We start from the raw sequence: 211,985 nt of genomic DNA, 5'->3' as shown, positions 1-211,985 counted from the left end.
GTCAAAATGCCCGGGCTGATTTTTTGTCCCACTCCAGCCCTGGTTGGTAGTTATATACAGTCTGTATAAGTGTGGTTAATATAATATAATAAACATTTGTAAGGAGATGACAGTTACTGTGAATTTACAGCAGTCACACAGTGATTAGTAATAAACAGAGCCAGTGAGAGTGAGTGCATTTAAGAAAGTGAGTGATTCAGGTGTGTCAGTTGGTTTGTCATCTGTTTTTGAGTGTGGGGGAGAGTTAGAATTTCTTGGTTTTAAAGCTAAGTTAGAAATATTTATAATGTAATTTCCAAAACTTGCATATGATCTGTAATTTGTTGCAGATCTACTGACTGTCACGTAGCATCTGGAGCAGTCTCAAATGGAGGTCAGTCCACTACTGCCACCTGTGGCCAAGTGCCATAGCCTACTACTAGATTAACTCTTGACACATCTGCAGTAGAGGCTGAGTGGCTGCACTTACATCTGGATCATTCAAATCGACCCACAAACATGTTGAAAGATACGATGCCAGCAATGTGGATTGTCAGGACTAAAACCAGTCATTAAGCAAAGACAACAGGGATCATTTGTTTCTGTTTATTTAGCATGCACAACATTTGTAGTCGCCTTCCGTACAGGGGATGTCCACGCACAGTGTGTGGTACCACCTTCCGCAGAAGGTGCATTCAATCTGTAAGAAAAATTAGATTGTCACAGTCATGCATCTAAAGTCAGGCTGTTGAGTGAAGCAACTAAACATGTTTAAATGTGCAGATACTGCAGATTTCTGTCCAAAAGTCTATGGATCACTCAATGTTTCCATGCATCCCTTAGTTGCTTCAGTGTCTTTAAAGTGCAGAGGCACACAGGTTACCTCAACTATAATTTTTCTGTTGGTGCATCAAACTGACATGTCACCCAGCAATATTGAAGTAACCCATTCAGAGTGCTTCAGGCTCTGGTATTGATTTGGTTATTTTACACACTCATCGGTTTCTGCACCTGAACTTCTCTCACCACAGGCATGGCATAGCTGGGAAAGGTCTTTGGAAACATATGCCAGAATGAGGATATACATATAAATGCTGACTATACTGACAGAATGTGTTGTGAGAACACTGATCAAATATTAATGTATCATATATTTGTGAAATAGGTATTTATTTTGTTTTTGCTGTGAAATGATATACACAAAAGGAGTGGGGATTTGTAAAACTTCAAGTTTTAAGGTGAAAATACACAATTGCATGTCATGTAGTTGAAGGTTTTTTTTTTTTTTTGAAAGAACGGAAAACACTTAAAGTTCCAGATGTATTGTGCATGAAATGAATTCAAACGTGGCAATAGAGCCAGGTGCAGATGTGTGTCAAAAGTTAATCTGGCTGTAGGCTAGGCTATTTGCTGTTTTGTCGGTAGCGGCTCCTGAAAAGCAAGTCTACCACACATCTGTTTGACCAACGCCAGTTGATCTGCAACGCCAGTTAATCTGGAACACCGTTATCGTCACTCCCAAAACTCCGAACTTTCAACACGGGCTGAAAGACTCAGCGTGGCTGCAGCTTGTTGTTATGTCAGCTTAAATCAGTCATGTGATTTGGAGGTGCAGCGTGTCCGTGGACCCCAGAGGGTTAGTAACATATTAATTAACATATTAATTGCTTGGAAAATAAACTCATCCTGAAGATCAAGAATTCCCATCATGGAGAAGAAGAAAGCTGGATGCCAGAATCGCGGGTGCCTTGAAGGATGTTAGTCGTCTAACAGCGGCACAGAAGGGCATCATGAGATACGGGTCCTGGATGATGTAACAAAACAAAAACAAAAAAAGTCAACAGCAGAGGTTGAACGATTTAATGATTTAATTGATTGATTGATTGATTGATTGATTGATTGATTGATTGATTGATTGATTGATTGATAATACTTTATTCATCCCGAGGGAAATTGGGTTAAGGCTGCCAGCCGTGCCAGCGCCATCTTACCCTCCGACCCGTGTTGTCCGACCATACATACATTACACAAAACATCACATGGGGAAGACAGGTCAGAGAGGTATAACAATGGAAAATGCACCACATGAGGAAAGATAAGGAGAAAAAAATAACTCCCCCCAGACTGAGCTCCAACAGGGAGATCAGTTTGAGAACAGAAAAAAAAACACCTCCATTTGGTCTCCAAAGTCCCATTCAGGGTTTATTCTTAGCTGCATGCAAGAGTGGAAGAACAAATTTTTCCCCCAGTGGCCCTAATCCTCTTCCATAGGACCGCCCTTCTTCATTCCACCAACCTTATTTAAACCCAGCAAAAACTGCAGTTAGACTCATATCTCCACGTAGTCCTTTGCTCCGTGTAAATCAGGTAGTCCTCTGGATTTGTCCTCGGTTTTGTGTGTGTATAGTTTTACTTTCCTTTGTCTTTGCGTCTTGCTTTGACTTTCTCGCACACAGCAAGTAAAGCGTTTTATGTGTGTATCACTTTTGAATAATGTGTTCTTGTGAATAAAGTAGGTTGTACTCTCATATAAGCGAGCAGAGAGTCGCTGTTGACAAGTTTCTGAAACGGGCTGCACCGTGTCCAGTGTCTTAGCTTCAGTGGGTGGGGCAGCTCCGGCTGTTGTTTCTGTATGTATGCACTCTCCTAAAAAAGTCACTTTTTCTTGATGCTTTAATCTAAAGTCTTTTGTTGTGTTTCCTGTATGTAACGCTGTAGCAGTTTAACGGTTGTTTGCATGTTACAGGAAAACACGATCAGCTATGTCCGCCGTCAGCAGCTCAAACACAGCCTTTGCCTTGGAGCGGTTCCACACTCTGAGCCAGACAAACCCTGCTGGGAACGTCTTGGTCTCTCCTCTGAGCATCAGCTCAACCCTGGCCATGGTCTACCTGGGAGCTAAAGGAGACACTGCAGCTCAGATGGCTCAGGTCAGCTCACTGTTACTTGTTACCTGCACCACCATCAGTTGATCAGCCAGCATGATCCCTGTGCAACTTCAAGCCCTCGTTGCGTTTTAAAAGCAGTTATGGAAGCGTTGAGCTGCCACCCAGGCAAAAGAAAAATCGAGCCATATCACATTATAATGTCAAAACTTCATTGTTCTAACAATATACCGTCATGTAAGTACAATATACTTATTCTGAAGAATATGTGAGATTTGTTGGAGTTAATGCTACTCCAAAAGCACTCACAACAAGAGAGGTTGAAGAAGCCTCTGCTACAGACTCAGAATTAACAGAAGTGCGAAGAGCTATTGAAAACGGACACTTTGAAAAATGCAAAACATGTGCACCCATTGCAAATGAACTGTGTGTCGTCGGCTACATAGTTTTGCGGGGAACTCGCATTGTATTGCCAGAAAACCTCAGAGCTCAAGCACTTTCACTAGCTCATGAAGGACATTTAGGAATTGTTGGAACCAAACAGCATCTCAGAACAAAAGTTTGGTGGCCAGGGATGGACAAAGCTGCAGAAAAATTTTGTAAAGCTTGTCACGGGTGTCAAATAGTAGCCAGACCAGATCCACCTGAACCACTGAGAAACACACTTTTACCGGATGGACCATGGCGAGATGTGGCGGTAGACTTACTGGGACCGCTACCTTCAAACCACTCAATACTTGTACTGATAGATTACTACAGTCGGTACTATGAGTATGATGTAATGTCATCTACAACTGCTGAAAAAGTCATTGACTCCGTGTCTGCTAGTATTTAGCAGACACGGGCTACCAGTTACCATCAAATCTGATAACGGCCCACAGTTCAAATCTGAGCTGTTCAGAGAATATTGTGAAACTAATGGAATCAAACATATAAGAACTACACCAAAATGGGCTCAAGCAAATGGAGAAGTGGAACGTCAAAATGCATCATTGATGAAAAGAATCAGGATTGCACCAGCCGAAGGACTTGTAACAGTGTATCGCAGCATTGAACATCCAACCACAGGCAAAAGTCCAGCAGAACTCCTGTTCAACTGCAAAATGAGAGGAAAGTTACAGAACATCAGTGAGGCAAAAACAACGGAATTGGACGTGCGTGACAGAGACGCTGAACAGAAAGGAAAATCTTTCTGCTGATGAACGAAGGGGAGCTGAGTATTCAAAGGTTGACACGAGAGACACAGTGCTGGTTCAACAAAACAAAGTGGACAAGTTTCCAACACCATTCAATGCAACACCACACAAAGTTGTAAGCAGAACTGGAAACCAAGTCATTATTGAATCACCAACAGGAGCTCGCTATCACTGGAATACGACATATGTGAAGAAATACGAGACAAATGAGACCAGAGAAAGACACTACGAACAAAACACAATACCTGAAAGGGAGGAAGATGAAACACCCACAAAGACTGACACCTTCACTCCAACACCACAAGAGGGCTCCCAGGGGCCAGAGAGACCAAGTAAATCACAGAGGGCTAAAAAGATGCCTGAGAGGTTTTGTGATTTTGTGGTGAAATGAACTATAATATGTTAAGGTGAAGAGGCAACTTAAAATTGGCAAGTTCCAAGTTCATATGTGTATGTCGACATGTATATATTGGGAAAAAAAAAAGGTACATGTGTGGTGAGACAGTTAGAAAATATAACTGTTAGAAAGTAAGACAAGAAAGAATGTTCAATGTTGGAAAAAAAAAGACATCAAAGTTATTACGACTAAAGTTTGAGTCTAAGGAAAAGGGGGATGTCGTGTATTGATATATGGCTGTCTTATTGTGGTGACTTTTGAACCGGATGTTGTTGTCAGAAGGAGGCCTCGTTAAGTGGCTAGTTGTCAGATCGACAGTATTCAATAAAGCAAGATAAAGACTGATAGGTTTGTAGCTTGAACCTATTCGCTGGAACGTTGAGGACAATATAATTACACAGCAAGCAAGACCCGAAGTAGGCAAAGTTCTTCATGTTACTCATGCATGAGGGAGACCTGCCTGGAGCCAAGTGTCGTTCCACCACTTGACCTCCATCAGACTCTCAGCCAGGTTCCCCATAGTACTCCTTTTATTGTGGTTACATGAATATGCATAGGGTCATTAACATAGAGCATCTTACATAGGTATACATGTGAACAAAGAATACTGTGTGTGTGTGTGTGTGTGTGTGTGTGTGTGTGTGTGTGTGTGTGTGTGTGTGTGTGTGTGTGTGTGTGGTCAGGAAGAGGGTAGTCTCCCCCTCACCCTAGATGGTTCACCCTAGATAACATGGTGAGGAAGTCCAGCAGTTAAAGCACTTAGACTAAAACAGACGTAGCTACGTTAATCCTACCATAAAACAATAAGACAAGGTACGACCTCTCTCGTGCTCCCAAAGTGCTCTCTAATGCACACAAAGTTTCCAGACTATCACTACACAATTGATTATACACCTCTAAGCATATATGGTTAAATATCTCTAAGCATAAATGACAATCAACAATACAAAACCTAACAAAGACCGTGCTTTATGTCCTGATTTAATTCAGAGTGCTCTGCCTAATTCAGTAATAAGGTGGGCACACAACAAGTAGGAATCAAGCTCTTAGAATTTTGCGAGGCGTCTGACGACAAGGGGTGTTCGCATGAAAATGATAACAGCAGGTATTGGTGAAGGGGGACTTTTAGGGGCGTGAAAGAGGAGTGGTCCCGCTCCTGAAATTCAATACACTTATTTAGATTATTGCAATGATGTTGTGTGTATTGTGTTGCTCTCTTTTTGCTAGTTTTCTCTCTTTTTTTCTCGAAACAGGTGATTGTGGTGATTGTTTTCTTTTTTTAAGTCCCTTCTCTCACTGTCACTCTTCACCTCAAATAGACCAATACGGCTGTGATGATCCACTTGGTAAAGTAAATCCATTGGTCATCGTTCTTGGCCCTCAGACAACAATTCTGATGGCTAAAGAACCAAACAGGACCGGCAAAAAAAGAAAAGAAAAAAAGAATTGGGTATTGATATGGTTACATCCTGGAATTAATACTATATGTTATGTTAATTCTGACATAAATGAAATCCAATTAGAAACTTCTGAAATGCTGCATTTTCAAATTGTGAGCTAAGTAAAGGATGGCTACAACAGAAGATGAACAGTGAATGAGGCCTATAAGAAGGCGTAGAGTAGCTGAGACAGACGGTTAGACCAGCAGGTGTTTTGGAAAGCAGTGGCCATTCATATTTCACAGTTCATACACTCCAGTCCAGCATAACAGCTTGGGTGATGGGTAATGCAGTAGAGGGCTTAAAGCTATAGTTTTATTACTTGCTGTTTCAAAAGTGTGTTATAAGACCTCAAATACAGTTCTTATTGGTCTCACACTTTGTGTAAAATCTGCAGTAATGTTCTCGTCTCTGTCTGGGCAGGAGTCAGCCAAATCATGACATCATGGTCTGCCACTGTCCATCATGTCTGTTTGTTTGTTTTCCCCTCCACTGTAGCGCATTCTGTTAAATGCAATCTGATCTTGTAAGCTGGAAACCGGTGCTGATGTCATATGTATTTGAACAAATGCAATTTGGTGTCAAATTGTGCAAATGTGCCTGAAAACTAGAATCCATAGTGGAATGATAAAACAAATTACAGGACTGATAAAATGAGAAGCCTTTGTTATGCTAAGAAATTATGCCAAGGTAGTATTGGAGGTATAGGTTTCCTAGTCTCCTTATTATTTTATAAATAAACATGTTACTTCCTTAAGAGCATTTTAGGAAATGGATATTTGGAAAGTTAAATATTATAAAACAAGAATTGGAAATTATTTTGAAAAGTGACATTAAACAGTGTCTCTCCTGTTTTTTCCAAAGCAGATATTGGCAGTAGGGAATGTTCATGGGAAGAGTCTTCTATTGAGATCTTTAACCTTTTTTGTTTCCCATTGCAGTGAAAGAGTCATGATATTATGGTTTCATCCAACACATCAATTCTGAGGATCCAAAGCAACACCAAGGGTGGGAACCTACATGGTTGCTGTGCTCTAAAGAGGGCCTACACGAGTAATATTTACAGGAACATGTAGAAAGTTGCTGCATAAGGAGGTTTGATACTCTCATGCTGAAGAGACACTACAGCCTCTGCTCACAGTGATGTACGATGTGATCCCTGCACAGCTCATATGCTGAACAAAAAACTGCTAGGACAGGTAATCAGTCCCCTGCTGGGGCAGATTGGGGAGTAAGCAGTTCATTCAGCTTCTTAAAATAAGGACGTCATGTTCTCTTCAATGATTTTGTGTGTTTCTCCGTTAGTACACAATTGGTCCAGTACAGATTCCAATTGTTCAGGCATTGTTCCTGGGTCTGAAATGCACTGAGATGTCGAGCTTGGAAAAAACTCTCCTGAGTTTCTCTGATACACCGGCTACATAGGGGACGATGTTCCCTCTAAGCTGCACGTGTGCACAATTGTGCACTGCTGGCACAGTCTCTACGCACAGAAAATCTGCGTTGCGTACAAAAAAAAAATCGAACTTGATTTGAAATTAAAACTAATACTTTAACATTTCTGTTTTGCAGTGTTAGTCAGTAAGTGACTGGCTGCTCCCGTATGGGATTACAACGATGCCACTTTATCCCATAGTCCAGCCAATGATGCGATTCGCATTCGTATATACGCAGCTAATCAACATCGTTGACAGGATATGACAGCATCCTTATGTACCGACACTGATGTTTTAGCTAGCAAAGTGGCATGGCTGATGTGGAGTGAAGCCACGTTAATGACAACGTGTACAACCATTGGAGATGTGAGCAGGACAGACGGAACAACTGACGGAAAAAGTGTGGACTTGATAGGCCACGTAAAACCAGAGCTATGATAAAAATATCTGCAATGTTTGGTTTTCTTCCTGAATACTGTTGTTGTTTATATTTACTGCAGGAAGAAACAGTAAAACCGGCGTTTTATAAGGAAAACGCTTCAAAGCTCCGCCTGTGAGCAAAAACAAAACCAAATATACCCCCACCCTTTCCTATTGGTCGAAAAATGTATCATGTCGACCAATCAAAAAATGATATGGCAACATGGCATTTAGTTGTTTAGGAAGGGGGAAGGTTTAGGTGACGGCGGTGTTTTGAGATTTGAGAGATTTTCAACATTTAGTGCAAATCTTGTGTAGTTAGTGTGTAGTTAGTGTGTAGTTAGTGTGTAATGTAGTCAATAGTTTTGTTGTGTGTGTCAGAACAATGAGGCGACTGCTGAATGGTACAGGTGTTACAGCAGTGATACATCTCCTGTTGTCAGGCCTGCAGGTATCAGGCTGTTGTTCTCCTTTATCTCATAGTGGACAGAAATAATTTTTTGGAGTTGCACAAATAATTTGTGTGGCATCAGATTTGATGCAGAACAGCTGATTGTTCTGTAAATAGTTTGAAATGTTTATTTAAAAAAACGCCTTGGCTGCATTTTTAGGTAAACAGCTGCAAAAAACTTTGTTGTTTGCATAACTCAGTTACTTTTTTGAAGAAGTAACTATATAATTAATTGCCCAACATTGGTCATTATATCCTGTATTTTGCAGACAGAGTTACAGGACTCTCTCCCAGACCACAGACTCAGACTCATAATGCAAGTCAGAGCTTTATAAAAAAAAGAAAAAGAAAAAGAAATTCTTGTTTTCAAAATTGGAGTTCAAGTTATTTTTTACTTCCAATAGTGTTAACATACTACACAGGTCAGGAACAAGATTTTTTTTAAATTTTCATTGTAAGTGGGCTAAAGCAGTTAATTAAAAGTAGTCTAACATAAATGTAAATGCTGTAATTTGATTATTTTAATAAACCATGTAACTTGGATGGATTCAATGCTGACGTGACCACAGTGCACACGTCTGCTGTTGCTCACAGTGGTAGTGATCATAAATTCGATTCTTTTTACTGAATCGGGTTTTAATGAGTCACTCACCAAAGTGAATCGCGTTTCTTGAGTCATTTGAGTCACTGAGTCAGTTGACCAGAGAGTGCAAAAATGTATATTTTTGCACTCTCTGGTCAACATTGATAGGGGACGACAATGTTGTTGCGTCTGTCTTTCTTATCCTCCCTAGCTGCTGTCTGATTGTCACCATTTGACCTTAGAACTGAAGAAGCTTCTCGGATGAGAGGTGAAATGTCTTCAAGCAACTTAAAGAAGTCCAGACGCTTTTCTTTCCAAGCTCCTTAAACTACAATGACCTGGATGACTGAGAACCTTCACAGACATACGAGATAAGGTAAACCAAAATGTGAATCAAAATGGCAGGAGACACTTTATTTTATCATTAAAATATAGGTATACAGGTCATTTCTTCACACAGAAGGAACTAGATTCCTGATTAAGGTTTTAAGGATAATTTATATCTTTTGATATTTATTTTGTGGGTTTTTGTGGATTTGTTGAATGAAAAAGAGATCTGTACCCACTTCTCAGACTTGTGATAATTATTAGCACTCTCCACTGGCACATCCTGTAGTGATCTTGGCAGCCTGTTGAGCCAATTGTGTAACCCTACAGTGATGCACACACTTATGTAGCCAAATGTGTTGCATTTTGTGACCTTGCACCATGTGCAGCCAATCACAGATGCCTGAATAATTGTCTGAGACTTTGCAGCCTGTGGTGAAATCCAGCCTGCTGAGATACCCACAGTTCCATTCAGAAGCAGAATCCTACTAGAAAGGAGGTCTCAAGACCAGATTTGGCCATTTCTGTCCTCATATGATGCACATGGTGTAAAATGTTGATGAGGCTTGCTGCATATGTTTGGCTTCGAATGGAAACATGCGCATGTCATGGTCCCTGTGTCTACCCAGCCTGCCCCGCAAGGCTACTTGTGTTTTGTGTTCTCTCTCTCTCTCGCTCTCTCTCCTTCACTGCTCTGCCTGGGCGGAGCTCACTGCGGGCTCCCGCCCTTGGCCCACACACCTGTTCGCGATTAGTTGTCCTGTTGTTGTTGTCCAGTTGTCCTGACCTGTCCACTACTTAAGGCCAGGGGTCCGTTCTTCGTACCTCGCTAAGTAAGTTAGCTGGATTTGATTGTTGACGACTTCGCGTGATCTTGGATCGTTCGGTTCCCCGAAGCTCATCCGGGACTTGCTGTCATAGCAACAGAGCCGTAAGCGTAAACCTGCTCGGGAGCAGGTTTACTTTATGTAAACAGGATTAGATCGCGGCCACGCAGGTATGTCCACGTCATTTATACGAAAGCAACAGCGATATTCCACCACTGTTTCACCATAAATAAATAACTAAAGATAATGCAGCACTTGATCCTTTTATTGATTTCACACAGATACATACAGGTCATTTCCTAAAAAAGGGAAATGTACTATTAACATTCTATTACATGTATGTGATTATTACAGATGTAATTCATATTTCACAGTAGTAATTGCAAATTACTTCGTGTAATCAAGATGAGAGACCACTGCTATAAAAGCGAAGGTGGATTTGGGAAGTCTGTCGCAGCCATGTCCTGTCCGTTTACGCGAGCAGCCCATTGCGGAAGGTGCAAGATTGATAAGGAGAGTCCTCAGAATTCAGCGTATATTGCGGGACAGACAGGATCCTTTAGCTCAGCGCGACAGTGTGCTCATTGAGAGATATCGATTTTCCCGTGAGGGTATTATTCACTTAACCAACTTGTTGACGAGGGGGTGCAGGACCACCACCTGTCTTTTTTTGCTCTGCCCTTTTCTTGGTTGCTGTTATGAACAAACAAACAGATTGTTTCAGGGTCTCTTTCCAAGAGACGAAAAGCAATATAAGTGATAAATATTACCATTCTGTAGAATATTCTTATATTTCACTTTTACTTGTTCCCATGTTCTAGTGGGTCCTGTTGTGGCTCTAATGTGAAAGGGGATATAATATAACATAATATAATATAATGTAATATAATATTTGATAATATAGTGTGATATGAAATTACTTACGAGTTTAATTTGTCAGTAACTTTCTGCCAGCCCTCGCTCCTTGCTTTTGCAGCCTTTGCAATGTTCCCTTGCGTTCTGATTAAACTCTGAAACTCCTGAAATCCCTCACTCAGGAGTTCTTGCTCTGCTGCCGAAAATTACCGAACGCGCTCCTTCGACATTTTCGCCGACCAATCAAAGGGTTGCCGATCAATGTTTCTACTATCGATGCGTAGCCCCTTTTACGACACCCAGTGATCTCACATTACTTCATCCAGCTGTACTAATCGTCAACAGCAGGTGTGTTCGGAGAACCGGATTAGCGAGCTCACGGTTAGCGCGATGATTCGGTCTTGGATGTGTCATTTGATCTTGGATGTAGTAAGCGACGTACGAAGAACGGGCCCCAGGACGCAGACCTTCTCATCTCTGGATGATTGTGCTAGACACGTTAGTGATCCTCTCAGCTCCCGTGAATCTATGCTTGTGTATTTTGTGACTTTGAGTAATTCCCTTCTCCTATGTGATAGTTTTCCTCCCCGGACCTGTGACCCTCCTGCTGCGTGGACATGTGTGTTTGGATGTGGAGACGGGAACGAGTGCGAGAGAGTTTTCCCTATGACCTTTGGAACCCCGGATTTTCCCCCTCAGTGTATATATTCTGCACTGGTGTTGTAAATAACTGTTTGGAAACGTCAACCAGGGGTCCGTTCTTCGTACCTCGCTAAGTAAGTTAGCTGGATTTGATTGTTGACGATTTCGCGTGATCCTGGATCAGTCGGTTCCCCGAAGCTCATCCGGGACTTGCTGTCATAGCAACAGAGCCGTAAGCGTAAACCTGCTCGGGAGCAGGCTTACTTTATGTAAACAGGATTAGATCGCGGCCACTCAGGTATGTCCGCTTCATGTATACGAAAGCAACAGCGATATTTTACCACTGTTTTACCATAAATAAATATTATCAATGTATCCATCCATCTTCATCCGCTTTGTCCGGGGCCAGGTCGCGGGGGCAGCAGCCTAAGCAAAGAGGCCCAGACCTCCCTCTCCCCAGCCACCTCCTCCAGCTTATCCGGGGGAATACCAAGGCGTTCCCAGGCCAGCCGAGAGATATAATCTCTCCAGCGTGTCCTGGGTCTGCCCCGGGGCCTCCTCCCGGTGGGACATGCCTGGAACACCTCACCCAGGAGGCGCCCAGGGGGCATCCTTGTCAGATGCCCGAACCACCTCAGCTGGCTCCTTTCGATGTGGAGCAGCAGCTGCTCTACTCTGAGCCCCTCCCGGATGGCCGAACTTCTCACCCTATCTCTAAGGGAGAGGCCAGCCACCCTTCGGAGGAAGCTCATTTCTGCCGCTTGTATCCGCGATCTCGTTCTTTCGGTCACTACCCACAGCTCGTGGCCATAGGTGAGGGTAGGGACGTAGATCGACCGGTAAATTGAGAGCTTCGCTTTTACACTCAGCTCCCTCTTCACCACGACGGACCGGTGCAGCGTCCGCATTACTGCAGCTGCAGCCCCAATCCGTCTGTCGATCTCCGGCTCCCTTCTCTATTATCAATGTAACTAAAGATAATGCAGCACTTGATCCTTTTATTGATTTCATACAGATACATACAGGTCATTTCCTAAAAAAAGGGAAATGTACTATTAACATTCTATTTCATGTATGTGATTATTTCAGATGTAATTCATATTTCACAGTAGTAATAGTAAATTACTTCATGTATTCAAGATGAGAGACCACGGCTATAAAAGCGAAGGGGGATTTGGGAAGTCTGTCGCAGCCATGTCCTCTCCGTTTGTACGCGAGCCACCCATTGCAGAAGGTGCAAGATTGATAAGGAGAGTCCTCAGAATTCAGCGTATATTGCGGGATAGACAGGATCCTTTAGCTCAGCGCGACAGTGTGCTCATAGAGAGATATCGATTTTCCCGTGAGGGTATTATTCACTTAACCAACTTGTTGACGAGGGGGTGCAGGACCACCACCTGTCTTTTTTTGCTCTGCCCTTTTCTTGGTTGCTGTTATGAACAAACAAACAGATTATTTCAGGGTCTCTTTCCAAGAGACGAAAAGCAATATAAGTGATAAATATTACCATTCTGTAGAATATTCTTATATTTCACTTTTACTTGTTCCCATGTTCTAGTGGGTCCTGTTGTGGCTCTAATGTGAAAGAGGATATAATGTAATATAATATAATATATAATGTAATATAATATAATAAATGTACCCTACCGCCTACTGGTGTTGGCCAGAGTGGCCGATGGCGCGATATGGCAGCCTCGCTTCTGTCAGTCTGCCCCAGGGCAGCTGTGGCTACAACCGTAGCTGCTTCCACCAGTGTGTGTGAATGTGAGAGTGAATGAATAGTGGTATTGTAAAGCGCTTTGGGTGCCTTGAAAAGCGCTATATAAATCCAATCTATTATTATTATTATTATTATTATTATTATTATTATTATTATTATTATTATTATTATTATTATTATTATTAGCGCGATGATTTGATCTTGGATGTGTCCTTTGATCTTGGATGTAGTAAGCGAAGTACGAAGAACGGACCCCTGGTCTGCACTTGAGACCCTGCTATCGACCGTGACAGCGCAGGCTTCAAAATAAGACGCAACCATTTACTTCTGAGATATGGCCTTCTTTTTGGTTTAATTGTTTTGTGTGGATTGGCATTTAATTGCTGGTTTTGTTTTTGGGTTTAGTTGTTGTTGTTGTTATTATAGGAGCATTAATGTGTAAGCAGAGCAGGTGGGCTTCAGAACAACCCTCAAGGCTCATTCCTGAGCCAGAGACAGAAAGATTATCAGATGCTGCCTGCAGCTCCTTATGTCCTGTCAAAACCATCAAATATTAAAACACTTTTAGGTCTTTTCTCTTTCATAAATCCACAGCACTGTAACCTTTTCTCCTGAAAAGCCTCATGTAGCAGGTTTGACATGATAGCTATTAACAACCATAGCTGGCATATATGAGAGGGTCTGCCAGGAGGGGGGTAAAAGCACTTCCTGTTTTCTAGAGGTTGTGTGTAAAACCAATTCAATTTCACTTTGATTCCCCTCCTCTACTGACAAGTTATCATTTTTTTTAGTTTATGGTTTTCACACACAGTCCAAATAATCAAAACACACCTAGATGAAATCAAACCTAATCAGTTGTGTCACGGACACGGTTCCGGGGACTCGGGGTCTTTGAACAGTGTGGACCATTGTTATTGTTATTATTGTATTGGATGTATGTTTGCTGCACTGTGCTCTTGTGTTCCATGCTGGTGTGTGTGTGTGTGTGGGTGTCTGCAGGTGTGGCTGAAGGATGAAGGACAACCACCTGCAGGCCTGATGGGCGTGGCCCTGCCGGCTGCCGGTCACGCCTAGCTTCTCACACACCTGCTTCTGATCAGGCTCGTCGGGGGAGCTACTTAACAGTGCGATGGAGCTTCCTCCGGTGCAGAATCGTTGAGTTAGGCTCCATGTCAGTGTTTAAAGTGCTGTTCAGTGTATGCCTGCTGGAGTTGGTGCCATAACGGCTGTCTGTTGTTTTTCCTCAGGAGGACAGCGGAACACAGGACTGCAAGACACACGGGGTGTGCGAAGGCACAGGGGCCGAGAGCACGAAATACCAGCACTTAGGAGAAGACACGTCACGGGAGTCGAGGGAGCATTTTTGGAGATTTAATGTGTGGTGTACATTTACCTCACTGTAAATAAACCCACTGCTCATTCCACTAAGTCCAGCGTTTGGGTCCTTTCTCCAACATCCCCCACGGTCTGCCAGCCAGACCGTGACAAGTTGTGACATATTCCAATTCATATTGTCAATTCTTTTAGGAACAGATGCCTTTGATGACTGACTTATTCAGCAGTGAAATAGTAAACATAATAGAAGAATACTTAACATTCTAGACCGATCTTGGCATGCTTTGCTTTGCTGCTGATGGTGGACAGACTTTTACAAATGTTGGCCAGGGTGGCCAGAGGAAGATGTGAAACCAAACTGGAACGCGGGGAAGAGAGGAAACCTCAGGTGGCCTCAGTGTCCGAAGCCTCCAAGACATGAGGCTTGGCTGGTGGCCAGCGACGACAAAGAAATATGGAACCCAGAGATGACAAAGCAGGGCAGGTCAAGCACTTTAGTCACACCCGCCTGTTGTTATAGATGTTATAGAGCTCACACCAGTGCCAGCATTTTTTCATTGACAGAATAATTTCTTTAAAAAGAAGCTTACTGTACAATCTATCTATACAATCTATTTCCTCTTCGTTCTCCTGTAAGAGGACAAAGCCCTCCACATAGCTGGCATCTACTTGAAGTTTGAAAGGCAGGCCGACATGTTGGGCCAACAATACTGGTGCTGTACAGAGCAACATTTTCACTTCTCTAAATACTCAAAAATTTGTTTCTCATCAGCTATTTATTTTGCAAAGAAAAATGATATAAGACAATGACTGATTTCAGTTTATGAAATGAATCAAAATAAAATAAACTGCTGTAACAGTTACTGCATGTCAATATTAATCAATATGTTATATTTTATTTCAAAATAAAACGCCAGGTTTCTGAAGTTCCATTGTTGCTTTCATTTGGGTAGTTACTGTTCTTACTGTCTTGGAGCAACTGTGACCACATCATTTCCTCAGGGATTAATAAAGTATTCTGATTTTTATCTAAAACTACACCTGCCACCACAACTTGTTATTGTTGTTGATCTGGGGATATTAGGGGATAACAGTTCATCTTGCCTCAAGGGCCCCTCTTTTAGCTTAATGCAGTCATTCTGCTCTGGAGTTAGATCTGTTTTCTAATTTAACTATTAGTATTCTTTGTTTCATGACTTAGCTGACCCTTTCCTGATCCAGTGAATGATTCTAGGTCCTGGTGTTCAAATATGTCCCAGTCTGTCTGTGTGAAGTAGTTGTGCAGTTTGGAGAGTGCATTTTCAGGCCAGGTTCTAACAGTCTTTGTGGTGGACCTTGCACTGCGTCTGAGGGGGGTATAGGCTGGGGAGAGCAGGAAGGAGAGGTGGTTGGACTGGCCGAGGTGGGGAAAGGGTATGGCTCAATATGCATGCTTAATGTTGTAGTAAACATGATCTGGAGTGTTCTCTCCCCTGGTCAAGGTCCAATTTATTTATATAGCACATTTCCAGACAGACGATGCTGCATAAAGTACTTAACATTATAAAAATGCCATTAAAAAGAAACAATGTAAAACAATAATAACAATATAATACGATGATAGGACAATAAAATAATTAAAACAATAACTAAGACTATTAAATAAGACCAAAATGCTTGGCTCATAGTGTGATAAAAGCCAGGGCATAAAAATGTGTTTTTAGTAGTGATTTGAATTGATCGAGTGTTTGTGCAGATCTAATATTTAGGGGAAGACTATTCCAAGGTCTGGGACCTGCCACAGAGAAGGCTCTTTCACCACAAAATTTGAGATTAGTCCATGTGAATAGCATTAATTTTGAGCTAGACCTCATGGTTTTTCCTGGAGCATAAACTGAAAGGAGCCCAGACAGGTAAGAAGGGGCGTTAAGTGACTTAAAAACAAAAAGTAAAAGTTTAAATTGGATCCTGTAGGAGACAGTGTAGAGAAGATAAAACTGGGGTTACATGCTGTCTCCGCTTGGTACCAGTTAGCAGGCGAGCAGCTGCATTTTGGACCATCTGAAGACGATGAATGGAGGCCTGGTCGAGACCAAAATACAATGAATTGCAGTAGTCCAGTCTGCAAGTAAGGAAAAGGTGAATGACGTGTTCGAAGTTTTCTGTCTTCATTTATGCTGGAAGTGATAACAGAGCTGTACGTTTTAATTTGTTTCCAAAACCCCGCAGTCAGGACATGCTATATTGTATTTAGATAGAAGCTAGCGAGCTAACTCCCTGCTAACTTCTAACTCCATTAAATGTCATAAATTCCGTTTTCATGGATGCCTGGATGTTAAACTCAATTGTTACACCTGGTAGAGCAGAACGCTGATCATTTTATTAAAGATGAAAGACTTTAGACAGTTTTTCAACTCTCAATAATGCCATCGTGATCGTTTGATATATGGACCTGCAGCGGAGTTTAGGCCCAGACACGGCTAGTGACGTCAGACTGAACAACTGGATTGGGAGCCATGGGTTTTTTTTCTTTCTCTCACCCTCTCTCTCACACTTTTTTCCCGCTTCACTCCGCACGCGAGCCTTGTGCTATGCGCTGAGCAGAGGGGGGAGGGGCGGTAGTTAGATGCAGTACAGGAACAGAGTGGGAGGGAGAGAGAGCGAGCCAGGGACAACAACGTCACATTAGAAAGGTATAGTAATCATCCACAACTATTTTCAGTTGCGGATGATAAAGGATTCAGAAAGTTTATTCATGCAGGCCCATATGACAGAGAAGGTGCATCTGCTTTTTGTTTTCATATTTTAATTTATATTTAATTGTGTTGTGGTTTGCAGTGTTTTGTGTTGTTTCACTTTAAATGTGTTTCAAAGGAAAAAGCTGAAAATTTAAATAGTTAAAAGTTGAAATGTAAATAGTTGGTTTTTGTATTATATGATTTATTTATTACATTTTATGTGGAGTGAATAAATAAAAGTATATTTATGGTGGCCCCTAGAGACAAAGCACATACTAACTCCAAAACACGTACAAAACACAACAGAAGTGCTCCAGGATGCTGGGCGCAGTGTTGAGCTTTTGTTACCTAGTGGCTACACAAGCCAGGAAGTACCAACGACCGGATTTGGTGTGTGGTAGTAACAGGTAAATGAACTTTTTTTTAAAAATTTGAATTATTATGAGTGCTTGTGTATAAACACACAAACAATACACACATGCTTTCAATTGTGTAATTTAAGTGATCTAGGTAGCTCTGTTTTGGAAGTTCAGTTCATGCTAGAAATGTGTTTTGGAGTTTGTATGTGCTTTGTTTCTAGGGGCCACCGTATATATTTATATATAAACATATATAAATAAAACCACATTTAAAAAAAAAAAAATAGTAATTCCTTTTGTGCATAATTTTATATTGTTGTTAATAACAAATTAATTAAAGCAAGAAAACAACCTGAAGAGCCGGTTGGGAGCCGAAAGAGTCTGTTCTTTTTAGGAGCCGAGCCGAAAGAGCCGGTTCTCTAAAAAGAGCTGGAAATCCCATCACTAATCACCTCAAGGTGCTTTACATTGTAAAGAGCCAACAATAAGAGAGAGAGAGAAAACCCCATCAGATGACAGTGGGGAAAAAAAAATTCCCTTTAACAGGAAGCATTATCTAGCAGAGCCATCCTCAGGGACCGGCGGCTATCTGCCACGACCAGTTGGGGGTAAGAGGAAAAAGACAGGACAAGGACACACAAGTTCATCTTAGTTTCTTTCCAAAATGTTGTTTTCCAAAATCGTGCAGGCTTTTTTTTTGGGTAAAATCTAGGCAAAGTGTAAAAAACCAAATATAAACTGTGTTGTTGTCCAAATACTTAGATACCAAATTGTATATTTAAAGAACCTACATTCAAAAGACATGCTGTGGAAGAGAGCCAGAGATGAATAATCATCAGAGATGATGATGATTAAATACAGAGTGGTGTATAAACACAGTGAGAAAAAGCTGAGTGAAGTAGAACTCACGTGTGTTTACTATGTGCATTGAAGGACATATGCTGGTCAAAAATGACCACGGTGTTATTGGAGGCAATGCTATCCAGAGTTGTCTCGTTAGATGCCATCTGGTCATGTTTCTGAGAGGAAACACTCAATGTTTTTGCAGGAAATAAAGCTTGAAATTATGAGAAAACCAGAATAAAGAAATCTGGAACCCACAGAAATAAAAACATCAAACATTGGAATAACAATAAAACCACAAACCCAAAATCACATTCACAAAGAATTCACGAACCCAAGACAACAAAAACCCTGTGGGTGCAGGACATACTGGGTCAAATCAAGTATCATCACAGTTGATGCTAAAGTATGTTTCAAAGCTACTTTGGGCTACTAACTTATTCAGATATGGTTGTCAACACCGATAGTTATACATGTTTGGTTTTTTTGTTTTGTTTTGTTTACACTGGATGCCCTAAATGATGTAACCCCAAAGGGATTTGTAGAATGAAACCGGGTTTGCTTTTCATGAAAATGTGTAAAACACTTCACTAAGGAACCACTATACTACAGTATGTATAAATATTGTATCTTCCTCAGTCAAACTGGTCACATTTTATGGAGAAAAATGGAATAACACTCATGTATGTACGTGCATGGTACCTGAGATCAAGGTTATGTATTTGTTACCTCTTGCCATATTTAGCTTAAATACGAGAGAGTCATAAGACCAGTAGGGTCGGAGGTTTCCCTCAGCAGGGTGGGGGGCTAAAATGTACATGTACTGTGTAAATCCGGTCCTGCCCTTTTCATGACTGAACTGACATGACTGAATGAATTTCAGAGGACAGTTTTAGCCATTATAATCTTAATGATGTTTTTCCATGTTGGCGAGAATACAGTTGGTATTGTAATTGTGATCGGCAAACGCACGAGAGAGTAATAAGAGATTCTTTCGGGAAGGTGGAGTGTCGCTAAAAACCTACGGTCCACGCGGTGGCGTTCCTGTGACGGGTAATTAACGTTTATTCAGCAAGTCTGAGGTGTGGCAGGGAGTGTAAAGACTGGGGGGAGAGGTTCTTATCGGAGGAAAGATAAATGCTCGGGGCTGTGTAAAGGGATTGTAAAGTGGTTTGTGAAACGGAGGGACGAAGCATCCTCCTCCTCTCTCTCTCCGCTCTCGCACGCTGCTGCAGTCAGCCACAGCGGGCTCAGCAGCTCCCGTCATTTTTCTCGGCTCTCTCCCGAGCGGCCGACTGCATTCCAGCAACACCGAGGCCACTTTTTCATCTGAAGATCGACCTTGCTGTCTAGTCGACCGTTCTCCTATTGGATTACTGAAAGCCAGGCTTTTTCATTTGTATGGTGTGGTCTGTGTACAACATGTTTAAAACGTTCTAATAAGGCTTTGGACTGGAGATCCGTGAGTAGGCTATGGATGTAGGCGGATAAGATGGAGAAGGGCAGATAAATGACGGAGAGGACAAATTAAATCTCCGCGTGTCTTCGTGGGCTCGGTGTGGATGGTTCTCAATTTTTCATAAGCAGAAAAAGGAAAGCATCGTTACAGCAATCGGTTATCTCCTGGAAACAGAGAGAAGCTGAAATCCAGGCAGCCTCCGACACTTTCGGTACCTTAGACGGTGGAAAGAGCCTGAAGCCTGATTCAGTCACCAATCTCAACCTTCTATTCAACTCCAGCAACTTTAAAGCTGCTTTCTGCCAATGAATTGTCCCCCCGGTTTACCAGCTGCATTTAATAAGTTTGATGGAGATCGTTGTACCTGTGGACAGAGTACTTTATAAAAGCGTTGAAGCTGCGTGTTTACAAGTTCTGTTCCAAACACAAGCGATGATAGGTTTCCTAGTTTTAATGTAACGGGAGAAGAGCTTGATGACAGTCATCTGCGTTGATTTGAATTGTTTGTCGGTTGCAAAAAGCTTACGATCACATTAAAATTATGTAAATAACACAGAATTGCAAATGGGCTCTCTTCTCTCAGGAACACCAGCGTGTGCTCATTCATAGAATTTCATTCTTCACGAGCCACACGCAATACCACCTTGCTCCCTCCAAGCCGAAAAGTGTATAGAAGGAATACACTGACTCCAAGCTTCGCTCAACCTTCAGCATCCCCCAGCTATGAAAAGGCTTTGCCAAAACCTCCCCCGTAGGCCGGTCTCCCGCTACTCTCTGACCTTTATCCTTACTGTTCTATCCTGCTCCTGCCCGGCTCTAGGCAAGAAGAAGCTCTACATTGGAGCCCTGTTTCCCATGAGTGGAGGCTGGCCTGGTGGACAAGCCTGCCTCCCCGCTGCTCAGATGGCCCTGGACTTGGTGAATAATAGGACAGACATCCTGCCTGACTATGAGCTGGAGCTGATACATTATGACAGTATGGTAAGTACAGACGAAGGCTTACCCTAATTTCTTTCCAGCTTTAACTGCATGTGTGCAAATGTTGATCAGATCTAGTAGGACTTCTCATATAAGTCAGCACCTGCTGCAACACAACAAAGGCTACAAGGGCACAACACAAAAAAACGAAACAAAAAACTAACACTAGAATTTCTGTTTCTTTTGAATGGTGTTAAGGAGCGTAGCCTGATATGGCTATATTAATATTTTTAAGGCAACTTTAATGAGACGTGTAGGTGTAAACTAATAGCTTTACTAAACATTGCTGAATTTGCATTCAATAATGTTTTACAAAGCAGTTATTAAAAATAATATTTGACTTTCTAGGTTAAAATACTCCCTTCACTGGTAAAAATGGCTGAACACATCTGGACAAAAATTAATTAATTGACACAGACCCGCAGAGCTGATGATTAAAATTCTTTAACAATGAGCCACAATCATTTATAACTAGAGGTGGAAGGCTAATCATATAGCATGGGACCCAAATTATTTATTATTGGCGAACCAACATTTCTAACGGCACTCTTTTTTCAACAACAAAAGTTTGTGTCAAAAGTTTTTACTTTTATCACTCTATTACTGTCTCTGTCGATCCAGAAAGAATAAATAATAAATCTATTAATCGACATTTAACAGTGGCAGTAGTCATGGGATGAAAGTGTGCAGAAAATGCTAAACTTATGACTTTTGTGGAAGGACCATTAATCACCAAATTAAAGGCATAGATTGTCTCCCCTCCACATATCAGATATCTCTGCACCCCTCAGACACATTTCCAGGATCATGTTATGCCATCAGAAGAATAAGTGGCAGTCTTTTCTGTATGTTTTTAAAATGCAGCATTCAGGCCATAAAATGGGTCGCAGCCCAAGAGATATGCTCTACCTACTGTATAGTGATGTGAAAACTGCATCTGTGTTTGTTTGCAAAAGAACAGCAGCTATACAGCCTGCACATGTTCAAACAGCACCACACTCTGTGCTAATGGCTCTGTGTGTGCTCACTGTGGAAACTCATCTATTTCTGTCTGCATTCAATCTGCAACTTGAATGTTACAAAAGCAACATGGTATCATGAATTCAAATGTTTTCCATGCAGTAAAATAGCAATAACATTTTTATACAAATTGGAGATGGTTCTGGAGATGGCTGACTTGAGACTGAACCCATATATATGGTCACATTTTTCATCAAAGTGAACAACAATATGAAAACATCTCAGGAGGCTCATAATCTAGAATTTTGTACTTGAATAAACCTGGAAAAGGTTACAGAGTCTCAGATTAGATGGTGACAGTCACATTTTCCACAACTGACAATACAAGTTTCTGTTCGCCATAGATGTGGCCGACAGCTAAGAGGATTCCAAAACCACAACACCGAATGCTCAGTGAGGCATAAGACAAGCCTAGAATAACTTCTAAGGGCTTAAAGAAATCACTGTCAGTGAAAGCTTGTGTTTGCCCTTGATCTTTTTAGGTGTTTGATTTCTTTTTATAGACAAATGGATAATAACAGCTTTGTGTTTCAGTTAAAGATTTGGTATACAGGCATTGACTCTAGCAATTTTTTTGTCAGCACCAGCTAAAACAGGCTGAAGTCTATGAGAACTGCTCTATGGATGATGACTTCCTTATATTACATGAATGGAATAACTGAAGACACAAGATCACCCATTAAAATAAAAGTTCATCTTGTTTTGGCAGTTGTCCTGCACAATGTGCTGCAGGCAAAACCAATAAGAAGCATTCATTTTGCGTCAAATGCACTGCATGAACAGTCTGCATACACCATGTGTTCAGTGCAGCTGGACTTTAGAGTTAGCGAAAGTGACTGTCACAAGAATATAAACATGGTTAACTGCAGACGGGCAGCTTTTTCCGACAGGAAAACAGGCAGTGCGTCTGCTTCTTCCGGCACATTTTTTCTGGCACAACTGATCGAGACTTGCAATTTAGCGTTATTATAATTTTGTATTTTATAGTTAATTTATATTTTAATTTTATTTGTTAGTTTCAGTTAGTTTCCAGAATGTAAACACACACACACACACACACACACACACACACACACACACACACACACACACACACACACACATATAAACAGTTAAATTTAATGTGACAAGTGTATTCTTTTTTCCCCAAGAAGCATCACTGTGATTGGTTCAAGCTGCTCTGCATTGGATCTCTACTTCAAAATCCAGGAGTGGTGGTAGTGGGGGTGTAGGTTGGCGTGACAACAGTAACCACGACAACTGCAGTTCAAACAAACACAGATTTGGCTACAAGAATAAGGCAAGATCATGCACCTTGTATGATGACACAACAGGAGCAGATGGACGGATGCATGATGTAAACCTGTTGTGGTGAGAAAACCATATTTAGCACACTTAGCCAAATGTAACAAGCACTAGCTTGGTCACTCATCAATCACAGATGACTAAACCTATTCCACTGCTGTGCCAGGCCAACTGCACATTACACTAAGCATGCTCTGATGGATCTCCCACAGATCATAGTCCGGAACCACACAAAGAGATCTCTGAGAGATCAGAAAAAATGGCTGAATCATCTGTTGCAGTGGGTCTCTCATTTTACTGACCTCTTAAAGCACTTTGAAGCCACATTTAACCATCCATTCTATAAAATTAGGTCCATGAGAGAGAGGGATGGGGGCTGTTTCCAATTTTGCCTCTGTTTACCTGCACAGTGAATTTAATCTCAAATGAAAAGATGCAAATGAAGGGTAGATTTTGAGTTTCAACTGAACATTTGGCTGAATCTGAGCAGAAAGTATAGCTTTGTATAGTTTACAATTCATTCTACTGCTTTTATCAGCAATCACATCATCGATAAACACTACTGACCTTGTTCCAGTGGCTGCCACACACATACGATAACACTATGTTTCACAGATGATGCAGTATCCTTTGAGTCATGAACTATTCATTTCCTTTTCAATACTTTTGTTCCCTCATAATTCTTCTACAAGTTCATCTTAGTTTCTTTCCAAAATGTTGTTTTCCAAAATCGTGCAGGCTTTTTTTTGGGTAAAATCTAGGCAAAGTGTAAAAAACCAAATATAAACTGTGTTGTTGTCCAAATACTTAGATACCAAATTGTATATTTAAATACGAGAGAGTAATAAGAGATTCTTTTGGGAAGGTGAAGTGTCGCTAAAAACCTACGGTCCACGCGGTGGCGTTCTTGTGACGGGTAATTAACGTTTATTCAGCAAGTCTGAGGTGTGGCAGGGAGTGTAAAGACTGGGGGGAGAGGTTCTTATCGGAGGAAAGACAAATGCTCGGGGCTGTGTAAAGGGATCATTAGTTAGTAATAACTAATGATTAAATGCAGAGAAGTATATAGACGCATAGTGAGGGGAAAAGGTGAGTGAAGAAGAAATACTCAGCAGCCTACATCTACTGCAGCTTACATAAGGGAGGATTCAGGGTCACCTGGTCCAGCCCTAACTATATGCTTTAGCAAAAAGGAAAGTTTTAAGCCTAATCTTAAAAGTAGAGATAGTGTCTGTCTCCTGAATCCAAACTGGAAGCTGGTTCCACAGAAGAGGGGCCTGAAAACTGAAGGCTCTGCCCTCCATTCTACCTTTAAATACTCTAAGAAACCACAAGTAAGCCTGCAGTGTGAGAGCGAAGTGCTCTAATGGGGTGATATGAGACTGATTATTCAAGACCTTGTACGTGAGGAACAGGATTTTAAATTCAATTCTAGATTTAACAGGAAGCCAGTGAGCAGAAGCCAGTATAGGAGAACTCTGCTCTACAAATGTAGTGTGTTCGTGGACTTCTAAAAAATGCATTTAATGTCTTTTTCTTTTCCTTGACGTTCTCTGTCTTCCTGACTTTCAGATTTTACAAATTAAGCCCTGCTTTCAACAATACAACAAAACACACACTTTACTAGTGTGGACAAGCACTGTTCTTCCTCCGTGTAGGAGTAGAACTTGCAGTTTCCCAGGGAGATGGGAACAGGTTGTGGAAACAGTGGAGGGGTGAGATGGGGACTAATTAGTGTATTAATAGTTGTATATAATTTTTTCCCCATAAGTGACACTCAGTCTATGCTACTGAATACAAAGTAATTCTATAGTGAAACCTCAAAGGCCTTAGTTTAACTGACTTAACTTCTTTGAATAATAATGTCTTAAAGCATGCTCAATTGTCCAAGTAAGGAAATCCAAAAAAGTTGATTATGGTCATCGTAAACCCTACATCTGTGTGTAGGGTTTACGATGACTTCTTCACTCAGCTGACTGCAAGTTTTTCCAACCTTATAATCAGAACATTGCATAATGAATGAAACTAGAACCACTGATGAACAATCGACTGTGAAGTCAGTTCATTGATCATTAATATGCAAATTGTCATGACAATCCATGGTCATGTTCGTGAGTTGTGCTAGTGTCAGTCATTATGCAAATGTACTGTTTATGTGGTTGGTGAAACGTGCATTCAGCTGAGACTGAAGAAGTAATGAATGAGTAATGAATTGTTTCTCACACTGAAAATGTTACTTCCAGATGAACAGAATCAACTTTTGGGGATTTTGAATTGAAGTTTTTTCCTCCTAAACTCATTTACTTACCCAAAGGAGTGATGAACTCATGCCATGGTGACTCCTCTTAGAATATTAGACTGAATTTAATCAAAATTACACACACTGATCACCTAATGGATTTTTCGCCAAATTTTCCTCAAGGTCAAGGTCATATTTTTTGTTATTAGATTCTCATTAGTTTGTGCAATACAACCACATCACTTTCTTCACTACATGACACATTACAATAAACTGTGAATAATGATGGATTGTGAACTGGATGAGCTACTGATTAAGCTTAGTTCAAGGCTGTTAACTAACTATTTTTTTTGTGAGATTATATTTTCCCTTTGCTGTTTCTGAAATTATGACTGAAACTCTGCTTTCATTTTGCAGTTTAAGAAGCCTACCTAACTCGGTCTTAGGTAGTAACTCGTATAACTCGTTTGTCTTCATTATTTAAGACATTTAAACAAATTTCAAAAAATGGAAAAAAAATTTGAGGTAAGCAATCAAGTGGTTACAATGGGATCAGCAGCAAACCATCAGTCCTGTCTAACCGAAAATAATAGAATGTCTATTTATGTCTTTTCAGTAAATAGACTTCATTGATGAAAACAAGAGTTTCACACTAACATGGATTAGTGTGCTACTTTAACTTTGGTGTTTTAACAAGTCTGGTTTAGTCTACTTCTAAACCAGTGAGCTAAAATCAGTCTTATTAAATTTGATAATTACCACACTGTGATACTACAACCCTTAGACAGCAATAGATTACATGTATGAATACCCCCTTTTTAAAACATCAAGATTAGGTTGACCCAAACAGTTAGTCAGGTCAAACAGTTTCAGTTACATACACATTAACTAATGATGGGTGATAACAAATCTGGTAATTATTATTAAATTTGATGAAAGCTTTTTATAACAGATACATTTAAATGTGGACCAATATGAAATACTGTAAATCTCCTCACAAGTTTTGCTAGCTTCCCTTGTCAGTGCCCTGCTTCAAACACAGCTCTCTGTTCATAAAGTGAGGAAATAATGTTTTTGATCCCTGATGAATCTGCGTGGAACTACTGTGGAGGTAAGCATGGACGACACAGAGCTCTCAGTTCTCACTCCTTCTTTATTCCTCTCCAACATCAACTGAACACATCGTGCCACAAAACACAGCAGCACACTTCCTCAACACTGGGTGTGAGTGGAGCCCTCTAGTGGTCCACCACACAAGGCCCCCCCCCCCCCCAAACACCCAGCAGAACTAGTCCAGGACCCGGGGTTTTAAGCAAATGGCCGGAACGGCTGAACGGTGACAAAGGGAAACCCAGCCCGGGAGCGAAGCTGGCACTGGCAGTCAGAAAAAGCTGCAGACAGCTCAGGCTCCGTTGGTTGTGGGGCGCTCCTGGGGGAAAAAAACAGAATCCATCAGCCCGGTGGCAGGTAGGCGGCCACGGCGAGGGGCCGGGACCACCTGATCATCTTGCAGAACATGTGCAGGCTTAAGTCTGTCAACAGAGACAACCTCCTGCCGAAAGTCCAAAATGAAATGTTTTTTTAAGAACCCTGTATGGCCCGTCATATGGTGGACGCAGCGGAGTCCTATGGGCATCATGCCTGACGAAAATGAAACGAGCAGAGTCCAATGACCTCGGAACAAAAGTGTCAGGCAGGCAGTGGTGCACAGGGCCAAGAACAGGAAATGAGTCCCTTGGGGGGCGAAAAGGCAGCACAGAGGTATCGAAACACGGGGGGCTCTCGGGTAAGAATTCCCCGGGACCCGGAGAAGCTGGCTGAGGACCAGTTCAGCCGGGGAAACCCCGAGGTCTTCTTTAACCGCGCTACGCAATCCCTTTTTTTTTTTTTTTTTTTGCCTGTCCCGTTTGGCTCTTTTGCCATCAGAATTGTTGTCTAAAGGCAAAGAAAGATGCCCAACGGATATACTTTACCAAATTGACCATCCCAGCCTTGCCGTAATGGTCCATTTGATTCACCTTTTATTGTTTATTTTATTTTCACTTACTGAATACAGGACAGACTTGACTGGAGGAAAGAAGGGGAGAAAGAAAGAGGGAAAGAGAAACAGCTGAGAAGAGGGACGGGGGAGAAGGGCAAAAAACAAAAACCAACAGAACGGGCAGCAAAAAAAAAGAAAGAAAGAAAAGAAAATGCATCTATCGATCACCTGGATCACCTGCTGAGAAAGAAAAAAGAAAACAAGCAGAAGAGAACAAGAGTAATAGAATAAACAACATCACAATGATATATGGGAATATGACAGTAAATACTAAATATTAAACATTATTGTGCAGCACATAAGATCAACAGAACACAGTGTGCTTTGAGGTAGAAGCCAAAAAGGGTGTAGTTTGTGGGTGTGATCACCCGTGTGTACACCTGTGAGCATGGACGCGCTTGTTTTTTTGAAAGGTTCCTTCATGTAATGATCTGCTAGAGGGTGTGGGGGGGCCACAGCCCCGTCCTCCAGGGCATGAAGCAGGTATGGAGGAGATCAAAACTCCAGATATCCAGAGGCCCCCAGAACACAAGAGACCAAGGAAGACCAACAGAGGGGCAGCCGCGCCACTGTCCCAGAAAGAGCTGAGGAGAGTCCCAGATGAGGGCTCACTTAGCAGCCGCGGAGCAGAAGCCAGGGGGAATTGCAGTGACGCACCCGTGAGCTCCGCCGGCAGCCAGCCGTGCCTGAGTGACCGAGCCCCAGGCCGAGAGGCCGGGGGCACCCCACCTCCGAAGTGGACCGAGCGAGCCCCAGGCTCCAGGCCCCGATGAGCGGCCGCCAAGGAGTGAGCCGGTGTGTACCTGGACGCCCATCCCCGGACACAAAGAACCACCAACGCACCGATGTCTGAGGGAGTCCGCCACTGGCAGGGGAAGTGGTGGTAGGGGGAGATAGGCCTCCAAACCTTGGAGGGCCTGAGATGTCCCCAGAGAGGTGGCGCCTGACACCCAACCTGACATATAGACACAGACATACAGGCACACACATATACAAACATCCATTCCCACCCTCATGCTCTCATATGCACTTACTCCACACTTAACCAACGTGGAGACAGACATAAAGAGACGCTGTACACACGATCACACTCCCCAAGCGTACTCTACAAACCGGGTCTAGGTACCCTTGCCCCTGGAGGGGGAACTGCACCCAGACCCAGGTGGTGTTACCCTTTTCCCTGCGGTGGGGGGAGGCAGCAGCAGCAGGGAGGCCCCACACTCCAGACCGCAGTCGGACGGCCAACTCCTCCTCCAGAGAACGGGGGTGAGAGAAGACTCCAAACCTCCCTCCACCCGCTCATTGTAGTGTTGATGCATGTGTGTTCTAAGGTGCATTTAAAACCCAGGAGGGCATGGAGCTACCTGCCAGAGAGCAGCAGGTAAGCGCATGGTCCCTCCTGCTAGCCCTCAATGTCTACGTGTATTTAACCTTGAGAGGTGGGCAACGACGCCAGGGGTGGGGTGTACACCCTGATGGTACTTTGGATTCCGTGTATCGTGCCCACCCCCAAGATCCTATATGTATGTGTAATGAGAGTGTGAGTAATGTGAATGTCTAAGTTGTGGGATAAAATTGAGGCAGAGGCAGCCAGAAGGGGACGGGGGGGGGGGGGGGGGGGGGGTCTCCTCTGCACCCTGGTGACATACCCCTACTCCAAGGTCCTGCATGTGTGGGTGGTTGTGGTGGAGCGGGAAGAGGGAGGCAGCTGGAGATGGGGAGGGAAGGAAGGGAGGGGCAGGTGACCCCTCCCTGGGGCCAGCTCCCCCGCTGACCCCAGTAGGCACCCCCATACTCCGCGACCCGCCAGGGAAAGGGGGCCCAGGCCCATCCAGACCGGGGCCCAGTGCAGCAGCGCCGCCCGGCCCCACAGAGCCCGGGACAGTCCACCCAACCCCACCACAGAGAAAACTGCACCCACCCCACCATCCACTCATCTTCCAGACTACATAAGACAATAAACACCCAGGCTGAGATCTTCCTCCACCTCTCCTGTATCTCCCCCTCCTGCAAAGAAGTCCCGAGGAGAGGAAAGCTCCTGCAAGATGTGACAATCTCCCCCACCAGTTGAAGAGCCCCCCAGGTGGCTCGATGCACCGGTGGCACCCTGCTCCAGGGGTGGGCCCCCATGCACCCACCCGCCCACAACCCCGGCAACACACCAACCAGGACCCAAGCCCCCGAGGCCCGGCCCGGGCCCCAGCCCAGAGACGGAGCGCCCCCAGAACCTCACGCCTATCCCGGACCCACCCAGGGGCAGCCAGGCTACCAGGTCAGTAACCCACGTCCGTCAGCACAGACCCTCCCCTAGCCCCGCTGCACGCAGCCGCGAGGAAACAGTCACCTGAGAGCCAACAGAGCCCCTAACCGGACATGACCGCTACCCCGGGTTGAGCCCCCCAAGGAAGATGCCTCCGGGAAACCCCCCGACGCCCTAAGCCTGTCCCTACCCCCACACCAATCACAACAGTGAAGGTGGGACCAAACTATGACCCCCCACCCCCACTAGGTGATGGAGCTGATCAAAGGAGCCCAGAGCAATTGATCTGATGTGGTGGCAGAGGCTGTATCAAGACTAATGTAATCTAATAGATAATTTCTATATTGGTTAGAATTAAGATTATTTTTATTTTTCCAGTTCATGAGGACTGTTTTCTTGGCTATGCATAGGGCAGTGAAAACCATATGGGCTATATTCTTTTCTGAAGTGACATTATCTAAGCTGCCCAACAAACACACTAAGGGGGAAGTTGGAATGTTACATTTCAGACACTTTGATAAGTCTTCACATATCTCGCGCCAAAACTTCTGAACTGGTGGACAGAACCAAAGAGCGTGGATATAATTGTCCGGTGAATTGGTTTGGCAGTGTGAGCAGTTGTTGGTAGACGTAAAGCCCATCTTGAACATCCGATGACCTGTATAGTGCACTCTATGTAATATTTTGTATTGAATTAATTGAAGACTGGGATTTCTAATTAGATGAAAGGTTTTTAAGCAAATCTGAGACCAGAAGTTTAGGTCTAAGTTAACTGATAAATCCGCTTCCCATTTTGCAATAGGAAGTGATATTGATTCATCTGTTTTAGAAAGCATTCTGTATATTTTGGATAGTAATTCGGGGGTTTTAAGAGTAAGAAATTGAACCACACTTGGTGGTGTTTGTAGTTCAACTTGACCCGGTTTAAATTTCTTTTTTACTATGGATTTAATTTGTTGATATTCTAAAAATATTTTCTTGTTGATTCCATATTGTGTAACTAGTCCATCAAATGAGATAAATTCTGTTCCTTCTAGTATATGTTCTAAATATTTGATTCCTTTACCACTCCAATCTGAAAAGTTTATCATATTATTGTTTTGTAATATGTCAGGGTTGTTCCAGATAGGTGTACGTTTGCATGGGATTAATGAAGACGCCGTCAATTTTAGAAACTCCCACCATGCTGTCAGAGAAGAGCTGATGTTGATGCTTTTAAAGCATTCATGTCGTTGGATGTTTGAGCTGATAAATGGTAGGTCTGAGATCTCTAGATTATTGCAAAGTGCTTGTTCTACATCTAGCCAAGGTTCATCTAAGAGGGTATGTTTTAGCCATCCTGAGATAAACTGAAGCCTGTTGGCTAAGAAGTAGTGCTGAAAGTTAGGCAGTTCTAGTCCTCCTTTATCCTTGGTCTTTTGTAGTGTTTTTAAGCTTATACGTGGGGGTTTATTTTTCCAAAGGAATTTGGACATACATGAATCTAGAGATCTGAACCAATCTTGTGGCGGTTTAGTTGGGATCATTGAGAATAAATAATTTATTTTTGGTAAGACCATCATTTTTATAGCGGCAACCCTTCCCATGAGTGATATGGGTAGACATTTCCATCTAGCCAGATCATCTTCTACCTTCTTTAAAAGTGGGATATGGTTTAATTTAGTTAGATCTGCAAGCTTGGGAGAAACATTAATACCTAAATATTTTATATTTCCCGATTGCAGTGGTGTAGAAGAGGAATTATGGAGGGAGCAATTAATCGGTAGAACTGTAGATTTTGACCAGTTAATTGAGTAATCTGATATTCTTGCAAAAGAGTTTATCAATTCAATCACCCCAGAGATATTGGTTTGCGAATTTTGGAGAAAGAGTAACACATCATCCGCATAAAGGCTGATTTTATGTTCCACATTCTTGCATTTTATGCCCTTAATTACTGAATTCCGTCTAATTGCTGCTGCTAGTGGTTCAATAAAAATTGCAAACAGTGAAGGGGAGAGTGGGCATCCCTGCCTGGTGCCCCTCAAGAGACAGAAGCTGGAGGATGTCTGGTCATTTGTTCTAACACAAGCTGTTGGGGAATTATATAATATTTTTAACCAGTTTATGAAAGAGGATCCAAAACCAAATTTGTGTAAAGTTGCAAATAGAAATTTCCAGTTAACTCTGTCAAATGCTTTTTCTGCATCTAAAGAGAATATTGTAGTTTCTAGGTTTTTACTGTATGAGTAGTCTATCAAATTAAGTAGTCTACGTGTATTTGTTGATGAGTGCCTACCTTTTATGAAACCAGTTTGGTCAGGATGAATTAAGAGGGGGGTTATTTTCTCCAGTCTCTTTGAGAGAGCTTTGCAGATTATTTTAAGGTCTACATTTATAAGGGATATTGGACGATAGCTTGAGGGATATACAGGGTCTTTGCCTGGTTTTAGCAGGAGATTAATGTTTGCAGAATTCATATTTGATGGAAGTCTGCCCTTTTCTTTAATTTCCAACAATGTTCTGTAGAAAACTGGTGCTAGAATCGACCAGAATTCTTTGTAGAATTCTGCAGGAAAGCCGTCTGGACCTGGAGCCTTATTATTGGGCATACTTATCAGGGCTTCCTGGAGTTCACCTGGTGTCAGTGGTGAATCCAGTGCCATTGCTTGAGTGTCCAATAATTTTGGAAGAGTTATGTTGTCCAAAAACTGATCAATTTCTTTTTTAGATGGGTTTATTTGTGGTGAATACAACGTTTTATAGAAATCCCTGAAAATGTTTTTTATTTGTTTCGGGTCATATACCGAGATGGATCTTGAACAGCACATATAGTTGTTTTTTCTTTATTTATTTTTAGCTGGTTTGCTAGAAATTGACCGGATTTATTACCATGTTCATAATTTTGTAGGCGTAGTCTTTGTACTAAGAATTTTGTTTTTTTTTTATCAATTATCTCATTTAATTCTAGTTTTGTTTTGCGTATTTTGTTCAATGTTTCCTGATCTTGGTGGGACGCGTAGGCTTCTTCTAGTGATTTGATGTTTTTTCTAATTCCTGAATATTTTTGTTTTCTTTTTTCTTTTTATGTGATGAGAAAGAAATTATTTTACCTCTCATCACAGCTTTCCCTGCTTCCCATAGAACAGAAGCTGATGTTTCGGGAGTGTCATTATAGTCCAAATATGAAGTCCACTCTTTTTTAAAATATTTAATAAAGTCTTCATCTTTAAGTAGTGATATATTAAATCTCCAGTTTTTACTTGGCGTAGTATTATTCTTGTGCATTAGTGTTAAAGATACAGGACCATGATCGCTGAAAGCTAGAGGGTGAATCTCAGTGTCTGAAATGTCGTTCAGCAGTGAGCTGCTGACCAAAAAATAATCCAGACGAGAGTAGGAGTGATGGACATGTGAGAAAAAAGTATATTCCTTACTGGTGGGGCTACGCAATCCCAGCAAAACCCACGGAAGACGGTCGACCCAGTCGCCACCAGTTAAGGAAGCCCGGAGCGTGGCCTTGAGTGACCGGTGAAACCGCTTGCACATCCCGTTAGCTTGTGGGTGGCATGCTGTGCTGCGGTGGACCTTGACCCCCAGGCCATCAGCCATGGCAGACCAAAGCTCAGAAACAAACTGGGGGCCCCTGTCCGAGGTAATGTCAGCAGGGGGACCGAAACACAAAACCCACGTTGACAAAAATGCTCTGGCCACCGTCATCGCTGTCGTGGACGCAAGGGGTACCGCCTTGAAACCCGCTGTTCCAACACGGCACCCACCGCCACGTCGGACGCGTCAGTGGTCAACGCGATCTCCGCCGACGGAAACGGGTGGGCCAGCAGGGCCGACGCGGGAAAACCGAAACGGCCTGGACTCTGTCGGGCAACGGAACCACACCTTCAGCAGAAATGCGGTGCCCGAGGAAATCCAGAACAGGCAACCCGAACTGGCACTTGGAAGGGTTGATGATCAGGCTGTGAGCTGCCAAACGCTGGTCATCAACCCATCAACGCGGCGAGATTGGCAGAAAAATCCTGATTGTGGGGGATGGAGTAACGGTCATTCTCTGTGGCAATTTAAACGGCGGAAATCTCCGCATGGCCACCACCGATTTGGGCACCATGTGAAGCGGAGAAGCCCATGCGCTGTTCGAGCGCTGTACAATGCCAAGGCGCTCCATCCATCCATCCATCCATCCTCATCCGCTTTGTCCGGGGCCGGGTCGCGGGGGCAGCAGCCTAAGCAAAGAGGCCCAGACCTCCCTCTCCCCAGCCACCTCCTCCAGCTTATCCGGGGGAATACCAAGGCGTTCCCAGGCCAGCCGAGAGATATAATCACTCCAGCGTGTCCTGGGTCTGCCCCGGGGCCTCCTCCCGGTGGGACATGCCTGGAACACCTCACCCAGGAGGCGCCCAGGGGGCATCCTTGTCAGATGCCCGAACCACCTCAGCTGGCTCCTTTCGATGTGGAGCAGCAGCTGCTCTACTCTGAGCCCCTCCCGGATGGCCGAACTTCTCACCCTATCTCTAAGGGAGAGGCCAGCCACCCTTCGGAGGAAGCTCATTTCTGCCGCTTGTATCCGCGATCTCGTTCTTTCGGTCACTACCCACAGCTCGTGACCATAGGTGAGGGTAGGGACGTAGACCGACCGGTAAATTGAGAGCTTCGCTTTTACACTCAGCTCCCTCTTCACCACGACGGACCGGTGCAGCGTCCGCATTACTGCAGCTGCAGCCCCAATCCGTCTGTCGATCTCCGGCTCCCTTCTCCCATCACTCGCGAACAAGACCCCGAGATACTTGAACTCCTCCACTTGGGGCAGGAACTCATCCCCGACCCGGAGTGGGCACTCCACCCTTTTCCGGCTGAGAACCATGGCCTCAGATTTGGAGGTGCTGATCCTCATTCCCGCTGCTTCACACTCGGCTGCGAACCGTTCCAGTGCGAGCTGGAGGCCCTCACCCGATGAAGCCAACAGAACCACATCATCTGCAAAAATCAGAGATGAGATTCTGAGGCCACCAAAGCGAAAGCCCTCCGCCACTTGGCTGCGCCTAGAAAGCCTGTCCATAAAAATTATGAACAGAACCGGTGACAAAGGGCAGCCCTGGCGGAGCCCATCACCCACCGGGAACGAGTCCGACTTATTGCCGGCAATGCGAACCAAGCTCTTGAAACGGTTGTATAGGGATCGAATGGCCCGTAGCAATGGGCCAGACACCCCATATTCCCGCAACACCTCCCACAGGACACCCCGAGGGACACGGTCGAATGCCTTCTCCAAGTCCACAAAACACATGTAGACTGGTTGGGCAAACTCCCATGCACCCTCAAGTATCCTGGAGAGGATAAAGAGCTGGTCCAGTGTTCCGCGACCAGGACGGAAACCGCATTGTTCCTCCTGTATCCGAGGTTCGACTAGCGGACGAACTCTCCTTTCCAGCACCCTGGCATAGACTTTCCCAGGGAGGCTGAGGAGTGTGATCCCCCTGTAGTTGGAACACACCCTCCGGTCCCCTTTCTTAAAGATGGGGACCACCACCCCGGTCTGCCAGTCCACGGGTACTGCCCCTGATCTCCACGCAACATTGCAGAGGCGTGTCAACCAGGACAGCCCTACAACGTCCAGAGCCTTCAGGAACTCGGGGCGGACCTCATCAACACCAGGGGCTCTGCCACCAAGGAGTTGTTTAACTGCCTCAGTGACCTCGCCCCCGGAAATTGGCGGGTCATTCCCCTCGTCCCCAGACTCTGCTTCCTCCTCGGAAGACGTGTCAGTGGGATTAAGGAGGTCCTCGAAGTATTCCTTCCACCGCCTGACAATTTTCTCAGTCGACGTCAGCAGCGCTCCGCCAGCACTATACACAGTGCAGGTAGAGCACCGCTTTCCCCTCCTGAGACGTCTGACGGTTTGCCAGAATCTCTTCGAGGCAGTCCGAAAGTCTTTTTCCATGGCCTCTCCGAACTCCTCCCACACCCGAGTTTTTGCTTCAGCCACTGCCCGAGCCGCATTCCGCTTGGCCTGTCGATACCTGTCGGCTGCCTCCGGAGTCCCACAGGCTAACCAAGCCCGATAGGACTCCTTCTTCAGCCTAGTGGCTCCCTTCACCTCTGGTGTCCACCATTTGGTTCGGGGATTACCACCACGGCAGGCACCAACCACCTTGTGGCTGCAGCTCAATGCAGCAGCTTCGGCAATGGAGACGCTGAACATGGTCCATTCGGACTCAATGTCCCCAGTCTCCCTCGGAATGCTGTTGAAGCTCTGCCGGAGGTGTGCGTTGAAGATCTCGCGGACTGGGGCCTCTGCTAGACGTTCCCAGCACACCCTCACTACGCGTTTAGGTGCACCAGGTCTGTCCAGCGTCTTCCCCCGCCACCTGATCCAACTCACCACCAGGTGGTGATCAGTTGACAGCTCAGCCCCTCTCTTTACCCGAGTGTCCAGAACATATGGTCGCAGGTCTGCTGATACGATTACAAAATCAATCATCGACCTACGGCCTAGAGCGTCCTGGTGCCACGTGCACTTATGGACACTCTTATGTTCAAACAGGGTGTTCGTTATGGCCAAACTGTGATTAGCACAGAAGTCCAATAACAGAGCACCGCTCGGGTTCAGATCAGGGAGGCCGTTCCTCCCAATCACGCCCCTCCAGGTCTCGCTGTCGTTACCCACGTGAGCATTGAAGTCTCCCAGCAGGACAACAGAGTCTCCAGGTGGAGCACCCTCCAGCAGCACCCCCCCCCCCCAGGGACTCTAAGAAGGCTGGGTACTCTGAACTGCCACTCGGCGCATAAGCGCAGATGACAGTCAGGACCCGTTCCCCGACCCTAAGGCGCAGGGAACAAACCCTCTCGTCCACCGGGAAAAACCCCAACGTACCGGCAGCAAGCCGAAGGGATATTAGGATACCCACCCCAGCCCGCCGCCTCTCACCAAGGGCAACTCCAGACTGAGACAGAGTCCAGCCCCTCTCCAGGAGACTGGTTCCAGAGCCCAAGCCATGTGTAGAGGTGAGCCCGACTATATCTAGCCGGTACCTCTCAACCTCACGCACTAACTCAGGCTCCTTCCCCACCAGAGAGGTGACATTCCATGTCCCTATTGCCAGTCTTGGCAGCCGGGGGTCAGTCCGCCAGGGCCTCCGCTCCTGGCCGCCACCCGGCACACAATGCACCCGACCCCTATGGCGCCTCCTGCGGGTGGTGGGCCTGCGGGAGGATGGGCCCATGTCTCCTCTTCGGGCTGTCCAGACGCTCGCCCTCGGGCACCCTCCCCGGGCCTGGCTCCAGGGCGAGGCCCCGGTAACCCTATCCCGGGCAGGGTAAACTGTTCCCTCGGTGTCCTTTTCATAAGGGTCTTATGAATCGCTCTTTGTCTGGTCCCTCACCCAGGGCCAACATAGCCCCTGGGATCCCTGTGACACACAAACCCCTCCACCACGATAAGGTAGCGATTCAAGGAGGAGGCGCCAAGGCGCTCCATGACTGCAAACTGTCCATCGCTCGGGTCTTCCCGAGCAACGGACAGTTTCGCGGAGTCGAGGCGGCATGCGCGAACACCGGGGGCCCGACCATGGGAATATAATGCTCAACCCCGTGTTTCGTTACCGTGCTAGAGAAATTAGGGACAGACAGCGAAGGAAATTATAAAAGCAAACGCTGAAAAGCATCCCCGGAGATCACTACATTAGCCCGAATCAGGGGCTCGGCATCCCGAGTAAAACAGGGTAGCGAAGAAAACGAGAGAGCATCTATTAAACGTCTGTTGCAACATCGACAAGCAGTCCATGGGCACACAGAAAATCAGCACCTAAAATAGGTACAGAGCTAGCGGCAACAACAAAGTTCCACTGGAAATCCCGGCCATGAAAACAGTCACCAACCTTTCCCCAAACGTTGTGATGGGAGAGCCATTAGCTGCAATGAGCTGCGGCCCGCAATTCGCTGCTAGTCTGTCGGCAGCGGTCGGGGGAAGGAGGCTCTTCTGGGAGCCGGAGTCCACGACAAAACGTCTCCTGGAGCACGAGTCCTCTACAGGGAGTGCAGAATTATTAGGCAAATGAGTATTTTGTCCACATCATCCTCTTCATGCATGTTGTCTTGCTCCAAGCTGTATAGGCTCAAAAGCCTACTACCAATTAAGCATATTAGGTGATGTGCATCTCTGTAATGAGAAGGGGTGTGGTCTAATGACATCAACACCCTATATCAGGTGTGCATAATTATTAGGCAACTTCCTTTCCTTTGGCAAAATGGGGCAAAAGAAGGGCTTGACAGGCTCAGAAAAGTCAAAAATAGTGAGATATCTTGCAGAGGGATGCAGCAGTCTCAAAATTGCTAAGCTTCTGAAGCGTGATCATCGAACAATCAAGCGGTTCATTCAAAATAGTCAACAGGGTCGCAAGAAGCGTGTGGAAAAACCAAGGCGCAAAATAACTGCCCATGAACTGAGAAAAGTCAAGCGTGCAGCTGCCAAGATGCCACTTGCCACCAGTTTGGCCATATTTCAGAGCTGCAACATCACTGGAGTGCCCAAAAGCACAAGGTGTGCAATACTCAGAGACATGGCCAAGGTAAGAAAGGCTGAAAGACGACCACCACTGAACAAGACACACAAGCTGAAACGTCAAGACTGGGCCAAGAAATATCTCAAGACTGATTTTTCTAAGGTTTTATGGACTGATGAAATGAGAGTGAGTCTTGATGGGCCAGATGGATGGGCCCGTGGCTGGATTGGTAAAGGGCAGAGAGCTCCAGTCCGACTCAGACGCCAGCAAGGTGGAGGTGGAGTACTGGTTTGGGCTGGTATCATCAAAGATGAGCTTGTGGGGCCTTTTCGGGTTGAGGATGGAGTCAAGCTCAACTCCCAGTCCTACTGCCAGTTTCTGGAAGACACCTTCTTCAAGCAGTGGTACAGGAAGAAGTCTGCATCCTTCAAGAAAAACATGATTTTCATGCAGGACAATGCTCCATCACACGCGTCCAAGTACTCCACAGCGTGGCTGGCAAGAAAGGGTATAAAAGAAGAAAAACTAATGACATGGCCACCTTGTTCACCTGATCTGAACCCCATTGAGAACCTGTGGTCCATCATCAAATGTGAGATTTACAAGGAGGGAAAACAGTACACCTCTCTGAACAGTGTCTGGGAGGCTGTGGTTGCTGCTGCACGCAATGTTGATGGTGAACAGATCAAAACACTGACAGAATCCATGGATGGCAGGCTTTTGAGTGTCCTTGCAAAGAAAGGTGGCTATATTGGTCGCTGATTTGTTTTTGTTTTGTTTTTGAATGTCAGAAATGTATATTTGTGAATGTGGAGATGTTATATTGGTGTCACTGGTAAAAATAAATAATTGAAATGGGTATATATTTGTTTTTTGTTAAGTTGCCTAATAATTATGCACAGTAATAGTCACCTGCACACACAGATATCCCCCTAAAATAGCTAAAACTAAAAACAAACTAAAAACTACTTCCAAAAACATTCAGCTTTGATATTAATGAGTTTTTTGGGTTCATTGAGAACATGGTTGTTGTTCAATAATAAAATTATTCCTCAAAAATACAACTTGCCTAATAATTCTGCACTCCCTGTATGAAGAGCAGCCTTTCTGTATTGCCAGCGGTCATGGCTGCTACAGCTCGCTGGCGGGTCCGTTTCCCTGGGCCGTAAAAGCGCAAGGCGGCAGGCAGCGACGCACTCTGGCGCCAAAACGCTGATGGTAGAAACTCTTTCTTCCATCCTTCTTTATTCCTCTCCAACATCAACTGAACACATCGCGCCAGCGTTGCCAAATCCTCAGTAAGGAAAATCGCTAGAAGTCGCTAAATGACGTCATCGTCTAATTTGCATACTTGGTCATGCTAATGTAATTGTAACCTGCGTTGTTGGAGAGAGAAATAACATCGTGGAAGAGACATACAGTGAGTAAAAAATGTCTTAAATGCATTTAGAATTTATTTAGAACTACAAATTAAATTTCTTTAAGCAATCATTATTTTTTTAATGTCACAATTCCAACCTTTGATATACAGTTCATGTTTAAGCTGGTATTGGTACATCACTTATGGTTATATCAGTATGCTCTCTTTTAAAAGATATGTCACTGAATCAACCTAAAAGTTTTGGGCACCAGGTCTTATTGATCAGTGTGTAAGAAAATGTCAGTTAGGCATGGCTATGCAAACCCCTTTTTATGGCTCAAACCTGTGTGATGATACACAGATTTGTATAAACATTAATTTCATTGTTTGTGAACTCTCTGTTAAATGTTTAATGATTACCACACTCATCATTATCATATAAATGGTTTATTGATTTCATTGACTATAGGCTATAAAGAGAAAGTCAGGCATCATTTGTAATATGACAGTCAAGATGATGGGATCTGACTGGTGGGTATATGCATTCTCCAGAAACACATGGGTAGATGCTCTGTCTGCTTCACCAGATGAGCCCGCCATGGCTCTGGTTGAGGTGACCTTGGAACGTGCCTCACATCGCCCCTTTGCAACCCTTTTTTTATTGGCTCTCTGTACATATACAGAAGAAAACACATTTTAAATTGGTTAATATATTTTAGTTCTACATTCAGCAAACCGTGTATCATATTTTTGATATATCCTATGCTTAGTGTCCTTCCACATTAATTTGTTCTGAGTTTTTTTCTGTTTTTTTTTTTGTTTTGTTTTGTTTTGTTTTTTGTTTAGTGCTTGACTGCAATTATCCACCATCCTCCAACAACCCAGAAAGACAAAAAAGTTAACCTTACTTTTAAGCTGGGTGGATTAAAAATTTCTTTATGTCACTATCCCTCCGTGTTATGGTACAGGCATGTATGTCTGCTATTGGAACTGGGTCGCTTGTGTTTACTGATGATGTGACTGCTGAAAGAAGTAGTGGGGATGAATTCTGAAGGCTATGCTACGATTCAGCCAAATGTTTTAAAGTAATCAGACAGCATCTCTCTCAGTGCAATTGAATAATGACCCAAAACAGTGAAAAGCAATTCAAGGGAAAAAAAAAGAGAGAGATTTTTGAGCGGACAAGACAATCATCTAATGTCTACCCCCTGCAGGCTTTTCAGTTACAGAAAACATAACTGAAGGCACAGAAACCCACAAACAAGCAGGAGTGTAAGACAGCTGCGGTAAAGACCTGCTAGAACATCTTAAGGGGGACGTACAGCATTTGGTGATATCCATGAGTTCTAGACGTGGTCAAAAATTTTTTCATCCTGTTAGGGTACCTGGGTTGTTGACCCAGTGTTTTGAGTTTTGCATTATTATTGCACTTTGATTTTGTCATTATTTAAAATTTCTAGTCTTTTGGTTTCTATGTTAGAGTTCTTAGTCTCCTGGTTTCTGTCTCTGTTTCATGGTTGCCCTGTCTCTCCTGTCAGCTGTGTCCCCTTCTCGTGTCTCTGTGTTATATTTCCTGTTTTACTTTGAAGGGCTTTGTCTCATGTCAGTGTTTCTAGTTTTGTTTTCCTTGTGTTGTTAGGTCTGATTTGTCCTACCTGTGTCCCCCTCTTGTCTCCCATTACCTGATGGCTCCCTGTATTTAAGCCGTGTGTTTTCCTTGGTCTGTGTAATGATCTTTATCATCTTGTACTATGTGTTCCGTCTGTCAGCCTGCCTACCTAGTTTATTTGTATTTTCAGTTTAGTTATTTTTTTTGGCATTCAGCAATAAAGCTGCATTGAGTTCACCTTTTTGCCTCTGTGAGTCTGCACTTTGGGTCCACCATTCTTGCCTGCCACGCGCAGTCATGACGCATCCAGATTTAATTCCTTACATTTAAAATTCTGTTTTTTTATGCCATTATTTTTTAGCCTTATTTTAATTCCCGAATAGTTACCTAAATACTTTTGTTAAACCCTTAACTAAAAAAATGTAAGTGCATCTTGATGTTTGATTTAAAGTTCAGTGGTGGTGAACAGAGGCAACATCACAAAAAATTTTCTTTGACCAAATACTTATGGACTTAATTGTACCTATGAACAGTTATTTATTTAGTGTTATCATATGTAAAGTTGTTTGGAACAATGTATGCTGACAAACATGTCTTGTGTGTTTGTGTCCCTATAGTGTGATCCTGGTGAGGCCACCAAGCTGCTGTATGACCTTCTGTACACAGAGCCTATCAAAATCGTGTTGATGCCAGGCTGCAGCTCTGTGTCCACACTGGTGGCCGAAGCTGCTCGCATGTGGAACCTCATAGTGGTAAAAGCCTTTACATTTTTAGAGCTTCAATATACAACTTCTAAACAGTAATTCAGTGATGTAATTACATTGTTTTAAGAAAAAAAAACAATGGCAGTAGTATTACTGAATAGTGCAAGTCACAATGAAACTGGAAAGAAGAACTGTGCATACAAAAATACTGATGCAAAAGAAAAGGAAACACAAAGGCTGCCCACAGCGTTTAGGTGATAAGTAATCTCTGGGTGCTGTTGTGTGAAAATACCACCAAGAACACTTAGCACTATAGGTGACAACAAAACACAAAAATATCACAGGAAGCAACTCTTTACACCAAGAATACAGAGCCAAAATATATACTTGAAGACAGTGAGCTAAAGAGATGTCACAGTGAGACAGTCAGATTAGGGCGTCAGCTGCAGAATACTCGGTTAAGGTTGTGATACGGATTCATCCAACCATTTATCTTTTCATGCGTAAAGATAAATAAAAATACTTAAGAAAAAATCCTGATTGAAGTTAAAGTAATTTATGCATCAAAGGGTGAAACAAATGATAAATAGTAAATGGACTTATAGGGCAATTTTCTGCTCTACCTGAGAACTGAAAGCACTTTATACAACATGCCACATTCATACCCATTCATACAAGCTCCTTTTTCTATGCTTTTTCTACATGAATGCTTTCTACCTAACATCCACACACATTCACGCATCGGAGAGCAAGTTGGAGGATATTTGCATGAAGACTGGAGCAGCCAGGGATCAAACAACGAAGCTACTCATTAGTAGATGACCTGTTGATGTTTTTGCATAGTTTTTTCATTTTTCTTTTGTTCTGTTCTTTGACTGTCCTGTCCAACACTATAGAAACAGGAATTATTGTCTGAAGGCCAAGAAAAACGTAAAACAGGTGGATAGTTATTCAGTCAACTATCAAGTGGATATCTCTCTCTCTATATATATATATATTATATATATACATGGCCAAGTTTGAAACCTGGATCCCCCGCAGCCGGTTACCGAGATTACGTGAAGTACCCTCAGAAGGTCTGCTAGATGATGTTAATGCAGCACTACGGACAATACCTACAACCACGATTACCGACACTAACAAGCTGATCTACAATACGGCAGCAGTGATCAGTGAGATGCTTGGGTACAAGTTGAACAGCCACAAGGGGCAGTACCCTCCATGGAGAAGGAGGCTAGAGGGCAAGATCAAAGTAACACGGAGGGAGGTTAGCCAACTAACGGAGTTGCAGAAAGGTGCGACAAAGAAGGTGCATAAGAAATACAACAAGCTGTCCATACCTGAGGCCTTGGAAACTGCCAAGCAAAGACTCACAGCCTTGGCCAGCCGCTTGAGGAGGTACACCAGAGAGATAGAAGGCAGGAGAATAAACCAGCTGTTCTCCACAGAACCAGCAAAGGTGTACTCTCAGTGGCAAGGGAACAATAAGAGAACAGCACCACCAAGGCTGGAGACCGAGCAATACTGGAAGAGCATATGGGAGAAGGACGCAACCCATAACGGCAATACTCAGTGGCTAGTGGATCTGAGGGCAGACCACAGCGACCTCCCTGAACAGGGTCCAGTAACCATCACAGTGGCAGATATCCAAGAAAGGGTCTCCAGTATGAAGAGTTGGACAGCACCAGGGCCCGACATGGTTCACGCCTACTGGCTAAAGAAGCTGACTGCACTCCACGAGCGTCTGGCAGCACAAATGAACCAGCTGCTAGTTAACGAGAGACACCCGGAATGGCTAACCGAAGGTCGGACGGTCCTGATCCCCAAGGACCCCAAGAAGGGACCGGTCCCCTCCAACTACCGACCAATAACCTGCCTCAGTACTACATGGAAGCTCCTGCCAGGCATCATATCGGCTAAGATGAACAGGCACATGGGTCAATACATGAGCGGGACACAGAAAGGAATTGGCAAGAATACCAGAGGCGCAAAACACCAGCTACTGGTAGACAGAACAGTCAGCCGAGACTGCAAGACCAGACTGACCAACCTGTGCACTGCCTGGATTGATTACAAGAAGGCCTATGACTCAATGCCCCACAGCTGGATACTGGAATGCCTAGAATTGTACAAGATCAATGGGACCCTAAGAGCCTTCATCAGGAACTCAATGGGGATGTGGCGCACAACAGAGGCCAACTCCAAGCCCATAGCACAAGTCACCATCAAGTGCGGGATCTACCAAGGAGATGCTCTGTCCCCACTGCTGTTCTGCATAGGCCTGAACCCCCTCAGTGAGAGCATTAACAAGACTGCTACGGATACCGACTACGGAACAGAGCAGTTGTCAGCCACCTCCTGTACATGGATGACATCAAGCTGTATGCCAAGAGTGAACGAGACATCGATTCACTGATCCACACTACCAGGCTATACAGCAATGACATTGGAATGTCGTTCGGACTGGAGAGGTGTAGTCGGATGGTAACAAAGAGAGGGAAGGTAGTCAGAACTGAGGGGATTAAACTACCAGAAGGCAACATTGCAGGCATAGAGGACAGTTACAAGTACCTGGGGATCCCGCAGGCGAATGGGAACCATGAAGAGGTCGCTAGAAAAGCTGCAACCACCAAGTACCTGCAGAGGGTCAGGCAAGTCCTGAGGAGTCAGCAGAATGGTAAGAACAAGATCCGGGCCATACACACGTACGCCCTGCCCATGATCAGGTACCCTGCTGGTAAGAACAAGATCCGGGCCATCAACACGTACGCCCTGCCCATGATCAGGTACCCTGCTGGGGTAATAGGCTGGCCAAATGAGGAGATAGAAGCCACTGATATAAAGACAAGAAAGCTCCTTACCATGCATGGAGGGTTTCACCCCAAATCCAGCACCCTGAGGCTGTACGCTAAGCGGAAGGAAGGGGGCCGGGGACTGGTGAGTGTCAGCACCACAGTCCAGGATGAGACAACGAACATCCAAGAATACATTGGGAAGATGGCCCCAACTGACCGAGTGCTCAGTGAATACCTCAGGCAGCAGAAACCCAAGAAAGAGGAGGGAGACGAGGAACCATCATGGAAGGACAGGCCCCTGCACGGTATGTACCACCGGCAGATAGAGGAGGTGGCTGATATCCAGAAATCCTACCAGTGGCTGGACAAAGCTGGACTGAAAGACAGCACAGAGGCACTAATCATGGCAGCACAAGAACAAGCTCTGAGCACAAGATCCATAGAGGCTGGGGTCTATCACACCAGGCAAGACCCCAGGTGCAGGCTGTGTAAAGATGCCCCAGAGACAATCCAGCACATAACAGCAGGGTGCAAGATGCTAGCAGGCAAGGCATACATGGAACACCATAACCAAGTGGCCGGCATAGTGTACAGGAACATCTGTGCCGAGTATAACCTGGAAGTCCCGAGGTCAAAATGGGAGATGCCCCCAAGGGTGGTGGAGAATGACCGAGCTAAGATCCTGTGGGACTTCCAGATACAGACGGACAAAATGGTCGTGGCTAACCAACCGGACATAGTAGTGGTAGACAAACAGAAGAAGATGGCCGTAGTGATCGATGTAGCGGTTCCGAATGACAGCAATATCAGGAAGAAGGAACACGAGAAGCTGGAGAAATACCAAGGGCTCAGAGAAGAGCTCGAGAGGATGTGGAGGGTGAAGGTAACGGTGGTCCCCGTGGTAATCGGAGCACTAGGTGCGGTGACTCCCAAGCTAGGCGAGTGGCTCCAGCAGATCCCAGGAACAACATCGGAGATCTCTGTCCAGAAGAGCGCAGTCCTGGGAACAGCTAAGATACTGCGCAGGACCCTCAAGCTCCCAGGCCTCTGGTAGAGGACCCGAGCTTGAAGGATAAACCGCCCGCAGGGGCGTGCTGGGTGTTTTTTTTTTTTTTATATATATATAGATAGATAGATAGATAGATAGATAGATAGATAGATATTGAGTAGTGGCTAGTTATTCAGTCAACTATCTATCGATCGATCGATATACCGACACGACCAGGGAACGGGAAAGTGTAATCGAAGATGTCACTTTAAGAGAGACGGACTTGACCTCCTGACTATGAATGATGAAGATGATAAGGTGCTGACACTATGAATCCACAATTTCAGCAGGGTTGTCTGATAAGAACAGATGGCTTATCCACAAATCCACTTCCACTCGGGTATCTGTCGTTCACTCATTTATTGAACAAGAATCCAAGTTACACATCCATAATGTCAGTGAGGGGATTTAACGTGCCGTAGAATTCTATATGCCCTGTGTTGAAGTAATGGTGTGGTTTCTGTTGGAAGAGAACATAAAAGTCTTATATAATTATGTGAACAGAGTAAATTAAATGTGTAATACAACAATACAAACAATACTGGGTAGTACAACATTCAACCAAAATAAGGGAATATCAACAAGTGCTAATTTTACTATTTACATAAGTCCCAACTAGACACTTTACACAAGATCCAACATGAGCAATTACACTCATTGGCTAATCGTCATCTGTATGCTTATACAGGGAGTGCAGAATTATTAGGCAAATGAGTATTTTGTCCACATCATCCTCTTCATGCATGTTGTCTTACTCCAAGCTGTATAGGCTCGAAAGCCTACTACCAATTAAGCATATTAGGTGATGTGCATCTCTGTAATAAGAAGGGGTGTGGTCTAATGACATCAACACCCTATATCAGGTGTGCATAATTATTAGGCAACTTCCTTTCCTTTGGCAAAATGGGTCAAAAGAAGGACTTGACAGGCTCAGAAAAGTCAAAAATAGTGAGATATCTTGCAGAGGGATGCAGCAGTCTCAAAATTGCAAAGCTTCTGAAGCGTGATCATCGAACAATCAAGCGTTTCATTCAAAATAGTCAACAGGGTCGCAAGAAGCGTGTGGAAAAACCAAGGCGCAAAATAACTGCCCATGAACTGAGAAAAGTCAAGCGTGCAGCTGCCAAGATGCCACTTGCCACCAGTTTGGCCATATTTCAGAGCTGCAACATCACTGGAGTGCCCAAAAGCACAAGGTGTGCAATACTCAGAGACATGGCCAAGGTAAGAAAGGCTGAAAGACGACCACCACTGAACAAGACACACAAGCTGAAACGTCAAGACTTGGCCAAGAAATATCTCAAGACTGATTTTTCTAAGGTTTTATGGACTGATGAAATGAGAGTGAGTCTTGATGGGCCAGATGGATGGGCCCGTGGCTGGATTGGTAAAGGGCAGAGAGCTCCAGTCCGACTCAGACGCCAGCAAGGTGGAGGTGGAGTACTGGTTTGGGCTGGTATCATCAATAGGGATGGGTATTGATAAGATTTTAACGATTCCGATTCCATTTTCGATTCTGTTTAACGATTCGATTCCTTATCGATTCTCTTATCGATTCTTTTTAAAAAAGGAGAACACTAAAGTCGATTAGCTTAGAACTGTGTTTTATATCTTCTCTTTGAACAAGATAGAAATTTAGGAGTAACATGGCCTTACAAACCCAACAGTGAGATCTTAAGAGATCCAGCCTACGGCTCTTCAATGGGGTGTCACAGGGTCCCCAGGAAAAAAATGTATATGTAAAATAATAAAATAAATATTCTCCTGTAGCAATAACAAAGTTTAACATAAATTATTCTGTAGCAATTACACAAGAATATCCAGTAATGTCCCTGCCTACAATTAAACACATTCACTTACCAAAGTGAAATCGGGGGCATCTGCTGTGGCAAATGGGTGCAAGCCTTTGACCACAAACTTAGACACTGCTGGGTGACATTCGTCTATCCTGGCCTGAAAGGAGACGCTACCGGTAGACTGCAGCGAGAACTGCCAGCATCTGAGCCAGCCAGACTCTGTCTCTCTCATCATGGTTATCTAAATGCAACGCACAGTAATAGCAGGTTTTGTAATAAGGTAAATCGCGCTAACATAATATGCAATGCTAATTGATTAGTTACCTGCAGTATTAACGGGAGAGGACGTGGAAACGCTACCGCTGCTGCTGGGTTGAGCTTCGCTATTCCGGAGCGGATCAAAAACACGACATTCGTTGAAAGCAATCGCGTGTTTTTTGAGCAAATGCTTTTGCATATTCGTAGTGTTTCCTCCCTTTGATGAAATCTCTACTTTGCAAGTATTGCACGTTGCCCTGTTGTCATCCTTTCTCATAAAGTGTAACCAAACTTTTGAGCGTTTGTGCCGCTCAGGCGCCGTGTTTCCTACTGGGTAAAAGACGCTACTCAACGTGATGACGTCATTCGGGGCGACTGGAATCGATAAGGGAATCGTTTTTAAAAGTGGCAAACGATTCCAAGGAATTGAAACAGTGGGAACCAGTTCTCAACAAGAACCGGTTTTCGATACCCATCCCTAATCATCAAAGATGAGCTTGTGGGGCCTTTTCGGGTTGAGGATGGAGTCAAGCTCAACTCCCAGTCCTACTGCCAGTTTCTGGAAGACACCTTCAAGCAGTGGTACAGGAAGAAGTCTGCATCCTTCAAGAAAAACATGATTTTCTTTTTATTTTCTTTTTTTTTTGTTTATTTTATTTTCACTTACTGAATACGGGACAGACTTGACTGGGGGAAAGAAGGGGAGAAAGAAAGAGGGAAAGAGAAACAGCTGAGAAGAGGGACGAGGGAGAAGGGCAAAAGACAAAAACCAACAGAATGAGCAGAAAAAAAAGAAAAAAAAAAGCATATATCAATCACCTGGATCACCTGCTGAGAAAGAAAAAAGAAAACAAGCAGAAGAGAACAAGAGTAACAGAATAAACAACATCATTATGATATATGGAAATATGACAGTAAATACTAAATATTAAACATTATTGTGCAGCACATAAGATCAACAGAACACAGTCTGCTTTGAGGTAGGAGCCAAAAAGGGTGTAGTTTGTGGGTGTGATCACCCGTGTGTACACCTGTGAGCATGGACGCGCTTGTTTTTTGTTTTTTTTTAAAAGGTTCCTTCATGTAATAATCTGCTAGAGGGTGTGGGGGGGCCACAGCCCCGTCCTCCAGGGCATGAAGCAGGTATGGAGGAGATCAAAACTCCAGACATCTAGTCTAGTGGTGGTAGGGGGAGATAGGCCTCCAAACCTTGGAGGGCCTAAGATGTCCCCAGAGAGGTGGTGCCTGACACCCAACCTGACATATAGACACAGAAATACAGGCACACACATATACAAACATCCATTCCCACCCTCATGCTCTCATATGCACTTACTCCACACTCAACCAACGTGGAGACAGACATAAAGAGACGCTGTACACACGATCACACTCCCCAAGCGTACTCTACAAACCGGGTCTAGGTACCCTTGCCCCTGGAGGAGGGAACTGCACCCAGACCCAGGTGGTGTTACCCTTTTCCCTGCGGTGGGGGGAGGCAGACCGCCCCGACTCCGCAGCAGCAGGGAGGCCCCACACTCCAGACCGCAATCGGACGGCCAACTCCTCCTCCTAGCCAGGGAAAGGGGGCCCAGAGACGGAGTGCCCCCAGAACCTCACGCCCATCCCGGACCCACCCAGGGGCAGCCAGGCTACCAGGTCAGTAACCCACGTCCGTCAGCACAGACCCTCCCCTAGCCCCGCTGCACGCAGCCGCGAGGAAACAGTCACCCGAGAGCCAACAGAGCCCCTAACCGGACATGACCGCTACCCCGGGTTGAGCCCCCCAAGGAAGATGCCTCCGGGGAACCCCCCGACGCCCTAAGCCTGTCCCTACCCCCACACCAATCACAACAGTGAAGGCGGGACCAAACTATGACCCCCCACCCCCACTAGGTGATGGAGCTGATCAAAGGAGCCCAGAGCAATTGATCTGATGTGGTGGCAGAGGCTGTATCAAGACTAATGTAATCTAATAGATAATTTCTATATTGGTTAGAATTAAGATTATTTTTATTTTTCCAGTTCATGAGGACTGTTTTCTTGGCTATGCATAGGGCAGTGAAAACCATATGGGCGATATTCTTTTCTGAAGTGACATTATCTAAGCTGCCCAACAAACACACTAAGGGGGAAGTTGGAATGTTACATTTCAGACACTTCGATAAGTCTTCACATATCTCGCGCCAAAACTTCTGAACTGGTGGACAGAACCAAAGAGCGTGGATATAATTGTCCGGTGAATTGGTTTGGCAGTGTGAGCAGTTGTTGGTAGACGTAAAGCCCATCTTGAACATCCGATGACCTGTATAGTGCACTCTATGTAATATTTTGTATTGAATTAATTGAAGACTGGGATTTCTAATTAGATGAAAGGTTTTTAAGCAAATCTGAGACCAGAAGTTTAGGTCTAAGTTAACTGATAAATCCGCTTCCCATTTTGCAATAGGAAGTGATATTGATTCATCTGTTTTAGAAAGCATTCTGTATATTTTGGATAGTAATTTGGGGGTTTTAAGAGTAAGAAATTGAACCACACTTGGTGGTGTTTGTAGTTCAACTTGACCCGGTTTAAATTTCTTTTTTACTATGGATTTAATTTGTTGATATTCTAAAAATCTTTTCTTGTTGATCCCATATTGTGTAACTAGTCCGTCAAATGAAATAAATTCTGTTCCTTCTAGTATATGTTCTAAATATTTGATTCCTTTACCACTCCAATCTGAAAAGTTTATCATATTATTGTTTTGTAATATGTCAGGGTTGTTCCAGATAGGTGTACGTTTGCATGGGATTAATGAAGACGCCGTCAATTTTAGAAACTCCCACCATGCTGTCAGAGAAGAGCTGATGTTGACGCTTTTAAAGCATTCATGTCGTTGGATGTTTGAGCTGATAAATGGTAGGTCTCAGATCTCTAGATTATTGCAGAGTGCTTGTTCTACATCTAGCCAAGGTTCATCTAAGAGGGTGTGTTTTAGCCATCCTGAGATAAACTGAAGCCTGTTGGCTAAGAAGTAGTGCTGAAAGTTAGGCAGTTCTAGTCCTCCTTTATCCTTGGTCTTTTGTAGTGTTTTTAAGCTTATACGTGGGGGTTTATTTTTCCAAAGGAATTTGGACATACATGAATCTAGAGATCTGAACCAATCTTGTGGCGGTTTAGTTGGGATCATTGAGAATAAATAATTTATTTTTGGTAAGACCATCATTTTTATAGCGGCAACCCTTCCCATGAGTGATATGGGTAGACATTTCCATCTAGCCAGATCATCTTCTACCTTCTTTAAAAGTGGGATATGGTTTAATTTAGTTAGATCTGCAAGCTTGGGAGAAACATTAATACCTAAATATTTTATATTTCCTGATTGCAGTGGTGTAGAAGAGGAATTATGGAGGGAGCAATTAATCGGTAGAACTGTAGATTTTGACCAGTTAATTGAGTAATCTGATATTCTTGCAAAAGAGTTTATCAATTCAATCACCCCAGAGATATTGGTTTGTGAATTTTGGAGAAAGAGTAACACATCATCCGCATAAAGGCTGATTTTATGTTCCACGTTCTTGCATTTTATGCCCTTAATTACTGAATTCTGTCTAATTGCTGCTGCTAGTGGTTCGATAAAAATTGCAAACAGTGAAGGGGAGAGTGGGCATCCCTGCCTGGTGCCCCTCAGCAGACAGAAGGTGGAGGATGTTTGGTCATTTGTTTTGACACAAGCTGTTGGGGAATTATATAATATTTTTAACCAGTTTATGAAAGAGGATCCAAAACCAAATTTGTGTAAAGTTGCAAATAGAAATTTCCAGTTAACTCTGTCAAATGCTTTTTCTGCATCTAAAGAGAATATTGTAGTTTCTAGGTTTTTACTGTATGAGTAGTCTATCAAATTAAGTAGTCTACGTGTATTTGTTGATGAGTGCCTACCTTTTATGAAACCAGTTTGGTCAGGATGAATTAAGAGGGGGGTTATTTTCTCCAGTCTCTTTGAGAGAGCTTTGCAGATTATTTTAAGGTCTACATTTATAAGGGATATTGGACGATAGCTTGAGGGATATACAGGGTCTTTGCCTGGTTTTAGCAGGAGATTAATGTTTGCAGAATTCATATTTGATGGAAGTCTGCTCTTTTCTTTAATTTCCAACAACGTTCTGTAGAAAACTGGTGCTAGAATCGACCAGAATTCTTTGTAGAATTCTGCAGGAAAGCCGTCTGGACCTGGAGCCTTATTATTGGGCATACTTATCAGGGCTTCCTGGAGTTCACCTGGTGTCAGTGGTGAATCCAGTGCCATTGCTTGAGTGTCCAATAATTTTGGAAGAGTTATGTTGTCCAAAAACTGATCAATTTCTTTTTTAGATGGGTTTATTTGTGGTGAATACAACGTTTTATAGAAATCCCTGAAAATGTTGTTTATTTGTATCGGATCATATATTGTGTTCCCAGATGAATCTTGAACAGCACCTGTAGTTGTTTTTTCTTTATTTATTTTTAGCTGGTTTGCTAGAAATTGACCGGATTTATTACCATGTTCATAATTTTGTAGGCGTAGTCTTTGTACTAAGAATTTTGTTTTCTTATCAATTATCTCATTTAATTCTAGTTTTGTTTTGCGTATTTTGTTCAATGTTTCCTGATCTTGGTGGGACGCGTAGGCTTCTTCTAGTGATTTGATGTTTTTTTCTAATTCCTGAATATTTTTGTTTTCTTTTTTCTTTTTATGTGATGAGAAAGAAATTATTTTACCTCTCATCACAGCTTTCCCTGCTTCCCATAGAACAGAAGCTGATGTTTCGGGAGTGTCATTATAGTCCAAATATGATGTCCACTCTTTTTTAAAATATTTAATAAAGTCTTCATCTTTAAGTAGTGATATATTAAATCTCCAGTTTTTTCTTGGCGTAGTATTATTCTTGTGCATTAGTGTTAAAGATACAGGACCATGATCGCTGACAGCTATAGGGTGAATCTCAGTGTCTGAAATGTCGTTCAGCAGTGAGCTGCTGACCAAAAAATAATCCAGACGAGAGTAGGAGTGATGGACATGTGAGAAAAAAGTATATTCCTTACTGGTGGGGTGAAGGGAGCGCCATGCATCGCAAAGACCAAAGTCGCTCATATACTGTTTGATTATATTTGTGGACTGCCAATTACGCTGAGTTCCCGCTGTATTGAGCCTATCCATGTCTTCATTTAGTCCAAGGTTGAGGTCGCCTCCAAGAACAAGTGTGCCATCTAAGTGTTCAGAGAGTGCACTGAAAAAACCGTGAAAGAATGAGGGATCATCAACATTTGGACCATATACACTTGCAATACATAGCTTTTTATCAAGTATAGATAGTTTAATGATTAAGAATCTGCCCTCTGGATCTATAACTGTATCGAGTACTGTGAAATTAATATTTTTATGTATTAAAATTGCTACTCCCCTTTGTCTAGAATTATAACAAGCTGAGAACACATTAGGAAACTCAGGTGTTTTAAGTTCATTCGAACCTCTAAGAGGTCTGTGGGTCTCTTGTAATAGGACAACATCTGCCTGTAGTTTTTTGAGTTGGTTAAATATTTTTAACCTCTTTACTCTGGAGCCAGCTCCATTTATATTCCATGTAATGAACCTCACGTGTACCCATGGATGTTTGTGTATAACTAGGGATGTATGCTGTGTGCGTCGCTTAGACAGGTGGAGAGAATACAATTCAATTCAATTCAATTCAATTTTATTTATATAGCGCCAAATCACAACAAAAGTCGCCTCAAGGCGCTTCATATACGTCACTTGTTCATAAATAAAGAGAAGGAGAGAGAGAAAAAATGTGTGGCGAGATGCTCCCTGAGTCTGACTTTGTGTATGCATAGTTACTAATATGAGTAGGCTTGGCTTAAGTGTGTGTATCCTAAACGACTGTGTGCGCTGTCGGACTGAAGTAAATGTGCTGCCGTTGAGCGCATGGTGCGAATGTGTCGAAATAAAGGATGTTTGCGGATGAGTGTCGAAGCAGGTGATCGAGGCAGTGAAAGGAATAAAGAAAGAAACCAAGGACAGGGGTGAGCAGCATAAATCCAAGAGGGGGAAAAGAGAGGAGGAAAAAAAAAAAAAACGAGAAGAAAAAAACAAAAAACAAACAAAACGTAAACATTCCAATTAAATCACTGACGGAGAGTGACGGTGTTAATTCTGCTATGAAATCACACTTTAAGATGCGATTTGATACTGGTAAGTTAAACAGATGTTAATGCAAGTTAGTGTGTGTGGATAGGGAAAGGGTGTAGCTGATTCTTATCTGGTGTGAGGTTAATACAGCCACGGAGTGATGTTGGGGTCGCGGTGGAGCTGTCCGTCCACGTACAGCCGGTCCACAGCGATGACAGCGCGGGAGCCCTTCTGGATAAAGCCGCGTCGGATTGGGAAGAGGACCCTGCGTCGTTCCAAGATCTCTTTGGGGAACTGGTCGTTCACGCTGAAGTCCGTTCCTTTTAATTCCCTGCCGCGGCTTTTCACATGTTGCTTTTGTTTGAAGTGGCCGAATTTGGCCACGATAGGACGTGGTCTCCCGGCCGTAGCCCGAATGGGGCCGAGGCGATGTACCCAATCGAAGACGATGTTCTTCACAGTGTCCTCCGGCAGCTTCAGGTGGGTTTTGATGAAGCTTTTTACCGTGGTCTCCGCGTCCTCTCCAGCGGCTTCTGGAATACCAGAAAATACCAGATTATCACGCATGCTACGAGCTTGTAGATCGATAACTGTTTCTTTTATTTTTTTATTTTCTCTATTGAGCTGGGTAACATTATCTGTGAGACATTTCACCGACTCCCTTAGCGTGGCATTTTCAGCAGCAAGCGTTTCCACCTGCTGCTGGCTCCAGGGATTCTCGCAAGCATTTAAATTCTCGGTGAAGAATCTCCACCAAGGACAGCCTTGCGTCGAAACTGGACAATCGCTTGTCGATTGACTCCAGTATGTCAGCAATATCTTTGCCGGCTGGCGATGTTGAGCCGGGGGAATCTGCCGGGCGTTGTCTTTTCGACGACGGCGTCTCAGGTTTGGCCGGGGAAGATGCACACTGGGTCTTCTTCATCACGAGATCCTGAAAGCACTGATCAATATAATCTTGGAGAGTCTCTAAACTCTCCTCGTTGTTCTCCAGGGTGTTGGAGATTATTTAGACAAATAGTGTTAGTTATAAGACAATTGATAAGTGTATTTGGTAATACCGAAGCTTAAATGAATTTGTTCAAATCTAAACTACCATTTGCTTTAATTTTCCGCCAAAATCTCCGGCGTCTGACGTCAGTTACAACATGAGTCGCTTACCTTGTCCGTCACTTCCGAGAGATACATGATTTTCATGCAGGACAATGCTCCATCACACGCGTCCAAGTACTCCACAGCGTGGCTGGCAAGAAAGGGTATAAAAGAAGAAAAACTAATGACATGGCCACCTTGTTCACCTGATCTGAACCCCATTGAGAACCTGTGGACCATCATCAAATGTGAGATTTACAAGGAGGGAAAACAGTACACCTCTGTGAACAGTGTCTGGGAGGCTGTGGTTGCTGCTGCACGCAATGTTGAAGGTGAACAGATCAAAACACTGACAGAATCCATGGATGGCAGGCTTTTGAGTGTCCTTGCAAAGAAAGGTGGCTATATTGGTCGCTGATTTGTTTTTGTTTTGTTTTTGAATGTCAGAAATATATATTTGTGAATGTGGAGATGTTATATTGGTGTCACTGGTAAAAATAAATAATTGAAATGGGTATATATTTGTTTTTTGTTAAGTTGCCTAATAATTATGCACAGTAATAGTCACCTGCGCACACTGATATCCCCCTAAAATAGCTAAAACTAAAAACAAACTAAAAACTACTTCCAAAAACATTCAGCTTTGATATTAATGAGTTTTTTGGGTTCATTGAGAACATGGTTGTTGTTCAATAATAAAATTATTCCTCAAAAATACAACTTGCCTAATAATTCTGCACTCCCTGTATATTTACTCAGCAGAGTGGCTCTGTTTGTCAGCACAGCTGACTGACTGGCCTTTTGTACAGCCGCCCCCAACTTTGCGGAGCAAAGGTGCACTTCACTTAGGAAGGTCAGCCAGTAGACTCTGGTGGAAGAGCTGGAAGTCTGATGAGTTGAGCCACTGATCGTATATATGCCTTGTTTCCCACCTGTATCTGAGCAGTCCAAACCCTGCCATCTGCTCCAGGGATGACTTGGATGACCTTCCCAACGAGCCACAGGGCACGAGGGAGCTGCTGGTCCACAATGAGAACGATAGTGCCAACAGTCAACTGATCTCTTTCGTGTTGCCAGTTGTGCCACGTCTGGAGTGAAGGTAGATAATTCCAAATGTAGTGGATCCAGAATTGATCTGCCAAGGCTTGGCACTGCCTCCACCTACGACGGCTCAAGATTTCTGTTTCTGGGTAGACAACCTGTGGCATGGAGATATGAAGGGTGAGTTCCCTCTTGAGAACAGCAGCAAGCTGGGCTCCCACATGAGCAGCACAGAGCTCCAACCTAGGAATGGACTGTTGACGGACGGGAGCAACTCGATATCGGACGGCTAGGAAGGCTACCTGGATTCCCCCTATTTGATCTTCTGTCTGAGGGGATACCACAGCTCCATATGCCTTCTCAGATGCATCGGAAAAGATGTGGATGCTTTGCTTGCAAAGGGATAGGTCTGTCTCCGGCTGCACGTGACAATGTGACAGGGAGACATCAGGGAGCTGAATCAATTCACTTTCCCATGCATGCCACAGCTGCAACAGGTCAACTGGCAGATTCGGATCATCCCAGTCTCTCCTTTTTCTCCAGAGGTGCTGGACCGGGATTTTGGCCCGAGTGGTGTAAGGAATGAGGAGGCCAAGCGGATCATACTGCTTGGCCAGAACCCAATAGATGATTGTGGGCTCCACCAACTGCTCGGTGTGCCGTATCTGATATCTTAGCTTGTCAGACTGGCAATGCCATTTCAGGCCCAGAGTCTGCTCTGGTACATCAGTTCCATTGGGGGAAAACCACAGTTCACTGTTTTCCGAGACTGATCCAGGTGGCATATGACTGATGAGTTCTGGGTAGTTGGAAGCCCACTGTCGTAATTCAAAGCCACCAGTGAGTAGCAACTGCTGGATTTTGTTGACCAGTTGCTGGGCTTCGGGAAATGATGCAAAGCTCTGGAGAAGATTGTCAGAGCTAGTGGATCGCGATGCATTAACCTCATGGGTCTGGCACCCTTCCCACGATCCACACGTGGCTCTCAAGGTTGCTGAGGATGATGGAAATACACATCATGATCTTGAATGATTGTGTGGCAGTTTGGACAGCAGTCTGGTGACGTGTGACCCACATTTCAGTTCTGCTCTCCCCTCTTTCCCAAGATTTCCAACATTCCCACGAGAGCCCTTACTTTCAGGGCAAAAAGACGGAGTGCTCGGCTGTCACCACTCCGTACAGGAGACTCAGACAACACGTCAGTGATCTGCTGCAGGGCAAGTTTGAGGTTGACCATACAGCTCTATCAGAGACGACATGGTCTGTCTGTATGTGTAGCAGCTATTGCTGTAGGAATCTGCAATCAGGAGGACGTCTTCCAACTTGAGGTGATCGACTAGGATCTGGTACTTGAAACGTTCAGTCGCATCATGACGCAGGATATAGTCAAGGGCCATTCGCAAACAAGCGAACTGGCTGGGGTCATCAGACGTGAAGTATGAAATGTGTGGTGTTGATCCCCGGAACACAGTCTCTGTACTCAGTAGAGGTTCGTGCTGACCATATTTCCTCCAGTCTTTGGAATCAATTGGCGGCCAATGAGGTGGGTCCCCAGTCATCTCCTGGAAGCTTTCTGGTTGTTGGCGCTGAAAGGTGTATGGCTCTGCATATTCAGGGGTGACCTGTCTCTTCAAGCATGCTCCAGGGCCATACTCGTCCTTCACGTTAATTTTCCTGACCTGTTCAGTCACAGGAAGTTGGCTGTACTGATAAGGTGACGTACATCTGAAAGGAACTGAGGCTGCTGCACTAGCAGGAATCTCTGACATGGAGGTGGTAGGAGGGGGAATGGCTCATCACTCTGAGGATCAAGTGGAAGTGGTGCCTCTGGCCAAGGTAAATTCTGTATGTCATCCTCTGGTATGTGAAAGGAACGTACAGTGTGTAGGTAGGGCCTGGAGGCATGGTCAGGATGAGGAGACTGGTCCTGGGTACTTGAGCCTAGTGCTGAAGGTTGGGGAGCTGAAGACGACTGAGTGGCTGAGGACTGGAGAGAGAGAGATCACCAAGCAAAGTCTGAACCTCTCGTCTGAGCTGATTATTATCTTCCTGCTGATAATACCACATCTGAGGTGGGCCTTCTGATACTGCCCTTGTGTGGGCGTGGTGTTTTTCTCCGCTTCCTCCTCTCTTGCTCCACCCCTCTGTCTCTCTCTTGCTCTTCTCTCTCCCCAGGACACAGTACCTGCTCATTGGCCTCATTTACAACCTGGGCCCAGTCAGCAATCACCTCTCTGAGGTTATATAAGCTGGGGATGGGCTGGATGTGGGAGGGTGGTTTTCTCTGGTGTCTCCGCTTTGAGTGCTAGGTGTGAGTTCTGGTGGTTTTCCTCTGTGCTGGTCAGTGTGTGATACTGGTCTAGGTGTGGAAAAGGCCTGCTGTGTGTGACCAGCCCCACTGTGCATGGCTCTTTGTGAGTAGCTCTTAACTGAGCAGTGGTTTTCCTTAAGTGACGGCGGCCTCCATTATTTGGTTTGGCCTGCCTGGTTACTTCTAGTAGCAGCGTTGCTGTCTTTTTCTGTTGAAGCCTTATAGTTGTTTTCTTTCTTGAAGTGGTCACCATCTCTTTGGGTTGACCTTGCTGTCTCTTTCTGTTGTTACTGTCTATATGATTATTGGGTTAATTATAATAAAGATTTATTTTGTGTTAAACACCTCTGCCTAGCGTCCTTTTCATTTCAACCTGGATCCAACTGTTACTGTCCCCCACCCTCTTCACCTAGCTTTCATGTGGGGACGTAACAAAGTGGGGGCTCGTCCGGGATAGGAATGAAAGGAATTGAGTTGAGTACGAGTTTGAACAGGTGTTTGTGTGTTGTGTGAGTGTCATTTGACTAGCTGCTGCTCTCCACGGCTAGCACAGGGGAGTGTCTAGCTGAGCGTTTGCTCTTCCTTCGGACACTCGTTTTTTGTTTTGCCTTTGTTATTTTCGGAGCAAACCCGGGTGGGGATTAATTCTCTGTTGGGGTAGGCTTTTCGGTGCATTTGGCACTTGATGATTTGCCTTTAAAGTGGACTTGAGCCTGGCACACTCCAGAAGCTAGGTCAGGCTAAATTCTGAGTAGGTAGGACTGGGGGGAGTGTGGGTAGAATTTTAGTTAATGGTTAACTTGACACAACACATTTTATTTCATCTGTTTTTGGTTGTGTAGTGAAGGTGTTGTGTGGCCCTTTAGTGGTTCGTCTGTGTTTTGCGTTTCATGGACACGTTTGATATTGCTGGGTTTAAGGCAAAGCCGTCGCTTGCCCTGCTGGATGTTTGTAGGAAGAGAGATCTGCATGAGGTGGCAACATGTTACGGGATCAGTGTCTCCGCTGGTCTACGCAAAGCGAAGCTGAAGGCCGCTCTGGTGTCTGGGTTGTTGGAGAAGAGGGTGGTTGTAATGCAAGAACCCCCGAGCACACCCGGTCCGACTGGACCAAGTGCAGCACCTCATGTTCCAAGCCAGGTCGTAGAACCGTCAGTGTCTACACCTGTGGGCCAGGGGCTACCCGAGGGCGGGCCAATGACGCTGCCCCGTTTTGAGCCGCTCTCCACCCAGTCAACAGAGGGTTCTAAGCAGGATGCTAGGCTCAAAGTCTGTCTGGCTCGTCTCCAGCTGGAAAAGGAGGAGCGTGAGAGAGAGTTCCAGCTGAAAAGGGAGTTAGAGCTTAGGCGTTTGGACACGGAACTGGCTAGGGCTAGGGAGGTTGAGCTGAAGAAGGTGGAGGTGGAAACTAAGGTCAAGCTGCGACAGCTGGAACTCCAGCAGGCCTCCTCCCCTCCTGTGGCGGCTTTGCTGTCACAGACAGAGGTACAGTTTGATGTGGGAAGGAATAGTCGTCTGGTCCCTGTATTTTGTGACACTGAGGTGGAGACTTCTTTTGAATCATTTGAGCGGATAGCGACAGCCTTGCGTTGGCCGCGGGATGCATGGGCCATCCTGCTGCAGTGCAAGTTGGTGGGCAAGGCACAGGAAGTTTGTTCCTCGTTGTCCGCTGAGTGCAGTTTGGATTACGACAAACTGAAAAGTGCTATCCTGTTAGCCTACGAACTAGTCCCTGAGGCTTATAGGCAGCGATTTTGGGGGTTGAAAAGGGTGCAGGGTCAATCCTTCCTGGATTTTGCAAGGGAAAAGAGTGTCCTCTTTGACCGGTGGTGTGTGTCCAGCAAAGCTACTGACCTGGCGTCGATGCGTGAATTAATGCTGGTGGAGGAATTTAAGAACTGCATCTCCGAGAGGATTGCAGTATACCTCAGTGAACAGAAGGTTTCCTCATTACAGCAGGCTGTAACACTGGCTGATGAGTTTGCCCTCATCCATAAAACCAGTGTCATTAAGCATGGCAGACGCGACGCCTCAGTGAAGGTTAGTGATATGCCAGCTGCACAATACCCAAAGAGTGAGGTACTTGTGTCCCATCCCAAGGCAAAACGAAAGTGTTTTTTCTGTTTCAAGTCTAGCCATTTAGTAGTAAATTGTAAGACCTACAAACAGAAACAGTCAGTCTTGAGGGCTAGGAGTGTGCCGCTAACAATGCTAATGCAGGCATGGTTTCAAGATCCAGAATAAAGCTCTGTTTCTTTTGCCACAAACCTGGCCACCTGATTGCTCACTGTTCAAAAGCCAACTCAAAGCAAAATCGATCTGCTTTCAAAAGAGTGAACTGTGGTTCACAAACGGACAAAGTTGCCAATCCTAGGCGACAACTGGAGCATAATTGCTTGGTGGTGTCATTTGGTCACTGTCAGAGATCGACTAATTGTAATCCGCCACCTGTTGACCGTCTTTCGGGTCCAGATGACCTACAGTGTGACACATTGTGTACGACACAAACATTCAAACCTGCACCTCTGGCTAACCAGCATACCTGTCACCATGACCTAGCGAAGAAGCGTCTGAAAAGTGTTTCAGAAAGGCCTTCTAGCTATTCGCTGGGTTCTCCATATGTGATGGCTCAAAAAACACCTGGCTGTCACTTTGGACACTATTTTGAGGGACTTGAGCCAACCCCATTCAGTGTTTTCGACCCATCAAAAAGGTCTTGGCAGTTTTGGCAGGCTATGCCTAACCAACTAGGCCCAGTCAGCAATCGCCTCTCTGAGGTTATATAAGCTGAGGATGGGCTGGATGTGGGAGGGTGGCTTTCTCTGATGTCTCCGCTTTGAGTGCTAGGTGTGTGATTGTCCTGCCTACGGTGTGGAGTGGTAGGAGCAGTGGGAGAGGCTTCTGGTGGTTTTCCTCTGTGCTGGTCAGTGTGTGATACTGGTCTAGGTGTGGAAAAGGCCTGCTGTGTGTGACCAGCCCCACTGTGCATGGCTCTTTGTGAGTAGCTCTTAACTGAGCAGTGGTTTTCCTTAAGTGACGGCGGCCTCCATTATTTGGTTTGGCCTGCCTGGTTACTTCTAGTAGCAGCGTTGCTGTCTTTTTCTGTTGAACCTTATAGTTGTTTTCTTTCTTGAAGTGGTCACCATCTCTTTGGCTGATTTATCATTAAAGCAGTGTTGCTGTCTCTTTCTGTTGTTATTGTTTATATGATTATTGGGTTAATTGATTATAATAAAGATTTATTTTGTGTTAAACACCTCTGCCTAGCGTCCTTTTCATTTCAACCCGGATCAAACTGTTACTGTCCCCCACCCTCTTCACCTAGCTTTCATGTGGGGACGTAACAGTCATCCTCTGGTATGTGAAAGGAACGTACAGTGTGTAGGTAGGGCCTGGAGGCATGGTCAGGATGAGGAGACTGGTCCTGGGTACTTGAGCCTAGTGCTGAAGGTTGGGGAGCTGAAGACGACTGAGGGGCTGAGGACTGGAGAGAGAGAGAGATCACCAAGCAAAGTCTGAACCTCTCGTCTGAGCTGATTATTATCTTCCTGCTGATAATACCACGTGCCATGCTGGGGAGTCTGGTCAGCTGGAGGGGCTGAGGTGTCAGGATGTGCCCATGGTCAACTGGGGAATAGTTGTGCGACACATGTGTCTGTGGTAGTGATCTCCTCGGCAACTGCACCAAGAAGTCATGAGGCTGCTCTGGAGCAGTAAGTTACCATACTGATATTCCTCAGTAAAAAGTGACCCACCTTCATAGTAGCAAGTCATTTTAATTCTTAAGTTACCGGGATAAGATTAAATTCTTCTTCTAAGTACAAGCCCCAGAAAGGGTAACAAGAGACAATTGAACCAAATCTAGACAAGTTATGGGGCCCAGAAGTAAAATTACTGGACAATATAGGTAATTGTCCACCAAAATAAAATACAACTAAAACTGAACTTGACAGAGGGGACTGGCACTTAAGGATGAGATAAAGGGAAACATTGTGGGGACTAAGTGAATGTCATAAACACAGACTAGAACTAAACTACAACAGGAACTAAAGACTCAAAATGTGAAGGACTGAATGATCAAAACCTAACAAAACTGAGGGCAAATAAACCATTAAGCAAATAAACAATAACACTAAACTCCAAAGTACAAGAAAAACACAAAAAATAAAAACTCCATAACATCTAAACTAGGAAATACTCATGGAAACTAACAGGAATCAAAATGTAGCCTAACAACAACAGAGAGATAAATTGGAATTCTAACCCTAAACTGAATACATTTTTTTAAATGTAATTTAATTTAATTTAATTATGAAATCCAAACAAAACCTGCAGGCCATAACACAAGGTGTGAATTATGGTGTCAAGTATGGCAGGTGGTGACTAAACACACTGGCACACACAGACTCAGGGTTTTTCAGTGAAGCCTTAAGACATTAAAGTAGGATTCCATGTGTGTACACTTATGTAGGTCTGCAAGTTTTTAGACATTTTTTTTACTTTGCCTCTCTTAGCTTTGATTCTAGAAGTTTAACATTAAGTATTCATGTAACAGGTTAGAAATGACAGACATAGTCCCCCATTTTCAGAGATTCAAAGGTAACTGCAAAAACTAGCATGATTCTAAGTATAAGGACTTTTGTTTTTATAAATAGAAGAGCATTTTATTTGAGTCATTGCCAATGTGAAGTCCAGAACACAGGGATATCACCCTATGCTGGCTCTGCCAGGCCTTTACAGCACCAGCATTCAGTCGCTGTCTTCAGTTTTTTTGGAGTTGCAGAAAAACATGTCCTCTTAGGTTGAGAGACAGTCACTAACAGTCATAACCATTTATGAAAACAAAGAGGCAACTATTTCTTTAATAGTTGTGGTCAGAGGGCCCGGTGGCGCCAGTGTCCGGCAGCCTCGCCTCTGTCAGTGCGCCCCAGGGTGGCTGTGGCTACAATGTAGCTTGCCATCACCAGTGTGTGAATGTGTGTGTGAATGGGTGGATGACTGGATATGTAAAGCGCTTTGGGGTCCTTAGGGACTAGTAAAGCGCTATATAAATACAGGCCATTTACCATTTACCATTTAATAGAACATTAGCAAGAATGTTACTTTTCAAAGTAAATCTAATTAAATTCAACAAATGATTTCAACACTCAAAGCCAAAATGCTTGTTTAAAGTTTGTAATTTTAGATGTGTTATACTAAAAATGCCAGGAAACAATCTAATATAGAAATGGTCAACATTTCCACTGCAAGGAAAAGTCATGTACAATAACCATTCCCCAAACTAAACAAAAACAACCTCAATCAGTCCAAAAGTTCAACCAGTCCGTAGGCCCAATTGCAATCCCTGCGATGGCCACATAACAGCCAACCACAGTCCAGGCGGTGGCGACAAAGCTATTCTGGTGACCGAACCGATGGACGGCAACAGTGGCAGAACAGTTCAGGCAGCCAACCACGGGCCTGGTGGAGGCAACATGGCAGCTCTGGTGGGCGGCCAGGGGTCTGATGACAGCCTCGAAGTAGCTCTGATGGCTGACCACGGATCCAGTGGCATCGAAACTGTTCAGGTAGGCAGCCGTGGACCTGGCGGAGGTGACGTTGCAATTCCGGCGGCCGACCACATAACAGCTCCAATGAGCAATGCCAAAGCACAGTAGGTGGTTTATGGCGTGCAAGCTGTGCTGGACGTGGACGTGCAGGCCGTGCTGGACGTGCAGGCCAGTCAGGGCGCTGACCTCCAACTCCGATTGAGCGGGTCCCTCCGGCGCGCTGACCTCCTGCTCGGGCAGAGCGGGTCCCTCCAGCAGCGCCGCAGCTACAGATGGTCGAGCCGATGGTGATGATGTTGATACGGCAGCTGCAGGCAGTGGAGATGATGTTAGTGTAGCAGCCACTGGTGGTAGATTGGGCGGTGATACAGCAGCAATAGGCAGGTGAAGTGATGGTGGTGTGGTTACTGCAAACTGCTTAGCTACAGGCCGGGCGGCTGACTGAGCTACAGTAGGCTGTGCTAACAGCTGAACTGATGACGGAACAGAAGACTGCACTAGAGACTGAGCTCGTGGCAACACAGGAAACTGAGGTTCTGACTGTAGTGACATTTGTGGGTGAAGTTGAGCAGGTGGTTGAGTGGCTGACTGAGCTACGGGCCGGGCGGCTGACTAAGCTGCGGGCCGGGCGGCTGACTGAGCTAATTGCTGAGTTTCATGCTGAGCTGGCGGCTCTGAGTGTTCTGGCCACAACTCAGAGTTCCCTAAATAAGAGTGTGATATTCTGGATTAGGCTCTTAAAAGGATCAGGACAGAAGGACGTGGATAGGTGCCTTTATTGAACAGCAGGACATCACACACTAACTTGTTGTTTCTTAGCGGTGCAGAAAACTACCCTTTTTTGTTGTTATATATTGGTCAACCAAGAACTAGCCCTGTAACAGGCACTTCTGTATTTTACCACTGGGGGGCAACAATTCACTCTATTACATTCCTCCCCTTTTAGATTTGTAATTGAAGTAAGCAACCCTTTAAAGAATGTATTTCACTGCCCCCACCAAAAAGAAATATTCTGTGGCCCTTACGAACAATGAACAAATGTAGCCATTACTTCCATTATTAACTCTTCACTTCTAAAATAACTGGCAGTAAATAACTAAAACATAACTCTACATTTTCAAAGATTCAGTCTCTTTGGGGGAACTCTGCGTCTCTCTGGGTATCTGCGTTCCACAGATGGGCTTTGGGTGGTTTCTGGGTTGGATACTGGTGGTTCATCGGTTGTCTGTTTAGGTGGTTCAGGAGGTAAGGAGTGTGATGTTAAAATCCCAGGTGGACTTGGTGGTATCTCTGGAACAACACTGTCCATAATCACTTCTGGCCGTCCCTCTGAAACCGGTGAAAATATAACTGGGGGTTTCTCCACAGTCTGTCTCCATGGTAACAGGTGATCCACATGTATTGTGCGTGTTCTCTGTCCCTCTTGTATCAGGTAAGTAACACTTCCCATTTTCTTCAGAACTGTTCCCTGAGTCCATTTTGTTTCCCCCCCCCTGAAGTTTCGGATACGCACAGCGTCTCCCTCCGAAAAAACACGAACAGGTTGGGTTTTGTAATCATGGTGTCGCTTCTGCTCAGACTGTTTCTGTTCAATGTGTCTGCTTAGTTCAGGTTTCAGCAGGCTGAAGCGAGTCCGGATCTGACGTTTCAGGAACAACTCTGCTGGTGTACGACCCGTTACAGTGTGCGGTGTACTGCGATACATGATAAGGAAGTTTGCCAAACGATGACTGAGTGGCAATGTGGGCTTACCATCTGCTTCCAGCACATTTTTCATCAGGGATCGTTTCAGGATTTGTACTGACCTCTCTGCTGCCCCGTTTGATGCAGGATGATAGGCAGGAACAGCTGTGTGTCTGATCCCATTTAACTCCAGAAACTGATTGAATTCCTTTGACACAAGTTGAGGTCCATTGTCTGAAACAAGCTCTTCTGGAAGTCCATATGAAGCAAATAACCCTCTCAAAACCTCAATGGTGTTGTGTGAGGTAATGGATGGCATAGGGAACACTTCCAACCATTTTGAATGACTGTCAATGACAACTAAAAAGTACTGCTTGCCTTTTTCAGCGAAATCAATGTGAATCCGTTGCCAAACTCTCTCAGGCCACTTCCACGGATGGAGTGGTGCAACGGGTGGTGACTTCTGTACAGCCTGACAGACTGAGCAGCTTTGAACCAGTTCTTGTATATCACCATCACAGCCTGGCCACCACAGGTAACTGCGAGCGAGTGCTTTCATACGACAGATACCTGGATGTTCATGATGCAGGTCTTCCAGCACTTTCTGTTGGTAAACCGGTGGAATGATGACCCGTTGTCCCCAAAGAACACATCCTTGTTCTGCTGACAGCTCGTGTCTGCGTGTAAAGTAAGGCTTAAGTGATTCGTCTTGCATATAACTTGGCCACCCATTCATGGTGTAGCTCCAGACCTTGCTGAGGATTGGATCCTTCATGGTTGCTCTCTCAATGTCTTTAGCTACTATTGGTAGCTCTTCCACATGTGAGAAATAGAAGATACTTCCCTCAGCGGCAATGTTGTCTGGCGTATTCCGAGGTAGACGTGACAATGCATCTGCATTAGCATGTTCAGCTGATCTTCTATATTCAATGTCATAATTGTATGCCATTAGAATAAGAGCCCAGCGTTGCATTCTTAGTGCAGCGAGTGTTGGGACAGCTGACTTTGGCCCTAGTATAGCCAGCAGTGGCTTATGATCTGTTATGAGGGTGAATTTCCTTCCATACAGATATTTATGGAATTTCTTTACTCCAAAAATTATGGCAAGGGCCTCTTTTTCTATCTGGGCATACTTTCGCTCAGCTTCAGTTAATGTTCTTGATGCGAAAGCCACAGGCCTTTCCTCTCCATTTTCCATGACATGAGAGATGACTGCGCCCAATCCATAAGGTGATGCATCGCAGGCTAACTTCAATGGCAGATTTGTGCTGTAGTGCACCAACACTTTGTTCTGCAGCAGTAGACTTTTTGCATCCCTGAATGCTTTTGCACATTCCATGGTCCAAATCCATTTAGCATCTTTTCTCAACAGGTTATGCAAAGGCTGAAGAATGGTGGATGGATTTTCCAAAAATCGACTGTAGTAATTTAGAAGACCAAGAAAGGACTTCAGTTCAGTGACGTTTGTTGGTTCTGGTGCATTTGCTATGGCTGCTACCTTTTCCTCTAAAGGATGCAGACCATCCCTGTCAATACGATGTCCCAGGTACTCCACACTGCTCTGAAGAAAGTGGCACTTGGAAAGCTTCACTCTGACACCATGCTTCTCCAGACGTGTGAGTACTTCCTCCAACCTCTTCAAATGATCCCTTTCAGATGAAGCAGTGATGAGGATGTCATCCAAAAAGCAGGTGACATGCTCCATCCCCTGAAGGATTTGATCCATCACAGACTGGAAAAGAGCCGGAGCACTGGAAACACCATAGCTGAGGCGATTGTACTTATAGAGACCTTTGTGTGTGTTGATGACCAGATACTTCTCTGATTCTTCATCTAACTGTAGCTGCTGATAGGCATGAGAAAGGTCAAGTTTACTGAAGGATGTTCCTCCAGCTAAAGTAGCAAACAAATCTTCAGTATTTGGAAGTGGATATCTTTCCTCTTCAACACACTGGTTGACACTGACTTTGTAGTCACCACATATCCTAATTGTTTTGTCTGCCTTTGGCACAGTAACAATAGGGGATGCCCACTCACTTTTCTCAACCTTTGAAATAACCTTCACCTTTTCCAATCTGTCCAGCTCCTTTTCCACAGCTTCTTTTAGTGCATAAGGAACTGGGCGAGCTTTACAGAAAATTGGTGTGGTGTTTGGTTTAGTGTGGATTCTAGCTTTAAATCCCTTTATGCAGCCTTGGTCATCCGAAAACACTGCCTGATGGCGCTGAATCACTTCTAGTACTCCTGGCTTTGCTTCTTTCTGCACCAGTACCTTGTGTACTGTGAAAATCTGTTTCCAGTTCAGCTGTAGTTTCTTTAACCAGTTTCGTCCAATCAGAGCTGGTCTGTCTCCCTGAACAACGATCAGTGGTAGGGTGATGTTTTGAGTCCCATACTGTACTGGTAACATAATATATCCACGCACAGCAATGTGTTGGCCTGAGTAGGACTTGAGCTTTAGCCCACTGGCTGGTTTTATAGGGAAATGAGTGAGATGCATCTGATAATACTTGTCTGATACTACCGACACTGCTGATCCTGTATCCAGCAGCATGGTGGTGTTCTTGCTCCCAAGCGCAACATCCACTGTGTATCCCTTCTCACTGGAGGTGATGGAGTACGTTGAATAAACTCCAAAAAGTTCAGCTTCATCATTCCTACTTGAGCATTCATCCTCAGTTTCCAAATACTGAGTTTGCTGACTGAATTTTTTATTCCTGCAAGCACGTGCAATGTGTCCTATTTTTGCACAAACATGACACTTTTCGCTCCTAAATTTGCACTCACGTGCTGAATGCTTTCCACCACAACGATAACATGGTTGCTTCATTCCTGTGTCTTTTTTAGGTCCCTTCCAGTTCTTTGGCTTGTTATTGCCCTCTTGCCTGTTCTGTCCTTTCCATCCTTTGTTGAAAAAATTTGGAGCATTTGTCAAGGCATTTACATGGTGAGGGTCCTGGCGTCCTGAGAACTCCATCGTATTTTTCGAAGCGAGTTCCATGGATACGGCAATCTCACATGCACGTGGAAATGTAAGATCCTTTTCCGATAGTAGCTTGCGCTGCACAGCATCAGAACGCAGCCCACTAACAAAACGATCCCTCAGGGCCTCATCCAAATATTGTCCAAAATCACATGTGGCTGACAACTGCCTCAGGGCGACAACATAGTCAGAAACTGCCTCCCCTTCTTTCTGGTTACGTTTCTGAAAACGAAAACGCTCAGCTATCACCACTGGAGTCGGCTTATAATGCGCACTTAACGCCCCAGTCAGCGCTGCATATCCCATGGTACTCGGTACCCTCGGAGACACAAGATTCTTTAGCAGCCTGTATGTATCTGCTCCGATCACAGAGAGAAACGTGCACACTTTCTTCTCATCGGAAACATCATTTGCCAACATCCATTGCTCCAACCGCTCCAAATATGACTCAAAATCTTCCTTCGATTCATTATACTCTTCAACACGACCCACATGCATCGCCATGTTAGCTCACCAAAAGCTGTTCCGCTGCAGCCGTGAAGAAAACGTCTTGATTTGTCTTTTTCTTTACATGTGAACACAACCCTCCTACAGCCTCTGTCACGCTGTGGAAATCTTTAGAATCCTCGTCGCCAGTTGTGATATTCTGGATTAGGCTCTTAAAAGGATCAGGACAGAAGGACGTGGATAGGTGCCTTTATTGAACAGCAGGACATCACACACTAACTTGTTGTTCTTAGCGGTGCAGAAAACTACCCTTTTTTGTTGTTATATATTGGTCAACCAAGAACTAGCCCTGTAACAGGCACTTCTGTATTTTACCACTGGGGGGCAACAATTCACTCTATTACAGAGTGCCCTAATTCAGCATGTGCAATTTCAAAGTCCACTAAAAAAGCTACACTGTCCACAGTCCGCTGAATCAGCTTACTTGATCTCCCTGCCAAGGACGAAGGTGGAAGTGTGGGAAGTTCTGGTTGCAAACTCTCCAGAGGTCCAGGGGCAGTTCCAGAACCATGTTCAGCCTCAGAATCAACCCCGGCTGAGTTACTAACTTTAAAGCAGTCTGGTTAACAGCCACACAAACAGTCTGAAAATCCACAGCATTGTTATTAATGGGCTCTAGTTTAAACACTCCAGGCTCAGAATGAGCACAAGAAAAATAGTTTCCACCACTCCCTGAACAACACTCCTCCCCAGAATGAATAGTCACTGTTTCAACAGGTAATGACAAAATGTCTCGGTTACTCACAACAGCTTCACAATTAGTAACTACAGGGCCAATTCGTTTGGCTCTCGGCGAAGGCAGTCGCACTTTTCTCCTCTCCTCCTCCTCCTTCCCCTTATCGTCCCTGCTTAGCCTCTTGTGTCCTTGTCTTGTCTCGTGTGTATTACTTTTCCCTGGAAAACTCTCTCACAGTCTGTTCTCTAAACCTAAAAGAATTATGGATTTGATCAACTGGTCTCTGAATGCTATTGACACCCTTTTCTCAACGAGAAGTCTGGGCTCGGGAGAGCTCGAGTGCCCTGGAGGGACTTTCCCTGACAGATACACGATGGATGGGTGGCATAAATGGAGGATCGTGTGCCTGGCGGGACTGTCCATCAAGGACGCTGAAGATATCTACCTATTCAGAAGCATGATAACAGGGTTCTTGCTGATCAGAGCTGGCTTGGCCCTGGTTTATCGGAGAATTAAGAAAGCGGAACCGGCTGTTCAAACCCCCCCAAGGCTGTCCGCTGGGATTGAAACGATGGGACGAGGCGCGACTTCTAAGAACGGGCTCATTGAAAGCAGCATAGTTAAGACCTTGGAGACGCTTACAACTGCCGTGAAGACTCAGAATAACACCTCCAAGCGTATACTGGGTTACATCAAGGAGAGGCCTGCTCAAAATGACACCTTTGAGCGAAAGTTGGATTACATCGCAGAACAGCTCACTGCAGTTGTGAGTTCTCAGAATCGGCTATCTGAGCAAAAGAATGACAACACCACGGAACGGAAGTTTGATACCATCATGGGGAAGCTCGCAGTTCTCCAACGGGAGTTTGAGAGACCAGTGTCGGAGTGTTAAAGAACAGCTTTGAAATTCTCCTGAGCTGCTCGCATAAAAGAAAAATCAACAACATCAACATCATAATGCGGATACTTCCTCGGCGCCAGCTGTGGGCTGAAGGCTGGAGCCGAACAAAAACTCCCTGATAACGACTGTGTGTTGACTGTTCTTCCCACTCTGTGCAAGGCCACCTGGGTTGGCTGGTAGACTGTTTACTTAACCTGATAGAGCGAAGGACACTGTCTCAGCTGAACTATGGACACGCACATACATACACTTACACTGATAAGCACTCACACATCCCCCCTCCCCTTCCAATGCCTTCGATGCTTGTTACCTCCTGGAAACCGTCTGGGCCCGCGCTGGAGAGTCGGCGCAGTGGAAGGATGGCTGCTGTGTTGCCTGGGATTACTCCTCACCCCCTACCAAACCCTGTTGCTGGTCACGTGCTCTATAATGTTGTACTGTGGACATTTATGTGCTTTCTGTGCAGAGGAGTTTTTTTGTTTTTTGTTCTCATGCTGTCCTCCTATAGCCCAGCATGAGTAGAGATCTCTTTTTTTCCTCTTGTACTTTCCCATTGTAGTGTACATTTTAGTGTTTTTTTCTGTAATGCAACCGTTCTCTGACTTGTATCCCCATGTGATGTCTGTGTAGTGTGTGTAAGGTCGGGGGCGGGTTCATTCCACTGCAGGGCAACCTGCCACTGCATGTGGCGAATAAAATTTGAACTTGAAATTGAACTGACAGTGAGCTGACAGTCACTGAACTAATAGTCTCCAGGCCCACTGACCCAGAGAAACCCATGATGGACAGGTTAGCCAAAATCTCTCTCTCACCACTTTGAGCAGGCTTAGCATTGCTAGTGAGCGGGGAAGAAACATCCTTCATTTTCTTGTTCATAGCAAATGGAGTTACAACTATGGTGGAGTCTGAGTTACTCACTGCGGCGCCTTGCACTGCTGGTCCAGAATCAGCTGATTCTTCTGAAGCCACAGGAGTGAGGTGAGATTTGGTTTGATGATGGCATGGGCACCGTCTCCTCCGAGAAGGTGGGGCCGCGTGTATGGAAACTGTCCCCTCCTGATTATCTGTATTTTTATCCTCTGTGACAGAGTCCAGTCTACTCACTGTGGTGACTAGCACTGCCGGTCATTTGTTTGCTGACTCAACAAACGTTCAAGGAGGGAGAGGAGATGGGGTAGGTTGGCAATGGCAAGGGAGCCTTCTTCCCTTCAGTGGAGGGTCCAACAAGTGAGCAGCAAGCAATGGTAGGGAAACTGTCCGCCTATGAAGAAAAAAAACAGGCAGCAAGGGCTCCCAGGGAGGCAGCTGCATCCTCCTTGCCCGTACTGCCCAAACCAAACAGCTCAAAGCTGGAGCTTGCCCTCAGCATGGTTACAATTTGAATTAGTTTTTTAATGTCCAAAAAGCTCACAGAAAAGGTAGTGGATGACAGAAAAGTATCAAAAAAACACTACCAGTATGTGACTCTGATGCTGATTTGCAGCCTGGGTTACGCTCTAGCAGTAACTCCAGAGCTGGGCGAGCAACTTCTCCTCTGAGGCGACATTTGAGTCCGCTGGGCCCATTATAGCGGAATTATTATGTCATGGTCAGCGATGGCAGACCGTGGAGTTGAGGAAAGTTGGACCCAAACGCTCTTATAGTGAAGGACAGTGGATTTATTTATAGTGAGTGGAAAAAACAACTATGTACAAATACAGCACTGTGGCTCCCGTGGCGATTCCTCTGTGAATCCTACACAGTGCACGTGTCCATAAACAGTGAGAATGTGACAACTCCAAAACCCGATTCCGCTCCGTGATTTCCCCTCATGACGACGCTTCTTGCTCCCGACTCCTGGTGACACAAAACACATACAGCTTAGCAGGAAACCCACAGTAGCGATGTCGTTCACATAAAAACTCATCAACTGAGGTACTTTACAGGTTTGCCATAGTATAATTCCACACTGACTGGAGCTCTGCCACCTTCTGAAATAGGACTCTCTTGATGAGGCCATCAGCTGCAGCTGGTGAAGGCTAACAAGCGGCAGGTGTGGCAGCCTCCAGTGTGAGAACACTTCTGGGTTGCAGTCCTCTCAGCGACCCAAAATATCCCGGAGCTCGTATGACCACACACAGGAAGAAAGAGGAAAAAAGCAGCGAAAACCACCAAAAACACAACATACGGAAAAATAAACATATACAAAAGATACATGAGCCCTGGGTCCTTAGACCCAGGCCATGACAGGTTTATTATTTTTATTGTTTTTGGAAAATGATGATTGTTATTATGACAGTGAGTCATCTTACACTTGTCTTACGCCATCCAATAGACAAATCACCTACACAGCTATGTGGCTGTCTGAGCTGAGAGCAAAGCACATGCTTTTGGAGATTTGGTTGTAAAGTGTACTGATTAAAAAAAAACATCTTTAAAAATTCCAGACGGTTTCCTTAATTTTTTATACACGTTGCTATTTTCATCTCGAGAGCTTTTGCTCCACTTCCTACACCAAAACTGGAAGAAGTGTTCACTTTGTGATATACTGCCTGAAAATATGTGTATTCAAAGGAAAATCTTAGATATCACATTTTGTGAACTAGAGGTTCATAAATTCTTTAGCTTATCTCTGCAGCAGAGGCGGAGGCAGACATTTGATACACCCAGGGCTTAGCCCTAAAGGGTAGTATGCATGTGGGATGGGGGCGGGGGGTTATAGGCTCTGTTTTGAGTTTTGTTCAAAAAAGCAGGACTTCATATAGGTTTTAAATTAAGCAGCAAGAACAAAGTCGGGGCTAAACCCCAATTCAACCAGACCCAGAACTGATTCGGAATTAAAACAGGACTACAACAGTTCAAAATCAGGACTACTTAGGACTTAACCAAGACAGAACCAGAATCAGAACTAGATGATAGTAGCACTAAAACCTGCACTACACTTATTTTTTAATTCTACCGAAGTCCACTATTTAGATTCAGAAAGGTTCATATAATTATTTAGCCTTGCTGTGAAAACAAGCCTGCATAACTTAATAAATGTAGAATTTGAAAAATAACAAACCTAAAAAGAAACATTAGGTACGAAATACATGAGTACCTATGATACGGTGATACTTTTGGTAAACAACCATTTGACTAACATGTGTGTCTCACCTGCTCTTGTTCATCTCTGTTCTGTCCTCATTCTCCTCTCTCTCTCTCTGCTCCTCTCTCTCCCTCTTTGTGCTGACAATCAAGCCAAACACCAACATCATCAAATATACAGTTGAAACCAGATATTTACAGACTCTTCAGATAAAAACACTTTTTTAATTGTAACATCAAATCAGACTAAATGTTTATTTTTTTAGATTGATAAATATAAAAACATATTTGTTAACTTTAAGAGTAAAGAGAGAAACTGTCTGTATTTCTTAATTGCAAATGGCACCAAATTGTATTCAAACTGAGCCACACTTATGGAGCTCCACAGTTCTTTTCCTGGTGTTTTGGTTGATATCTCTGGATTTTCCCATGTCAAAGAAACAGGCTCTGTGTTTTGCCTTATATGCATCCACAGCTGTGCCACCAATTTACTCACATGGACTCTACTAACCTATCAGAAGCTTCTTCAGCTCAGAATGGAATCGTCTGGAGTTTTCTTATTAATTAACAATAAACTTAGTGTATATGTACTCCTAAATTTGATGAAAGAGATAAAAAATAGAAAGCTCTGTCTCTCTTTATTCTGACATTTAACTAATTCAAAAGATATTTCAATATTTATTTATCCAAAACAAAACAAGTTTACTCTAAACTGATGTTGTGCAGTAAAAAAATGTTGTGTTTTCCATAAAGTGTATGTAAATATCTGGTTTCAACTGTCAATATACTGCTGTGTGTTGAAATTTTTGTTTTGCATAGGAATATACTGAACAACATACAAAGTACAATATATAAAATAACATCTACCTGAGTTTTTTCTTTGAAAGAAGCTCCTTATGTCCATTCTTGTATATCAGTGCATTACTGAAACCGATTTATTTAGCCGTGGAGGGTAACAACTGAAAATATGAAATAAACACACATGTAAGCTAAGACTCTCTAAAAAAACAGCAGTGTTGTTGTTCGGCTTTTCATGTTGCCATTTGTTGATTCACTTGAAGAGCAAGTAACTTAATATGGGTCAAATGATCAGTTTGATATCAATCTTTTGTGATACACCGTCATATTTACATTATTGGTACAGTACGAATGATTTGCTTTGGTACCTGCTCAAACTTCAGCTCTCCTCTGTCTGCCTGGCTGCGCTTCTCCAACAGCGCACGCGCAGGCAGCAGCTGCCCCGCCCCCTCGCTCAGTCGCTTAGTGTCTGAGCTCGGATCATACCAATATTAGGGGGGATTTACGCACAGTCGTAAATTCCCACAGTGTGCACTATGTGCTTCGAATATTGTGTGTAGTTTTTGTTTTATACAGTTGTCAGCCAGGCATCTAACTATGAAAAAATTACACTCCAAAAGACCCCGGGCTTCTGAAAAAACAACCCGGGCTTAAGCCCAGTAAGCCACCCCCCCGCTCCGCCACTGCTCTGCAGCCTCTCTTTGCTCTTTATTTTCTAGGATGTCAGTAGGCTCACAGTCCTAAATGCACTCATTTAAATTCTTGTCTCCAACATGATTTAAATAGAAATGGTGAACTGACTTTAAACCCCCCTTTAGAAATGCACTCCTTTCTTTTATTGCGATGACTTCTGACCATGTTCATGTCTTTACTGTGAAAACTATGACAGCAGCACGTAGTAATGTATCTCTTTTCAAGCTTAATTCGGATTGTATATGGTGACATTTCTGTCATCATTATGATAAGTGAGTTCACTAAAAGACACAATTGTTTTGAAAAATTAACTGCCATGTTTCAAGCATTTGACACATCTACATTCATTGTTATGCTGTCATGTATCCAAATTAATCTCACAAAGAGTAATCAGGAGGCCTAAAAGTGGTTCCTTTATTACAAAGAAGGTATACAGTAGGGGAAATAATTCCCCTGGTGAATTTGTAATTTTGCCCAATTGAAAAGAAATTAATAGTCTCTAGTTTTTACAGTAGTTTCCTTTTAATATATAGAGAGAACATTAAAAAAAATTATATAAGCGTCATAAACTGATCTTTGGGGGTTTCATAATCAAACTAAATGCATTTCTTTGTGTCTTTACATCTCTTAGCTGTCATATGGCTCCAGCTCTCCTGCTCTGTCCAACCGACAGCGCTTCCCCACTTTCTTCCGTACTCATCCATCTGCTACACTGCACAACCCCACTCGGGTACAGCTCTTCCAGAAGTGGAAATGGACCAAGATTGCCACTATCCAGCAAACAACAGAAGTATTTACCTCAGTGAGTCATATATTACAATAATTCTGTGAACTCATGTACAATGAGGGGTGTGGTGAAGACACTACACTGGCCCCACCTTTAAATAGGAGCTCGCTAGTCAAAGTTTAGCTAAATGTATATTTAAGGATTTTGTTAGCACACAAGCAAAATTGTGAACTAGATGCATAGTCTTATAATATGCTCCACTCAAACTGTGTACTAACACATCCAATTACTGCAAGGGCAGAAAACTTAACATGAAAAGCTTTCTCTCATTTTATAAAATAAATTACTCTGAATTCACTGAAGGATAAGACTATAATAATGTGAAATATTTTGCCATTTAAAACAAGAATAATGATCTTAAGCTTTTATTTTACTTTAAAAATACAACATGTTTTTTTGCGACAGCTCACTTTGACACTAAAATATTTCACTCGAAACTAAATTTTATGGTTGCACCATGTATTTTTCAATACTGTCCTGTGAAGTGGAAAGGACTTGTCCCCCAGGCTGCTTTCTAACATGTGTGTCACGGTACTGGGTCCGTGACCCAGTGTTTTATGTTTATTGATTAATCTGTATTTTTGGATTTAGTGTTATTCATGTTTTTGGTTCTCCTTATTGTTCTCCATGTGTGTATCCTTAAATTCTAGTCTTTAGGTTTCTGCTACTATGTGTTACACGTTTCATGTCTAGTCACACCTGTCTCTATGTTTGTGCATCTCCCAGTCAGTCATGTCTCCATGTCTCATGTGTCTCATTCCCTCATTTCCTGTCTCACGCCACACATCTGCCAGCGAAGACGTGACAATGTGATTGTGAAAGAGTTCTTTTTAACTCAAACCATGATCTGATCTACACAAGTAGTTTTGGGCCACAACATTTAGCAAATTGTGAGTGAAAACAAAGTACAGAGACCTTCCATGGTGTTTATTAAAACCTGAGGAAAATTCTGCTGCTCATGTCATCACCCTGCTGGCTAATGATGACTTTGTGGTTTTTATAAGCACTACAGTTTATGGCTATTTATGCTCATAAAAACAAATTTAAAATAAAAATCAATAGATAAAATGTTATTTGAGACAAGACAAATATGGACAAGAGAAGATGAGTGTACTTGTTGATTTCTCCAACATTATATGTATCACTTCGTGATATGTATAAGATTTTGTTCTCATTTCCATCACCATTTGCCATCTTTTATCCTCAACATATGGTTTTATGTCTCTCCTGATTCATTTTTCTCCAGGCTTCTATCTGTGCTGTTTTATCTGATTGTTAGTAACATCACCTCCACCACTCACCATCATTTTTCAGAATGACCAGTTCATCTTCCCCCTCTACTTTGCACTTATTTCAGTTGCTGTTAACTGTTCTTTGCATTTCTTCCTGCTGCCTACTATTCCATTATCGTTCTCTTTCCTTTTTTAGTTGCTGTTTCTGTTGCTCAGTCCTCTTCTGTGTGCTTATTATTGTGCTTGTCTCTTTTTGTGTGTCACAGACTCTGGATGATCTGGAGGAGAGGGTGAAGGAGGCAGGGATTGAAATCAGTGTTCGTCAGAGCTTCCTAACCGACCCAGCTGTGGCTGTCAAAAACCTCAAGGTGCGAGTTCCCCAATCATTCTTACACATACCAGCCAGCTGGACACTGATCAGTCAGGCCTTGTCTGGCCAGTTAACTGCCAGAGTGTTTGGATACTTGGCAAAAATAGGACAGAAATTTCAGAGGTAGCCTGCTGCTCAGAATGTCGAGTTAGTAACAGATGGAAGTTCTTCCCAATGGACGAAACTCTGGTGTAAAAAGTGTGATCATAATTGTATTGTAGTGTCCTTGGGATGTTTTCACACCTATTGTTTGTTTTTTCTGGTTGAAATCACTGGATGAGTTTGTAAGTGTGTAGATTTGGCCTGTACATAATGAGTAGATACAGTAAGAAGGTGCTATGTTCTGGACTACAGGAGAAGCCAAAGAATTTACATTTATTTCATGGTAAATGGACTGATTCTTATATAGCACTTTTCTACCTCTCCCGGAGGACTCAGAGAGCAACTTTGGGTTAGTATCTTGCCCAAGGATATTTGGCATGCAGATTGGGGGAAGCCAGGGATCGAACCTTCCAATCAGCAGATGACCTGCTCTACCTCCTGAGCTACAGCCACCCATTGGGGTGGCCTGTACAAACCTTTGCACGTCTATAGTATGTTCCTACATTGACGATACAGAGCACACGTGGCTACGGGACATTTTTTAGCCCAAACTTGTAACATACACATGGTTCAGATCAGGGTCAGATCTCATTCACACCATAAATAAAGTGCCCTGGAGTTTGTTTGGAACTCTACTGAGACCACCTCCTCCAAAGGGTCTCAATACGGTTGTTTTGATCCACACACCAATGAACTTCACTGAGGGAGCCTGACCAGAGTTTGATTTAACACAGCATTTGTGAAAATACCCTTACGATGCAATTAATGATGGTCAAAATTTGTCCAGCTCCTTGGAAAGCAATACAGTGACAATGTTTCAGTGTTGACAATGTTGATGAGTAACTGCAAATTTTGTAGTCAAAAACTCAAAATACTACTGTAACAAATGGCACATGGCATTGCAAGGTAAGTGAATGTTTATTTGCATTGATTTAGTTTGTGCAGCTTTCCAGCTGCCTTCTTCGGCTTAACACAGCACACAGCTCTGCCGTCATCTGTTCATGACCTCAAGCTGAAGCGCACTTGGGTCCTGCAGCAGGATAATGATCCAAAAAACATCAGCAAGTCTACCTCTGAATGGCTTAAGAAAAAACAAAGTAATGACTTTGTAGTGGCCTACCCAATGTCCTGACCACTGTCCGACCGAGATGCTGTGGCATGACCTTAAAAAGGCAGTGCATGCTTGAAAAACCCTCCAATGTGGCCGAATTACAACAATTCTGCAAAATGAATCGGCCAAAATTCCTCCATAGCGCTATAAAAGATTGCCAGTTACTGCAAATTTTCACACCATTGTGTTCTCGCATCCAAATGACTTCAGTAAGATAATGCTAACCTGCATACTACAGCTATTAAAACAGCACAGCTTCATAGTAGAAGAATCGTAGTTCTGAACTTACCTACCTACAGTTCAGGCTCCAAAACATTTGGAGCATAATATAACGATAGAACAAAGAAGCAGAGCAGTTAGAATGCTCTATCACAAGAATGGCATAACGTTCTCTGTCAAAAGTTCAGCAGTTGCTCTGTTCAGCTCCCACACACATATGGACTGTTATCAAAAGATGAAGGGTTACTACAAAGTTTTATTTATGACCGTGTACCATAAAAAGGTACATTTTTGTCACTATGAATATTTGATATGTTTAGTTTTATATTGTGAATTGTGTATTTACATTTTACCCCAGAATTGGGTTTGTACAACTACAGTCAAACCAGACCTTTGGTGCACTGTATTAAGTGGTGATTGTCTGGTGACCACTGGAAATAATGTTTATTCAGATAATTTTTTAAAATTACTGCCAAATGAAGTGACCAGGGTTGTTTCAAGATGGATGCCAAGTGTTAAGCCTCATTTCTAGGAGGAAATGAAGCTCGTGTGAAACATAAAAAATGTCGAATTCTCTTCTTTTTTTAAAAATAAAATCCTGTTCTTTGATAGTTGACCGAGCTGTTTAGAATGTCAGAAGAAAATCTACAGTGATAAACATAAACACTCTCTTTTTGGACATTTCTTACTCGGAGCAACAGAGCTGAGGAATTACTCTCTCTGAGCAGCAGATTCTATGTCTTATCTGGTTAAGTTATCAGATATGTATTGTCAGACCAAAGATGGTCATTTTTGTCTCTGCACAGTCATCAGGATCCCAGACCTGGAGAGCTTTGCTGGCGACAAAGCTTGAGAAAGCTGCAAAAAAAAAAAAAAGTTCTGACATGTGTTGGCTGACTTGCTTTCTTCCTGCCACACACATACCTTACAATGACCCAGCCCAGCATGCCACCCTAGTTGTAGTAACACAAACATGGTAACGGGATAAATGTCTTGCAGTGGAGAGAACGTCTATTATTGTCTGATGCAGGATGAGGGTTGGCTTCTTTGTACCCAGCCCGGCATGGCTTTTAAAGTGTGTGTTCTGTCTCTTCTCTCTGTGACTGTGCTGTCTTCATTTTATTTTCACTTTCAAGCGTCAAGATGCCAGAATTATTGTCGGCCTGTTCTATGAGACAGAGGCAAGGAAGGTCTTCTGTGAGGTAATGTTCTAACCAGATTCATGTGTATACTTTAAAATATTACATAACAGAAACATTTTAGGGAGGACTTTTTGGCCCAGCTTAAAATAATATGATAATAGTGGGATAATAAGGTGGAAATAAGCTGGTAATGTTATAGAGATAGCAAGTTATCACTTGTCAGTGATCAGCCAAATGATATTCAAGTAATTATCTTGGATCAAATTTCTGTAACTGGGTAATAATAAACTAACACTTGATGTGGGAACAAACATGCATTTCAGACAAAACCAATTAGTATTAGTATAACCTGGTAATATAGGTGCTGGACTCTGTCTCAGTCTGGAGTTGCCCCTGGTGAGAGGCGGCGGGCTGGGGGTGGGTATTGTAATATCCCCTCGGCTTGCTGCCGGTACGTTGGGGTTTTTCCCAGTGGACGAGAGAGTTTGTTCCTTGCGCCTTACGGTCGGGGAACGGGCCCTGACTGTCATCTGCGCTTATACGCCGAGTGGCAGTTCGGAGTACACAGCCCTCTTACAGTCCATGGGGGTGCTGGAAGGTGCTCCACCTGGAGACTCTGTTGTCCTGCTGGGAGACTTCAATGCTCACGTGGGTAACGACAGCGAGACCTGGAGGGGTGTGATTGGGAGGATCGGCCTCCCTGATCTGAACTCGAGCGGTGCTTTGTTATTGGACTTCTGTGCAAATCACAGTTTGGCCATAACGAACACCTTGTTCGAACATAAGAGTGTCCATAAGTGCACGTGGCACCAGGACGCTCTAGGCCGTAGGTCGATGATCGATTTTTTAATCGTATCAGACCTGATACGATTGCAGACCTGCGATCATATGTTCTGGACACTCGGGTAAAGAGAGGGGCTGAGCTGTCAACTGATCACCACCTAGTGGTGAGTTGGATCAGGTGGCGGGGGAGGACGCTGGACAGACCTGGTGCACCTAAACGCATAGTGAGGGTGTGCTGGGAACATCTAGCAAAGGCCCCAGTCCGCGAGATCTTAAACAGCATTCCGAGGGAGACTGGGGACATTGAGTCCGAATGGACCATGTTCAGCATCTCCATTGCCGAAGCTGCTGCATTGAGCTGCAGCCACAAGGTGGTTGGTGCCTGCCGTGGTGGTAATCCCCGAACCAAATGGTGGACACCAGAGGTGAAGGGAGCCACCAGGCTGAAGAAGGAGTCCTATCGGGCTTGGTTAGCCTGTGGGACTCCGGAGCCAGCCGACAGGTATCGACAGGCCAAGCGGAATGCGGCTCGGGCAGTGGCTGAAGCAAAAACTCGGGTGTGGGAGGAGTTCGGAGAGGCCATGGAAAAAGACTTTCGGACTGCCTCGAAGAGATTCTGGCAAACCGTCAGGCGTCTCAGGAGGGGAAAGCGGTGCTCTACCTGCACTGTGTATAGTGCTGGTGGAGCGCTGCTGACGTCGACTGAGAAAATTGTCAGGCGGTGGAAGGAATACTTCGAGGACCTCTTTAATCCCACTGACACGTCTTCCGAGGAGGAAGCAGAGTCTGGGGATGAGGGGAATGAGCCGCCAATTTCCGGGGGCGAGGTCACTGAGGCAGTTAAACAACTCCTTGGTGGCAGAGCCTCTGATGTTGATGAGGTCCACCCCGAGTTCCTGAAGGCTCTGGATGATGTAGGGCTGTCCTGGTTGACACGCCTCTGCAATGTTGCGTGGAGATCAGGGGCAGTACCCGTGGACTGGCAGACCGGGGTGGTGGTCCCCATCTTTAAGAAGGGGGACCCGGAGGGTGTGTTCCAACTACAGATCAAACTCCTCAGCCTCCCTGGGAAAGTCTATGCCAGGGTGCTGGAAAGGAGAGTTCGTCCGCTAGTCGAACCTCGGATACAGGAGGAACAATGCGGTTTTCGTCCTGGTCTCGGAACACTGGACCAGCTCTTTATCCTCTCGAGGATACTTGAGGGTGCATGGGAGTTTGCCCAACCAGTCTACATGTGTTTTGTGGACTTGGAGAAGGCATTCGACCGTGTCCCTCGGGGTGTCCTGTGGGAGGCGTTGCGGGAGTATGGGGTGTCTGGCCCATTGCTACGGGCCATTCGATCCCTATACAACCGTTGCAAGAGCTTGGTTCGCATTTCCGGCAATAAGTCGAACTCGTTCCCAGTGGGTGATGCCAGCTGAGGTGGTTTGGGCATCTGACAAGGATGCCCCCTGGGCGCCTCTTGGGTGAGGTGTTCCAGGCATGTCCCACCGGGAGGAGGCCCAGGGGCAGACCCAGGACACGCTGGAGAGATTATATCTCTCGGCTGGCCTGGGACTCTTTGCTTAGGCTGTTGCCCCCGTGACCCGGCCTCGGATAAAGCGGATGAAGATGGATGGATGGATGGTAATATAGTATTTTTGAAATAATGTATGTAATGTAAGTAATGTATTGGTAATATGTTTGCATTGAAAATTTTAACATAATGACTTGATAGTAACCTCATAATAATATTTAATAAAAATTGAAATTTTACCATCTTATAATGCTGGAATGAATCCTACCTATTCCTACCTACATTAATCCTTCTGTGTAATAACATTGAAGGCTGTAAAATGCAAAAAAAAAAACAACCCAATTTTTAACAGGCCTCGGAAGATATTGCAATAAGTTCTGTATATAAAGAGGCCTGAGAGAAAAAAAAAGTAGACTTCATACTACTTAGAGCTTCTTTGTTTATATTCACAAGAACAATTTAATATTTTTGAACACTACAAGGCCACTTAAATGTCAGTTTACGTTAATGTCTCAAACCTAACCAGTGTCAGACAGAGCCTTCACAGGCTGTAACAGCAACACACTTTATGTCTCAAATGTACTGTTTCACAAGACTTGATGGGTATAAAATGTTTTGTTTTTTTAATATATTGAATATCACTATTGTTGTTGATCTTAAACCCTCAAAAGTAACACTCACAGGTGAAAAGTTATAGTACAGGGTGGGCCATTTATATGGATACACCGTAATAACATGGGAATGGTTGGTGATATTAAAGTCCTGTTTGTGGCACATTAGTATATGTGAGGGGGCAAACTCCTGAAGACGGGTGGTGACCATGGTGGCCATTTAGAAGTCGGCCATCTTGGATACAACTTTTGTTTTTTCAATAGGAAGAGGGTCATGTGACACACCAAACCTATTGGTAATGTCACAAGAAAAACAATGGTGTGCTTGATTTCAACGTAACTTTATTCTTTCATGAGTTATTTACAAGTTTCTCTTTGTTCACAGCCATTGACATGTCGAAGAGGTTAACACGTGAGGAGCAGATCGAAATTGCATTGATATCTGGTGAACGCAGTAACCGGGTCATTGCAGAAGATTTCAATGCAAGACACCCTACGAGACCACCCATCTCCCATGCTACAGTTAGCAAACTGCTTGCTAAGTTTCGTGAAACTGGTTCATTGTTGGATTTGCCACAATGTGGGTGCAAGAAAACTGTCACTAATAAAGAAACATCAGTGGCTGTCCTAGCTTCATTCAGCAAGAGCCCACAGCGTAGCACTCGGAGCTGGCATGTTCCCTGAGTTTTTCCAGCAAGATGGTGCACCACCACATTATGGGTGCCAGGTCCGAGCATTCCTAGATGAACAGTTTCCTGGAAAATGGATTGGTCGTCGTGGGCCAGTTGAATGGCCCCCAAGGTCTCCCGATCTGTCCCCCTTACACTTTTATCTTTGGGGTCATCTGAAGGCAATTGTCTATGGTGTGAAGATACGAGATGTGCAGCACCTGAAACTACGGATACTGGATGCCTGTGCTGGCATTTCTCCTGCGGTGTTGCTATCAGTGTGTGAAGAGTGGGAGAAGAGGGTTGCATTGACAATCCAACACAATGGGGAGCACATTAAACACATTTTATAAGTGTTCAGAAACTTGTAAATAACTCATGAAAGAGTTACGTTGAAACCAAGCACACCATTGTTTTTCTTGTGACATTACCAATAGGTTTGATGTGTCACATGACCCTCTTCCTATTGAAAAAACAAAAGTTGTATCCAAGATGGCCGACTTCTAAATGGCCACCATGGTCACCACCCATCTTGAGGAGTTTGCCCCCTCACATATACTAATGTGCCACAAACAGGACTTTAATATCACCAACCATTCCCATGTTATTACGGTGTATCCATATAAATGGCCCACCCTAGATCAAGACAATTTTTTTATGCCACAGATCCACACCCAAGGAGCAGATCATTGTTGATGTATTATTTATATGGTTGTATTAGGTTCAGAAGAAGAATGCCATAATGTTGAATGTGTAACAAGGGAACATAAACTGTAGGATGCTAAAGTTAAGCAGGTTGGGTCAGGAGCTCTGCAAGATCCTTCTCACTTCTCTTTTCCTTAAATAAAATTGGTGTTGAATTGAATTTCAACTTCACACATTCTTCCATCATCTTTTTGCAGGTTTACAAGGAGAAGTTATATGGGAAAAAGTATGTTTGGTTCCTCATTGGCTGGTATGCAGACAACTGGTTTAAGATCAAAGACCCATCCATCAACTGTACTGTGGAGCAGATGACAGAGGCTGTGGAGGGTCATGTAACTACTGAAATTGTCATGCTTAACCCAGAAACAGTACGAGGAGCTTCTAACCTGGTAAGACATGCATTATCTTATGACACAACTTTATCAGTGATGCTCAAAAAAATTGTTGCAAAAAAAATCGAACCTTTTAAAAAGCTAAAAAGAAAACCCTAAATGAAAGTATTTCAAAGCACACCCCACTTTTCAGTTATTTGTTTGTAAAAAATGTTTAGAATCATGTATGATTTTCGTTCCACTTCTCACGTGTATACCACTTTGTGTTGGTCTTTCACGTGGAATTCCAATAAAATTGATTCATGTTTGTGGCTGTAATGTGACAAAATGTGGGAAAGTTCAAGGGGGCCGAATACTTTTGCAAGCCACTGTAAAAATGATAAACATCAAATAAACTTTGAAAATCAATATAGCAAAAGCCGTAATGGTTCACTTGGGAAAATAAGTCTTTTCTGCAGTTTTTCTTGGCCTTCACTGCAAGACAAGACAGGTAAAAAAAGAAAAAAGAAAGCATGCAGTAAAGCAAAGGCAAGGCAGAAGGATGTTAGATGCATAAAAGTGTAGAGGATGGACGTTTCGCAATCCGGTCAGTCATTTGTGTGATCCCTGAATCCATGGCTATATCATCACAAGCAATAATGACAAGAAGACTGAAATAATTTCAACAGTTAGTGTTTGTTGAATTCCCTGAGCACTTTAAAACACATAAGTAGGCCACACCTTGTGACTACTTAGAAATAATGTCACTTATGGAAAACAGACATTTTTCTATGCCTAAACTTGTTTTTGTATTAAACTTTAAGTGATTAAACAGTCACAGATTATTCTGAATCTTTTTACATGTACCATTAAAACTGTAAAGTAGACACTAACTGTCACTGTGGGTTCCCTGTTGTAAAGTCAGAGTGTTGTTTGAAACAAAAATTGTACAGCATCAAACGATTGTCTGCCAAGCCTTTTTCAAGCAGATTTAATGAAGACTCGTGGAGGTTCACTACTGAAATGACAATAACTTACAGTGTGAACAACTTTTGTTACATATCAGTGGAAGAGCAGAACTGCAATTTTAGTACATATGCTCAGTGAAAACGTCTGAGCATGTGACCATATTGTTAAGTATTTTATACTCCCTTTCTGTTACAAGAAACATAACATTGTTTTGTTGGAATTTAACCCTATAATCCCCAATACCTTCACACAGTGCACATATTTTTAGAAACGTCATTAATTAATTAATAAGTTATTATTACTGATTATTGTTAACAAATTATTAATTATTTTTTGCCTAATAACTAAAATTCTTATAACTTAACATAGTTAAAGCTTTCATCATATACGGTGTAGCAATGATTTTTAAAATCTACAGGAAGAGGGTTTTTTTAGCCATTTTGCGTAGCCCTAGTTACTTGCAATTAGGGCTAGGCAGACATGGAAAAAAAGACAAACAGAATTAAGGTGAGGTTTGTGCACATCATGAACAATGAGCATTGTACACAAAGGAAAATGTTTTCTGTGGTATATCTGGATATAAGAATCTAACAACTTAAAATATGCCTCAAGTAAAATGCTTCAAGGTCACAATATGCTTTCTCTCTCACTGACACACACACACAAACACACATGCACACAAAAGACCATGCAAAGCAAGTGAAATGATGTAGTCACTGGGCTTCTCTTTCATATTTGTTGGGGTTTTACCTTATGATCAGTGTGTCCTGTGTCTAACTATTGCTCTGTCATGGTCTCCCGTATCCAGACCTCTCAAGAGTTTCTTGCTCAGCTCATGTCCAAACTTGGGGGTAAAAATCCAGAAGAAACAGGTGGTTTCCAAGAGGCTCCGCTGGCGTATGACGCTGTGTGGGCTCTAGCGCTGGCCCTCAACAAAACCGTTGGGCCCCTTAGGGCCAAGGGTCATCGTCTTGAAGATTTCAACTATAACAACCGAGATATCACTGCTGAGATCTACCGAGCAATGAACACCAGCTCTTTTGAAGGAGTGTCTGTAAGTGCAACACTTACTGGTGCTGGAGTGAGAGAAAAAAAGTTGCAAAGAGAAAGACACATGGGTACTGTGTGAAGGGTGTGTGTAGATATAGCATCATCAACATTTTTATGCTTCTTTCAGGGTCATGTTGTATTTGATGCTCAAGGATCTCGAATGGCCTGGACTTTAATTGAACAGCTTCAAGGTATGCTACAGCAAACATGTCTACTTTCAAATAGAACTGATTGTTTGGTCTGTCCATGTCCCAATTGCCAGTCTTGGTAGCCAGGGATTGGTCCACCAGGACCTCCACATTGTACCCGACCCCTACGGTGCCTCCTGCAGGTGGTGGGCCTGCAGGAAGATGGGTCCATGTCCCTTTTTCAGGCTGTGACCAGCCGGGCCCCATGGACTAAGGCCCGGCCACCAGACGCTCGCCCTCGGGCACCCTCCCTGGGCCTGGCTCCAGGGCAGGGATCCAGTAACCCTATCCCAGGCAGGGTGAACTGTTCCCTCGATGGTCTTGTCGTAGGGGTCTATTTCATCTAATTCAAAAAAAGACATCAGTGTCACATCTTTGTATTAAGTACACAGTGGCATTCAGGATGTGGATAATATAGTCTGACACCATCTATACCAACAGATTGAAGCAGATTTATTTAAACGAACACAAAATGTCCCCATGAAGCTTGTAACTTATTTGCTTACCTAGATTTTCAGTAGCTCATAGAGTCTTCTTGTCACAGTCAAAATGCTAGATTTGATGCCATGTAGAAAATTGTGATTTTATTTCCAAAAAGCAGACTTGATTTAACAAAGGTGAGCCTGTTTATTCAGGCTGCTGACAAATTCAATCAAACAAAAAGTCCAAAAAGCAAGGCAAACCTAAATCCACAGGAACATACTGGGACAGATCACAGACATTGTCCCACCAACTTCTTACCATTCAGCTGACTCCTCAGGATTTGCCTGACTCTCTGCAGGTGCTTACTGGTTGCAGCTCTCCTAGTGGCCTCTTCATGGTTCAAATTTGTCTGTGGGATTCTTGTAGCTGTCCTCTAAGTCTGCAATGTTGCCTTCTGGTAGTGTGATCCCCTCGGTTGTAACTACCTATATTCATATATATAAACACCCTGAGGACCAGTCAGTGAAATACATCACAGTGGGGGGAAAGAAGGTACAGGTAAATACATTATGAGATAGTCAAGTGACTGAAAATGAAACCTGACTAGAGAACCAAACACAGACACTGAGAGAAACAAAAACGAAACTTTAATACAAACTGGAATTAAGAACTTAAGACTGGAAAGTCTGAAATGCATAAGGCTGGAAATGTAAATAAACAGCAAACAGAAAAACAAACAGAAGATATTTAATAATAAGCAGTACCTGAAAGTCCAAAAGCATGACAAATTGGGTCAACAACACTGGACCATCCTCTTTTCAGGATCCAGCACTGTGAAGTTCCCAATTAAACCAGAAGGTCCACTTAAAGTCACGAGATGCAATGTTTCTCCTGTTGTATGTTAAGCTGCCTACATCCTTCAAAAGGAAAGTGAGGCAGCCCACTTCACAAAATGCCAAGCATTTAATTTGAGTTCAGTTCTGGTATAATTTTGCTGTTGTACTGAAATATTTAGAGGACAAATGTCCCTATACATATTTGGCTTGTTAGTAAGGTTGAAGACACTTCTGGATCTTCATTAATTATGTTAAGAGGCATTAGAGTGTGAGCCTCCATTCTCATTCTCTCTCTTTGTCTGTATTTCACAGGAGGAAGCTATAAAAAGATCGGATACTACGACAGCACTAAAGGCAATCTGTCCTGGTATGGGAATGACAAGTGGATAGGTGAGGAACATTCATCTTCCTATGCCCCTTTGTTTCTCTGTCTTGTACTCCACCCTGCACCCTTGTTCCCCCAAATTCCTTTTTCCTCCCTCTGTTGTTACCCTCTCCTCTTTACCATCTCACTCTCTGTGGTCAAAGATTGGTGGTCAATTTGCATACATTTTTTTAGGTTTTGTTTAGCATAGAATAGAATAGCCTTTATTGTCATTGTACAGAGTACAACGAAATTGGAGTGCCACTCCCTTGGTGCAAGATAAATAATAAATATAAATGTAAAATATAAAAAGTACAATAAAATAATCGCAAGTACTCAAACAATAGTAAGTACGATATATACAAGCATGTGGGAACAGCAACAATTTGCTAAATTTTAAAAGCTCACCAGATATCCAGTTAAGTCACACCTAGATAACAACAGTTAAGCAATGTGCCACTGCACAGCACTGCTGTGCAGTGGCAGTTAGATTCTATTTATTAATTAAGCATGAAAACAAGTTTAATGCCATGACAGCGATACATTAAACAGAAGGTGGCTGCTAGAAGTCAAGTAATCTGGGTGGATCTGTGTTCTCTAATAAGCACACGGAAGATCTGAGACTGCATCCATTTCCGTTCTGCCTGCACGAACAACAAAACGCAGATCTCACAGTGGTTAATGCACTGAAAAACTGTGGAGAATGTTGCATATATATATATATATATATATATATATATATATATATATATATATATATATATAATTCTTATATATACAAAATAAATAATAAATGAATAGAGTTAACCTCCTAGGACCCTGCATCCACATATGTGGACATCACATTTTGGGTTATTTAGACCAAAATATTGACTTTTGCTCTGTAATTATTGGGGATTTTAACATTCATGTGGACAACCCTCAGGACAAAGGGACTAAAGACCTGAGTAACACTCTGGGCAACTTTGGGCTGACTCAGCATGTAACAGAGGCCACACATAATAGAGGACACACTCTTGACCTACTGATCTCCAAGAGCCTGAGCATTTCAAAGGTTACTGTGTCTGATGTGGGCTTATCTGATCATTACTGTGTTTTCTTTGAAAGTAAAATCTCAGCCCACATAAATATATCAACAGCAGTGATCACAAAACGGTGTATAACTGAAGACAGTAGTGCAATTTTTAACCAGGTCTTCCCATTAACACCTGACCTGTCCAAAGGTTCAGTCAATGAGCTCGTCAATAGCTTTAATGCAAAAAATGTTAAATGTAATGGACACTATTGCTCCCATTAAGGTGAAGGTTATCTCTGGAAGGAAAAAGTCTCCATGGAGAAACTCCACACTAGTGAAAAACGAAAAAAGAGAGTGTAGGAAAGCTGAGCGCAGATGGAGAAAAACAAACCTCCAGGTTCATTATGACATCTATAAAGAGAAACTTCACAATTATAATTTACAACTGAGGAGTGCAAGGAGGTCCTACTTCTCTGACATCATCACTAAAAACAGCCATAATGCTCGGGTCTTATTTTCTATAGTTGACAGGCTAACAAACCCTCCTGTGCCAGTGGCAGCTGAACTTCATTCAACCATGGCCTGCAATGACTTTGCCAAATTCTTCACAGACAAAATCCAAAAGATTAGACAAGCAGTTGGTACATCAACAGCAGATCCAGGATATGTACTGTGTCCACCGAAAAACTGTTTAAACACCATGAAACAGTTTCAACCTATTAACAGCAAAGACCTGGAGGACATCTTAGGTCAACTGAACTCCTCCTCCTGCTGTTTAGATGTCCTGCCAACAAGTTTTTTTCAAAAAGGTCTCAAAGACTTTAGAGTCAGACCTGTTACAGATCGTCAACTTTTCTTTATTATCAGGTGTGTTTCCAGAACCACTAAAAACTGCTGTAATCAAACCTATACTGAAAAAGGACAATCTTGACAAGACACAAATGAAAAACTACAGGCCGATCTCAAATCTCCCAGTTTTAAGTAAGATCATTGAAAAAGCAGTTTCTCAACAGCTCAATTACTTCTTAAAACAGAATAACTGCTATGATGCCTTCCAGTCAGGTTTTAGACAGAACCACAGCACTGAAACCGCTCTGACCAAAGTGTTTAATGACATATGTCTGAATACAGACAGTGGAAAAATGTCAGTCTTAGTTTTACTGGATCTCAGTGCAGCATTTGATACAGTTGACCACAACATATTACTCAAACGACTGGAGAACTGGACAGGTCTTTCAGGAACTGTACTAAACTGGTTCAAAACATACGTAGAAAACAGGAAATACTTTGTATCAATAGGTAACTTCACATCCGAGCAGACAAGTATCACATGTGGAGTTCCCCAAGGTTCCATCTTGGGACCCCCTCTGTTTAACATTTACATGCTCCCACTGGCACAGATTATAAAGAACAACAAAATAAACTACCACAGCTATGCAGATGACACACAAATATATATCACAATGTCACCAGGAGACCGAGGCCCTGTACAGGCTCTTGGTAAATGCATTGAGGAAATTAATGACTGGTTGTGCCACAATTTTCTCCAACTAAACAAAAACAAAACTGAGGTAATAGTCTTTGGCGCCAAAGAAAAACGATTACAGGTCACTAGAGAACTTCAATCCATACATCTAAAAACCACAAACCAGGCGAGAAATTTGGGTGTAGTGATGGATGCAGACCTAAACTTAGAAAAACACATTAAGACAATAACAAAATCAGCTTACTATCACCTCAAGAATATTTCAAGGATAAAAGATCTGATGTCTCAACTAGAGATGGCACGATACCACTTTTTTATGTCCGATACCGATACCGATATCATAAATTTGGATATCTGCCGATACCGATATGAATCCGATATAGTGTTTTTTAATCAACAAAACTGTTTTTTAAATATCTTGCTGCATTTTGTATAAGTTCATACTCAAGTTTAAAACAACAACTACACTAAAGCTATTCTGTTATACCTGTATCCAAAAAAAATATTTCATAGTTCAGCAATACTGATCAATCTAATAAACTTAAACCTACACCATCCTCCCTATTCTGGTATTTTAAAGAGTACTTAGCATATATATTAAGCAACCTAACTAATAGGGTTCCAACTCCCAGCAACAACAAAAATAAATAAATAAAAAATAGGGAACCACCCCTCACGCGCCACCTCATGATGCTTAATCGACGTAATCAACCTTAATTTGATGCAGTGTGGGAAAAAAAATGCACAGAAATCAATTATTTTTCAAGAAATATTAAATAGATTCAACATCTTTCTTCAACAAAATTGCAGACTGCACAGATGGTACCTTCACAAAGGAAAAAGTACTATAGCTTACTAGGGTATATATATATATATATATATATATTAGACTTAATAGTTACTATATACAGTAATGGACTTCTATTCATTTTGCATCAAATTAAAACTTTGGGTGTCAGATAATTATTTATTTAAAGCTAGACATTTTAAATGAGAATAAGAAAGAAAAGTATGTCTTTGTGCCCCCTTTTCCCTGTTAATGCCCTATCGGCCCCCCTGGCTAAACTTTGCTAGATCCGCCCCTGCACAGTTACCAGCCGTCAGCTACGTAGAAAAAGATCCTCGAGTAGAAAGTAATATTAAATAAATTCTAACAATAGCTGATCAAGCTTAAACGTGCTGCTGTTGTTCAGCCGCTGGTTTCCTCTTTCTGGTGCAAAGTGGGCCAAAAGCAAACAAGAGAGACGTACTGCCCGACAGAAAAGCCGATCAGCTGATCGTTAAGCAGTTTCATGATTGAAGTAGCAGCAAGAAGAGGCAGTCGTTTGTTAAGCTTAACGCAGGAATGCTTTACAAACATTCAGAGATGGACTTACACACTTGCTGTACTTCTCTCGGGGATAACTTTATCGGAGATGAAATGCCGGGTTGCTAGCGAAGCTCCAAATGCTATCCAGACCACCGACAGGTCCCGCATGCCACAGCCGCTCTATCACGTGATGCATACTGCTCCAACGTGCTAACGTTCTGAGGTGAGTTACGGCGTGTTGCAAGTTTTGTGAGGTGCTTTCGTGATATTTAATGGATCGGATTACATTTTTTATTTTTCTCCGATATCCGATCCAGTAATTTAGGTCAGTATCGGACCGATACCGATACGTAATATCGGATCGGTCCATCTCTAGTCTCAACAGGACCTGGAAAAACTAGTCCATGCATTCATTTTTAGTAGGCTTGATTACTGTAACAGCATCTTTACAGGTCTACCTAAAAAATCAGTCAGACAACTACAGCTCATTCAGAACTCTGCTGCTCGAGTCCTCACTAAGACCAAAAAAGTGGACCACATCAGTCCAGCTCTGAGGTCTTTACACTGGCTGCCTGTCCGTCAGAGGATAGACTTTAAAGTTCTGATGCTGGTCTATAAAGCTCTGAATGGTTTAGGACCAAAATACATCAGTGACCTCCTGACGCAGTATGAACCTTCCAGATCCCTCAGGTCATCTGGATCCGGTCTTTTATCAGTTCCCGGAGTCAGAACCAGACACGGAGAAGCTGCATTCAGCTTTTATGCTCCTTATATCTGGAACAAACTCCCAGAAAGCCTCAGATCAGCTGAAACACTCAGTTTATTTAAATCCAGGTTGAAGACTCACCTATTCTCAGCTGCATTTGAATAAAGCACCAAATCCACACTTTTAAGCTTAAATTTCAAAACTTACACTAACTACTGATCTTATCTATTTCTGATTTTATCTGTTTTGATTTTATATACTGTTTTGTTTGTTTGTTTGTTTGTTAAGTGGGATTAGAGCTCTGGGTAGCTCCCCAGCTGGGTCTAGACTGGGTCTAGAGAGTATTTTAAATTCAGGGAATTTAAAATAGAAAGTAACTCGTCCACAGAAGGACTGGTAGCTCCCCTTACGATAAGGGTTCAGATCGCGCGAACAGGTGTGAAATGTGTGTGTTTAGTTAGTTTGTTTGTTTGCTTGTTTTAATCAATTTTAAATCATACTTTTTATTTGTTTTTGTTTCTAATGTCTCTGTAAAGCACTTTGAATCACCTTGTTGTTGAATTGTGCTATACAAATAAATTTGCCTTGCCTTGCCTTGCCTTGCCTACAAGGGCCTGATATCCACTTATGAGGATGTTATACTGCCACTGTTCTATCAAAATTCTAACAAATATCCTCATTTGTGGCTCTCATTTTTCTTAGAAACAAAAATCAGGTAAAAAAAAAAAAACATTTGATAATTCTTTGTTTTTACATTCATCGGGCCCCAATATGCCCAAATATTAAATATTAAATTAATATTAAATTAAAAATGCATGCTCTGGAAGAGTTCAGGTGTTAGGAGGTTAAACATTATTTAAAAATTGAGGTTTATGTATCATATTTACTATATTTACCACCCTAATTCCCCACAATGCTTGCTTTTGGTGCAGTGCCACCAGAGGTCCTGATGATAATGAGCCTCCAATACTGATTTTCAGCCTTGTCCCTTTCACAAAGAGGATTCTCCAGATTGGTGAATTTTAATATTATTTACTGTGGATGATGACATATTGATAGTCTTTAGAGTATTACATTGTGGAGCATTATTCTGAAACTGTTCCACAATTTGTAGACACGTTTTTTGCAGTCTAGCTAACCTTTGTTTCTTCTGAAACACTGCCTTTGTAAGATGCTCTTTTATTACCCAATCATCTTACTGACCTGAACCCAATTAACCAAATTAGCTGCAGAATGTGCCTGATACTAAATTTATTTAGTAACACATAAAACCAAACATTTATCTGGAACTTGTTACAGTTTTGTTTTTATAAGTGGTGAATATCTTTTCATATTGGAAAATAACAATAACAACAAAAAAGATTACCTACAGCACTGCGTACCACTAAAACTGACAGCTGAAATGGAGGTGACAGCACATGCCCAGTTATGTGCACTAACACCAAAGGGGGATGCAGTTTGCTATTGCCATACAAAATGGAAGAGCATGCACATTGCATTCATGAGGGAGATGGAAGTTACACCTCTAATGTTGTTTTGAACACAGATATGTTTCACCTACCTACTTTCTTTGTCATCTCTTGAGATCGTTTTCTTCCAAACAAGGTGAATTATAATGGGGGCTAATTTGCTATCAGTCATGAATAGGGATGGGTACCGGTATCCGGTGCCATTATGGGACCGGTTCTGACATAAACGGTAGTAACCAGACCGAAAAGCAGAGCACATTTCGGTGCTTTATTTCGGTGCTTTTTTTCCTGAGAGTCATACACTTTGGATTCTAGCCAATCATTTTACCTTTCTGAGGATAGTAGGCGGGCCCAGGTACATACGTTCTTTTAGAGCAGAGCTACAGATTAAAAAGTCTGGCTGTACTTCACAGCAAAAGATGCAAACTCAGCAGCCTGCAACAAGTGCTTTAAGGTGATGCTGTGCAAAGGAGGTAACACCTCGAATCTGATTAAACACCTGGTGACGCATAGCGTTTTTTTAAAAGCCGAGAAATGCACAGTATTCCATAGCTTGCTGCGAGACCTCACAACGTGCACATCTACTGCGGGTGTGTTGCCTGTTATCGGACCCGGAGTTAGCAACATCCCCCAAGAACCTGAAGAGTAGAGTCCTGGCCCCTAGCCCTGCCAGTGTAGCAGAAATGATGAGGATGATGATGGCAGCAGCAGCCGTTTTTCTCTGCGTGAGTAGCTTAATGTTGTTCGTGTGTAATTTACGTTGAGTAGGCTAACCACGTTATTACATTAATGCACGTAAGGTGAACTAGCAAACACCATCGTAGTTACATGCGGCTGTCTTCTTGTTTGATGGCAGATACTTCCTTCACCCTGGCCAAAAAGGCTAAAATGACCAAAGAAAAAGTGGAAAACAGCTAAACATGAGAGGTTTTTAGACAAAATTGGTGTTTTTTCCATTGATTAAGCACTGCTTCCAGCCAAGAGTGATACCATATATGTTCTATAGCTGCAGAAAAGGCAAACATTGTTATCTTTTTACAAAAAAACAGCTAAACATGAGAGGTTTTTGGACAAAGTGTGTGTTCTCCATTCTTTAAGCACCGGTTCGAGCACCGGTTCGAGCACCGTTTAAGCACCGGCACCGTTTCAAAAGTACCGGTTTGGTACTGGTATCGGATAAAACCTAAATGATACCCATCCCTAGTCATGAATAATAAATGTGCTCAGTGTCATTCGTAGCTCCTTAGGGTGTAAAGTGTAACTTTTAGACAACAAGGTCATCCAAGTGGCCTCTCTCTGGTATGACAAACCTTCAAGGGAGGGCTTGTTGTATATGTTGTATTTTTGCAGTCATGCATATTCAAGTGAGGGACATCTGTAAGTTGCCAGATGCTTTCAGCAAGTGGACTTGTTACGTAATGCAGTCATGATGGGCAGTCACCCTAAGGGACATGTCTAGTTGCTCTCCTTCCCTTGCTGTCCGTCCTGTCCTTATAATTGGTTGGTGCCAAAGGTAGCTGTGGTGGTGACATGACAGAATTAGGCCTCCTTACTGTGAGTTTGTTGTAGATTGGTTCTTACGTGTCTTTGTGTTCCAGCAATGGGTATTGTACGAGACATACAGGTTTTCCCCTTGTTCCTCATGTTTGTCTCTTTCTTCTGCAAATTCTTTCTTCATAATCCATCCTGATTCATTAGTTTCTTATCTATATAAATCTGTCTAACCTGTCATTTTTCTCTCTTCTCTCTCTCACTTTTATTTTCAAGTGTTTGTTCATCTCCATACTTCCTCTTCATTCTTTCAGTCTCTTTGACAATCACTGGCTTTCTCACATAATGTAATTGTAACCGTTATGGAGCCAATTGTCATGGTAACATACTATCCTGATTCTACCATCAAGGGGCAGGGAGAGGTCTTAATGTAGGAGAACACATTTCCCAAAGGACACACACACACACACACACACACACACACACACACACACACACACACACACAGGTAGATTATCTCCCTTCAGCAAACACACCCACTCACTTGCACAGTGCATAGTCTTTATGAGTTATGATCCTGGCTCCCTACAGTTTAGTCTTTTTACTGCAGAATGTGTATTTACAAGGCATTGCACAGAGGGTGAAAAATGCTTCCTAAAACTTTAACACGAAAACAGAGCTAAAATGAAGCAGTGCTTACAATGTAAAATGCTAATGTGGCAGACAGTTTCTTAAAGTGTATATACACACACACACACACACACACAAACACAGTAGCTATATTTGAATACAGTGTCAGCGAGCGACATCTCTGTTTTGACTAATTGCATTTTACTTATGTGACAAGAGATCGCCCCATGCAAATATCACCAAAGGTGGAAGAGAAAAGATATTATAGGCGCTGATGTGAAATGTCTGTTTTAACCAAAAAAATATGAAAACAAAAAACGCAAAGGAAAGACACAACACCAGCAGCACCTTAATAAAATGTCATCCTCATCCTCCTCACCGCAAGCCTCATCTCGTGAACTCAAGTCAAAACTCGAACACACAGAAACACATAAACATACCTATTTATTCCTGATGATGTTGCAATTATTTATTGTCACCAGAATAGACATGCTATGAGAGCTAGCATTACACCAGCTAATGTTAGGATTTTGTGTCCTAAAAATCACACTTTGTTAACAGTTTGATTGCATTCTTACATCATATCAGGGTGTAGTCACTAAGTCTTAAGAAGCAAGTAAGTTATTACCACTCAATTACCAAAGTAAAAACCCCTTAATATGCAAGTAATATCATGGTAGCAACAGTGGTTACAGTTGAATAATATTACACTTTTTCACACATTTGTTTATTGCCCAGCTTGAAGGCATGTGGAAAGACTTGTGGAAGACTTCCAGCTTGTGGAAAGACCAGACCCCACACACACAGTGTGCACGGAATGTCTCTTTATTCCTTTTTGCCACACAGCAGTGTATTTCCACAGGTTTGACAAACATGCATGTCCCACTACTGCTCCTCCCCAGCACACGTCTGAAGCCTCCTTCCTCTCCACTCCAGCGTCACTAAAACAGTAGAGAGCTTGTCAGCGCATCACCACAACCTGTCCACTCACCTGCCTGGCACCGCCTCTTGAGCTCACTCTTCCACCTCTCCCCTGCAGCTGAACCAGGGACCACATCCTGGCCACAGTCCATAGTTCATATTCCTTGTCTGTACTGGCAGAGAAGAACTAGCCAACTTAGGGACAGAAAAAATGGTTCTTTAGTTAACCAGCTCAGAAACAAAGCTGACGCAGGCTCAGGCAGAAAAACTGTCTCTTGCTGAGGAAAGGATTGCTGACAATGAGAACCCCGTTTCCACCTCGAAGAAGGAACATCTTTGGAGCCGGTGCAGCAGGTGCTTCCAATGAGCAGTGTGGAATCAGGGACACAAAACGAGCATGAGGGACACAAGGAGAGAGAACGGGACAGACACAGAAACACAGACACACGGACACAGAAAGAGAGTGGGACAAACAGAACATGAAACGGAACAAAACTCAAAGAACTAAGAACTAGCACCAGGGCTCTCAAAACTGAACATAATAATCCCCTAATTCCCTAAAACATGAACAAGACCAAACAATGCAAAACACGTAATACAAAATGCCCAAACAAACTCAAAACAATAGGTCAAAACTCAGGACTGTGACAATAACTACAATTAAAAATGTATATTTATATGTATCTCTGGAGGTCTCCACCGGGTTGGTTAACTTTTCAGTTGCTGATAAGTCTACCTACGTCTGACAATTTCAATAAATCTGTTTCCAGTAGCGATTCCCTGGCTGCAGCTGATAGCAGGGGTACTCTGAACCTTTGAAAGTCCTGAAAGCCAAAAAAACCCCTTCATGCTAAATATTAGGTCCGAGTCAAACAAAACTTTCCAACAATGCTTTATCATTGCCAGTTGTCATTTAAAACCAGCCTATTCTTGTGACTTGTAGCCATAAGGTGCAAACAGTCCTTATTTGCTGTTGTTATATTTTTCTAATAACATTCTACTATACTAACTAGTAACATGTGAAAAAACTATTCTGTTTTCGAGGGGTTGTCTTGTTATTACCTTTCCAGTGCATCTTTTGTTACTGTGATTTGGACCAAATCAGGTGAATTGGATTCATAATGTTACTTTGCAAATCTGGGAAAGGACTCATGAACAACGTGGAAATCAGTTAATAAAAAAATAATCCAGACATTTAGTCCAGAGCTGCATTTCTGTACCTATTAGTGCTGGTTGCAATGTGAATGGTAAATTAACCTTGCCAATGGGGCCACATATTATGTGGCTGTGTGTGACTCACTACTAACATTAATGGCTCTTGGAGGATGGGCTTTGCTAGACACTAAACTGACAGGAGACCAAACACTGGCATGCATTTAGCATTTCTGCTCTGCTAATTAGTTTCCCCTTGATCCCACTTGCTCATGTCCTTTGTTGCCTAAAGTGTTCTTAACCTTCATGTTTTGTGTGTCTGTTAGGCTCTGGACCTCCTGCAGACCAGACAGTGGTCATTGAAGAGTTTCGCTACCTGTCTCAGAAGCTCTTTGTGTCTGTGTCTGTCTTTGCTGGGTTGGGAATCCTTCTGGGAATTGTCTGCCTCACTTTCAATATTTACAACAGCAACGTCAGGTACAAAAACTCAACTCTACTTTCACTTTGTACTAATTATATAAACAATAGAGCAAATACATTTTTTGTTATGCAAGAGGCGAGATACTACCCACGCAAGAGCTATGCAGAAATGGTGATGCTGAGGAAGAACCAAAACATTTAGAAAGCTTTTTGAGTCATTTGAAACAAGTAAACAAGGACTGACTGAGAGTTACTTTGTTTTGAGCTGCAGTAAAAATAAATCAGCTAAATCTTTTGTTAATATTCTATGATATGACACAAATTAAATGTCATATCATAGAATATTCTATAAGTACTCTACAAGTAGTCATAGAAAGGGTAACATCATTGGAGACAGTGTGCATTGTGTTGCAAAGAATCATTTTCGCTGTCTGTGTCAGCATTTAGTTCAAACCTTTATGAGGTTTCGTTACTGCTCAAAGCACCAGAGGGTTCACTTTTTATTGACTATGAGTATTCTAGTGGAATACATCACAAATTCCACTGAAGGCCATGCATTCTTTGGTTTGTGGTGAAATGCATTTTAAAAGTAATCATCCCAATACATACACTATGTTTCTACTTGCTTCTTTAAAATAACTGTTGGTGCTGTTGCTCCAGGTACATTCAGAACTCTCAGCCCTACCTTAACAACATGACAGCAGTAGGCTGCATGATGTCTCTGGCTGCTGTCTTTCCTCTGGGTATTGATGGCCTTCATGTCCACAGGAAGCAGTTTCCTATCATCTGCCAGGTACACTTTTAAAGTTGCATCTAACACAATGATTTAGCTAAAGACTTTTAACACTGATGATTAATTTCCTAGTGCTAATTAGAATTATCGTTCTTTACTGAACGGCAACTACAAAATTCAGAAAATGAGTGGCAGGTGGATAACACAGGACAGCAGGAGTGGAGCAGAGCAGGTTAGCATGGTAAGGCATAGGCTGACAATCAGAAGTAGGGCTGGGCGATATGGCCTAAAATCCATATCACGGGATAATTTGAAGCATGTGCGGTAACGATATATATCGCGATATATTATTTTCTTCTGTATAACGTATTTTCCACACTTAAAATCCTTTAATTTTCTCAAAAATCGAGAGTGTGCCTTATGTATGAATTTTGGTTGTGCTTACTGACCTCGAACCAATCTGTTAAAATCTGTTAAAAAATGTTCTAATACAACTTTGGTAAGCCGCACTGCTTGATGGATTGTCAGAGCATTACGGCTGCCGTAGTGAGGAGCTTCGCGGAGTAATCTGGGTCCAAAACTCCTTCCGCTTCAAGTCCCAAAGTCAAACGAACACTGAGACTTAAAAATGGAGTTAGAAGTTAACAGGAAGTTAGCTCGCTAGTTTCCACCGAAACATGACATACCATGTTCTGACTGAGAGATTTCTGAAACTAATTAAAACGTACAGCTCTGCTACCACTTCCAATATAAATGAAGACAGAAAACTAAACAGCAGTGGCGTTTGCAGGGTTACTGAAGTTCGACTACCTGGTATATAATGTTGTGCTACGTGATTGCTAGCGACACAGCTATGTTAGCATAACATTAGCACAGTGAAGCTGGAGGATGAACGCCAATTTTTTTTCCACTCGATAAAAGTTAACGTGAGGGATTCTGGTGGTCAGGGACAAATGCAATCGCATAGCAGGATGCTATACACGGGCCAAACGTCAGTCAGGAGAACAACTGAGATTATTCATCCACAATACAAGGTTAGTTATTAATATACTGCAACAACATGGGAATAGAGCAGCTGCAAGAGAATTCAACATTAATGAATCAATGTTACGGAAGTGGAGGAAGCGCAGTTTTTGGCTTTCCCATATTTCTAAAGTGCTTCATCTCTTTGCTATGACTGTCGACTGGCATAATTTGCAGATGATAATGGTTGTAACCGCTGCGATGCTTTCGACCAAACAGGCGCAGCTTGATGACATCATCAACATGCGCTATCGCGATGGAGCGATATAGTCAAAATCTCTATCGTTGGCCAAATTTATATCGTTTCTATCGTATATCGTTTATATCGCCCACCCCTAATCAGAAGGCAGACAGAGTAACAGTAAGTTTGTCAATGGGAAACTGAAGCAGAAGTAGCTAGGAGAGACACAACTATGACGGCTAAGACAATATGGTGGTGCCCTCCTGTACCATCCAGGGCTTGATGAGGTTATTCAGAGCAGGTGGGAGGACAACTCAAGCAGAAGGATTCGGCCAATAGGTTGACCCTAGGAACCCAGAACTCCACCTAAAAAGTGAAAGATTCTCATAAGAAGTGAGAGAGGAACAGAAAAAAAATAGCATACCCAGATCATGACACCAGTTAGACTTGGAAGTAGAGCAGGGCGATATGACCAAAAATATTTATCACGATATACATTTGAAAATTTGCGATAATGATATAACTGACGATATAATTGGCACTAGAAAAATTACTTTACAACTCCACAACTTTATTAGTGCAAAAAAACCCATCAATGTATTTTCACTTAAACAAGCAGCTGTTTTTTATGTGCATTAAAGTTATATAAAATGTAACAGTGCAAATGCAAATTCCTTGCTGACAGTTTAACCAAAAGGCATTTCCAGTGGAAACTGGCCGACACATCCTCAGCATAACCATGTAAAATATCCACAAAACTTAAAAAGAGGTTATACACACACAATACGGTAACATTATGTTGAAGCACAGTACGTATCACTCCGCGAGGCTCCGCCTACGATAGCCGTGATGCTCCGACAATCCATCAAGCGGTGCGGCTTCGTAGCTCAGCAAAGTCGTACTAAAACATTTGACAGATTTTCAAGCGCCGTGTACATAAAATAGTTTCCAGGTCAGTAAACACAACCAGAATTCATACATAAGGCACATGGGATTATAAGGGGCACTGTCGATTTTCAGAAAAATCAAAGGATCGATTTTAAGTATGCCGTATTTTCCAAACAACACAGTAATAACGACGGCCCGCTAGCATGCTCTACCAAAAATAGTGCTTTGTTGTGTATCTGACGGACAAAGGCTAAACCAGTTCCACACCACTGAAGTTGCAGCATTTTTACAAACCAGTTCTGCTTCATCCGTTTCATTTAACGATCCACTTTCGCTCTCCTGATTCTGCGTCGCCGCCATGTGCGTATGTAAACAAAGGCACTGCTCTTGTGTGTTTTACCCATATTCTATCGCGATATTTCATTTTCCTATCGTTGCCCAAAATTACACCGGTATTACCATGAACGGTATGATATAGCCCAGCCCTACTTGGCTGGTTGTTGTATAAATGAATTGGCCTTGACAAATTCTGTATCAACGGGACAAAAAGATAAAGCAACTAATTGTTCTGTATTTTGAAGTCTTCAAACTATTTCAGATTTCTTTAAGTGGAATGAAAAACAGATATTATCCTATAGTAAAACATTGTTACTCCTTCCTCCCTGATGAGACTTTGACTTAAACTTTTACTCTTCCTTGTGATGTCAGTTGTCTGACTTATTCTGCCCATAGCAGGCAGGTCACCACTGCTCTATCACAGAGGGTTGTGTACAGGATTGACAGCCTCACAGAGGGTTTTTGTCATTTCAAACTCAAACAGGGCTTAATGATGAAGAATGACTGAAGAGCTTATTTGATTCATCTACTTGATATATTAATCAATGTAATCTTAAAACCTTTCATGTCTCTTCTTCTCCACTAGTTTCGCCTGTGGCTGCTTGGCCTGGGTTTCAGTCTTGCATATGGCAGCATGTTCACCAAGATCTGGTGGGTTCACACTGTCTTCACAAAGAAGGATGAAAAGAAGGATAAGAAGAAGGTAAATGAGACAGGGAGTTGAAACTTTACATTTGACAGCTCTTTGAATTTGAATTATGGGACTTTATGCAGTTTGTTGAAAAACTAAATACACTTGTACAATACTAAGAGCATTCCAGTGTTCTACTGTAAAGTCAAATGGGAAGCTGCCTGTTGACCACAAATCTTGGCTGTAACCGCACAATTTGCACAAGATTTACTCATTTGCGCATGGAAACATTCAGGGTAAAACTGTCAGACTCATAACACCACCTAAATTTGTTCTTAACCACCATATGTCTTTTTAGTTAATCAGATTCATTGCAAGTCCACAAGCACATGTTCCCTTCCTGCAATCGTTATATTGTCTGCATACCGTCACACCACTTCTCTAAATCTCTATATCTCTGGAAACATATTTGTCTCCAGTTTAAGCTGAGAAAGTGGAAAAGTCTGCATTGCCAAGGCAAAGAAAGCAAAGCGATTCTGACTGCAGGAATTGAAATAATAGTGTGGAAGAAGTAAGCTAGCAATGTTTCCATGGGACTAATTACCATTAACATTACCATTACCCCCCCCCCCCCCCCCCCCCCAAATAAAGGCTGAAATAACAAGTGTGTTTAATATTATATTGCTGCTCAGTTATTAAAGAGAAAATATTGTGTGTTATTTAAAAGTGTGACTTTTAAATAACACACATACTGTGACTATAGTAGAAACAGAGATTAGGGAAAGGATTCTGGGCTTGTTTTTTTTCCCATTAATAGTGTACAGACCCCTGAAATCCCAGTATGGATGTAGTTGCAGACAAAGTAAAGTTTAACTAGTTAATCTTAGAAATAGGAAGAAGAAACCCTAAACATAACTTACACATAGTAGACATAAAGAACAAGATTTATTCTTCAGTTAATTTAAAATATATATATTAATACCATCCTTTTCTTGACCTTTTCATAAAATGAAACTTTATTTTCTAATGAAAATGTCACAATGGACCGAACAGACTCAGGCGCAGACACAGCTCTGAAAACAAGAGTTCACGAGTTTATTTACAATTTTCACCAAGGTTCAGAATATATACAAGGTGTGGGATGGGATGGAGGGTCCAAGGCTCCGAGGGATGAGGGAAAGGGAATCCACACATCTCCTTCAGCAATCTCATGTCCACACTTCCTCCGCTCACACACACTCCTCTTCTGCCACTCACACTTTCGCCTCTTACGCTCCAGCTCACACTGCCGCACTCAGGGATCTAGGAACAAGGTTCACAAACTGGTCCTGGTCCGTTTTCTATATACAGAAACGAGTATTAATACAAGCCACAAATACACAGCGACCAAAAATTAGATTAAGATGGGGCTGCACAAACTCAGGTTGTTCAACAGCTCTGCTATGAGACGCTCACGGCCTCAAATAGTGGCCAAGGAGACAGGACTAATAAGCAGCAGGAAGTGGCAATCAGAGCAGGTGTGTGGGCCAAAGGCGGGAGCCCAATAATGAGCTCCGCCCAGGCAGGCAGGAGACAGCGAGGAGAAGAGAAACCAATAAGCATGACCTGCCAAATGCATCCATGATTCTGTTTGTTTGTTTTTGTTTTGTTTTTTGTTGTTTTTAAAATGGTCTGTCTCATAGCATCACATTTATATGAGAGAAAATCGCATCCAAGACTAAGGTTAGGTTGAGCAATCTTGGTTTATTCAAAAAACAGTTAATTTGGTTATAGGACACGAATTCTGGGACAGACACTTACTACCACAATCCGTTTCCATTGAACGGATTTAGGGATGGTTTAATGGAGTGGTGCATTCAATTTCCTGGAGAGTTAATCTGAGAAGTTAGCTGCACTATGCTCTACACTGGAAGGCCACTGGCAATTGCCGTCTAATAAACAAACATGCTTGTATTAGATTCTGTAGAAATACATGGAAATGTGAGAGTCTATTTTAAGTTAATAGAAAGTGTAAATAATATTTCAAGTAGTGGCAGCTCAACAGCTCTAAATGTAAAACAAAGAAAAAGAGTATCATCAGTATGGTCCCTTTGTCTCTTCCCCTGCCATGACTAAGTGCTTAGAGGGTAGATTGAATTGGCCTCAGTTAATGATGGATTATTGTTTTCACATCCAGTTTGGTCTAGTCTACTTATGGCTTCATAAATCCCTCTCTCACAAAATCAAAAAGAGAGGATTTATGTGTTTTTCTGATCCCTCATCATCCTGCTTTAGTGATCACCACTACTCTCTTTCCCAGCAGCACCTGGAACCATGGAAACTCTATGCGACTGTTGGCGTTCTGCTTGGCATCGACATCCTGTCCCTCATGATCTGGCAGATTGTTGATCCTTTGCACATCACAGTGGAGGTATGAGCATTTTCATTTTTGGTTTAGTTGTAACAGTTTTTTGTGAGTACCCATGTAGATAACTTTGCTTTAGTTGTAAACATTTGTTTTCTTTGTTTTCATAAGACTCGTACGTCTTTTCTTTCCTTGCAAATTTGTTTTATACAACATAGTGCTACCTTGATTGAGACCAATGGTAATGTTTCAAATTGTCATGCACTAAAAAGGGAGCACTTTAATGAGTAAATCTTCATGAGCCATGTAAATCTTGCGAGACAAACATTCATTAACTAAAACAAACATTCATTTCCAGTCAAACATTTAGGCTTTTAGAACATTACACAATCCTAGGGTGTTGAATTTGTAGCTGGTGAGGTTCTTGACCTGTGTGTTTATTGTGTTTACCTGTTTTTCTTTTTCTTGTGTTTTTATTGGAGCAGAAATTTACCAGAGAAGCTCCCAAGGGGGATCTTGATGTTTTGATCCAGCCCTTACTGGAGCACTGCAACTCAGAAAAGATGAACACCTGGCTTGGTGAGCAGAACACTAGCTCAACGTGCCTTCACTATTTCTCTCAAATTTTCTTTTTATCAAAATTGTTGCTTGCACTTGCAGTGCATTTCAACCAAGTTAAAAGACAGTCAGAACTGCAGTCCTTATAGTAAAACTGACCCATATACTGGATCTGTTTCATATATTACCTATTCCAAAACAGCAAATACAAGCTGAATTGCTCCTCACTGCTATTATCGAATTAATCTGCAGGTGTGGTATATGGTTATAAAGGCTTACTACTGCTGCTTGGCATCTTCCTCGCCTATGAGACCAAGTCCATCTCTACAGAGAAAATCAATGATCATCGTGCTGTGGGCATGGCCATCTATAATGTTGCCGTAAGTTTAAAGTGGTGTGTGTGTGTGTGTGTGTGTGTGTGTGTGTGTGTGTGTGTGTGTGTGTGTGTGTGTGTGTGTGTGTGTGTGTGTGTGTGTGGCAACTCCCTGGAGGTGGTTTTTGCTGGCAATATCTTTTCAGAGGGCAAAAATAGTTACTACACAGCACTTAGCTACACTAACTGCTTGCTAGCATTCAAAACCCCTCACGGTGTGGTTTATTTTTTATTTTTACAGGCCCCATGTCCTATGGCTCATTAATCTGATTAGTTGAAGTTAGCCTACAATCAAAGACAGATGTTTAAGCAATCACCTGCAAGCACAAAATAAAACTAATCTTCCCAAAGTCCCACGCAGCTTAGCTAAAGTTGGCCTTTAGTGAAGAAAGGCCAAAGTAAGAGCTATCTAAAGAAATATGAGGAAGACAACCTGATAAAAGGAAAAGGTCAAAATATAGCAAGTTACCTCCCTATCAATCTTCTCTTGTAGTCATATTGTTTTGTCACTACGACTTAATTGACAATACAAATCACTAATTTCTGGAGCCATCTTTAGAACTTCATATAGACTGAAAAATAGGGATGGGTATTGAAAGACCCTTATGAAAAGAACATCGAGGGAACAGTTTACCCTGCCCGGGATAGGGTTACCGGGGCCCCGCCCTGGAGCCAGGCCCGGGGAGGGTGCTCGAGGGCGAGCGTCTGGTGGCCGGGCCTTAGTCCATGGGGCCCGGCCGGGAACAGCCCGAAGAGGAGACATGGGCCCATCCTCCCGCAGGCCCACCACCCGCAGGAGGCGCCATAGGGGTTGGGTGCATTGCGTGCCAGGTGGCGGCCAGGAGCGGAGGCCCTGGCGGACGACCCCCAGCTGCCAAGACTGGCAATAGGGACATGGAATGTCACCTCTCTGGTGGGGAAGGAGCCTGAGTTAGTGCGTGAGGTTGAGAGGTACCGGCTAGATATAGCCGGGCTCACCTCTACGCATGGCTTGGGCTCTGGAATCAGTCTCCTGGAGAGGGGCTGGACTCTGTCTCAGTCTGGAGTTGCCCCTGGTGAGAGGCGGCGGGCTGGGGTGGGTATTCTAATATCTCCTCGGCTTGCTACCGGTACGTTGGGGTTTTTCCCGGTGGACGAGAGGGTTTGTTCCCTGCGCCTTAGGGTCGGGGAACGGGTCCTGACTGTCATCTGCGCTTATGCGCCAAGTGGCAGTTCGGAGTACCCAGCCTTCTTAGAGTCCCTGGGGGGGGGTGCTGGAAGGTGCCCCACCTGGAGACTCTGTTGTCCTGCTGGGAGACTTCAATGGTCACGTGGGTAACAACCGCGAGACCTGGAGGGGCGTGATTGGGAGGAACGGCCTCCCTGATCTGAACTCGAGCGGTGCTTTGTTATTGGACTTCTGTGCTAATCACAGTTTGGCCATAACGAACACCTTGTTCAAACATAAGAGTGTCCATAAGTGCACGTGGCACCAGGACGCTCTAGGCCGTAGGTCGATGATCGATTTTTTAATCGTATCAGACCTGATACGATTGCAGACCTGCGATCATATGTTCTGGACACTCGGGTAAAGAGAGGGGCTGAGCTGTCAACTGATCACCACCTGGTGGTGAGTTGGATCAGGTGGCGGGGGAGGACGCTGGACAGACCTGGTGCACCTAAACGCGTAGTGAGGGTGTGCTGGGAACGTCTAGCAGAGGCCCCAGTCCGCGAGATCTTCAACGCATACCTCCGGCAGAGCTTCAGCAGCATTCCGAGGGAGACTGGGGACATTGAGTCTGAATGGACCATGTTCAGCGTCTCCATTGCCGAAGCTGCTGCATTGAGCTGCGGCCGCAAGGTGGTTGGTGCCTGCCGTGGTGGTAATCCCCGAACCAAATGGTGGACACCAGAGGTGAAGGGAGCCACCAGGCTGAAGAAGGAGTCCTATCGGGCTTGGTTAGCCTGTGGGACTCCGGAGCCAGCCGACAGGTATCGACAGGCCAAGCGGAATGCAGCTCGGGCAGTGGCTGAAGCAAAAACTCGGGTGTGGGAGGAGTTCGGAGAGGCCATGGAAAAAGACTTTCGCACTGCCTCGAAGAGATTCTGGCAAACCGTCAGGCGTCTCAGGGAGGGGAAAGCGGTGCTCTACCTGCACTGTGTATAGTGCTGGCGGAGCGCTGCTGACGTCGACTGAGAAAATTGTCAGGCAGTGGAAGGAATACTTCGAGGACCTCCTTAATCCCACTGACACGTCTTCCGAGGAGGAAGCAGAGTCTGGGGATGAGGGGAATGACCCGCCAATTTCTGGGGGCGAGGTCACTGAGGCAGTTAAACAACTCCTTGGTGGCAGAGCCCCTGGTGTTGATGAGGTCCGCCCCGAGTTCCTGAAGGCTCTGGACGTTGTAGGGCTGTCCTGGTTGACACGCCTCTGCAATGTTGCGTGGAGATCAGGGGCAGTACCTGTGGACTGGCAGACCGGGGTGGTGGTCCCCATCTTTAAGAAGGGGGACCGGAGGGTGTGTTCCAACTACAGGGGGATCACACTCCTCAGCCTCCCTGGGAAAGTCTATGCCAGGGTGCTGGAAAGGAGAGTTCGTCTGCTAGTCGAACCTCGGATACAGGAGGAACAATGCGGTTTTCGTCCTGGTCGCGGAACACTGGACCAGCTCTTTATCCTCTCCAGGATACTTGAGGGTGCATGGGAGTTTGCCCAACCAGTCTACATGTGTTTTGTGGACTTGGAGACGGCATTCGACCGTGTCCCTCGGGGTGTCCTGTGGGAGGTGTTGCGGGAGTATGGGGTGTCTGGCCCATTGCTACGGGCCATTCGATCCCTATACAACCGTTTCAAGAGCTTGGTTCGCATTGCCGGCAATAAGTCGGACTCGTTCCCGGTGGGTGATGGGCTCCGCCAGGGCTGCCCTTTGTCATTGATTCTGTTCATAATTTTTATGGACAGGATTTCTAGGTGCAGCCAAGTGGTGGAGGGCTTTCGCTTTGGTGGCCTCAGAATCTCATCTCTGATTTTTGCGGATGATGTGGTTCTGTTGGCTTCATCGGGTGAGGGCCTCCAGCTCACACTGGAACGGTTCGCAGCCGAGTGTGAAGCAGCGGGAATGAGGATCAGCACCTCCAAATCTGAGGCCATGGTTCTCAGCCGGAAAAGGGTGCAGTGCCCACTCCGGGTCGGGGATGAGTTCCTGCCCCAAGTGGAGGGGTTCAAGTATCTCGGGGTCTTGTTCGCGAGTGATGGGAGAAGGGAGCCGGAGATCGACAGACGGATTAGGGCTGCAGATGCAGTAATGGAGACGCTGCACCGGTCCGTCGTGGTGAAGAGGGAGCTGAGTGTAAAAGCGAAGCTCTCAATTTACCGGTCGATCTACGTCCCTACCCTCACCTATGGCCACGAGCTGTGGGTAGTGACCGAAAGAACGAGATCGCGGATACAAGCAGCAGAAATGAGCTTCCTCCGAAGGGTGGCTGGCCTCTCCCTTAGAGATAGGGTGAGAAGTTCGGCCATCCGGGAGGGGCTCAGAGTAGAGCAGCTGCTGCTCCACATCGAAAGGAGCCAGCTGAGGTGGTTCGGGCATCTGACAAGGATGCCCCCTGGGCGCCTCCTGGGTGAGGTGTTCCAGGTATGTCCCACCGGGAGGAGGCCCCGGGGCAGACCCAGGACACGCTGGAGAGATTATATCTCTCGGCTGGCCTGGGAACGCCTTGGTGTTCCCCCGGATAAGCTGGAGGAGGTGGCTGGGGAGAGGGAGGTCTGGGCCTCTTTGCTTAGGCTGCTGCCCCCGCGACCCGGCCTCGGATAAAGCGGATGAAGATGGATGGATGGATGGATGGGTATCGAAAACCAGTTCTTGTTGAAAACCGGTTCCCACTGTTTCAATTCCTTGGAATTGTTTGCCATTTTTGCAAACGCTTCCCTTATCGATTCCAGTCGCCCCGAATGACGTCACCACGTTGCGGAGCGTCATTTACCTGGCAGGAAACACGGCGGCTCAAACGCTCAAAAGTTTGATTATACTTTACGAGAACGGATGACAACGGGGAAACTTGCAATACTTGCAAAGTAGATATTTCATTTAAGGGAGGAAACACTACGAATATGCAAAAGCATTTGGTCACAAAACACGCGATAACCTCAAATGAATGTTGTGTTTTTAATTCCGCTCCGGACTCGTGGATCTCAACCCAGCAGCAGCGGTAACGTTTGCACGTCCTCTCCCGTTAATGCAGCAGGTAAATAATCAACTAACAGTGCATATTATGTTAGCGTGATCTGCCTTATTACAAACCTGCCATTACTGTGCGTTTAGGCGACCATGATGAGAGAGACAGAGTCTGGCTCAGATGCTGGCAGTTCTCGCTGCAGTCTACCGGTAGCGTCTCCTTTCAGGCCAGGATAGACGAATGTCACCAAGCAGTGACTAAGTTTGTGGTAAAAGGCTTGAACCCATTTGCCACAGCAGATGCCCCTGAGTTTAGATAAGTGAATGTGTTTAATTGTAGGCAGGGACATTACTGGATATTCTTGTGTAATTGCTACTGAATAATTTATGTTATACTGTGTTGTTGCTACAGAAGAATATTTATTTTATTATTTTACATCTACAATTTTTTTTCCTGGGGACCCTCATTGAAGAGCCATAGGCTGGATCTCACTGTTAGGTTTGTAAGGCCATGTTACTCTTAAATTTCTATCTTGTTCAAAGAGAAGATATAAAACAAAGTTCTAAGCTAATCGACCTTAGTGATCTCCTTTTTTAAAAAGAATCGATAAAGAATCGAATTGTTAAACAGAATAGAAAATGGAATCGGAAACGTGAAAATCTTATCAATACCCATCCCTACTGAAAAAGGCTGCTGATCCTTAATTATGTCAATAATCTGAACATTTATGAACCAAAAAAAAAGAAAAGTTTCACATTTATTTGTATTTTCTGCTCTTGGCAGTAGAATCGCAGATCCTGTGTACTTTGTACTTTGTATGCTGAATCAGCATTCCAGCTCACATATGCTGTACAATATTCATTCATTACTACTGAGTCATTTTTTTAATTTTAATGTTACAGCTGGAAGTATTTTTAATGAGTTTATATATACACTACTGAGTTAATCAATAACATTGTAGCATAACTTTGCATATCTACTGTTAATTGAAATCCTCAAAGACCGCTAAGGCTGGAAGTGCGAGGCTTGTGAAATGGGACGGTCTAGCCTCCGTCGCGTTGCCCAGGTTGCCTAGCAACCATGACACCAACCGCTGGAAATGTTTCATACAGCATTGTTTGACAGAAATGAAAGAGAAAATCTTTTGTTTGTTTTCACATGAGCTTTGTGTGATTTGATAAGTATCGGAGGCTGAGACCACGGGACTGTAAAACATGATTGTTGGGCTTCATTTCCTTACTGAACAGTCATTTTAAGATTAGTTAGTAAATAAAAATTAGCTAATGTTGTTCATGACACGTCGTGGTGAAGAGGGAGCTGAGTGTAAAAGCGAAGCTCTCAATTTACCGGTCGATCTACGTCCCTACCCTCACCTATGGCCACGAGCTGTGGGTAGTGACCGAAAGAACGAGATCGGGGATACAAGCGGCAGAAATGAGCTTCCTCCGAAGGGTGGCTGGCCTCTCCCTTAGAGATAGGGTGAGAAGTTCGGCCATCCGGGAGGGGCTCAGAGTAGAGCAGCTGCTGCTCCACATCGAAAGGAGCCAGCTGAGGTGGTTCGGGCATCTGACAAGGATGCCCCCTGGGCGCCTCCTGGGTGAGGTGTTCCAGGCATGTCCCACCGGGAGGAGGCCCCGGGGCAGACCCAGGACACGCTGGAGAGATTATATCTCTCGGCTGGCCTGGGAACGCCTTGGTATTCCCCCGGATAAGCTGGAGGAGGTGGCTGGGGAGAGGGAGGTCTGGGCCTCTTTGCTTAGGCTGCTGCCCCCGCGACCCGGCCCCGGACAAAGCGGATGAAGATGGATGGATGGATGGATGGATGGATGTTCATGACACTAAAGTCATGGTAAAAGGCCTGTATTTGTTTGGAGCTTTACTTAGTCCCTAAGGACCCTAATGTGCTTTACACTACATTCAGTCATCCACCCATTCACACACACATTCACACACTGGTGATGGCAAGCTACATTGTAATGTAAATGTAAATATAAAATGGCCAATATTAAAGTTAGTATCATATTAATCATGGTCAGTTATTACAGCAGTGAACTTGAACTCTGTGTCAAATACTGAGCTTCAGTAAACATTCAAGTTGCAGTTATTTATATTTCCTATCACTTTATATCTTCACTCAAAGACAAGTATCTTTGACAGTGTACAAATAGATATATTATATATAAGAGACAAATATTGTTAATTTATTATGTTGGCATTACTAAATTTTGCTCAGTGCTTTTGTAAAAAGGAAATGTACGAGCTGTGATAACACTGAGTACACTGATATATTAAATATTCTTTTATTGGGTGAGAAAATCAGACCATGTCATAACTGCTTTAAGTCATACAGAATAGATATCAGAGCCTTAAACAGGCTGACTTCTGCTAAACAGTGTTGGTCAAGTTACTTGAAAAAAGTAATCAGTAACTAATTACTGATTACTTCCCCAAAAGAGTAATCCCGTTACTTTACTGATTACTTATTTTCAAAAGTAATTAATTACTTAGTTACTTAGTTACTTTTTAAAAACACGATTTAAAACCCGAATAGGTGATAAAGCGATAGATCTGTCAGCCCAATTCTACTTTTTCTGCATAATCCATCATACAAAATGTAATCAAATGGAAAAGTCTCTTTTTAAAACTTGTTTTATACTTTTAATATTTTCACTTTATGCATCAAGCAAAAATTAAATTATATGCAACATTCTCTGACTGGAAGAAATTTGTTTAAACCTATTTTCTGCACATTCCAGCACATAAAATAAAATATTTTTTTTTTGTGTTTATACTCACTCTTTCAAATAGATGCAAGTAAAACACAGCAGAAAATAAATAAAATCAAACACTAGCGGTCCTTTTGCTCTATTTTCACCTGTAAAGCAGGAGTTGGGTAGGCGGAGGTTTACCATGGTACAGGTGTGCCGCAGCGGTCAGTTGAAGAATCCACGAGTTTCTCTGTGAGTTTCCCATTACGTCGTAGCGCACTCGGTGTTTGCTTGGAAGTTTAGGGTTTTTTTCGCTGTAAAAAGAAGTTTTCTTCCCACGAACAGCGGACGCTAATGTTTTTGTCACTTTTTATGGAATCAAACTTAAATTAAGGTCAGTGCTTCCACGCTTTAAACGCTGCATGCTCATACTCTCTCACGCACTCGATATATGATCCATTGTTGATCTGCACACAGCTGTTGTCACGAACATCGCACTTGCTTACGTCACTGTCATGAGACACTCTCGCAAAAAAATCACGGTTTTAGTAACGCAGTAACGCAGCGTTCCTATGGGAAAGTAACGGTAATCTAATTACCATTTTTGCAATAGTGATCCCTTACTTTACTCGTTACTTGAAAAAAGTAATCGGATTACAGTAACACGTTACTGCCCATCTCTGCTGCTAAATGGGTCAAACTGGGCAGAAAGTATACAAACACATAACATCCTTATAGAACATGATGTAACACTATAGATGAACTTACCTCAGAATATATAAAGCAAATAAACAATTACAGCAATATGTTGCAACAAACACAGCAGTACTACTAATCCAAAATACTCAAAGCTTCATAGAACTGAAACAAACATTTATTTTTAGGTCCATTCTGCTGCTGATACATACTTTAGGTTTCTGAATATTAAACTTGTTTCTGCCTTTCATAGTGTGTAACTTGAAGGCCCTGAGTACTTTCTTCCACACTGAAAACACTGGAATGATAAAATTATTTGAACATTGCCTAATAAGACTGATTCAGCACAGACAATTAGTTATTTTAAACTTTTCTAGCAGTCCTTCACAAACAGGGAACAGTCTGTCTATTCTCTCCATCTTTCCAGCTGCTGCTGGCTCTTCCTCCTCCTCTGCCTCACACACTGCTGAGTTTGTCCTGGTGGATCATCAGGGGTGCAAAGCCTCACAGATGATGTGCAGCAGTGGGTCCCTCATTCTGTCCTCACTCTGGACACTTGCAGTTGTCACACATGGAAATCAAATGTGTGATAAGCTGCAGGATTCAAACACAAGTGTAACTTATAAATACATGTTCATACTTTTATTACACAATCAGAGAGAAAGAAAAAGAGAGAGAGTGAAGGACAGACAGACAGGTGACAGTCTCAGGTGTATACACTGCTACAAAATAGCACAAGAGAAGGCATTTGAGGGCTGCATTTCGGCAGCCTTTGAATTGGGACAGCCTTCGTCGCATCGCTGTGACGTAATCGGCCTTAAAAGGCAGCCTTTAAGGCTGCAGACCCTGAATTGGGATACAGCCATTATCTCTCCAGCGTGTCCTGGGTCTGCCCCGGGGCCTCCTCCCGGTGGGACATGCCCGGAAAACCTCACCCAGGAGGCATCCTTGTCAGATGCCCGAACCACCTCAGCTGGCTCCTTTCGATGTGGAGGAGCAGCGGTTCTACTCTGAGCCCCTCCCGGATGGCTGAACTTCTCACCCTATCTCTAAGGAAGAGGCCAGCCACCCTTCGGAGGAAGCTCATTTCCACCACCGTGATCTCGTTCTTTCGGTCACTACCCACAGCTCGTGGCCATAGGTGAGGGTAGGGACGTAGATCGACCGGTAAATTGAGAGCTTCGCTTTTACGCACAGCTCTCTCTTGACCACGACGGACCGGTGCAGCATCCACATCACCGCAGCCGCAGCACCAATCCATCTGTCGATCTCTGGCTCCCTTCTCCCATCACTCGCAAACAAGAACCTGAGATGCTTGAACTCCTCCACTTAGGGCAGGAACTCATCCCCGACCCGGAGTGGGCACTCCACCCTTTTCCGGCTGAGAACCATGGCCTCAGATTTGGAGGTGCTGATTCCCGCTGCTTCACACTCGGCTGCGAACCTTTCCAGTGCGAGCTGGAGGCCATCACCCAATGAAGCCAACAGAACAACATAATCTGCGAAAAGCAGAGATGAAATTCTGAGGCAACCTAAGTGAAAGCCCTCCACCACTTGGCTGCACCTAGAAATATTGTCCATAAAAATTATGAACAGAATCAATGACAAAGGGCAGCCCTGGCGGAGCCCATCACCCACTGGGAACGAGTTCGACTTATTGCCGGCAATGCGAACCAAGCTCTTGAAACGGTTGTATAGGGATCGAATGGCCCACAGCAATGGGCCAGACACCCCATTCTCCCGTAGCACCTCCCACAGGACACCCCGAGGGACACGGTCGAATGCCTTCTCCAAGTCCACAAAACACATGTAGACTGGTTGGGCAAACTCCCATGCACCCTCAAGTATCCTCGAGAGGATAAAGAGCTGGTCCAGTGTTCCGCGACCAGGACGAAAACCGCATTGTTCCTCCTGTATCTGAGGTTCGACTAGCGGACAAACTCTCCTTTCCAGCACCCTGGCATAGACTTTCCGAGGGAGGCTGAGGAGTGTGATCCCCCTGTAGTTGGAACACACCCTCCGGTCCCCCTTCTTAAAGATGGGGACCACCACCCCGGTCTGCCATTCCAGGGTTACTGCCCCTGATCTCCACGCAACATTGTAGAGGCGTGTCAGCCAGGACAGCCCTACAACGTCCAGAGCCTTCAGGAACTCGGGGCGGACCTCATCCACACCAGGGGCTCTGCCACCAAGGAGTTGTTTAACTGCCTCAGTGACTTCGCTCCTGGAAATTGGCGGGTCATTCCCCTCATCCCCAGACTCTGCTTCCTCCTCGGAAGACGTGTCAGTGGGATTAAGGAGGTCCTCGAAGTATTCCTTCCACCGCCTGACAATTTTCTCAGTTGAAGTCAGCAGCGCTCCACCAGCACTATACACAGTGCAGCAGAATACCGCTTTTCCCTCCTGCGACGCCTGACGGTTTGCCAGAATCTCTTCGAGGCAGTCCGAAAGTCTTTTTCCATGGCCTCTCCGAACTCCCCCCACACCCGAGTTTTTGCTTCAGCCACTGCCTGAAGGTGCACCAGGTCTGTCCAGCGTCCTCCCCCGCCACCTGATCCAACTCACCACCAGGTGGTGATCAGTTGACAGCTCATCCCCTCTCTTTACCCGAGTGTCCAGAACATATGGTCGCAGGTCTGGTGATACGATTACAAAATCGATCATCAAAGTGTGGCCTAGAGCATCCTCGTGCCACGTGCACTTATGGACACTCTTATGTTCGAACAAGGTGTTTGTTATGGCCAAACTGTGATTTGCACAGAAGTCCAATAACAAAACACTGCTCGGGTTTCAGATCAGGGAGTCCGTTCCTCCCAATCACGCCCCTCCAGGTCTCGCAGTGTAGTTTTTCACTGTCGTCAATCGTCGTTTGCAATATAGTTTTTTCTCTTTTGTGTTCTGACTTTGCTTCTGCTGCTTCAATTTATGATCGGGTTACACTGTTAAACATCAAAGATTCAATGGAGAGCTACTGTGGCAGCTGGAAGAGCTACAGGAAAACTTTTTTCTCCTCCTTTGGTGTGTTCCCCACCTGAGTGCATGCTACTCTCCGTTTTGCTCATGACAGAGTCGCAACCCTGCCCAGAAGGTCCACAGGTGTGCACAGGTGTTTAATTCAAGTGCCGCTGCATTCAGCTGTTGATTTCGCAGATAAACCATCATCTGTTCGGTTCGCCCTGCTTAATGTTCGCTCCACAATGAACAAAATATTTATTCTAAATGATCTCTTTATTAAATTTTATTAGATTTTATGTGTCTGAGTGAGATGTGGCAGAACCGTAAGGATTATGTTTACTTGAATGAAATCTGCCCGGCTGGCTGCTCTGTCATTGGAACTCCGCGTCTTTTGGGACATGGTGGAGGACTTGCTGCTGTTTACCAGGACAGACTCACATACAGACTGATGACCTCGGACTCTTTTTCTTCATTTGAATCACAGATGATGAAGGTCGGTTCTCTGAAAACCTTTCATTGTATTCTAATCTATCAACCTCCTGGACCTGCCAGGGTCTTTCTAACTGAATTTAACGACCTTCCATCATTAAATTGGAGAAAGTTATAATACTGGGAGATTTAAACTTTCATATTGATGATGCATCCTGTAACACTGCTGCAGAGCTCATCGCTATCACTGAGTCTTTTAACTTTAAGCAGCAGTGTGAGTGTTTCTGCCCCCACTCAAACAAAGGGCCACAGAGTGGATCTTGTTTTCTCCCTGGGTTTAACTATACATGACGTATGTGTGGAGGATGTTCATGTGAGTGACCATAGCTGCATATTTTTTTAATTTGTCATTTTACTTTGATCCTTAACCTCCTAAGATGATGATCCAAAGGCAGATTATAAACCAGGATGCTGCTAGGTTCTCTGTCATGTTTGACCCTCGCATGGCTCATAATGATGTTGATTCACTTATTTTCTCATTTGTTAAAAGAGAAAACAAAGTATTGTCCATTCTTCAAATTTCTGTCCCTGGATAAATGAAAATATTCACAATTTTAGAAAATATTGTCGCAAATTAGAATGTTTATAGAAGGCTCGAGGTTCTTAGGGTACATCTCAAAGAATCAATTTTCTCACTTAAAGAAATGATAAAAATGCCAGAACTGAATATTTTGCTAATCTAATAGCTTCAAAAAAGAAAAATCCCAAAGTGTTGTTTAATACTAGGGATGGGTACCGGTATCCGGTGCGGTTCTGACATAAACGGTAGTAAGCAGACCGAAAAGCAGCGCACATTTCGGTGCTTTATTTCGGTGCTTTTTTTTCTTGAGATGTCATACACTTTGGATTCTAGCCAATCATTTTACCTTTCCAAGGAGAGTAGGCAGGCCCAGGTACGTACGTTCTTTTAGAGCAGAGCTACAGATTAAAAACGCCCAAGGCGAAGTGGTCAAAAGTCTGGCTGTACTTCACAGCAAAAGATGCAAACTCAGCAGCCTGCAACAAGTGTTTTAAGGTGATACTGTGCAAAGGAGGTAACACCTCGAATCTGATGAAACACCTGGCGACGCATAGCGTTTTTTTAAAAGCCGAGAAATGCACCGTATTTGATAGCTTGCTGCAAGACCTCACACCGAGCGCATCTACTGCGGGTGGGTTGCCTGTTATCGGAACCGGAGTTAGCAACATCCCACCAAGAACCTGAAGAGGAGAGTCCTGGCCCCTAGCCCTGCCAGTGTAGCAGAAATGGTGATGGATGATGATGCAGCAGCAGCCGTTCTTCTCTGCGTGAGCAGCTTAATGTTGTTCGTGTGTAATTTACGTTGAGTAGGCTAACCACGTTATTACATTAATGCATGTAAGGTGAACTAGCAAACATCATCATAGCTACATGCGGCTGTCTTCTTGTTTGATGGCAGATACTCCCTTCACCCTGGCCAAAAAGGCTAAAATGACCAAAGAAAAAAGAGGGAAACAGCTAAACATGAGGTTTTTGGATAAAGTTTGTTTTTTCCATTGTTTAAGCACTGCTTCCAGCCAAGAGTGATACCATATATGCCCCATAGCTGCAGAAAAGGCTAACATTGTTATCTTTTTACAAAAAAAACAGCTGAACATGAGAGGTTTTTGGACCAATTTTGTGTTCTCCATTCTTTAAGCACCGGTTCGAGCACCGGCACCGTTTCAAAAGTACCGATTTGGCACCGGTATCGGATAAAACCTAAACAATACCCATCCCTACTAACCACGTTATTACATTAATGCATGTAAGGTGAACTTGCAAACACCGTCGTAGTTACATGCAGGTGTCTTCTTGCTTGATAGACTGATACCTTATATGCCCTATAGCTGCAGAAAAGGCTAACATTGTTATCTTTTTACAAAAAAAAACAGCTAAATATAAGAGGTTTTTGGATAAAGTTTGTGTTCTCCATTCTTTAAGCACCAGTTTGAGCACTGTTTAAGGACCGGCACCATTTCAAAAGTACCGGTTTGATAAAACCAGATAAAACCTAAACGATACCCATCCCTATTTAATACAATTAACCACTTAAGCCCCAACGCACCCTGATACGGGGGCAAAAGGCAGGAGATCAGTTAGGGTCTGAGGTTAAGAATATGGTCTCTCCTGAAATTCCTCCTGTACCAATCTATAATAAATCTGATTGTAATGAATTTTTCGAACTATTTGTTAATAAGGTCGCTGCCATCAGGTCTAATATTTCTCCATCATCCTCTCAGCATCACACTGACACTTTGCTTGCTTCTGATACCTGCTCCTCTTTTACTCCTGTTACCTTACAGGACATCAGTGCTCTGCTTGGTTATATGAAACTGACTTCAAGTCACCTTGATGTACTTCCTCCATCCTTTTTCATTAGTGTGTTTGACTCTATTGGCCCCTGTATTCTGGAAATAATTAATACTACTCTTTATACTTGCTCAGTTCCAAGCTATTGTTGAACCTATATTAAAGAAACCTAATTTGGACCATCTCTTCCAAGCAGTTACAGGCCAATATCAAAATTACCATTGGTGTCAAAGATCTTGGAAAAAACGGTCGCAGAGCAGCTTAACAATTTTTTGGAGAAAAACAATGTTCTGGACATTTTCCAGTCTGTTTTCCGCAAATTGCACTCCACTGAAACCGCATCATTTAAAGTGTCTAGTGACATTCTGATGGCAGCAGACTCTGGAGAGTACACCGTTCTGGTTATATTGGATCTCACCTCTGCTTTTGATTAGAGATGGACCGATCCGATATTACGTATCGGTATCGGTCCGATACTGACCTAAATTACTGGATCGGATATCGGAGAAAAATAAAAAATGTAATCCGATCCATTAAATATCACGAAAGCACCTCACAAAACTTGCAACACGCCGTAACTCACCTCAGAACATTAGCACGTCGGAGCAGTATGCATCACGTGATAGAGCGGCTGTGGCATGCGGGACCTGTCGGTGGTCTGGATAGCATGTGGAGCTTCGCTTAGCAACCCCGCATTTCATCTCCGACAAAGTTATCCCCGAGAGAAGTAAAGCAAGTGTGTAAGTCCATCTCTGAATGTTTGTAAAGCATTCCTGCGTTAAGCTTAACGAGCGACTGCCTCTCGCTCTCCGGCTGCTACTTCAATCATGAAACTGCTTAATGATCAGCTGATCGGCTTTTCTGTCGCGAGTCCGTGTCTCTTGTTTGCTTTTGGCCCACTTTGCACCAGACAGAGGAAACCAGCGGCTGAACAACAGCAGCACGTTTAAGCTTGATAAGCTGTTGTTAGAATTTATTTAATATTACTTTCTACTCGAGGATCTTTTTCTACGTAGCTGACGCTGGTAACTGTGCAGGGGCGGATCTAGCAAAGTTTAGCCAGGGGGGCCGATAGGGCATGAACAGGGAAAGGGGGCACAAAGACATACTTTTCTTTCTTATTCTCATTTAAAATGTCTAGCTTTTAATTATTTAATATTTATCTGAATCTTACACCCAAAGTTTTAATCTGATGTAAAATGTATAGAAGTCCATTATTGTATATAGTAACTGTTAAGTCTAATATACCCTAGTAAGCTATAGTACTTTTTCCTTTGGGAAGGTACCATCTGTGCAGTCTGCAATTTTGTTGAAGAAAGATGTTGAATCTATTTAATATTTCTTGAAAAAGAATTGATTTCTGTGTATTTTTTTTCACACTGCATCAAATTAAGGTTGATTACGTCGATTAAGCATCATGAGGTGGAGCGTGAGGGGTGGTTCCCTATTTTTTATTTATTTATTTTTGTTGTTGCTGGGAGTTGGAACCCTATTAGTTAGGTTGCTTAATATTTATGCTAAGTACTCTTTAAAATACCAGAATAGGGAGGATGGTGTAGGTTTAAGTTTATTAGATTGATCAGTATTGCTGAACTATGAAATATTTTTTTTTGCATACAGGTATAACAGAATAGCTTTAGTGTAGTTGTTGTTTTAAACTTGAGTATGAACTTATACAAAATGCAGCACGATATTTAAAAAACAGTTTTGTTGATTAAAAAACACTATATCGGATTCATATCGGTATCGGCAGATATCCAAATTTATGATATCGGTATCGGACATAAAAAAGTGGTATCGTGCCATCTCTACTTTTGATACTGTTAATCACAGCATCATGATAAGTAGGCTGAAGGACTTGTTCAGGATTACTGGTGTTGTTTTAAAATGGTTCATGCCGTATCTATCTAGGAGAGATCTTTTACTGTCTGTATGAATCAAGTGTTTTCTGAAACATCAGTTCTCCACTGACTCCTTTAAAAAGCAGCTGAAGACATTTTTATACAAACAAGCTTTTAATTAGGCTACGTCCACACGTACACGGGTATTTTTGAAAACGCAGATTTTTCTATGCGTTTGCACCTTTCGTCCACACGTAAACGGCGTTTTTGGTCACTGAAAACAGAGATTTTTAAAAACTCCGGCCAGGGTGGATATTTTTGAAAACTCAGTTTTTGCCCATATGGAAAAGAAATAGTAAAAACTTATATGTGATTACTCATGAAAGTGGCCACTTTCATGAGTAAATCATATAAGGATTACATGATTTACTCATGAAAGTGGCCACTTTCTCATTACTTTCATATATTGTTTTAGTAAGTATCCAAAACATACAAGTTTCATTATATAATTTTTCAAGGGATCTTATCTGTTTTCACTCTTATATGCTTTTCATACAAGTTTCACACAAGACAGATACAAACTTTATAAGATTTATATATCTTTTCCATATGGGTGCATTTACGTGTGGATGAGAAAAACGGCAAAAACGCAGAAAACACAGCGTCAAAGGTGTGCACATTTTTTGACGTCACACTGTGCGCCACGTTATTGTTTCGGTGAAATGAATTTCTACAATACTGTTAATTCTACTCTCTGCAGTGTTTAAATGCTTACATATACACACAGTTACTGTCCGTTCACACATACAACTCGGTTCTGCTTCTATGCCCCAGCTTTTACTTTTTCCCACCGAGGCTTCTAGACTTCTGATTGGCCAACATTTCTGCACGGTTAGGAATATATATCGCCACCTGTTGCTTTGGCATGTTCATAGCAGCGTTTTCCTTCATTTCTGCCTTTATGTGTGGACGGGATTATTTTTTTAAACGAAAACGGAAAATCTCAGTTTTCAAAAATACCCGTGTACGTGTGGACGTAGCCTTAATCTTTCACTGTTTTATATTATTTTATTTATATTTCTGGTTTTATCGTAAAGCACTTCGTGATTTTTATGTGTGAAATGTGCTATATAAATAAATGTTACTTACTTACTATGTATAGCACACAGTAAAAATTGCCAAATTTTACCTGACAGATTATGAAGTATTCCTCTCTGCATAAAAGTTTAAAAGACAAGTAAGGTTTCCGCTTTTGGTTTGAAACTACTCATGCACCTATGCGGGTGGGGCGATGGGGGATTCTCCGGCTGGCTGAAGCGGCATCTAATAACCAACTCGCAAAATAAAACAAAATAAAAACAAACCAACAAACATGAAAACACCAGACATTATGATACAGACTTATAATTTGCACCGATGTTTTTCGAAATTCTATACGCGAAAAGTGAGCGCAAGAGCCCTCGGTGCACCCGCTTGCTGCTGTGCTGAAGTCAAAGTAAACTTTATTGTCATCTCCACTATTTACAGTACAGTACTCAAAATAAATATGTTGCCCTATCTTACCGTAATCATCTTAACTAAACTAAAGTATTTTAGGCTTTAGTTTACTTCAGCCATATTCCATAGATATAAGGTATCATACAAAAGTAAAAATAGCTTCAAATACAGTCATGTCAATAAAAGAACATGACTTTAAGGACTTAACAACATTAGTTCAGTTATAGTACACCAACATCTCTTATACATTAGCACTAAGGCAACACTGAATGGTTTTTGTCCATAAAACTACTCATCTAAGATTACCACAAAGTAAAAGATCTCTCAGTAAAATTATGCAACATTTTAGGCACTATTGCCCCGATCAGATCAGTGAGCTGAGATTTTCTATTCTAAACATGAACTACTGTTACAGCAACAGATATGGACTACTGGTGCCCCACACAACAACTCAGTGTCCACTATGTGAAGGAGCCAAACACATGCCTGCTCCTCTCGTTAATCTAGAGCACCAAAACATCAGTCAGTCACCTGTGACCTCGCCGCTTCACCTCTGTCTGAGCTACAACACGGCAGAGCTGCCTCTGTCACCTGATAAATAACAGTGAGACATTCCACATACATGCAGTCACACATGCTTCAAATACAGTCATGAACCAACAAGTCATCATCCAATTCCACCTGTGATCTTGTATCACCATTACTCTCTGAGCTTTGTGTTGGTTCTTCTGTCACCTGACAAATAGGACATACATGACAATAAGAATAAAATGTGTAGCTGCTTCAGTGTTTCTGTCAATTTGTGCAGATCTTGACTCATCAGTAATGTTTGTAGGGTGAGTGCATTTTTAAAACAATTTGTGCAAACTGCACTACAAGGTGGAATATTTGCAAAATCATGACTACCTCATGATATTTTGTCTCAAAAATTAACCCTATGAATATGTCAGTGCCATTAGGATGAGATTATTGTGTCACCAACATTATAATGTTAGTCATATAATTTTAACAGCCTCTGTAAACTAATATCCTGGAGAGGCTGCCGTTTTCTCTGACAGTTTCAATCAAAATTAGAAATGCTGCTCTGAGACTGAGATAACTAATAGTGCTGCCTGTTGTGCAGTTAGTTTCCAAAACACGTTATTCATTTCATCGGGTTTGTTTTTCATTACTCGAAGAGATCAAATTATTGGTGGGGACCTTCCGTCCATGCCAAATCTACGCCCTTGGCTCCACCCCCACAACATTACTGGCCTTGTGGATCAGTTTATTTAGTCTGTTGGCATCTGTGGCCCTCAATCTGCTGCCCCAGCATGCAACAGCATACAGGATAGCACTGACCACAACAGAGATACTACAAGAAAACATTAATTAGTAGGGATAGTGTAAACGTCTGTTTACGTTTGTTAGCCACTTGGCTATGATAGTAAACAGTAGACACTGATGTAGCTGACTGAATCTTTTGGACTGTGTTCAGCACAAAATTAATTAGTCAATGTCTATTGTTGATTTGTCCTATTCTCATTGTATGACAAATTATGATGTCTGTTTGTTAGCCGTTTGCATACTATGCATACTAGAGAGTGATATTATACCCCTTTCGTCAAACGCAGTGATTTATGACCCCCTTAATTGATTTATGACCCCTAATTAAATTATCCCCTAATTAAATTATTCATGAGCTCCGGAAGTCCGGAAGTAGGAAGTAATTAAATAATAAAAATATGATATTCATAAAAATATGATATTCATAAAAATATGATATTCATAAAAATATAATTGATTATTTAGAAAGTTTCTTATATATCAAATTAGCATTCTTTTATTTCTTTAAGCAATTAAAAAATTTATTTATTTTTTTATGCTCAAAAAACGCCATCTGGTGGCGGGTCAGTGTGTGTGTGTGTGCGCGCGCCCGAGGCTGTGTGTCTGGGCGCGCACACCTGATAAAGTTCACTTTATCAGCTGAAAATATTAAAGCCAGAACTTACAAGATCAAAAACCTTTTACTTCATGTACAGGGTTTCCAAAAAAGTTTTATTTCAGGTATATAAACCATTACATTTGATTCAAGTAAAACAAATAATTACATTGATTCTTGTAAAGAGTTTCCAAAAAGGTTTTGACTGGCAACAACGCTCACCTGCTAAATCCAACAGAAGACCACTGGGACATTATGTTTCACTCCATCTGACTGTGCAGGAGCTCAGTGTTGGGTATGGTAAATGGTCTGTTTCATATTTAGTGCTTTTAGACTCTTCCTGGTTGTTGATGTTTGTTTCTAAAGATGTTGTTGATGAGACTTTGCAGAAAGCAGCTTCACCTCTGATCACACACACACACACACACACACACACACACACACACACACACACACTCAACTCCACTCACTCACCTGGAGGATCAACACTCAGGCTAATGATGCTGATGGGGTTATTGCTCTGGGGATTTAGCAGGTGAGCTAAATCATGTGTAACATGTGAATTTCCTGAGTGTGGCATTAATAAAGTCTGTGTCTATGTCAAAGCTGACGTTTAAATTCCTTTTTAAATTTACCAACATTTCTGATTTGCGGTTAAGACTGTGACATCCAGAAGAGTGATCACTCTTGAAGCCTGGTTGCTGCAGAATACTAGGACTACTAGTACTAGTTCTAGTACTACTGCTACTGCACAAAGCACATTGTTCAGGAATTTCACAAATTTGCTTACGTCTAATGTGTTGGCTTACAGGTAAACTTGTTTTGCAGATGGATAGGATGAAAACTTCCAGCATCACATAATGTTTTCTGATCAGTAGGTTTGGAGTAAAAAAGAACTGGACATATGTTTGTCTTCTTTGGGCTACTTTTATGTCAAGAAAGTTAACTTATTTAGAACTGTGATCAAGGATAACACATAAACCCTTGCAAATGTGATGGTAAAAGAGTCTAACATCTAGGTGTTACATGGTGTTGCAGGTGATAAAGATCCATAAACTACTTCCATTTGTTTAGAGGTGATTGCCAGTTTTGTTGGGATTTTTAGAGATACAGAGATCCTGTTCTGCTTTACTTTAAAAAAAAGGATTTTCAGAGCTGTTGATATATTAATCAGTGTTCATAGAAACATGGATCAACCATGTTTTGACAGTGAGAGTGTTACATTGTGACAGTTTCCATAAAAGTCTGCAAATTCTCTGAACAGGTAGCCATGAAGCAGCCATTTTTTTTTTAAGATTAATTAAACTTAATATTATTTGTATGGCCATATCACAACAACAGCATAGCCTTAAACCAGGTTTGGAGTAAAGAGAACTGGACATATAGTTTCTTTTTTGGGTTACTTTGAAGTGAAGAAAGTTAACTTGTTTAGAACTGTGATCAAGGATAACACGTAAAACGTTGAACGTTTCAATATAAAAAGTGTACAAACTCCAGAAAAGTGGCAACGGAGGTGGCAAAATTGCAGGCAATTTTTACTTAAGTAGAAGTACAGCTGCTAGTGTCAAAAACACTCGAGTAAAAGCTTGATAAAGTATCGGGTCAGAAATGTGCTCAAATTGAGGAAGTCAAAGTAGTAACCTAACTGAACCTTGTGCTATAATAAAAAAAATAAAATAATATTAGTAGATAGGACTACAAACTTAGTCTGGTGGTAAAAAGCACAAAGGACTCAGGGGGACATTTGGCAGCCAGGGTTAGAGCTCAGACACCTGGAGCCTGGGGGTTGGGGCTAACAACACTGACTGGTAAAAGAATCTAACATCCAAGTGTTACATGGTGTTGCAGGTGACAAAAAGCCATAAACCACTGTTTAGAGGTTGTTGTGGAAGTTTTCCGTTTAATAAAGCCTGCAGACAAGCGATGAGCGGTAGCTAACATTCTTTAATCAAGACAAAGAACAGAAATCGAGCTTGGTGAGGGACTGCCATCGCTGGGGCAGAGGGTGAGCAGAGTCTCTCACTGAGCCTAGCATGGCTCTCAGTTTTGTCTTTCCCGCAAAGAAAGTTTCACACTGCCTTGCTATCTTTTACAGTGGAGAAAAGACAAAAAGACTCTTCCTGTGGAGTTGTCTGCTTCCCCCCAACTTCCTTACCAGACCCCACTATCTGTTAAACTGTTTAAATGGAGTGTGAGGCAGACATGCTAAAACAGTGACCTAAAAGCATTACCAATAAACAATGTGAAAGAAATGCAGCTGATAAAAAAGCCATAAACTACTTTCATTTGTTTAGTGGTGATTGCCAGTTTAGTTGGGTTTTTTTGAGACACAGAGAGTGAGAGATCCTGTCCTACATTACTTTAAAAAAGAAGATATTTTCAGAGCTGTTGATATATGAAGCTCTGAGCATTGAGTGTTGCATTGTGAGAGTTTCAGTAAAAAGCCTGCAAATTATTGCATTTATACTGGAGAGCAAAGAAAAATTAAATTCTACTTGTACTATGGAAAATCAGTTTCATAAAAGCTACATAAACAGAGCTGAAGAAGACTGCGTTTGTAAAACTAGCGGTAACGTGTGAGAATTATAAGTTATAAGACTGTTTCTGCTATCGATACAATTTGTGTTGTTAATCCTAAATGATTCACGGTGACAACATCATAAGAACAAGGTCATTTTACTCCACACACACACACATTTGGAAAATCACATAGTTTGACCCTAAAAATTCCCAGAATAATTAGTATTTGAGATTGCTGAAGCAACATCACTAAAGAAAAATATCCTTGCATGTCACTTTCGTTTAAAAATATAAAAAATGTGAAGTTTTTTTTTTGTAAAACATAAAAACAACAAAACTTAAGACCTTAAGAATCTCCTTATGAATTTTGTGAATATCTAGATCATTGGTGTTTGGATTTGAGGGTGAACAGGGCGAACACTGAGGCTGGGTATTAGAAATACAACATGGCAACATGAGACATGTTAACTCTGAGAACACTAACATCTAGATTAACGCGTGAGAGGTAAATGCATAACAGAAGCTAAAAAGGAGTTGCTTGTCTCTAGATTAGTTAAAATAAATTGAAAATAAACTGATTTGAACACGTTTGATGCATTATACAAAAAAAGGTTCATGATATAGTTCACATGATCTAAGCAAGAGTGACTCGGAATCTCAAATGTTAAAGTACACTTACTGATTGTACTTTTACTACATGAGCTAATGTAGATGCTCTAAAAGCACGCTGGCTGAAAAAGAACCACACGTTTGGAGAAACTGTGCTGTAACTTCTCATACTGTGAAGTTTTCTGACAAAAGTGAATTGAAAACTTATGCTGTACAGTTTACTAAGGGGTCCTTTGCTGGGCCATGTGCAATTACACAAAAGAACAAGTTAAATTTCACCATAACACTGACTGGAGAAAAGCCAAATTGGGATTCTAATTGAGATTACAACTGAAATCAGTGCTGTGATAGTTAGTTTAAGATCACAACCTGATTTAAAACACAGTCTAACATCAACATTCTTGCCCCTGAAAATAGGTCAGGATGGCCGAAAAATGTACTTTAAAAATGAGATTTTCTTTTTGTTTCATTGGAACAGTAAAGTACCATTACAAAGAAATGAGTACACCTTTGTAGATATCACTGATATGGAGTTTTTCATGTTTTACATACAGACTTTCTCATTTAAACCATGGTGACTTAAAAGTTTAGCAGCAAGACACTTGTTTCCTTTGTTCCATCAAACATTTCTTTCAGCCATCTGTGTTTATCAGAGCGATATGTGACTAATTTTTTATTGAATCACCAGAAAGTACACAAATACAAGATTAAATATTTTATTTATTTATCAAAGATACATAATTACACATTGATACAATGAATAAGGTGTCTATAAAAATGGTGTAAGAAAAACATTATAACATACAAATAAGTGTTTTAAGATAATCTGACATACTTTAAAAGCATAAGAATAAAAGTTTTTAAAAAAAAAAAATCATGTTCTTTGATGATCACATTACATGTATCACATTTTTTAAAGCATAATGTAGGGTGTTCACAAAAACAGTTTTATGATTACTTTTTCCACAGTGCTTGTATGCCTCTTGCAAAACTATGTACTTATCACCATATGACATAATAACTCACGATTATGCAAGACCAGCCATGAAATGTCCGTCGCTTCATTACAATCATTTGTCCCTGCTGCTGCCCTCAGACCCAGTCTGTGGGGTAAAATTGCTTTTTTGGTGGTTCATAAAAAATATCTCAAAAAGCGATGTTAGTGAGGGGACCAGAAACACTGGGTTGCAGAGCAGTTGGTAAGGACTTGTATATTTCTGGAGAGTCTGCAAAAGCTGTCTTGCTCGTGCTCCTGATTGGATATGTGGAGCCCGGCTCTGATATCTCACTGGTGGCAGCTAAAGGTAGGCATGCCTTGGAGGCGGAGTTGGTCTCGGGCGCAATCTTTCAAACGAGCCTCACGGCATTTCAGGCAACCTCAGGCCGGAAACAACATCCGGTCACTCGCGGTCAAAATCCACGCAGAGCTGGTGTTTCGCAGGGATCAGGTTAACACATCTGGGTCTAAAAATATAAAGAAAAACAAAAAGAGTTTTAAAACACGCAAACTAGCAAAATATCAAAGGAGCATAACATAACAATAACAAGATGATATGAGATACCCGATGAGGCCATGATAGGTGATGTAGACATGTAATGTATAAACTTTTACGGGAGTTAAAAGTGGAGCTTATATATATTTTAAAGTGTATTGTACGTGGGATAGGCTCCAGCGCACAGCGCGAGCCTGAGAAAAGGATAAGTGGAGGCGAATGGATGGATGGATGGTGTATTGTACCTGTTACAAACCATTGTGATATTTATTTATTTTTTTAAATGAAAGGATTGACAGAATGGTAAAAAGGAAAATGCAAAAATGTAGTTAGAGAGGAAGATTAACACTTACCGAATGATATGCGGATAAGGAAAGAGACGCAAGTTGCTGTTGAAATCGGCCGCTCCATATGCGAACTCGCAAGCAGTCTGAGCGGCGCTAGTTGTTGATACGTCTGAAGTCAGATGTGTTCTGGGGGTTCGAAGATAGTCTTAACCTCAGCGGGAGATCGTAAAATCAGACCTGGAGCGGATTGGCTAACCGGGGTGCGAAGGGAGCGGTGCAAGGGTTATGTGATTGGCAGCGGGGCGCAGTGAGGCGGAGTTGGTCTAAGGGGGGAATTTTCAAACGAGGTAAGCAGCGCATTCGGGACCAGAGCGGGGAGCGAACAAGCAGGAAAAAATTGTGCTCTGGAAGCTGTTGCGGGTCGGTGCGATTAAGAGCGAGGTAGAACTTAGACTCTGCGTAGAATTTTAGAGGTAGCTAGCAAGAGGCAAGTTTTTGAAGAAAAAAGAGTAAGGAGCTTTCCCAATGTTTTTGGATTATAGCGCTTTTTTTTGGGGAATAGAGGGGGTACCCTAACAAGTTATTCTAGGGGTTTTGGAGAAATCGCGGAGAAATTTTTAAAAGGAGTTTTGGCTTTGTTTGGCTGAGCATGAAGGGAGCCGCGGGGCGCTGAATTTGAGAAAAAAGACTAAGGATTTTTTCAGGATTTTCCCTGTTATCGAATATAAGGTTTTGGGAATAGAGGGGGTACCCTAACAAGTTATTGTAGGGTTTTGGAGAAATAGCGGAGGGTTTTTTAAGGAGTTTTCCCTGCTTATGTATCTAAGGAGGGTTAGGGGATCGCGAGTTTTTTCTGAGTATGAGTTTTATTCTAAATCTACAAATGCATATAAATCTAAATAAAGTTTTCCCCCAAGGCATGCAGCATGTGTTTGTGGCCATACTGAACGTTACAAAAGCACAAGTTTAACTAAACAATTTTAATATGGTTTAATACATTTTTAAACACATGAGCACGGAGCCCGAGAGAGCACGGTCCGGAGACACGGGCGCGCCCCCGCGCGCCCAGACACACAGCCTCGGGCGCGCGCGGGCGCGCGCACACACACACACTGACCCGCCACCAGATGGCGTTTTTTGAGCATAAAAAAATAAATACATTTTTTAATTGCTTAAAGAAATAAAAGAATGCTAATTTGATATATAAGAAACTTTCTAAATAATCAATTATATTTTTATGAATATCATATTTTTATGAATATCATATTTTTATGAATATCATATTTTTATTATTTAATTACTTCCTACTTCCGGACTTCCGGAGCTCATGAATAATTTAATTAGGGGATAATTTAATTAGGGGTTATAAATCAATTAAGGGGGTCATAAATCACTGCGTTTGACGAAAGGGGTATAATATCACTCTCTCATACTCTCTCTCTCTTCATATATGTGTGTGTGTGTTTAACCATGCTTTAACCTTCTCTGGTTCACTGGTTAAATTCAGTATGGTTCTGACAACAGTTTTTACTATAAAATATGTTAATGTACAATCCTTAATATGTTTAATGTGTGGGTGGGGGCGCCAAACAGGCTAGGTCCACCACTGTTCAGCATCATGGATTCTTTAAATTTTACCCAATATGTGTCTAAAGTGTACCAAAAGACGTACACTTCAGGGGTTTTTTGTACTGTGGGTTTAAATATTAAGCGTATTTGTTCTGTGGACATCTGATCATGATGATGCACAGATGAAAGAAGTGCGCTCTTGAACACCCACAGTACGATTTCACTACATATCGTACTGTGTATGACTGTGTACGTGACAAATAAAAATTTGAATTTGAAAACGAGTAGCTATGGAAGGACCAAACTTTTTACCGAAAGGTATTGCAATACTAGGACCACAAATTTAGAGAGTAAAAGTGTCATAAAAGTTATAGTTTATGGTCAGAAAAGAAATTCTACAATGTCAACATGTTAGATATTAAATTGACAAAAGAAGAAAATATGACAAAAAGAAGATCAAGAGTATTCACATGGTCATCAGTTGAATACATGTCGAATAAAATCAAAAGATTCCCACAGCTGTTTTTTTCAGTGCCCATGAATATTAAAATCCCACAATATGCAGTCATGCATTACTGTTACTGAGGACAAAAGATCTGAATTCTACAATAGAGCTTTTATTTTTGGTGGACTGTAGATGAGAATGAAAAGCAGCGGGGTCATTAATTCAGTACTAAAAATAAGTGATTCAAACCTTATGGAGTTCAGAAGCAACAGATGAGCAGATGCTTTGAACTTGGCCGCCCACCTCAGAATAAAATGCCCTAGGTTTAAATTCTGTCTAACAGGGCTGTCAGGACAGAATGTAAAAGAGCCGAGCACAGATGAGGTGCCATTAGAGTTTTTAAAATCTCGCCAGATTAGATTCTAGTACTAAGACAGCTGAAAAAGTGGAAATGGATGGATGGATGGATGGATGCCTGATTTGATTTCAAGAGGGGGCTGGATCTGCAAAGGCAACATATTTTCACTTCTATCTTTGTTTATTAAGGAAACTTTTTATATAATGGGTGATTAAGTTCTCAGAATTGTAAATGTGAGCCTAGCTGCTGGTATAGCAAGATACTAACCCCATGTTTGCCTACTGGTGATGGTCAGAGGGCCCGGTGGCGCCAGTGTCCGGCAGCCTCGCCTCTGTCAGTGTGTCCCAGGGCAGCTGTGGCTACAATGTAGCTGCCATCACCAATGTGTGAGTGTGTGTGTGCATAGCTGGACTGGCCATCGGGCATACCGGGCATTTGCTCGGTGGGTCGATGGTGATTTTTCGTTTTTATGGGCCGGTGATTTTTTTTAATTTATTTATTTTTATAACAGTATAAACAATGAAAGGTGGTGGATTGGCCAGATGCTGGCAGATGTGTAAAAATAACTCAGTTGTTTGGTGGTGGCTATGGCGGAGCTGCCACAAGAGGCCAGGTGGATGAGGGAAAGGTGAGGCAGGAGGAGGAGAGACCCGAGGCAGCCGCCGGGCCGAGTGTCAGGTGAACTGAACTTCAGGTAAGAAGTTATAACCTTCAGTCTGTCTGGGTCAGAAATAAACCAAGTTTAGGTGGAGTTTATTTTCGTTGTGCTGACTTTTTACCGTCAGTTACAATAACTTGTACTGCGTACTAGCTAGCTGGGTGGGTGCTATGTTACTGATAGTGAACTTTATTTTATTCATAAGGTTAGTTAGTAGAGTTTCCAACGGTGCCCTAAAAAACGGAATTGTCCCGCATTCAGAGAAAATATTACGCGTTTCGTATTGAGGTGAAAAGGAACACAGTTTGTCCCGTACTTCAGCCAGGATGGAAAAAGACACAAAGCTGGAGTTTTTCTCTGTCTTTACGCTGTCAGCTGTCTCTTCTTGTAATCGGAAGGTTGCCGGTTTGAGCCCCGGCTCCGACAGTCTCGGTCGTTGTGTCCTTGGGCAAGACACTTCACCCGTTGCCTACTGGTGGCGGTCAGAGGGCCCGGTGGCGCCAGTGTCCGGCAGCCTCGCCTCGGTCAGTGCGCCCCAGGGCGGCTGTGGCTACATTGTAGCTTGCTATCACCAGTGTGTGAATGTGTGCGTGAATGGGTGGATGATTGTGTATAGTGTAAAGCGCTTTGGGGTCCTTAGGACCAAGTAAAGCGCTATATAAATACAGACCATTTACCATTCTTCTCTCATTCAATCATGAAACTGATCAATGATCAGCTGATCGTCTCTCTTGTTTGTTTATCGCCCACTTTGCGCCAGAAAGAGGAAACCAGCGGATGTCGCGCTAAACAACAGCAGCACGTTTAAGCTTGGTCAGCTGTTGTTAGAATTTATTTAATATTACTTTCTAGTATCAGCTGATGTTTGCTGGAGCCACAGCTGTAAAAGCTGCTGGTCATGATGTTGGTTTGGTTATCTGGTGAGAGGGAAACATGAAGATGAAACCAGGAGATGTCCTTACTGAATCATCAGAGCTGAACAGGTGATGGAGAAACAGGTTTACCTTTTAGGTGACATGAATGAGTTGAAGGGAAGTTATGAACTGTTTCTGAGAGACAAATAACACCAGGAGCCTTTTCTAAGTAGCTGACAGCTGGTAACTGTGCAGGGGCAGGTCTAGCAAAGTTTTGCCTGGGGGGCAGGTAGGGCATTAACAGGGAGGGGGGGGGCACAAAGAAATACTTCCTTATTCTCATTTAAAATATCTCGCTTTCATTAAATAATTCTCTGAATCTTACAACCAAAGTTTTTATCTGATGTAAAATGTATAGAAATCATACATATACCAACAAGACTGTACATCACTGTCACAACAGCGTTTGTCTTCATTCAAAGGCTTTATGGCTTTAATACCTGGGGGGCCGGTCTCTAGTCAAAATGCCCGGGCCGATTTTTTGTCCCAGTCCAGCCCTGTGTGTGTGAATGGGTGAATGACTGAATGTAGTGTAAAGCGCTTTGGGGTCCTTAGGGACTAAGTAAAGCACTAAACAAATACAGGTGTGACATGCTATATCACACAGGAGCTACGGTAAATGGTAACATTTACCGTAGCTCCTGTGTGATATAGCATGCAGTAGTTGACCCATTCTTTAAAACCCCAAATTTCAAGTGCATGTTCTGATTATTTAGATTAGATTAGATTAGATTAGATAGAACTTTATTAATCCCTCGGGTGGGTTCCTCTGGGAAATTCGATTTCCAAAAAGCACAGCACCGACAGAAGTTCCAGAGTTACAGAATATTATATATATATATATATATATATATACACACACACACACACACACACACACACACACACATATATAAACACAGAGACAATATAAATAAAATATACGAAGGGGATAAATAGAATAAATAGGAATAAAAAATAAAAATACAAGTGAATGAATTGCACATTTCGAGTATTGAGGTCAGAGGTGGGACCAAGTCATTGTTTTGCAAGTCTCAAGTAAGTCTCAAGTCTTTATCCTCAAGTCTCAAGTCAAGTCTCAAGTAATGTCAGGCAAGTCAGAGTCGAGTCTCAAGTCACTGGTGTAAAAGTCCGAGTCAAGTCACAAGTCTGAAACTTTGAATTTCAAGTCCTTTCGAGTCTTTAAAAAAAAAAAAAGAAAAAATAATGTTGCAGTTATGCTAAATGTAAATATTAGACCATGTAATTTTTAAATCTGTGTTTTTCTCAACACATGACAAAATAGTGAACTTAGAAAATATACACAAATTGTGAAATTGCACCTCTTTAAAATGCAGCTCAATTAAACCTAGCTCCAAGAATAATTTTCACCGACAGTTCTGAGATAAGCTGCATGTTATTCTTGGATGCGGTTGTAGGACCAGCTTTAAAATCGCATGACAAAAATATCATACATATTAAAAAAAACTGTATCACCAACGTAGCCTGGACAACATTTGCTAGTTAGATGAAGTCAGCTATCTCATTGTAGCATATTTATATGCATATTTATAATTATACGCTTCTTGGAGTGAGTGCACACACTCATGAAGTTTAGTAACTTCCGGTCACTGCAACAAGCCCAGGTACAGTTTACCGCCGGATGGGTACAGGACCTTGAAATGCACCGTGTAGAACGAAAGACCATCGTACGTATCATAAGTTTACCAGTCTCACAAATTGTCGTCATAAATACACATTCCTTAACCGTTTATTAATAGGACCTTTGAGCTCAACGGTAATTAATTAGTAGTGGAAATAATTTCTGGTACCCATCACAGAAATGTAGCAGTGACAATAATACTGTATGCTGTAATCGTACTGGGCAATTAGTGATACAAAAAACCTGTTTTATCCTGTGAATAAAAGTATATGTTTTTGTCAATGTACCATAATAACAGAAGCGAAACGCAATATTGTGTCAGGACAATTCACTATTTATGCACAATAAATAAAGGAGCATAGCGCGACAATTTCTGTTCTTGCTTGTAACCTATATCACCAATTATGTTATGAAAATGACGTATTAACTACTAAAAAACACTGACCTTCGTGTAAATGCTTGGAGCAGACTAACCTGTGAGCTGGAGTGTTCTGGGACGTTATATTTGATCTTTGAATGGCTGCAATCCAGGCCACCCGTCGCGTCTTTGTTACTTCGGAAACATGAACAATTTCTCTTCAACGACGTAATCCGATAACAACCGATCTCTTTACCCGTCGGCTTCCCGTGGCTGTCATGCGACCGGCTATTGCAGTTAATGATACAACAGCTTCTTGACATTTTTGTGTTTCTTTTTATCGCTGTATAACTGATTTTAATTGAAAGCCTGCGTGCGCTAGTACCGCTTGCCACGAGTTCCCAGAATCCTTTGCGGTTCTACCCGTGAATGACGTCACATTTTCAATCTCTATATAATATGCATGTTAAATTTTATATTTGGGGTAAAATATCAAGTCTTTTCAAGTAAACCGGTTCAAGTCCCAAGTCATTGGTGTAAAAGTCCAAGTCAAGTCACAAGTCTTAGAACATTTTTTCAAGTCAAGTCTAAAGTCATAAAATTAATGACTCGAGTCTGACTCGAGTCCAAGTCATGTGACTCGAGTCCACACCTCTGATTGAGGTCTATTGCACTGTTGACTATTTACAAAGAGTATTGCACAAGGTATTGTACAGTGAGGTGAAGAGGCACTACAGCTTAGTTGTTCCCCCCTCCTTTGTCCCCCTGTTTCCCCTCCCTCTCCCCTCCAGGGAGGAGTTAAACAGTTTGATGGCGTGTGGGACAAAGGAGTTTTTAAGTCTGTTAGTTCTTGTCTTGGGGAGAAGCAACCTGTCACTGAACAGACTCTTCTGGCTGTTAATGGCCGTGTGCAGAGGATGCCCAGCATTGTTCATAATGTCCATCAGTTTCTTTAGTGTCCTTTTCTCTGCCACTGTCACCAGAGTGTCCAGCTTCATGCCGACCACAGAGCTAGCCTTCCTGATCAGTTTCTCCAGCCTGGATGAGTCCTTCTTTGCTGTGCTGCTCCCCCAGCACACCACAGCATAGAAAAGTACTCCAGCAACCACTGACTGGTAAAACATCCTCAGGAGCTTCCTGCAGATGTTAAAAGACCTCAGCCTCCTGAGGAAGTACAGTCGGCTTTGGGCTTTTTTATACAGGTGCTCTGTGTTGCATGACCAGTCCAGTTTGTTGTCCACCCACAGCCCGAGGTACTTGTACTTGTTGACCACCTCCACCTCCTCCCCCTCTATCTGAACCGGCAGTGGACCTGCTCTAGACCTCCCGAAGTCCACAACCAGTTCCTTAGTCTTTGAGGTGTTGAGTTGCAGGTGGTTTGTGTGACTCCATGCGACAAAGTTCCTCACCAGACTTCTGTACTCCTCTTCCTGATCATCCCAGATACACCCCATGATGGCTGTGTCGTCTGCATTTGTCAGCCTATATCAAAACTGACATTTTTTTAGGGTCTTTCAGAGTACAGAGTCTGTACTTTTAAAAGTAACAAACAATATTCTACTTGATGCTGATTCTAGTGGCTGTTCTGTCTTAGCTCTTAGCTGTCTAGGATTTGTGTGCTGTCTGACACTGTCAGCCATGACTTACTCATTGGGTGCTTGGAACACTGTGCAGGAGTCAAGGGTATGGTTCCTAACTGGTTTCAATCTTATATTAAACAATGGGCTTTCTCATTGGAAAATACTCTTCCACATCAGCTGTTGAGACATCAGGAATTTCACTGGGGTCTGTCTTGGATCCTGTTCTTTTCTTTTTTTTTTATTTGTACATGATATTATATGCCAACATAACATCCCTTTTACTATTACCATGCCATGTGTGGGATGTGTTGTTACAAATGATAAACAAAAGTGGTGTGTAATGTGTAAAAAATGCTGAAACACAAGCAAATGTTGTGCTCTGGAAATATAAAGATAAATGCTTAATATATGCTTTCATTGGGAAAATGTCCTTTCTAATTGCTTTATTAATTATTACTGATGAGTCAATGTGGTTTCAGGCTTGGCTTGTACTCCTGTATCTGCTTGAGGCAGAATTAATATGTACTATTTTAAATACTTTTAGCAAAGTGATACATAATAAGTGATATTTTAACAATTAATCATATCATTTATCTGCAACATGTTCATATATAAAAAGAATCCTAAAGTTGCTCAAACTGCAGAACTGATCTTTTTTTTTTTTTTTGTCAGATCTGTTTAGCTCATGCTTGTAACATTTTTGTGACCATTTTCTGACACTTGATTAGTTCATTTCTCCATTCAGCTGTGGGAGAATTGCTCCTGGGCCATTTCAATCACTTGACTTAATTCTGTTTCATTTGGCAGCAAATCACAATATAAAAATCTCTGCACACTTTTCATAGTAACATTCCAACGTCATAGACAGAAATCCAGTGCTTGAATTTAAGCAAGTTCTGGGCAACAATTGAGATTAAGGCACCTGAAACAAGGCTAGAAATGCAGTTATACAGTAATAAAGCACACTTTAAAATTTTAAAAGTGCCTCTGTAAAGATGGAAGGCCACTGGAAACAGTCTGTCTCCAGATGGGATTAGCTCTTCCCAATTCCCAGTGCGCAGAAATGCTATTTCTTCCACTAAGATCGATGCATTAATGAATTAATAAATAATTATTAATAATAATTTAAGGGCTGGATTGTGTTTGTTCGAGGCTGCATGTAAGTACTGACATAGTAGAGAAAACATGGCTGCTAGCTTGCTGCTTGCATTTGTCAATTTGGAAGAAAATTTTTAGCCTTTGCCCAAAATGACTGACTACTGATTAATATCGATTGATTTACCTCCAATTTCTCCTGCTTTATTTGATACTATGCACTCTTTTCTTCACTGTCACATTTTTAGACACCGCCAAATTCATCTGCCCTCCGTTTGTTAGCATGATAAAAATGAAAGAATACTGCTGGCAAGTTATTAAGAAATGCTCATCAATCACAATGGAAAACCATGTAAAGACTGGCAAAGATCATAGGAAAAAACAATAAAAAGTGTGTGAGGTAAGCTTCACTTATCTTTAGTGGAGGATTCTGCTAGAGAGATAAGCACCAAATTTGATTCCTCCAAAAATAATTTCTTCATTTGTGGGTTTGATGATGGTGGTGGTGGGTGCGTTGTCCTACTCATTTAGCCTACTTCTCTTCTGACAAAGTGAAGTAGGCTAAATGATCTCAGAAAGCATCACATCATGTTGTGATCTAAAGAAACTCCAGAACAATTGAGAAACAATGTAATTGATATCTATCAATCTTTAAAGGGTTACAGAGCCATTTCTAAGGCTTTTAGACTCCAGTGAACCACAATGAGAGCCATTATCCACAAATGGAGAAAACTTGGAACAGTGCCAAAAGTACTTGAGAGAAACCATCGATGACTCATCCACGAGATCACAAAAGGAGTGTTTATGATTCAACAATAAGAAAATGATTTGTGCCCCTGCATCAGTTTGTGCCCTTAATCTCAAACAAAACAAAACTACATCAGCACGTAAACCAAAACTCTGAATGGCTCAGAAAACAAAATGAAGGTTTTGGGGTGGTCTACATGAACTCTCAGTTTAAATCCACGACCTTAAACAGGCCATTCACACTTGAAAATCCTCCAATGCATTAAAGCATTAAAACAATCCTCCAACGAAGAATGTGCCAAAATTCCACTGTGATGTGAAAGACTCATTTCCAGTTACCGCAGATGCGTGATTGCAGTTCTTGCTCCAAGGCAGGGCACAACCTTAATTAGGTTCAGGGGGCAATTGCTTTTCACACAAGGCCATGTACTATAGACATGGAGAGCTTTTTTCAGTTAATAAATGCATCATTATTTAAAAACTGCATTTTGTATTTAATCAGGTTATCTTTGTCTAATGGTAAAATTCTTTTTATCTGACCATAGCTTGTAACAACCCTTTTGGGTTATAGCACCACTAGGGGGGTTGCCCTACTATTGTAATAGCTGTGAGAGTCTCCTAGTGGGTGTGTATTGTTCGTGGCAGCCATTCCATGCTGCTCGTGTTCCATTCTAAAAGAAACACCGTACTGTTGTAACAAGCTGGCACCGGCGATACCAATCTCAGCGCATGTATGACGGGCGAGTACAGCCGTGGAGACCTGGCTCATAATGTAATGTTGCTGACAGCGAATAAAGGTCTGTTATTGGATTTAACCGACTGGCTTCGGGTTATTTGGCTAACCACCACACGTGCGCTGGTCCTGCTAGCTGCTCCTTCCTCGCCAGACTGCTGTTACAAGCTGTGAAGGGTTTAGGTTTCTCCACATCTCTACACGGGAGTCTTGCATATAAAACCAACTTCCCTGTTTGCTGTCAGTAGCTGGTATGAAGAGGTGGTTCTCTTTCTTAGGTTGTTGATAACAGTCGAGTCCAAATGCCATCTGACAATATAACAAAGAGCTTCTTTTCATGTCAGGAATGTTTAGCTTCCTCAGTCTACAAATGGCCGTACATATTCAATGACTGAGATCAGATGACTATGTAGGCAGGTCAACAGTCCTTGGGTTTCTTTAGTCTTCAGGTATTACTTCAGAGTTTTGTCCTGCTGCTATGAGAATCTTTTTCCACAAAGATGAAACCAGAAGATAATTATAATTATATAATTCTACAGACAATTGGTCTGCTTCTCTTTCTGTGCAGCTCAAAAGTAGTGGCATGAACTCTTGCCAGGTCCTTTTTGCATGGGTTTGTATGGTAAATCCTGCTACTGTGGCTTCATCACACATTAAAGCAAACACGTTTGTTAAGTTAAATTTTAATTCTCAATTGGCCACTCGTTTGACGTATATTAAATGATTAATGTGTATAGAATGAAATGCTCTATTAAAATATGATTATGCGTTATCAGTGATAAAGTTGGAAAGTGAGTAAGTTCAATATATTAGTCTTCTGATGGTGTGGTTTTGGTCTACCTGATCTTGCTCTGAATACAGTTGACCTCAGCTGTGAAATTGTTGATGCCCCTTTAAAGTGAAGTCAAGTCAAGTGGCTTTATTGTCACTCCAACTTTGTGCAGAGGTACAGTACTCAGTGAAATGAGATAACGTTCTTCCAAGACCATTGTGCTACATATAAGGTATAACGTACAGAATATACAGAATAATATACAGACAATCAACACAGGACTACATAAAGTCCAAGTGTACAAAAATTGCCAAAAAAACCCCAAAAGACACACAGACACAACAGTGTAAAGGTAGACTGCAACAATAACAGTGGGTTGTGCAAAAGACTGAGCATTGTTGCAAAAAGTCACTTGATGTATGAAGTGTGTGTGTGTGTGTGTGTGTGTGTGTGTGTGTGTGTGTGTGTGTGTGTGTGTGTGTCAGTCCAGTCACTGAGCCACCCTCGAGTCTGATGGCTTGGGGAAGAAACTGTTCCCCCAAGCCATCAGTCTGGCTGTGAGAGCTCCAGTACCTCTTGCCAGAAGGCAGCATGGTAAAGAGCGTGTGCGAGGGGTGCATTGGGTCCTCCACAATGCTGGTGGCTTTGCAGAAGCAGCAGGTGTGATAGGTGTCTGTGATGCAGGGAAGAGAGTTTCCAATGATCTTCTCAGCTGTTCCCACTATCCGCTGTAGGGTATTGCAATCCAATACAGTGCAGTTACCATACAAGACAGTGATGCCGCTACGCAGGACACTCTCGATAGTCTCTCTGTAGAAGGTGGTGAGAATGGGTGGGAGATGGGCTTTTCTCAGCTTTCGCAGGACATAGAGATGCTGTCGGGCCTTCTTAGTTATGGAGCTGGTGTTGAGAGACCAAGAGAGGTTCTCTGCCAGGTGAACACCAAGGAATTTGGTGCTCTTCAACCACCACAGAGGATCCATCGAAGTTAACTGGACAGTGCTCTCCTGAAGTCAACAATCTGTTTTGTTTTGTCCACCTTCAGAGACAGGTTGTTGACTCTACACCAGTCTGTTAGCTGTTGCACCTTCTCTCTGTATGTTGACTCGTCGATCTTGCTGATGAGACTCACCACAGTCGTGTCATCAGCGAACTTGATGATGTGGTTCAAATTGTGCATTGCTGCTGAGTCAGTAAAGTGAACAGCAGTGGGCTGAGCACACAGCCCTGAGAGGCTCCAGTGCTCAGTGTGGTGATGTTGGTGATGCTGTTACCGATCTGGACTGCCTGAGGTCTCTCTATCAGAAAGTCCAGGATCCGGTTGCAGAGGGAGGTGTTCAGACCCAGCAGGCTCAGTTTTCCAATCAGGTGCTGAGGAATGATTGTGTTGAATGCTGAACTGAAGTCTATGAACAGCATTCGTACATATGGGTCTTTATTGTATTTTCCTAGGGTCTACCTTACAATATAAAGTGCCTTGAGGCAGAGCTACTGTTGTTGTCATTAGCCGCTGTATGAATAAAATTGAACTGAATTGAACTGAAATTGAATTTATTGTCCAGGTGGACGAGGGCAAGATGTAGGGTGGTGGCACTGGCGTAATCTGTTCACCAGCTGGGGGGACAGGCAAACTGCAGTGGGTCCAGTGTGGGTGGCAGCCGGGTCTTCCTTACGAACACGTCATTCTGAGCGTCAAAACGTGCATAGATGTTGGAGAGGTAGGGAGACGTCACCATCACAGGCAGGTGCCATCTTCCTGTAGTTGGTGATGCCCTGCCACATGTGCTGTATGTGACGAGGTGATGGATTGTAAGTGTGAAAACTATCAACTTCATTAAAAATAATGGTGTGAATTCCAGATGTTTTGCTAAGCTTTGTGAGGACATGGAAGCAGATCGTGTCTAGCTGCTCTACCACAGTGAGGTGAGCTGGCTTTCAAGAGGACTGGACCTCAAATGTTTGTTGGAACTGGGGAATGAGATCGTTTCTTTTCTCACAGAGAAAAAAACATCTCCTCTTGCACATGAACATCTCACTTCAAGGGAGAAACAGCAACATGTTTTTTTGTTGCAGACAAAGTTGAAGCTTTCAAGAGGAAATTGCTTTGTGGACTGAGAGGGCCCAGGAAAAGAGGATGGACATGTTTCCACTTTTGTCTTACATCTTGGAAAACTCTCCTCAGGGGAAGATCAGTGATCAGTCTGTCAGCACCTTTCACAACTGACAGAGAAATTTGCTAAATATTTCCCTGAGGAATCCAGAGAAGGACACATGTGGATTTTGGACCCATTTTCTGTGGAAGTCTATATGATAATTGTGTTTTTCTAACTATGGTAACTGAGGATCAGAGGTGTGTCAGGATAATGAAAGGTGAAAAATGAGAGGGTCTCCCAGTGGTTTCCAGACAAGATCAGATTAACTGATTCGGTTTGATGAGTTATAGAGCAAAAACCTGGTTATTGAGTGCAATGGCAGGTATGGGAGGTTCTAGCATGAATGGAAGGGCTAACATTTAAGGCTTGCAAAAATAAACCCTGAAGCCAATGATCGGGCCAACTGGCTTCCAGTTGTACAAATCAGTGACAAACTTTGCTACACTACGTTTTGCCCTGCCATAAATTTAATAATTGGCCACGCTGCCCTCAGAGACTGGGTGAGTGAAAAATAAGCTTCAGCCCATGCCAGCGTCTTTCTCCTCAGCAGACCTACTAAGTGGGAGAGTTTAGCAGCATTGTCAAAGAAAGAGGCGATTGGCCGAACACAAGTGAGCACTGTAAGAGAAAGCCCTGTACCGGCCCAACTCACTGGAAAAAGGTTTGAGTGTTGAGGTCACTGCATCATGGAACACAGGCATGGTTTGCAGAGACCAGGGCAGAGAAAAGTGGAGCGTCTTTCTCAGGAGCAGCAAACGGGGACTGTGCTGAGTGTACTGGTGGCTGATTGGGGGTGGGAGTGATGTCTGAACAGAGCTTTGGAAATGTGGATAGGATTTCCTACTGTCTGTCACTGATTGATTTGCACCTGATTTTGCCTGAAACTGCAGGATTTGCTCGTGATCACCAATTATTGCTCCCTGTTTGGAGATCACTGTCCAAATTACGTCTGCTGGATCTATTTTTTCTGCCAGTTTGTACTGTCAAAGGCGGTCAATGGTGTGAAGGCAACTGAGGGAGAGGGTGGTTAATTCCAGAGCTGAGTTAAGGTTGACAGAAGGTGAGTTTTCAGGAATGAAGACGGGAAAAGAGAGGCTTCGGTGAGGGTGACTGAGTGAGAGTCTGGCTATTTAGTGTTAGCCGTTAGTAATGCCGTTACTTTTAACGCTGTTAATCCCATCACTGGTCTTCAAAATCGCCATTAAATTGAAACCAGAGGTTTTGTATTAATGTTCTGTAGAAAACAGTTGGACTGAATTCCACCTGGTCCTTTTTTACTAGTGTGATAGGTAACTCTGTTGAAATTGTTACACTTTTTTTTTTAATTTATGCTAAGACTAAAATTTTCTTGTTATTTTTTTGTAATAAACAAGCTAAGCTTATCTACTCTATTTATTCTTCTCTTCAGGTACTGTGTATGATCACAGCTCCAGTCACCATGATTCTGTCCTCCCAGCAGGATGCCTCTTTCGCCTTCGCCTCTTTAGCCATTGTCTTCTCAGTCTACATCACCCTGGTGGTTCTGTTTGTCCCCAAGGTAAATCCATCTCACACCTCTCTTCATCCCATACCTGCAGATTAAACTAGCACATTTAGTGTAAGACCGGATGAAAATCCATTAGCATGGACTAGAGATGGCACGATACCACTTTTTTATGTCCGATACCGATATCATAAATTTGGATATCTGCCGATACCGATATGAATCCGATATAGTGTTTTTAATCAATAAAACTGTTTTTTAATATCTTGCTGCATTTTGCAAGTCTGCAAGTTCATACTCAAGTTTAAAACAACAACTACACTAAAGCTATTCTGTTATACCTGTATACAAAAAAAAATATTTCATAGTTCAGCAATACTGATCAATCTAATAAACTTAGACCTACACCATCCTCCCTATTCTGGTATTTTAAAGAGTACTTAGCGTAAATATTAAGCAACCTAACTAATAGGGTTCCAACTCCCAGCAACAACAAAAATAAATAAATAAAAAATAGGGAACCACCCCTCACGCGCCACCTCATGATGCTTAATCGACGTAATCAACCTTAATTTGATGCAGTGTGAAAAAAAATGCACAGAAATCAATTATTTTTCAAGAAATATTAAATAGATTCAACATCTTTCTTCAACAAAATTGCAGACTGCACAGATGGTACCTTCCCAAAGGAAAAAGTACTATAGCTTACTAGGGTATATATTAGACTTAATAGTCACTATATACAGTAATTGACTTCTATTCATTTTACATCAAATTAAAACTTTGGGTGTCAGATAATTATTTATTAAAAGCTCGACATTTTAAATGAGAATAAGAAAGAAAAGTATGTCTTTGTGCCCCCTTTTCCCTGTTAATGCCCTATCGGCCCCCCTGGCTAAACTTTGCTAGATCCGCCCCTGCACAGTTACCAGCGTCAGCTACGTAGAAAAAGATCCTCGAGTAGAAAGTAATATTAAATAAATTCTAACAACAGCTGATCAAGCTTAAACGTGCTGCTGTTGTTCAGCCGCTGGTTTGCTCTTTCTGGTGCAAAGTGGGCCAAAAACAAACAAGAGAGACGGACTCGCGACAGAAAAGCCGATCAGCTGATCATTAAGCAGTTTCATGATTGAAGTAGCAGCAAGAAGAGGCAGTCGCTTGTTAAGCTTAACGCAGGAATGTTTTAAAAACATTCAGAGATGGACTTACACACTTGCTTTACTTCTCTCGGGGATAACTTTGTCGGAGATGAAATGCCAGGTTGCTAGCGAAGCTCCACATGCTATCCAGACCACCGACAGGTCCCGCATGCCACAGCTGCTCTATCACGTGATGCATACTGCTCCGACGTGCTAACGTTCTGAGGTGAGTTACGGCGTGTTGCAAGTTTTGCGAGGTGCTTTCGTGATATTTAATGGATCGGATTACATTTTTTATTTTTCTCCGATATCCGATCCAGTAATTTAGGTCAGTATCGGACCGATACCGATACGTAATATCGGATCGGTCCATCTCTAGCATGGACGGCATCTGAGATTGCATGATATATCACCTGAGGGTCTGCTAATTGGGTGAGTGTTGCCGTGTCAGCATCACCAATTCAGATCTTTAACAGTCTACTCTGGCCAATCAGCATGGTGCTGTGTCTCTGTTCATATTCCTGGAGTGCTGTTAGTTTAGGGAGGATGATATTAACTAAGTACACAAATATCACGTCCATACTTGCCAAGTAAATCAAAAAACATATTTTAATTAGTAAGAATGAGGTCCCATTCCTCTCTGATAAAGGATTCTAGATGCTCTGTAGACCTGGGTGATCTTTGTTAAATCCTTTGTTTCATAATGTGCAAAATGTTTTGAGTTGGTAAAAGTTCTGCAAAAGAAGTACCTATCAGCAGATGGACTCTTCTACAGTACTACAAAGCCCTGCTGTTGTAATAGATGCACTATGGAGTTTTCATGTATCACATTAAAAACATTTGCACAATTTGTAGATGCGGCGCCTGATAACACGTGGTGAGTGGCAGTCAGATGCCCAGGAGACCATGAAGACAGGTTCATCCACCAATAACAATGACGAGGAGAAGTCCAGACAACTAGAGAGAGAGAACAAGGAACTGCAGAAGATCATCCAGGAGGTCAGGCAGGCCCTTTTCTTATCCAAGTGTTTGTTTCATTTAAGCTCTTCCTCTGTATTTAACAGGTTAATGACTCAAATACTTTTTCTCCCAAGAAGTACCTAAACAAGAAAGCAGGTTCTCCTGTTAACTAAGTCAGTTAAAACAGATGCTTATCATGTAAAAGTCTTTTTGGATCTGTAATAACTTAATTTTTGAGTGTTTACTTTACTTTTCCCTTAGAAAGAAGAACGTGTGTCAGAGCTGAGAAACCAGCTGTCTGAGAGACAGGCCCTGCGATCAAGGAGAAGAGCGTCCACCATCACTAATCAGAACCACAGCCCCCCTCCCTTTTCCATCACCCAGAGTGACCCCAGGTCGTTGGCCCCTCCTCCAGGATACCCAGCGCCTGCCTCTGACCCTCATCCTGTTCCACAGTCCTTCGCCAACTCGTCCAGTCTCTACCAGTCAGACAGCAAGATCAGTCGAAATAAGTGTCACACTAGCCGGCTTCAGCTACTCTACAAGTAAGATGGTGGTTAACAGTGGCAGGATGAGGATAGTAATACAAGTTTGAAAAATAAATAAATATCTAAGGTTTAAAATGAAGATTAAAAAAAAGGTAAAGGATTTTCCCTCAGACAGAAATGAGTGCAGCAAAATATGTTCCAGTCAAGCAACAGCTCAATAAAAACACTGAGAAGGCACATACACAGATATACACCCTGTGATAGCACATGTACTTTTGATTAATTTGATTGAGGCATGAGCAGCGTCTTTAAATGTCCCCTGGCTTTGAGGTCAGTTTACCACTACTACTACAACTTGAAAACAGTAGAGCGGCTGTAGCTCAAGATGTAGACTGGGTCATCCACCCGTTGGAAGATTGGTACTTCTGTGCTTGGCTCCTCCAGACATCAAAGAATCCTTGACCAAGATCCTGAGTTGCCCCAAAGGCATCCATCACAGTATGAGGTAAACAGCACTTAGTCATAGAAAAAAGTGCTTACGGTAAATGAATGTGTGCAAATGGGTGAATAAGGGTTGTAGTAAGGAAGCACTTTGAGTGTTCAAATACAGTAGAAAAATGCTATATGTGTACCAGTCCAGTATTTTCTAAGCTGATCTCTGCTGGATTTGTTTTTGATTTATTGTTCTGGATAAATTTCCTCCCAAATTTGTAACTGGTCTGTTCTCTATTAGATTTAAATGGTAGCCTACAAAACTAGCGAGGTTAGTTTAGACAGGGCGCCTTAGGATTGAATCAAATAAATTATAGTTTTAAACCTGTCCTGGTGCTCACTGTTTGGTGAAAGAGGAGCAGAGGTCTGTCCAAGAAATCTGTCTTCCAGTTTTGATGAGTGAAATTTTATTATTTCATTAGTATGTTGTTTAGTACTAATTAGCAGGTATCCACAGTATCTGCCCAGTGCACCAATATAGTTAGTGGTTGCAGTTTGCTAACCAGGCAAGAGATGGCTAATAAGCCCCACTTTTAATAACATGCTGGTGAGTGGCTGCATCCATCATTGTTATTACACTTTCAAACTGGTTGGGTTTATATAGAGAGTGGTAGAGTTGTAGAACAACAAAATTCCCAGAAGACTAGGCTATTTGTGTTATAAGCAAGACATAATTATAGCCTACATACATACTTACATTCTACATTTGTTCCCCAGTGATAACATCTTTGAGCAAACCAAAAGACTGTGTTTACAGACTTTTATGGTTGTGGTGTGCATTGCTACAATGTGTAACTAAATTTCTGTGTACTAGATTTAATGCAGAAGTACAAATCAAGTTGAACATTGCATACAACGGTATTTTCAGCACTGACAGGTTTACTATCAAAATTCAAAGTAAGCATTCTGTCTGCGATGACCATAAGAACAACAGCTGCCACTGACACTGAACACTGAAGTTAGACCAATGAGAGTTTCTTTAGCTGAATCATTTAAAAAACTAGAAACATATAAAAGGCGCTTTGATATGCACACAGTTATCAGCATGCCTATTATGATGATGTTCACAGATTCATGATAAAGCTGCTGACCTAGGCATGATAGTCAGCATCCCCCACTGGTGTATGTAATAGACATAGTGTCAGGTGGACCCAGGTGGCAGATCACTCAGACAGACACGGTTGCAGTTAAACAGGTTTATTTACAGTGAGGACGAATATCAAACATAACACTTACATGAGATTGAATGGAAAACTCAAACTATCCAGAGGGGGAAGAGGAGAAAAGGAAGTTAGTGACCGATAGCAACAGAGCTGAGGAGATACGGAAATGTTCACAAGGAATTCGAGAGCTTAGTCGCTACACGGTTAGTACGGACTTGGGGAGGTACATAAAACAGGAGGTTGAGGCGGGGACCAGCAACAGTGTAGGCGAGTGGAGTGACGGGGTCCAGAAGAGATGAACTGAGGTAGCACGGTGAAGTGGACAGGTGGTTGGCTGGGCAGAGAGTGTCGTCATTTGACAGGAAGCAGAGGAGAAGGAAATCTGTGAATACCTTGGTTATCAAAGTAGTACATAAAAGACGGGTGATCCGTTACTGCTTGAGGCTAAGACAATAATCTGACACCTGAGAGCTGCTTCTTAAATAGTCCGGCTGATGACGCCTGATGCTCAAAGGGTGCATCAGGGAAACCGTGATGATCACAGCCCAGCAGCCTATTCCAAAAAAGGAAACGACACAAAACACAATAGAACACACCCGTCCCAGCTCCTAACACATAAAACGTGCACAAAACTTACAGTACATCATTATTATTATTCATAAAATTACTATTTTATTTAAATATTTTAAGGAAAATGCAGGCTAGAGGGTCTCAGTTCATACAGGGCACATTTAAGACACTTTTAAATCACAGTTTAAAAAATAATCAAATGCCGCAACAACAGCCTAGCAATCATTTAGAACTCATAATATGGTCTTCTAATGTGGTTAAATAGTGATTTAAGAGACTGACTAAAAAATATGATTTTCTTTTTAAATAAATGTTGCAAATTTTGTTAGTGGTTATGTTCATTATTTAATTCGCTTTGTCACTGTAGCTCTTCTGGTTAAATGTTTGGTGGTGGTTTAAACAGTGTTCCTGGTCGCTGTTTAGAGAGAATCCATAGCTGGGTGTGTTCATGCTAAACCCCTCACTGTCACTTGAAGACGTTTAACATGTCTTCAAGAGTTTAAAATTAGAGTCAAACAAAATAAGACCTTAAAATGTTTTATTTAAACTAAATTTGCTGTAGGAATTACATTTGCAGATCTTATGTTTAAGGCTGTAAAATACAACATGACCAATTTTTAAATCAGTTTTTAGACCTTTTTTCTAGTTGCTTAATATTGTTGCTGCTTATTTATGTCACGAGCATATATTTCTTTTAGGATGTAATTACACTGTCCTATACACTTGGGGGTGCTAATGTCATGATTTGTTGTGTTTTACTGTTCCACTGGCAAGTTTACAGCAGCATGTAGTACACGGACACCCATCTTAGGACAGGATGGGTGTCAGCTAAACATATGAATTGAAAAAACATCATAACATTTATCTGGTTCTGTTGTGAACATTTTCTACCAGTTTTGCCTTTTTCTGTTTGGAGAAATGACAATTGGTGTTGAATTCAAACTGCAAGCTTGAAGGTAATATGTCAACTACAGAATGGTTAATTATAATAAACGCAGTAGCTACATGTAATACCAGACTAGCTTTCAATTAAAAATGGTAAGCCTGTTGACTATATGGCCAGCAGTGTATTTCAGACAACTCCAATGAACAGTTCCTGTCACCTTGTTTTTAAAGCTCAAAGCAGAGTTCACTGCAGGCCATTCAATTCAGTTCAATTCAATTTTATTTATACAGCGCCAAATCACAACAACAGTCACCTCAAGGCGCTTTATATTGTAAGGTAGACCCTACAATAACACATACAGAGAAAAAACCCAGCAAGCACTTTGGCGACAGTGGGAAGGAAAAACTCCCTTTTAACAGGAACAAACCTTCAGCAGAACCAGGCTCAGGGAGGGGCGGCCTGCTGCGACCGGTTGGGGTGAGAGAAGGAAGACCAGATAAAGACATGCTGTGGAAGAGAGCCAGAGATAAATAACAAGTGTGATTCAATGCAGAAAGGTGATTAAAAAGGAAATACTCAGTGCATCATGGGAATCCCCCCATGGCTAGCATCCATATGTCTCTCAGAGTGCAAAATCCCCACATAAACACCAGGAATCATTATGTCAAGATTAGGCTTTGCTCAGAATCAGAATATATTTATCCTCGTCACCCTCTCTGATACATCCCACTACTGCAGAATCATCATAAAACTAATGGAGGTGGCAGGTTTCTGAAGTCTATACACAGTGAAGAGAAAGGAGACAGGACGGTCCCCTGCAGGGCATCTGTGTTGCTGACCATACTGTCCACCACACAAAACTGCAGGCACACATAGTGTGGTCTGACAGTCAGATAGTTGGCAATCCAGATGACTAAGGACGCATAACTACCTACATCGCTGTCAGTTTAAAAAACAGTAGGCCTTGTCTGAAGGTGCTGAAGGAGAAGCATCTGGCTCTCATTTATCTCACCGTGCTCACTAACCAGGTAAAATGGAGAGGACTATCAGTGGGCTAATCGTGGGCCATAGATAGTGAAAAATGATGTGTGATGTTCACAATGAGCACCATGGGTCTCGTTGTGACATGGGCTATGACCTCTGGAGTCTCATCAGCTGGTTCCTGATTTGTTTAGTAGTGAAGCTGACTGGAGTGGAAGGAGTGGAGGTGCCCTGATGTAGAATGTGAAGAGTGTACAGACCCTGGGAGCCTCCTCACAGGAGGGTTTATACATTAACACAAGATTTTATTTTATTTATTTTTTAATTACTTGGATACAGACTTCTGAGTTGTTAAAAATTAATCATTTAGAATGCCAAAACTTAAATTCCTAATGGTATGTAGGTATAAATTTAAATTTAAATAATAGCAGTTTTGCTTCTCCGGTCAACAAACCAGGAGAAATCATTCATTTTATATAACTTGTATTAGTCACTGACATTATTTTTAAGGTAATGATATACAATAAACAGTTTGTTCCATTTAAATAGGGCTGCACCTTCATTTGGACTTTATTCACAAAGGCACACCAGTCAGAAAGAGATCTAGATGTGGGTATCATCAACATTAATATGAAACAGGGTTTGTTTCTGAGCTAAAAGATGCATGATGGTATTTTACTTTAGTCTCTACTGAATCCCCCTCAAAAGAGGTTGATCATATCATTTCCTCTTAGAACTCAAGTTTCACCAACAGTTCACACACACTTCCTCCACAGCTATAAACAAACTTATTCAGAACAAGAAAACCACCAGGGTGTCAGATTTCCCCTGTATGGGCTGCTGCTGTATTTCCGTTTTTTGTTGTGTTCTCTCTTCTGCTTCTATTTTGTGGAGGGGGGGGTTTCATAGGAGAAACTGAAATCATGCTTCATTTCTGTACGCCTAACAGAGATAAGTTCGCTGGGTTCAGAGCTTTATGTTGACATAAATGGTTTAACTGGGTCTTACCGACTTTAGTGAAACGAGACCATCTATGTCTTCAGCACTGGTCAAAGGGCACTCTTGTAATATAAAGCAGGTCAGGCATTATTAATTCAGTCAGGAAGGTTTCCATACCCACAAACAATACAAAAACTGACCACAACTTTGACAACATTCTCCTCCTGTTTCTCAAAAGAAAAATAACATGAAAACAATTAAAATAAATTAAATGTGAATTCATGTTTCACGCTAAACTGAAATCTTGATGCTGAGAAAGGTGTTCAATGCAAATAAATGGAAATAAATAATGCTAACCAGTTTCCTTTTTCTCATTCGGTTTGGCATTGGGATAATGCCATCAGGCTACTGTCCTGATTCTTATCATATCAAACCATATTTTGACATATCTTTGGTCTTTGTGGTATGGTCTGCTCACAGTAAAGATCAGATGTAGTTAATCCAGCAGTTTTCATGAGGTCATTTCTCCCGTACACGTGGAAGCGCACCTCAAACTTAAGATACAGTCCTGGACATGTCACGGTTAACGCTGCCCAACCGTGGGGATGTGGGGAAAGGAGGACCCAAATGCTGGACTCTTTGATGCAACAGTGCGTTTATTTACAGTGCAGGGAAAACAACAAATCCGCAGTGCGTTCCCGACTCCCGTGACATGTCCTCTTCCCAGTGATAGTGTTCTTTGTCTCCGCCCCTCAGTGTCTGAGCACCCCGTGCTCGCTGCCCTCTCGTCTCCACATTCTCTTAGGGAATAACAAAGAGGCAGCCGTCAGAAACACCACAATGCAGCAGACTAACCTTACTAACTTGACAAGAGCCTAACGTGAAGTCACACAATGATCCAGCGTTGGAGAGAGCTCCATCACACTCTTAAGTAGTTTCTCCGACGAGGCTTAATCAGCTGCAGGTGTGTGATGGTCTTCAGGTGTGGCCAACCACCTGGCAGGGCCACACCCACCAGGCCTGAAGGTGCCTGTCACAGCCGCACCCACACAAACACGCACACCTGGACAACAAAAACAGCAGTGCAGAGCAGCAAAAACACATATAATATAATACAAGTCCATAACTGCTCAAGGACCCTGGGTCGCTCAGATCCAGGACCCTGACAGGGCCACCACTTTTTTACAGTTCAAGCAGCTGCCACAGGCTGCAGGGGCATTGGAGGAAAAAATGTTAACAAACATAGAAACAGTATGGCTGTTTACATGGCTGCACACTGCTTGGGCCACACGTAGTGTCCTCTGAAACTCTTACAAAGAACAGAGTAAGCTTCAATCATATTAGAGGCTCAAATTACCCACTCATGACTCTTTGATAGCCTCACACTGTTTTTATTTCTGAGCACAGACCCATAATTTATATCACAGATTTAGTGTCTTTATAATGGTAAGGTTGCCATGGAGTTTTTTGATTAATTTTTTGAAGAAATAATTAAAATAATCCTAACGCTAATGCTAAGTCCTAACCTGAACACCATCTACATGGCTTGATGTGAGAGGTTAGCTAACTGCAGCGTTTCATCCCCTCTTTGTGTTATTTTGTTTGATTTCCAAAAATCGTGACATTTGACCAAAAACGAAAGGAAAGACAAAAGGAAATTCTCCCCTCTCACAAGCTGTTCTTAGCGCTTTCAACCACAACTGATTGTCTTCCTCTCAGCAAAGAGTTTCACTTCTGCCTCTTCTTGTGACAGCTTTTTATTTCACTGAGGATCCAGCGTTCCATTGTGTTGTCATGTCGGTTTCTTTGAATCCAATATATGGGAATATTCTACACGTGACAAATATTCAGTGTGATCTCAAGACTCATTTTTCTTTCTGTGGTAGCACAGCTTGTTTCGTTAGCACGGGTAATCTAAATTGTCCCAAGCACCTTGCCCCAAGTAGACTAACAAGTTAATTAGGAGGTACTGATGTGTGAACCACGCAAACATTGTTCAGTGCTTCGGCTAAATTTGTTTCCGGTGATCCTGTGTAAATATCTAATGTAATGTATGTTTGTGTGTGTTGATGTGAATTAACTGTAGAGTCTGTAAAGCAGTGGAGATGTGCTGTTCATACATATGAAAATATGCACACAGAGTGTAAATATTGGTTATGTAAATAATTACAATTGATTATTTGGCATATTTAACATGTCTTTCATGTGGTACAGTATTCAAACTATATTTCTATATGCTGTTACATTTAATATGGCAGATTATTTCATTTGCAAGAATGAAAATAAAACAAACTGTTTTTCTCAAAATGTTTTGTTCATTGTACTTATCCTTTTCAGGGTCGCGGGGAGGGGGGGTAAGAGGCGGGGTACACCCTGGACAGGTCATCAGTCTGTCGCAGTGCTAGCACACAGAGATAGACAACCTACATTCACACCTATGGGCAATTTAGAATGATCAATTAACCTATCTTTGAGGAGTACAAATACCTGGGAACCATCTTTGACAACCTCCTGAAATTCTCTGCCAACACAGAGGAGATTCTCAGGAGGTGCCACCAACGGCTATACCTCCTTAGGAAACTAGTGGTGTGCGGATCGATACTGAAATATTGATTCTTCCGATACCAGCAATTTATGTTCTAGAATCGATTCTCATATTATAATATCGATATTTTAGTACTCTGGGGTAAATTTGTAGCTTTTCCATTAAAATGAACGCAGTGGAAAGAAACTATACAATTTGGATCGTCTAATTTGGAAGGAACTACTTCCTCTTACGCCTTTCATAGTCATATGCGGAATACGGCTGTATAAATGTGTCGCAGCCCCTGGCGTGCACACTCACAACAATGGCTGAGCGCAAACAGAGTCCTGTGTGGACACGTTGTTGTGGCAACACCACTGACCTCGTCAAACACCTCGGAGGAAATCACATCACAGAATATGATAAGCTTATGTTGAGGCGAACTGAAGAGGAGGACAGGGACAGGTGCTGCTAGGGCGAGACAGATGTCTCTCGCACAGTCCTTTAGTGCTGCAGGCAGGAAACATGCTCAAATAGCGCACAACGTCAGGTTTTTTTTTATTTCTATATGATTATTCTGCATTATTAAGCAATAAAAACAAGTTGTCTGATGTCCTCTAATCATTATGAAGCAATATGGTTATGTTATTATTACAATTACATAATACAATTATATATTGTATTATGAAATGCAATGAAACATTAAGTTTTTGTACAGAGTATCGGTATCGGATCAGTATCGCCGATACCACCCTGAATTTTACTTGGTATCGGATCGGAAAGGAAATCAGTGGTATCGCACATCACTATAGGAAACTCAACTGCTTTGGAGTCAGCACACCCATCATGATGGCTTTTTACCATGCCTTCCTGGAAAGCATCATGACCTTCTCCATCACTTGCTGGTTCCACTCCCTCAGCCTTCAGAACAGGAACAGCCTGCAACACATGGCATCAGTGTGCTCTAAAATCATTGGCCTGCCTGTCAGAACTCTGGCACAGGTTTTCAGCCCACAGGCCCTTAGACAGGCAGCCAAAATCATCAACGACCCCTCTCACATTCTTCACCCCGCATTTCAATGGCTCCCCTCTGGGCGACGCCTCCGCTGCATTTCCTGCAGGACTGAGAGAGGAGAGCCACCTTTGTCCCCAAAGCCACTCTGCTTTCCCACACCAGAAACATCAACTACTCTACATTCTTTTTATACTACCGACACTTTATTCACTTTTAGTCACTTTAATTTTAAAACTGTGTAATTTTAAAGCTGTGTATATTCTGTGTATGTCATGTTTCGGCCGCGTGGCAGGCAGGATGAGGACCCAAATTGCAGACTCACACACACGGGGGATAAACTCAAAATGCAGCTTTATTGCTGATAAGTGATAAACAATAACGATGATACAAAAAGCAATACGAAACTACACTAAACTGGGAAAAGCTAAAGTAACATATACTGGAAGACACGGGGAGAACCACACACGGCATGAGGGAGAACGCGACGCCGAACAGAGGAAGACGCAGACAGAAATACACAGAGGGTTAACGAGGAAAGTGGGAACACACGGGGAACACAGGTGACACAGATAACCATAACGAGACAGGGCGGAGTGAACATAACACTGACGGGTACAGGCACAGAGGTTCAGACAGGAGGAGAGAGAGCACGGGGAAAACACAGACATAACAGGCTGGGGAAACATGAAACAACCACAAAGGGAGACGAGGGCTCATAAATATATAGAGGGCACACAGGGGGGAGAGAGCACGGGGAGAACTTAGACATAAAGGGCAGGGGAAACATGGAATAAAACATAAGGAGAGACGAGGGCTCACAGATACACAGAGGGGCACACAGGGGGTAAAAGCCATGAAGGGAAAACACTTAGGGAACAACACAACAGGGCAACTCAGAAAACACGGTCTAAATAAGGAACGAAATACAAAAATACATGGAAACTAAGAATACTGGGCCCACATGGCCCAGGACCATGACATCACCCCCCCCTAAAGGGCTGGCTCCCGACAGCCCAAACCCGAGAAACAAAAACAAAAACAGAAAACAACCCACCCAGGGCGGGAGGCGGGGGACCAGGACGGAGGGACCAGAACGGGAAACAAAACAAACAACAGAAAACACAGGAGCACATGACCATAGTCAAAATAAAGTTCAGGGGGCCGACCCAGAGCCCACAGGCACAAGAGTTCACGGGTCACACGGTCGGGGGGCCGACCAGGCGGGTGGCACAGGTGGCAGAGCTGGTCCGGAGGCCGGCCGTGCGGAAGGCAGCGGCGGCGGCGAAGGAGACGACGGAGCAGTTCAGGGGGCCGGCCGCGCGGAAAGCAGCGGCGGCGGCGGAGGAGACGACGGAGCAGTTCAGGGGGCCGGCCGCGCGGAAGGCGGCGGCGGCGGAGGAGACGACGGAGCAGTTCAGGGGGCCGGCCGCGCGGAAGGCAGCGGCGGCTCTCCAGCGTCAGGCGCGCCGGCCATGGCCCGGTGGGCACAGGACCAGACGAAGCACAGGCCGGAGCTGCGGCAGACGAAGCACAGGCCGGAGCTGCGGCAGACGAAGCAGAAGACTCGGAGGCTGGACCAGGCGAAGGCTCGGAGGCTGGACCAGGCGAAGGCTCGGAGGCTGGACCAGGCGAAGGCTCGGAGGCTGGACCAGGCGAAGGCTCGGAGGCTGGACCAGACGAGGCAGCTGATGAGGATGCTGGACCAGACGAGGCAGCTGATGAGGATGCTGGACCAGACGAGGCAGCTGATGAGGATGCTGGACCAGACGAGGCAGCTGATGAGGATGCTGGACCAGACGAGGCAGCTGATGAGGATGCTGGACCAGACGAAGCACAGGCTGGAGACGCTGAGGCTGGGCCAGACGAAGCACAGGCTGGAGACGCTGAGGCTGGGCCAGACGAAGCACAGGCTGAAGGCTCTGAGGCTGCTGCAGCTGACGAAGGCTCTGAAGAGGAGGCTGCGGCAGACGAAGGCTCTGAAGAGGAGGCTGCGGCAGACGAAGGCTCTGAAGAGGAGGCTGCGGCAGACGAAGGCTCTGAAGAGGAGGCTGCGGCAGACGAAGGCTCTGAAGAGGAGGCTGCGGCAGACGAAGGCTCTGAAGAGGAGGCTGCGGCAGACGAAGGCTCTGAAGAGGAGGCTGCGGCAGACGAAGGCTCTGAAGAGGAGGCTGCGGCAGACGAAGGCTCTGAAGAGGAGGCTGCGGCAGACGAAGGCTCTGAAGAGGAGGCTGCGGCAGACGAAGGCTCTGAAGAGGAGGCTGCGGCAGACGAAGGCTCGGAGGCCGGGCCAGGCGAGGTTGCAGAGGCTGAGGCCGGGCCAGGCGTAGCAGAAGCACAGGCGGATGTAGCCGGGCCAGGTGATGACGAGGCGGTCGCAGATGGCGGCTGGACAGGCTCCTCGGGCCCTCCAGCTGATGCGGCGTGAGGCTGAACGGGCCCCTCGGACCCTCCAGCGGAGACAGGAGGCTGAACGGGCCCCTCGGACCCTCCAGCGGAGACAGGAGGCTGAACGGGCCCCTCGGACCCTCCAGCGGAGACAGGAGGCTGAACGGGCCCCTCGGACCCTCCAGCGGAGACAGGAGGCTGAACGGGCCCCTCGGACCCTCCAGCGGAGACAGGAGGCTGAACGGGCCCCTCGGACCCTCCAGCGGAGACAGGAGGCTGAACGGGCCTCTCGGACCCTCCAGCGGAGACAGGGAGGTGCTGGCCGGGCTCACTGGAACCCCCAGCGGACGAGGTAGATGGCGGCGTGGGAGCCGCGGAGTCCTGGATGAGCTCATCCGAGCTTCCAGCAGGAGCTGAAGTAGAGCCAGAGAGACCTGAGACCCCTGGCTGAATGTTGAGCTGACCAGCGGACCGTACTGCTATCGGGGACTGGGCTACAGGAGCTACTGGAGCCTGCGCTACAGGCGGCACTGGAGCTACTGGGGCCTGCGCTACAGGCGGCACTGGAGCTACTGGGGCCTGAACTGAAACAGGCGGCACTGGAGCTACTGGGGCCTGAACTGAAACAGGCGGCACTGGAGCTACTGGGGCCTGAACTGAAACAGGCGGCACTGGAGCTACTGGGGCCTGAACTGAAACAGGCGGCACTGGAGCTACTGGGGCCTGAACTGAAACAGGCGGCACTGGAGCTACTGGGGCCTGAACTGAAACAGGCGGCACTGGAGCTACTGGGGCCTGAACTGAAACAGGTGGCTCTGGAAACTGAGCTGAAAGTGGTTGCGGGGTAGGTGACACTGGGAGCTGAGCTACTGGAGACCCAGGTGACACTGGTGTACTGGGGTGAAGGCAGCGAGGACGCAGTCTCTCTCTTAAGGGGGGATCGAATGATTTAGCGATAAACCTAGACGGGAAAAGATGCCGATGCTGAAAATACCAGGCAGCGGGGGCTTCCAGGAGGGTAGCTGACTGAACTGAGCGTGGCTGCGAGGGAGCTAACTGAACTGAGCGTGGCTGCGAGGGAGCTAACTGAACTGAGCGTGGCTGCGAGGGAGCTAACTGAACTGAGCGTGGCTGCGAGGGAGCTAACTGAACTGAGCGTGGCTGCGAGGGAGCTAACTGAACTGAGCGTGGCTGCGAGGGAGCTAACTGAACTGAGCGTGGCTGCGAGGGAGCTAACTGAACTGAGCGTGGCTGCGAGGGAGCTAACTGAACTGAGGATGGCTGCGAGGGTGCTAACTGAGCCGCTGGTAGCTGCACAGGCGATAAGCAGCTCGCTTTAACATCCGCCACACAAGACACAGCTCCTGAATGAACAGTCATAATGTCTGGAAAAGACACAGAGTCCTCACTCACCACAGCAGGTGAATTAGAAGTCCGAATGTCCGGCTGTGGGGTGGTACGACGGCGGCGTGAACGCCGTTTTCTCCGGGATGGTGGAGGAGCTGAGCCGGGCCGCGAATCCTCCAGCGGACCGGACTGAACGTCCTCCGACTCTTCCCACCGGAGAGGCAGTTCCGGGCGGATGCCCATGGTGGACACGAGGAAGTCCCGGATGCGGGGGTGTAGCGCGCCGAATAACCAGGGGAGTCCGGACACCATCCGCTGTAGACGGCTGGCTAAGATCTCCCGGTATCCTCCCCTTGGCAGCGTCAACCACTTCTGACAGTCATATACCACCGTGTGGATTAGATCCTCACGGAGCTCAGCGGAGGGGTTGTGAATCGCTGGGTCCATGTCGAGGTCGCGTTCTTCTGTCATGTTTCGGCCGCGTGGCAGGCAGGATGAGGACCCAAATTGCAGACTCACACACACGGGGGATAAACTCAAAATGCAGCTTTATTGCTGATAAGTGATAAACAATAACGATGATACAAAAAGCAATACGAAACTACACTAAACTGGGAAAAGCTAAAGTAACATATACTGGAAGACACGGGGAGAACCACACACGGCATGAGGGAGAACGCGACGCCGAACAGAGGAAGACGCAGACAGAAATACACAGAGGGTTAACGAGGAAAGTGGGAACACACGGGGAACACAGGTGACACAGATAACCATAACGAGACAGGGCGGAGTGAACATAACACTGACGGGTACAGGCACAGAGGTTCAGACAGGAGGAGAGAGAGCACGGGGAAAACACAGACATAACAGGCTGGGGAAACATGAAACAACCACAAAGGGAGACGAGGGCTCATAAATATATAGAGGGCACACAGGGGGGAGAGAGCACGGGGAGAACTTAGACATAAAGGGCAGGGGAAACATGGAATAAAACATAAGGAGAGACGAGGGCTCACAGATACACAGAGGGGCACACAGGGGGTAAAAGCCATGAAGGGAAAACACTTAGGGAACAACACAACAGGGCAACTCAGAAAACACGGTCTAAATAAGGAACGAAATACAAAAATACATGGAAACTAAGAATACTGGGCCCACATGGCCCAGGACCATGACAGTGTATTTATTATCTGACTCTTATTGCCTGTTCTTATTGTCCTTATCTTCAACGTTATGCTGCTCTGTCGTATGTTAATTGGCCCTTGGAGATAAATAAAGTCTTTCTGATTCTATCCCCACTAACTGCATGTCTTTTAGTGATGGGATTTCCAGCTCTTTTTAGAGAGCCGGCTCTTTCGGCTCCCAACCGGCTCTTCAGGTTGTTTTCTTGCTTTAATTAATTTGTTATTAACAACAATATAAAATTATGCACAAAAGGAATTACTAATGTAAAAAAAATGTGGTTTTATTTATATATGTTTATATATAAATACATACGGTGAAGGATATAAAAAAAACAACAACAGCAATAGAATAATATTAAACACAAAGTGAACCCGTCTTCCTTCATTAAATAGGTTCTTTTAGATGTTAAGGAGGAATTGACTTAACCAGGCTGGCGGAGAATGAAGACAACCGGACACCTGCTGCAGATGGGGAATCAGTGAACTTTTATTGAGACAGAGACAACCTCTCAACACAGCTCACATCAGGAGATTCCTAATATTTGCTGTGAGGATGGGTATATATTCTCTAAAACTTACAGGAGGGGGTTGTGAGGAAAGTGCTGCATTAGCAGAAAAAACAACTCCATAAAAGGAAAGCGGCCTTGGGTGTTCTAGTCTCTTCGCTTGCAGATATCTTGCACCTGCAGGATGAGGCGATCGCTTCTTATCGCTCTCAAGGCCAAAGTCGTGAGCACATTTTTATTACACAGTTGCACAGTAACTTTAAAGCTGAACAATATTTAAAGCTGAATAATGTTTGATCAGATTATATTTTCTTCAAATCCCCCTTTTGACCCATCTTAAATGGGTCAACACACAAAAATAAGTAACATTCAAAGGAACACAGAGACGTGTCGAAGCCTGGCTCGAAAAACTCCTCGGGTCTTATCATTTGTCTTTATCTGTCATTGCAGATGAGGAGAAAAGAGTCCAGGCACCACCCTGCCCAGGGGTCGGCTGCAAGCAGTCTCGGTTCCCGACGAAAGCAGTAACAGCTGTCCTGCACAAACGGATACAACGAGTCAGTGCAACCAGGGTAATGACACAAAATTAACAGTTCCTGTAACTCAGCAACCAAAAAGCATAAGTAATGATAAAAATGTGGAGAGTACAGAGTATACTATAATAATGAGAGATATAAACGTGAAAATGTGAAAGAATAAATCAACCGTAAAATAAACTCAGAACGGTAACTGCTAAGGACATTCAAAAGTGAATATGGTAAAACGTGAGGAAGGGGTGTGGAATAAAACAATTTATATCCAGTGGTGGGAGTACACATTCGCTCAGGCTTAAGTCCGGAGACCCTGAGAACATCGCTTAACCCTCACAACCCGACCAGACACAGTTCAACCAGATATATCCTTCAAGAGGAAGTGGGTGAGGGAAACAATTAATAACAAGCCTAATACAAAACACCACAGAGAAACAACCATTCTAGAAGAATTTAAACAAGAGAAAGACGATAATGTTCGTCACCCTCACGATCAGAGTTTTCATCATCCGTTGGCGAGGAGGTGGGAAGTTGACTAGCCAATAAAGGCATCTGCCGGGCGAGATCCTTATCCTCAGGAGTGAGAGCTGTAACAATCAGTCTCTGGAAGAGGGATCGAATGCATGGAATACAACAGCAACCGCAGGTGACTAGGATAGCAACAAAAACTGAGATGGAAACTAGGACGGAAGCTACAAGGGCCTTATATTTGCCAAACATGTTAAGCCAAGAGTCCCACATGGCAGTATCAACGCCCGAGTGTTCCTTCATTTTAACAGTAAGAGCTGTGAGACCAGTAATAGCTTTAGTGAGGGAACCATCAGGAGCTGTGTTATTGGGGATATAGGTACAGCACTCCTGACCAAAAAGGCTGCAGACTCCGCCTCTTTCTGCGAGGAGAAAATCCGTTGCGACCCTGTTTTGGAAAGCCATTAGGGAAGTGGCAGATAACTGTGCATGCACAGCTTCAAAACCATCTCGAGTGTAATTAGCCAACAGTTGCACATTAAAGTGAATGTAGTTAATTCTGTCTACATTCGCATTTATTTCAACCATCCAAAGTATCGAGGCCCATCCTGCTTTAACCTGGTCTCGCAGTTTATATTCATCGGGGACCCCACGGGGTATACCTACAGCATCAATATAGGTTGGATTATGAGCTGAACCTGGGATTAGAGAACGTTTAGAGCGGCGTTCAGAGGAGGATGGGAGGCCAACTTCGTGTACTTTTATAGAGAGATCTACTGGAGTGACTAAAACAGGTAAAATAAGAGTTATGAGAGCGCAAAGACCTGACGCATCCCGAGGGAAACCATCATATAACTTGTTATTGCCACACCACCACCACAAATCAGCCCTAGCCGTAGGTCGGAAGTTTGGTTTCATAACCGTCATCTCAGTGCACCAAGAAGAGTTCAAGCTACCTAGTTTCACTGCATTGCCAGTCAGGTTAATACAAGTGAAATTGTTCACAGCTACATCTGAAGAAAAGAAAGGTGGTTTATTAGAGACCGAGCGTTGAGTTTTAGGAAAGTGGTTTTCCAGATATGAGCAATGACCTCGTTTTGTATTGTTCATAAGATGCAGGAGGCATGCACTATTGACTGGCGCCGGTACGACTCTTAAAGTGGGGCGGGCTGCCATACAGACTATGCAGTCGGAAGCCGTCTTGTCAGCAGCTTGCTCAGCTAGTAGTAACCAGTTGTTTGTTGCTCCAGAAATACCGGTTAGAATTTGGAAGAGGTCATCTTTAGACATTTTATTTGTGTCTACAATGCGTATTCGGCCGTTTCTCCCCCCGTTTGTATATGTCACCGGAGGGCCATTAAAGGTGGGGTTATCATCTTTAACTACAGAGCTTGGAGCTGCACCAACGCTAGGGCATATTTCCATTTGCCAATACAGGGCGGTGCGATCAGTCCAAGGGGCAAGTATAAATTGTTGACAGGAGGTCAAGGCCAGATCCTTTAGGGTAAAAATTAAGCCTGAAAGATCCGGTTTTTTTGCTATTCTGAGCATATTTTGGTTTCTCCAGTGCAAAGCCTGACCCCTAGAGTGCTTGGACCAATCGAGGTCCGTTTCTGACACTAAACTGGACCACTTCCACTGATGCCAACCTCCCAGGGTTATATACCACACTGAGGAGGAGAGATGTACTGCAAGGTTAAAAAGATCCCCCCCTTGGTCTTTGGTGACGGGAGTGACTGGGAAGCTAGCGAAATCTATTTCGACTACCCAACTTTTATTGTTGGGGACACAGAGAGTAATCATTCTAGTCGTACTTGGGGTGCAGGAGGTAACCGTGTGTCGTTTCTTTCTAAATGGAGCGGGCGTGGGCAAAACTGGAGAGGAAGTGGTGGGCAAGACCCTAGGGGCTACATTTGTCAGATTGGGACTGTCAGAAGGGGGCGAAGCTTTTGAACTTGAAGGTGTCAGAAGTGTCGGGGGCCCTTCACAGATCAGGATTATGCCAATGGGAATGAGACCCAGGGCCAGGAAGCAAACAAAGACGCAACATCTTTGCCTGCCTGTCATTTCAGGGGGAAAGGGCCAAGACATGTTTACTTAGCTTGTATGTCGTCTAATAGAGGATGATGGGGCACAGAAAGGTGGTCCAGTTCCCCCCACCTCGCCAAGGGCGTGTTCTAGGAGTTAAAGAGCAACAAAAAGTATCAGTGACACAACTTTAAATGAGCTTTCAGCAGTTAAAACTATTGCAATGTAAAATGTAAATCTTAAAAACTCAAGCCAATATCAAAGCAAAGTCATAAAAGATGTTAAAAATAAAAAAATGTTTAGTTCAGTATGAAGAACACCCCCTTTTGTAACCAGCCGGCTTGTAGGTTGAGTTTTGGCTCCCTCAAGTGGTTGGTGATGCTGTTGCAGCTCCTTCTGACAGGTCCTTCTGCACCTCTCTCAAGGTTCTTCCTGGTTCGGTGGCAGCAGCGCACTGTGTGTAATGAAACCAGGTGTCACCTTTCCCTTCGAGCCTGACAGCGTGGGAGGTCCGCTCTGTTATGCGGTAAGGGCCTGTCCAGCGAGGCTCAGCCCACTTTCTCTTTGTGACTTTCAGGAGGACGTAGTCCGTTCCAGGTGTAGCCTCCTCTTTCAGCTCTTGCTGGTTTCTTTCAGCGACCTGTGAGGAATACTGGGCAACAAAACTGCGGAGCATGTTATAATATGTCCTCGGATCGAGGTCTGAATCAGCTTCATCCGACATTAACAGGCGAGAGGAGGGGCCAGGAAAAGGCCTGCCATGCTCCAACTCAAATGGAGTGTAACCAGAGGTTTGATTTACTGAGCATCTTATGGACATTAATGCAAGAGGCAATGCCTTAACCCAATCTAATTTGGTCTGTGCACAGATTTTAGCCAATTTAGTTTTTAGAGTTTGATTCATCCTTTCCACTTTCCCTTGAGATTGGGGGTGGTAAACTGAGCCAAACCTATGTTTCAAACCTAATGCGGCTTCAACCCTCTGCAGATCGTGGTTCCTGAAATGTGAACCATTGTCCGACCTTATGACCTCGGGAAACCCATGCTGTGGTATATAATGATTAATCAGACACTTCACCACAGTTCTACTGTTTTCACTTGCTGTCGGCCAGGCTTCTGGCCAACCTGAAAATGCATCCACAGCCACCAGCAGGTACCTGTAACTACCTACTCTGTCCACCATGTCTGTGTAATCAATGATTATTTCTTTCCCTGGGCAAAGTGGGATGGGGAAGTACCCTGCTATTGGCTTGAAGGCGGGCTTGATTCCAAATTGGTTGCACTCCTTACAGGTTTTAACCATGTATTTTGTCATGTCTTTTAGATAAGGGTGCCACCAGGCGGCTAAGTTCCTCATCATTTGTGCAGGTCCCACATGCCCCACTCCATGTGCCTCTTCCATTGCTGTCTGTCTGACCCCTGGCGGTAGAATGGGCCTTCCATCTGGGCCACGCCAGACATCTGTGTTTGTGGCCCCTCTTGTTACCCATAATGATTTTTCCTGGGGGCTGGCTTTGTCCTGTAACTCTCTGATTGTGGCTAGGCCTAGTTGTATGGGTGGTCTTTCTGGAGGGGGTGTGGCTTCCGGGTCCATTACCATAATCAGGGAGGGTAAGTAACCAGCTGTCTGCTTAGCTACTAAGTCGGCCTGTTTGTTACCTAATGCCACTAAATCCAATCCGGCACTGTGTCCTTTGCATTTTACCACTGCCACCTTAACAGGTAACAACAGTGCTTCCGCTAATTCCCTCATTTCCATCTCATGTTTAATAGGCTTTCCGCTGGCTGTCAAAAAACCAGCTCTTAGCCACTGCTTGAGCTCCACATGCACTGCTCCCACAGCATAAGCTGAATCACTGTATATATTCACTTTCTGTCCCTTTCCCATCCTTAAGGCTTCAATCACCGCTCTCAGTTCAGCTCTCTGTGCAGACTGTTGTCCTGTCAACTGCTCTGCCTTCACTGTTTTCCATCTCATGTCTGTCTGTTCCACTATTGCCCATGCAGCCTTCAACATTCCACTTTCAGTTCTGAAACAACATCCATCTGTGAACCAATCTTTTTCTGCATCCATTAGAGGTTCTGCCTGCAAATCTGGCCTGATTTTCTCCTGTACCTGCACAACCTCTTCACACATATGTGGTTCCCCTGATCCCATGTGATCAGCCATGTTTATGCCTTCATGTGAGTAGGTGATGTGTGGTGCTTCCAAAATGGTACTGAGGCGTCTCTGCCTGAGTGAAGTGAGTGTGAAGGCCTGTGAGGAGACGTAGGCCACCACACTGTGTGATGTCAAAATTTTTAGTGGGTGGTTCATCACTATGTGTGCTGTTTTCTGAATGATTTTTGCAAGTCCAGAAACGTGTTGTGTGCACGGTGGGTGGCGTTTTTCAGTGTTGTCAAGCATTACGCTTACATATGTCAACACTTTTCTCTCTCCCCCTTTTTTCTGGAACAGGATACCATTGATATGGGTTCCAGTTCCAGAAACATCAAGATGAAAAGGCAAAGCATAATCTGGCACAGCAAGGTCAGAGGCGACAGAAAGCTGTTGTTTTAACTTTATAAACGCTTGTTCTGTTTCTGTAGTCCATGAGAGGGGAGCAGAGAGGTTTCTCATGCCTTGTTCATTTACCAAAGCGCGCAAAGGGGAAGTAAGGCCAACATAGTCTGGGACATAGGTCCTGCTGTAACCAGTCAGGCCCAAAAATGACAACATGTCTTTTACAGTTAAAGGTTTTGGATGGTGCAAAATGGAGTTCCTGTGTTCTGGGGACAAGGAAATACCGGACTGTGAGACCATGCGGCCTAGAAAAGAAACCTGTTTTCTTGCAATCTGTAGTTTGTTTTTGCTCACTTTAAAACCTGTGTTGGCCAGGTGTTGAAGTACCACTCTGGTGGCCTCCAAACAGATGTCAGCCGTGGGGGCAGACAGCAAAAGGTCATCCACATATTGTATTAACATACAGTCAGATGGTAGTGGGCTGGTTTGTAAAAGTTCTTTCAAACACTGATTAAACAGTCCTGGGGAGAGGGCAAATCCCTGTGGTAAGCGAGTGTAACGCCATTGTCGGCCTCTAAATGTAAATGAGAAAATGTCACGCAGTGACTCACGAAGTGGGAGGCAGAAAAAGGCATTAGCCAAGTCAATGCAGGTGAACCAGGCATGAGATGGTGGGAGGTTGGTCAAGGCAACATAAGGATTAGGCACAGGCAAAGTAGGAGTGCCAAGTAAGGCATTAATCCTTCTCAAATCATGTGCCATTCTGAACTTCCCCGTGCCTTTTTTCTCAACGGGTAGGATGGGCGTGTTCCACTTAGAGCAGGAGGGCTCCAAGACACCGGCAGTGACCAAACCAGAAATTGTTTCTGCAATCCCAGCCTCAGCCTCCGGTCTGTGTGGGTACTGAGGCTGCCACAAAGGGGTAGCAGATGACAGTTGAAAAGAGACTGGCTCCACATCAACTAAACCTACATCTGTGGGTCCAAGGGACCACAAACAATCTGGAAGAGAGTCGAGTAAAGGCGCAGCATCACAGTGGTCTGTGTGTTCTCTGCCATGTGACCCGCTGACCACTCCATGTTGCAGTGTTGAGGAATTAAAGCAATCATTTAAAATTTGGTATGTCTTGGTAGATGGAGAAAACAAAACCCGTGGGAGTTTTGTAGGTGTCCAGTCAGTGGCCGCAAGGGAACGTTTAACCATTCCACCCAGCTCCTTAGCCTGGTGTCCAGGATGTAAGGCCAGTGACACATGGGGAGCTGCCTCATCAGACATCATGTACCACTGTAATTGATCTGTTGTAAAAGTAACCGCTGCTGCCACTCCCTCCGGTGCCGCAAAAATGCACGACATGTTCAGAGACCAAGCCCGCCCCTCACACTGCTCCTGGAACATGTGCTGGTACCAGGTGGTGTCATGCCTGTCATAAAACAGTGTAACATGAGGTGGGTCAGGGGGAGGGACATAAGGATGTAGGAGTGAGAGCCACGGCCGCCATTGCTGAAAAGCAGTCCAAACTCCTGGTTCAGCAGGTGTTTCAACTTCCAATAATGCCCAGTAGATGTCAGCAGAGTCCGCCAAACAGGAGGAGGGTTGCAGCAGAAACTGACCACCTCCCTCTGGGCCCTCAGAGCAGGGAAGTACAACCCCAGTAGGGAGAGTCACAGTTAGGCCTTGTGAAGAGCAGAGTATTGTGGCTCCTAATTTAATCAACAAGTCTCTTCCCAGTAAATTCACAGGCGCCTGTTTTGAACAAACATAGGTGTGTAACAAGGTCTGATCTCCAACCGTTGTGGGGAGGGGCACGGTGTAAGGCAGAGTTTTAGGTTCCCCAGATATGCCCACCACTGTAATCACTCTGTCAGTAAGTCTTTCACGAGCAACATCCTTAATGGTGGAGTACGTAGCTCCAGTGTCCACTAAAAAGCTGCTTCTTCTTCTATCAACAGTTATGGACAGCATAGGGTCCGCCGTTGTCCCTTCACTGTCCTGGGCAGTCTGTGGGGTGTCCTATAGCTGGGGACCACCCTCGTAGTACTCCCACCCCATCACAGGCATCTGTGGGGCCGGGGGCACTTCAACTAAAGCATCACGAGGTCCACCTCTGTGGCCAGGATGCTGATAGGGCCCACCACGGGCTCCCCTGCCTCTTCCAGCAGCCGGGTTCAAAGGGCACGCTTTAGCCCAGTGTCCAGGTTGTCCACACCGGAAACAAACATACATCTGGCCTCCCCTACCACCTCCCATCTGACCCCTTCCCCTGAAACCACCTCCGTTTCCTCCAAATGGGGAACCTCTCTGCCCATAAGGGGCCGGGGAGTGATAAGCACCATACTGGGGGGGCTGTGGATCAGTTGGCCATGGGTTCGGATACAAATCAGGGGCAACTGGACCAGGAGGGGGAGCCGCAGCGGCCACAAGCTGCTTTTTAGGCTTGTCACCTTTTCCACCCAGGTCGTTTTTAGCTTTCTGCAGCTGAACCTTCAACAGTTGCAACTGTAAATCTTCGACGCTCTCCGCTTTATCATCAGACTTAATCTGCACTTTGTTAAGATTAAAAATCAAATGTTTCTTCCAGATTGCAAAGTCACAGTCCTGCAAATCAGGATTATCCTCCATTTTCTGGCTTACTGACTCCGGAATGCCCCTCAGCACCGCCCTTCTAAACCACATGCTCTGTGAACAAGTCCTACTGGGGTGATGACCTGTATGGTTCACCCAGTCTTCAACAGCCTGATTTAGATACTGGGTGGGATTTTGCTTTCCCTCCCATTTAAATTTCTGTAAGGTGCCTTGATTTTTGGGTGGGAATTGTTTGCGCAGGGCCGGTCCAATAAACCTCAAGGCCTGCATTAGTGGCACCTCGTTCTCATGCGTGGTAGTACCCGCATTTTGTTCCAGGTCCGCTGCCTGAGATCGGGATGTGCACCTAGTTATAATAGCTCTAAAATCTCCCAGTGCGAGGTCCTGTCCAGCTGTGTATTTATCCAAACCAGCCAACCAGGCATTCCCTCCCTCCGTTATGTCAGGGAGTTTGTCCACTAGGGCCTGGACATCTCCGAATGAATAAGGTTGATACACTGGTCTACGTTGCGCTTTAGTCTGGACCAGGGGAAACATGCCTGGAGGCTGAGGCACAGGGCCCTTAGATCTAGTCTGATATCTTAAACTGGGAGGGGTAGAGGGGCGTGTATTGTTAAGGTCACTGAGTTCATCATCAGTATCCTCAGTTTCTTCCCCGCCTGGTGGGGTAGCAGTGTCAGTAAAAACGTGGGCTAAACTCATCTGTGTTTCCGGATCCTGACGGCCCACCAAAGACATGGTAACTGTGACATTTGGTGAAGTGCCAGGCTCAGTTTTTGCAGTAGCGGTCAGATCTCCTTTAACAGCGACAGGAGTGCTGGCAAAGGGGTTGGACCGGGAAAGAGGGGCTGACGCAACACGATTATTCACCTGGACCACTGACCTATGTTCATTTAAGCAGCTGCGTAATGCTGCTTCTAGATCAGTTAATTGTTGTTCAGTGGGTTCCTGTCTGTTCATTCGAACCGCAAATGGTGCGCTCGCAAATGGGTCAGTTAGGCCCTCAGATCCGGTTCCAAAACAATGGGACATGGAAGAGGGGGCTCTACTACTAGCTGAGGATGTCGCCGACAGAGAGGAGCTTCCTGGGCAAAAATGCTTGGTATCTATGGGAGTTGGAGCTACGGGCGGTTCTTCTCCAATAGTCATTATTCCACCAGAGATATTAAGTACCGGATATATGCCTGCTGAGGGAGGAGTTGAGGCAGAATAGGGAGGTGGCTGAGACCTATTTTTCTTCATGTGTGGTTTTGCAGTTTCCCATAAACACACCCAGTGATTAAATTTAGCTTTGCGGCCTGCGTGCTTATCTGCTTCCTTTCTGTGTCTCACCCCGCTTATCACACCTGCACCTGCTGCTGCTGAGTTGGCTTCTTCCTCTTTCTCTTTTGCCTGCATAGCCTTATTCTGCCAAATTATTCCCCAGTTACCACTACTCCCCTCGTCCTTTCCCTTTTCTTTCATTAACCTTTCAGCTGTTTTCCTCAATGACTCTTTCTGCTTTTTTGCTTCTTTAGGCTGGTGTGTGGAGTTGATGACTGTCTCAACACATGTTAATTGTTCTCCCAATGTGCTAAGAATAACACCGGGACCCCAACCATCATCATTAGTTTCTCGATCTAATTCTCCATCCATTTTACTGTCAATGGAGGAGTGTTCTTTTATTGATTTTAAAGGAGAATTTGGGCCAGCTGGGTTTCTGCCTCTGTTAGGCACTAACAGCTGGGGCGCTGCTTTAAAGGTGAGTCAGCACTGAAATATCCCTTCAGGTGTTACCAAGCTTCTACCAAACCGGAGTCTGGCGGGTAACCTTGCCTAGAGCTTCCTGATAGGGGTGCTAGTTGGTTGTCACCTTGTTCACACGTCTCATTCACACTTCATACATTACCTGCAGTCACTCATTACCCTCCTTATGTATGTAAGAAATGTGTAAAAAAAAAAATTCTATGTGTGGTGTATTATTTTAACCAAAAGAGGAACCTAGTTCCTTTAATTGTGTAATCTGTGAACAACGGAGAACCGAACTGTCCTGCCCAGTGTTCCACAGCAAGCATTCAGCGTGTATTTATGTGTGTCCAATATCAAACAGAACATCAAAACATTTAAAACACTAAAATCATCGGGGTTTTAAGAAGAGATCCGTTTTCTCCTATTGATCAAAGGGACCCCTCCTTTGGACTCCAACCAGTACTTCTCCTTTTTAAGTTTTAGAGGATCTTTTCTAATAAAGTCCTCTGGGCCTTCCTAACCCTTCTGTAGTTTAGAGAATATTACTAAAAAATATTCTCAAGGCCTTTAACCTTTTAATTTGTTTAGAAAGGCGTTACTAATAAACCCTTTCAAGGTCCCAGACCTGCACTGAGGTATTTATCCGACACCGGAGAGCAACCCGTCGGCTGCAACCGTGGTCAGACCTCAGTTCACTCTTATCTTTATTCACTTATTCACTTATTTCTTATTCACTTATCTCTTATTCACTTGTCTGATTCTCAACAAGCCTTAAGTAAGCCAGACAATTTTGGTTATGAATTACTAGGAGTTTGGACACTAAGTATTTTTATAATGTTCAATATAGCAGAAATAAAAGGTCTGCTTACCTTGTTTTTGTGTGCACACAGCTTTTGTCCAAACTCCGTTCACTCAGACCACAGCCGATGTCCTCCCATCCGTCCAGTTGACCTGGAGCGGATCCTGTTCGTGACGCCAATTGAAGGATATATAAAAAAACAACAACAGCAATAGAATAATATTAAACACAAAGTGAACCCGTCTTCCTTCATTAAATAGGTTCTTTTAGATGTTAAGGAGGAATTGACTTAACCAGGCTGGCGGAGAATGAAGACAACCGGACACCTGCTGCAGATGGGGAATCAGTGAACTTTTATTGAGACAGAGACAACCTCTCAACACAGCTCACATCAGGAGATTCCTAATATTTGCTGTGAGGATGGGTATATATTCTCTAAAACTTACAGGAGGGGGTTGTGAGGAAAGTGCTGCATTAGCAGAAAAAACAACTCCATAAAAGGAAAGCGGCCTTGGGTGTTCTAGTCTCTTCGCTTGCAGATATCTTGCACCTGCAGGATGAGGCGATCGCTTCTTATCGCTCTCAAGGCCAAAGTCGTGAGCACATTTTTATTACACAGTTGCACAGTAACTTTAAAGCTGAACAATATTTAAAGCTGAATAATGTTTGATCAGATTATATTTTCTTCAACGGTGGCCCCTAGAAACAAAGCACGTACAAACTCCAAAACACATTTCTAGCATGAACTGAACTTCCAAAACAGAGCTACCTAGATCACTTAAATTGCACAATTGAAAGCATGTGTGTATTGTTTGTGTATTTATACACAAGCACTCATAATTATTCAAATAATTTTTAAAAAAATGTTCATTTACCTGTTACTACCTCACACCAAATCCGGTCGTTGGTACTTCCTGGCTTGTGTAGCCACTAGGTAACAAAAGCTCAACACTGCGCCCTAGCATCCTGGAGCACTTCTGTTGTGTTTCGTACGTGTTTTGGAGTTCGTACGTGCTTTGTTTGTAGGGGCCACCGTAAATATACTTTTATTTATTCACTCCACATAAAATGTAATAAATAAATCATATAATACAAAAACCAACTATTTACATTTCAACTTTTAACTATTTAAATTTTCAGGTTTTTCCTTTGAAACACATTTAAAGTGAAACAACACAAAACACTGCAAACCACAACACAATTAAATATAAATTAAAATATGAAAACAAAAAGCAGATGCACCTTCTCTGTCATATGGGCCTGCATGAATAAACTTTCTGAATCCTTTATCATCTGCAACTGAAAATAGTTGTGGATGATTACTATACCTTTCTAATGTGACGTTGTTGTCCCTGGCTCTCTTTCTCTCTCTCTCTCCCTCCCACTCTGTTCCTGTGCTACTGTGAGTGTAACTACCGCCCCTCCCCCCTCTGCCCAGCACAAAGCACAAGGCTCGCGTACCGGAGTGAAGCAGGAAAAAAGGGTGAGAGAGAAGAAGAGAGAAGGAAAAAGAAAAAAACCCACGGTTCCTAATAAGGAGCCGGCTCTCGTCGTTCACTTCAAAGAGTCGGCTCTAAGAGTCGTTCCATTCGCGACCAACACATCACTAATGTCTTTGGACTGTGGGAGAAAGCCAGAGTACCCAGGTGGGACCCACGCAAACTCCACACAGAAAGGATGATGGTGGAATTGAACTCAGAACCTCTTGCTGTGCGGCAACAGTGCTAACCACCGTGCCACCGATTTTTGTTTTTTCACACAATAACTCATAATGAAAAAATGAACCAAATTTACATAAAATTCTTGCAAATCTATTTAACATAAAAAAAATAAAAATAAAAAATTTACAAAGATATACAGTCGGACTTAAAAATGCATCTCTTCTGCCATTATCCATGTAGGGTTTTTAGGGACCTCTTGAAGTGTGGTCAATAAACAAAAAAGACAGTATAAAAAAAGCTATTTACTGTGAGATAAATACTTTCCACTGGTGATATTTGGTACAGCTCTGTAGGCAGCTGGAGGAGGAAGCAGGGGAATTACCACATAAGCAGGGAGTTCCCCTTCTCTCTTCCATTCTGTTAAAGTGTTGAGGAATTATTACTCTACTGGAAACTTTCACAGTGCCAAATACAAAAACTTGCACTGTTAATGAATATGAACACAGAGCTAAGTCATAGTATCTTACGTAATAACCAGGCTAATATTACCCACTGTCAGCAGTGATGAGCTCATACGAACACAGTCAAAAGTCACATAAGTCACATCAGTCATGTAACCATGCAGCCCTGCACTTAAATACATGTTACCATGTATTTTTAATTAAAGTAATCTAACTCAGAAGGGGTTTAACATATTGTCTAATTAAAATGCATTGACTAAATTTTTCAAAAGTGTTGGCATTAAAATGCTATTTAATTCTAGAATGGCTTTTTTTGATTGTTTGTTTTGATTGAGTTGAATCAAAAAAACAAACCATATCAAGTTTTTCTGAGAGGTTACATTACCATAAGTAACATGTAAGCTTTCTAATATCAGCTTTTAGACATTAACAGCAATGTCTGAAACATTAGCAGAAACCCCATCCTGGAATCAGGCTTTAAACCAGGTTCCGTACACGAGGGATTTGAAACTGCATTTATTGTGTCAGCAACGCAGTTCTGTAACGTTACGTGGTCTGCCACTTTGTAATGGTATCAAATCCTGCAGACAGTGACAATTTAGAGTGAAACGTGGGTCTCCTTTTTAAAAGCACAAATGAAATTAAATTCACTTTAAATATCCATCCATCCATCCATCCATTCGCTTCCGCTTATCCTCTTCAGGGTCGTGGGGGCGCTGGAGCCTATCCCAGCTGTCATAGGGCGAGAGGCAGGGTACACCCTGGACAAGTCGCCAGTCTGTCGCAGGGCCAACACACAGGGACAGACAACCATTTGCACTCACATTCATTTGAACATTCAGACCTAGTGACAATTTGGATTATCCAATTAACCTATCCCCACAAGCTGCATGTCTTTGGACGGTGGGAGGAAGCCGGAGTACCCGGAGGGAACCCACGCAAACACGGGGAGAACATGCAAACTCCACACAGAAAGACCCCGGCCTGGTGTTGGAATTGAACTCAGGACCTTCTTGCTGTGCGGCAACAGTGCTAACCACCGTGCCACCGTGCTGCCACCACAAGTATTCTTTTAGTGTGCATGCAGTTGAAAGGTAACATAAACATTTCAATAATGGTGTCATAGAGACAAATATCTCAGTATTTAGCAAGCATGATAAATTTGGGTTCATCTCGATGAAGTAACAGTTAAACTCCTCCACTTCCATGACTGTTTCGCTGCACACAAAAAGAGGACACACTGTACTCTGTGGTTACTACCGTGTGTTAATTAATTGTCCCATCGCACACACTAGCAATAATTTGAGCTTTCTTTAGCCGTTGTGGCTCATTTGTTTGCTCTGTTTAGTTTGACCCTGTAGCATGTTTGATATTTTTTCTTTTTTTCACTGGTTTGTAAAATGATAAACACAGCTCTTGCAAACATGATTTCTTTATAAGCTGAGTTTTATTCAAATATTTCAGAGTACCACAGGCACTGTAAATCCTCAGACATTTGTTTGTACTTGCCATAAAACGAAACAAATAGTTTCATACATAAAAATCAGCACAAATACAGTAGGACATTCATTATAAAACACACAATAAAATTAATAAATATATAAGTATTTCAATATTTCAATAAATAAATAAATAAATACAACAAATAAAATAAATACGACAAAGATATGTTAAATAAATAAATTCCCCAAAAAGTAAACCCTTTGTTTTTCTATTCTGTCAGCCTGTAGTGACATGGTAGCACTCTTTGGTTGACTGCTGTAGTTACAATAGTTTGATTTACTTACAAAAATGAAATGACTTGCTGATACAAATATTTCAAGTATGGCTGATGGTTAAAGTACATTTTCCATCACCTCTTTAGTGCAATGTGAACCATCTGTGGTTTCCTCACATTCAATAGTTAAAAGCCTTCCAGAAGGACAGCAGGTCATGGTGGAGAAATGGAGTCTGAGGTCACCTTTTCACCTACATTCATCAGACACCTCTCCTCACAAGGCAAAAACACCAAAGAAGTTCTTCCCTGGCTCATCCTCCAATTTCTCCAGCATTGCCTCCTCTGTCTGTGTTCTCAGTCTGTCATGAGCATACAAGTTGAACACAGCCCCCATGTAAACTGCAGTGTACCAGTTCCCATCCTCATCTGAATCCCCACTGGTTGTCTTTTGGCAGACTGTACGGATAGAGTGGAGAATGGTCACATATTTAGGTGCATATGAGCGAGACCAGCGTTTGACAGTGTGGCTCAGGTGGACCATGGGGTGTGAGGAGGTATCGTCGGCATCGCTGCTGCAGTCAACCCGGAAAGATGCTTGGCTGTAAACAAAGTAGAGGCCATCTCGAGGAATCACAATTTCATTTTTATCGAGCTCTAGTCCTCCCTGAGAGTGGGACTGGTCCACATCCTTCTGCCATTCCACTGAGGTCTTTCTACTATAGTTGTGTACTCCTGTTGAATAGTACAGACAAATGGCAGACACCATGGTGAATTTCTGATTAACAGTGAAATAAAACTGCACTTGAGTCAGGGGTTCCTGAAGAGAAATTTCAGATGAATTCTGTTGCAGTGACATGAGCCTATTTCTCATTTATCCTCTACATTCTTCAGTCTAACTAGAACTCATTTAAATCTCCAAAATATCCAAAGGAAACAGGCATAATGTGCCCTTAAAAATCAAGGAGAAGTTCTAAAACTTTCTGGAAAAACTGGTAAGCTTCCTGAATCAAGAACTTCCTCCAATTATGATCCACTAAATGTCCCATGAATCTCACAGAGACGTGTGATTTCATGATTACAATACTGGGAAAGGTGTAGTATGGTTCTCCACAATCAGTCTAAAATATGCCTTGCACTTTTTTTTACTTGGGTTTCATCCCTTACCTTGCAAATGAATGGCTGCTCTCACATTTGATATTTGCCTCAAAGTGTGATGGAGATCTGGGAACAAGAAAAGACAGAGAATATGAATTATACAGTGTTTTCGCCTACTAGTCACTAACATTACTAAGCTAAAAAAACAAACAAAAAACAAACAAACATCAATAAGTCCACTACTTTTGTAAGAGTTGAGGGTACTCACCAAAATTGTCCTCATTTTGTCCAGGAGCCTGTTTGAAATAGAGCATGACACAGAACGCTGTTACAGACTGGTTGGTTTTAGGTGAAACAGTTCATTCACTGTGAGAGTCAATGGCGCTCTTGAGTAGTTTAGAGAGAATTTTAAAACCCACCTCAGCACGCCTGTTAACAACGAGGGCAGCAGCAGCAGTAGCAGCGAGGCAAAGTGTGAATGCCAGGAGGGCCATGGTTAGCTTTGACCTGGGCTTGATTTCCTGTGTTGCCTGTTTCTCTGTGTCTTTGTCGATCATTGTATCCAGCGCGACCATGCATTCACCTTCCATTGTTTTTAGTGGGTGCCTTCTATCAGGTACAGTTCACTTCTTAGCAGCCTTTCCTCCTCTTCTTCCACCTCTTCTTCTTGTTTGATGCCGCTATCTGTGAGAGGCTGTTTTAAAAGGCTCTCACCGATAGAGGGGGAAACTCCAATGATGTCACACATGTGGAGACTCAATGAGAAATAGAGACCCAGTGCCTGGGAGGATCTTACGCACCACACCTCCTCTGCACATGGCATGTGTATGATGGAGTTATACCAACATCAAATAAAAAACCAGACACCTGTGTGGAATCCCCTTTTGCACCTCAGTGCACACCCACACAACTCAATAGATCATTTCAAACAGGCACATACACTCACCTGCTGTATACCTGCGTACACAGGCAAGACCACAGATCACTCTATTCTACTATTCTAAATTTTTAAAAAGCACATGTTAGCTATTGATGTGAAGTGTTCACATATGTTGTTGTGTTGTCTTCGTTTCTATGTGGGGCAGACACACTGAAAGCCAGTTCAAATGTGGGGCAATAAGTCACAGAAAAGTCTGCAACCTTCAGCTATTCGTCAGTCAGTTTGACCACTATTGCCAAATGTTTTTTACGTTATTGTGTTTGATATTCCACCAACAATTAACTGCCAGTGATGTCATTGTCAACCTACATTTATAGTACATGTGTCACTTCCCTAATAATTTTATAAAGGTTTTTTGAAACGTTTCGTCACTCACGAAACACTGAGTGACGAAACGTTTCTCCCACTGAAAACGCTACAACAGAATCAACCTTTTGGGATGCATGTTTTAAATGTGATATACAAATAAGATGTTGTTCTAATTACTAAAAGGCACTCTATGAAGTATGTTCTGAGTGCAAACGCTTGTCTGTCTGTATCTCTGTGTGCCCTGAGATGGCATGACAAGCCCTTCAGGGTGGACACCACCTTCTTGCTCTCTAACAGTTTGGATAGATCAATGATTAATGGAAATGATGGACTGATTAATGATAAGAGGTTATATAAAAGGTAGAATATATGTAATACATGATTACAAACCATCTGAAACTGTATCATTAATAATCCTTTCCATGGCTTGTTTGTATGAAAAGATCATATGGTAACTGTAATGAGTAAGGATGAGTGTAGGTGTTTCATCTATTAGCAGACAGAGTATTATATATAGAGTAAGTGTTGAAGATTTAGTCAGCACTCTAGTCAGATAACCAGAGTTCATTACTATTCTGAATTGAATGTCATAAATTGATCTTGAAAAACTGAAAAATGGGAACACGCTGCATCTGAATGTCTTTTCATCGTCACTGACAAACCATGCCCTGGAAAGAGGAACACCGTTCTACATTTGCTGCAACAGCGTGGGAGGCTGTGGTAGCGGGTTGTCTACCACTGGGAAGGTTGCGTGATCAATCCCTAATCTACATAGGCAAGATCTTGAATCCCCATGTTGTCCTCATTGCCCCCACTAGAGTGTGACTGATTGTGTAAATGTCAGAAACAGCCAGAAAAAAAAGCTGTATGATGGTATATGGGACTGTGTGGAAAATACTTTGAGTGCTCAACATAAGTTTAAAGGTGGTATATTTCAGCCAATTGTAAAAGCAATAACAAGTGATTTATTTACATTAGATGCTGACTAACATATAATGATATTTCAACTTCACAATCACTTTAAACCATCTTCAGAAGAGAAAAAGAAAATAGCACTTTATTTTGAAGTAGTCTTTGGTTTCATAGAGGTAACCGACGATAGCTGGTGGTGGAAATCCCAGATCTCGAACACCACAAAGGTTAAGGTGTAGCTCCTGGGCCTCAGGCTTATCTCTGGCCCATAGTTTAAAAACAGCTACCCAGAGGGTGTCACAACACCAAAACGAACAAACCTTAAAACCTTCTCTAGAGATAATGTAGAAGAACATATGATATCCCTTTCACATGAGCTTACAAAATAACAGTTGTGTAAAACAGCCATGCCTATTGGGGAGGCTTTGTGACTGTATCACAGTCATCATGGAGAATGTCTGTCTTTATTCTTTAAGCTGCAAGTTTTTAACAGTCATCTTCACGCGAAAGTGAGCCTTTCATGCTCAAACTATATTTTGGGTGGAGTAGCATCTTAAGGTGTTAAATGATGTCACCAGTGGTGGTCAAGATAAGATGAGCTCTATTTTTCTATAGCTATCATATATGTATATATTTGTATTAGCTATGAAACAACAGTGGGAAACAGGAAAGAAGTGTGACCAGTAAGATAGACAGAGAGGTTGCAAACAGTGGAGTTGTATCAGCTAAAACCAATATATTTGCATAAATAAAAACTGAGTGTGCTCGCAATGCCCACAGGAAGACTCATAGCGACAGCACGGCACATCAAATTCACAAAGTTTACTTCTTACACTGATGGCCACAACATTAGCATATGAAACAAATTTGCTCTCTTTAGAAAGGACTTGTTCAACATATATTAGACAGTGGACAGAGTAATAGATTCTGAAGGACACTGACATGATTAAATTGGTGACACTTCATGTCTGTGGTGGACTACATTTATATAGACCTTTTCTAATTTGGTCACTCACTTAAAGCATATTGCAAACCACCTTCAACTATTCATACAGCACTTATTCTGGCACACAGTCACACACAGAAGTTTTACTATCAGCATTTGGTGCTACTGTGTAGTCACATCCTGCTCACACTGTATTATGCTAGATAATTTGGCTTGGCATGTTTCCAAAATGGCGAATGTTAACTGATGAGATGCTAGCTGTTGTTAATTATTATTACAGACAATAAAAAAAACTTTTAGTGTAAGAAATATCTGAAAGGCAGACAAAAAACTGGCTGAAGTACACATGAAACAGTTATGGAAGAAACACAGTAACACACTGTCAGCTATTGTTCACTATGTGGACTACAATTATGTTAAAGCATCAAAGGTTAAAATAAATACATACATCAAATCCAGAATACTCAAAACATTTCATCTGTTTTAATGTAGTTTTATTGTCTTATAGCAGCAATGATATCCAACTTTATTACAAGAACTGTCTCCAAATGTCTCCAAATCTGCCTTAACCGGAAGGCAAAGTACAACCTTTTACTGTAACTCCACAAAACTCTTTCAGTGCTATTTTAGTTTACAAAACTGGCCATGGAATAAAAGACCACGCCCAACCACAAACTGTTTGGAGACTGTTGTCTATCGTCACAGACACATACCAAGATAAAATCTAACACAATCAACTAAAACACTGAAAAGGAGAAGAGGAATCAAAGATGTCAAGATGCATTCAAATAAGCAAAGATACTTTATAACACATTTTTATGTTTCCATGTATCATTTTATATGTCATTCAGTGAAAATGACTAAACATGGTTTTCCATAGAGGGTGAACTTCAGCAGCAGGGGAGTATACGCAACAACAAGACAGAAATTATATTTAAATTTTTTTTCTTTCCTCAGAAACTGCCCCTCATGTGGTCTCCAGCCCACTTACACACAGTTTGGTATTTTGTTTAGCAAAAGGATGTGAAAAAAAAAACTCCCCTCATGTCGCAGTACATCAGTCAGCTTGTCATGCTTTTTTCTCTTTCTAAAACTGCCACGAGAACCAAACTCCCTTTATCTAAAAAAAGACTTGATACATTCCCTGAGAAAGGAGGAATACACAGTGCTTTTTGTAGAATGGCCCACTACTCAGCTTCCTCTTTACAAGACAGGATTCGAAAAGCTCTAGTAGATAAATAGCTCACCAAAAATATGATGTGGAAATCTCTCTAGAAAGATTTTGATGAAAAATGTGTTTAAAAATTGCCATGTTATACTGTGACTATTACTCACAAATTGCAATTTATCTACAGAGGTTATTATTGTTGTTGTTGCAACATTTTGTTATTATTGTCACATTTTATCTGACCCTCTCATGAGGGTCAGATAAAATGTGTTCATGGAGCCAGGCTTGGATGGAAAATTTTTCAATTCCTGGTGACCTGCACCTATAGGGACTAAGTAAATGTTGGTTGGGTGGGCATCATGCTAGCATCATGACTCAAACAAGGACAGAGACCTTGGCTTGCTGACCTCTGGCTGCAGAAACTTGAATCTGTATATGGAAAAGACCCTCTGTGGGGTTGAAAGAGCCAGATCTGATGCATAATGCAAAACTATAACTACTTCTCACATTCTTGGGTCTTGGATTACAGAGTCTTGAGCACTTGTGTGAAGACAGGAAGCAAAGCAGAGATTAGCTGAAATAGAAATCGAAGTTACTACACTTATTCAAATCACTTCGCTTAATTCAAGAATTTTAACCAAACTAAACTGTAAATGGTTTGTACAATCATTTCCAAACTCTGCGGGGTACCAGCAGATGGTGAAACTCTCAATTTTTGTTAATCCGTGTGGCCTTTATTCTACAGAATAAATGCCCCATTCAATTTTAGGGGAAACAACCATGAATCACTCGTATAACAACTGTAACCACTTGAAAAGAGAGAAAGGAAGGTTTCAGGCTGATGATGATGATGATAGGTTATCTAAGGACAGAAGAGGGGAAACCCCAGAGCTTTACCTTCTTGGTTTGATTCACTTTTAAACAGGGAAAATTCCAAAATAAATAAACTCGTATTTATCAGTGTAGTTTTGTGCACCAAGATAAATTTTTAATTTAGTGGAGCCAGAAAATGGATACAAATGGATTTATCAAAATGCATTGTAATAGATTCACACAAACACAATTTTCTACAGTAGTGATGCACAGTGCATGAAAGTCCATCCATCCCTCCAACCAATTTCATATAACTTCTTATCTAATTCATGGTTGCAGGGTTGCGGGAACCTACTCCAGCTGTCACAGGGCGGGGTATATGGAAGTATGTGAATGAATATTACACACTGATGTGACACCTCGTACATTAATGTGATGCTCTAACAGTCATCATGCTTTTAAGCTTCCCACTAGATGATTAACATCTGGTTAATGGCCCCTTTTTCTTTGAAATCATTTGATTTTTACTTCAGAAAGTATATGTATATGCCAACGTACCTATCTTTCTCTGAGAGAAAAAAGATAGATAGCTAGATAGATATGCTGGATACCAGATTTTAGCACATATGTTAAAAACAGTCATTGGGTTTGGTTATAGGGAGTATTTGCTTTTATTTTTCTTTTCTGTTCTTTCGCTTTTATGTAGAAGCCAAATGAATTGAAGAGAATCAGTGAACCAGGTGACCTCTTTCCAAATAGGAAATGAAAACAAAACTCTTTTCTAAAAACTATAAATACTGTCAAGTCACAAGTAACCACATGCATTTGAGATAATGTGATGACTTTGGGAAAAAGGAAAAACCAGAGTTATGCAACTGGGGCTGAGGCAATAGTTACTGCATCATCTCATTGTCCATTATTTCAACTTACCTGTCTGGGCAAGGCCAGTGCTCAGAAAGGAATCAAGGAGTGGAAGGGAGGAGGAAGTCCTGTGGAGTTTTGTAGCTGTGGATGAAACCAGGTAGAAAGAAAGTGTTTGCGATACTGGTGTTTCCTGTCTCCTTTTCGCAACTAAACCACGAGCTGTTACGTGCATGTTTGTTCCTGTTGTGAGGTGCGTTTTGACATAATGGCGGAGGAGGAGTAGGTCACAGTGGTTTGACATATTTAGAATATCACTGCTGGTAGAGCAGGGCGATATGACCAAAAATATTTATCATGATATACATTTGAAAATTTGCGATAACAATATAACTGACGATATAATTGACACTAGACAAAATACTTTACAATTCCTCAACTTTATTAGTGCAAAAAAAAAAAAACCATCAATGTATTTTCATTTAAACAAGCAGCTTTTTTATGTGCATTAAAGTTATATAAAATGTAACAGTGCAAATGCAAATTCCTCGCTGACAGTTTAACCAAAAGGCATTTCCAGTGGAAATTGGCCGACATATCCTCAGCATAACCATGTATAACATCCACAAAACTTAAAAAGAGGTTATACACACACAATACGGTAACATTATGTTGAAGCACAGTAGTATCACTCCGCCAGGCTCCTGCCTACGATAGCCGTAATGCTCCGACAATCCATCAAGCGGTGCGGCTTCGTAGCTTAGCAAAGTCGTACTGAAATATTTGACAGATTTTCGAGCGCCGTGTACATAAAATCATTTCCAGGTCAGTAAACACAACCAGAATTCATACATAAGGCACATGGGATTATAAGGGGCTCTGTCGATTTTCAGAAAAATCAAAGGATTGATTTTAAGTGCGCTGTATTTTCCAAAAAACACGGTAATAACGACGGCCCGCTAGCATGCGCTACCAAAAATAGTGCTTTGTTGTGTATCTGACGGATGAAAGCCAAACCAGTCCCACACCACTGAAGCTGCAGCATTTTTACAAACCAGTTCTGGTTCATCCGTTTCATTCAACGATCCGCTTTCGCTCTTCTCATTCTGCATCGTCGCCATGTGCGTATGTAAACAAAGGCACTGCGCATGCGCGTTTTACCCATATTCTATGGCGATATTTCATTTTCCTATCGTTGCCCAACATTATACCGGTATTACCGTGAACGGTATGATATAGCCCAGCCCTAACTGCTGGTATTGATTAATGTTAAAATATATTGTGTATTTGTAGCTTTCTAGATCTATAAGCCTTTTAAAATTCTGTAAAAAGCATGTCATGTTCTAAGTCCTGATGATTGATGAATTTTGGGTTTCTGATTTGTTGCTCATTCTTTTATCTTAATTCTTTGTTTTTCTGGTTTTCCCAGCGTTTCACACACACACTCCACAGGTCTGTTGATGACTCTCCGAAGATTTGGATGAGCTCTTTTCTGACAGACAATCTGGACTGTGCAGGAACTTATGCCAGGCTACTTTTTGTGGACTTTAGTTCCACTTTTATTACCATCAACCCAGCTCTACTTCAGGATTCCTCCTGCAGTGATCTACACACACAGCAGATTAGAGTAGACATGCAAGCATCTTTTTTCATTTGTGATTCTTGAGTTTAGACATTTAAAATACATAATTCCACTCTTCTGCTAATTTAAAGAATATGAGCTTTCATTCAGGTGTTTTCTGACTCTACATTTTCTTTTGTCATTAGTCAGCTTTTTCTAATGTACATGTCAAACCTGTTCAGCTGCTTTCCAACTTTGAAAGTTTGAAACAGCAGTTTTGAACATTAACCTTCAAGTGAATGATTCTGTGTATTTCAGCTCATTCAACATTTTTAACTTAACATTCCAGCAGTTATTACATTTCAGCTCAAAAGATTCAACTATCAGCATTCACACCGCAGTTTCTTCAGGAAATGCTTTCCTAGTTTTGGTTTCATTTCTTGCTGTTGTAATTCTGTATTATAAATGCATAATAAGTGTTGTGACATTACTTTGCCCTGGAATGACTTATTAATGCTCTATATTGTACATATGCTATACAATTTACTATACAAAGTAACTGCACTGAATCCTGAATTTAAAATTGAGCTGATGAACTAATACCACATGGTCTGTAGCAACCACATTATTCCTCCAAAACTGAGAACCTGCTGGGCCAGAAATCAAGTGCATCAGTTAGTGTGACGTACTGATGACTTTGCAAATATCTTTAATATTTGGGTCAAAGTAAGAGGTGTATAAATTAATGTAAAATCTAATAAAAACATCATTTATGTCTGCAGAATTAAGGCGTGTATTCTTGATCAAGTGGAAAGTGTCCAACAATAGTCCAACAATAATAAAGGCATAATTTTTCATGTATTCTGTTGTGTTATTTTATTAGCAGAAAGGTCAGATCTCTCCATTATTGGATTCAACACAGCATTAAAGTCACCAGCTATTGTAAGTTCTGAGGTTGGCAGGTTGCTTAGTGAAGAGAAACTTTATGAAGCACCATCTTGTTAGGACCATTGCAATGTAGATACTATAAACTGGCCTTCTGGATCAAAAACTCTATGACTGGATTGTGATTAGGTTTCATATTTTATGGTATATTGCGTAGTTGCATTTATACAGCCAAAGAGTTTTCACCATTTTACCATTTTCAAGCATAAAAGCTGTCTATGAATATAGAGTTTGTCTACACAAATTACTGCTTTCATTTACCCCAGAAAATTAATTGTGTGCATCTGGACGTAGCGTTTCCTCACTCAACCAAGTTCTTCAGTCTCAGCTGACTGTAGGTTTCCCCAGCCTTGTAAACAGCAGATTTGCATAATGACTGAAACTAGCACCACTGAATACACAATGGACCGTGACATCAATTTCATGATAATTAATATACAAATTGTCATGACCATTAATCAAGGACCGAGAGAGATCAAGGACCATTCACAGAAAGTTGGAAAATAACAAAGTTGAAAAAAGTATTTGTACTTCATTCAGCTGCTTCTGGGTTGTTGAGTTGGTGAATGAGTCCAGTGGTCGTTTTGATGATGGAGTCGGGTTACGAGCGGCTCCGTTAGTTTTCGTTCTTTATCATTGTGAATAATTGTTCGGAGTAGGAATCGATATAATAGTCCAGCTCCTCGGGGTTGAAACCTTTATAATGTAGAGAGAGATGTAGTTGGCTCAGTACTTTGTTTACGTTCCACAAACAGGTCGTAGCCATGTTGGATCACGCAGAGTCTCGTGAGAACTGAGGTTTACGTCGTCGTTGCGCTTCTGCTCCTTTGGATTGGGCAGACTAGGCGACTCAGTGGCACAATGCTGCCATCTACTGTTATTATTATCCAAGACGGGCATTTCTTTCTGCTGTATTGTGAAGTGATCATGTGAAGTAAGACTTGCTCGTTTTTCCATAAGCTTTGCCATCGTTCATTTATAAACATATTTGTAGTTTCTGTTTCTGATTAATAAAATGCTGTTCTGTTCTCCATCAATCATTCTCTCATTTAGCCACATTTCAAGAAATTCAAACTACTTGGCTTACTCAAGGTTCTTTTCACATATTTTAGATGTTTGTCTGGCAAACATCAGGTCAGGTCTTTTCCTTTCTTTTCCTTTTTTAATCAGTGGATATTTTAAAACCCAATCATTAGCCCACAAGCCTTTTGAATTTAGTAGAACATATACACAAGATTTCTTCCTTATTTCCAGATGACAAGAACTCTTTTCCCACTCTGAACATTTACAAGGTACTTCCTTGACAAGTACCATTTACAATCTTTAGCTCCTCAGAAAATGTTATACTAACCCTGTTGTTGATTATTGGAGCATAGATGACTTTGTCTTTTGACAGTACATCTCATCTACTAATGCCAGTTCTGTCAATGCAAATGTAATGTCAGTAGAGGACGACATTGCTGCGCCTGCACTAAATCATGCTGCTCATCCATCATTTGAGAATTCCATTCCTAATATTCTGCTAAGAGAAACATAAATTAGTGGCTCAAAAAATAGCAGTCCCAATTAAGACGCTATTAATGTAATAACCACTATAATACTGTTGAAGTGCAGGTTTTATGTGTTCTTCTCTGAAACCATGTAGCATTTCCTTCTTATATACTTCTATTTATATCCTGTCCCTCCTGGACACTCCCAATGGAAATCTTAACACCGCCACCTTGTCCATCTCTAGCTATGCCTCCTATGGGCCTTGTTCTTGACCTCATGATGCTTTCCATCAAGGTAAAAGAGTGGCTGGTTAATTATTTATTTGTTGCACTATTTAAATACATGTCTAGGTTTTGACAACTAGATCTTAACAGACTAACAAAGAGTTTTACCTAAGTCAGTTTCAAAGCAACTTCAACAGATCCAGGGTATAATCTGATTTCACTTATTCCAGTCAAAATAACCACTGTGGTCATCAGCTTATTAAGTCAGTAAGGATTTCATAATGTAGGTACAAACCCATTCGTATGAAATGGGCACCTTTAGCAAGAGCTGACCAAGCATTAATAAGAATAAATCTACAGGCAACAAAGGAGCTAGTTTTACAAAGGAAGATAAAAAATATAATATTAATCTAATAGTTAACATATAATACAGTCTGAAAGCAACACAGCTGCCACAGATAAGGCAGCAAAAACGAGGGTATGCAAACACTACCATGAGTATGTGTATATCTGAACCTGTGTGTAATTTTGATTGATTATAGAAAATCCATAATAAATACATATGTGGGGTTTTTTAAAGTCATTAAAATATTACATTACAATATGTTGTTATATTACAGTTTTGTCTCCCTCTGTAGAATCAGTTGCCATTACATATTTGAGACTGATAATATGCTGCAAACGCAAAAGTTAGATTGATAAACCAATTAATAGGAATTGTAAATATATTATTTTTCATTATAAAGTGATTCTGTATATTATTTTTCATCAGTCGTACAGATTTTTTGCAGGTACTATCTGTAAAATAAATCAGGCTATCAAATGACTTTAACCTCTTTCTGCCTCGTCAATTTACCGTAAACCTGAGAGAAACTACTCCCCCACAATTTTAATAACGATAAAAAGCTTACATGTAATGTGATTATCACGCAATTTGTCTTCACCCTTTCTTTCACCTTTTCTTGGGAATCTTCAAACACGTTTTTTCGGCTTAAATGAGCTCAGTGTGTGTACATCAGATTGACAACAACGTCTTTTACAGATATTACGGTTCATGTTGCCAGGGAGTGACTGAGCCGTAGTCATACAGACACAATAGAGCTGCAGTCATCATGTATATAGCAAGTGTTTGTATTTGAAACTATTAGAGCAATATGTAGTATCTCTCAAATTCTGTGAGTGCAATTTCGAAGCGTTGTTCTGGGGCTATTATCAGTGAGCTCTGATGCCTTTGCACTAACAAGCTATCTTCGTTAGACAGTAGGAGAGTGGCCGTGCACCGTTAGCTAGCTTTAGCCAGTTTGATAACATCATAGCTGCCTTGCCAGTTTTTACTATGGAGTTTCCTTTTGACATAAACCAATTATTCTCCGAGAGGATCTCTGTCTTGGACCAGACCTTGGTTGCAGGCCGCAAATCTGCAGGAAGGCAAGTTTCAAAGGTTTTCGAATCCTTTTGATAGTATTTTACAGTCAGACACTCGGTTCAGTTCAGGTTTTCAATTCAGGCTTACATAGCACAATACCAAAAATATACATACAGGCTCAAATATGTACTTAAACTTACTTAAATATTCTAATGTGGTGCTACAATATCTTTTTAAGTTTACACGGCCAAGGCTTATTGACTTTTCATTGGTGATCATAATTGAGTCCCACTTTTCCTCCATAAGAAAGATTTGATTGACAGCACTCATTGGACCCCAGGGATCTCAGTAAAGAAGAAAGAATTGTAGATTTACACAAGTTGGGAAGATCTGTTGGAGCCATGTCTAAACAACTGCAGATTCTGAGATCACCAAGTCAAACAATTGCACATAAGTACAAGTATTTGGGAAACTATCACCGTCAGATGACAGGAAATTGCTTAGTTGTTCAGCAGTGTGCCCCACACAAGGTGCACTAAGGCTTAAGCTTGCCAGGATGTGACTGGTCTTAATGACTGCTCTTTTTGACAAGTCAGATGTCTTCAGACTACAAGTCACATTCTACATCATGACATGCCTATAATGGATGTATGTAAACATCTGACCTCAACTGTAAGCAGAACCATGTATAATGCAAATAGAACATAAATGACAAATCTGTGACCTCTTGGGCTGATCTATCTGGCCCTATGTGAAAAAGCAAGGAGTCAGGGACACTGCCCCCTTTTTTTTAGAAAAAGTAAACATGAATGAACAGAAGTGGCCTGTTTAGGCAGGGAAACAGACTTTTATCATGCCTGTGGGCCATCTGGTATCCTGCATTTAGATGTACTGTGAGAAAGAGGTAGAGTGTCTGGAATATAAAAAGTGAAAATGAGCCTCTTATCTAATAATATTCTGCTCTGCGATTTCTTTGCAGGCCAGATCTTCAAGCTCACATAGCCACAGTTATTGATGAACTTGGGAGGGCCTCAGCAAAGGTGAGTCTGTGTAGTCCGCTTACTTTTCTGTGTAAAGACACATGTCAAAAGGGAATATTCTGCTATTTTTATTATCTGCCATATGTATGTTACTATTTTCCTTTTAGTCAAAAGCTCAGGATTCAGACTGCTCTGAACAGCTGCTTTCCTTTTTTTATTTTTAGAACAAGCTAATGTCAGCTCTTTATGAATTTCTTTACACTATCATCTTCTAAACAAGTCAACCCACAAGTCAAACTTTTATGTTTGTGTGTACACTGTCTACTGAAGTAACATCGCAGTGTATCGCCTGACATGTCCAGTCAAAATCACAATGCATAGTTGATTGGTGACATCGAAATATTGCTATTTATGTTACCTTCAGTATTTCTTGAGCTGTGTTTTCCAGTTCAGTTGGGACATGAAATAATCTTATGTGACTGTTAACTGAAACACTAAATTCACTTATGTCACTCAATAGCAGATAATGAGTGTATTAATACAGAAAAAGCATTCTGCTGTAATGTTTGTTTCAGCCAGTCTGTGTGTTATTGACTCTATATTTCAGATCAGATTCAGGTAAGTGCAAGCAGATGGATTAGAGAAGCTCCCATTTCCAATCAAGAACAATAACCCAGTTCACGCCCTCATATATTTAATGGAATTGTAATTATGCAGTTTTGGTCACAATATCATCATTTTACTTAAGTGTTTTAAAGCAAGTCCAGTATGAATTTTGCTGGATGACTGAAAGTATTATTTTGTTGAAAGCACCCATCATTCGCATACACTGTAAGGCCTGATCATTCTTCCATCTGTTATAGCTGTGCATTGTCCATTGTACATATTTTGTTTACTAAGGATGAGTAGCAGCAGGAATTGGAATCCGAATGCCTCATTTGCATACTTAGTTGACACCCAACTCACATTGTGTCTGCTGTCAGTGGTCTTTTTTTATGCACTCTCTCTTGTCTTATGTGACTCTTAAAAGGGAATAAATATGGTAATGTCTAACTAGATAGTTTCATTCTTTTACCCACTAAAGTAGTTTCGCTTTGCTGCTTTGATTCACTTTTCACAATAATCTCCATTATGGCCACTCAGTTCATAGTTCATCCTTTGTTTAGCTCCTGTACTTTGTTTTTTGTTAAGGCCAACAGTCCCTTTAGGACAGCTTCCATCTGACTGGCTGCCAAAACAGAAGGTTTGTAGAGCAAATGGGGGTAAGAGGCAGTGTCTGTGTCAGATATGAGCATCTTTAGAAGCAGATCTGCTCATTTTGACATGATACAATAGGGGGGAAAGCATACAAAGAAGTGTGAAGCTTCAGTATTTGGCTTAGAGGGTTGGCTTGCTGGTATGCTGACATGTAATTTAAATCTAAGCATCCACCACTGGAATGGTATGACAGAAATTTTCTCTTTAAATTAGTTGAAATTGTTCTCTAATGCAAAATTTGGGGAGTTATAAAAATGTGAATGTTATTCCAAGACTTTATGTATTATTACATAATAGGTATGTTCCTGAAATTGATTTTGTGATTTTCACAGATCTTCAAAGATGATTTTATGTTTTTGGGGGTTTTTTTGTTTTTGTTTTTGCGCAATTTTCTGTTTCCTTCTTTTTGTTTTGATGTTGTCTGTGGACATTTAGTTTAAATGAATCAACACTGAGTCATACTAACTATCAGCATTCTTGAAGCAGAGGCCACAGCAAACTTCCACACCATTAATCAACCAAAGACCAAGATTTAATTGATTTGAAAGCCGGATGCTTAGCCTTGTCCACCCTAGCTGGACAACTCAAAAAACAGTCTTATTTGTTATAAACCATTGTCCTCCTGGGCCTTACACGGAGTTTCTGTCTGATTTCGCAGACTTTTTATCCGATTTAGTACTCCTCTCGGATAAAATGATTATTGCAGGTGATTTTAACATCCAAAGGAAAGCCTTGACATTTAATCTGTTATTGGACTCAACTGGCTTCTTTCAAAATGTGAAAGAACCCACCCAACACTTTAATCACACTCTAGATCTTGTTTTAACACATGGCATAGAAACTGAACATTTAACAGTGTTTCCCAAAAAGCCTCTCTTGTCTGATGTTTTCCTAATAACAATTACTGATGATGATGATGATGATGATGATGATGATGATGATGATAATAATAATAATAATAATAATAATAATAATAATAATAATAATAATAATAATAATAATAATAATTGACAATAATGATTACACAGTAGTGGGGAGTAAATTTCATCACTGTAGATGAGATGAGATGATGATGAGATAGCCTTTATTTGTCAGTTGCAGTTGCCCACAACCGAGATGACAGACCTTGCCAACCGTACATACAATACAAACATCACATTGGGGAGACAGGTCAGGCTAGGTGTAAAACAAAAGGATAATACAGGAATGCACAGATATCAACACACCATAGCACAATAAAACACAGACAAGCAACATGGGAGAGTATTCCAGTGTGTACAGCTGATCTGGGACCGCTGCAATCTTCGATTACGCCTCCAGCTGATCCGGTGTCCACATCGGCTGGGAGGATGCGTTGGATCCGGGGTAGGGAGGGTGATAGTGAGGGCGTATCAGTGTACATGTTTCGTGCATGTCACCACGCCCGGTTAAGCATCAGTCAACAGTCTCCAGTGGACCCAGGTGGCCTTGAAGGAGGGGCAAAGAGTTCTGACAACAATCCTGTTATCATGGGAAGAATTTGTTGTTCCAGTCAGCTTCAACCTTGGCAGGCCTTCAGCTGGCGCCAGGGGAGCCGCATGAGTGAAGATCGTGAATGTTTGGGTTTAGTGCGAACAACTGCATCCAATTTTTACAGTTGGTCTAATGTCCATCACTGGTCACCAGTTCTCTCAATTCCCGTTGTTCTTCTCCAAGATCTTATCCATATTGCGTTCAAAACACAGTCTGAGTACTCGCAGCCAATCAGCTATCATGTCGGCCAGCCTTATGGGATCTTGAACAGCTGTAGCCGCTTCCTGTTCTTCGATAAACCAGGTCCAAGCCAGCTCCAATCAGCCCGAACTCTGTTATCATGGTTTCAAATTGGTAGATGTTGTTCATTGTCCTCCATCGAGAGTGTCGCCAGACACACGACGCAACTGACCATCGAGTATCCGGCAGCAAACGTCTCCGCAGGACAATCGGGCTCTCCCAAGCCTAGCAGAGTGTCAATTCCATTACAGGACCAGTTGATGAAATCCATAATTCTTTAGGTTTTAGAGAACAAGACTGGGAAACTCTTTGAGGGTTAGAGTTAGACGAGACTAGACAAACACATAGAAGAAAATAAGAACAACCCCAGGTTTCTTTACTGCACTGTAGCCAGGCTGACAAAAAGTCAGAGCACCGTTGAGCCAACCATCCCTTTAATGTTAACTATTAATGACTTGATGAATTTCTTCACAAATACAGTTTTAACCACTAGAGAAAAAAATGCTCATAATCATCTCACAGCTGTAGCATTATCTACAGCTACTTTCAGTACCACTGATATTTATTTAGACTCTTTTTCTCCAATCGATCTTTATGAGCTAACTTCAGTAAATGCCTCTGCCGAACCATCAACGTGTCTTTTAGACCCCATTCCTACAAGACTGCTCAAAGAAGTCCTGCCATTAATTAATGCTTTAATCTTAAATATGATCAACCTATCTCTAATAATCGGCTATGTACCACAGCACAGAAACAGCTTTAGTGAAGGTTACAAATGACCTTCTTATGGCCTCTGACAGTGGACTCATCTCTGTGCTTGTCCTGCTAGACCTCAGTGCAGCGTTCGATACTGTTGACCATAATATCCTATTAGAGCGATTAGAACATGCTGTAGGTATTACAGGTACTGCACTGCAGTGGTTTGTATCATATCTATCTAATAGACTCCAGTTTGTGCATGTAAATGGAGAGTCCTCTTCACACACTGAGGTTAATTATGGAGTTCCACAGGGTTCAGTGCTAGGACCAATTCTGTTTACATTATACATGCTTCCCTTAGGCAGCATCATTAGAAGACATAGCATACATTTACACTGCTATGCAGATGACACCCAGCTCTATCTGTCCATGAAGCCAGATAACACACACCAATGAGTTAAACTGCAGGAATGTCTTAAAGACATAAAGACCTGGATGACCTCTAACTTTTTGCTTCTATATTCAGATAAATCTGAAGTTATTGTATTTGGCCCTAAAATTCCTAGAAATATGGTATCTAACCAGATACTTATTCTCGATGGCATTACTTTGGCCTCCAGTAACACTGTGAGTCATTTTTGACCTGGATATGTCCTTCAATCCACATATTAAACAAATGTGTAGGACTGCTTTCTTCGATTTGTGCAATATCTCTGAAATCAGAAATGTCCTATCTTGGAGTGACGCTGAAAAAGTTCCAATAAATACATAAATTAATTGAATTCAAAATCCTCCTCCTCCTCCTCACATACAAGATAATCAGACCCCATCTTATCTTAATGACTTTATAGTACCATATAACCCAATTAGAGCACTTCGCTGTCTGACTTACAGGATTACCTGTGGTTCTAATAGTATTTAAAAGTAGACTGTTAGGCAGAACCTTCAGTTTTCAGGCCCCTTTTTCCTAAAGTTCAGGTGGATGGATCAGGTGACCCTGAATCCTACCGGTCAAGGCAGATGCCCCCCCCCCCTCCGAGCCTGGTTAAATGAATAGGTGTGTCAAAATGTTTGACTGGTAGTGTGTATGTATAGCTTTCAACTTGAACTTTGACATTGATGTCTGCAAAGAATGGTGTCAGCTCAACTGACAAAATCCAACGACATCTGTTTCTATTTTTAAGATTCCCATTCTCTTTTCCCTCAGGCCCAACAGCTCACAGCACCTATAACAAGTGCTTCCAAGCTGCAGACCCAGAAGCATCAGCTCTATCTTCTTAAGAATGGAGAGAGCAGCGGGTACATCTCATATCCCTTCCTCAGCTTTCACTTATTATTCAGCTTCTCTGTTTCTCTCTGGATTGACTGAGTTGGTGTTTTCCAGCGGGACCTGGTCAGATGAGTCATGTTGAAATGACAAATCATGTACTGTAGCATTGAGACATAAAAGACACTGTTTTTAATGTATATCACAGGAGCTCACCTCAGTAGATATTTGTATTACTCATTGCCAAGTCAAACTAACCCCTATTCCTGTCTCCTAACTGCAGGGGACGTGGTGTGGTTGTGGGATTTCTGAAGGTTGGCTACAAGAAGTTATTTTTGCTGGTGAGTCACTTATATTTTTTTTAATTTCCTTTTAACTTCTTTCCTTTCGGCCTTGCTGTGATCTGTATTTGACTTTCTGAAAGGCTTTTCAGGTATGCTTGCTATATTTCCTCCACAGGACCGGCAGGGTGTGCACGTAGAGGCAGAACCACTCTGTGTTTTGGATTTTTACATAGCAGAGAACCTGCAGCGAAATGGCTATGGGCTTGAGCTATTTAACTTCATGCTACAGGTAGAGAATACTTTAGGAATCCCTGAAATCATCTGAAACAGACCTTTCACAAAAAGAGCTAAAAACTGGAATGATGTGATAGTGGTACCTAAAATGATGACATTAGTATTGCAGGTCATTGCTGTGTGTGTTTATTGGTAATTGCATGTTTTTGTTTCTCTGTCTTTCTCCATCTCCCACCTGTAGCACAAGAATTTAGAGCCAGTGCTGATGGCTTATGACAGGCCTTCACCTAAATTCCTGTCTTTCCTGGCAAAGCATTACTGCCTCACGCAGAGTGTTCCTCAGGTACGGGCTGCACTTCACACAGTCATTACACTTTTTAAAGCAAATCTTTATTACCTCTGGAGAGCAAAAGAAAACCCTGTAGTTTTTCATTTGACTTTTAGTGGGGCTTCGCTTGTTATCATGGCTATAATTAGGCTAATCTTGCTCCCTCCTCTTTCTCTTCAATTTTGGCTATTTTTAATACTGCTACTTCTCTATTGTAAAATAAATGGTTGTTTACAAGTTTATCTGTAGTGGAATTTCTGGGAAGACAGGGTACCCCCTGTTTATATAATATAATCAGTTAATAGCTTTACATCTTAGGACAAGGTAAATTTAGATAAGAAACTGACTGAGAAGAGAAGGGTCCAAAATAAGAAAAACAGTGCCAGCACAAGACAAAAACATCCAATGTACAATTCAAATTAGTCAAAATTATATCACCTTACAGTATTTGCATTACTTGAATTTAAACAGTAGGGTTCCAGTAAAAATATACATGTAACTCATCTGACAAAGGGGGAGTTATCAGCCTGCTTTTCATGTGTTTTTAATGAAATTTAGTTTTGCCGTTTCATGCCAAAGATCAAACAAGAGTTTCTATACTGGATTCCATTCATAGAAATTGACATTATCAACTAATTACTACTCTCAATCTTCCTAAACATTAAAAAAAATCAGGAAATCCCTGATTTGAAAAGTGGTGACACCTGTGCATGCACTGACATCAGAAGGAACACAGTGAGATGGACCTAAAAGATGTATACAGAATATAAGCTAGACAACACTAGTTACACACTTGGATCCCAAAAGACTACGTATGAGATGAGTTGTAAGTTCAAATGAGGAAATTACAAAGGTCTGATTTAGACCTTTTAGAGACCATAACGTAACTGTAAGTGGCGGACATTGCTGCCCGCATTTTTGCTGGTATAGTATCATTGGGTCATCTCCCAAAGTTTCATATGCAGCCAACAGACAGAAAAGAAATTCCTTCCTAGCTTCTTGCTTGTTGATGTGATCAGTTTTTTGGGGGCAAACCTATTTGTCCCTCTAGTTTTTCCACTTTTTTGTGCATTCCCTCATTCAGGTAGTTTCATCTCTCACCAGGAATTTTCTGACATTTGTGAGTCCTTATATTGATGCTATCATTATTATTCCTTACACTGAGACTGTGATTGTTATTCTCTTACTGATAAATTATAAAACTGCGTTGAAAAAGTAGCTGGAAATGCACAGGAGGAATTGACAGTGCTGACCAACCCATTCAAAATTGTTGCCAATTGTGTCAACCTGACCTGCAATTACTTTTCTCAGGAGTTGCATATCAGGTTACATCATAGGTTACAGTGTAGGGATGTTATTGGTGGACACACCACTAAGACTGGAAATGCAGGGGCTGTCAGGACACAGATGGTTATCTACTTACCTAGTTAACTTCATAAGAAATTTTAGTGATCTGTTTTCTTATTATTCTGTCCAGGTCAATAACTTTGTGGTTTTTGAAGGCTTCTTCCTCAACAGAGCAGGTAACTTTTTTGCCACTTTGATCCCATTGCTGTGGTTCTGCAAGCGATTATTAAATTATATCTGCTTTGTGTTAACATAAGTTATAAGGTGTCTTCCAACAAGCAGCTCCAAAAATGAAATTCTTACTGGTGAAGCCTGTGTTTTCTTAGCATTCTTGATATTTCTGGATATGTTAATCAACACTGGTGGTTCAGTATAAGAACAGTATGAGTTCAGTTATATAATACTTAACACACTACATCTAGTAGTTTTAAAGTAAACAGGTGCTTAGACACAAAGTAAACACACAAAGTTTTGTCACATGTGTCTTTGTGGAAGAAAAAAAGCCACCTGCAGTAGATTCAGTGGGTAGAGCAGGTCATCTACTAATTGGAAGGTTGGTGGTTCAATCCCTGACTGCCCCACTCTGTGTGCCAAATATTCTTAGACAAGATACTAACCCCAACTTGTTTTGTGATTCATCGATTGATGTATGAATATGTGCTTGTGTGACCAGATGAACAAGAGAAGCTGCATAGAGTGCTTTGGGTGCTCAGGTAGAATAGAAACGCACTATATAAGCGTTTCCAGTGGGGGAATCATTTCGTCGCTCATCCAAGTGTCTTCATCAATCTCACCTGACTGCAGGTTTCTCCAACCTTAAACAGCATTTGCATAATGACTGAAACTAGCACCACTGACTGCAGGTTTCCCCAATCAGCTGCGGTTGAAGAAGTCACTTGGATGAGTAATGAAACATTTCTCCTATGGAAATGCTACATACAGATGAACATAATCAGCTTCTGGGGATTTCCTTACCTGGATGATTGAGCATGCATCAATGATTCAGTAAAAAGGACTAGATGTTACAGTCCCTGATAATGCATTGCTTTAGATGGAGAGACTCTTGAGGGATGGCTGTTATGAGGAAAGGCGGCCCAGAAACTTTGCCAGCAGCACGCATCGTTGTGTGCCTCAACTTTCGGTCTTTTACCCAGGCTAATCTGCCATTTTCTTTCCTTGGTTAGGTTTAGGGATTAGAGATCTGATCTAGTTTATCATTTTAAAATTTGGTACACATCGTCAGTAGTGGACCTTTGATTCATCGGGTGTTTCGGCCATTATCACTAGACACCCTCATCCAAGGAGGCCCTGCCAGGGTTGATCAGGCTCTGGAGTGTGTCACTGGTTTATGTTAACTTGTTATTTCTCTTCTTCTTTCTTCTGTTTAGTTTCCTACAGTTTATTTTTTATCTATTCACTGCAACTGAGAAATAATACTTACCTCTTCAGCATTTATGGAGCCTAACATCTTCAAAGGGATAGAAAAGGTGATAGAGACAAAAGGGACAAGATAGGAGAGAGGAGAGCCAGAAGGGGGCGCCTGATCTGGCTTCCCACACCTCCCCGCCGGATCGGGCTGTACGCTCTACCTCCCCACTGTCTCCCAGAAAAGGGAAGAAGAGTAGAGGGGAGAAGAGCGGAATATTTCTTTTCTCTCGCGGTTAGCTGACTGCCTTAGCGGCCCAAGTGATGTCAGCCCTTTTTAGCCATAGCCAGTGACTGGTCCTCTCAGCAGTGTTAGCTAGTTCTCTTATAGCCTGCCGTTGCGCCTGTCCTCTGATCCTAATCTCTCTAAGCAGCTTTGCTGTTGTGCTGGCAACAAAGACCCTGCACCCCACTTCCACCGGGCGCACCTTGATCTTCCAGCCTCTGTCCTCTGCCTCAGCTGCCAAGTTGGCATACCGCAGCTTCTTACGCTCAAACACTTCCTCAATTGCTTCCTCCCATGGTACCGTCAGCTCAGTGACGTACGCAAGTTTTGGGGGGTTAGACTAAAGGACGAGGTCTGGTGGCAAAGTTGTTGTTACGATCTCTGTGGGAAAAATTAGCCTCTGATCCAAGTCCACTTGCATCTGCCAATCCCTAGCAACCTTCAGCGGGCCCAGGTCTGGGGTTGAGGGGCTTGTCCTCAGCTTGTCTCCTTCCCGGACAAATGTTGATGAAAACTGACGCTCCTCTTGGTTCGTGAAAGGTTGAGCTTTGATGGATTTTCTTTTGCACACAACTTTCTCTGCTAGACACCTGAGGACCTGGTTGTGTCTCCATATTTATCAGCCCTGATTAAGGCTAGACCAACCAAGATGTGCTTGAGTGTTGCTGGGACTGTACAAAGGGGGCAGGATGGGTCCTTTCCAAACCACAGCTGCAGATTTATTGGGGAAGGTAGCACATCATATGTCGCTCGGATGATGAAACTTAGTCTATTAGACTCCATGCCCCAGATTTCACTCCATAAGAGTTTCCTCTTTTCCACACTCTCCCAATTCACCCAGTGAGATCTCAAGCCTCCTCACCCAGGCTAGGGATAGGCAATGACAGTATCCCGTCGCTGTAGAGTCCAATGCTGCTGAGGCATTTGGGAAGTCCAAGCCACTTCTTAACGTAGGAGCTCACTAGCCTCTCTAGTCGATTGGCATGATTGAGTGAGACCTCGTACATTGTCAGCGGCCACAGTATTCTGGGTAATAACCCAAACTGGAAGCACCAGAGCTTCATTTTCCCTGGGAGTGCAGTGTTGTTAATCCGCTTGAGGTCATCAGCCAAGTTCTGCCTTAGTTGTTCTAGTTGCCACGTATCATTGAGGTCTGCATTATACCACCGTCCCAGGCTCTTTATGGGCTTCTCTAAGACTGTTGGAATTGGTTCTCCACTGATATAGAATTGCTTGGCTGTCAGCTTTCCTTTTACAATGAGTATATAAGAACCTTTAGATATGCAAGTTTAAACGTGGCACTCAACCCAAAAAGAGTGCTGCAGTGCTTTCATTCCAGTTCCAAAATATTTTGTTTCATCAAACTCTCCCAGGGTCAACCTCTTCTCCTCTGAGGGATCAGAGGGTGTACAGCTTTTTGTAAGGACTGTTCTTTCTTTTTTTTTTCCCTCATACATCTTGGTCCCATTCCTCTGTCCCATAATTAGTATAACTTCACACGTCAGTGCTTACGTTTCAGGTTAGCTTTCCCATCAGTGTAAATACAGTGAGGAAAATAATCATTTAATCCCCTAATGAACTTTTAGGTTTGCTCATTTACAAAGAAATGAACAGTCTTAATGGTAGATTCACTTTGACGGAGAGACTGAAGATCAACCAAAAATACAGAAAAATTACACAAGAGAAAATTAATTTTTAGGCCATTGAGTGAAAAAAGTATTGGATTCCCAAGCTAAACTTGATTTATTACTTGGTGGAGAATCCCTTGTTTGCGAGCACAGCGGTAAGGCATTTCTTGTAGTTGGTCACCAGGTTTGCACACATTTTGGCCCACTCCTCTTTACAGAAAGTTTTTTGCTGCCACTTGACAGCTCCTTCCACAGATTTTCTATAAAACCGAAGTCTGGAGTTTCACTAGGCATTATCTGAATGTGCTCTACTTCTTCTTGGAACAGGGGAACTTATGTTTTGTTTCATTAGCATGCTGAGACAATGACTTGACAGTGACAATGACAGAAGCGACAATGACAGTATTAGTGTTCTGTCTGGGAGAAGGTCTTTTTGTCCTAGATTTTACAGTATGTGGTAAAATTGTTCCATTGCAGAAAAACATAATATTTTCTCTTCCATGCTTGACTGTGGGGATGGTGTTCTTTAAGTCATATTCAGCATTTCTCTTTCTTCAAGCATGGCGGGTCGAGTTAATGCCGGAGAAATCAGCTTTGGCTCCTGATGATAGTACTTTATCTCAAGCCTTCTCTGAGTCATTTAGATGTTCACTGGCAAACTTAAGACAGACCTGTATGTGCGCCTTCTTGTGGCAGGCGCTCTTGCGGGTGCAGCAAGAGTTCAGTCCATTAGGGCGTAGTGTTTTACTAATTGTGTTTTTGGTGACTGTGCTCCAAACTGCTTTCAGATCATTAACAAGCGCCTGCTGTGGAGTTTTGGACTTTATTAGCTTACAGTCATCCTGCATGGAGTTCCAAAATGGGAGCAGACTGAGATTGATGTTGGTATGACTGAGCTCATACCAACAGCTGTCACCTTCTCACCAAACCTCTTGATTATGATCTACCATTCCAACCTTGTGCAGGTCTACGGTCTTGTCCCTGACATCCTTTGACAGCTCTTTGGTGTTGCTGGTGGTGGAGAAGTTTGAATGGAAGAAACTGATTCTGTGGGCAGCTGTGCTTTTTTGCTTGATATCATTCCTTTCTACATTAAAGTGAAATTTCTATAATATTTAGAGACTGTTCATTTTTTTGTAAGTGAGCAAACTTACAAATTCAACAGGGGATTAAATCATTATTTCCCCTACTTTATCTCCTTGCTACATTGGTACAGTATATGGCATGTGTGATGTATCATGTCATATATTGAACCTACATTCCTGGGTTTCAGAGAACTGCAGAGAGAAATCCACACCCTGTATACCACTCCTAAACTCCACAGACCACTTGATACCTGCTTGTTTCCTGAACCTCCAATGTGTCACTTTGTTAAAAACAGCTAAAGTGTGTTGTATGACTACATTATTGTAATGACTGCGAGCAGTAAGATCATGGTTAGGAAGATTGGTAGCCTCTTTATACTGCATTTTGTTTACCTCTGACATCATTAGGATGGCTTTATAGTGTAGAACAGGACGAGATGCCAAGCAAAAATCATTTTAAGAAACACTTTTGACCTTTTTGAGCTTCATGGTAGTAACATAGTTTTGTATTGTGCCCCCTGTTGATAGTTGACGCTCATCTGCCTCAAATTACCAAATTTAATTAATAGTCTTTGACATAGAAGTTGATAGCACAGAACCACTAATACATTACCTTCCTTAAGCTGCATTTGTATGCCCAGCATAGGACACTCAAAGGAATTAATAAACTGACACAAACGTGAATATAGGTTTCAGGATTAGCTGAATCCAAGGAAACCATGTTTTTCCACCGCGTGCCGCTCCGTTTAGACGAGCATTGGAAAATTATACAAAAGCTAACATGTTGTGATTTACATAAAAATTGGGCACAAAGTGATTATAAAGAAGTGAATGTATAAAATGTCTTGTTGTTATTATGACGAGTCTTATACAGAGGCTACCAATCCTTTCAACCAGAGATGTGCTCTTTTTGTGCCAAAGGTACCTGAAAGAATTGTCTTTATAGTTAAAACAGCATGAGTAGGCTAAAAACAGACTTGCAAATAAAAAAACAAAATTTAAATATTGGATTCTGGCTAACTCAGACTGCTCAGGTAACAGAACAAAAACAAGACTTTGCCTGGCTGAATCAAATACAGTGGAACCCCGGCTTACGAAGACCCCATTTAACGAAAAATTCAAATTACGAAGGCACTTAACGGCAATATTTTTGCCTGCAGTACGACAAAATGCCCGTGTAACAAAATCCGTTTGCAAAATCCGTTTCGCTGTTCCACGTGAAAGACGTATTGTTGTTGCAGTGTGCTATTTCATGTGCTTTTCTTTTGCAAGTAGCCTATCGTTGATTCATAATGGGGCCGGCATAAGGCATAAATATGAGCGAGTTTAAAAAAATGTTAAATAATTATCATTGCACAGTGTACGTACATGCATTAATTAACGTAAATGTAAGTTTTAATTTTAAAGTTTAGAATTAAGTTCCATAATGTTATGTACATGTACACGTACATATGTATGCATGCCTACGTATGCTTTCTTCAGCCTCCACCTAGAACTTCGTCTTCAGCCAGCATCGCCTCACTCAAAAGGCGATGGAAAAAGGTGCTTCGACGAAAATTTTGACTTACGAAAGACCCTCTGGAACGAATTAATTTCGTAAGTCGGGGTTCCACTGTATATAAATTTTATATATTTATTGACGTCCAAAACAATCATGTCAGGAACAGTCTGCATTGATTTTTGGAGAGAATATTTCACTCGTCTGAGCTGCTGGTTTTGTCAGCATCAATATATGAATTCTGTTTGACAGTGGATCCTCCCTTTCACAGACACAACACTATCTTGTAAGATAAAGTAGAAATAGTTCTTTCAGAGGAAACATTGTTTAAATGTATGGAGGAGCACAACTGTCTGACTAAATGAATAAATCAAAATGCCATTAAATTATTATGTAATATTAATTTAAAAAAAAGTTACATAAATTAAAAGGTAGTTTTCCTACCTTTTAACATTCCAACTCACTTTTCCATTTTTGGTATTTTTTAGAGTCACCCACTGACCAGTCAGTCATAAGAATCAGCATCAGATTTGTCTGATGTATCATGCATATGCACTGCAGTCTAAAGTTCACCTGTTTAGAAATGTAACTGCAAACCGCTTGGCACAAGTGTTATGTATGCCATGGATACATGTAATATATGTCAGCATATTACAGAAGAGGGACCTGTAAGGCTGTGGTTCCCAAAGTGGGGGTCGCGCCCAGCTGTTTGGAGGGGGGGGGTGCAGTATGAATAAAGAAAGAATGGTTGGACACATAATGGACAGGTTTTTGATGAAGCATGTCTTCACTTCTCATAATGACTAACTACTAGTGAAACTTGGCACTCATGAAATGAATGTGTTATTTATAATATAGACAGTTTTGGTCTTCCATACAGAGCTTATGAAGGACAGTATGTGGGGCTGTGCTGTAAGGAGACGGGTGGGGTGATCGACTCGTGTTCCTCTTCTGCCTCTGCTCTGAGTTTGTTCTCCTCTGCAGCGGCCCAGTTGAGAAAGGTTCCCCCAAAAAAGCCAGACGGAGAGATCAAGCCTTACTCTTTAATGGAGAGAGAAGGTAAACAGTCACATAGTGCCACTTTGCCATAACCAAGTGTTGACATTAAACATTAAGACTCTATTCCAAGTACACGGTCATAAGAAAGCACTTGTTTCCCTTGTCGGTAACACTGATATAAACTGTGGAAATAAACAAAAATGTGCTGGAAAAAAGCTTCCACAAATCCTTTTATGGTAAGTCTGAACACTGAAGAATGGACTGGAGCTGATCTTCCTCTATAGACCAGAACACGTAATACCAATAAAAATCTTATACACTAACTCAGCAAATGCAGAGTAAATTGTAGGTTATAGCATGTTGGCGGTGACACTCAAAAAAGTAATGTATTACACATTACTTGTCTAAAAGTAATGCATTTTGTTACTTAACTTCCTTGTAACTTTGTGTTACTCCTTACCATGGCTTGAACTGCATTGTGATATGATTATCAGTTGAAAATATAAATGTTAGTCTCCAGTCTTACACATAATGATGGCTATGGGTAGAAGATGAACCAGCTAAAAGTGCAAATTCAAGAACCTTGAATCTCTGTAAGCTGATATTTGTAGCCAAGGAGCAAGGCTTCTTTTATGGCTTTCCAAAGTTTGAAAAATGTTATAAAATTGTTGTTGTTTTTGTTTTGTTTTGTTTTTTTTTTGGGGGGGGGGGGGTTTAAAGGTGAGCTTTTACCAAGCACAGAGCCTATAAAATATGATGCTCTCAATTAGTGCTATTAGTATGTACATATTTTTTTCTGTCTAGCTGTTCGCCAGGAGCAGAAGAGTCTTCCTTGGCCGTTTGCTCCTCCCCACTCCCCCCAGCGCTCGGTGGCCTCCCAGTGGTCCAAATCCCTCAGCGTGGGATGCTCCCCCAGCAGGGCACCCCCTCGAGTCACTCCAACTTCTTCCCCTGGTTGCAACAGGAACCAGAGCCCACAGTCACCTCTCAGCGACCGCTGCAGAGCAAGACGCACCAGGTAAGAAGTAACGCACTTCTTTCTGTAAAATTCACCTGCAACTGCATTATGGAAATCTATATTTTACACATCTTAACATCATGTCAAGGTCAGTTACTGCAAATGAAATTTGCCCACAGTTTCAGCCTCAGTAACAAAGAAAAGCTGGATCTGTGAGAAGAAACACTTAGCAGACAATCTGCAAATGTTGTTCCACCTGTGTAGAGGGTGCCCGGTTTAGACGAAGCAGGATTACACCGTTGTCATTCCCACAGTCAGTTGTTTACATGGACCGCCTTTATGTCATCCTAACACTAGCATCTTTTTCTGTCACACGAACCCTGTGCACGCCATCCTTGACTAAATTCATAGACTTCCTCTAAAGTCTTCCTATTTTCCTCCTGCCTAGCGGCTCTATTTTCAACATCCTTTGTCCAGTATGTCCACTGTCCGTCCTCTGAACATGCCCAAATCGTCTCAACCTCTCTAACCTTTTCTCCAATCCGCTCTGATATACTAATATTTAATCCTGTTCATTCTGGTCTCTGCCAATGAAAATCTTAACATCTTCACCTCTGCCACCTCCAGCTTGGCCAGCTGTTTTTAGGTTAGTCGCGGCTGAGACCATTTCTGATGAGGTTTACATAGATGGTGCAATTAAAAGGCCAAATTCCTCTTTCAGGTTCCAACTTTCAGATGCTGTTCATCTGCTGTAGGTAGTTTTTTAGGCTAGTTTAATAAATGGCCTCAAAAATGCTAATAAATGCTGTTTTATCTGTGAATCTGTTGTTCTGTTGTTTTATTCACATTTGTCTGTTTTTGTCGGTTCTGTGTAGATACAACACTGTTATAGGTGCTTTATACATAAATGGGTCATATATATAATATGAATATAATAAATAAGTGTAAGTGGTATGTTAATAGCACTAATAGTTGTGTAAAGTTATATAAATTGTATGTGTACTCTTGAATGCATGGTTAAAGTGGCCACTAAGACCAGCAGCAAAACTAGTCAGATACTGTTGTTCTGAGTAGAACAAGGTCCAGATCTCTCACTGTAGTGATTAGTGGCTCCAGTTTTCCTGTAATTTGTAATTATTTTGCTGACCGACTCCTTTCATTCTCTCCTTCTTTCTCTTCTCTTTCCCCTTTTTTCGTCACCCATTGTGCTCCATTTATTTTGTCCCTCTGATTGATTCTGGCTCGTCTTTCTGTCATCAATAGTTCCCTTAATAGATCTCAGCTAGGCTTTCATTGACCAGCCTGTTCCTTCCCTTCAAAGGAATGGCTGATGTGTCTTAGCTCAATAAATAGCCTGTTTTTGTCTTATGAATGGGGAGTCTGTTGTTGCTAGAATAGTTATTCAACTCAAATGAGGAGAGAACAAACTCCTTTTGGCCTTCTTGTTATCAGCACGACAGACTGGAACTTGATGGCCGTGTCTTATCTGCTTGACTTTTTTAGAACTCATTAAACAACCTGCCACAAAACTGCTCTTGTGAAATTGCATTTTGTCACACACAGAAATGATACTTAAACAGGATATTGTAAATTAAGGCTGCGAGTCTTATTTCCATTCTTCTTTTTTGTGTGTTTTATTTCAACAGTATACCATGCATTTTTTTCAGTTTGTTATATTTTGAGTTGTGTAATTATGTCATTTCTTTTTTCTTTTTTCTTTCTTCCATCCAAACATGTGCCTGTCTTCTCTCCTTTCTCTGCCTTGCTCTCCATCTTATTTGATTTTCTTCTCATCATCCTTGCTGGCTTTTGCTACTTCTCCAGTAGCCAACAGGGTCTAGTTGCGAGATGCAACTTGTACAGTCGACACATGGACACCAGAGCTGTTGGACTGCTGCACAGATGCTCTCCAGGTGAGGTTTTGTAGAGGTGTTGATGGCAGTTAAAAACCACATCATGCTTGGATGTAAATTCATGTAAATTACATTAATTTAATCTACATTCTATACAATGTTTATATGAAAACAGTATAAACGCAATAACAACAATAACACTTTCACGCATCCCAAATGTTTTGATGTTGTTAAACGAATGCATAATCTAGCTTAGTGTTAAATCTGTACCTGGCCCAGTGTTTTTGTTGCAGGTATTACATTTTACATTTAAAATTTTGTCAACATTTTTTTTTATCCAATTTTTTATTATTTTATTTATTTTTTTATTTATTTTTTTATTTCAATAAATAGAAAATGTAAATATTTAGCAAATCACTGGTTTCTGTTCTTATTTAGCCAACCTCTCTGGAAATGTGGTTGTGTGACAGGATAATCGTAACTCATCAGCCACTGACTGATAGCCACAAACTCTAATCCAATGCACTCTGATCACGATGTCCAGTATGATACGCTGGGCTGAACTTTTTTTAGCATTGCAAAATATTGATTGAAGACTATGGCAGATAAAAGACTGCTTCAAAGTTTGGACGTACACCTTGATTACTAAATGACTTTTATTTATTCCTTTCTATTGTTTGGGCAAAATGAAACTGAAATGTATTTCATATATAGTAGATTCATCAGAGAAGTCAGTTTCCTTTGATCACAGGTTTGTACACTGTTGTTACTATGTTCATGTAGTCAACACTTAGAATGTATCCACTTGAGAGGTAATCCTTGTAAGAAAGTTACTGGGTTCTTTAAGTAAAGCAAATTGGCTCTTACGAGAACCACCCCACACTGCAGAGGAGCATGTTCGTCACAGTTACTGTGTCCATGAATATCACTTGGGTTTAAATTGATCTTAAGCTCTGATTAAAACACTGACCCAGTTGTGGTTGTCAGACATAACACACAACTGGGTTTTGAAGTGTTAGACAGTCTACATGTAAAATGTTTCTTTCATTATTATGAATGTTTGCTCTCAGAGCACTGAGCATTGGGCCACTGTTGTTAAGTCAGCGCAGTCATGTTGTTGCTAAAGCAAAAATGCAGATTATAAGAAATATTCTTTTTATGGAAAACTGTGTTTCATCAATTTCTCATTTTTATTTTTTATTATTCATCTGTTCCCTTTCCTCACATGTTAGCACCATGTGCCACCTCAGGTCTGAGAGCAGTAGGGGATCAGTCATACACATTGGGATACAGTATTCACTCACAACAAAACAGGTATTCACACATTGATCCACCAATTGTTTTAGAGGTTAGCAGGCATTAAAAAAGAAAATGAGGAGGTTTAGTGTGCAGATGTGGGGTTGAAACACCTCAAAATGTTGTCACAATTACAAAAATGCCTCAATTGGAATTACATCCCAGCAGACGGATGACTATGATGGACCGTTTCTCTAAAATGCTCAGAACATGTTTTATGCACCAGATATGCAACCACATCTCCAGACTTTCCTATTAGCTTATTGATGTAATATTAAATTCATGGTGACACATGGATTAAATGCTACATCTGATTATTGTTGGCAACACAATAATCAGTATGATGAGGGAAAAAGATCTGAAGACTTTCTGAGCCTCTTCAATTCCTTAATGGACTATAAGAATCTACGCGCAGGCGACCAGAGCTTTTAGCAGCTTTGAGCAAAGTTGTACAGATATTTCACATTGTGGGTGCAGTGTTAAAGTTGTCTTCCTCAAATAACACAATAACAAGAGTAGCTGATGAGACAGTGTGACATATAATCATCATGTGGGTAGCAGAGTGACAGCAGCCCTCACACACAACCATAGATATGAAGAAATCGGATAAGAGCAATGTTCAGTTTCATATCTGCCCTTACTTTTACCTTTTTACCAACTCCCCGTTCACACAGGAACTGGCCTGTCTTGCTTCCACCTCTCTCTACATCCAAGAAGGACTGCATAAGCAGCACTACCTCTTTAGACAGGAGAGAAACACACCTGGGCGCAGATCCTGAATCCCGTCGTTCTGAAGAGGAGATGAAGGTTCTGGACAGTTCACAGCTTCCAGCAGGCAACCAGAGACCTCTGTTGTGGGAGAGTGACAGAGTTGAAGACAGGTCATGGGCTGTGGGGGTGCACTGCTACACTGCCCAGTGGGTGAAGCAGAAGCAGGAATACAGGAGCACCCGGCCCTGGTGAATGTGTGACGATTACAGACTTTAAACATTATCAAAATGTTGATGCCTAAAAGGCTTTCAGACATGTTTGAGCCGACTTTTGAGTGTTTGAGAGCCCACGATGCAACAATTTCTTTGTGAAGTTTAAGTGCCAAAGTTCAGTTCAGAAAAAATACACTTCCAGTCTTTCTGGTTTTAGAAAGGCTATTATAATGGCTGCCTTAGTTGGTTTCCCAAACGAGTTCTTCAGCTGTCAACTAGCTCATCTTTTCTAGTCAACTGCAACTGGATAAGATGAACTAAATGTGGAGCAGTTTTCCGTTGAAGTCAGACTGGCTGCATCCTTGCTAATTGAATAATTGGCCCGTTAAGTCAGTGGTGTTACTGGCAAGACAGGTCCAGCTAACTCAGGTAGGTTTTTCATCTTAGTAGCCTTCGCACTGAGCGTTGTTAGGTTCACTTATTTTGTTGTATAAATTCAGGGAAACATTGCATAAGACAAAGGTTACTAACGTGATCTTGGTTGATGGGATAATAGCATGATACACTTTCAGTTTATCACATTTGGGTTGTTGCATTTTTTAGCAAATATTTAAAAAGAGTGATACAGTAGCCTACTCTTAATTTTCCATTTCTGTTTTGCACATGTGTAACAGCTACATGCAGCCACAGACTGTAACATAACGACATGATGTACAGACAGGTTACTTGCTTCAATGTACCCTGGCATTGATTTTCCAAGTCTCTGGAAAGATGGATCTGTATCAGTCTTCCAAAAGATTTGATGGTTATGGAGTTGAGTGTGTAACACATCAATCCAAATTCTCCCCTGTTTGACCGGGTTCAGATGTGGTGACAGGGTAGATAGTACATCAGACCATGTGTACTTATGAGATTCCCTCAGGGTAATGTGTGTCAGGCAGTATTTAAAATGATAACTCATAACCCATGTTGGTGTTTTTCAGATCTTGCAAGTAAGAAAATAAATCCTTAAACATGCAAACACAGTCTGTAGACTGCTCTGGGTGCTAATGGTACAGGTCATCCACAAGTGCAAAGCACAGAAATAGACAATTAGTCATTTTTAATATTTGTTCAAAAATCAAACAATTAAAAAAGAACAGAAACGGTGTATTTGTGGAGAAATCAAGCAAAACATTTTGATTTATTTTGGACTTAAAGAAGTCTCCCATGGACAGAGCTTCCTGCAACTTTCCACTAACCGGAGTTTCATTAAATAATGGAAATGTTTGTGAGACAAAACATATATTTTTAGGTTTTTCAGACAGAACTGAAAACAAATTGGGTAGAAAGTTTACACATTTTTGCTGTAATGTAAACTTTAGTTAGAATGGTCCATAAAGCCAAAATACACCACGATATATCCTTATTTTGTCATTTTTACACTTCCATGAACTTTAGTATTCCAACAGTCAGAATGGGCTTAAACCCTAATGCCAAAACCTGTTACCTGGGTTTAACTGAACTTATAACTTCTCTGTTTGATTGTTTTTTGTTGTTTTGTTTTAGTTGAGTCAGTCTGCTTTGGAGGTCCTACTTAAAAGAAGCAGAATCTGGGATTTATATGTCACTTAGTCTTTTCTGAATAAATTAAGCCAAATGAGAAAAAGCTAGAATTCATATTATACATTGTGTTTGAACAATGCTTCCAAACCCGGGGTGGAGGCGCAGTATGATCATTCATACAGTATCAGCAGATGGAAGACACAGAATTACTGGAATGTACACAGTGGAAACTGCCAGAGGAAGACAAGGCGGGAATGTTAACAGGACTGTTTTCTTTTTAAACACAATTCCCCACTGGTCCCATGAATTCCTGGATTTGTTTGAGGTACTTTTTTAGATGAACCATCCTCAAAATCCAGAGGGAGAGGGCCATTTTTTACCTTGTTACTTAAGGAAGATCATTAAAGCTAAGAGGCCTCTGGCATTGATTCACATTAGTGCTGCTATTTCACTGGCACTGACGACCTTATGTCACAGAATTCACAGAAACATCCTTTCTATGCTGTACAATATAAAAAAAAAACTTATTAATTGGCACCTGTAAACACTAAAAGTAAACTGAATGTAGTTATTCTGCTCGATGGATCAGCGTCTCTCTGGTCAGCAATTTGTTTAACAGCGGCGTCCACTGCAGCTGCAAGGAATAAACCCAGGTAACTACAATCGGATATATGACTTTTGGGACACAATAATCCCAAGAGATTTCACCTGCATCTCATAGTCATTACGATCACCATAATTACCCTCCATTGGATACCTTGGATCACCCAGAAGAAGCTGGACTGGGTGTTTTCACACCAACAGTGTTTATTCTGTTTAAATCGAACCCTGCTTCATGTCCCCCTTTGTGCAGTTCGTTTATGCAGATGTGAGCACGGTGATCGCAAAACAACTGAACTCCAGAGCGTTTCATTTACAGGTGTAAGTTTGAGCTAAAAGCCTTCTGCTGGCTGCACATGCTTTGCAGAGTACACCACCAGGAGTACAGCCTAGCTGTAAAATTTATGTATATTATCCATGTTGTCCACTTGGTCAAAACCCACAACCTAATGTTACTCTTGTTGCTCCTCTCCCAGACACATCTGACCAATAAGCGGACTAAACATTCTCACATAGTTTATGGTGACACAATGCAGCTCGTTCTCACCAACTAATTCAGGGCAGAATAAACGAACTAACACATGAAAAGGGCCTTAAATTAAATCAACAAAATTTGAAAAACATGGCAACCCGATCAAGTCAACGTAAAGGATTAGAAAATGATTTTAACCCAGAAGGCGTCACGGCTAGAAGATGATCTTGGTATAAAAATGCAGTCAGCAAACAGTTTTTGCAGACTGTGTGCAGCATCACAGCACCTATATCCCATGATACTGATGAGTAGTGTTGGTTATAAAGACTGTTCTGATAAACAAAATTCAGATTCCCTTTGGAGCGGGTGTAACGCTGAGTTGTTTGCAGAGCTTAAATAGTTTTTCAGACTTTTTTGTATATCTCGTGTATTCGCTACGAGGACTCAAAAATGTGATTTAAAAAACACAATATTTCGACCCTCTTGCACTGCACACTAAGGCACAGGCTTATGAACTACTGGCTTTGTTTGTGTCTTATAGACAATGTGTGGGGACACTTTGCTTGAATGGCTGCAGCCACTGCAGTAACATAAAACTGACTGGAACTGTTAAATACCAATTACTTCATAACTGGGTTGATGCTGTTCTCCTCACCTCTTTAATGTGCTTGGTGTGCAGAGGATAGTAGAAAATATATTTGTTCTGTCCAGCTAAATACAAGTTAAAGAAATGTTCCAGCACACCAGAACAAACTGTGAGAGGAAGGTGGAGGAAACCTAAAACATGCAAACTCAATACAGAAACCTCAACTGGGATTCAAACTAAGAACCTCTTTGCTACAAGGCAGGAATAGGAGGAATACAAAGAACATTAAAGACTAAAGCAACTCAAATTTCCTAAAGGCATGAAGCTATTTAAGTCACCAGTCAGTTTATTCAGGTTTCTCACTGTTGCTTTCTGAATATCTCACACTCTGACCTTTCAAGCAAAGAGCTCATTGTTGCTGAACTTGTTTTTCCCCTTTCATGCAGCAGAGGAAACTCTGAGAGTGAGATCTGCTCTCAGCGAAATGTTTGCCTTATGTGTGGAGGTTTTCTGTTAGAGCCAAATGTAGCTGCTTCTTAAAAACTAGTAACAAGTGGTAAAGTTACAATCTTGGACTCAAAAATTGTGTTGGTACAGTATATTAGTATATACACTTACTGGCCACTTTGTATAGCTTGCTGGTATCAGGATGATTGTTCTGAAGGATGAAGCCTTCAGAACTGTCTTACTTCTCCATGGTACAGGGGGCTGAATAATAATAAGATCGTTAACTGTCTTGATAAGTTTATCAAGATTCTTTCCATTTGGAATAATATGAAACTAA

The 211,985-nt window shown here is 42.6% G+C and overlaps 3 protein-coding genes and 4 long non-coding RNA genes across 15 annotated transcripts; 4 read left to right on the top strand and 3 right to left on the bottom strand.

Moving 5' to 3' along the window:
- Positions 1–6,528: 6,528 nt before the first annotated feature.
- On the top strand, positions 6,529–14,474 carry LOC309698169. The gene is made up of 4 exons (XR_014274017.1): positions 6,529–6,904; positions 9,029–9,162; positions 14,157–14,328; positions 14,405–14,474. It is a non-coding gene; the product is annotated as an uncharacterized lncRNA (long non-coding RNA).
- A 2,082-nt stretch (positions 14,475–16,556) lies between these two features.
- gabbr1b (gamma-aminobutyric acid (GABA) B receptor, 1b) lies at positions 16,557–148,250 on the top strand. 5 transcript variants are annotated; one of them, XM_082520669.1, is made up of 19 exons: positions 16,557–16,610; positions 20,691–20,851; positions 41,792–41,926; positions 75,858–76,028; positions 77,512–77,613; positions 80,184–80,249; positions 84,670–84,861; positions 86,561–86,806; positions 86,930–86,993; positions 88,562–88,639; positions 99,119–99,269; positions 99,873–100,005; positions 102,960–103,076; positions 105,304–105,414; positions 105,834–105,927; positions 106,159–106,286; positions 144,197–144,325; positions 146,266–146,409; positions 146,632–148,250. In XM_082520669.1, the coding sequence occupies exons 2-19, from the start codon at positions 20,726–20,728 to the stop codon at positions 146,917–146,919; spliced, it is 2,475 nt and encodes an 824-aa protein (XP_082376795.1). In that variant the 5' UTR covers positions 16,557–16,610; positions 20,691–20,725; the 3' UTR covers positions 146,920–148,250. The 5 variants fall into 5 exon arrangements, with proteins under 5 accessions (XP_082376795.1, XP_082376794.1, XP_082376793.1 ...); XM_082520668.1 differs by lacking the exon at positions 16,557–16,610 and adding an exon at positions 19,420–19,464; XM_082520667.1 differs by lacking the exon at positions 16,557–16,610 and having other exon boundaries at positions 19,503–20,851; positions 105,307–105,414.
- A 6-nt stretch (positions 148,251–148,256) lies between these two features.
- Positions 148,257–172,893, bottom strand: LOC309698339. The gene is made up of 3 exons (XR_014274069.1): positions 172,818–172,893; positions 155,236–155,352; positions 148,257–152,952 (listed from the first exon to the last, which is right to left on the bottom strand). It is a non-coding gene; the product is annotated as an uncharacterized lncRNA (long non-coding RNA).
- Positions 160,658–163,835, top strand: LOC309698466. The gene is made up of 2 exons (XR_014274110.1): positions 160,658–161,903; positions 163,212–163,835. It is a non-coding gene; the product is annotated as an uncharacterized lncRNA (long non-coding RNA).
- On the bottom strand, positions 171,187–172,174 carry LOC309698336. The gene is made up of 2 exons (XR_014274065.1): positions 171,784–172,174; positions 171,187–171,653 (listed from the first exon to the last, which is right to left on the bottom strand). It is a non-coding gene; the product is annotated as an uncharacterized lncRNA (long non-coding RNA).
- Positions 172,894–175,236: 2,343 nt separating the features above from the next.
- Positions 175,237–177,160, bottom strand: LOC309698771 (tumor necrosis factor-like). Its single transcript, XM_082521447.1, has 4 exons — positions 176,843–177,160; positions 176,692–176,719; positions 176,493–176,549; positions 175,237–176,060 (listed from the first exon to the last, which is right to left on the bottom strand). The coding sequence occupies exons 1-4, from the start codon at positions 177,011–177,013 to the stop codon at positions 175,603–175,605; spliced, it is 714 nt and encodes a 237-aa protein (XP_082377573.1). The 5' UTR covers positions 177,014–177,160; the 3' UTR covers positions 175,237–175,602.
- A 10,191-nt stretch (positions 177,161–187,351) lies between these two features.
- atat1 (alpha tubulin acetyltransferase 1) lies at positions 187,352–209,396 on the top strand. Of its 5 annotated transcripts, XM_082520682.1 has the most exons (13): positions 187,352–188,021; positions 188,939–188,999; positions 193,855–193,946; positions 194,198–194,255; positions 194,374–194,487; positions 194,674–194,775; positions 196,238–196,283; positions 199,132–199,177; positions 202,954–203,028; positions 203,773–203,986; positions 205,754–205,839; positions 207,012–207,093; positions 207,750–207,981. In XM_082520682.1, exons 1-13 carry the CDS (start codon positions 187,930–187,932, stop codon positions 207,852–207,854), a joined length of 1,173 nt encoding a protein of 390 aa, XP_082376808.1. In that variant the 5' UTR covers positions 187,352–187,929; the 3' UTR covers positions 207,855–207,981. The 5 variants fall into 5 exon arrangements, with proteins under 5 accessions (XP_082376808.1, XP_082376806.1, XP_082376805.1 ...); XM_082520680.1 differs by lacking the exon at positions 207,012–207,093 and having other exon boundaries at positions 187,357–188,021; positions 207,750–209,396; XM_082520679.1 differs by lacking the exon at positions 199,132–199,177 and having other exon boundaries at positions 187,362–188,021; positions 207,750–209,396.
- Positions 209,397–211,985: the final 2,589 nt, after the last annotated feature.

Source organism: Aulonocara stuartgranti (genome assembly GCF_965226115.1).
Source record: "Aulonocara stuartgranti genome assembly, chromosome: 22".
In the NCBI taxonomy this organism is placed as follows: Eukaryota; Metazoa; Chordata; class Actinopteri; order Cichliformes; family Cichlidae; genus Aulonocara; species Aulonocara stuartgranti.
The sequence above is the reverse complement of the archived record's forward strand: the minus strand, read 5'-3'. Positions and strand labels throughout refer to the sequence as shown.

Coding starts and splice junctions, on each gene's coding strand:
- gabbr1b (XM_082520666.1), top strand. CDS start 20,594: ATGAAAAGGCTTTGCCAAAACCTCCCCCGTAGGCCGGTCTCCCGCTAC. Junction 20,852..41,791: donor TGATACATTATGACAGTATG/GTAAGTACAGAC, acceptor GTGTCCCTATAG/TGTGATCCTGGTGAGGCCAC. Junction 105,928..106,158: donor AAAGATGAACACCTGGCTTG/GTGAGCAGAACA, acceptor ATTAATCTGCAG/GTGTGGTATATGGTTATAAA.
- LOC309698771 (XM_082521447.1), bottom strand. CDS start 177,013: ATGGAAGGTGAATGCATGGTCGCGCTGGATACAATGATCGACAAAGAC. Junction 176,720..176,842: donor TTGTTAACAGGCGTGCTGAG/GTGGGTTTTAAA, acceptor TATTTCAAACAG/GCTCCTGGACAAAATGAGGA. Junction 176,550..176,691: donor ACAAAATGAGGACAATTTTG/GTGAGTACCCTC, acceptor TCTTGTTCCCAG/ATCTCCATCACACTTTGAGG.
- atat1 (XM_082520678.1), top strand. CDS start 187,930: ATGGAGTTTCCTTTTGACATAAACCAATTATTCTCCGAGAGGATCTCT. Junction 194,256..194,373: donor ACAAGAAGTTATTTTTGCTG/GTGAGTCACTTA, acceptor TTTCCTCCACAG/GACCGGCAGGGTGTGCACGT. Junction 194,776..196,237: donor TCACGCAGAGTGTTCCTCAG/GTACGGGCTGCA, acceptor TATTCTGTCCAG/GTCAATAACTTTGTGGTTTT.